Source organism: Scyliorhinus canicula, chromosome 9 (assembly GCF_902713615.1).
Source record: "Scyliorhinus canicula chromosome 9, sScyCan1.1, whole genome shotgun sequence".
Taxonomy (NCBI): Eukaryota; Metazoa; Chordata; class Chondrichthyes; order Carcharhiniformes; family Scyliorhinidae; genus Scyliorhinus; species Scyliorhinus canicula.
In genome coordinates this window covers 92,977,123-93,222,760 of record NC_052154.1, presented here as the reverse complement: position 1 = coordinate 93,222,760, position 245,638 = coordinate 92,977,123, and the positions used below count along the sequence as shown (strand labels likewise).

Here is a 245,638-nt window from a genome sequence, read left to right as displayed (position 1 = left end):
TTTCCTGCCTCCACCACCCTTTCTGGCAGTGCTTTCCATATTCTACCACCCTCTGGGTGAAAAAATGTTTCTCAGGTCCTTAACAAGCACGATACTGGAGGGACACTGTGGGCTGGATTCTCCATCGGCAGGATCCTCAGCTTCGTCGACAATGCACTCATGCCCACGGATTTCCCGAATGGGAAACCCCATTGGCCAGCTGCCAGGATGGAGGATCCCGCTGCCGTCGGGGAACGTCGCACCAGAAAACGGGTGCAGTGGGACGGAGAATTCCGTCCCATTTACTTGGGTGAACCAGGGGTCAGCAATTTTTCTCACCTGAAGAGTTTTTAAAAACTTCTTTAAAAATGATCTTTAAAACAGACTTTATGATGTGTAGAAATCAGACTATTTTTTCATTGATTCTCAAGATAAAAACTTCTCATAGCAAAATCAGAATAATTTGTCATCTCAAACATATTATAAACAATGGTCATAACCATAAAACCTGTTCCACAAACCAACAGCATTATTCTAAAACAATGGTGTAACAACACCACTCAAACAGGTTTATTTAAAGCATGATGCTGTTTTTCATTCAATTATTAATTTGAAGCCATAAAGTTCGGAATAATTAATAGTCTTTAACCTCCACAATAAAAGCACAGCTCTAATTTTTAGTTTTTTTGTTCACACGGTACAGATGGATAAAGTTGGGAGCCATAAATAGATTCTCTGTTGCCCAACGCCGATATCGTAATCGGTGATTGGGCGGAGAATGGGCTCCGACGCCCAAATCGGGGCCAGCGCAGGTTTGATGCCGGTCAGCCATGCTCCGTCCCCTCTGAAATGGTGTGATTGCGTCATGCGCCGTTGGCGCGTCATCGTCAGGTCCTCCCAAGTTGCTCCGCCCTTGATAAGGGTTACCGACGGCGCGGGACACGTGTAGTCTCAACGGTTGTGAACCCGGCGTGGTGGCTGCGGACTGTGTCCAGTGCCGCCACACTCTGCCGGGATCCGTGCCGGGGGCTTCCCCAAGGGCTGGGGGGACTGCTGGTGGGTGGCCAGGGGGTGGATGCCAGGTAGGGTCAATGCATGGCTGGCGCCATGTTGTAAGGCGTGACCGCTGCAGGTCGTCAGCTGTGCGCATGCATGGCCAGGGATCTGGCCATTCTCTGGCAGTTTTCGGCATGGGAGCCGGGGCTTTCACCCAGCGCCACTGCTAGCCCCTCATCGGTCCCGGAATCGGTGAGGGTTCAGCACGGATTTGTCTGTCGTAGAACTCCCGCGAATTCTCCGTTTGAGTCGGCACTTAACCGCTGAAATGGAGACTCCAGCCCGAGATGTTTAGGAGGTGCAGGCAGCTGTGGAGTCAGAGGTTTCAAACCTCGGATCTATACCATCTCCAAAATCTCTGAAACAGGGCAGCACTGGTAGCATTGTGGATAGCACAATCGCTTCCACAGCTCCAGGGTCCCAGGTTCGATTCCGGCTTGGGTCACTGTCTGTGTGGAGTCTGCACATCCTCCCTGTGTGTGCGTGGGTTTCCTCCGGGTGCTCCGGTTTCCTCCCACAGTCCAAAGATGTGCAGGTTAGGTGGACTGGCCATGCTAAATTGCCCTTAGTGTCCAAAATTTCCCTTAGTGTTGGGTGGGGTTGCTGGGTTATGGGGATTGGGTGGAGGTGTTGACCTTGGGTAGGATGCTCTTTACAAGAGCCGGTGCAGACTCGATGGGCCGAATGGCTTCCTTCTGCACTGTAAATTCTATGTAAATCTCCTTATCCTTGAATTTCCAGTTGCACTCCCATTACGTGACAGCAGGATGTTACACATGGGAGTTACTGGAAATGCCAGTTGAAGATCACTATTAAAATCCTTTAAGATGAGTTAGCTAGTCAAGCCATCCCAGCATACTGTGCATAAGTTTACGTTAACATAATAATGGAAAAATGGAAATCTCAATCTTGTCTCTCACAAGCGAGTAATCAAGACAACATTATCATATGAAAGAATGATATAAATCATAAATAGAGATATCACTGGACTAGCAACAGTAACCATGAAGAAATCCGCTACCAGTCCCCACTACAGTACTGGAACCTTTTAATTAGAGGACCATCTGGTGCCTTGATGTCATGCTCCTTGAAATTTCTGATGACAGCTGGCGTTCTTTCTCCCCTGCAATTGTAATCTCTTGTATTTCACATTCCCAGGATAGACGATGACAACTTTTCTCAGAGATTTCAGAGAGGACTTAGATACTCTGAGGAACTCAGGCGTTTGCAACCAGCCAGGAAATAGGATGACCAGACTCCGTCAACCACAATGGTAGAAAATCCTTGGCTATGGAAAAGGGAATATCTTTTGGAAGTGCCGACATGATTGGAACAGAGATGTCAAAATTACCAGAATGGAACAAAGTTCTACTCAAGTATACTCAAAGTAGTTATGCAAGGCACTTCTTATCTGATCCAATATTACACAGGTATTTTTCATTCTCAGAATGTGAGAATCACTGGCAAGACTGGCAGTCAGCCCATGCCGAGTTGCTGTTGAGGTGGTGGTAGCAGTGATGGTAAGCCTTTCTCTTAAATTGCATTGGATGGTGCAGCTAGATAATCCATGACCAGGAGAGTTAGCTAGTTCCAGGGACAATGAGCCAGTGACAATGAAGGAATGTTGTTACAAATTCGAGTGAGGATAGGGTATGGTTAATCTACCATTGTCAGCATGGTTTTATGAAGGGTAAGTCATGCTTGACAAACCTGCTTGAGTTCTTTGAGGATGTACCCAGCAAGGTGGATAATGGTGGAACCTGTGGATGTGATATATCTAGACTTCCAGAAGGCAGTTGACAAGGTGCCGCATAAAAAACTGATCCAGAAGGTGAGATTGCAGGGGATTGGGGGTAGAGTATTAAATTGGATTGAGGATTGGTTGACTGACTGAAATGAAAATGAAATGAAATGAAAATCGCTTATGGTCACGAGTAGGCTTCAATGAAGTTACTGTGAAAAGCCCTAGTCGCCACATTCCGGCGCCTGTCCGGCGAGGCTGGTACGGGAAAGCACGGTTGGGACAAATGGGTCCTTTTCTGGCTGGTGAACTGTAACTAGTGGGGTGCTTCAGGGGTCAGTCCTCCGACTTCAACTGTTTCCAATCTATATAAAATGATCTGCAAGCAGGGACAGGAGTGTAACATAGCAACATTTGGGGATCATATTAAAATAGGTGGGAAAGCAGACACTGGAGAGGAGATAAAGATTTTATTGATGGATATAGATAGGCCAAGAGATTAGGCCAAAATTTGGAAGATGGAGTTTAATGTAGGTAAGTGTGAGGTTATCCAATTTGGACAAAACAAAATTGAAAGGCAAATTATTATCCAAATGGAAAGCAGATTCAAAATGCATTTGGGCAGAGGGATCTGGGTGCCTTTTGTTCATGAATCGCAGAAAGTCTGTATGCAGGTACAACATGCAATTAAAAAGGCAGATGGAATGTTAGCGTTTAGTGCAAAAGGGCTGGAGTATGAGAGTAGGGGAGTGTTGTTGCAATTGTATAGGGTGTGGTGAGACCACATCTGGAGTATTGTGACTAGTTTTGGTCTCCTTCTTTGAGGAAGGATTTGGTGGCATTGGAGGCAGTTCAGAGGAGGTTCACCAGATTGATTCTGGGGATGAAAGGGTTGACGTACGAGGAGAGATTAAAGCATTTGGGCTTACACTTGCTGGAGTTTAGAAGATTGAAAGAGGATCTCATCGAAGTATATAAAATACTAAAAGGGATTGATAAAGTAAATATAACCAAATATTCCTCCTTGTGGAGCAATCTAGAATGAGAGGTCACAGATATAGGTTGAGAGTCGGCAGATTTAGAACGGAGATGAGAAGGAAGCACTTCTCGCACAGGGTGGTGAATTTGTGGAACTCACTTGCCCCATGTACGGTGGAGTCTGAGTCCTTAAATGGTTTCAGGAAGGAGATAGATACATTTCTGATTTTATAAAATGGGTTTAAGGGATATGGGGAACAGGTAGGGAGGGTGGATTAGAACCAGGAAGAGGTCAGCTATGAGCTGATTGAATGGCGGAGCAGGCTCAAAGGGTTGAATTACCTACTATGCTCGTTATTCCTATGTTCCTATAGTTTGGAGAGAAAATGAGAGGAATGAGTATTCCCATGCACCTTCTGTTCATTACCCACAGGGATAGTTCCCAGTATCTGCTCTCAGTTCATTACCATTGGAAATATTTCTCGGTATCAGTTCTCAGTTCATATCCCAGTGGATATTTCGCAGTATTTGTTCTCAGTTCATTAATCCGGGTATATTTCCCAGTATCCGCTCTCAGTTCATTATTCCAGAGGATACATCCGAGTATCTGCTAACAGTTCAATTCCCTGGGAATATTTCCCAGTAACTTCTCTCAGTTTTTAAACCCCAGGGATATTTCCCAGTCTCTGCTCTCAGTTCATTAACCCTGGGGATATTTCCCGGTGTCTGCTCCAAGTTCATTCCCTTGGCATATTTCCCAATATCTACTCTCAGTTCATAATCCCAGGGATATTTCCCAGTATCTCGTCTCAGTTCATTACCCTGGGTATATATCCCAGTATCTGCTCCCAGTACCTTTACCTTGAGATGGTGGTTTAACTCCTTTTGCGCAATCAGTGACAGATTGACTGGAGATTTCTTCAATCAGTATCCTTGTAGGCTGGTCGCTCTCAGCTGTCGCATGTGGAGTCTTGCTGTTATTCCCATTCAAGCATTAATATCTCTGTATTTCTCTCACTCGTTAACAAGCTTCCTGATCGTTGTGTTGCAGGCTCCTCTTCTGAAGCTGCACTTGATTTCTCCTGGCCAGACTCGCCTCCACAAACATACCCCTTTTGCTCTGCTGACCTTTCTTCATCTGTTTCCTCAGTGACCTCCTCTATGAGAACTGCATCCTCCAAGTCAGAGTTACTATCATCACTACCGGCAGTAATCACCTCAATCTTCGGCCGATAGACAGTCTGAAATAAGAGGGGAAATATTTCACATTCCTGTGTTACACTTTTGAAAACATAGAACATACAATGCAGAAGGAGGCCATTCGGCCCATCGAGTCTGCACCAATCCTCTTAAGCCATCAGTTCCACCCTATTCCCGTAACCCAATAACCCCTCCTAACCTTTTTTGGTCCCCAGAACATCAGTGTCTCCCAGAAATACCTGTTGACAGGCTACATAGATATATGAACGGGCGGGGAACAGAGGGAAGTAGATCCTTGGAAAATAGGCGACAGGTTTCGATAAAGGATCTGGATCGGTGCAGGCTGTGAGGGCTGAAGGGCCAGTTCCTGTGCTGTAATTTTCTTTGTTCTTAAATGAGGCAATATGTCTTTAATAGCCATTTTGGCCAATGGCTATAACTCAGCCATTAAACCTCATTCGTCTCATTGCCACTGGTACCAGTTCTGCTGAAAATCGGTCTCTATTTGAACTGGAAGGAAGCTAATGAACCAGTGGTGGGAATGAGGGCAATAGTAAATAATGAAAATTAAGGAACAGAAAAACGTTGTAGCGATAATATAAATTGATGACAAATAGACAAATAAAAAGAATTTAGCAAAAATAGAATGCAACATAAAAGGACTAGGAAAGGAAAACATAACCAGTCAATTACAAGTAAAGGAAAGGCTGAGATAAAGTATGAGATGTGAAATTAAAATCAAGGAAAAGCAGTAATTTTAAATACAAAGATAGTGTGTTGCATGTTCAGCATACAGAAAATAACGGAGGGAATTCATAGCAAACAATATCATAGGACACTATAGATTTAATAACAGTAAATTAAATAGTTGTTTGATAGCACAGAACTGGAGTATTGCTGAAAGAAAATGTTTTTCACCTTGCACTCATGAGGAGGATCGGTTATCCCGATCCGATGACTGATGCTGAAATAGGGTGCATCAAAGCTATCCTGTGGGATAATAGCTGGCTTAATCAGAGCATTGCTCGCTGTATGTCACACAAACTCACGAATGGGACTAAAGCCGTCACTTTTGGTTCTGCAGTTCATTTCAGTCTACCTTGGAATGTTAAGGTATCTCAAACGTTTGAGCAACAGATAAAGTTAGCCATTTCACAATTCTACCATACAGTTGTAGCATAAGTGGTATCGTCCACTTACAGGATGCTGCCGTCAATCCAAAAAGACATTTTGCCTGCCACACAAATGAAAAATGTGGTGTATGAAATTCAGTGACAGTGGATGCCATGTATGTAGGGTGGATCTCCCAATGACTGGTGGATTGTACCAAACAACACACCCCTTCAGCCTTTTGCAGCAGGCAAGTACTGACCTGCTCAACCAGCCTGTGCTTGCAAAACTCAGAACCAAGTGTGCAACTTAGATGTGATTGATGGTATTTCACTCTCCGAGCATATGGCATTGGTTGTCAGCCTGAGATTTCTATCTTTGAGGTCCTGCTTTAAAATTTACACCCTAACACCCTGTGGTGATATGCATCACTATAAACACACAATGGGTTAATTAGATACACCAGGACTGAATAAACACTAGAGGGAGCACCAGAGACATGACACACAGACATTCAACCAATAGGTCAGTAAGATAGGACACGACCAATGGGCAGTCAAGACACACCCAGAGGTGACACTACCACAAGGGGGCTACCCATATAGGAAGGACAGGGCACACCATGCTCTTTCTCTTTCTATAGGCAACACTGAGAGAGACAGGGGCAGATCGGGAAGCATCACACCCCACCCGCATGAATTAGAGCAGGCTGGTTAGTTAGATTGAGTACTATCGCAAGATCAGCAGGAGAATCAAATTCAAGCAGGAGAATTGTTAACTGTTCAATGAATGACTTCCGGTGGCGTATGCGAGCGGGTGGCCCGGCCGCATCAAGCAGAGCTCCCGCCGGTGGCCACGATTCGCGGCGCTTTCGGGGATTTCCCCGATTTTTTGATCACCCCCAGACTACCGTCGGCCTTTGGGGCCGACACGGGTAGCTTGCCGTTTGAAAACCGGCGAGGAACCCATCGCAGGTGTCGGGCGGCAGGGGCTGAGGCTCTGGGCCCAACGCGCTCGAAGGCCAGAGCAGCGGGAGCAGAGCCAAACATAGGCCGAGGCGGCAGGCCCGAGGCCAGGGCACGATGTAGGTGGGATGTCCCACATCGGATGGCTCTGAGCTAGAATGTAATAAGAAGGCTGAAGCCCGGTCCCAGGGGAACTCTGGGGGAATGTAAAAGAGAAGAGAGAGAAGTTTTAAAGAAGTTTGGTGAAAGTTTTTTCTTTCTCCCCTTTTTTTGTGTGAAGGTAGAAAAATTGTTTGTTTTAAAAAAAAACAGATTGATGAAGGACAGAAGGGTGAAAGGGGAAAAAAGAAAGGAAAAACAATAAGCTGCTAAAGGATGCGAAGAGTAGCGTGAAGGAAGGGAGGGAACGTGGGCTCGCTGTTGAATGAGAAGACGAGCAAAAGTGCTGACAAGATGGCGGAGGCCAGACCGCATGGTGGGGCCACACTACTTACAGTGGAGAAGATGACCGAGGTGATGGCGGTGGAGCTAGAAAAGCAGTTTGTGAGGCACATGGAGGCTTTGAGGAAGGAGACGGCGGTCGCATTGAAGTCATTGGTGGAGGAAGCAATCGACCCGGTGAGAGTAGCTGTGGCAAAGACATCGGCCGAGGTGAGAGAGCTGGCCGAGAAGATGAAGGAAGTGGAGGCCGCCGCGTCGCAGCACAGCGACCAGCTCACCTCGATGGGGGACGAGCTGCGTAGAGTGGTGGAGGTCAACAGAGGGCTCCGAGCAAGCTCTGAGGATTTGGAGAACTGTTCAAGGCGGCACAATTAGAGAATTGTGGCTTGCCCGAAGGGACAGAGGACCCAAGGCCAACAGAGTACTTCGCTAAGAAGTTGGCGGAGCTGATGGGGGAGGGTGAGAATCCCTCCAGGTATGAGCTAGACCGACATCATCTGTCATTAAGCCCAAAGTGAACGAGCCGCTAAGAGCAGTGATTACCTGCTTCCATAAGTACTGCATGAAGGAGAAGGTATTAAGCTGGGCAAAGCAGAAGCGCGAGGTACAGTGGGAGGATTTGACGGTGGAGTTGGCAAAAAGACGAGCGGCGTTCGGGCGAGTGAAGGCGGCACTGTACAAGAAGGGGGTGCGATTTTGAGACAGCGGAGGCGGCTGGGGCGTTCGTGAGGGCAGAAAGATTGGGACAGACGTGAGGAGCGGAGCTGGAAGAGAGACTGTGGACTATGTTTGGGCAGCTGGAAAATGTATAAATGCTACAACTTTCTTTTTACTAATGTGTATTTTAATTTACTTCTCTTCACATTGTGACAGAGTTCAAGTTATATGGTTGGATTGATGGTTGTATGGGTTGGATTGTTGTTTTGGTTTTGTCTTTCTCTGGGACTGGGTGGGATGGGACGATACATGTTGGTGGGGGGAGCCACCCACGCTAGCTAACTAAAGCCAGCTAGTGAATGGAGGTGAGGTGAGAGGAGGGCTGCGGACATTGGAGCCTGGTTAGCAGGTTTCAATGGGCCTACGAGGCGAGCGAGGGGGGTGGGGGGGGGGGGGGGGGGGGGGGGGGGGGACTGATGCTGGGAGATGTTTTTTCAAAGGGAAATGTTCTTGGGAGGGGGGGGGGGAAGAGGTTCGATGTTAATAATGGAGAGGGGCGGGTCAGGCTTATGGGGCAGGGCCCGGTGGTATGATGATGGTGGATAAGAAGGGTGGGGGGGTGAGAGACCCCCAGTTAGGTTAGTCACGTGGAACGTGAGGGTTAGGATGTCCGGTCATGAGGTCAAGGGTGCTTGCGCATCTTAAAAGTTTGATAGCCGATGTGGCAATGCTGCAGGAGACTCACTTGAGGGTGAAGGACCAGGTGAGACTTAAAAGGGCTGGGTTAGCCAAGTGTTTCACTCTGGATTTGACGGAAGGGCTCGAGGGGTCGCGGTGTTGGTCAGCAAAAGGGTGCGCTTCCAGGTGGAGAAGGTGGTAGCAGATCGGGGGGTAGATGATTGTGACAGGGGCGCTGGAGCGGAGCTAGTGGCTCTGTTAAGTGTATATGGCCCCAATTGGGACGATGTGGGATTCGTGATGATGATGTTTGGGGCCATCCCCGACTTGGACACACACGAACTGATAGTGGGGGGGGGAGGACCGGAACTTGGTGCAGGAGCCAAGGTTGGACAGATCACGGCCGTGCTCGCTGGTCCCATCAGGGGGGCGAAGGTGTTAGCTGGGCTAATGGTGGAAATGGGAGAGGTAGACCCTTAGAGGTTTCTCCTCCGAAAAATAACCTTATCTCACTCTGCACCGAATTACCTCACTGCACCAAATTACCAAGTTGCAATTCCCACTCTGGATGTGCCTCACTCACTCAGGCTGTGCCTTCTTGACCTGCGCAAGCTGCTTCTCAGCGAGTATCCCGACGTCTTCTCTGGCATGGATACGTTACCCTACAAATACAAAATCCTGCTCAAAGAGGATGCAATACCGGTCATTCATGCGCCAAGGAGGGTATCAGCTCTGTTGCGGGACAAGCTAAAAGCAGAACTCCAACGCCTCCAATCTCAAGGCATTATATCACAAGTCACACATCCGACTGACTGGGTCAGCTCGTTGGTGTGTGTCAAGAAGCCGTCTGGTGAAGTTAGAATCTGTTTAGATCCCAAGGATTTGAACAAGAACATTCGCAGGGAACACTACCCTATCCCCAAGCGAGAGGATTGTGCCATTTCGAAACGGGCGAAATGGCACAAGCTCGCATATTTACCAAACATGATGCCTCACAGGGCTTCTGGCAAATGCAGCTCGATGATTCCAGCCGACTGCTGTGTACCTTCAACACGCCTTTTGGACGGTACTGTTATAATCGGATGCCCTTCGGGATTATATCTGCATCCGAAATATTTCACCGAATAATGGAGCAGATGACAGAAGGCATTGAAGGCGTCCGTGTCTATGTTGATGACATCACAATATGGTCAACGACAGAGGAAGACCATATTGCGAGGGTGAAGCAAGTCTTCCAAAGAATCCACGACTTTGGGCTGAAGCTCAACCAGGCCAAGTGCAGCTTTGCACGTTCCTCTATGACCTTCCTGGGTGACACAATGTCAGAGCACGGGGTGAAGCCGGACGCTGAGAAGATCGCAGCAATTCAGAGCATGCAGCGGCCACATGACAAGAAAGCGGTGCTCAGGTTTCTGGGATTCATCAACTTCCTAGGCAAGTTCATACCGAACCTAGCAGCACGGACGACGGCGTTAAGGAAAGTGATAAGGAAGGACACGGAGTTTGCCTGGACCCAACATCAGCAAGGTGAATGGGATGATCTGAGACACCAATTGATGGCAGCTACAACGCTGGCATTTTTTGACCCGGCAAAACCTACAAAGATCTCCACCGATGCCAGTCAACATGGAATTGGTGCGGTGCTACTGTAACAGAAGGACCAGTCTGACTGGGTCCCAGTGGCCTACGCTTCACGAGCGATGACCGCCACAGAGTGCAGGTACGCACAGATAGAGGAGGAGTGCCTGGGGTTGATCACAGGCGTGACCAAATTCCGCCACTATGTGTACGGTCTCCCCACGTTTCTCGTGGAAACTGATCATAGGCCACTGGTAAACATCATCAACAAAGATCTCAATGATATGACACCGCGCCTACAACGCATGATGATGAAGTTGCGGAGGAACGACTTCACGCTGGTCTACACCCCTGGTAAGGACCTAATAATAGCTGACACCTTATCCGAGCCATTGACGCTGTCAATCCGCCTCCGGCTTCCATTAATGATGTGGAAGCTCATGCACAGTGGTGCAAGGAGACACTCCCAGCAACGGACGAGAGGTGCAGCAAATTCGTCAGGCGTCACGGGAAGATGCCACCCTCCTTCAAGTCATGCACAACTTTCAGCATGGCTGGCCAAGAGGGCGGTGCCCACAGTTCCAAAACGTCCAAACTGAACTGTCCATGGTGGATGGCACCATACTGCGGAATGACAGAATCGTCATCCCACTGGCGCTCCGGGCGGACATGCTCCGCAGGATTCACGAGGGGCACCTTGGTGCCGAAAAGTGCAAAAGGAGAGCACGACAATCCATTTATTGGCTTGGGATAAACGAGGACATAACGAACATGGGGCTCACATGTGACACGTGTCAAAGACATCGACCGGCACAATGCAAGGAGCCACTGCAGCAGCATGAGATGGCCACGTCACCGTGAGACAAAGTTGGCATAGACTTGTTTCACTCCTTGGCCTGAAACTATGTTCTGCTCATCGATTACTACTCCAACTTTCCAGAGGTACTGAAACTCCCGGATCTCACAGCGGCGTCAGTCATCAAGGCCTGCAAAGAAACCTTCTCCAGGCATGGCATCCCACAGACGGTCATGTCCGACAATAGTCCTTGCTTTGCCAGCTGGGAGTGGTTGGAATTCGCAACACAGTACAATTTCAAGCATGTGACGTCGAGTCCACACTTTCCTCAATCGAATGGCAGGGTGGAGAAAGGTGTCCACATTATTAAACAATTAATCAGCAAGGCTGCTGACTCAAAGTCCGACATACACTTGGCCCTCTTGTCATACCTTTCGTCGCCTTTGAGTTCTGGGCTATCACCGGCTCAAATGCTCTTCAATAGAGATGTGCGGACAACGCTACCGGCATTACACTTCGCCAATCCCGATCACTCGCCAGTCCTGGACAAGATGCGTCACCAACGTCAGGTACAAAAGCAGCACTATGACCGGCAGGCAAAAATACTGCATCCGTTAGCAGTCAACCATCAGCCTCCGAAGATGGCCTGCCAGCATGCCTTCACCCGATACTCAAAAATCGTTTTGTCGTCCTCCGTTGATGCGCCGCCTTCCCCGTGGACAACCGATCAAAGCTAGCCTGTAGCTCCCTCCTTCTGACCAAAAGTGCCAGATCTACATCCTGTCCAACTCCAAAATCTCATCTATCAGCCTGTGATGCTCTTCCATCTCCTCTTTATTCACCTTGGCCTTAAACGATATAACCTCCTCCCTCACTAACGTCTTGAGGGCCTATTATACCACTGCCTGTGATACTTCCCCGGTACAGTTAAAGTACATGTACTCCTCAATCACCTTCCCAATCTTCTCACAAAATCTTCAGTGCCCCAGCAGACCCATATCCATTCTCCACCCAGGTCTCTGCGCTACCCTATTCTCCAGGACCATGTCCACCCAATGCGGCGCATGATCCAAAATCGCTATCGCTGAATACTCTGATCCCCCTAACCCCAGCCAACAGCGCCTTCCCTACTACAAAGAAGTCTATCCTCGAATAAACCTCGTGAACCGAGGAGAAAAACTCATTCTCCTGCTCCCTCGGGTGCAAGAACCTCCTCCCATTTCCTTCATAAGCCCAGTCAGCACCTTCGCCTCCCTGACTGGGCAAGCAAGTGCGGCTGTGACCTGTCCAAACTTGGCTCTTGCACCAAATTCCAATCCCCTCCCACTATTAAGTTGTGCGAAACCAAGTCCGGAATGGCCCCAAACATCTTCCTCACAAATCCTGCATCATCCCAGTTCGGGCCATACACACTTGCCAACACCACCAACCTCCCTCCCCAACGCCCCTGTTATTATCACATATCTATCCCCTGGTCCGCCACCACCTTCTCCACCTGGAACCACACTCTCTTACCAACAAAAAACCACTATCCCCCTCACCCTACTGTCGAACCCCGAAAGTAGTACTAGGCTCACCCCAGCCCTTCCTGAGCCTCATCTGACCTTTCACCTTCAGATGAGTATCCTGTAGCATGACAACATCGGCCTTCAAGCTTTATAGGTGCACAAACACCCTCGACCTCGTCACTGGCCCCCTCAAACCCCTCAGATTCCATGTAACTATACTGACCGGGGTCTCTCACTCTCCACCGCCCCTCCTATACGCCATCATCATAACTCTGGGCCCTGCCCTCTGGGCTTGGCCTGCCCAGTCCTATTGTTGCCATCAAACTCCACCCCCCCCCCCAAGAATTCCCCCATCCCCTTCCTTTCGAAAACACCTCACACAGTATCAGTCCCCTCTTCCCACTTTTCACACCTCCTAGACCCATCAAAACCTGTTCGAGCAGGTTCCAATGACAGCAGCCCCTCCCCCCCACCCCCCAGCACATTCCTGTTCACTAGCCAATTTGAGCTTGCTTATGTGGAGGCACCTGCCCAGGCCCCATTCCCCTCCAATACCCTTCCCCCTCACCTGGCCCCAGGAAAACAAAGAAATCCCCTTCAAACAAACAAACCCAATGCAAACACACAAACCCCAGAAAACCGTCATTGCAAAAAATCCCAACTCCTACCTCACCCAAATGGGCAACTTCACCCCATCTAACACATATCATATTAAATGAAAAATTGAACTATATACAATCTTGCACTCCCACTACCCTCAGTCCAAGACCAATCCTCAGTCCCATTCCTCACTTCTGCCCCAGTCCTTCTGCCTTCACAAATGCCTCCGTCGCTTCCACCGTCACAAAATAAGTCTTTGTAGTTGTAAATCACCCACAACTTAGCTGGGTACACTACGTCGAACCGCACACCGCTGTTATACAGTACCGTCTTCACTTGTCCGAAGATCGCCGGCCTCCATAGAAAAGTCCTGGTATATACGTATACCAGCTCAAACCCACTGCACCTCCTGCTTTGTCCAACTCAGGACCTTCTTCACTTGGTACCTATGGAAACTAATAATCACCGCTCTTGGTGGCTCATTCGCCAACATCTTGGCAAAGTACTCCGTCGGGCTCGGGCCCTCCACCTCTTCGGGCAGGCCCACGATCCTTCGATTTTGCCGCCTACCTCTGTTTTCCAGGTCCATCACCTTGGTTCGCAGACATTTGTTGGCCTCCACCACCCTCTGCAGCTCCTCACCCATTGAAATGAGCTAATCGCTGTGTTGTAACAAGGCCTCCTCCACTCCCTTCGGTTTCTCATTCTGCTCCCGCACCTCGGTCGATGTCTTCGACAGCTTCACCGGGGCAATCGCCTCCTCCACCAGCACCTTCATGCTGCCATCACCCAGCGACCTAGCCTCCAACCTCTTTCCGGTTGCCGTGCTGACCCTTTTGATCGACCGTGAACCTTCTTCACGGCGGCTTTCTTTTTGTTTTTTGTCATCTTCCTCCTTCCTTATGTTTTCCTGCACTTTTATAATGCAAGATTGCCCCTGGCACTGGGCACTAAATTCTAAAAAAAATCAAGCCTCGTGCAGGAGCCACCCAACGTGCGACTTCCTCCCTCATGCACCACCGGAAGTACCCCGAGGTTCCAGGGATGGGAAGAGAAGGATATTAAGGAGATGAGGAATCGGTTTGCGGGAGAGCAGTTTGCGAGCTTGGAGGAACTGAGCGAGAGGTTTGGGTTGCCGTGGAGCGTAAGTTTCAGGTAGATGTGGGAGTTTGTGAGGAAGGTCTTCTCGACAGCACCTGCCTCCTTGTTGTCGTAGGTGGTACTGTCAGCGGGGTGGGGGAAGAGAGAGAGAGAGAGAGAGCGTGGGGGGGTCACTTCGACGATTTTTGGAGGAGAATGGGGTGTCCATGGTAGGGGTTGAGGCTAAGTGTATCAAGAATGAGGGGCTTACGTTGTTTGGCATGCAAGTAGTCCTGTGTTGTAGCTTCACCAGGTTGACAGCTCATTTTATGGTATGCCTGTTGCTACTCCTGCACTCTTCATTGATCCAGGGTTGAACCCCTGGATTGGTGGTAATGGTAGAGTGGGGAATATGCCGGGCCATGAGGTTACAGATTGTGCACAGATTGTGCTGCTGCTGATGGCCCACATTTACGCTGAATTTACGCTAAGAGCATTCTGCTAAAATTTAGGTTACTTAATTTGACATTCTATATCTGCAGGCATCTGCAGCGGCACAGGAGCACTGTGCGAGTCTTACGTTCACTGCCATCAATAGCAAATTAGCAATTTTGCCCAATAGTCTTTCATGGATGTCTCGGAGCGGCTGCAGGACCTTGAGATGATTGTTATCACTAAGGAGATGGAATGCATCACCTGAGGAAGGAGCAGTGCTCCGAAAGCTAGTGTTTAAACAAACATGTTGGACTTTAACCAGGTGTTGTAAGACTTCTTACTGTATTTAAATGGCAAAATATTAAAGCATAAAGCATGTGCAGGGAGACCTGGGTGTGCTAGTGCATGAGTCACAAAAAGTTGGTTTACAAGTGCAACAGGTGATTAAGAAGGCGAAGAGAATTTTGTCCTTCATTGCTAGAGGGATGGAATTTAAGACTAGGGAGGTTATGCTGCAATTGTATAAGGTGTTAGTGAGGTCACACCTGGAGTATTGTGTTCAGTTTTGGTCTCCTTACCTGAGAAAGGGCGTACTGGCGCTGGAGGGTGTGCAGAGGAGATTCACTAGGTTAATCCCAGATCTGAAGGGGTTGGATTACGAGGAGAGGTTGAGTAGATTAGGACTATACTCGTTGGAATTTAGAAGGATGAGGGGGGATCTTATAGAAACATATAAAATTATGAAAGGAATAGATAGGATAGATGCGGGCAGGTTGTTTCCACTGGTGGGTGAAAGCAGAACTAGTGGGCATAGCCTCAAAATAAGGGGAAGTAGATTTAGGACTGAGTTTAGGAGGAACTTCTTCACCCAACGGGTTGTGAATCTATGGAATTCCTTGCCCAGTGAGGCAGTTGAGGCTCCTTCATTAAATGTTTTTAAGATAAAGATAGATAATTTTTTGAAGAATAAAGGGATTAAGGGTCATGGTGTTCGGATCGGAAAGTGGAGCTGAGTCCACAAAAGATCAGCCATGATCTCATTAAATGGCAGAGCAGGCTCGAGGGGCCAGATAGCCTACTCCTAGTTCTTATGTTAAACCTTTCATTCTCCAACATTTCTAGGATCTGATTTGTGTCCTCATGTGTGAAGACAGAACCAAAGTATGTATTCAATTACTCCTGCTCCTAGTTCTTATGTTCCTATTTGGCAGGTGGACAGGCAAACGGCCTAACAATATAACAAGCTCGGTCTAAATATAATGATTAAAAAAATTTGAATGGAGACAACTCAGTGGTTTACCTTGCAGCTCGAGGTCTGTTCAGGTTCTGATGAGTCACTCATATCTATATCTTCCAAGTCAGGTAGATCCTGAAAAGAAGAAACTGGAGTCTATTAAAACAGCATACCTATATGTGAATCTAGATACAGACAGATAATCTGCTTAAAATCATACAAGGAATGCAAACATTTTGAAATGGATGTAACATCACCTGACACACACAGATTACAATTAAAAAGTGGGACAGTATACCATTTCATCACCATTCACACAATGCTCTTATTTCCGCAAAGTATTTTGACTCCCTGACAACTATGAATGGCAATTAGAATAATAGACCTGATCTGAACAGGTTTGGATTGGATTTGTTTATTGTCATGTGTACCGAGGTACAGTGAGAAGTATTTTTCTGCGTGCGGCTCAAACAGATCATTTAGTACATGAAAAGAAAATATATAATAGGGCAACACAAGGTACACAATATGTCTAGGCAACACCTACAAAATTATGAGAGGTATGGACAGGGTGGATAGCAAAAAGCTTTTCCCAAGAGTGTCAGTTACAAGGGGTCACGATTTCAAGGTGAGGGGGAGAAAGTTTAAGGGAGATGTGCGTGGAAAGTTTTTTACGCAGAGGGTGGTGGGTGCCTGGAACGCTTTGCCAGCGGAGGTGGTAGAGGCGGGCACGATAGCATCATTTAAGATGCATCTGGACAGGTATATGAACGGGCGGGAATAGAGGGAAGTAGACCTTGGAAAATAGGAGACAGGTTTAGATAAAGGATCTGGATTGGCGCAGGCTGGGAGGGCCGAAGGGCCTGTTCCTGTGCTGTAATTTTCTTTGTTCTTTTGTTCTAGACACTGGCATGGGGTGAAGCATACAGGTGTGTAGTATTAATCAGGCCAGTCCAGAAGAGTGTCATTTAGGAGTTTGGTAACAGTGGGGAAGAAGCCGTTTATGAATCTTTTTGTGCGTGTTCCCAGATCATCATTGAGACAATAAATGAAACGAAAACACAAAATGTTAGGTGAATTGGACATTCAGAATTCTCCCTCTGTGTACCGCAACAGGCGGCGGAATGTGGCAACCCGGGGATTTTCACAGCAACTTCATTGCAGTGTTAATCTGAGCATACTTGTGACAATAATAAAAATTATTTTAAAGATACCAGGCAGCACGGTAGCACATGTGGCTTCACAGCGACAGGGTCCCAGGTTCAATTCTCCGCTGGGTCCCTCTGTGCGGAGTCTGCACGTCCTCCCCGTGTCTGTGTGGGTTTCCTCCGGGTGCTCCGGTTTCCTCCCACAGTCCAAAGACGTGCAGGTTAGGTGGATTGGCCATGATAAATTGCCCTTAGTGTCCAAAAAAGGTTAGGAGGGGTTATAAGGTTCTGCGGAACAGGGTGGAAGTGAGGGCTTAAGTGGGTTGGTGCAGACTCGATCGGCCGAATGGCCTCCTTCTGCACTGTATGTTCTATGTATATGTAAAAAGATTATAATTAGAAATACTCAGCAGGTGGGAAGACATTTGTGTGGAGAGAAATACAGAGAAACAGAATTAATGTCCCTGGTCAATTAAATTTCATAATTCCGATGAAGAGTTACAAACCTGAAATTGCCGAGGCCCAAGAATAAATCTTTGCAGTACTCCAGTAGTTTCAGCCTGCTAGCTCCAAAATGACTCTGTATTCCTGCCCAAATCCATGCTAATACATTATCCTCAATCCCATGAGTCCTTATTACGTTGAACAAATTTCTTGTATAGCACTTGTTATAATACCGGACAACACACCAATTTGTGTTAGGATGCCAGACCAGACCCCAATTTTTGTTAGGATAACAGATGGAAGACTCCCAAACAATTTTCAATTTGTAAAAATGTGAGGAAAGGATACCTCACCCCAGACCCACATAGGTGTAAAGGTGCCCGCAAGCAACAGTCACCAGAAAAGGACAGGCAGAGCACGGCTGAGGAGATAGGGAGAACACCTCTCCCCCTCACCAGCACAGGAGCGTCCCTGAACCCCCAGTGCACAGAGGCATGAGGGGGCACCCGGCCGCGAGGCACAAAAACAATAAACACCATCCAGTCCAAAGACTGCAAGAGCAAGTTCTTTCTCCTCCACCTTCAGCCCAGCTACAGGCCAACAAAATCAACCACGTGCTTCACTCCAAGTCAACAAGCAAAAGGCAGCCACTAACAGACACACAGTACCAGGTGTGGCAGTTACAGGCAGGTCTCTTCTCTCTCTCTCCTACTAGCAATTTGCAGCAGCAGGGTCCTCTTCCCCTCCATCCAACCGGTAGCAGCATTGTTCTCCCTTGTCTCAGTACAGGCTTCAAATTCCAGAAAAGGCAGTGAGCATCCAAAATATAACCGTAGGTCTGGAAACAGGGTTACAGCTAAAGCTCAGAGAAAACGCAACCTCCAGCTAGCAGCAAGTGCATCCTTTGGCAAATACATTGTTAAGCCAATTGCATTGGTAAAGACAGGTAATAGGCGTAGGCTCACCTATAACTGACACAATCAACAGGTCCAGGCGATCAAGGGGGTCATCCGGCCAAATCTTATGCCCTTCTACCGTGGCTATATTCGTGGCCTGGTGTCCCTGGAGAGGGAGCATGCGGTGCTTGCTGGCACCATCAAGCCTTCCATGCCCAGTGGGTACCACGGGGACTGCGGTGTTTTATCGACCCCAAGATCACATTTTGGTTTTCATATTTTAAGTTTCCTTTGTAATTTGTTTTCTTTTGATGCAGAGTCCCTTTAAGGGGCTGTTCTCTTGATTTGTCCCTTAGTTTAATTTAGTTTAATTAGTTCAATGTAAAATAGTATAAATGGATACAACTAGAACAGTTGGGGGAGAGGGAACAGAAAGTTATGAGAACCAAGCTGCTCAAGGTAAATGATAAGTTATTCTTTCTCCATATGCAATTATTGGAGGTAGCAGACTGTGCACACAGTGGCAGTAGTATGTACCACTTACACAATGCACTGCAGCAACTCATCAAGCCTTCTAAATGTACGATTTCTACCACCTAAGAAGAACAAAGCTGATGGACAGGAACACCACCAAACTGACTTGGAACTACATTGTCATTCCTTCACAGTCTCTGGGTCAAATCCCAAAAATTGGTTCCCAACAGCACTGTACATGCACCTACACCACATGGCCTGAAGCAGTCAAGAAGACGGCTCACTACCACCTTATCGAGGGCAAATAGAGATGGGCATATAATGCTGACCCACCTGACAGTGACACTCAAATGCCGTGAAATAAATAATAAAACTTTATAAATAGAGGGCTCGTATACAAAAGCAAAGAAGTTATGCTAAACCTTGTAATTTACTGGTTAGATCTCATTTGAAGCACGGTAGCATAAGTGCGTGGGTTCCCAGCGCCAGGGTCCCAGGTTCGATTCCCCACTGGGTCACTATCTGTGCGGAGTCTGCATGTTCTCCCTGTGTCTGCGTGGGTTTCCTCTGGGTGCTCCGGTTTCCTCCCACAGTCCAAAGACGTGCAGATTAGGTGGATCGGCCATAATAAATTGCCCTTTGTGACCAAAAAGGTTAGGAATGGTTATTGGGTTACGGGGATAGGGTGGAAGTCAGGGCTTAAGTGGGTTGGTGTAGACTCCATGGGCCGAATGGCCTCCCTCTGCACTGTATAGGTTTATAAGATGATGAGGGGGATAGATAGAGTGGACGTTCAGAGACTATTTCCTCGGGTGGATGTAACTGTTACAAGGGGGCATAACTATAAGGTTTGGGGTGGGAGATATAGGAGAGATGTCAGAGGTAGGCTCTTTACTCAGAGAGTGGTTAGGGTATGGAATGGACTGCCTGCTGTGATAGTGGAGTCGGACACTTTAGGAACTTTCAAGCGGTTATTGGATTGGCACATGGAGCACACCAGAATGACAGGGAGTGGGATAGCTTGATCTTGGTTTCGGACAAGGCTCGGCACAACATTGAGGGCCGAAGGGCCTGTTCTGTGCTGCACTGTTCTATGTTCTATGTATGTTCTATGTTCTATGAAGCGCTGTATCCAATTCTAGGCACACATTTTGGAAGAATGTCATAACCTAAGAGGAGGCAGAAGAGATTTACCAGAAATGTATCAGGAATTTGGGGCTTCCAGGAGGGACTGGAGATGTACAGGCTGTTCTACTTAGAGCAGAGATGGTCAACAGAAAAATGAATAGAGGTGTTCAAAATCATGACGAGTTTCGATAAGAGCACAAGGGCAGAAACATTAACAATGGCAGGAAGTTCAGTAATCAGAGGACACAGATTTATGGTAATTGGTAAAAGACCCAGGGGCAAGATAAGGGGATTTTTAAAAAAATGTATTGAGCTATTATGATCTGGAATGCACTGTCTGAAAGGTGATGGGAGAATATTCAACATCAATTTTCAAAAGGGAATTGGACATATATCTGAAAAGGAGAAATTCTTTCTTCTATACTGAATGGTTCTATGATATCTTAAAACATTTCCAAAAAACCTTTAGATTTGGTGAACTTTGCTCACTTCTTCAACTTAACTCACATCAATGTACAAATTCCCTTTCCCTTCAATCGTGTCCAGCTTTTCCAGTTCTGGTACTAGAACCCTCTCCGGGGCCACTGTATCTGACGAGATGTCTGGCAACAGAGATCAAAAAGACACATTTGAGTCAGAACATTTCTAGCAGCAGCAGTATAAAATGACAGCTTGAGGAAGTATAATGATTGTTCTTTTGCCACCTTTAGACTTGACTACCCCAGTGCATCTTGGTGCTCACTGTCCTATACTGGTTTCATGTTAAGCAATGCACTGCTTAAAATTTCCATGCTGTTCTCAAATCCTCCCATGGCTTCACCCTTGGTCATCTCTGTAACCTCTTCCAGCACACAAACCTCTAAAATATTCAAATTCATGTCTCCAGACTGTTGTGAATTTTAATCACTCCACCACTCGTGGCTGTGCCTTCAGCTGACTGGGGTTGAAACTCCAGGCTACCCTCTGACCTTTCGCCCTCTTTACCTCTCTTTCTTCCTTTGACGCCCTTTAAAACCTACCTCATTTGTCCTAACACCTCGTTACATGATTTGGCATTAAATGTTATTTGATGGTGCTCACATGAAGTGCATCAGGATATCTTACTATCTTTAACATAATGAAATATCCCAAGCTACTTCACACGAATGTTCTGAAAAATATTTGACAGTGATTCACATAAGATATAATGTTTGGACAGGTGAACAAAAGCTTCGTCAAAGATAAGATTTAAGGAACATTGCAAAGCAGATAATATTCTTTATTAGTGTCTAAAGTAGGCTTACATTAACACTGCAATGAAGTTACTGTGAAAATCCCCTAGTCACCACACTATGGCGCCCGTTTGCTACTGGGGCGAGAATTCAGAATGTCCAATTCACCTAACAAGCACGTCATTCGGGACTTGTGGGAAGAAACCGGAGCACCGGAGGAAACCCACGCAGACACAAGGAGAACGCGCAGACTCCACACAGACAGTGATCCAAGCCGTAAATCGAACCTGTGGCCCTGGATCTGTGAAGCAACAGTGCTAACCACTGTGCTACCACGCCGACCACTGTATACCATGCCGCCCCAGTACCAAACGGCATAAGTGTCAGTATATGAATCAACCTTTGAATCATCGAACACTCCCTCAAAAATGGGGGAGGAGTGGGTTGACTTATAACACCATAAGGCGTAGGGGCAGAAGTAGGCTATTCACCCCATCAAGCCTGCTCCACCATTCAACGAGACCATGACGGATCTGACATGATGATTGTCATGAATTTGCCGAGCAACAGCAATAAAATGAAGTTAACAAAATATAATCGGATGCAAGGTGTCCAGCACCAGGTAGAAATCTGGCTAGGCAGCAGTAGTCAGTGCTGAAGAGCCCTCAATTAGATGCATCTCTCCCAGTATCGAGTTTAGAAAGCAGTTTAGAACGGAATCAAATGTGAATGGCTTATGAGGAGAAACCGCTTACATAGATGATTGGGAAGATCAATGAGGTATACATGTGTTAATGTCTAGAGTCAAGGAATTTGATAGGGATAAGTAGAAGGCATAATCAAAGAGGAACTAAGGTAGAATTGGCCAGACCCTGGAAGGAAGGGAGATAGTTAACATCTATGAAGCTCAGAAAACAGATAAGCTCGCTTTCCAACTAGCAGCCTAGAGGTCAAGTTTACATCAAATAAGCCTCTAAATCTCTTAGCCAAGGCAGTGGAGAAAACCTTCGTAATGACAGTTTTATGGATCTTCACTGGATCATGGTCAAGTGCATTCACGTGGATACATGTGCCATGTCTCAGACGATGATTATTTCATTTCATTTCAATCAAACTTTGAAGCCTCAACGGTTTGCCTGACCTCTAGAAGCATCAGCGGCATAGAGGCAGCAGCCAACAGTCAAACACTCAAGAACTGGGTTTTAGCACTGGGGATAGTCTTGTGACCAAAGGGTGTTTGCGGATCTGGGGAAGGCACCGGCAATGTTCCCGGCAGGGTTCTGGGATTGGGGGTCGAGGGGCTACTGATGTATCCGGGGGTGAGCCTGCAGAACAAGGTTTGCCAGCACAACTGGGTCGCTGGATGGTACACTAAGAGAAGGCAGGACATGTAAGGCTTGGGGGATTTGAGGGTCCTGGGGTGGTAGCCCTGACCGATTGTCGGTCGCTCTCCTTCAATTACTTACAAATACCAAAATGAATGGTGGTGTTGGCCACACAGAGGATGCCCAGGCAGCCAGGTGACAGAGAAGGCAGCAGTGTCGATGCAGGCTGGAGGTAACACACCATGTGCAACGGGCCGCTGCACATTCTGAAGACGCAGCTGCCATCAGGCCGAGAAGGAACCCACACGTTTAATGGATCGGGGGGTCTACAGCAGGTGTTGCACGTGTGGGCACCGCAACCGGACATAGAAAAATACAGCACAGAACAGGCCCTTCGGCCCACAATGTTGTGCCGAACCTTTGTCCTAGATTAAGAACAAATTAATCTACACCCCATCATTCTACCGTAATCCATGTACCTATCCAATAGCCGCTTGAAGGTCCTTAATGTTTCCGACTCAACTACTTCCACAGGCAGTGCATTCCATGCCCCACTACTCTCTGGGCAAATACCCTACCTCTGACATTCCCCCCGATATCTTCCACCATTCACCTTAAATTTATGTCCCCTTGTAATGGTTTGTTCCACCCGGGGAAAAAGTCTCTGTCTACTCTATCTATTCCCCTGATCATCTTATAAACCTCTATCAAGTCGCCCCTCATCCTTCTCCGTTCTAATGAGAAAAGGTCTAGCACCCTCAACATTTCCTCGTAAGACCTACTCTCCATTCCAGGCAACATCCTGGTAAATCTCCTTTGCACCTTTTCCAAAGCTTCCACATCCTTCCTAAAATGAGGCGACCAGAACTGCACACAGTACTCCAAATGTGGCCTGACCAAGGTTTTGTACAGCTGCATCATCACCTCACGGCTCTTAAATTCAATCCTTCTGCTAATGAACGCTGGCACACCATAGGCCTTCTTCACAGCTCTATCCACTTGAGTGGCAACTTTCAAAGATCTATGAACATAGACCCCAAGATCTCTCTGCTCCTCCACATTGTCAAGAACCCTACTGTTAACCCTGCATTCCACATTCATATTTGTCCTTCCAAAATGGACAACCTCACACTTGTCAGGGTTAAACTCCATCTGCCACTTCTCAGCCCAGCTCTGCATCCTATCTATTTTTCTTTGCAACCGACAACAGCCCTCCTCACTATTCACAACTCCACTAATCTTCGTATCGTCTGCAAATTTACTGACCCACCCTTCAACTCCCTCATCCAAGTCATTAATGAAAATCACAAACAGCAGAGGACCCAGAACTGATCCCTGCAGTACACCACTGGTAACTGGGCTCCAGGCTGAATATTTACCACCCACCACCACTCTCTGACTTCTATCGGTTAGCCAATTCGTTATCCAACTGGCCAGATTCCCCACTATCCCATGCCTCCTTACTTTCTGCATAAGCCTACCATGGGGAACCTTATCAAATGCCTTACTAAAATCCATGTACACCACATTCATTGCTTTACCTTCATGCACGTGCTTGGTCACCTCCTCAAAGAATTCAATAAGACTTGTGAGGCAAGACCTATCCCTCACAAATCCGTGCTGACTATCCCTAATCAAGCAGTGTCTTTCCATATGCTCAGAAATCCTATCCCTTTCCATTCCTTTGCCTACCACCTAAGTAAGACTAACTGGCCTGTAATTCCCAGTGCTATCCCTATTCCCTTTTTTGAACAGGGGCACGACATTCGCCACTCTCCAATCCCCTGGTACCACTCCTGTTGACAGTGAGGACGAAAAGATCATTGCCAACGGCTCTGGAATTTCATCTCTTGCTTCCCATAGAATCCTTGGATATATCCTGTCAGGCCCGGGGTACTTGTCTATCCCCAAGTTTTTTTAAATGCCCAACACATCTTCCTTCCTAACAAGTATCTCCTCGAGCTGTCCTCTCCAACAATATGGCCCCCCTCATTCGTAAATACTGAAGAAAAGTGCTCGTTCAAGACCTCTCCTATCTCTTCAGACTCAATATACAATCTCCTGCTACTGTCCTTGATCGGACCTACCCTCGCTCTAGTCATTCTCATATTTCTCACACACGTGTAAAAGGCCTTGGGGTTTTCCTTGATCCAACCCGCCAAAGATTTTTCATGCCCTCTCTTAGCTCTCCTAATCCCTTTCTTCAGTTTCCTCCTGGCTATCTTGTATCCCTCCAGCGCCCTGTCTGAACCTTGTTTCCTCAGCCTTACATAAGTATCCTTCTTCCTCTTAACAAGACATTCAACCTCTCTTGTCAACCATGGTTCCATCACTCGATCATCTCTTCCCTGCCTGACAGGGACATACATATCAAGGACACGTAGTATCTGCATCTACGTGACACGAAGGGTTCATGATGATCGGATTTGGGGAGGGTGCGAGGTGTCAGCCATGTGTCATCTATGATCGAATGTGGGAGGGTGCGAGGTGCGAGATGGAGGTTGGAAATTTGACAGGCGGCAGGTGGAACCCTTGCAGCTCGGTGGCGATCATTGGTCTTCTTCCGACATTGGACGCTGGTCCTCCTGGTCATGCTTCCCGCACTGACAGCTGCTGCCATGGCCTCCCAGGTGGTATGGATGGCCCTCTGACCCATTCGGGGGAATAGGATGCCCCGTCTCTCATTCACAGTATCGGGAAGCCTGTCCAGGTTGGCATCCTCAACGCGAGGAGCAAGTCTGCATACTGCCATGCTTGTGTGCTAACTCGGAGTGAGTGGTAAGGGAGTGTTTAAAAGCAGCTCCCCTTGTTAGCGGCAATACGCTGAGGCGTGAGTCTGGCGAATCAGATGGCAAGATAGCCAGTGGTGGCGAGACGCTCGTGGGGGCTAATTTTCATCACTAATTGCCATTAAAAAAAAATTAAATAAGCGCCGCGATCTCGCCAATGCAGTCGTTGCGAAACACCCAGCCACTAGCACCCAAAATGACACTTAGAAATGTTTCCGGTAAATCGTGCCCAAAGTGTGTGTTTAGTAATTCATCCACCTTAATTGTCTTCCAGTAGAGTTGTCCTGTCCATGTGTTTTTGTCTTTTCTCTACTTTAATAAATAGTCTTTAATAATTGTTACATGATGACTGGGCTATTTATTCTCACTGGGGTTTCACTTGTCTCCTTACACCAAAACAAAACTATACACCCCCATGGACCAGTGTTCCAAGTTGGGATACCCTCGCAGATACAATCAGCGTAATTCATGACATAATTCTGAACCCCACTTTCCCGCTCTGTCCCCATAACCCTTGATTCTCTTACTGATTAAAAATCTGTCTATCGCAGCCTTGAACATACTTAACAACCCAGCCTACACAGCTCTCTGCAGTAAAGAATTCCACAGATTCACTACCCTCTGGGAAGAAATTCCTTCTCATCTCTTTCTTAAATGGGTGACCCCTGAGAATCAGAGAAAAGTTACAGCACAGAGGAGGTCATTCAGCCCATCTTGTCCATCCCAGCCCAAAGATACCCAGCTGCCCTTTCTAATCCCACCTTCCTGCACCTGATCCATAGCACTGTAGTTCACAGTACTTAAGGTACAGATCCAGATTATGATTATTATCTGAGATTATGCCCTCACATCACAGCTGAATGGCTCCCTCCTGCTCCTATCTTCTATGTTTCTATTAGCCTTCCCTATTACCTACTGAATAGCGTGTTAATCTTTTGTGATTGATGCACAAAGATCCCCAAAAACCCTCTGTACTGCAGCTTTCTGCACTCTTTCTCCATTTAAATAATATTCAGCTTCTTTATCCGTTCTGCTAAAGTGCATAACTTCACATTTTCCAACATTATATCCCATCTGTAAAGTTTTTGCCCACTCAACCTACCTAAAACCCTCTTCAGACTTGTGTCATTCTCATCACTTTCCTTCCCACAAATGTTCTGTCATCCACAAACTTGGCAATAGTGCATTCACTTTATTCGTCCAAGTTATTTATATTGTAAACAATTGTGGCCCCAACACTGATCCCTGTGGCACTTCACGTATTACAGGTTGCCATCCTGAAAATGCCCCTCTTATCCAAAGTTTCTGTCTCCTGGTAATTAGCCAATCCTCTATCCATGATAATATATGACCTACAACACCACGGACTCTTATCTTATTAGGTAACCTTATCGAACACTTTTAGGAAATCCAAGTATATTACATCTACTGGTTTCCCTTTATCTATCCTGTTCATCACCACCTCAAATAATTCTAATACAATTGTCAGGCATGATTTTCCCTTCATGTAGCCTTGCTGACTCTTCTTGTTGTATTATGTATTTCTAAATGCTCTCCTACTACATCCTTTACAATGGACTCTAACATTTTCCCAATAAGAGCCAAATGACAGATGTTAAGCTAACTAGCTTATACTTTACATTCTGTCACGCATCTTTTTTGAAAAATGGTGTTACATTGGCAGTTTTCCAATCCTCTGGAACATTTCCAGAATTTAAGGATTCTTGGAAGATCACAACCAGTGTACGAACAATAGAACATAGAACATAGAACGATACAGCGCAGTACAGGCCCTTCGGCCCTCGATGTTGCACCGACATGGAAAAAAAAACTAAAGGCCATCTAACCTACACTATGCCCTTATCATCCATATGCTTATCCAATAAATTTTTAAATGCCCTCAATGTTGGCGAGTTCACTACTGTTGCAGGTAGGGCATTCCACGGCCTCACCACTCTTTGCGTAAAAAACCCACCTCTGACCTCTGTCCTATATCTATTAGCCCTCAATTTAAGGCTATGTCCCCTTGTGCTAGCCACCTCCATCCGCGGGAGAAGGCTCTCGCTGTCCATCCTATCTAACCCTCTGATCATTTTGTATGCTTTTGTATGCAATCTCTATAGCTACTCCCTTTAATATCCTGGATGCAACCCACCAGGTTCAGGGAACGTTTCAGCCTTTAGCCCTATTAGTTTCACCAGTAAATCTTCTCTTTATTTCCTCCCCCCTCTTTCACTCCTTGATTATTTAGTATATTTGGAATGTAATTAGTGTCTTCCACCGTGAAGACTGGCACAAAGTATTTGCTTAACTCCTCTGCCGTTTCCTCATTTCCCATTATCATTTCCCCAGTCTCATTCTCTAAGGGGCCGATGTTCACTTTGGCCTCTCTCCCTTTTTACATATTTAAAGAAGCTCTTGCTGTCTATTTTTATATTACTTGTTAGTTTACCCTCATTGCTTAACTTCTCCCTCTTAATTATTTAAGACCAGCTAGGTAGAAAACAATGATTCTAATTATTTAGAATATTACTCTCCATTGCCACCCCCCCGAAGGGCCTCCTCGCCGGCCCCAGGCCGAAGTTTGGTATACAAGAGAGCTCAGCAGTTCATAGAATTTACAGTGCAGAAGGAGGCCATTCGGCCCATCAAGTCTGCACGGGCTCCTGGAAAGAGCACTCCACCCTATCCCCACAACCCAGCAACCCCACCCAACACTAAGGGCAAATTTGGACACTTAAGGGCAATTTATCATGGCCAATCCACCTGACCTGCACATCTTTGGACTGTGGGAGGAAACCGGAGCACCCAGAGGAAACCCACGCACACACGGGGAGGACGTGCAGACTCCACACAGACAGTGGCCCAAGTTGGAATCGTACCTGGGATCCTGGAGCTGTGAAGCGATTGTGCTATCCACAATGCTACCGTGCTGCCCCAAGTTAAGGGAAAATACCACCCCTCATTACCAGGGGAAAGCATATCCAGAGGAGGTCACCTGAAATGTAGTTGTCCTTATCTTGTGACCTCCCAGAGGGTTATATCATTAACCTTGGAATCAGTGTCCAGTGGATACTGATCTGGGATTTTGGCATGCTCTATGTCTACGGTCGGTGTGGCCGGGGCCAACGGCAGTGACTGGGGCGTAGTTGTCGGTTCGGGCTGGGGTGGTTTTGATCGGAAACCTCTGGAATCAGATCTGGTGTCTCTTGAATGTGTCCTCAGAGGTGGTCCACATGCCGGTTTGACTTGCGTCCTTGAGCCTGTATTCGATATGCGACTTGCCCTGCCTGGGCCAACACAATACCTGGTGTCCAAGTGGCTCCCTCTCCAAACTTCTGGAAGCACACTGAGCCTCCCACAGCGAAGGTGCGCAAGGGCGAACGTTGTCCAGCGCCAGCCTCAGCTCGACCCTGGCCCAGCAGACATTTCTGTCAATGTCCAGGAGGACTAAACTTAAACATGTTTGAAGGCGAAGGCCCATCAACAATTCGGCCGGAGCAATCCCCGTGGTGACGTGTGGCGTTGTCCTGCAACAAAAAATGCAAGCTACGTTTACCATAACCCCGAGGTCTGCTTCTTCATCACATTTCACGCCAAACAATTCGACGTGGGGTGGTATGGGGCAGTGTGCCCATGTCGTATCCTGTAGGCAGCCATGAAAGCCTCAAACTCTGCACTTGTAAATGCTGTCCCATTATCCGAGACCAGCACTCCGGTATCCCATGCATGCTGAACGATTGCAGCCGTTGGTCTATGGTGGTTTGAGCTCTCGTGCTCTGCTTGGAGTGGGCATCTACGACGGTGAGGAACATCACTCCCTGGAGTGCTCCTGTAAAATCGATGTTGAGATGATACCAAGGAAGGCTTAGAACATAGAACATTACAGCGCAGTACGGCCCTCGATGTTGCGCCGACCCGTGAAACCATCTGAAGCCTAACTCACCTACACTATTCCATTTTCATCCATATGTCTATCCAGTGACCACTTAAATGCCCTTAAATTTGGCGAGTCTACTACTGTTGCAGGCAGGGCGTTCCACACCCCTACTACTCTCTGAGTAAAGAAACTGCCTCTGACATCTGTACTATATCTACCACCCCTCAATTTAAAGCTGTCTCCTCTTGTTGGTCATCACCATCCGAGGAAAAAGACTCTCACTGTCCACCCTATCTAACTCTCTGACTATCTTATATGTCTCTATTAAGTCACCTCTCAGCCTTCTCCTCTCTAACAAAAACAACCTCAAGTCCCTGAGCCTTTCCTCGTAAGACCTTCCCTCCATACCAGGCAACATCCTAGTAAATCTCCTCTGAACCCTTTCCAAAGCTTCCACATCCTTCCTATAATGTGGTGACCAGAACTGCACGCAGTACTCCAGGTGTGGCCGCACCAGAGTTTTGTACAGCTGCAGCATGACCTCGTGTCTCCGAAACTCAATCCCCCTACTGATAAAGGCTAGCACACCATATGCCTTCTTAACAGCCCTATTAACCTGCGTGGCAACTTTCAGGGATTTATGTACCTGGATGCCGAGATCTCTCTGTTCATCTACACTACCAAGAATCTTGGCATTAGCCCAGCACTCTGCATTCCTGTTACTCCTTCCAAAGTGAACCACCTCACACTTTTCCGCATTAAACTCCATCTGCCACCTCTCAGACCAGCTCTGCAGCTTATCTATGTCCCTCTGTATCCTATAACATCCTTCAGCACTATCCACAAATCCACCGACCTTCATGTCATCTGCAAATTTACTAACCCATCCTTCTACACCCTCTTCCAGGTCATTTATAAAAATGACAAACAGCAGTGGCCCCAAAACAGATCCTTGCAGTACACCACTAGTAACTGAACTCCAGGATGAACATTTGCCATCAACCACCACCCTCTGTCTTCTTTCAGCTAGCCAATTTCTGATCCAAACTGCTAAATCACCCTGAATCCCATGCCTCTGTATTTTCTGCAATAGCCTACCGTGGGGAACCTTATCAAACGCCTTACTGAAATCCATATACACATCAATCGCTTTACCCTCATCCACCTGTTTGGTCACCTTCTCAAAAAACTCAATAAGGTTTGTGAGGCATGACCTACCCTTTACAAAACCGTGTTGAGTATCGTTAATCAACTTGTTCTTTTCAAGATGATTATAAACCCTATCTCTTATAACCTTTTCCAACATTTTACCCACAACCGAAGTAAGGCTCACAGGTCTATAATTACCAGGGTTGTCTCTACTCCCCTTCTTGAACAAGGGGACAACATTTGCTATCCTCCAGTCTTCCGGCACCATTCTCGTCGACAAAGACGACATAAAGATCAAGGACAAAGGCTCTGCAATCTCCTCCCTGGCTTCCCAGAGAATCCTAGGATAAATCCCATCTGGCCCAGGGGACTTATCTATTTTTACACTTTCCAAAATTGCTAACACCTCCTCCTTGTGAACCTCAATCCCATCTAGCCTGGTCGACTGTACCTGAGTATTCTCCTCGACAACATTGTCTTTCTCCAGTGTAAACACTGACGAAAAATATCCATTTAACGCTTCCCCTATCTCCTCTGATTCCACACACAACTTTCCACTACTATCCTTGATTGGCCCTAATCTTACTCTAGTCATTCTTTTGTTCCTGATATACCTACAGAAAGCCTTAGGGTTTTCCTTGATCCTATCCACCAACGACTTTTCGTGTCCTCTCCTCGCTCTTCTTAACTCTCCCTTTAGGTCCTTCCTGGCTAACTTGTAACTCTCAAGTGCCCTAACTGAGCCTTCATGTCTCATCCTAACATAAGCCTTCTTCTTCCTCTTGACAAGTGCTTCAACTTCCTGAGTAAACCACGATTCCCTTGCTCGACAACTTCCTCCCTGCCTGACAGGTACATACTTATCAAGGGCACGGAGTAGCTGTTCCTTGAAAAAGCTCCACATTTGGATTGTATCCATCCCCTGCAGTTTCCTTCCCCATCCTAAATCTTGCCGAATAGCATCATAATTGCCTTTCCCCCAGCTATAATTCTTGCCTTGCGGTGTATACATATCCCTGCCCATTGCTAAAGTAAACATAACCGAATTGTGATCACTATCACCAAAGTGCTCACCTACATCTAAATCTAACACCTGGCCGGGTTCATTACCCAGTACCAAATCCAACGTGGCATCGCCCTTGTTGGCCTATCTACATACTGTGTCAGAAAACCCTCCTGCACACATTGCACAAAAACTGACCCATCTATAGTACTAGAACTATAGTATTTCCAGTCAATATTTGGAAAGTTAAAGTCCCCCATAACAACTACCCTGTTACTCTCGCTCCTGTCGAGAATCATCTTTGCAATCCTTTCCTCTACATCTCTGGAACTATTCGGAGGTCTATAGACAACTCCCAACAGGGTGACCTCTCCTCTCCTGTTCCTAACCTCGGCCCATACTACAGTAGATGAGTCCTCAAACGTCCTTTCTGCCGCCGTAATACTTTCCTTGATTAACAGTGCCACCCCCCCCCCCCCCCCCCCCCCCTCTTTTACCATCTTCTCTGTTCTAACAGAAACATCTAAATCCTGGAACCTGCAACAACCATTCCTGTCCCTGCTCTACCCATGTCTCCGAAATCGCCACAACATCGAGATCCCAGGTACCAACCCATGCTGCAAGCTCACCCACCTTATTCCGGATGCTCCTGGCGTTGAAGTAGACACACTTCAAACCAGCATCTTGCTTGCCGGTGTCCTCTTTCGAACTTTTAACCCTATCACTGACCTCACTACTCTCAACATCCTGTACACTGGGACTACAATTTAGGTTCCCATCCCCCTGCTGAATTAGTTTAAACCCCTCCGTAGAGCACTAGCAAATCTCCCCCCCAGGATATTGGTACCCCTCTGGTTCAGGTGAAGACCATCCTGTTTGTAGAGGTCCCACCTTCCCCAGAATGAGCCCCAATTATCCAGGAAACCAAAACCCTCCCTCCTGCACCATCCCTGTAGCCACGTGTTCAACTCCTCTCTCTCCTTATTTCTCACTTTGCTTGGTCATTCCCATGTGTGGAGCGGTGCCACTGGAAGCAACTTCTGTGCTCCTGGCACGGTGTGCAACACTGGGCCACCTTCTCAATATCTGCATCTAATCCTGGTCACCAAATGTAGCAGCGGGCCAGCATTTGGGGAGGATGTGGCATAGTGGTATTGTCACTGGACTAGTAAACTAGAAACCCAGGGTAATGCTCTGGGGTCCCAGGTTCGAATCCCGCCACTGCAGATGGTGAAATTTGAATTCAATAAAAATCTGGAAATAAAAGTCTAATGATGACCATGAATCCATTGCCAATTGTAAAAACCCACCTTGTTCGCCCATGTCCTTTAGGGAAGGAAATCTACTCTCCTTACCTGGTCTGGCCTACATGTAACTCCAGATCCACAGCAGAGTGGTTAACTCTTAACTGCCCCCTCAAGAGCAATTCCATGCTCGGGAACCACTATGCACGTCCCCACAATATGACGCCATCTTTGATGCTCATCTCAGGAATTTTCTTATTGAACGCTTTCAGGTAACCCAGCAAGGCGCAGTGTTGGGCCCTATATTGGGCAGCACGGTAGCCTTGTGGATAGCACAATTGCTTCACAGCTCCAGGGTCCCAGGTTCGATTCCGGCTTGGGTCACTGTCTGTGTTGAGTCTGCACATCCTCCCCTTGTGTGCGTGGGTTTCCTCCGGATGCTCCGGTTTCCTCCCACAGTCCAAAGATGTGCAGGTTAGGTGGATTAGCCATGATAAATTGACCTTAGTGTCCAAAATTGCCCTTAGTGTTGGGTGGGGTTACTGGGTTATGGGGATAAGGTGGAGGTGTTGACCTTGAGTAGGGTGCTCTTTCCAAGAGCCGGTGCAGACTCGATGGGCCGAATGGCCTCCTTCTGCACTGTAAATTCTATGATATTGGATTATATGTCGCACCCGTGACAACTGCGAGTCCATCTGCGGATGCGGGAGGCCGTAACTGGTGAAGAATCCAAGAAATGGAGTGCGGCTATCACTTCATCAGTTCATGTTGGTGTACATGGCCTGGTGGGAAGAGGAAGGCAGCTCAAAGCATCGGCATGAGGTATTGCAGATGCGGAATAGTGTTCCAAAATGTACTGGTAAGTCACTAACAGTGGAGCCCACCGCTGGATCCTGGCTGATGCAATGGGGGGCATCGCTAGATCCTTTTTCAGTCATCCCAACAGGGGCTTGTGGTCGGTGTAGATGACAGGTGGGTTTTTACAAATGTAGGTGCACTGATGGAATTTCTTAATTCCAAATACCATTGCCAAGCCTTCTTTCTCGATCTGCACTTAATTTTTCTCAGGGTTGGCCAATGTCCGTGACGTGAAGGGGCGCTCTGACCAATCATCCATTTGACTGGCGAGAATGGTCCCGATCGCTTAGTGGGGGGAGCATCGCACGTTAACAACAGCGGTTTGGTTGGGTCGAAATGAGTTTACAGGTGGGATGATGACAGTTGTTTCTTCACCGTCACGAAAGCTGTTTCCTGGGCCTGGGACCACTCCCAACGTTGACCTTTCTTTAGCAGACGTGGAGGGTGGCCAAGATTGTGGCGAGGTTCAGAATAAATTTTCCGTAGTAATTCACTCAGCCCACAGACAAGTGGCACTGAGGGCTGACGAATGGCCTGTATTCCTCCATAGGATGTAACCCATGGCGCTCTACCAGATAACCTAGGTAGGTAACTTCAGTTGCGTTGAATATGCATTTTACCCAAGGAGGCGGATCCCTGCTTCCTCAAAACAGTGGAGGACCTTGGCCAAATTTTCCTGATGCTCCCGGTCCGACGTCGTCAAGGTGCACTGCCACTCTTGGGTGTCTTTGCAGGATGTTTTGCATTACATGCTGTAAGAATACACAAGCGAGGAAACCTCGAAGGGAAGCCGGGTGTACTCGTATAGTCCTCGGTGTGTGTTGATGGTCATGAACCTCGGGGCCACAGGTAGCTGCAGGTATGCATGGCTCATATCCAATTTGGAAAACATCCGACCACCACTGAGCTTGATGTATAGGTCTTCTAGGTGAGGGACAGGGTAGCGATCCAGGTGGGAGACGGGACTGACCATCATTTTATAATCTACGCCGAACCGGATGGAGCTGTTGGGTTTCATCATCGGCACGGCCAGTGCCTCCCAGTCAGAGAACTGGGCAGCACATATTATTTTCAACCCCTGAAGTCAGTCTAGCGCTGCATCCACTTTGGAATGTAGTACATACGGGATAGGCCGAGCACGGAAATATTTTGGATGGGCATTTTGGTCAATGCTGAAGCAGGCCATCGCCCCTCTGATGTTGCGTAACGCTCTTGGAACACGGTCCAAGCGGGTACATTCGGCAAACCCTTTGCCATTTCAAACGAAGGCCACAACGTAGCCAGTCACGGCCAAGTAAATTTGGGACACTGCCATTTATTACCACTAACGGGTGGTTCATAGTCTTTCATAGAATTTACAGTGCAGAAGAAAGCCATTCGGCCCATCAGGCCTTCACCGGCCCTTGGAAAGTGCACCCGACTTAAGCACACACCTCCACTCTATCCACGTAACCGAGTAACCCCACCTAACCTTTTTTCGACACTAAGGGCAATTTATCATGGTCAATCCATCTAACCTGCACATCTTTGGACTGTGGGAGGAAACCCACGCAGACATGGGGAGAACGTCTGTTGACCGCACTCCACCATGACCACTGTGCTTGCTATTACCAGTGGTTCACCCGTGCAGATTGAGACGGGCGTTGGTGTCCAAAAGGACCAGCGCCTGGAGGCCAGAACGAATGTGGTTGAAGGTCTGGCGGCTGATACTGCTGCGCTCGTGTCTAACTCCATTTGGTTGGAATGTCCGTTCACTTGTAACGTTGGGTGGATGAGGGCAGCCCGAGACAAGGACGTGCAATGCAGCCTACATCCTCTTTGTCGTCCACGTAGTGGCCATTGTCCCTTTGGTGGCAGTCGAGCCTGGTGGGTAGTGGGACAGAGACCAGCTGACATAATGCGAGTGGCCGGCAGCTGAAAAAGATATTCCCATTCACTGTAGTCAGGGGAGGGGGGTCTGCAGTGTTCTGGGTCTTGTCGACGGCCTGTGTCCCTGGAAGGGGGGGTCCAACTGTCTAGACTGCCTCTCGGGCTGCGTGCAGTTTTGCGGCTGAGGTTCCTCAGAGTTCCTAGAACCCTATATCCGCACCTACACGGGAGATGGATATCTCCACGGTGCGTTGCAATGTCAGGTGAGTTACCTCCAGAAGTTTTCGTTGTGTGCTGGCGTCGTTGATTCCACATACAAATCAGTCTCTCAGTGATTCGTTATGCGTGGTGTCAAATTTGCAACTTTCTGTCTTAATTTTTTATTTCTTTTTAATAATTTATCCAATTAATTTTTTACAATTAAGGGGCAATTTAGCTAGCCTGAACATCTTTGGGTTTGGGGGCCGAAACCCACACAAACACATGGAGAATGTGCAAACTCCATGCGGACGGTGACCCAGAGCCAGGATCGAATCTGACACTTCGGCGCCTTGAGGCAGCAATGCTAACCACTGCGCCACCCTGCTGCCCTTAGCTTTCTGTCTTAATGAGTACTTTGCATCGATATTCACCACGGAGAAGGACATGATGGATGTTGAGGTCAGGGATAGGTGTGTGAACTTTCTTGAGAACGTCAATATATCAAAGGAGGAAGTGTTGAGTATCCCAAATTGCATTAAGGTAGACAAGTCCCCAGGACCGGATGGGATCTATCACAGGTTATTGCAGGAAGCAAGGGGAGAAATAGCTGGGGCCTGACAGATATCTTCACATCCTCACAGGCGAGGCTCCAGAGGACTGATGAATAGCCAATGTTGTTCCCTTGTTAAAGAGGGGAACTGGGACAATCCAGCAAATTATAGGCCAGTGAGCCTGACATCAGTAGTTGGGAATCTTTTGGAAAAGATACTGAAGGACAAGATATATGCACATTTGGAGGAAAATGGACTAGTTAATGACAGGCAGAATAGTTTTGTATGGGGAAGGTCATGTCTCACCAAATGATTGAGTTTTTTTGAAGAGGTGACAAAGAAAATTGATGAAGGAAGGCTGTGGATGCAGTTTATATGGATTTCAGTAAGGCGTTTGACAAAGTCCCACATCGCAGAGTGGAACAAAAACTAAAATCACGTGGGATTCAGGGTGGGCTGGCTAGATACACAACTGGTTTGGTTATAGAAGACAGAGTAGAGGTGGAAGGGTGTTTTTCTGAATGGAGATCTGTAGCTAGTGGTGTTCCGCAGGGATCAGTGCTGGAACCTCTGTTGTTTGAAGTATATATAAATAATCTGGAGGAAAATTTGGGTAGTCTGATTAGTAAATTTGCGGATGACACGAAGATTGGCGGAGTTGCTGATGGTGCTTATGATTGTCAGAGGATACAACAGGATAGATTGGAGACTTAGGCACAAAAAAGGCAGGAGGAGTAAAATCCAGACAAATGAGAGGTGATGCATTTTGGAAGATCAAATCTAGTTATGAATTATACTGTAAATGACAGAACCCTTGGGAACATTAATATATAGAGGGATCTGGTTGAAGAAACTAAGATTGTTTTCACTGGAAAGATGGTTGGAGAAGTAGGCTGCAAGGGTTGGGCACACTGGATATGTGGAGCTTGTTCAAGGAACAGCTATTGCATGTTCTTGATAAGTACGTACCAGTCAGGCAGGGAGGAAGGGGTCGAGCGAGGGAACCGTGGTTTACCAAAGAAGTGGAATCTCTTGTTAAGAGGAAGAAGGAGGCCTATGTGAAGATGAGGCGTGAAGTTTCAGTTGGGGCGCTTGATAGTTACAAGGAAGCGAGGAAGGATCTAAAGAGAGAGCTGAGACGAGCAAGGAGGGGACATGAGAAGTCTTTGGCAGGTAGGATCAAGGAAAACCCAAAAGCTTTCTATAGGTATGTCAGGAATAAAAGAATGACTAGGGTAAGAGTAGGGCCAGTCAAGGACAGTGGTGGGAAGTTGTGTGTGGAGGCTGAGGAGATAAGCGAGATACTAAATGAATACTTTTCGTCAGTATTCACTCAAGAAAAAGATAATATTGTGGAGGAGAATGCTGAGACCCAGGCTATTAGAATAGATGGCATTGAGGTGCGTAGGGAAGAAGTGTTGGCAATTCTGGACAAGGTGAAAATAGATAAGTCCCCGGGGCCGGATGGGATTTATCCTAGGATTCTCTGGGAAGCCAGGGAAGAGATTGCTGAGCCTTTGGCTTTGATTTTTAGGTCATCATTGGCTACAGGAATAGTGCCAGAGGACTGGAGGATAGCAAATGTGGTCCCTTTGTTCAAGAAGGGGAGTAGAGATAACCCCGGTAACTATAGGCCGGTGAGCCTAACGTCTGTGGTGGGTAAAGTTTTGGAGAGGATTATAAAAGATACGATTTATAATCATCTAGATAGGAATAATATGATTAGGGATAGTCAGCATGGTTTTGTGAAGGGTAGGTCATGCCTCACAAACCTTATCGAGTTCTTTGAGAAGGTGACTGAACAGGTAGACGAGGGTAGAGCAGTTGATGTGGTGTATATGGATTTCAGTAAAGCGTTTGATAAGGTTCCCCACGGTCGGCTATTGCAGAAAATACGGAGGCTGGGGATTGAGGGTGATTTAGAGATGTGGATCAGAAATTGGCTAGTTGAAAGAAGACAGAGAGTGGTAGTTGATGGGAAATGTTCAGAATGGAGTTCAGTTACGAGTGGCGTACCACAAGGATCTGTTCTGGGGCCGTTGCTGTTTGTCATTTTTATAAATGACCTAGAGGAGGGCGCAGAAGGATGGGTGAGTAAATTTGCAGACGACACAAAAGTCGGTGGAGTTGTAGACAGTGCGGAAGGATGTTGCAGGTTACAGAGGGACATAGATAAGCTGCAGAGCTGGGCTGAGAGGTGGCAAATGGAGTTTAATGTGGAGAAGTGTGAGGTGATTCACTTTGGAAAGAATAACAGGAATGCGGAATATTTGGCTAATGGTAAAATTCTTGGTAGTGTGGATGAGCAGAGGGATCTCGGTGTCCATGTACATAGATCCCTGAAAGTTGCCACCCAGGTTGATAGGGTTGTGAAGAAGGCCTATGGTGTGTTGGCCTTTATTGGTAGAGGGATTGAGTTCCGGAGCCATGAGGTCATGATGCAGCTGTACCAAACTCTGGTACGGCCGCATTTGGAGTATTGCGTACAGTTCTGGTCGCCTCATTATAGGAAGGACGTGGAAGCTTTGGAACGGGTGCAGAGGAGATTTACCAGGATGTTGCCTGGTATGGAGGGAAAATCTTATGAGGAAAGGCTGATGGACTTGAGGTTGTTTTCGTTAGAGAGAAGAAGGTTAAGAGGTGACTTAATAGAGGCATACAAAATGATCAGAGGGTTAGATAGGGTGGACAGCGAGAGCCTTCTCCCGCGGATGGAGGTGGCTAGCACGAGGGGACATAGCCTTAAATTGAGGGGTAATAGATATAGGACAGAGGTCAGAGGTGGGTTTTTTACGCAAAGAGTGGTGAGGCCGTGGAATGCCCTACCTGCAACAGTAGTGAACTCGCCAACATTGAGGGCATTTAAAAATTTATTGGATAAGCATATGGATGATAAGGGGATAGTGTAGGTTAGATGGCCTTTAGGTTTTTTTTTTTCCATGTCGGTGCAACATCGAGGGCCGAAGGGCCTGTACTGCGCTGTATCGTTCTATGTTCTATGTTCTATGGAGGCTGAGGGGAGACCTGATATAAATCTACAAAATTATAGAGGCACAGACAAGGTGGATAGAACAAAGAAAATTACAGCACAGGAACAGGCCCTTCGGCCCTCCCAGCCTGCGCCGATCCAGATCCTTTATCTAAACCTGTCTCCTATTTTCCAAGGTCTACTTCCCTCTGTTCCCGCCCATTCATATACCTGTCTAGATGCTTCTTAAATGATGCTATCGTGCCCGCCTCTACCACCTCCGCTGGTAAAGCGTTCCAGGCACCCACCACCCTCTGCGTAAAAAACTTTCCACGCACATCTCCCTTAAACTTTCCCCCTCTCACCTTGAAATCATGACCCCTTGTAACTGACACCCCCACTCTTGGGAAAAGCTTTGCCAAGGGTGGAAGTCCCAATTACAAGGGGGCATGGGTTCAAGGTGAGAGGGGAAAAGTTTAAGAGAGATGTAAGGGCTAGGTTTTACATGCAGTGAGTGGTGGATGCCTGGAACGCACTGCCAGAAGATGAGCTGGAAGCACGCACATCAGCAACGTTAAGAGGCTTCTGGATGGGTACATCAATAGAGAGGAAAGATACTTACGGACTGAGTCAGGGCAGAAGATTTTTTTTCCAGTTAGGGCATCATTATCGCCTGCTCCTGTGCTGTAATTTTCATTGTTCTTTGCTCTCGGTTCTCATTCCTTTCTAATTACCATACTTAAGTGTAGCACAGTTGTTTCTGACCCAGGTTTCTCACTCTCAAACTGAACGCTAATTTCTAACATGTCTGCTGACTGTTTCCTTGGGGATATTTTACTCTACCTGCCGCATTACACATTAGCAGATCAAAAATAATCTGCCCCCTGGTTCGATCCATAACATATTCTTATAGGATACAAGGAAATTACTGTGGATGCTGGAACCTGAAACAAAAACAGAAAAAACTGGACAATCCCAACAGGTCTGACAGCATCTGTGAAGAAGGGAGCTAATATTTTGAGTCTGGATAAATCTTTGTCAAAGCTTTGTTCGCATCTTCAATGTCTTATTTACGTGGAGTCTACTTGTACGTAAAGATTTATGCAAGCAGATTAACTAATTTGGAGGAGAATTAATCGAACAAATTCATAACTTCCATAGAATCCCTACAGTGCAGGAGGCCATTCGGCGCATCGAGTATGCACCAACCCTCTAAACGAGCACCCCACAAACCCCACTCCGTCGCTCTATCCCTGTAACCCCACCTAACCTGCACCTCTTTGCACATTAAGGGGCAACTTTAGCATGGCCAATTCACCTAACTATACATCTTTGGAACAAATTATAAAAGATTGCAAGGAATAAGTGGCTGATTGACCGAGATGAGGTACAGCACGAGAAGGAAACTTAGCTTGCAATGTCAACATCCAACGTCATAAAATGTCTACCTTGGTTTTCACCGTAAATCAAACCTTCAAACGTTAAAATAAATTCCAAGAGGTAATTCGTATATATATTATCCTGCAGTACCACTGCTGAAGACTGCTCTGCAATCGGCCAGAAGTGCTAAGCGACGGTGAGACTGACTGCACAAGCTCAGTATTATTCTCGATATTCAAACTGCAAAGTAAAGCAGCATGGCCTAACATCTCTGTACCTTTCTGTTGGTCCTTATCAGCTGTCTCAGCTCTTTCTTTTTCAGCTCCCTGCTGCTGCTCTGCCAAGGTTTCCTCCTGGAGCTTTATTACATCATTTGCAAACATTTCAATCTTTCGCTGGCTGTCTACACTTGAATAACACGGAGTTTCTGCAGGCACATTGGACTCTGAAGGAAGTTCTTCACCTTGAATTAAAAATAAATGAGATTACAGCGTGATAAACAATAAAAATAAGCTTTAAAAACTGTAAATGTTTGAATTAAGAGGGAATGTTGGAGCATTTGTTGGTGTCTTACTGTAATACAATATGGCAGGCAAAGTGCATTTATATAGCACCTTTAATGCCATCAAACATTCCATGGTGCCTTGTAAGAGTCTATTCAGACAGAAATTGGCAGTGAGCCACATAAAGAGATATTGACACAGGTGACCAAAGAAGTAGATTTTATGGAGCGACTTTAAGGGAGAGAGAGATTTAGAGGTTAAGAGGGAATTCCAGAAGAGAGGACGGTGGCAGCTGAAGTCACAGTTGACAACATTGGAGCGTAGGAAATTAGGGAAAGTACAAGAGGCCAGAATTGTCAGGGCACAGATTTCTCAAAGGTTGCAGGCCTGAGGTAGGTTAGAGGTGAGAATTTTAAAAATTGATGTATGGTCAAGTGACCTAGTACAAGCACGAGGGATTCTTGAATCCTATTGCTACACCTTCCCTCACCACTATTAGAACATAGAACATAGAACAGTACAGCACAGAACAGGCCCTTCGGCCCTCGATGTTGTGCCGAGCAATGATCACCCTACTCAAACCCACGTATCCACCCTATACCCGTAACCCATTCCTTAACCTTACTTTTTAGGACACTAAGGGCAATTTAGCATGGCCAATCCACCTAACCCGCACATCTTTGGACTGTGGGAGGAAACCGGAGCACCCGGAGGAAACCCACGCACACACAGGGAGGACGTGCAGACTCCGCACAGACAGTGACCCAGCCGGGAATCGAACCTGGGACCCTGGAGCTGTGAAGCATTTATGCTAACCACCATGCTACCGTGCTGCCCACAAAGGCTCCATACAGGCTCTGGCTCCAGAGTTGATGACCTATAGGGCTACATGGCTCTGGCAGTACAGGGCATTCTATGAGATTTTTCATTGTTTGGGATGTCTCTCGACAGTTACGGTTGACAGAATTTGTTTAGCTGCATCCCCATTTCAGCACCCAGTGGCTGATACCAGTCCTGAGCAGATTGAGACACAGCCAAGTATGCCATGTTTTCCTGGTTCCTGGTGAAACGGATTCCTCTGGATCATTATTTTTTCAAATTCATTTATGGGATGTAGACATCGCTGGTGAGGCCAGCATTTATTGTCCAACAGAGAATTCTTGAGTCTTTGTCTGTGGACGACCTGACCAATCAGGAATGTGCCGGCTGTGAGAGTTATAGTCTAGGTGCATGACAAAATGTAAGAAGTTGCCCTTCGACTTGAACTGGCTCTTTCTTGAAGAGAGGATGGGGAGGGTCACTGGTCTGCTTTTTCTGTTCTACTCTTGATGCAACTTGTCTCCTTATGGACAGTGGAATACCAGGAAACGGATGAAGATTGTCCATTTTGGTGGGTTTCAGGCAGCCAGTAATAGCTGTGCAAACCACATTGAGGACTTCCAGCAGGTAGGTGAATGGGCTGGTCAACAGCAAGGGTGCAAGAACACTACACTGAGGTGAACTATTTTTCTGTCTGCACTATCTGCTTCTCTTGCCATTTAGGTCAACAAAGAAACATCGGTTTGTCACATGTTGCTCGTCAGCTCAGTCAAACTGGTATCTTTGATTATATCAAATAATTTCTGTGCAAGAATCCAATGTGTGGTCCTGTCATATGCAACAGCTAAGCCTGTTATTAGTTCAGTCTTGTAATCATTCACAAATTAATCGGCAAGATTTAGCAGTCAGCTTTTGCAGGACTTCCCTGGTCTGAATCCTGCTTATTCAGGGATGAGATGTTCATCTGAAAAAGAGAGTTAAACGTTTAAACCGGGACCCCCAACACAGGGAAATGGGGCTTGCCGTGGACTCGGTCGGTAGTTTCAAAATCAATAGTTTTAGTGGCTGTTATTTTGTAGTTTTAATTAATATACTATTAACCATTTTGTGCTAAATTGACATTTAATGAAAGCTAAACTTGCATTATTGGAAATCAGCCTTAACTCTGAGACAATTAAAGAATTAGTAATTCATTAATAGATATGATAGAGAGGCTAATAATGTAGTCTGGAACTAATAACCTAGTCTGGAACACAAAAAGTTTCTAACTTTTAGAATTATACAAACATTGTAAAATTAACACATGAAGCCCCGAGTCGCCACATTCCAGCGCCTATTCGAATTCACAGAGGAAGAATTCAGAATGTCCAAATTACCTAGCAGTGCATCTTTCTGCACTTGTGGGAGGAAACCGGAGCACCCGGAGGAAACCGACGCAGACACGGGGAGAACATGCAGATTCCGCACAGACAGTGACCCAAGCCGGGAATCAAACCTGGGACCTGGTGCTGTGACGCAACAGTGCTACACACTGTGCTATCGTGCTGAGACATATTCTTAAAATGTCGTGAGAATTGTAAGATGCTCTCTTCCCAGATCATGACAAAATAAAATAACATGAACTTGTTAGTACTTGTTTAACCTTAACTGAAGGAGTGAATAGGATCCGATTCAAAATATCATAACTTTAAATGACAAACAGCCATGTTAACCAATTATTGGTGGACACTTTGGGCTAACTCAAGGAGTATAGCTTAAGAAGCCATTGTCTTAAAGCTGAGACATGGTGCATAATTAGATAAAAATCAGCTCTGATTTCATTATTGACAAGTTATAGACTAATTGTCCAATTTCCAACAATTGACTAAGGTGAACTTTCAATATCTTTAAGGTCTAAAAAAAGGGGTACTCAAGCCATATTCAGAGAGGGTTGAATAGGGCTTTGGAGCCATCACTTCGCATCCTGGTGGTGAGACGTCTGTTCAATTGTAAAGCTAAGATTTCTCCTCTTACTGTTACTTATTGCTAATTACTGATAATTGACACTTTGCTTTTTATATCTCTGACTTGTTACATTTCCCCTCCCGCCCATTCCCCCCTGCATTCCTCCTGCCCCATTACCCCCCCCCCCCGCATTCCTCCCACCCCATTACCCCCCCCCCCCCCCCCCCCCCCCCCCCCAGTACCAATTATATTTTTCCCAATTAATGGGCAATTTAGCGCAGCTACCTTTTACCTACCCTGCACATCTTTTGGGGTTGTGGGGGTGAGACCCATGCAGCCACGGGGAGAATGTGCAAACCCCCCCACATGAACAGTGACCTGGGGCCAGGATCGAACTTGGATTCTCGGCACCGTGAGGCAGTAGTGCTAACCACTGCACCATCGTGCTGCCCCAACTTGTTGCCTTTTTAATAATTAATAAACTTTCTGAATTCCCCATAGTGTCCATGGAATTCCTACAGAATCCTATAGTGGCAGAAGGATGCCACTTGGCCCAGCAGGTCTGCACTGACCCTCTGAAACAGCACCCCATCTAGGCCCACTCCCCCGTTCCATCCCTGTAACCACACCTAACCTGCACATATTTGGACACTTAAGGGAAAATTTTAGCATGACCAATCCACCCAACCTACCCATCTTTAGACTATAGGAGGAAACCAGAGCAGCTGGAGGAAGCCCACGCAGTCACGGTGACACTTCGCACAGGCAGTCACCCAAGGCCAGAATTGAACCCGGATTGCTGGTGCTGTGAGGCCGCAAATATTAGTGAAAGAAGAGAATCATAGTGCCGTAATTCCTGCTGCACTAAAGAAACACCAGTTAGCACTCCACAGTTTAACTGTTTTGATAAATGGAGTCTGAAGAATGAAAAATATGCAGCTCCTTTAAAGATGCATCAACTCAGTTTCTACCTCTTTCTTCCATTTCTTGGAGTCTACGTTTCTCTTTGGCTTTCCTCTTGATTGCTGACAGAGCATCAAGACTGTCCTGGATCTTCTTTCGTTCACTCGTTTCCCACTGCATTCGCTCTTCATTCTCGGCTTTCCATCCGCCTCGTGCCCAGGCCTCTGCACATGCTCTGTTAGACATAATGGCAGAGTGATTAGGACTACTGAATTACAGATATTAACACCTCTCTCTGAATATGAAAATTGTTACAGATCGGTGAGGCCTTTTGGCCAATCGTGTTTGTACTGGCTCTCCAAACAAACACTATGACTTGATGCCATTCTCCAGCCTTTTCCCCGTACCCCTGTACATTCCTGGATGGAACCCACCGCCACCACACTTCCAGGCAGAGAATTCGAGACCAAACCACTCATTTGTGAAAAAGTTTTTCTCACATCACATTTTCTTTTTTTGCAAATCATATTAAATCTGTGCCCTTTTGTTCTTGATCCTTTTACAAGCGGGATCAGATTCTCCCCATCTACTCTGTCCAGCCCCTCATGATTTTCAACATCTCTGTCAAATTTCCTCTCAGCCTTCTTCTCTCATGGAGAAGTTTCTCATCCCTGGAACTACTCTTGTAAACCTCCTCTGCATGCTCTCCAATATATTCACATTATTCCGATAGTGTGGCACCCAGAACTATACACAATATTCCAGTTGAGGTCTAACTAGTGTCTTTTATAAGCTCAGCATAACCCTCTTCCTCTTGTAGTCTATGGCCCTATTAATAAAGTTCAGAATACAATACACTTTATTAACTGCTCTCTCTATCTGCCTTGCCATCTTCAATGATGTATGCACATATGTACCCAGGTCCCTCTGTTCCTGCATCCCTTTAAGAATTTTACCCCTTATTTTATGTTTGTGTGTGCTGAGGGCAAAGATTGACAAGAGCTAATTAGGTTGAATGGTGCATTTCCCTGCAGTAACTGTTTTGTATCTCTATGTTAAAAGAAATATTCCTCGAAGCAGAAGTATTTCTGCTACAACTTACAGCTCATGAGTTAAAATCCTAACAAGGCAAATATAGAGAGGAAAAAAAGACAATGGGCACAATTTTGCAACCTTGCTGTGCTGGCGCTGGTCTCATTGCGCCGTGTGCATTGTGGCAGAACCCAAAATGGTCTTCATGTTGAATGAAAAACTGCTTGCGAGTCAAGATTAGTATTGGTTTCCACAAATGCAGACCGGGTGTGATGGCCATTCTGGGGTTCTGGGAGGCCAATGGAGACTCTCAGGTAGTCGGGGATAGGACAGAGTAGTGCCGTGTCACTGCCCTGATGCCAGGTTAGCAGTTCCAGGTTTTCACTGCCAAGGGCAAGGGCCTGAGGAGGCCATGTCCATGAAAGTGGTGGGGAAATTATAATGGGTTGGGGGTATGAATGGGGGTCATATAAGTTGGGGGTTGAAAGGAGGGCTTGAGGGGGGGGGGGGGGGCTGAAAGGGGGTGCCCTCAGTGACTCCATAGCAGGGCGTGCTCACGTCGGGGCTGGTGTGGATAGGTGATGGCCAGGTCTGCGGGCGGTGGCATTGTCCATGGGTGGGGGTGTGTAGGGGACCCATAAGCTCACTTAGAAATCAGGGCACCCTTTCAAAATGGCGCCCTGATCTCGGAGGTGGCGGGCTTGCTGGCAAGTTCAGCTCCCCACTTCAGAAAAACTCTCGAAGTGTGGGCAAGACTGGTCCCCAAGGCCCCACAAATTGGTATGATTCAGTGGCCTCATTTTACTCGAGTGAGATGAGGCTAGGGAATAGCGGGAGAGGCCAAAAACAAGAACTGTGCCCAAAACGAGGACCCCATGTCTGGGGGGGGGGGGGGAATCAGGCATGGGATTGGTGGTCAACTCGCATCGCTGAACAAAGAGCCAGAGGCATCATACCTCTTGATGATATTTTATTTCTTGTACAAGTGTACACAACTGCACCACTCTCCCGATGGTGCCGCCCCACTAGGAGGCATGGTTAGTACGTTTGTAGATGACACCATGATTGGTGGCATAGTGGACAGTGAAGAAGGTTATCTAGGATTCTGGGATCTTGATCAATTGGGCCAGTGGATGATGAATGGCAGATGCAGTTTAATTTAGATAAATGTGAGGTGATGCATTTTGGTGGATCGAATCAGGGCAGGACCTACTCAATTAATGGTTGGGAGTTGGGGAGAGTTATAGAACAAAAAGATCTAGCAGTACAGGTTCATAGCTCCTTGAAAGTCGAGTCACAGGTGGGCAGGGTGGTGAAGAAGGCATTTGGCATGTTTGGTTTCATTGGTCAGAACATTGAATACAGGAGTTGGGACGTCTTGCTGAAGTTGTACAAGACATTAGTAAGGCCACACTTGGAATACTGTGTTCAGTTTTGGCCACCCTATTATAGAAAGGACATGTGAACATTTCTCCTCCACTCAGCTTTGCATGGAGGTCCTCGATGCGGGGGACCGGTTTTCGGTTCCAATAGGAATCATGGTTCACTGTCATCTTATAGTCCCTGCAAAGACACACAGAACCATCTTATTTGAGGAGTGACATTTGATTGTGACGAGTCCATCTGCAAAGACCTTGAAGAAACTGGCTCGGACCCCCTCGGGATCTTGCGGGTTCATGCGGCATCGAGTTTCAAATGGTGCAGCCAGTTCCAACTCAGCAAACTTGCTCTCCCACCACAGACTACCCACCAATGGTAGGGTACCGGATTGTGCCCATAAGTCACTGGTACCTGGGCGGTGCCCTCATTGCTAAACGGCTCTCTGGTGTCACGAAGAGTCTATGTGTGGAGGCCTACGCGGAAGCCCTCAAATGTGCGGCAGCTGATCACGGACACAGCTGCTCCAGTATCCAGCTCCATGTCGTTGGGGTGCTCATGTACCAAATAGACACTCGGATTGCGGCAACTTGGGTACCGTCATACTGAGGAGTTGATGGTAGGGGTCTTCCTGCGGTCGTCGACACTGTATGCCCTGTCTCGAGGGGGCAGAACGATCTGGAGGAGCGGCAGACTGGCTGGCCGTTGCGTGGCCCACTGGGCCTTGGGCCTCTATCTGGGTACCCCTACCCCACAGATTTGTCCCTGCGCCATCTCTTGGGTCTCCCAGTCCTCAGGCTGGGATACATCTTGACGGCATCTTCTATGGTGCCGCAGATTCAATACCGCCATCCCTTGAAGCTCATGAACTCCCAGCTTCGTGCTCATGCGGGAGATGGCAATCTCAATTGCCTGCTGCAAAGTCAGCTGGTTTTCAGTCAGCAACTTCCTCGATATGGCGGCGTCCCGGATCCCACAGACAAAACGGTCACAAAGGGGTTTGTCCGGGGTAGGCCTAAACTCACAAGTCTCAGCCAGCTTCCTTAAAAGCTCCAAAATGTTTGATTCATCTTGGGCTTGGGTTGCAGTGTGGAAGCGGAATCAGTGAATGAGGAGTGGTGGTTTTGGATTTAATTGGTTTTCTACCAAGTCTACCAAAGTTGCAAAAGACTGGGAGTCAGGCGGGTCCGGGGGTGTCAAGCTTTTGATAAGTGCATATATTGGCCCGCAAACCACCGTTAGTAGGGTTATGGTCTGATAGTCATGACCAATTATGGCATTGGTCCGAAAAACATATTGGATACGTTCTATATATTGAGCCCAATCATCGTTGCTCACATCAAAAACCTCCAGCTTTCCTATAGGAGACATCTCGGCCAGTTAAGATAAGGCCTCTTGCGGCCTAGACAAAATGGTCCCGGTGTGGAACACGTGGTGCCAGCGGCAACTCCACTTCAGCCTCGTCGCCAGTGTAGAATCCGACAGGTGTGAAATACTCATAGGACGCAGAGTCGGATACAAAGAAAGATATTTATTAACATGCACAACTAAACTCCCATGCCCCTAAGGGTCACCCTCCCCGACCTGGAGTTCAGGTTTTTAAACTGTGGGGCCTTCCCTGTTAAGGGGAAGCTCTGCCTCCAATTACCGGGGGAGTTCATACTCGTTATGAATTAATGGGAATCGGATGGTGCACACTCCCCTACTTCCCAGGGGGTCATAACACCTTATAGTTACCTATTTGACTGAGCTTTTAATCATCTACCTTAATATTTGCTTTTATGGCTTGCTGTTATGTTGGTTTTATAATACTTCTATGAAGTGCATATTTTGTTTTTTTAATAGTTTTTAATTTAAAAGTAAGCTTATTAGAATTTTTTCATAATAACACAATAACAGAAAAAAAATCACAACTAAATCTGAAAGTCGTAATAAATAACACAGAATGAACTTGAATAAACAAACTAAACTAAACCCTCTAACAACTGACGGCGATGGTTGCCATCTTAGATAGATTGTCTCCACCGACCCCATGATGGTGAACCTGACTTTCTCCAAGTGTAGGAATAAAGAACAAAGAAAAGTACAGCACAGGAACAGGCCCTTCGGCCCTCCAAGCCTGTGCGACCATGATGCCCGTCTAAATTAAAATCTTCTACACTTCCTGGGTCCGTATCCCTCGAAGTCACCCGACTAAGTCACCCAACGAAGCAAAGGCATTGAGATCTTCAACCAAGCAATATTTGCCTCCGAGCTCTCAGTGAGGCAAAGGCGACAACGCCAACCCCTATCCCAGACTGAATCACCGGTGAATCAGACACCCCAATATGACCATCAGCGGACACTGGTCTAAATCCACATGAAGTATCTCCAACATGGTGTTAAAGAAGGGAGTCCAGCAGCCTACAAGTTTAGGGCAGGACCAGAAGATATGCGTGTGGCTAGCCGGGCCAAGAGAGCAGCAATCACACGTATCCTCAACATTTGGGAAAAACCCATTCATCCTTTCCCTGGTCAAGTGCGTCCTGTGTAACATCTTGAACTGAATTAGGCTTAACCAAGCACATGAGGGAATGGAGTAGACCCTGTGAAGGGCCTCAATCAAAACCTCACTATGAAGAATGGGGCATAATTCACTTTCCCATTTCCCGCGTCTTTACGCCGGCGTCAACACTTAACCACCGCTTCGGAGAATCCCGGCCATGGTCTTTAAGGGAGTTTAATTATGCAAATAGGGATTGGCATAAAAGTGTAGATGACAGAGAGGGGGAAGAAATTTTCATGTGTATTCAGGAGAATTTTCATTGTCAATATAATTCCAGTCCAATGACTGTGGAGGCATTACTGGTTCATGGGAACCAGGCCGATTATGTGTATTAATTGTCAGGAGGATAACATTTAGGAAACAGTAATCACAGTATCATGAGCCCAAGATGAGCGATTGAAAAAGACAGGAACAATACAGGAAAAAAATTGGACGAGCAAACGTCCTCCGGTGAGTTTGGCGGAGAGTTAAACTGGAGGAACGAAAGTGAGGGCAGGATCGCTAAGTGGGACTGCGTCCATCATGGTGGGTAAGCTGGCTTAGGTGATGGTGGGGAGTTAGAGTGCTGTTTTCCAAGCACTTTGACAAGTATCGCAAGGAGATGATGACCTTGCTCAAGGATAGGATGGATGATAGTTTTAGCCCGATGAAGGAGGATCTGACAAAGACTTTACGGCGGAGCGGGAGCAAGGTGAGGCATTGAACGGGCTGGAGGAGGCATTGTCACAGCACAGTGGCCAACTCACCTCAATGGGTGAGGAGCTGCAGAGGGTGGTGGAGAGTAACAAAGAGCTGAGAGCCAATGTGGAGGAGCTAGAGAACAGGTCACAAAGGCAGAATCTAGGGATTGACGGACTGCCTGAGGGGCGGGAGGGCCGGAGGCCGACAGAGTACTTTGCGGAGATGTTCGCCAAGTTGATGGGGCAGGAGGAGGACCCCTCTCTCTACGAGCTGGACAGGGCTCACTGGTTGCTCCTGCAGAAATTAAAGAGCCACCAAGAGCTGTGATAATCTACTTCCACAGCAATCAGGTGAAGGCAAAGGTGCTGAGATGGGCAAAGCTGAAATAAGAGGTGAGATGGGAAGGAGATGGTATTTGTATATACCAGAATTTCACGGCGGAGCTGGGAAAAAGGCAGGCGGCCTTTCGTTGGGCGAAGGCGGTGTTGTACAAAAGCAATGTGAGGTTTGGGATGGTCTACCCGGTGAAGCTGAGGGTTCCACATAACTCCAAGGACTTCTACTTTGAGATGGTGGAGGAGGAGGAGACGTTCATGAAAGCTGAAGGACTGGGACTGAAATGACTTTGGACTTTGGTTGTGTTACTCTATTTTCTTTTTTCTCTTCTCTTTTTCTTTTTTCGGGGTCTCTTATTCTCTCAAGTTATAAGAACATAAGAACTAGGAGCAGGAGTAGGCCATCTGGCCGCTCGAACCTGCTCCGCCATTCAATGAGATCATGGCTGATCTTTTGTGGACTCAGCTCCACTTTCCGGCCCGAACACCATAACCCTTAATCCCTTTATTCTTCAAAAAACTATCTATCATTACCTTAAAAACATGTAGTGAAGGAGCCTCAACTGCTTCACTGGGCAAGGAATTCCATAGATTCACAACCCTTTGGGTGAAGAGGTTCCTCCTAAACTCAGTCCTAAATCTACTTCCCCTTATTTTGAGGCTATGTCCCCTAGTTCTGCTGTCACCCGCCAGTGGAAACAACCTGTTCGCATCTATCCTATCTATTCCCTTCATAATTTTAAATGTTCCTATAAGATCCCCCCTCATCCTTCTAAATTCCAACGAGTACAGTCCCAGTCTACTCAACCTCTCCTCATAATCCAACCCCTTCAGCTCTGGGATTAACCTAGTGAATCTCCTCTGCACACCCTCCAGTGCCAGTACGTACTTTAGTAAGGAGACCAAAACTGAACACAATACTCCAGGTGTGGCCTCACTAACACCTTATACAATTGCAACATAACCTCCCTAGTCTTAAACTCCATCCCTCTAGCAATGAAGGACAAAATTCCATTTGCCTTCTTAATCACCTGTTGCACCTGTAAACCAACCTTCTGTGACTCATGCACTAGCACACCCAAGTCTCTCTGCACAGCGGCATGCTTTAATATTTTATCGTTTAAATAATAATCCTGTTTTCTGTTATTCCTACCAAAATGGATAACCTCACATTTGTCAACATTGTATTCCATCTGCCAGACCCTAGCCCATTCACTTAACCTATCCAAATCCCTCTGCAGACTTCCAGTATCCTCTGCACTTTTCGCTTCACCACTCATCTTAGTGTCATCTGCAAACTTGGACACATTGCCCTTGGTCCCCAACTCCAAATCATCTATGTAAATTGTGAACAATTGTGGGCCCAACACGGATCCCTGAGGGACACCACTAGCTACTGATTGCCAACCAGAGAAACACCCATTAATCCCCACTCTTTGCTTTCTATTAATTAACCAATCCTCTATCCATGCTACTACTTTACCCTGAATGCCATGCATCTTTATCTTATGCAGCAACCTTTTGTGTGGCACCTTGTCAAAGGCTTTCTGGAAATCCAGATATACCACATCCATCGGCTCCCCGTTATCTACTGCACCGGTAATGTCCTCACAAAATTCCACTAAATTAGTTAGGCACGACCTGCTCTTTATGAACCCATGCTGCGTCTGCCCAATGGGACAATTTCTATCCAGATGCCTCGCTATTTCTTCCTTGATGATAGATTCCAGCATCTTCCCTACTACCGAAGTTAAGCTCACTGGCCTATAATTTCCTGATTTCTGCCTACCTCCTTTTTTAAACAGTGGTGTCATGTTTGCTAATTTCCAATCCACCGGGACCACCCCAGAGTCTAGTGAATTTTGGTAAATTATCACTAGTGCATCTGCAATTTCCCTAGCCATCTCTTTTAGCACTCTGGGATGCATTCCATCAGGGCCAGGAGACTTGTCTACCTTTAGCCCCATTAGCTTGCCCATCACTACCATCTTTTATATTGGAGATGGATTAGGATGTTTTAATGGGGATTGTGATCAATAAGGCACAGTGATTGTGTCTCTGTTAAATGTTTTCAGGAGTTTGTTAAAAAACATATAGAAACTTCAGGGCAAAATGTTGCATTTACCCATTACAGATTTTGAATGGGCAGTATTGTGGCTGTTCCAGGAATTAAATCTGCCTGAAAATTTAAAAAAAAAAAAAAAATTCTATAACACATTTATTAAAGAAAAAAAAAGCGTGGGTTTCCTCCAGGTGCTCCGGTTTCCTCCCACAGTTCAAAGATGTGCGGGTCAGGTGGATTGGCCATGCTAAATTGCCCGTAGTGTCCTAATAAAGTAAGGTTAATGGGGGGGATTGTTGGGTTACGGGTATACGGGTTACGTGGGTTTAAGTAGGGTGATCATTGCTCGGCACAACATCGAGGGCCGAAGGGCCTGTTCTGTGCTGTACTGTTCTATTCTATTCTATTCTATTCTACCTCCTTAGTGATAACAATCCTCTCAAGATCCTCACCTGTCATAGCCTCATTTCTATCAGTCGCTGGCATGTTATTTGTGTCTTCCACTGTGAAGACCGACCCAAAAAACCTGTTCAGTTCCTCAGCCATTTCCTCATTTCCCATTATTAAAACTCCCTTCTCATCCTCTAAAGGACCAATATTTACCTTAGCCACTCTTTTTTGTTTTATATATTTGTAAAAACTTTTACTGTCTGTTTTTATATTCTGACCAAGTTTACTCTCATACTCTATCTTACTCTTCTTTATAGCTTTTTTAGTAGCTTTTTGTTGCCCCCTAAAGATTTCCCAGTCCTCTTTGCCACTTTATATGCTTTTTCCTTCAATTTGATACTCTCCCTTATTTCCTTAGATATCCACGGTCGATTTTCCCTCTTTCTTCCGTCCTTCCTTTTTGTTGGTATAAACCTTTGCTGAGCACTGTGAAAAATCACTTGGAAGGTTCTCCACTGTTCCCCAACTGTTCCACCATAAAGTCTTAGCTCCCAGTCTACCTTAGCTAGTTCTTCTCTCATCCCTTTGTAATCTCCTTTGTTTAAACACAAAACACTAGTATTTGATTTTACTTTCTCACCCTCCATCTGTATTTTAAATTCCACCATATTGTGATCGCTCCTTCCGAGAGGATCCCTAACTATGAGATCATGAATCAATCCTGTCTCATTACACAGGACAAGATCTAGGACCACTTGTTCCCTCGTAGGTTCCATTACATACTGTTCTAGGAAACTATCGCGGATACATTCTATAAATTCCTCCTCAAGGTTGCCTTGACCGACCTGGTTAAACCAATCGACATGTAGATTAAAATCCCCCATGATAACTGCTGTACCATTGCTACATGCATCAGTTATTTCTTTGTTTATTGCCTGCCCCACCATAACATTACTATTTGGTGGCCGATAGACTACTCCTATCAGTGACTTTTTCGCCTTACTATTCCTGATTTCCACCCAAATGGATTCAACCTTATCCTCCATAGCACCGATGTCATCCCTTACTATTGCCCGGATGTCATCCTTAAATAACAGAGCGGAGGTGCCCTTACCATCCACTCTGTCCTTCCGAATAGTTTGATACCCTCAGATATTTAACTCCCAGTCGTGACCATCCTTTAACCATGTTTCAGTAATGGCCACTAAATCATAGTCATTTACGATGATTTGTGCCATCAACTCATTTACTTTATTCCGAATACTACGTGCATTCAGGTAAAGTACACTTATGTTGATTTTTTTACCTCTGTTTTGAATCTTAACATCTCCAGTTTTATTCCTTTTGTTATTACTGGGTCTATTCACTGAGCTCCCCTCAGTCACTGTACCTTGTACTGTCGCCCTTTTTGATTTTTGACTATGTCTTCTCTGCCTTGCACTTTTCCCCTTACTTCCTTTTGCTTCTGTCCCTGTTTTACTACCTTCCAACTTCCAGCATTGGTTCCCATCCCCCTACCACATTAGTTTAAACCCTCCCCAACAGCTCTAGAAAACACCCCCCCTAGGACATCGGTTCCAGTCCTGCCCAGGTGCAGAACGTCTGGTTTGTACTGGTCCCACCTCCCCCAGAACCGGTCCCAATGCCCCAGGAATTTGAATCCCTCCCTCTTGCACCATCTCTCGAGCCACGCATTCATCCTATCTATCCTGACATTCCTACTCTGACTAGCTCGTGGCACTGGTAGCAATCCTGAGATTACTACCTTTGAAGTCCTACTTTTTAGTTTAACTCCTAACTCCCTGAATTCCGCTTGTAGGACCTCATCCCGTTTTTTACCTATATCGTTGGTGTCTATGTCCACCACGACAGCTGGCTGTTCACCCTCCCCCCCCAGAATGTCCTGCAGCCGCTCCGAGACATCCTTGACCCTTGCACCAGGGAGGCAACATACCATCCTGGAGTCTCGATTGCGTCCACAGAACCGCCTGTCTATTCCCCTTACGATCGAGTCCCCTATCACTATAGCCCTGCCATTTTTCTTCCTGCCCTGCTGTGCAGCAGAGCCAGCCACAGTGCCATGAACCTGGCCTCTGCTGCCTTCCCCTGGTGAGCCATCTCCCTCAACAGTATCCAAAGCGGTATATCTGTTTTGCAGGGAGATGACCGCAGGGGACACCTGCACTGCCTTCCTACTCTTGCTCTTTCTTTTGGTCACCCATTTTCTATCTCCCTCATTAATTTTCACCTGCGGTGTGACCAACTCGCTAAACGTGCTATCCACGACCTCCGCAGCATCGCGGATGCTCCAAAGTGAGTCCATCCGCAGCTCCAGAGCCGTCAAGCGGTCTAACAAGAGCTGCAACTGAACACACTTCTTGCACGTGAAAGAGCCAGGGACAGTGACCGTGTCCCTGAGCTCCCACATCGCACACGAGGAGCATGACACGGGTCTGGGATCTCCTGCCATGTCTTAAAACCTTAGGTAAACTTATACAACAACAATTTCAAAATAAAAATAAATAAATTAGACAATAAAAATAATGAAAAGAAAAACTACTTACCAGTCACTTACCAGGGTTAAAAAGCACCTCTGAAAAAGCACCTCCTCACACTCTGCCCCGAATTACCTCACTGCACCAAATTACCAAGTTGCAATCCCCACTCTAGATGAGTCTCACTCAGGATGTGTCTCCTGGAAAAGCGCTAGCTTACTGAGTGCGTTTTCTGTCTGCAGACCTCGGCTAATCGATGACTCAAAAAATACCTAAACTTCAAAGAGAAGAATACAATGTGCCCCTAAACAGGCCTCAGGTGATTGACAGATAACTGCCTCTCAGCAATTAGGGTGGGGGCAGCTTCAACCAATCAGACACTAAGCTACACACTGCACTTTTAACTGAAAAACAGCAGAATTAGATTTTCCACTTACTTTCCCTGATTTACCTCACTGCACCAAATTACCAAGTTGCAATCCCCACTCTGGATGAGTCTCACTCCGGATGTGTCTTCTGGAAAAGCGCTAGCTTACTGAGTGCGCTTTCTGTCTCTCTTTTATACAGACCTCAGCTAATCGATGACTCAAAAAATACCTTAACTTCCAAGAGAAGAATACAATGTGCCCCTAAACAGGCCTCAGGTGATTGACAGATAACTGCCTCTCAGCAATTAGGGTGGGGGCAGCTTCAACCAATCAGACACTAAGCTACACACTGCACTTTTAACTGAAAAACAGCAGAATTAGATTTTCCACTTACCTTCCCTGATTTACCTCACTGCACCAAATTACCAAGTTTCAATCCCCCACTCTGGATGAGTCTCACTCCGGATGTGTCTCCTGGAAAAGCGCTAGCTTCGGGAAGGGATGGTTTGGGGCTGTGTGGTGATTGGTTGGGATTTGTATCTTTTGGGTTTGAGGAATTACTGTGTTGGAAGTTTGGAAGGGAGCCTTTGTGTTGGTTTTCTCTGTGTTGGGGGGGGGGGGGCAGGGGCCACCTTGATAGCAAACATAAATTGGCTAGTGAACAGGATAGAGGTAGGGGAGGGCTTGCAGCCATTGGAACCTATATGGACAGTACGAATGGCGGGGGGGGGGGGAATGGGAAGGATACAGGGTGAGGTGGTTTGGAGACAAAGTGGCTGGGGAGTTTCTGGGAAGGGGAGAGGGGTAGGTGGCTGACGGTGACTGGGGGTAAGGCTGGGTTTCGCCTGTTGGGTGGGTACCGGAGTAGTGGCTATGATGGATAAGAGAAATGGCTATGATGGTGGGGGGAAGGAGGGAGCAATGGCTATGATGGTGGGGCGGGGTTGAGAGATGACCGGTACAGGTGGTGACATGGAACATGCGAGAGCTGGGTGTACTGGTGAAGCGAGCGAGAGTTTTCTCACATTTGTAGAGTTTGAAAGCAGATGTATTGGTCATTGGGAGGAGGCTGTTGGCTGGGGTGAGGACGGCAGTTTATTCTGCAATTGTTATCTCGAACCATGCTCCACATTGGGTGAATGTGGTCCTGGAAAAGGGGCTGGCACAGAGGCCTGCATGGATGTTGGACGTGGGGTTGCTGGCGGACCCAAATTATTGCACTAAAATGGGAATGGTGATTGGGGATCATGTAGGGTTTAATAGGAACAGCGAGGATTTGCCGTCAGTGGTGTGGGAAGTTGAAAGTAGTAGTGAGTGGCGAGTTCATCTCCTTTGAGGTTCAGATGACTAGAGAGGCAAGACAGGAGTGGTAGTGGTTGGTAGAGGAAATTTTGGAGGTGGATGGATGGATGGATGGAGGATCTGACTCCGGATCTTCTGGTGAGGAGGAAGGAATTACAGACGTGGTTTGACCTACATTCCACGGGAAAGGCGGTTCGGCAGTTGAGGCGGGTGAGAGGGGCCATGTACGAATATAAGGAAAAGGCTCCAGCTCCGCAGCATGTGGCGGTGAGAGAGATTGTTCAGGTTCTGGATAGGCCAAGGGAGCTGCTGGTGGCACCAGAGCGGGTGAATAAGGCATTTGAGGAGTTCTATAAGAATTTGTATAAGTCAGACATGAGGGAGTTTTGGGGGTGGTTGGAGTGTCCCGAAGTAGGGGGTGGGGGGTGGGAAAGAGGGCAGGATTGGAGGAGCCTGTGGGGTTAGAAGTGCGGGTGGCGATAGGGAAGATGCAGACGGTTAAGGCACCGAGGCCAGATAGTTTCCCAGTGGAAATTTATAAAAGGTTTCTGGATAGGCTGCTGCCGCATTTGGAGGAGATGTTTGAGGACGTGGTGGCTGAGGGGCCACTGCGGGTGACAATGGGAGATCCATTTCATTGCTGCTTAGAAAGGACAAGGACCCGGTGTGGGTCGTATATCAATATCTCTACCTGAATGTGGATGCCCAGATTTTGGTGAAGGTGCTGGCGCTCAAGTTGGAGCATTGTCTCCCGAAGGTGATTGGGGAGAATCAGATGGGGTTCGTAAAGGGCAGGCAATTGTAGTCAAATAATAATAATATAATAATAATATTCGCTTATTGTCACAAGTAGGCTTCTTCTCAGGCAGAAGGGAGGGAGTTGGAGGTGGTAGTGGCACTGGATGTGGAGAAGGCGTTTGATTGTTGGGAGTGGAGCTATTTGTTTGCAGTGTTGAAGAGGTTTGGGTTTAAGTCTAAGCTTGTGGTGTGGGTGAAATAATGTATAAAGATCCAGTGGCGTGTGCGTGCACTAATGAGATGAACGCAGGGTACTTTCCATTGTATGGTGATAGATTATTGATTTATTCATGGTTTTAGGTGCTAATTGAATGCAGAGCAGATGAATGAAATTATTAGAAAGGTCTTGACTGTGGGAATACAGCCATTGTTTCAGATAATGAATAAACGATTGAACTCGTGTCTTGATTGTGGGAATCTAGACATTTTTCAGTGAATGTTTCATACAATGAATTGACCATTGTATTTCAGCGTATTCAGCAATAATAATGTATCAACTAATTAGTTACAGCAAGGTATACGGCGAGCTGTGAACAAAACCAGGAGGTCTCATCTGAGAATTAGAAACCAATGAGAGTAAATGGAGGATTAGCCCAGAGATAGGAATTCCCTTAAAAGTAGGACCTCGTGGCCGAGATCTTGTTCCTGAATTCTTGCCTTTCTGAATTCATGAATCATCTATCCGTTTGTTTGTGTTTAAACGGTTTTGTTCAAATGGATGTCTGTTACTTAGAGAATTATTTATTAATCAAACATTGGCCATTACTTAATATTGACTGGTGTCTATCAAAGCTAGCTCAGCATCTTCGTGCGCAGTTTCATGAAAAGTACTGAATATGTTTCTCATGCCACAGCTGTATACCTTGCTGTAACTAATTAGTTGATACATTATTATTGCTGAATACGCTGAAATACAATGGTCAATTCATTGTATGAAACATTCACTGAAAAATGTCTAGATTCCCACAATCAAGACACAAGAGTTCAATCGTTTATTCATTATCTGAAACAATGGCTGTATTCCCACAGTCAAGATTTTTTTATGGTTTTATGTTTCCTGTTTTTTTTGCCATGTGCCCTTTTATGTATTGTTTGATATTTTGTTTCTAAGTCTTGATTTGGTTCTTAAGTGTATTCAAGTGAATAATTAGCAATAAAGTTGTATTTTTGGCACCTCCGACCAACCGGACTAAAGACTCTCATCGGAAAGTAAAATAAGTGCCCTAAAAATAGAGAAATGAGGCAGGGGTGCCACATGTTCCTCTTCTGTTTGCGCTGGCTATAGAGGCCTTTGCTATTGTGCAGGGGTGCTCTGATAAATGAAGAGGGATAAGTGAAGGGGGTGGGGTGGAGAATAGGGTGTCCCTGTATGTGGATGATCTGTTGCTTTATATCTCCAAACTAGGCTCTTCAGTGGGGAATTTAGGGCAGCATGGTAGCACAAGTGGATAGCACTGTGGCTTCACAGCGCCAGGGTCCCAGGTTCGATTCCCGGCTTGGATCACTGTCTGTGTGGAGTCCGCACGTTCTCCCCGTGTCTGCATGAGTTTCCTCCAGATGCTCCGGTTTCCTCCCACAGTCCAAAGACCTGCAGGTCAGGTAGATTGGCCGTGCTAAATTGCCCTTAGTGACCAAAAAGGTTAGGAGGGGTTATTGGGTTACGGGGATAGGGTGGAAGTGGGTTGGTGCAGACTCGATGGGCTGAATGGCCTCCTTCTGCACTGTAATTTCTATGTTCCATAATGGAGCTGCTGAGGAGATTTGTTTTTTTTCAGGTTACAAGGTAAATTTGGGAAAAAGTGAGTGTTTTGTGGTGTCTGCTCCAGGGGCGGGAGTTGGGGTGGGGAGTGCAGGTGGCTCGGCTCCGTTATTTGAACTTCACAAGTCTGGTGGGCAGGATCAAGGAGGATTTACTGAGGTGGGATAGCCATCCACTATCGTTGGCAGGCCGGGTGCAGGGGGTTAAGGTGAACATTTTGTCGAGATTTTTATTTTCATTTCAGTTCCTGCCAGTCTTTCTGCCTCAATTATTTTTTATGGGGGTGGAGAGGTTGGTCTCACGTTTGTACGGACAAGTAAGGTGGTAAGGATTAGAAGGATGGATCATCAGAGAGGACGCCTGGCCCTTCCGAACCTATTATTGGGCGGCGAACGTTGAGAAGGTGCAGGTCTGGAGTAGGAGGATGAAGGCTTTGTGCATGAGGATGGAGGATGGAGACAGGCTTTTGAAAGGGGTCAGGGTTGCAGGCGCTGGCAATGGCACCTTCTCCAATTTGCCCCAGGGAAGTATTCGGGGAGTCGGGTGTTGGTGGCCAAGCTGAAAATATGGAGTCAATTTTGGCAGTATTTTAGGTTGGAGGCGGGGTCAAAGCTGATGCCGATCCGAGGGAACCATGGGTTTGAGCTAGTGATGATGGATGCTAAGTTTATGGAATGGAAGGAGCGAGGGGTGATGGAAATGAAGGGTTAAGGCCATGTGGCAAGAGGAGTTGGGGTGGAGCTCGAGGAGGAGCTGTGGTGTGAGGTGTTGCGGAGGCTGAATGCCTCAACTTCGTGCACAAGGCTGGAGTTGAGACAGCTAATGGTGGTGCATAGGGCACATCTGAAGAAGTCGAGGATGAGCCGGTTGGAGGAAGGGGTGGAGGATACTTGTGAGCGGTGTGGGATGGGCCCTGCCAATCATGTACATATGGTTTGGTCCTGCCCGAAGTTGGAGATCTTTTGCAGAATGTTCACCAGCACCATGCCGGCGATCTTGCATGTGGATTTAGACCCCAGTCCCCTGGGGCCATATTGGGACGTTGGAGTTGCAGATGGGACCGGGACAGATATTTTAGCCTTCGCCTTGTTGATCTGTCGCAGGTGGATTCTGTTGGGGTGGAGGGCAATTTTGCTTTGAGGGGGATGAGTGAGGAGTTCCAAAAGAGATGGGGTTTGTTTATAGTACATTTCAAGGAGCTGGTTACTGTCAGCTGCTAAGGGAGAAGGGTGGTAAGGTGGGATGGTTGGTTAGGGTGTCAGGGGCGGGTGGATTTGGGGATTTGTGTTGGTTTTACTTTGTACTATTGTGTGCTTTGTTAAAAAATTTAAATAAAAATACTTTAAAAAAAGAAAAGGACAGGAAGATTCTAGAGTAAAAATACTAAATTGGAGGATGGTGAATCTAATGGGCTGAGAATAGGTGGATCGAAATCAAAGATTGGAAGGAAAACTGTAATGAAACAAGCTGTAGTCAAGGTACATTACCACAAAGGGGAAAGGTAGGACAAACAAATCCAGAGACCCCTGGATGACAAAAGAGATAGACGGAAAGATGATGTACAAAAGGGTGCATGACAGATACCAGGTTGCTAATACAATTAAGAGCCAGGATGCATCTACAAAGTCCAAAGGATAATGAAAAAGGAAATAGGAGGCAAAGCAAAGCCACCAAAAAACGCAATAAAAATGGTCAAGAGGCACATCAATAGTAAATAGTTGGTAAGGGTAGGGGCTAGCGATGAAAGACCAAAAAGGGGATCTATACATGGAGGCAGAGGGCATGGCATATGAATACTTTGCATTTGTCTTTAGCAAGAAAGAAGATGCTGCCAAAGAAATATAAAATAGGAGGTAGGGGAGACATTTGAAGAGCTGAAGATTGATAAAGAGAGGATATTAGGAAGCGGGGCTGTACTTAAAGTCGATAAGCCACCAGGACTTGCGGGGATGTATCTGAGGATGAGGGAAGTAAGGGAGGGATTTGCTGCGGACCTGAGAATTAAAAGTGTCATGCTTCTGCTCAGAAAATGGTGTAAAGCTAAGACCAGCAACTACAGGCGAGTCAGTTTAACCACAGTGGTGCAAAAGCTTTTGGAAATGATAATCTAGAACAGGGGTGGGCAAACTACGGCCCGCCAAAGGTCTTTATGCGGCCCACCAATATCAAGTCATAAAAAAAAATAAAAAATTAAACTAAGGTTAATGGGAGGGAGGGGGGGGGGGGGGGCTGTTGGGTTACTGGTATAAGGTGGATACGTTGACTTGAGTAGGGTGATCATTGCTCGGCACAACATGTGTTTCATGTGAAGTTTCTACTTTAAAATATTAATTAATAAAAATTAATTGCTGTTTTTCTTTAAACTGAGTTACTTTGTTTTTCAAATAAATATGGTTCATGTAAAGTTTCTACTTTAAAATATTAATTAATAAAATTTTCTTTAAAAACCTTTTATTTTGGCTATTTTAAATAATAATTATTTTACTTTATATACTATGCGGCCCTTTAAAATTGTGAATTTCTGAATGTGGCCCTTGCACAGAAAAGTTTGCCCACCCCTGATCTAGAACAATTAGAACAATCTAGTACAAGGGTTTACTAATTACAGGAAGCCAGCTGAATGGCCTATTTCTGTGCTGTACCTATCGTATGCTTAATCTACCCACTATAACTGCACAGCAATGGGGTCCACATTTGGCCTGTTAAATGGATAATTCTTACAACTTTTCTATTAGTTCTAGCAGAGAGCAAAAGTGACTTTAGATAGCCAGTGTGTTGCTCAGACACCTACCTGTCTTTTGGAAAGACTGGCCTATCATCCAGGAACGTTAGCTGATGCAGATGCACAATAAACATCTTCCTGTAGTTAGCGATTTTCTTAATGACGTCATTGCCCATCAGGTTCAACACATGCTGTGAAAGCAGAGTGAAAAACAGGCTTTAGAAAGGACTCAGGCAGCACACCAGGCTGCAGTGTCTCACTGCTTCCAGTGCATCTGAAAGACACACACTCACAATAATCAGAGAATCAGCCCACAAATATTTTAGTGAAGTTATTTTAAAAAAACTATATTCCATAACAAATCTTCCAGTATTTCTGGCACCTTGGGCGGGATTCTCCGTCCAGCAACGGCGGAATTGCGTAATACGATTGGGCGGGGAATTGTGCGCGAGTTATAAACCATGGCTGATGTTGGGCACCCGCTGGAATGCCATGCTCCGGTGCCTCGACAGCAGCATCAATACATTCTACTCTGCACGCACAGTAAATGCCATTGGCATATCATTACCGGGGTTGACCCGACATTCCCGGGGGTCACATGATATTCCACCTCCACCAGGAGGAAGCATCGACGGCAAGGTTCATTTGTTGGGGTTTTTAAAAATCGGGAAACAGGTGAAGTGGAGCTGCCGGGAGGAGCTTTGGTGCTCTTGGCACCATGTGCATTGCTGTGCTAAGTTCTCGATCTCTGCGTCTATTCCGTGCCACCACACGTAGCTTCGGGCCAACATTTTCATTTTAGAGACTCCAAGGTGTCCGCTGTGGAGGTCTTGCAAGATTGCCTGGTGGCCGCGCTCGGGAATGACCACTCGGGAACCCCACAGTACAATGCAATCTACCACGCTGAGTTCGGCAACTCTTGTGGTAAAAGCACGTAGATCTGCTGGGAGGGTGCGATGCTGGACTCCGTACAGCAGTATGTGGTGGACCCTGGCTAATAATGGGTCTGTCTGTGTCCATGCCTTTAATTGGACCGCCCTCACAGATAAATAGTCCATAAAGTGGAGAGCAGTGATCACCTCGTCAGACACTGTTGGCGTTGGCATACTGGTGAGCAGAGGGTGGCATGCGGAATCTTCGTCCCTGAGCAATGTTCCAAGACGTACTCATATGCTGCCGAGAGCAGAGCATAAAGCTGAATGCGGGCGGATGCCACTGCGGGGATGGCTCTGTCCTCATTGTACAACCCTAATAAGGGCTTTTGATCCGTTAAAGCTGTGAGCATGTGTTCACAGACATACTGATGGAATAGCTTTACTCCTAAAACCAGCACCAAACCTTCTTTCTCTATTCAAGTGTAATTTCGCTCATCGGACGCCAAAATGCGTGAAGTGAACGCTATGGGCCGCTCCGTACCGTCGTCCATCCGGTGCACAAGGACTTCCCCGATGCCATAGGGTGAGGCATCGCATGTTAGCAATAAAGGTTTTGACGGTCGAAGTGCGTCAGCAGATCTGACGATGATAGTCATTGCTTTGCATCGTTGAATGCTGTCTGCTATGGCGGGCCCTTCTTTAACAACTGGTGCAGCAGGGCCAATACCGTTACCAAGTCCGGGATGAACTTGCCATCATAATTTATAAAGCTCAAGAAAGAACGGAGTTCTGTTTGATCCTTTGTCACGGGTTTGTCGGATCATCCACACCTTATATTATCCACTGAATGTAACCCGTTTCTGTCCACCCTATAGGATAAGTAGACTCCCTCTTTCGCGTGGAACACGCATTTTCCACGCCGTAGGTGGACCCCAACTGCCTTGAATCACATGTCCCCCAGGTTTTGATGTGTTCCTGGTCGGAGGGACTGGTGATCAATGCGTCATCCAGGTAAACTGCTAACTGTGGGAACTGTTGCACGTTTTGCTATGGGTGTAAAACGCGTTTATTGGGGTGTATTAACTTGCCTCTGTTAAAGGCCGTGTGCTTAACACCACTAGGCTCTGTCTATGTATCTTTCAGCTCAGGAGTCGCCAGTTGCCGTATAGACAACTCACAGATATCTCAAGGTCAGGTTCAAAGTAATAAAACGATACACCGATTAGTAAGTTCCAAACGATCAATATTTATTATACAATTATAATAAATACGCATGCACACACTAAGGGACTAAGCTATGACTAAACTAAGCAAACAGAATACTTAACTACACAGGAACAGGCAAGGTCAGGGAGCGAGGCCTTCGTCCCGGTCTTGGTCTGCAACCTTCAGAAAGCGTGCTGGTCACTGGGGGTCTAGCGGGCTTGGTTCGCGTAGCGGGCGTCGTATTGGCACTTACGGTTCGGCGGCTGGTGCTCAACGGCTGGAGTCAGGATACACGTTCAAGGTCTTGGTCAAAGCCGGAGCACGAAACAACAGACAGGACCATGTGTGGGGGTCTATTTTTATAGGGGTCCCCAATGTCCTTGCCTTTTCCTGGGCGGGCTTTACCTTCAGGTATCGATTGGATCGCTTCCAATCGATATCTTTTGAATTCCTCCAATGTGAGGGTCTTTCTCGATGGTGGGGGCGGTTTCTATAGTGGATACTTCTGGTGCCGCTCTGTCTGGACATCCACTTAAAGTATCTTATTCAAACCCAAATGTTGCCATTGTGTGTGCCTAGATCTGGACTGCCTCATTAGTATGTAAAACGTTCTGCCATTATCACCTTTGGTTGGAGATCTTCCACCTGGCCAGAAACTGGTTTTGCTGCTTGCAAAATGCTAATGAGTGTTTGCAGGCTGTTTGCCTTGGCTAAACTGTTTTTCCCTGCAGTCTTAGCGATTCTCCATTTTGTTTGGTTCAGTGTCCATTTTAGGTGGCTACAGTGGCTACAGAACCCTCAGAGGATATTCTCTATTATACTTTGGAATTTGGCACATGCTGAAGAAACTCCGAATGGCAGTCTGGTGTACTCATACAAACCGCTGTGTGTTGATGGTTGCATATTTTCACGAGGCCGGGTCCAGAACTAATTGAAGATAAACGTGGCTCATGTCGAGCTTGGTGAAAGTACGTCCTCCGCTGAGCTTCGCATATGGATCCTCAATCTTCGATACCAGATAACGATCCAAACGGGACGCTCGATTGTCACCTTATAAATATCCGTAGGGATCGGTGCCACAGCCCCAGCTATTCACAATGATTTAGATGAGGGAACAAATTGTAATATCTCCAAATTTGCAGATGACACCAAGTTGGGTGGGAGGATGAGCTGTGAGGTGGATGCAAAGATCCTTCAGTGTGATTTGGACAAGTTGAGTGAGTGGGCAAATGAATAGAAGGTGCAATATAATTTGTATAAATGCGAGGTTATCCACTTTGGTAGAAAAATAGGAAGGCAAGACTATTATCTGAATGACATAAATTAGATAAGGGGAATGTGCAAGGAGACTTGGGTGTCCTCGTACACCAGTCACTGCAGGCGGTAAAAACGCCCTCATTGCAAGAGTACAGGAGCAGTGATGCCTTGCTGCAATTATCTAGGGCCTTGATGAGGGCACACCTGGAATATTGTGTGTAGTTTTGGTCTCTTTATCTGAGGAAGGATGTTCTTCCTCCAGAGGGAATGCAGCGAAGGATTACCAGACCAATTCCTGGGATGGCAGGCTGATATATGAGGAGAGATTTAGTCTGTTAGAATTGTATTGGCTGGAGTGCAGAAAAATAAAGGTAGATCTCATAGAAACCTATAAAATTCTAACAGGACTAAACAGGGTGAATTTAAGAAGGATGTTCCCGATAGGATGTCCAGAACCTGGATTCACAATCTGAGGAAATGGGGGAGGCCTTTTAGGACAGAGATGAGGAGAAACTGCTTCACCCAGAGAGTGGTGAGCCTGTGGAATTCGCTACCACAAAAAGTAGCTGAAGTCAAAACATTGTGGGCGGGATTCTTCATCCAGTGGCTACAGAATTGTGAGGCACGACCAGGCAGAGAATTTAACGTTAGTTGAAAAGTGACACCAGCGCCGGGTGCCTGACGGAATGTCATGCTCCAGTGCCTCGACAGCAGCGTGAATACGTTCTATGCTATACATACAGTAAACGGTGTTAGCATACCATTAACAGGCCCGTACCGGTATTCTCCAGGGCTCCCATAACGCTCCGCCTCTGCCAGGAGGATTACCAATGGCAAGGTTCTCTTGCGGTTTACAAAATCGGGAAACAGGCACAGTGGCTACTGAGGGAGAGCGGGGGTAAAGGACATGTTCTCAGAGGCACGAGAGTGGGCTGCTGGGCGTGGGGGGGGGTTGGGCTGAGCCGGAGGTGGCAAGGGGTGTTCAGATAATGGGCCATGAGGTTGGGGTGTCCCCTCAGGACTGGGGTGTCCAGGTACAGACTGCCATTGCTGCAGCCTGCAAGGCAGCCATTCTGCTGTGCATCCCATTGACCGCCCACTGTGGGCAGTGGTCGCACAGAGCGACACCGGCAGTATGAGTAGCCCCGCCACAGCCCCTCCCTGTACCCTCCTCCTCATCCTACCATACCCCTCTACCAAACCACCTCAATCACAACTGGGCATAAGTGCCACCCTGCCGGCGGAGCATCATGCAGCCTACCCAAGGGGGCACCCAAAGAAGTGCGCTGGATGTGGACCGTAGAGCATACCGCTGGCAAGGGTAGCGCCAGCCATAAGTATCTCTGCCAGCAGGGATGGATGCCAGGGCCAGAGTCTCCTACAGTGCCGGGCAGAGTGCCGGGGGGACAGCCGGGGATTGGTGTGGGCACGGGAGAGGAGGGAGGGAGAAGGAGTACATGCTCAGGCAGCGGCTGCAGTGCAGGCCAACGTGTATCCTGTTGGACCTGGTTGGGCACAGTGATACGCATTGTGCTAACATGTTTACCTTTCACCCCCTGCAGATGATGGATTTCAGAATCCAAACAGGAATATTTGGCATTTGCCTTGCCACCACAGACCTGGGGATGCACTGAGGCAATACGATGAGTTGCTCGGGGAAGGCCCTGCAGCGGTGGAGCTTTCCCCAGCGGAACAGGAGACAGCTGGTGAGGGTGGAGTGCCACCCGCCCGATAGGCCGAGGAGGAGCTGGGAAGGAGGCACCGCAACAGGCCTCCTGTGTACCAACAGCTCCCATCTTTTGAGGACCTGCCAGACCAGGCATGTCGTTGAAGACTCTGGCTGAGCAGGTGGACCGCACGACATATCTGCCAGATCATAGCGCTCCTAGAACCGCAGGGATATGGGGGGAGGACAGCCACTCCCGGTGGCCGTCAAATTGACAGTCACCCTGAACTTTTTCACCACAGGGTCCTTCCAGGCATCGAGTGGGGACCTGTCTAGAATTTCGCAGATTTGGTGCACAGGCACATCAGCGCCATCACGGAAGCCTGGTATGCTCAGTCGGCATAATATATCCACTTCAATCTGGACCGAGCCCACCAGGATTCCCGGGCAGTGGAGTTCGCTGCCATCGCCGGAAAGCCCCACATCTAGGGGATGATCACCGGGATGCATGTACACCTACGAGCATTACGAGCGCAACGAGCTGTTGGTACACAGGAGGCCTGTTGCGGTGCCTCCTTCCCAGCTCCTCCTCGGCCTATCGGGCGGGTGGCACTCCACCCTCACCAGCTGTCTCCTGTTCCTCTGGGGAAAGCTCCACCGCTGCAGGGCCTTCCCCGAGCAACTCATCGTATTGCCTCAGTGCATCCCCAGGTCTGTGGTGGCAAGGCAAATGCCAAATATTCCTGTTTGGATTCACAAACCGAAAGAACTACCGCTCCATGCAAGTGCAGCTGGTGTGTGACCACAAGATGCACATCATGCACCTCTGCGCCCAATATTCAGGCAGCGTGCATGACGCCTTCATCCTGACATACTCAACGGTATCCGATACATTCGCGGTGCACCCCCGGGCTCTTGGCCAACGGGCTATCTGCTGCAGTCGTGGCTGATGACGCCTATCCGAGGCACAGACCAAGGCATAGATACACTACCACGACTCCCATGCCGCGACCAGGGCCGTGATCGAGCAGTGCAGCCATGTCCTGAAGATCAGTTCAGGTGCTTGAACCACTCTGGACGGTCCCTCCAGTATAGTGTTGGGAGAGTCTCCCACATTGTGGTGGTCTGCTGTGTCCTCTACAGCAAAGCGCAGCAGAGGGTGGCATGCTGTAGGAGGAGGATGAACACCAGTCCTCGTCCAACTAGGAAGATCATAGGAATTGGGAGCAGAAGCAGGCAATTCAGCCCTTCGAGCCTGCTGCGCCATTCAATCAGATCATGGCTGATCTCTTCTTGGTCTCAAATCCACCTCCCTACCTGTTCCCCATATCCCTTTAACCGTTTTCTATCAGATATATACCTATCTCCTTCTTTAAACCATTGAAAGGATGCGGAGTTTGGTCAGGATGGGCAGTGATTGGGGCTCGGGGAGGCACAGGAGGACACACAACGTGTGCACCAGGGCCACCACGCACAGGACGCTCTAATCGCCGACAGGTTCACCGACTGGGGGGCCTGACTGATGGCGGCATGAACATCCCGTCCCAATCCCACAAGCCCCCACAGCTGCCAACCCCCTCTCAAATCCATCCTCCCTCCACCAACCACCCCACTCCATGATTCCTACCTGCCTCAAAACAGGGTGCAGGCCCTGGGATTGCCAGTAACAACAGGTCTGGTCCTTGGGATAGAGGATGATGACGACCCGCTCTGTGATGAGCTCTGGTGTTCCTCATCGTTTGAAAATGCCTGACTCCTGCCCATGGAAGCACTTTCCACCGTCCGCCTGGGTGATTCCTGCATGTGAACAGGCCATTCCATCACACAGTCCCATTGAACCCTTGGGGTGGCAGAGGTGGGGATGGTCTCCGGGGCGGTGTGGGGGGCTGGGAGCGGGCAGGAGGTGGAAAGGAGGAGGAGGGAGGGGTTATCGAGGCAATGTGTGGTGGCTCACCTCCAACAGCTGCTCAACCACCCCCGCACCCCTTCCCCCACTCCGCCAGCTCCCCCTTTGCAGCCAGCCGAGGCTAGCCCATCCCTCACACCCTTCAGAGTAACGAGGCAGGTTGGAACATTTGTGAACAGGTGTTTATTGTGAACAGGTTTCGACAGGCTTACCGAACATCATCCTGTGCGCTGCATCCATGCCAACTTAACTGGTGTCTAACTTTCTGGCCTTACGGTCCCTTACACTTCTTCCAGGTGGTTCCCAGGACGGGACATCAGGGGTGGCTGCAAGTCCCTGGGGTTGGGCCGCCCTCCGCCTTCTTGCGGGTTCCTTCACCCGCTGATGTACCGTTGCACTAGATAGTGACCCCCCCTTCATTGTAATGCCCAACCGAGGGGACTGATTCAGGGATGGTGGACGGCGTTGGAGTCAGTTGTGACGTAAAGTCAGTGCCGTCCTTGGACTGGTGCTCTGGGGTATTGCGGATTGGAGTTCGGGGGGCTCGCGTCTCTGCCTGGCCCCACCTCATTGTTCGACCTGTCGTGAGGTTGTGACCGGGCGTGGGGCTGGGGGGCGGGGTACTCACCTTGTTGCCAGGTGATCCTGCAAGACACAAGGCATGACTCATTGTTGATTCACGGGTTGGAGTGGTGTGGAGGTGGTGGGGTGCTGGGGTTAGGGTGGTGGAGGGGTGGTGTGGAGGTGATAGGGTGCTCAGGGTGTGCTGCCACACGTGCCATTGGGACACCTCAACTTTGTTCCCTGATGCTGACCTCCACCTTGGTGATGGCCCGTTCGCCAGACCCACCGATTAGGTCTAAAGCCCGCCGCTCTGCAACGGTAGGGCACCGCAGGTTTGGCAGGCCCCCTCTAGTCTTCTCTCTCTCCGTGGTGTGGTTATGCGCCGCCTTCTCCTATTTTGGGGGCGGGTGGGGGGAAGAAAATGCACAATGTTAGGCAGTCGGACATGGACAGCACAGTGGGTGGGCAGCTAGTTGCCTGAATGTGCAGGGCATTCGGCCACGGCAGGCAGTATGGGTGTTTGCATGTGGTGCAGGGTGGAGTGCGAGCAGACTGTCGATGGGTTGCGTTAGGTCACCCTCTCTGTGGGTGTACGGGTGTGTGGGACGGGGTTTGGTGCCAGGGGACGGTGGTGGTTATTCACCCTGGCCATCCTGTGGAGGTCATGCAGCTTTTCCGGCACTGTTGGCCAGTCCTGCTGGTGGGGCCCTTGGCACACATGGCCTCTGCCATCTATTCCCCGGCCCAGTGTACGGCAGCGAGTGGCAACCTCCTTCCCATCCTGGAGAACAGGGTGCCCGCCTCTCCTCCATGGCATTCAGCAGGGTCTCGAGCTCCCCAAGTGTAAAATGGAGTGCCATTCTTCGGGGTGCTATCTTGTTCGCTGGAATGAGTTTGCTGGAATTGTACTAGTTCCATGTGGCGCCGGTGCCAGCCCATTAATGGATCCAGAATTGCTCCAGGACAGGTGCCGTTTTCATGGGCGGAGAACACTCAGTCCCGGAATCAACACTTAATCCCTGAAATGGAGAATTTTGCCTTGTACGTCTTCAAGAGGCAGTTGGATATAGTACTTGGGGCAAAGGGGATCTGCCCTTCAGAAGGTGGTGGTGAGATAGGGCTTGCTTTAACTTTTCACCCCAAAATGTAGATGTCAAATTATTCGCAAAGATCCTGGCCACTCGAATAGAGGATTGTGTAGCGGAGATAATTGGGGAGGATCAGACGGGATTTGTAAAAGGGCAGGCACCTGACATCCAACATTAGACAGCTTCTTAATGTAATTATGATGCCAGCGGAGGGGCGCGAGGCTGAGATGGTAGCTGCCATGGACGCCGAGAAGGCTTTTGACAGAATGGAGTGTAAGTATCTATGGGATATTTGAGGCAGGTTTGGGTTTGGGCAGGTTTTGTGGAGTGGGCCCGGCTATTAAACCAGGCCCCGGTGGCAAATGTAAGAACTAACCGAGTTCGGTCAGAATACTTCAGTCTTTGTCGGAAGACTAGGCAAGGATGCCCGCTCTCCCCATTACTGTTTGCCATAGCCATAGAACCCTTAGCAATGGATCTGAGAGCAGTGAATACCTGGAGGGGTATAGCGAAATACAGGGCCTCTCTCTAGAGGCAGGTTTGCTGCTTTATATCATGGACCCGGTGGGGGGGATGACCAGAATCATGAAGATATTAGGAGAATTTGGGCGATTTTCAGGCCATAAGATAAATATGGGAAAGAGCGAGATGTTCGTGATTCAGGCAGGAAAGGAGGCTGAAGGAGCTACCTTTTAAAGTGGTTGGGAGTTTTAGATATCTGGGGATTCAAGTGGCCAAAGATGATGGCAGCTTCTCATGTTAAATTTGGGCAAAACAGTGGATCAAATGAGAAGGGATTTTTGTAGATGGGACATGCTTCCACTGACGCTGGCGGGGAGGGTTCAGATGGTGAAGATGACGGTCCTTCCGAGATTGATTTTCTTTTTTCAGTGTCTCCCGATTTTTGTCCCAAAGACTTTTTTCAGAAGTATGAATGTGGCGATATCCAGGGGGCTGGAGGGCTGGATAGGGGCTTTAAGGTATGGCAGCAGGCAGGGATTGAGACGTTTGGGGATCTGTTCATCCATGAGGGCTTCCTGACCTTGGAGGCATTAGAGGAGGAGTTTGATTTGCTAGGTGGGAAAGGGTTTCGGTATCTTCAAGTGCAGGACTTTGTACGGAGACAGGTCCCAAGCTTTCCTCGCCTCCACCTGAGGGGACTGCAGGATAAAGTGTTGTCAAAAACAGGGGTTGGGGGGGGGGGGGGGGGGGGGGGGGTTCGTACATTTACAGGGAATTGTTAGAGTGGGAAGGGGCCCCTATCAGAGAAATGAAGAGGAAGTGGGAAGAGGAGCTAGGAGGGCAGCTGGAAACTGAACTGTGGGAAAAAGCCTTGAAAAGGGTAAATGCATCCTCGTCGTGTGCTAGACCCAGCTTGATTCAGTTCAAGGTAGTCCACAGGACCCACATAGAACATAGAACAGTACAGCACAGAACAGGCCCTTCGGCCCTCAATGTTGTGCCGAGCCATGATCACCCTACTCAAACCCACGTATCCACCCTATACCCATAACCCAACAACCCCCCCCCTTAACCTTACTTTAATTAGGACACTACGGGCAATTTAGCATGGCCAATCCACCTAACCCGCACATCTTTGGACTGTGGGAGGAAACCGGAGCACCCGGAGGAAACCCACGCACACAGGGGAAGGACGTGCAGACTCCACACAGACAGTGACCCAGCCGGGAATCGAACCTGGGACCCTGGAGCTGTGAAGCATTAATGCTAACCACCATGCTACCCTGCTGCCCCTTATGAGGGTAGCTCGGAAGAGTAGGTTCTTCGAGGAGGTGGAGGACAGATGTGGGCGGTGTGGGGGTAGCCCGACCAACCATGTTCATAGGTTTTGGGCATGTCCGAAACTGAGGGAATTCTGGCAGGGATTTGCAGATGTTATGTCGGAAGTTCTGGAAGGTAGGGTACCTCAGAGTCCAGAATTAACAATATTTGGGGTGTCGGAAGATCCGGGGGCAAAGGGAGGCCCATATCCTGGCCTTCTCCTCACTGGTGGCCCGGAGATGGATCTTGCTGAGATGGAGGGACTCGGAGCCCCTGAAATCAGGAATATGGGTCAGCGATATGGCAGAGTTTCTCAATCTGGAGAAAATCAAGTTCGCTCTGAGAGGATCAGTACAGGGATTCACCTGGAGTTGGCAGTCGTTCATAAATTTCTTTAACAAAAATTGAACGTCAGCAGTAAGGGGGGAAAGGGAAAAAGAGGGGGGGGGGGGGAGGAAAATAGGAGGCATACCAATGTTAAATAAGGACAGGGAATTTAGTATTAATTGGGGATAGGATGGGAGAAGTGGGAGGCGTGGTTTATTGTTTGTTGTTATTTTAGGGGGTATTTTGTGCGTCGACCCGTGCAGTTGATTTAGAAATGTCAATATGTTAAATTGTGAAAATTACAAATGCTTCAACAAAATATTTTCTGAAAAAAAACTTTTCACCCCAAAGGTGCATCTCTCCAACGGTGCAGCACTCCCTGGATTGTCAGTTTCAGTTTTGTGCTTGGACGGCAACTTTGTGACTCAAGAAGCAAGAGTGTTATCCTGGACCACAATCGGGAATGTCTATGCACACACTAGATTATAGAAACATAGAAAATAGAAGTAGGAGGAGGCCATTCGACCCTTCGAGCCTGCTCTGCCATTCATTATGATCATGGGCGATCAAGGTCAATTTCCTGATCCCGCCTTCCCTCCATATCCCTTGATCCCTTTAGCCCCAGAAGCTACGGTAGCATAGTGGTTAGCACAATTGCTTCACAGCTCCAGGGTTCCAGGTTCGATTCCCGGTTTGGGTCACTGTCTGTGCGGAGTCTGCACGTTCTCCCCGTGTGTGCGTGGGTTTCCTCCGGGTGCTCCGGTTTCCTCCCACAGTCCAAAGATGTGCGGGTTAGGTGGATTGGCCATGCTAAATTGCCCTTATTGTCCAAAATTGCTCTTAGTGTTGGGTGGGGTTACTGAGTTATGGGGATTGGGTGAAGGTGTGGGGTTGGGTAGGGTGCTCTTTCCAAGAGCTGGTACAGACTCGATGGGCCGAATGGCCTCCTTCTGCACTGTAAATTCTATGATGATCTCTGTGTATTGTGCAAAGAAGCCAGACCTGACCGAAACTGGTTTTGGGGCTGGTTTAGCTCACTTAGCTAAATCGCTGGCTTTTAAAGCAGACCAAGCAGGCCAGCAGCACGGTTCGATTCCCGTACCAGCCTCCCCGGACAGGCGCCGGAATGTGGCGACTAGGGACTTTTCACAGTAACTTCATTGAAGCCTACTCGTGACAATAAGCGATTTTCATTTTCATTTCATTTCAACTTGCACCCATTAAAAGTCAATCACCATTTCCTTTAGGACAATAGAAACCAGATCAAGGAACAACAACAGTAGCAGACTAACCGGTGCCACATCCCCTTATTTGGAAAGGCCTACGTGCCTGGGACAATGATAGCTAGGGCCTGTCCGGCCTCCGAAGTATCCGCCCCCTAATTGGCCAGGATCAATGATTGAAACCCTGTTGATCCATTGGAGCTGGAGATAGGACCGCCCAAAAGGGCGCGGAAGAGATGAAGGATAAGAATCCCTGCGCACGAGGGATCGGCCTCTTTAGGACCGGCCTGTGTGCGACCAATTGTAGCATATCAACCAGCCAAGTTCAAGGACCCGCAATTGCTACCTGAAGGACGAGCCCAGCTGAGACGAACCTGAAGACTTCCAACCGACCCACGTGGACACAGATAAAGGCCTTATCTCCCGCACAGAGCCGGTCACCCCGAAGTTAAGTGAAGGTCATCTTAGTTATTAGGTCTAGTTTAGTGCGTAGCCGCGTGAATCATTGCACATAAAACAAGTGTGTTTGTTAATAAACTGTCTTTTGAACTAATATACTGGTTGTGTGGTCATTCGATCAATATGAGAAACAGCTTGTGGTTCACATAGAAATAAAGAAGTCAACATCCCTTATCCTCAAACTATGACCCCTAGTTCTGGATCCCCCACCACCAGGAACATTCTTTCTGAATCTACCCTGTCCAATCGTGTTAGAATTTTGTTAGTTTCTATGAAATCCCTCTCACTCTTCTGAACTCCAATGAATATAATCTTAACCTAGTCAATCTCTCCTCGTATGACAGTCCTGCCATCCCAGGAATCAGCCTGGTAAACCTTCACTGCACTCCCTCCATAGTAAGAACGCCCTTCCTCAGATAAGGATACCGAAACTGCACACAATACCCCAGGTGTGGCCTCACCAATGCCCTGCACTGAAGAAATCAATAACGGACTGCATTTTGTGACCAGTTTTAAAAGTTCAATCGATCAAGAACACAACCCCAAAACACCAGAGGTGCTTGTCAGGGCAGCGCCCTCGGCCCAATCATCTTCAGCTGCTTTATCAATTAACTTTCCTCTATTAGAATGTGAGAGAGGGAGATGTTCATCAATTATTGTCTTGTTTAGTTTTATTCAAAACTCATAAGCTAGTGACGCAGTCCATGCCCACATGCAGCAAGCCAAAATTTAGGCTTGGGCTTGTAAGTGGCAAGTAACGTTTATTCCATACAAGTGCAAGGCAATGGCCATCTCCCCATGGCATTTAATGACGTTGCCATTGCTGATTCCCTCACTATTAACATCCTGGGGGTTAATACTGATCAGAAACTGAACTGGACTAGCCATATAAAAATACTGTGGCTACAAGAATAGATCAAAGGCTGGGAATCCTGTGGCGAGTAATGCACGTCCTGACTCCCCAAAGGTTGTTTACCATCTTCAAGTCACAAGTCAGGAGTGTGATGGAATACTTTAAACTTGTCTGGATGAGTGCAACTCCAACAACACTCATGAAGCTTGACACCATTCAGGACAAAGCACCCACTTGATTGGCACCCCATCTGCAAACATTCGTTCCCTCCACCATCCATCCACAATGGCAGCAGTATGTACAGATTTCAGATTTCCAGCATCTGTAATATTTTGCTTGTGCGTTCTGGAAATATATCATGGGTGCGATCTACCTGCCGCTTACCGCGGTAGATGCCAGGAGATCCTTCATCCGTGATCGACCAGCTTGCCACGCCTCATGAGACATCACATGTGAATCACGGCCATTGTGGGCAGATCATGTTTTAACAAATCTGCACATTAGAGCAAGACAGCTAGACTCACTGTACTATCTGCTCCCATGACCTAACCAAGATGTTGGGATCTAACCCCTTCGCCTTGGAGACCTCAGGCAAGCGCTGTTCAGTGTTGGTCTACGCAAACAGGGACCAGATGGAACGGTACTCGTGGGGTCTCCCAGGGGATTGGCAGCCCCCAGATGGGCACTGGTGGCACCATCTGAGCACCTTGGAATTGCCAGCATGGGAGCCTGGCATTGGCACCATGGCTGTGCCACCTGATAATTGCTTCTGATCTCAGGAGCTAAACAGAGTTTTTTTTAAAATTTAGAGTACCCAATTATTTTTTCCAATTAAGGGGCAATTTAGAGTGGCCAATCTACCTACCCTGCACATCTTTGGGTTGTGGGGGTGAAACCCACGCAGACACGGGGAGAATGTGCAAACTCCACACGGACAGTGACCCAGGGCCGGGATTCGAACCCGGGTCCTCAGCGCCGTAGGCAGCAATGCTAACCAGTGCCACCGTGCTGCCCTGAAGCTAAACAGAGTTGATGAACGAGAGACCATTTGGAAATACAAGCTGCAGATTGTTTGTGCTGCCAGCAGAGGCTGCTTTGAACATTCACACTCATGCAGCAGCAAGCTTACTATTGTCAGCACAAACACACCTTTCCTTTGTGTAGCAACAAAGTTGGCACTCCTGCTGCCAGGCAAGGGCAATGGAGACCATCGGACAATAAACTGCAAGTTTGCTGTACTCCAAAGGTAGAAGGTGAAAATAGCTTGCTGTTGTCTAAGGGGAGAGAACAAAGAACAAAGTAAAGTACATCACAGGAATAGGCAGTTTGGCTCTTCATCCTGCACTGACCATCTGCTTGTCTAACCTAAAACCTTTCGGGAACTATTCCCATTCTACTCATGTATTTGTCAAGACGCCCCTTAAATGTCATCGTACCTGCTTCCACCACCTCCTCCAGCAGCGAGTTCCAGGCACCCACTATCCTCTGTGTAAAAAAACTTCCCTCGTACATTTCCTCTAAACCTTGCCCCTTGCACCTTGACCTAGTCCCCATAATAATTGACTCTTCCACACTGGGAAAAAGCTTCTGACTATCCACTCAGTCTAACCCCCTCGTAATTTTGTAGACTTCTATCAGGTCGCCCCTCAACTTCCGTCGTTCCAGTGAGAATAAACCGAGTTTATCCAAGCCCTCCTCATAGCTAATGCCCTCCATACCAGGCAACATCCTGGTAAACCTCTTCTGTACTGGGATGGCACGGTGGCACAGTGGTGCTTCACCTCGCCAGGGATCCGGGTTCGATTCCAACGGCGGGTGACTGTCTGTGTAGTTTGCATGTTTTCCCCGTCTGTGTGTGGGTTTGCTCTGTGTGCTCCGGTTTCCTCCCACAGTCCACAGTGCAGATTAGGTGGGTCGGCTATACTAAATTGCCCTTCAGTGTCCACAGATGTGCAGATTAGATGGGGTTACGAGGATAGGGTGGGGAGGTGGGCCTGGGTAGGGTGGTATTTCAGAGAGTCGATGCAGACCCAATGGGCCGAATGGCCTCCTTCTGCACTGTAAGAATTCTATGATATCCTCTCCAAAGCCTCCACATCCTTCTGGTAGTATGGAGACCAGAATTGAACACTGTATTCCAAGTGTGGCCTAACTAAGGTTCTATACAGCTGCAGTTTGACTTGCCAATTTTACACTCAATGCCCTGGCTGATGAAGACAAGCATGCCGTATGCCTTCTTGACTACTTTCTCCACCTGCATTCCCACTTTCAGTGACCTGTGGACATGTACACCCAGATCCCGCCGTCTATCAATATTCTTAAGGGTTCTGCCATTAACTACATATTTTCCACCTGTATTAGGCCTTCCAAAATGCATTACCTGGCATTTAGAACATCAAACATACATGGACCATACAGTGCCGAAGGAGGCCATTCGGCCCATTGAGTCTGCACCGAGCTATTTAAGCCCTCACTTCCACCCTATCCCAACGTAACCAAATAACCCCTCCTAACCTTTTTGGTCACTAAGGGCAATTTATCATGGCCAATCCACCTAACCTGAAAGTCTTTGGAATGTGGGAGGAAACCGGAGCACCCGGAGGAAACCCAACCAGACGCGGGGAGAACATGCAGACTCCGCACAGACAGTGACCCGAGGCAGGAATTGAACCTGGGACCCTGGCGCTGTGAAGCCACAGTGCTATCTGCTTGTGCTACCATGCTGCTGGATTTGTCTGGATTAAACTCCACCTGCCATATCTCCGCCCAAGTCTCCAACTGATCTATATCCTGCTGTATCCTCTGACAGTCCTCATCACTATCCACAATGCCACCAACCTTTGTGTCATCCGCAAACTTACTCATCTTACAAAACTTACATTTTCCTCCAAATCATTTATATATACTAAAAATAGTACAGTATTACTGCTTTGTGAATTTAATATTCTGAAAGGAAATAAAGGGAGGCAATTTACAAGTTTTTGAAGTTCAAAGAATGTTGAAGGAGATAACTCTGCACACACATAGGCAGAGGTTCCAGGTCTACAGGCACGCACCAGCAGAGGCTCCATATCTACATGTACGCACGGCAGAGGCTCCAGATCTGCATATACACACCAGCAGAGGTTCCAGGTCTGCATGTACACACAGGCAGGGCTCCAGGTCTGCATGTACTCACCGGAGAGGTTCCAGATCTACGTATACGCACAGGCAGAGGCTCCATATTTAAAAATACACACCAGCAGAGGTTCCAGATCTACATGTATACACGGAAAGGCTCCACGTCTGCATGTACACATCAACAAAGTCTCCAAGCCTGCATGTACACACAGGCAGAGGCTCCAGGTCTGCATGTACACACAGGCAGAAGCTCCAGGTGTGCATGTACACACCGGCAGATGCTCCAGACCACATATACACACCGGCAGATGCTCCAGACCACAGGTACACAAGAGCAGAGCACCAGATCTACATGTACACACTGGCAGAGGCTCTAGATCTACATGTGCACACCAGCAGAGGCTTCAGATCTGCATGTACAGGCCGGCAGAGACAATACCTATAAGAAATAAAATGGTAGGCCGTTCAGCCCCTTGGCCTGTTCCACCATTCAATAGGGTCATGGCTGATCCGACATTTCTCATGTCCACTTTCCGGTCCTATCTCCGTAACCCTTGATTCCCTTAGAGATCAAGAATCTATCCATTTCAGCCTTAAAAATACACATGGACTCTACTCTCACACCTCTCTATGGTAAGGAGTTCCAAAAACTTACAACCCTCAGAGAAGAAATTCTTCCTTTGTGTTGCAGCTTTCTGCAGTTTTTCTCCATTTAAATAATACTCTGTTCTTTTATTCTTCCTTCCAAAATGAACAACTACAAGCTTCACTTACCAGATTAGGCATTGCCTTAAAGACAGTGATAATGTCAGGATCATCCAGTCTATTGTGTGAAAGGTCAAGGACACTCAAGCTAGGGCACTGTTTAAGGTGTTCAATGTCCTTTACTGTGCACAGCTGGTTGTGAGCCAGCTGCAGCGTTTTGAGTTCTGGCAGACAGGCTGAGAAAGAAAAAGATAATTACAGGTTTAGATTAAGGGAACCCGTTACATGGTGGGTACCTTTGTAAGGCAAGTGCAAAGACAGTATCTGATGATGCACAGCAGTGTATCAATAGATCAATTCCCCTCTCTAAACCTTTTTAATATAAACGTACAGTAGTTTATACCTAGGCCCAGGGAACAGCCAAATTGTCTACTATTCATCTTCATACATGGAGCCACAACAACTTGCACTTGTGGGTACTTTTAACACAGAAAGAGTTAAAGAGTTATTAATCAGTGAGCAAAGATTTGGCCAAAGAAAGTCCTAAAAGAGGAGCAAGAAGTAAAGAGGTTTAGGGAGGGAATTCCCAACTGTAGAGCTCAAGTGATTGAAGGTATGACCTGAAGGTGAGCGGAGAGGTGGAAATAAAGCAAAGAACATGAAAGGGAGAATAGGGATTGAAGGAAAATACAAAGATAAAGTAAGCTAGGCCATGGATAAACTTAAACACGAGGATGAGGATTTTAAATTGGAGACATCGGAGAACAGGTATGGATGCAGTTCAGCAAGCACAGCGATGATGAGTGAATGGGCTCCAGGCAAGTTAGTAGATGTGCAGCAGAGTTTGGATCAGCTCAAGTTCATGGAGAGTGGAACATAAAAAGCCAGACAGCACTAGATTAGTTCAGTCTGGGAATTCAGGATTTCAGCAGCAAATGAGCTGAAGCAGAAGCAGAGATGGACTCACAGATGTGGAATTAGAAAGTCTTTATGAAAAGTTGATATGGGGTTGGAAGTCATGGTTAAATAAGGTGCCAAAGACTTCCGGTGGCGGCGATGCGTGAGTTAGCTGCACATTCGGGGGCTCTCACTTCGGCGGGATTTGAGGACCTGGTTCCCCGGTTTTGCGGGACTGTGGAGCGCTGAAAGGACGGCCACGAAGGTGCTGAGGAGCGGGCAGAGCTGTATGGAACCGAGGGAGAGCAGAAGAAAGCAGCGAAAACGGGAGAGGAAGGGACAAAGGCAAGGTGCAGGGTAAGCTGACCCGGGAGCAAAGATGGCGGACCTACGGACCTCAGACCTGGCGATCCAGCAAGCACTGGAAAACATGCTGCAGGTGATAAAAAGCATGTTTTGAGTCGTTGAAGCGGGATAACTTGGACCCACTTCAGAAGGCAGTGGATCAGCTGAACCAGAGACTAGATGCCCAGGGTGAAAAAGTTAAGGAGCTGGGAGAGGCGGTGGAGGAGCAGGCGAACGCGCAGACGATTGCTGCGCTAGAAGTCGATGGGTTGAAGGAGAGACAGAGAAGACTGCTGGACAGAGTAGAGGAGCTGGAAAATAGAGCCCATAGACAAAATCTGAGGATCATCGGCCTCCCGGAGGGGGCTGAGGGAGCTGATGCCACAGCGTTTGTGGCAGGCCTGTTGATGCAGCTGATGGGGGCTGAAGCCTTTCTGCGACCGCCGGAGCTGGAGCCCCACAGAGGGTACAGGCGAGACAGATGCATCCGGGGGGTCCCCCCTGTCCGATGATGATTAGGTTCCACAGGTTTGTGGAGAAAGAGCGGGTGCTGCAGTGAGCAAAGAGCGCTGAGCAGCACATTGAATAACACTGTTCTTTGCATTTACCAGGACCTAAGACAGGAGGTGGCCAGGCAGCGAGCAGCCTTTAAACAAGTTAAGGAGGTGTTATTCAAAAAGCATGAGTAGTTTGGTCTGCTCTTCCCGGCCAGTCTTTGGGTTACGCATCAGGGCCAACACCACTACTTCTCCGAGCCCGAAGAAGTTATGGCCTTCGCGAGGGATTGGGGCTGATCTTGAAAAAAGGACCCACGGACGCAAGTTCGGGTCCGAGAGTTACCATTTGAGGGGATGCCTACTGTGCCTGGACTGCTGGTAGACTGTTTACTGCTTTAAAGGTGCCATGTGGTGTATTTTTTGGGGGCAGCTTTTGCCTGTGGGGGTGAGGGGATCACCACCCCCCCCCCCCCCCCCCCCCACCCCGCCCCTCTCATATGGTCTTTTTCCTTTTTTGTTGCTTTTTTTTCTCTTTTCTTTCCTGCTGTGGTGGGTACCTTTTGTTGGGCTCTCTGGGTGGTTGGAGCCTGTGTTGTAACAAGGGGCTGGCCCGTCAGCAATGGGGATTAAAGATGTCGGTTGGGGATTTTCGTTTTATTTATGTCTATGGTTTTTATGCCTGTTTTGGATGGGTGATGTACGGGTACTGGGTTATTGCGGTGTTATTTTATTTATGCTCAGAAAGGGACGGGGGTTAACACTTTTCTGTGTACACAGCTGGAACTGTATTGTACCTGGAGCAGTCTCGCGGTGCTGTTTGATGTTTACATCCTGTTTGATCTTTCCCATCTTAGTGAGACTGTTCCAGTGGGTCGGAGTGGGGGATGGTATGCTGGGAGTGGGGAGATGGGATCGGGGAAACAATGGGGGGGGGGGGGGGGGGAAGGAGAATACAGCCAGTAGATGGCAGGGGTGGGGTTATCGGGGATGTTGCTGGGGAGTTATTCTGCTGTCGTGGGAGGGATTTGAAGGAGGTAATGGAGAGGAGGTTGGGGGTGGAGGCGGCCAAGAAGCGAGCCAAGAATGGCGCGGTGCATGGGCCGGGGGCAGGCCCAAGAAAGGTTATGGCTGACCGACGTTGGAGGGGGGTGGGGTGGGGGGTGGTGTTGTGCCCCCCCAACCAGGCTGATCACCTGGAATGTCAGGGGACTAAATGGGCCAGTTAAAAGGGCACGTGTGCGGGATCTAAAGGCGGACGTAACTATGTTGCAGGAGACACATCTGAAAGTGTCTGACCAGACCAGGTTGAGGAAGGGCTGGATCAGCCAGGTCTTCCACTCGGACTTGGATTTTAAGTCCAGGGGGGTAGCAATTATGATCAATAAGCGGGTTCAATTTGAGGCGGAGGGCGTAGTCGCAGACGGCAGGGGCAGATTCCTTATGGTAAGGGGCAAGCTGGAGGGGAGAAAAGCTAGCTTTAGGACGAACAGGATAATGTCAGATTATTTCAGACTACATCGCAGGGCCAGACAGGGATGCCCACTCTCCCCGTTGCTGTTCGCGCTGGCCATAGAGCCGTTGGTGATTGCTTTGAGAGCTGCGAAGGGGTGGAAGGGAATGACTAGGCCGGGGGGGGCACCTGCTCCTGAACGTGTCGGACCCATTGGCCGGGATGGAAAATATACTGGAAACATTGAGGAAGTTCGGCCGGTTCTCAGGGTACAAATTAAATATGGCCAAGAGTGAGATGTTTGTGGTGCAGGCAAGGGGCCAGGAGAATAGACTGAAGGAGCTGCCATTTAGGCTGGTTGAGGAAAGTTTCCAGTACTTGGGGATACAGGTGGCACGAGACTGGGGCAGGTTGCATAAGTTAAATTTGACTAGAGTGGTGGAACAAATGAAGAGGGAGTTTTGGAAATGGGATGCACTCCCGCTATCACTGGCAGGGAGGGTGCAGACTGTAAAGATGACAATCCTCCCTAGATTCCTGTTCATATTCAAGTGCATCCCGATCTTTACCCACGATCCTTCTTCAAAAGGACTTGCAAAATCATCATGAGCTTTGTCTGGGCGGGAAAATCCCCGCGGGTGAAGAAGGCGATGCTTGAAAGGAGCCGCAGCGAGGGAGGACTTGCATTGCCGAGTCTGATAAACTACTACTGGGCAGCTAACATAGCCATGATCAGGAAGTGGATGGTGGGTACGGGGTCTATCTGGGAGCGAGTGGAGGCAGCTTCGTGCAGGGGCACCAGTTTGGCAGCCCGTTTCCAACCCTGGCTGGTCCGACACCCCGAATATGGCCTCCCGAGGGCCCGGGTCCAGTTTCACGTGTACCACTTTAGAGATTACCCTAAACACCTCCTTCCAGTAATCCTCCAGTTTTGGACAGGCCCAAAACATATGAATGTGGTTTGCGGGGCCTCCAACGCAACGTTCACATCTTCTACCCCCTCAAAGAACCGACTCGCCCTTGTAAGGTGCACTCACCAACCTCACACACAAGGTGGAGGAATTCACCCTCCGGAGCACCTCACACCAGAACCCCTCCTCCATACCCTCTCCCAACTCTTCCTCCCACTTTGCCTTGATCCCTTCCAGTGGCTTGAAAAATAATTTTACAAAAAGAAAATGATGTTTGATAAATTTAGTAGAGATTTTTGAGGTTATCACCAGTAGGGAATATAAAGAGTTGTAGATGTAGTACACTTGGATTTCCAAAAGGCATTTGATAAAAGTGCCAAAGAAAATGTTAATACACAAGATAAGGGTTCATGGAGTTAAGGGAATATAGATGGAATATACTGGTTAATGTACAAGAAAAAGAAAGTAGGGATGATGAGCATTTTCAAATTGTCAATGTTGTGACTGGCAGATTGCCTCAAGGAGCAGTGTTGGAGCCTCAGATATTTAAAATCTATATCAATGACTTAGTCAAATGACCAAGAGTAGTGATCCAAGTCTCTTGATGACAAAATAAGGTGGGAATAGAAGCTGTGGGGAGGAAACAAAGAAACTGTAAAAATATTAGACAGGTTAAGTGAATGAAGTGGCAGATAGAGTATAACATGGCGAAATGTGAGATTATTCACTTTAGTAACAAGATAGAAAAGCAGATTATTTTTCAGAAAGGCCTAAAACTTTTAAATGTTGATGATCAGAGAGACTTGGGTGCAATCATACAAAAAACAAAGTTTAAATGCAGGTACAGCAGCAATGAAATGGCATGTTAACCAGTATTGCAAGAATTTGAGTTCAAGAATAAGAAAATGTTGCGACAATTGTACATGGGTCTGTTCAGAGCACACCTAGAATACTGTGTGCAGATTTCCTCTCCATATTTAAGGGAGGATATATTTGCATTGGATGCAGTACAGAGAAGTTTCAACTGACCGGTCCATGGGATGAGAGGGATGTATAATGATGAGAGGCTGAGCAAAGGGGTTTATATCCTCTGGAGTTTGGAAGAATGAGAGTTGATATTATTGAAATCGCCAAGATTGTGAAGGGGTATGACAAGGTAGACACAGAGGTCGTTTCTCCTGGTTGGGGAATCTAGAACATGGGGGTCACACTCTGGACAAGGTAGACACAGAGGTCGTTTCTCCTGGTTGGGGAATCTAGAACATGGGGTCACACTCTGGACAAGGTAGACACAGAGGTCGTTTCTCCTGGTTGGGGAAACTAGAACATGGGGGTCACACTCTGGATAAGGGGCTGATTATTTAGGAATGAGTTGAGCAGAAATTTATTCACCCAAACGGTTGTGATAGTTTGGAATTGTCTCCTCCTGTGGAGTATGGATGCTCCATTGTTGCAGAGACTAAAATAGACAAATGTTTGGTCTCTCAGGGAGTTGAGAAATATGCGGATCAGGTAGAAAAATGAAGTCGAGGCAGAAGATCAGCCAGCGGAATTGAATGGCGGAGGAGGCATGAAGGGTTGTATGGTCTACTCCTGCTTCTATTTCTTATGTTCTTCTCTAGGTGAGGAAGAGGAGGGGATCAAGTATAGGTCCTGGAGGAACTCCGTAAGTAACGAAGAATGGGTTGGAAGAGAAGCTGTTGCACCTGACTTTCTGGCTGTAATTGGATAGTTCAAGGGTGGATCTAAGCGACGGTAGTCCCACGGAGATTGGCAATGGAAGAGAGGACTGTGATAGACTGTTAAAAGGTTAAAAAGAGAAAATACACCATATAAGATGTAATTTGTGAGGGCCATTCCGGTGCCATTCTTCATGCACTTCATCCTCTCCTCACACCTTCACCCACCTACCTCCCTATTCCCCAGCCACCCACTTGCATCCTTCCCTCTACATCCCCACAATAACCCTCCTGCACACCTCCCATCACCTCGTAATTTTCTAATCCAACCCTGTCCACTCCCAAGCATGGCATCACTGCACTCTTTGCCTGGCCCACTACCCCTCCGCTCCCCTCTCTGCATGCACCTCGCCAATCCAACACATTCTCTCTCCTCTACAACTGAACACATACAATTAGGGATAAATTAGCACTTGTATAAAGGCTAAAACTCTGCCACAATTTGGGTGTACGTGATGGTCATTTACACATTCTAATTCTTGCAGGCACTCAAATGAATTGGCTGTTGACAATGAACAGCGCGGTAAACAGCAGAGTGCTTATATTGTGAGCACTTCTCATGTATGGGAAAGGACAGGAGAGCAACCAGAGCTTTACTCACAGATGTTCTCAATAATTTTGATGTAGTTGTTGCTCAGGTTGATGGAATCCAGTTTCTGCAACGGCTCCAAGTTCTCTATTTTGTGAATGAGGTTTTGATGCAGGAAGAGGCAACGGAGCTCAGTCTGAGCATCCAGGTTCTCAATCGTTAACAGGCCATTACACTCCAGCCAAAGGCACCTCAGACCAGTGTATTCCTCCAGGTTCTCAATGTAGGAGAAACCTACACCAGGCAGAACAGAAAAAAACAAGTGCTCATCAACACAAAATCGATACCATTCGGCAACACATTCTCTCTCCTCTACAAGTGGGCAGCACGGTAGCATTGTGGATAGCACAATTGTTTCACAGCTCCAGGGTCCCAGGTTCGATTCTGGCTTGCGTCACTGTCTGTGCAGAGTCTGCACATCCTCCCCGTGTGTGCGTGGGTTTCCTTCAGGTGCTCCGGTTTCCTCCCACAGTCCAAAAGATGTGCAGGTTAGATGGATTGGCCATGATAAATTGCCCTTCATGTCCAAAATTGCTCTTAGTGTTGGGTGGGGTTGCTGGGTTATGGGGATAGGGTGGAGGTGTTGACCTTGGGTAGGGTGCTCTTTCCAAGAGCCGGTGCAGACTCGATGGGCCGAATGGCCTCCTTCTGCACTGTAAATTCTATGAAACACTGGCTGCAATTAAAAGATTAATCATTTACAGTACTCCTTTGTCACACCCTAAACATGTAGGCAGCTTCTAACTACTTAATACATGTTGTGGTTAAACTAGAGAGAAACCTGACCCATCACAAAACCAAACAAATGTTTTGATTAGTCCAGGCACCTGTGAACAGCTGCCCTTCATTAATCAACTTTCTCCACCTTCAACATTCACAGTGGATAGAAATCATAGAATCATAGAATTTACAGTGAAGAGGCCATTCAGCCCATCCAGCCTGCACCGACCCATGGAAATAGCACCCTATCTAAGCCTATGCCCCCACCCTATCCCCGTATCCCAGTACTCCCACCTAACCTTTCTGGACACCAAGGGGCAATTTAGCACGGCCAATCCACCTAACCTGTACATCTTTGGACTGTGGGAGGAAACCGGAGCACCGAGAAGAAAACCACGCAGACATGGAGAGAACATGCAAACTCCACACAGACAGTCACCCAAGGCCAGAATTGAACCGGAGTCCCGTGCACTATGAGGCAACAGTGCAAACCACTATGCTACCCTAAAATGTTTAAATGTTAAATGACAAAATAATTAAGACGACTCCTAAAATTGGCCATGCTAGAGGAATTTCACCAAGTTGGACAGCCAGTCCGCAGCCTTGGGTTGTGCTGCTGATCTCCAGCCAAGCAGGAGTCTCCGGCAGATGATCAGGGAGGCAGAGACTAGGGCATCTGTCCCTCTCCCCACAGAGAGTTCTGGTTATTCCGACACCTTGATTATTCCGACAGCCACCAGTGAGCTTGGCTCCACTCTCACTCCCATGACTCTCCTTCCGACAAGTTTGGGGCAGGACCAGAACATGTCGGTGTGGTTGGCTGGGCCTTCCTGGTACCATCCACATTTGTCCTCCACCTCCACCCTTCCACTGCTACTCCTGACTTCTATAGCCAAGACAGTTCTGTGTCCATCTAGCCAACCCACCCCGAATCCCATGTGATTTTAGTTTTTGTACTAGTCTGCCAAGATATCTGTTTAGGCCCCAGCTATTTCTCCCCTTGCCTCCCGCAGTAACTGGGATAGATTCCATCTGGCCCAGGGCGACTTGTGTACCTTAATGCAATTTTGGATACTCAACACTTTCTCCTTTGATATACTGACATTCTCAAGGGAGGTCTGCACTCTTTCTAGTTTAATAATAGCCTTTCTATAATAGAGTGACTAGAACTGTACTCCAAACAGTATTCCAAATGTGGCCTTACTAATGTCTTGTACAAGTTCAGCAAGACATCCCAACTCCTGTATTCAATGTTCTGACCAATGAACCCTTGCATACTGAATGTCTTCTTCACCACCCTGTCTACCTGTGACTCCACTTTCAAGGAGATATGAACCTGTACTCCTTGACCTCTTTGTTCTATAACTTTCCCCAACTCTCAACCATTAACTGAGTAGGTCCTGCCCCCATTTGATTGACCAAAATGCATCACCTCACATTTATCTAAATTAAACTCCAGCTGCCATTCTTCGGCCCACTGGCCCAACTGATCAAGATCCCGTTCTTCACTGTGCCACCAATCATGGTTCATCTGTAAATTTACTAACCATGCCCCCCAAATTCTCATCCAAAATCATTAATATAAATAGCAAATAACAGTGGACCCAGCACTGATCCCTGAAGCATACCGTTGGTCACAGGCCTCCAGTTTGAAAAACAACCCTCCACAACCACCCCTTGCCTTCTGCCGTCAAGCCAATTTTGTATCCAATTGGCTACTTCACCCCGTGAGATTTAACCTTTTGCAACAACCGACCATGTGGTACCTTGTCGAAGCCCTTGCTAAAGTCCATGGAGACAACGTCGACTGCACAGCCCCAATCTACCTCCTTGGTTACCCCTTCAAAAAACTCAATCAAATTTGTGAGACATAATTTTCCACTCACAAAGTCATGCTGACTGTCCCCAATCAGTCCTTCCTAAATGCCCGAAGATCCTGTCTTTCTGGATATCCTCTAGCAACTTACCCACCGCAGGCATTCGGCTCACCGGTCTGTCGTTCCCAGGCTTTTCCCTGTCTGTCGTTCCCAGGCCCTTATTAAAAAAGGCACAACATTTGCGACCCTCCAATCTTCAGGCACCTCACCTGTGGCAGTCAATGATTCAAATATTTCTTCTAGGAGACCCGCAATTTCCTCCCTAGCCTCCCACAATGTCCTGGGATACATTTCATCAGGTCCCGGAGATCTATCTACCTTGATGCGTTTTAAGACTTCCAGCACCTCCTTCTCTATTATATGTACACTCCTCAAGACATCACTATTTATTTCCTCAAGTTCCCATATATCTATGCCTTTCTCATCAGTAAATACCAATGAGAAATAATCATTTAGGATCTCACCCATCTCTTGTGGTTCGCACAAAGATGACCTGGTGGATCCTTAAGAGGCCCTACTCTCTCCCTCATTACTCTTTTGCCCGTTTATGTATTTATGGAAACTTTTTAGATTCTCCTTTGCCTTATCTGCCAAAGCAATCTCATGTCCTCTTTTTATCCTCCTGATTTGTCTCTAACTCTACTCCGACAACCTCTATACTCTTCAAGGGATCCACTTGACCCTGTAACCACCTGGGGTGGCCACTTCCCGATTCCAAAATGGAGGCCCGCAAAGAATACAGGGAAAATTGGCCAGGCACAGGAAAACAAGCAGGTGCAAGGTTTCCTGTGCATTAAGACTTGCAGAACCCAGATAGAACCGAAACCAATAGCCATTTACATACTAATGAGCAATCCCCAGAAACAATTAGAATAATTGAAGCAATCGGGACCAAACCAGACTCCCCGGCACCAGCAGGAGCCAGGACAAAGGAAGGCAAATGGACACATCGGAACCACCCAGCGATCAGGGAACAGCTCCGGTATTGGAGAAATCGATTGAAACGATTGGGACTTGGTCCAATTAATTGGGACCAGGTCCGGGGTCTGCCCAAAAGGGCGCAAAACCCCTGGGGACTATAAAGTAGAGTCCCCAAGTTCAGTTTACTCTCTTGGCAGGCTCTCTTGGCAACCCTCAAAGAACTCTTGACTGTGACTCTCAACAAGGAGAGACCTGCCTAGCAGCTGCGCCAACAAAGTAAGTCTCCAGTCAACGCACGCTACGAGACAGGCGCTCCTAGCTACTATTCCAATACCAGCTTGAAACCTGCAGACTCAGAACCGGACACAGTCATTTGTTCCTCTGACCTGGTGGGCCATTTGAAAGCTAAGTATAGGCCTTTAGTTATAGTGATAGTCTAGTAAGTAGAGTTTTATGCATGAGTAGTGATTGACTGCGTGTATAATAAATGAGTTTTGATTTGAAAGTTACAAACTGGTGTATTGAGTTATTGATCAGCACTTGGCTTTGAACCTCGTGGTGGTATCAGAAAGGTACCTGGCGACTCTAGAGCAAAGGTTATTAAAACAGAGAAATTAAGTAAAAGCAACACCTAGCAACAGCCGCAGCTGCCAATGCATGTCAGATGCCTCCTTCTTCATTTTGACCAGAGCCTCAATAGCGCAAGTCATCCAGGGTTCTCTGCCAGCCTTGCCCTTCACTCTAAAAGAAATGTGCTTATCCTGAACCGTGGTTAACACATTTTTGAGAGCCTCCCACTTACCAGCCATCCCTTTGCCTGCCAATAGAGTTCCTCAATCAACTTTCTGTGAAAAAGTGTCTTCGAGATTTATTTAATCAATCATGTTGAGTGACTTTGGTATTTCCGATTTTGTATTAGAAAACATTGGTTTTTTTTGTGATTTTTGCCTTTGCACTTGGAACAGACTTTACCAAATGCTGGACCTTGCCTTTGCAAATGTTGTTACCGCGTCACTTTCATAAAATGGTGATTTTGATTACTTGCTTAAAATGGCCACCGCTGCTGGGATCACATTTTGCCTTAGGGTGCGTCACAATACTAAGGGGCATTGGCTGCTTCTCCGAGCTTTGCACCAAAATTCTTCGGGTTTAGAGTGCTAATCTGCTGTGCAGCTAGCTCGCTGGCATGGCAAATTTTAATGGCATCATTGAGCTGGAGCTCGTTCGCCCTTAGCAATCTCTCCAGGACGTTGTTGTTACTAATCCCTAACACGATTTGATCGCAGATAATCAAAACTGGTAGGGTCACAAAATTACAGGTCAAAACCTCAAGGCTGTTAAAAAGTTATCAAACGAGGGCTTTTTTTATTTTCCAATAACTTTAGAGAGAGAGCCTGAAAGTTTGCAATTTTCCATTTTCATTTCCATTTCCAAAACAAATTTCCATAAATTTACAATAAAAAAAGTTAGATTTATGTCACAGAAATGTTTTGGGACGTTCGGAGTACCAGGTGAAATAAATGAATGAACCTAACTTCAATCATATCCCACTGTAATCACCTGAATGGGAATACTATCAAAAGGATGACTAAATACTAGTTCAAAAGGGAAATACACAGGAATAGTCAGGGATTGACTTTTAGAACAACAAAGAAGAAAAAGAAAATTACAGCACAGGAACAGGCCCTTCGGCCCTCCCAGCCGATCCAGATCCTTTATCTAAACCTGTTGCCTATTTTCCAAGGTCTACTTCTCTCTGTTCCCCACCCGTTCATATATCTGTCCAGATGCATCTTAAATGATGCTATCGTACCTGCCTCTACCACCTCCGCTGGCAAAGCATTCCAGGCACCCACCACCCTCTGCGTAAAACACTTTCCACGCACATCTCCCGTAAACTTTTCCCCTCTCACCTTGAAACCGTGACCCCTTGTAATTGACACCTCCACTCTTGGAAAAAGCTTGTTGCTATCTACCCTGTCCATACCTCTCATAATTTTGTAGACCTCAATCAGGTCTCCCCTCAACCTCCGTCTTTCCAACGAAAATAATCCTAATCTACTCAACCTTTCTTCATAGCTAGCACCCTCCATACCAGGCAACATCCTGGTGAACCTCCTCTGCACCCTCTCCAAAGCATCCACATCCTTCTGGTAAAGTGGTGACCAGAACTGCATGCAGTATTCCAAATGTGGCCTAACCAAAGTCCGATACAACTGTAACATGACCTGCCGACTCTTGTACTCAATACCATGCCCGATGAAGGCTAGCATGCTGTATGCCTTCTTGACCACTCTATCAACCTGCACAGCCACCTTCAGGGTACAATGGACCTGATCTCCCAGATCTCTCTGTACATCAATTTTCCCCAGGACTCTTCCATTGACCATATAGTCTGCTCTTGAGTTAGATCTTCCAAAATGCATCACCTCGCATTTGCCTGGATTGAACTCCATCTGCCATTTCTCTGCCCAACTCTCCAATCTATCTATATTTTGCTGTATTCTCTGACAGTCCGCCTCGCTATCTGCAACTCCACCAATCTTAGTATCATCTGCAAACTTGCTCATCAGACCACTTATACCTTTGTCCTTTTCATTTATGTATATCACAAACAACAGTGGTCCGAGCACAGATCCCTGTGGAACACCACTAGTCACCTTTCTCCATTTTGAGACACTCCCTTCCACCACTACTCTCTGTCTCCTGTTGCCCAGCCAGTTCTTTATCCATCTAGCTAGTACACCCTGAACCCCATACGACTTCACTTTTTCCATCAACCTGCCATGGGAAACTTTATCAAATGCTTTACTGAAGTCCATGTATATGACATCTACAGCCCTTCCCTCATCAATTAACTTTGTCACTTCCTCAAAGAATTCTATTAGGTTTGTAAGACATGACCTTCCCTGCACAAAACCATGCTGCCTATCACTGATAAGTCTATTTTCTTCCAAATGGGAATAGATCCTATCCCTCAGTATCTTCTCCAACAGTTTGCCTACCACTGACGTCAAGTTCACGGGTCTATAATTCCCTGGATTATCCCTGCTATCCTTCTTAAACAACGGGACAACAATTAGCAATTCTCCAGTCCTCCGGGACCTCACCCGTGCTCAAGGATGCTGCAAAGATATCTGTTAAGGCCCCAGCTATTTCGTCCCTCACTTCCCTCAGTAACCTGGGATAGATCCCATCCGGTCCTGGGGACTTGTCCACCTTAATGCCTTTTAGAATACCCAAAACCTCCCCCTTCCTTATGCCGACATGACCTAGAGTATTTAAACATCCATCCCTAGCCTCAACATCCATCATGTCCCTCTCCTTGGTGAATACCGATGCAAGTACTCATTAAGAAGCTCACTCATTTCCTCTGACTCCACGTATAAATTCCCTCTTTTGTCTTTGAGTGGGCCAATCCTTTCTCTAGTTACCCTCTTGCTCCTTATATACGAATAAAAGGCTTTGGTATTTTCCTTAAACTTTATTTCTAGCTGATCCTGATAATAGGTGTTATGTTCTATGACACCAGCTACAAACTGTTACCATGGTTTTGCCAGTCCTTTGTCATACATCCAGGTCTTCTTTTCGGGGTTGGCTACACTCCGGTCTCATTGTTTTCCTATCAGGCCTTATTTCCTATCAGACCTTCTTAACTGAATTGAAGTTCATTTCTAAAGGTATCCAGCTTTGATAAAAACTAGAGTGCAACTGAATCATCACCAAAAGACTATTGTTTTGATGTGCACAATGTTATCTCAGTTATATCTATCTATTATATTCAATCAAATATGGGCAGCACGGTGGCACAGTGGTTAGCACTGTTGCTTCACAGCACCAGGTTTCAATTCCAGGCTTGGGTCACTGTCTGTGCGGAGTCTGCACGTTCTCCCCGTGTCTGCATGGGTTTCCTCCGGGTGCTCCGGTTTCCTCCCACAGTCCAAAGAGGTGCAGGTTAGGTAGATTGGTCACGTAGTATCCAAAGGTTTGGCGGAGTTGCTGGGTTATGGGGATAGGGTGGAAGTGTGGGCTTAGGTGGGTTGCTCTTTCAGGGGCTGTGTAGACTCATTGGGCCGAAGGACCTCCTTCTGTACTGTAGGGATTCTATGATTCTATGAATTGTCATTTTGAATCGAATTGAAAAACAATTTCTGAGCCTGAATCTTCTCTATATTTGGAGCTAACAATAGACCCCATGACATTGAACTGCCAGGTTTAAAATGGGCATACATTTATTTTGGCGAAGAAACATTAGCCATTACCCATTTCTGTTAATGCCAATTTGAAAGTTTCTGGTTCCAGTGTTGTGGTGATATGCATCGCTGTAAATACCCAAGGGGTTAATGTAAATATATGTAGACTAGCTAGACACTAGAGGGAGCACCAGAGACATGACACACAGACATTCAACCAATAGGTCAGTAAGATAGGACACGACCAATGGGCATTCACGACACACACAGAGGTGACATTACCACAGGAGGGCATTACACCAACCCATATATAAAGGACACAGCACACATGATCTTCCTCTTTTCAGTGGAGACGCTTAGTAAGGAGACAGGGTTGATTTGGAACACATCACACCCACCACGTGGATTGTAGCAGACTGGTTCGTCAGTCTGAGTAGCTATAGCAGGATTAACAGGAGAGTCGAATCCAAGTAGGAGAATTGTTAACAGTTTAATAAATGTGTTAAAGCTATCTCCAAGTCTGAACCTTCCTTTGTCAGAGTGCACATCAAGGAAGGAGCTTATGCTACGTCAAGAGCATAACAAAACAAGTGTCATCAGTGATTTCAGACAGAAACAACTGTCCTGACTCAATAGTTTGTCCTGAACATAAGAATAAAAGCCCTTTTTAATAGCGACGGGTACCTGTAAACTAAAAGTCCAAACATCATCTTCAATTACTGAAATCAACATAAAAGAGGAGAATAAACATAAGTGAATAACACCGGGTTAATGTTTAATCACCTTCTATTTAACTGAACTTCTCCTCTGTGTTTGAAGTGGTACAGGTTCATACAAAGCACTGACTGCAGTTTATTAAAGCTAGTTGAATTGCATGAAAGCTTGTTAAATTTCTTTGTGAATGGTAGGGAGGCAGTGGTACTTTTGCTGGACTAATAATCCAGAGTCATGCTCTGGGGACACGGGTTTGAATCCCACCCTGGCAGATGATGAAATTTGAGTTCAATAAAAATCTGCAATAAAAAGTCTAAAGGTGACCATTAAACCATTGTCGGTTGTCATGAAAACCCAGCTGGTTCACTAATGTCCTTTAGGGAAGGAAATCTGTCGTCCTTACCTGGCCTATATGTGACTCGAGATCCTCAGCAATAAATGCTGGTCCAGCCAGTGATGCCCACATTCCATGAACGAATAAAAAATGCATTCTTCATAGAGTGCCATCAGATTATAGTGATTATAGTCAGGAATTCCCTTTCACGTAAATGTGTTGACTATAAGTGGCATCTGCTATAATTCACTCAGTAAAGGAGGTTTATTCACAGAGTGTCTTTCATCAACATCAGTTTATTCAAGATAGTGCAATGCAAAGAATCCCTTTTCCTGCTCCCCTGTAGGTGGAAATCATTTGCATCCATATGAGATTTGGAAGGTCAGTGGAGTAAAATGAGGCTAACGTTGGGCACATTTCTGGGTCTAACTTTGGATTGAGTGCACAAAGGAAACCCCAGGCCGTGAAATTACTAGTTAGGGATGTTTGGATATAATTAAAGTGCCACTAACCTTTAAAGTGCAAATAGAGCGTGTCATTCAGGTAAGGTGTCTGGTAGAGCTTCTGCTGTTTACAGTGCTGCCGCAGGAACTGCTTTGTCATTCTGCCGAGGTAAAGGTAAGAATATTTCAGCTTCTCAGCCAAGCCATAATTCAGTTCAAATGGAAAGAGAACGTAACCAATGTCCCCTCTAAACTTTCCTTGCTCTGACCAGCCTGTTGATTTGAAAACATAGTGGGTGGGATTCTTTGTCGGCGGGATCCTCCGATTCCCCGGCAGTGCACTCACGCCCGCAGATTTCCCGACGGCATGGGGTTGCCCACAATGAGAAACCATGCCGGCCGCTGGGACAGGGGAACCTCCAGAAAATGAGTGCGGCTGGACGGAGAATCCCGCCCACAATCTTTACATTTTTTGCACACTTGCAATAGCTTATGGGAGGAGAGAAAGTACTGAGACAAGCAGTCAACACAACTGGCGAAGACGTCATTAAGGGGGCTTCCGGTGGCGGCCATGGAGTGGTTGCACATTTGGTGGCTCCCCCATGAACTGGAATTGCTTGGTCTTTTTTGACCCGATTTAAGGTGGGTTTGCTGGTGGAGGTGCATGAGCACTGAGAAATAGTCGTGCTCCATCATGGGGTCGGTTTATGGCTGACTGGACGAGGAGTGGTAAGAGGCGCGAGTGCACATTCTCGTTTCCTTCACCCATGTCAGTATCTTCTTGTCGAGAAAGTGGGAGTGGGAACCGGAGCAATAGGTCAGAAACAACAGGGGGAACTAGAGAATAGGGCCAGTAAGATGTAGAGGAATAGCAGGCAGGGAGATGTTGCAAACACCGAGGTACTGGTGGTCTCGCATTTGTTTCAATGCGAGAAGCATAACAAGTAAGGCAGATGAAGTTAGAGCTTGGATTAGATTAGTACTTGGAACTGTGATGTTGTTGCCATTACAGAGACTTGGTTGAGGACATGATTGGCAGCTAAACTTTCCAGGATTTAGATGTTTAAGGCGAGATAGGGGGGTTGTAAAAGGGGTGGGGGAGTTGCACTGCTGGTGAAGGAGAATATTACAGCTTTACTCTGGAAGGGCACTTCAGAGGGCTCATGCAGCGATGCAATATGGATAGAGCTCAAGGATAGGAAGGGCGCAGTTACAATGTTGGGGGTTTACTACAGGCCTCCCAACAGCCTGTGGGGGATAGAGGAACAGATATGTAGACAGAATTTTGAAAAGAGCAAAAGCAACAGGATTGTCGTGCTGGGTGATTTTAACTTGCCCTATATTGACTGGGACTCACGTAGTGCTAGGGGCTTGGATGGGGCAGAGTTTGTAAGGAGCATCCAGGAGGGCTTCTCAAAACAATATGTAGATTGTCCAACTAGGGAAGAGCCGTACTGGATCTGGTTTTGGGAAAGAGCCTGGCCAGGTGGTCGAAGTTTCAGTAAGGGAGCATTTGTGGAACGGTAACCATAATTCAGTATGTTTTAAGGTACTGTTAGATAAAGATAAGTGCAGTCCGCGGACAAAAGTGCTAAATTTGGAGAAGGTTAATTATAACAATATTCGGCAGGAACTGAAAAATCTAAATTGGGGGCGGATGATTGAGGGTAAATCAACTTCTAGCATGTAGGAAGCTTTCAAATGTCAGTTGATAGGAATTGAATACCTGTATGTTCCTGTGAGGAAAAAATATAAGTATGGTAAGCTTCGGGAATCTTGGATAGCAAGGCATATTGCAAGCCTAGTCCAAACGGACCGTGGGTAGCACGATAACATTGTGGTAAGCACAATTGCTTCACAGCTCCAGGGTCCCAGGTTCAATTCCCGGCTTGGGTCACTGTGCGGAGTCTGCACATTCGCCCCGTGTGTGCGTGGGTTTCCTCCGGGTGCTCCGGTTTCCTCCCACAGTCCAAAGATGTGCAGGTTAGGTGGATTGGCCATACTAAATTGCCCTTAGTGTCCAAAATGGCCCTTAGTGTTGGATGGGGTTACTGGGTTATGGGGATAGGGTGGAGGTGTGGGCTTGGGTAGGGTGTTCTTTCTAAGAGCTGGTGCAGACTTGATGGGTCGAATGGCCTCCTTCTGCACTGTAAATTCTATGATTCTAAGAAAAGAAAAAGGAAGCATGGCTAGAAAGCTTGGAATAGACGAAGCCCGTGAAGAATACAAGGAAAGTAGTCAGGAAGGCTAAAAGGAGTCACAAAAAGTCATTGGCAAACCGGATTAAGGAAAATCTCAAGGCTTTTTATACATGTATAACGAGCAAGAAGGTAGTCATGGAAAGGGTTGGCCCATTCAAGGACAGTGGAGGAATTCTATGCGTGAAACCAGAGGAAATGGGTGAAATACTGAATGAGTACTTTGCATTAATATTCACCAAAGAGAAGGACTTGCCAGATGATGAATCAGGGGAAGGGTGTGTTGATACAGTAGTCTGGGTCACATTGAGATCAAAAAGGAGGAAGTGTTGGTAAAAACATTAAGGTAGATAAGGCTCAGGGTGTGATGGGAGCTTCCCCAGAATACTGAGGGAGGCAAGGAAGGAAGTTGCTGGGGTCTTGACAGAAATCTTTGAATCCTCATTGGCTACAGGTGAGGTCCCATAGGACTGGAGAATAGCTAATGTTGCTTCTTTCTTAAAGAAGGGTGACAAAAATAATCCAGGAAATTACAGGTCGGTGAGCCTTACGTCAGTGGCAGGGAAATTATTGGACAGGATTCTTCAAGCCAGGATTTACTCCCATTTGGAAGCAAATGGGCGTATTAGCAAGAGGCAATGGTTTTGTGAAGAGGAGGTGGTGTCTCACAAACTTTATCGAGTTTTTTGAGGAAGTGACGAAGATGATTGATGAAGGTAGGGCAGTGGATTTTGTCGACATGGATTTCAGCAAGGCCTTTGACAAGGTCCCTCATGGAATACTGATACAAATAATGAAGTCACAAGGGATCAGAGTTGAGATGGCAAGATGGATACAGAGCTGGCTCAGTCAGAGAAGACAGAGGGTAGCATTGGAAGGGTGCTTTGCTGAATGGAGGGCTGTAACTCGTGGTGTTCCACAGGGATCAATGCTGAGACCTTTGCAGTTAGGAGTATATATAAATGAAATGAAAATCACTTATTGTCACGAGTAGGCTTCAATGAAGTTACTGTGAAAAGCCCCTAGTCACCACATTCCGGCGCCTGTTCGGGGAGGCTGGTACGGGAATGGTTTGGAGAAAAATGGAATTTGTTTGATGAGTCAGTTTGTAGACGACACAAAGGTAGGTGGAATTGTGGATGAGGACTGTCAGAAGATTCAGCAGGTTATAGATCGTGTGGCAACTTGGGTGGAGAGATGACAGATGGAGTTTAGTCCAGATAAAATTAAGTAATGCATTTTGGAAGGTCTAATACAGGTGGTAAATATACGGTAAATGGCAGAACCCTTCAGAGTATTTACAGCAGAGGGATCTGGTGTACAGGTCACTGAAAGGGGCAACACAGGTGGAGGAGGTAGTCAAAAAGGCATAAGGTATGCTTGCCTTCATCGGCCAAGGCATTGAGTATAAAAATTGGCAAGTCATCCTGCAGCTGTATAGAACCTTAATTAGGCCACACTTCAAATATAGTGTTCAATTCTGGTCACCACAGTACCAGAAGGATGTGGAAGCTTTGCAGAGGGCACAGAAAGTGGATTATCAGGATGTATGGACAGCATTAGCTCTGAGGAGAGGTTGGATGAACTTGGTTTGTTCTCACCGGAACGACGGAAGTTGAGGGGCGACCTGATAGAAGTCGACAAAATTATGAGGGGGTTAGACAGAGTGGATAGTCAGAAGCTTTTTCCCAGTGTGGAAGATTCAATTATTAGGGGGACATAGATGTAAGGTGCGAGGGGCAAGGCTTAGAGGAGATGTGCGATGGAAGTTTGTTTTACACAGAGAGTAGTAGGTGCCTGGAACCTACTGCCTGAGGAGGTGGTGGAACCAGGTGCGATAGTGACATTTATGGGGCGTCTTGACAAATACATGAAAAGGATGGAAATAGAGGGATACAGACCCCAGAAGGTTTTAGTTTAGATCGGCAGCATGGTTGGCGCAGGCTTGGAGGGCCGAAGGGCCTGTTCCTGTACTTTTCTTTGTTCTTTGTCTCCGAAACCCACTTCATAATACAATAGTAAATTTCAAAAAGAGAGTGGGAGGAATACTTGAATCACAAAAACAGAAGGGCTGTTGGGGAAGCATTAATTGCTGAGCTCTTTCACAGAGCCAGCACAGACAAAATAGGCTCAACGGCCTCCATCTGTATGGGGGAGATTTCATGATATAATGACAGACACTGTCACTGATCAACAAAAATTATGTTAAAAAGAGCGAGCAACATTTCATAGAATTTACAGTGCAGAAGGAGGCCATTCGACCCATCGAGTCTGCACCGGCTCCTGAAAAGAGCATCCGACCCAAGGTTAACAGCTCCACCCTATCCCCATAACCCAGTAACCCCACCCAACACTAAGGGCAATTTTGGACACTAGGGGCAATTTATCATGGCCAATCCACCTAACCTGCACATCTTTGGACTGTGGGAGGAAACCGGAGCACCCGGAGGAACCCCACGCACACACGGGGAGGATGTGCAGACTCCGCACAGACACTGACCCAAGCCGGAATCGAACCTGGGACCCTGGAGCTATGAAGCGATTGTGCTATCCACAATGCTACCATGCTGCCTACATGTCTTTGAAAGTTAATGAATAATCAGTCTCCTACCTCAGTAAGGATCCATGGGAAAAATAACGGCTTGTTTCTAACAGGACAAGCTTCTCACCTGGGTCCCGAATCCTTCTTGGCTTTTTCTATAGGTTTTCTGGATTTGAGTTCATGTATCTCCCTGCTCTTAGTTCCTTCTTGATCATTCAGCTGGTCACTTTTCTGCAGTTTACTTTCTCCTTCACTTCTCACAGCTTCAGTGCCTTCACTGCTCACAGCGTCAGTGCCTTCCTTTCTCACAGCTTCAGTGCCTTCACTGCTCACAGCTTCAGTGCCTCCACTTCTCACAACTTCAGTGCCTTCACTGCTCACAGCTTCAGTGCCTCCACTTCTCACAGCTTCAGTGCCTTCACTGCTCACAGCTTCAGTGCCTCCACTGCTCACAGCTTCAGCTCCGTCACTGCTCACAGCTTCAGTGCCTTCCTTTCTCTCAGCTTCAGTGCCTTCCTTTCTCACAGCTTCAGTGCCTTCACTGCTCACAGCTTCAGCTCCGTCACTGCTCACAGCTTCAGTGCCTTCACTGATCACAGCTTCAGTGCCTTCACTGCTCACAGCGTCAGTGCCTCCACTGCTCACAGCTTCAGTGCCTTCACTGATCACAGCTTCAGTGCCTTCACTGCTCACAGCTTCAGTGCCTTCCTTTCTCACAGCTTCAGTGCCTTCACTGCTCACAGCTTCAGCTCCGTCACTGCTCACAGCTTCAGTGCCTCCACTGATCACAGCTTCAGTGCCTTCACTGATCACAGCTTCAGTGCCTTCACTGCTCACAGCTTCAGTGCCTTCCTTTCTCACAGCTTCAGTGCCTCCACTGATCACAGCTTCAGTGCCTTCACTGATCACAGCTTCAGTGCCTTCACTGCTCACAGCGTCAGTGCCTCCACTGCTCACAGCTTCAGTGCCTTCACTGCTCACAGCTTCAGCTCCGTCACTGCTCACAGCTTCAGTGCCTTCACTGCAGGAGTGCAGCTCATTTGCTGAAAATACATAAGCACAAGGTTTAGAGAATCTGGGCTCTGAGCAATTGCTCTCTCCCCACTCAGAGCATGCACTGGTGCCTGAACAAAATGGGATGGGCAATATGTATAACCAATGGTAGACTATTAGCAAGGGGTGTAAGCAATATCAATATCACTGAGAGTGTGTAAGGTGTTTCATAGTATTACTGAGAGGCATGGTGGATCTGCCACCTTCATTCAGATGTGTGCAAGCAAAGGGCAGCACGGCGGCACAGTGGTTAGCACTGCTGCCTCACAACATCAGGGACCCAGGTTCAATTCCGACCTTGCGTGGTTGTCTGGTGTGGAGTTTGCACTTTCTCCCCGTGTCTGCGTGGATTTCCTCCAGGTGCTCCTGTTTCTTCCCACTGTCCAAAGATGTGCAGGTTAGATGGATCGGCCATGCTAAATTTCCCCTTTGTGATCAAAGATGTGTAGGTTAGGTGAGGTTGCGGGGATAGGGCGGGGGAGTGAGCCTGGGTTGGGTGCTGTTTCAGAGGGTCAGTGCAGTCTCGATGGACCAAATGGCTTCCTTTTGCACTGTCGGAATTGAATTCTATTGTATGTTACAGAGGGTTGGAGTTAAGCAGCAAGTTTTACTGAAAATAGATGCCTGGAGTAAATAAGGAAGCATTATAGAGAGCCATGGATTATATCAGGAAGTGTTACTGAGTGGGTGGAAGGAATATCAACAAGTCAGAATCAAACAATATAAAAGAGGCCATTTGGACCATTGAATACATGCTGTAAAGTCAGTCCCATTCTCCCATCCTATTCCCCATGCCCTGCAAATTTATTTGGATAATCAAGTGACTATCCAAAATCCTCCTGAAATCATTGACTCTTCAACAACCCTCAAGGATAGCAGCTTCCAAGCCATTCCCACTTGTTAAATAAAAAAATGTTCTTTCTCACATTACCCATGCATCACTAAGCCAAAAACATAAATCTGTGTCGCTGGTTGTCTGCCTTACATATATTCAATGATTTAACTTCCACTGCTCTCTGGGGAAGAGAATTCCAAAGACTAATGGTCTGCTGAGAGAAGAAATTCCTCATCGCTGTCTGATATGGGTGACTCCATATGTTTAAACTGCGTCTCCTATTTCTCGATTCCCCCACGAGGGGAATCATTCTCTCAGCATCTACTCTGTTGAGTACTCTCAGAATTTATATGTTTCAACAAGGTCACCTTCCAGTCTTCTGAACTCCAATGTGAGTAGGCCCAACCTGCTCAATTTTCCGGATAAGATTAGTCCAGTGAAGCTTCTCTAAAGTGCTTCCAATGCCTCCTTAAAGAAAGTGACAAAAACTGTACACAGTCCTCTTGGTGGGGTCTCCTCAATGCCCTGTGCAGTTGTAGAAAGATTTCCCTACTTTTATACTCCAACTCCCTTGCATTAAAGGCCAACATACCATTTCCCTTCCTAATTACTTCCTAATTACTTGTTGGATCTGCTGCTAATCTTTTGTGAATCATTTACAAGAACAGCCAAATCCCTCTGTACTGCAGCATTCTTTAGTCTCTCTTCATTTAAATAGCATTCTGCTTATCTATACTTTCTGCCAAAATGTAGAACATCCCATTTTCCCATTTAATATTCAATTTTGTCCACCCCTCAACCTTTGTAGACTCTTTCTGTCCTCCTCACAATTTGATTTCCCACCTTTCTTTGTATCACCAACAGATTTGACTGTAATACCCTCATTCCCTTCATCCAAGTCACTAATACACATTGTAAATTAGTTGAGGTCCCAGCATCCTGTGGCACTCCACTCATTATACTTTGCCATCCTGTGATAACCCATTTATCCTGACTCCTTAGTTCCTGTTAGTTAGCCAGTCCTTTATCAATGCTAATCATGCCTCACAAACCTTATCGAGTTCTTTGAGAAGGTGACTGAACAGGTGGACAAGGGTAGAGCAGTTGATGTGGTGTATATGGATTTCAGTAAAGCGTTTGATAAGGTTCCCCACGGTCGGATATTGCAGAAAATACGGAGGCTGGGGATTGAGGGTGATTTAGAGATGTGGATCAGAAATTGGCTAGTTGAAAGAAGACAGAGAGTGGTGGTTGATGGGAAATGTTCAGAATGGAGTTCAATTACGAGTGGCGTACCACAAGGATCTGTTCTGGGGCCGTTGCTGTTTGTCATTTTTATAAATGACCTAGAGGAGGGCGCGGAAGGATGGGTGAGTAAATTTGCAGACGACACTAAAGTCGGTGGAGTTGTAGACAGTGCGGAAGGATGTTGCAGGTTACAGAGGGACATAGATAAGCTGCAGAGCTGGGCTGAGAGGTGGCAAATGGAGTTTAATGTGGAGAAGTTTGAGGTGATTCACTTTGGAAAGAATAACAGGAATGAGGAATATTTGGCTAATGGTAAAATTCTTGGTAGTGTGGATGAGCAGAGGGATCTCGGTGTCCATGTACATAGATCCCTGAAAGTTGACACCCAGGTTGATAGGGTTGTGAAGAAGGCCTATGGTGTGATGGCCTTTATTGGTAGAGGGATTGAGTTCCGGAGCCATGAGGTCATGTTGCAGTTGTACAAAACTCTAGTACGGCCGCATTTGGAGTATTGCGTACAGTTCTGGTCGCCTCATTATAGGAAGGACGTGGAAGCTTTGGAACAGGTACAGAGGAGATTTACCAGGATGTTGCCTGGTATGGAGGGAAAATCTTATGAGGAAAGGCTGATGGACTTGAGGTTGTGTTCGTTAGAGAGAAGAAGGTTAAGAGGTGACCTAATAGAGGCATACAAAATGATCAGAGGGTTAGATAGGGTGGACAGCGAGAGCCTTCTCCCGCGGATGGAAGTGGCTAGCACGAGGGGACATAGCCTTAAATTGAGGGGTAATAGATATAGGACAGAGGTCAGAGGTGGGTTTTTTACGCAAAGTGTGGTGAGGCTGTGGAATGCCCTACCTGCAACAGTAGTGAACTCGCCAACATTGAGGGCATTTAAAAGTTTATTGGATAAGCATATGGATGATAAGGGCATAGTGTAGGTTAGATGGCCTTTAGTTTTTTCCATGTCGGTGCAACATCGAGGGCCGAAGGGCCTGTACTGCGCCGTATCGTTCTATGTTCTAATGTACCCTAACACCAGAAACTGTTATATTGTGCAGCAACATTGTGTGGCACCTTATTATATGCCATTTGGAAATCCAACTACACAACATCTTCTGGTTCATATTAATCCATCCTGCTTGTCACATCCTCAAAAAACCCTAATCAATTGATCAAACATTATTTCCCTTTCATAAACAATGTGGATTCTACTTGATTGTATTATATTTTTCTAAATGTCCTGCTACTACTTCCTTAATAAAAGATCCAGCATTTTCCGGATGACAGATGTTACGGCTTATAGTTTTGGGCTTTCTGACACTCTCCTTTCTTAAATAATGTTATTACATTTGCAGTTTTCCAGTCAGTAGCATTCAGGCATTTTGAAAGATTATAACCATGAACCATTGCATCCATGATCTCTGCAGCCACTTATTTTAATATCCTAGGAGCTTTGCCATCAGTTCCACGGTACTTGTCAGCTTTTAGTGTCTTTCATTCTCAGAGTACTTTTAGTTCCAACCTCCTTTTTATCCCTTGCTTTTCTATTATTTTGGGGTGCTTTTGCATCTTCTGCTGTGAAGACAGATACAAATTACTTGTTGAAAGCCACTGCCATTTCCTTGTTCCCCATTATTCAATCACACCCTCTAAGGGGCCACCGTTCTCGAAAGCTACTCTTTTCCTTTATTTAAACTTCTAGAAGCTTTGACTGTCTGTTTTTATATTTCTTTCTGGTCTTCTCTCATACAACAAAAAATTATGAAGAAATTCCTGTCTTTTGCTGGTTTGTAAAATTTTCCCAATCTTCTGGGAATTTTTCCAGCATTGCACATCTATTCATTCTATTTGATACCATCCTTAACTTTCTTAATTAGCTGGGGATGGTGTATCCTTCTCAGAGTCTTGAATTCTCAATAGAATATATTTTTGTTGAGAGCAATGAAACAAAATCTGCTACTGCTTCTCTACTGCCATATCAGTATTCATACACTTGTAATCGCCTTTATTGAAGTTTAAGACAGCAGTTTCTGAGCCATACGTCTCACCTTCAAATTGAATGTGAAATTCCATCATGTTATGATCACTCTTACCTAGACGATCCTTCACTATGAAGTAATTAACTAATCCTATCTCATAGCACATTACCAAGTTGGTTTCCAGAATATGGAGCTCCAAAAAAACTGTCTTAAATACATTCTATGAACTTATTATCTCTGAGGGTATGTTTGAAAATTTGATTTGCTCAATTATCGCCCCATTAGTCTACACTGGATCAGTAAAATGATCAAAGGGGTCAAGTGTTATCAAGCACCACTTATTCAGCAATAACCTGCTCACTTACACTCAGTTTGGGTTCTGCCAAGGTCACTCAGTTCCTGACCTCATTATAGCCTTGGTTCAAACATGAACAAAAAACGAAATCCCAGAGGTCAGTTGAGAGTGACATCAAGGCAGCATTTGATCGAGTATGGTTTCAAGGAGCCCTAGCAAAACTGGAGTCAATGAGAATCGGGGGAAGCTCCTCCACTGGTTGGAGTCATACCTAACACAAAGGTAGATGGTTGTGGTTGTTGGAGGTCCATAAGACAATAAGATATAGGAGCAGAAGTAGGCCACTCGGCCCATCGAGTCTGCTCCACATTCAATCATGGCTGATATTTTTCTTATCCCCATTCTCATGCCATCCCCCATAACCCCTGACCTCCTTATTAATCAAGGTCAATCATCTCAGTTCCAGTACATCATTGCAGGGGTTCCTCGGGGTACTGTGCTGGGTCCAACCATCTTCAGCTGCTTCATCAATGGCCTTCCTTCCAACATAAGATCAGAAGTGAGGAGATTTGCTGATAGTTGCTCAATATTCAGCATCATGTGTGACTCCTCAGATACTGAGCAATCCATGCACAAAAGCAACAAGTCTTGGCCAATATCCAGGCTTGGGCTGACAAGTGGCAAGTAACATTTGAGCTACACAAGTGCCAGACAATGACAATCTCCAACAAGACAGGATCTAACAATGGCCTTGGCATTCAAAGGAATTACCATCTTTAAATCCCCCACGATCAAGATCCTGGGAGATTATTAGCCTTTGTTAGAAACTGATTGGATTAGCCATATTAATACTGTGGCTACAAGAGCAGTCAAAGATCAAGATTTCTGCAGTGGATAATTCACTTTCTGTCACCCCAAACCATGTCCACTACCTACAAGGCACAAGTTAGGTGTGATGGATTACTCTCAATATGCCTGGATCAGTACAGCTCCAACAGCACTCAAGGAGTTCACGGTATCACGACAAACCGAACACTTGGATTGGGACCCTTCAACAAACATTCAATATTTCCACCACCAACAAACAGCCGTATGTACCATTTACAAGATAGAACATAGAACATAGAACAGTACAGCACAGAACAGGCCCTTCGGCCCTCGATGTTGTGCCGAGCAATGATCACCCTACTCAAACCTCGTATCCACCCTATACCCGTAACCCAACAACCCCCCCTTAACCTTACTTTTTAGGACACTACAGGCAATTTAGCATGGCCAATCCACCTAACCCGCACATCTTTGGACTGGGGGAGGAAACCGGAGCACCCGGAGGAAACCCACGCACACACGGGGAGGACGTGCAGACTCCGCACAGACAGTGACCCAGCCGGGAACTGAACCTGGGACCCTGGAGCCGTGAAGCATTTATGCTAACCACCATGCTACCGTGCTGCCCCAAGATGCAATGCAGGAAGTCACCAAGGCAGCACCTTCCAAACTCATGGCTGCCAGCGTCCAGAAGGACAAAGGCAACTAATACCTCAGAACACCACAACCAGGAAGTTCCCCTCCAAGTCATTCACCATCCTTCCTTGGAAATATATTGCCATTCCTTCACTGTCACTGGATCGAAATCAAGGAACTCCTCCTTAACAGCACTGAGGATGAAACTACACCTCAGGGGCTGCAGCAGTTCAAAAAGACAGCTCACCAGCACCTTCTCAAGGGCAATTAGGGATGGGCAATTAATGCTGGTTGAGTCAGCGATGCCCACATCCCATTAATGAATTTTTAAAAATATGAAAATTAAAATCACCGACGATTTTGGACCACCTTTCTTCCAATTCCCCCATCACTTTTTGATTTATGCTCTTTCCTATAGCAGAGCTACTGTCATTGAGTTTATAGACCAATCGTACGAATAACCTCTTTCCATTGTTATTACTGTAAGAAGTCTTACAACACCAGGTTAAAGTCCAACAGGTTTGTTTCAAACACGAGCTTTGAGCACTGCTCCTTCCTCAGGTGAATGGAGAGGTATGTTCCAGAAACATTTATATAGATAAAGTCAGAGGGCAGCACGGTAGCATTGTGGATAGCACAATCGCTTCACAGCTCCAGGGTCCCAGGTTCGATTCCGGCTTGGGTCACTGTCTGAGCGGAGTCTGCACATCCTCCCCGTATTTTTTTGAAGAATAAAGGGATTAAGGGTTATGGTGTTCGGGCCGGAAAGTGGAGCTGAGTCCACAAAAGATCAGCCATGATCTCATTGAATGGCGGAGCAGGCTCGAGGGGCCAGATGGCCTACTCCTGCTCCTAGTTCTTATGTTCTTATGTGTGTGCGTGGGTTTCCTCCGGGTGCTCCGGTTTCCTCCCACAGTCCAAAGATGTGCAGGTTAGGTGGATTGGCCATGATAAATTGCCCTTAGTGTCCAAAATTGCCCTTAGTGTTGGGTGGGGTTACTGGGTTATGGGGATAGGGTGGAGTTGTTGACCTTGGGTAGGGTGCTCTTTCCAAGAGCCGGTGCAGACTCGATGGACTGAATGGCCTCCTTCTGCACTGTAAATTCTATAATTCTATGCCGGACAATGCTTGGAATGCGTGCATTAGCAGGTAATCAAATCGTTACAGATCCAGAGAGAGGGATAACCCCAGGTGAAAGAGGTGTGAATTGTCTCAAGGCAGGACAGTTGGTAGGATTTTGCAAGTCCAGGCCAGATGGTGGGGAGTGAATGTAATGCGACATGAATCCAAGATCCCGGTTGAGGCCGCACTCATGCGTGCAGAACGATAAGTTTTTGCTCGGCAATTCTGCGTTGTTGCGTGTCCTGAAGGCCGCCTTGGAGAACGCTTACTCGGAGATCAGAGGCTGAATGCCCTTGACTGCTGAAGTGTTCCCCGACTGGAAGGGAACATTCCTGCTTGGTGATTGTCGCACGATGCCCGTTCATTCGTTGTTGCAGTGTCTGCACGGTCTCGCCAATGTACCACGCTTCGGGACATCCTTTCCTGCAGCATATGAGGTAGACTACATTGGTCAAGTCGCACGAGTATGTGCTGCGTACCTGGTGGGTGGTGTTTCCACGTGTAATGGAGAAGTTCCAGCTTTCACCCAAAACACATTGAAGAAGCCATCCCCTATGGACAAGCCCTCCGTATACACAGATTCTGCTCAGTCGGATAGGAGCGTAACAGACACCTACAGATACTGAAAGATGCCCTCGTACGAACGGGATATGGCGCTCGACTCATCGATCGACAGTTCCAATGCGCCACAGCAAAAAACCGCACCGACATCCTCAGAAGACAAACACGGGACACCACTGACAGAGTACCCTTCGTCGTCCAGTACTTTCCTGGGGCGGAGAAACTACGACATCTTCTTCGCAGCCTCAACACATCATCAATGAAGATGAACATCTTGCCAGGGTCATCCCCACACCCCCACTACTGGCCTTCAAACAACCACGCAACCTCAAACAAACCATTGTTTGCAGCAAATTACCAAGCCTTCAGAACAGCGACCACGACACCACACAATCTCTGCAAGACATGCCAGATCATCGACATGGATACCACCATTACACGTGGTAACACCACCCACCAGGTACGCGGCACATACTCGTGCGACTCGACCAATGTAGTCTACCTCATACGCTGCAGGAAAGGATGTCCCGAAGCGTGGTACATTGACGAGACCATGCAGACACTGCAACAACGAATGAACGGGCATCGTGCAACAATCACCAGGCAGGAATGTTCCCTTCCAGTCAGGGAAGACTTCAGCAGTCAAGGGCATTCAGCCTCTGATCTCCGGGTAAGCGTTCTCCAAGGCGGCCTTCAGGACACGCGACAATTGCCGAGCAAAAACTTATAGCTAAGTTCCGCACGCATGAGTGCGGCCTCAACCGGGATCTTGCATTCATGTTGCATTACATTCACCCCCCACCATCTGGCCTGGATTTGCAAAATCCTACCAACTGTCCTGGCTTGAGACAATTCACACCTCTTTAACGTGGGATTATCCCTCTCTCTGGATCTGTAACGATTTGATTACCTGCTAATGCTCGCATTCCAAGCATTGTCCGGCATCTCTGACTTTGTCTATATAAATGTTTCTGGAACATACCTCTCCATTCACCTGAGGAAGGAGCAGTGCTCCAAAAGCTCGTGTTTGAAACAAACCTGTTGGACTTTAACCTGATGTTGTAAGACTTCTTACTGTGCTCACCCCAGTCCAACGCCGGCATCTCCACATCATTGTTATTACTGTTCTCTACCCAAACAGACTGTACATTTTGATCCTCTCAATCAAGATGTGCTAATCTCATCCTTTATTAACAAAACTACCCAATCTCCTTGTGCTTTCTTTCTGTCCTTCCAAAATGTAAAATACCCATGAGTATCAGGTCCAACCAGAAATCACTTTGCAACCGTGTCTTTGTAATGGTTATTGTAGCATACAAATTAACTAATGGCAGCTGCCTCTAGCAGTGCAACCGTAAATCACTGACGAACGCTGAACTTGTTTAATATGCAGCCCACAGAAAGGATTCCAATGAGGGTGCGGGTATATAATAGAGTTTCTGTCAAGAGAATGGTGAGAACATTGCCAATAGACATCTCATTATTTCCCCATTCTTTCTTTAACCTTCGGCTTTGAGTGATATTGTTCGAAGCATGGGGCATTTAATAGACAAAGGTGGATTATTTCCATTATTTGTTGTTCTCGAAATGCTGCATGTTCCAAGTACTGTAAGGCTGGTGATTTTCTGCTCCTCAACTATCAGGCAATCCCAATTCATGATCACTATTGTAGCCAGCTGGGATGGCCACTTACGATGGGAAACATGGCCACTCACAAAGGGAAATATGGCCAATGCAGGATCCAAACAAACTCAGAGCTTAAGTGTATATTTACCACTAGAGAACCAGACACTATCGAAACTCCCAGCTGATTTACATTCTAATGACCCATTTGCCCAGGACTAAAGACTTGTACTCAGGTATCAGATACAGACCCAGACACATCGGCGCCACTCCCTTCACCCAGGAAGCCCAAACAGCCAAGGTCAATGACCGCTCAGGACACACCCAGCCATCTCGGAACCCGTCCCTTTATTGGCTCAAATCAAAGGCAGTAATCGAAGCCTGCCGGGTTACTGGGTCCAAAGCTCAGGACCGTCCAAAAGATCGCGAAACCCCCAAGGATAAAGAGAGACACTGCCATGTGTTCGATCTCTTTTGGCCCTGGCACACCGGCACTCTTCGGCCCGGCCTATACCTGAAGCCAACAACCAGAAGCAAGTTCAAGATCAACGATCGTTACCAGACAGATGAGCCCAGCAGAACCAAAGTTACTTCTCCAGACCCAGCCACTCCAGATCCGAACAAAGGCCTTGTTCCTCTGCCAAAGCTGGGTGCCTGAATGTTAAGTACAGTTTGTTGTAGTGTTAGGTGTAGTTTAGCTTGTAGTGTTTTAATGTTGCATGTGTGAGTTAATCTTGTGTGTAAATAAACCATTATTGAACTTGAACGGACTAACTGGTTGTTGGGTCTTTGATCGATATCCGGTTGAACCTTGTGGTGGTATCATTTGATACCTGGCGACTCTGAAAGCAATATCCTCATCAATAACTGTCAGATTAATATCTGACTAAAGTAGATACCCCAGATTTGGCAACACCAGTGGGAGATGGTTCTGTTTTGTTCAGGAACCCAGAAGAGCCAATGTTCACACTACACACAAAGCCGAAGGTTAAAGAAAGAATGGGGAAATAATGAGATATCTATTGGTAATGTTCTGCCCACATCAGGGTCATTTCATTGAAATGATTGGGTAAGAGATGGTGTCAACCGGCGGAATCTGTACCCTCGAGAAAAGCTGCCGTGTTGCAGCCGCTGCAACTCAATGGTGTGACCATGACTTCTAGAGGTTTCTTACTCACCCTGCCGATCCTCAATCTCCAGCTGTACTATCTCATCTCCCACTGCTGACAAAGTGACTGCTGAAATAACTGAGCTGTGATTTAAAGAGCAACAAAATACATATTAAAACATTGTATTACAAATTGTTCATCCCTGACAGTCTAATATCTGAACTAAGTATAATCAGCGATGCTAATCTCAGTACATCTTTACATGGCTTCCATGGTATCTATGTCACAAAACTAGGTGGGATGCAAGGAGGCCCCAAGGGGACTTCAACGAACTAAGTGAAATGAATTGAAAGTCACCATAGTCCCTGAGGACCATAGGTTGCTCTCCCCTTTGAGAGCTGGTGGTGATTTAACTTGCGGGTCACCATACCTCAGGCAAGGGCAAGGTTGAGAAGGCAGTGCCTTCATGAATAATCTCGGCCAGTACACAATTGAACCCATGCAGTTGGCATCGCTCCGCATCACAAACCAACCACCCAGCCAACTGAACCATCTGACCGCCATTTTGAAAGGCAGACGGTATATAATGTAAATATATGTGAGGCTATCCACCTTGGGAGAAAAGACAGAAAGACAAGCTATTTCTGCAATAGAGGCCGCACTTGGAATATTACACACAATTCTGGTTGCCTCACTACCAGAAGGATGTGGAGGCTTTGGAGAGTGTGCAGAGGAGACACAGCCGGAGTGAGCACAGCCAGAGTGGGAATTGCAACTTGGTAATTTGGTGCAGTGAGGAAATCAGGAAAGGGAGAGAACCAGAGAGCATCTGAAACCCTGGATGAGTTCTCCCAGTGAGCCAAAGAAGACACAGCCAGACGGAGTTTGGGAATTCGAAGCTGGGTGGGGAGGAGGTGCTTTTTAACCCTGGTAAGTGACTGGTAAGTAGTTTTTATTTTTTCTTTTCACTGTCTAATTTATTTATTTTTATTTTGAAATTGTAGTTGTATAAGTTTACCTAAGGTTTAAGACATGGCAGGAGATCCCAGACCCGTGTCATGCTCCTCGTGTGCGATGTGGGAGCTCAGGGACACGTCCACTGTCCCTGGCTTTTTCACGTGCAGGAAGTGTGTTCAGTTGCAGCTCCTGTTAGACCGTTTGACGGCTCTGGAGCTGCGGATGGACTCACCTTGGAGCATCCGCGATGCTGAGGAGGTCAGGGATAGCACGTTTAGCGAGTTGGTCACACCGCAGGTGAAAGTTACTGAGGGAGATAGCAAATGGGTGACCAAAAGACAGAGCAAGAGTAGGAAGGCAGTGCAGTTGTCCCCTGCGGTCATCTCCCTGCAAAACAGATATACCGCTTTCGATACTGTTGGGGGAGATGGCTCACCAGGGGAAGGCAGCAGCAAGGTTCATGGCACCGTGGCTGGCTCTGCTGCGCAACAGGGCAGGAAGAAAAATGGCAGGGTTATAGTGATAGGGGACTCGATCGTAAGGGGAATAGGCAGGCGGTTCTGTGGACGCATTCGAGACTCCAGGATGGTATGTTGCCTCCCTGGTGCAAGGGTCAAAGATGTCTCGGAGCAGCTGCAGGACATTCTGGGGAGGGCTGAATTCAGGGAGTTAGGAATTAAACTAAAAAGTAGGACCTTAAAGGTAGTAATCTCAGGATTGCTACCAGTGCCACGAGCTAGTCAGAGTAGGAATGTTAGGATAGATAGGATGTATGCGTGGCTCGAGAGATGGTGCAAGAGGGAGGGATTCAAATTCCTGGGGCATTAGGACCGGTTAGGGGCAGGTGGGACCAGTACAAACCGGACATCTGCACCTGGGCAAGACTGGAACTGATGTCCTGGGGGGGGGGGGGGGGGGGGGGGGGGGTGTTTGCTAGAGCTGTCGGGGAGGGTTTAAACTAAGGTGGCAGGGGGATGGGAACCGATGCAGGAAGTTGGAAGGTAGTAAAACAGGGACAGAAGCAAAAGGAAGGGGGAAAGTGCAAGGCAGAGAAGACATAGTCAAAAATCAAAAAGGGCGACAGTACAAGGTACAGTGACTGAGGGGAGCTCAGTGACTAGGCCCAGTAATACTAAAAGGAATAAAACTGGAGATGTTAAGATTCAAAACAGAGGTAAAAAAAACAACATAAGTGTACTTTACCTGAATGCTCGTAGTATTCGGAATAAAGTAAACGATGGCACAAATCATCGTGAATGACTATGATTTAGTGGCCATTACTGAAACATGGTTAAAGGATGGTCAAGACTGGGAGTTCAATATCCGAGGGTATCAACTATACGGAAGGACAGAGTGGATGGCAAGGGAGGTCGTGCAGCTCTGTTATTTAAGGATGACACCCGGGCAATATTAAGGGATGACATCGGTGCTATGGAGGATAAGGTTGAATCCATTTGGGTGGAAATCAGGAATAGTAAGGCGAAAAAGTCACTGATAGGAGTAGTCGATACGCCACCAAATAGTAACATTATGGTGGGGCAGGCAATAAACAAAGAAATAACTGATGCATGTAGAAATGGTACAGCAGTTATCATGTTGGATTTTAATCTACATGTCGATTGGTTTAACCAGGTCGGTCAAGGCAGCCTTGAGGAGGAGTTTATAGAGTGTATCCGCGATAGTTTCCTAGAACAGTATGTAATGGAACCTATGGGGGAACAAGCGGTCCTCGATCTTGTCCTGTGTAATGAGACAGGATTGATTCATGATCTCATAGTTAGGGATCCTCTTGGAAGGAGTGATCACAATATGTTGGAATTTAAAATACAGATGGAGGGTGAGAAGGTAAAATCAAACACTAGTGTTTTGTGCTTAAACAAAGGAGATTACAATAGGATGAGAGAAGAGCTAGCTAAGGTAGACTGGGAGCAAAGACATTATGGTGAAACAATTGAACAGTGGAGAACCTTCCAAGCTATTTTTCACAGTGCTCAGCAAAGGTTTATACCAACAAAAAGGAAGGACGGTAGAAAGAGGGAAAATCGACCATGGATATCTAAGGAAATAAGGGAAAGTATCAAATTGAAGGAAAAAGCATACAAAGTGGCAAAGATTGGTGGGAGACGAGAGGACTGGGAAATATTTAGGGGGCAACAGAAAGCTACTAAAAAAGCTATAAAGAGTAAGATAGCGTATGAGAGTAAACTTGCTCAGAATATAAAAACAGAAAGTAAAAGTTTTTACAAATATACAAAACAAAAAAGAGTGGCTAAGGTAAATATTGGTCCTTTAGAGGATGAGAAGGGAGTTTTAATAATGGTATATGAGGAAATGGCTGATGTACTGAACAGGTTTTTTGGGTCGGTCTTCACACTGGAAGACACAAATAACATGCCAGTGACTGATAGAATTGAGGCTATGACAGGTGAGGACCTGGAGAGGATTGTTATCACTAAGGAGGTAGTGAGGGGCAAGCTAATGGGGCTAAAGGTAGACAAGTCACCTGGCCCTGATGGAATGCATCCCAGAGTGCTAAAAGAGATGGCTAGGGAAATTGAAAGATGCACTAGTGATGATTTACCAAAATTCACTAGACTCTGGGGTGGTCCCGGTGGATTGGAAATTAGCAAATGTGACACCACTGTTTAAAAAAGGAGGTACGGAGAGAGCAGGAAATTATAGGCCAGTGAGCTGAACTTCGGTAGTAGGAAAGATGCTGGAATTTATCATCAAGGAAGAAATAACGAGGCATCTGGATAGAAATTGTCCCATTGGGCAGACGCAGCATGCGTTCATAAAGGGCAGGTCGTGCCTAACTAATTTAGTGGAATTTTTTGAGGACATTACCAGTGCACTAGATATCGGGGAGCCAATGGATGTGGTATATCTGGAATTACAGAAAGCCTTTGACAAGGTGCCACACAAAAGGTTGCTGCATAAGATAAAGATTCATGGCATTAGGGGCAGCACGGTAGCATGGTGGTTAGCATAAATGCTTCACAGCTCCAGGGTCCCAGGTTCGATTCCCGGCTGGGTCACTGTCTGTGCGGAGTCTGCACGTCCTCCCCGTGTGTGCGTGGGTTTCCTCCGGGTGATCCGGTTTCCTCCCACAGTCCAAAGATGTGCAGGTTAGGTGGATTGGCCATGCTAAATTGCCCATAGTGTCCTAAAAAAAAAGTAAGGTTAAGGGGGGTTGTTGGGTTACGGGTATAGGGTGGATACGTGGCTTTGAGTAGGGTGATCATTGCTCGGAACAACATCGAGGGCCGAAGGGCCTGTTCTGTGCTGTACTGTTCTATGTTCTATTAAGGGTAAAGTAGTAGCATGGTTAGAGGATTGGTTAATTAATAGGACAAAAAAAATTACAGCACAGGAACAGGCCCTTCGGCCCTCCCCGCCTGCGCCGATCCAGATCCTTTATCTACACCTGTCTCCTATTTTCCAAGGTCTACTTCCCCCTGTTCCCGCCCATTCATATACCTGTCTAGATGCTTCTTAAATGATGGTATCGTGCCCGCCTCTACCACCTCCACTGGTAAAGTGTTCCAGGCACCCACCACCCTCTGCGTAAAAAACTTTCCAAGCACATCTCCCTTAAACTTTCCCCCTCTCACCTTGAAATCGTGACCCCTTGTAACTGACACCCCCAGTCTTGGGAAAAGCTTGTTGCTATCCACCCTGTCCATACCTCTCATAATTTTGTAGACCTCAATCAGGTCCCCCCTTCAACCTCCGTCTTTCCAATGAAAACAATCCTAATCTACTCAACCTTTCTTCATAGCTAGCACCCTCCATTCCAGGCAACATCCTGGTGAACCTCCTCTGCACCCTCTCCAAGGCATCCACATCCTTCTGGTAATGTGGCGACCAGAACTGCACGCAGTATTCCAAATGTGGCCGAACCAAAGTCCTACACAACTGTAACATGACCTGCCAACTCTTGTACTCAATACCCCGTCCGATGAAGGCAAGCATGCTGTATGCCTTCTTGACCACTCTATCAACCTGCGTTGCCACCTTCAGGGTACAATGGACCTGATCTCCCAGATCTCTCTGCACATCAATTTTCCCCAACACCCTTCCATTGACCTTATAGTCCGCTCTTGAATTTGATCTTCCAAAATGCATCACCTCGCATTTGCCTGGATTGAACTCCATCTGCCATTTCTCTGCCCAACTTTCCAATCTATCTATATTTTGTTGTATTCTCTGACAGTCCTCCTCGCTATCTGCAACTCCACCAATCTTAGTATCATCTGCAAACTTGCTAATCAGACCACCTATACCTTCCTCCAGGTCATTTATGTAGATCACAAACAACAGTGGTCCGAGCACGGATCCCTGTGGAACACCACTAGTCACCCTTCTCCATTTTGAGACACTCCCTTCCACCACTACTCTCTGTCTCCTGTTGCCCAGCCAGTTCTTTATCCATCTAGCTAGTACACCCTGAACCCCATACGACTTCACTTTTTCCATCAACCTGCCATGGGAAACCTTATCAAACGCCTTACTAAAGTCTATGTATACGACATCTACAGCCCTTCCCTCATCAATTAACTTTGTCACTTCCTCAAAGAATTCTATTAGGTTTGTAAGACATGACCTTCCCTGCACAAAACCATGCTGCCTATCACTGATAAGTCTATTTTCTTCCAAATGTGCATAGATCCTACCCCTCAGTATCTTCTCCAACAGTTTGCCTACCACTGACGTCAAGCTCACAGGTCTATAATTCCCTGGATTATCCCTGCTACCCTTCTTAAACAAAGGGATAACATTAGCAATTCTCCAGTACTCCGGGACCTCACCCGTGCTCAAGGATGCTGCAAAGATATCTGTTAAGGCCCCAGCTATTTCGACCCTCGCTTCCCTCAGTAACCTGGGAGAGATTCCATCCGGTCCTGGGGACTTGTCCACCTTAATGTCTTTTAGAATACCCAAACTTCCCCCATCCGTATGACAACTTGACCGAGAGTATTTAAACATCCATTCCTAGCCTCAACATCCGTCTTGTCCCTCTCCTTTCTGAATACCGATGCAAAGTACTCATTAAGAATCTCACCCATTTCCTCTGAGTCCACGCATAAATTCCCTCTTTTGTCTTTAAGTGGGCCAATCCTTTCTCTAGTTACCCTCTTGCTCCTTACATACGAATAAAATGCTTTGGGATTTTCCTTAACCCTGTTAGCGAAAGAGATTTCATGACCCCTTTTAGCCCTCTTTATTGCGCGTTTGAGATTCGTCCTACTTTCCCGATATTCCTCCAAAGCTTCATCAGTTTTGAGTTGCCTTGATCCTATGTATGCTTCCTTTTTCATCTTAGCTAGTCTCACAATTTCACCCGTCATCCATGGTTCCCTAATCTTGCCATTTCTATCTTTCATTTTCACAGGAACATGTCTGTCCTGCACTCTAATCAACCTTTCCTTAAAAGACTTCCACATTTCAAATGTGGATTTACCCTTAAACAGCTGCTCCCAATCCACATTCCCTAGCTCCTACCGAATTTTGTTATACTCTGCCTTTCCCCAATTTAGTACTCTTCCTTTCGGACCCCTCTTGTCCTTGTCCATGAGTATTCTAAAACTTACGGAATTGTGATCGCTATTCCCAAAGTAATCACCGACTGAAACATCAACCACCTGGCCGGGATCATTCCCCAATACCAGGTCCAGTATGGCCCCTTCCCGAGTTGGACTATTTACATACTGCTCTAAAAAAAACTTTCCTGGATGCTCCTTACAAACTCTGCTCCATCTACGCCTCCAACACTACACGAATCCCATTGAATGTTGGGGAAGTTAAAATCTCCCATCACAACCACCCTATTGCTCCTACATTTTTCGATAATCTGTCTGCATATTTGTACCCCTACTTCATGCTCACTTTTGGGAGGCCTGTAGTAAAGTCCCAACAATGTTACTGCACCCTTCCTATTTCTCAGCTCAACCCATATTGCCTCAGTGCTCGAATCCTCTATCGTGCCTTCCTTAATCACAGCTGTGATATCATCTCTGACGAGTAATGCAACTCCTCCACCCCTTTTATCTCCCTCTCTATCCCTCCTGAAGCATCTATACCCTGGGATATTCAGTTGCCAATCCTGCCCTTCCCTCAACCAAGTCTCAGTAATACCAATAGCATCATATTCCCAGGTACTGATCCAAGCCCTAAATTCATCTGCCTTACCTGCTACATTTCTCGCATTAAAACAAATGCACCTCAGACCACCTTTGCGTTCATCATCTCTTCCCTGTCTACTCTTCCCCTCAGTCGCATTGAGTTTATTGTCTCGTACCTTACTGGCTTTAGTTGCTGCTTCTTTACTGACCTCTAACTTCCTAATCTGGTTCCCATCCCCCTGCCACATTAGTTTAAAACCTCCCCAACAGTGTTAGCAAAAGCACCCCCTAGGACATTGGTTCCAGTCCTGCCCAGGTGTAGACCATCCGGTTTGTAATGGTCCCACCACCCCCAGAACCGGTTCTAATGTCCCAAAAATCTGAACCCCCTCCCTCCTGCACCATCTCTCGAGCCACGTATTCATTCTGACTATTCTTGAATTTCTACTCTGACTGTCCCGTGGCACTGGTAGCAATCCTGAGATTACTACCTTTGAGGTCCTACTTTTTAAACTTATCTCCTAACTCCCTAAATTATGATTGGAGGACCTCATCCCTTTTTTTACCTATATCGTTGGTGCCTATATGCACCACGACAACTGGCTGTTCACCCTCCCCCTTCAGTATGTCCTGCAGCCGATCGGAGACATCCCTGACCCGAAAAATAGAAAGCAAAGAGTGGGGATTAATGGGTGTTTCTCTGGTTGGCAATCAGTAGCTAGTGGTGTCCCTCAGGGATCCGTGTTGGGCCCACAATTGTTCAAAATTTACAAAGATAATTTGGAGTTGGGGACCAAGGGCAATGTGTCCAAGTTTGCAGATGACACCAAGATGAGTGGTAAAGCGAAAAGTGCAGAGGATACTGGAAGTCTGCAGAGGGATTTGGATAGGTTAAGTGAATGGGCTAGGGTCTGGCAGATGGAATACAATGTTGACAAATGTGAGTTTATCCATATTGGTAGGAATAACAGCAAACGGGATTATTATTTAAACAATAAAATATTAAAGCATGCTGCTGTGCAGAGAGACTTGGGTGTGCTGGTGCATGAGTCACAGAAAGTTGGTTTACAGGTGCAACAGGTGATTAAGAAGGCAAATGGAATTTTGTCCTTCATTGCTAGAGAGATGGGGTTTAAGACTAGGGAGGTTATGCTGCAATTGTATAAGGTGTTAGTGAGGCCACACCTGGAGTATTGTGTTCAGTTTTGGTCTCCTTACTTGAGAAAGGACATACTGGCACTGGAGGGTGTGCAGAGGAGATTCACTAGGTTAATAAAAGAGCTGAAAGGGTTGGATTACGAGTAGAGGTTGAGTAGACTGGGACTGTACTCGTTGGAATTTAGAAGGATGAGGGGGGATCTTATAGAAACATTTAAAATTATGAAGGGAATAGACAGGATAGATGCGGGCATGTTGTTTCCACTGGCGGGTGACAGCAGACCAGGGGACAAAGGCTCAAAATAAGGGGAAGTAGGTTTAGGACTGAGTTTAGGAGGAACTTCTTCATCCAAAGGGTTGTGAATCTATGGAATTCCTTGCCCAGTGAAGCAGTTTAGGCTCCTTCATTAAATGTTTTTAAGGTAAAGATAGATAGTTTGTTGAAGAATAAAGGGATTAAGGGTGTTCGGGCCGGAAAGTGGAGCTGAGTCCACAAAAGATCAGCCATGATCTCTTTGAATGGCGGAGCAGGCTCGAGGGGCCAGATGGCCTACTCCTGCTCCTAGTTCTTATGTTCTTATGTTTACCAGGATGTTGCCTCGTTTGGAGGGTGTGGGCAGCAATGTAGCACAATGGTTAGCACTGTTGCTTCATGTGCGCCAGGGTCACGGGTTCGATTCGCGGCTTGGGCCACTGTCTCTGCAGATCTGCACGTTCTCCCCGTGTTTGCATGCGTTTCATCCGGGTGCTCCGGTTTCCTCCTACAAGTCCCGAAAGATGTGCTGTTAGGTGAACTGGACATTCTGAGTTCTCCCTCTGTGTACCCAAACAGGCGGCTAGGAGATTTTCACAGTAACTTTATTGCAGTGTTAATGTAAGCCGTACTTGTGACAATAATAAAAAGATTATTGTTAGCTGTGCGGAGAGGCTGAATAGACTTGCACTGTTTTCATGAGCACGACAGAGGTTAAGGAGTGACCTGGTTGAGGTCTATAAGATTATGAGGGGCATGGATAGAGTGGATGGGCAGGCACTCTTTCCCAGGGTGCAAGGATCAGTCACCAGGGGCCATTGGTTTAATGTCCGTGAGGCAAGGTTTAGAGGAGTTGTGCGAGGCAGGTTTGTTACACAGATTGTGGTGAGTGCCTAGAACGCGTTGCCAGGGGAGGTTGTGGAAGCAGATACATTAACGGCACTCAAAATGCATCTCAACAAATACATGGATATGATGGATATAGAGGGAAATGGCACAAGGAAGCACTGAGGATTTTTGTGGTATCATGACCAGTACAGGCTTGGAGGGCCGAAGGGCCTGTTCCTGTGCTGTATTATTCTTTGTTCTTTTTTGATCTTTGGAAGATAAAGGCTTGGGAAAAATTGATGTCCAAAAGGTATCCTTGTTCATGAGTCATGTAGATGCAACAATCAATAAGGCAAATAGTATGTTGACCTTAATTGAAAAGGGATTTGAGTATAGAAGTAAAGGTGTAAGGGGCTGGTTTAGCACAGGGCCAAATAGCTGGCTTTTCAAGCAGGCCAAGAAGTGCGGGTTCAATTCCTGTACCAGCCTCCCTGAACAGGCACCGGAATGTGGCGACTAGGGGCTTTTCACAGTAACTTAATTTGAAGCCTACTTGTGACAATGAGCGATTTTCATTTCATTTTTTTTTTTAAAAAAGATGTCAAGCTGCAATACTATAGTACCTTGGTGAGACTGCACCTGGGGTAGTATGTACAGTTTTGGTCTCCTTATCTAAGGATAAATATACTTGTCACAGAGGGAGTGCAACAGACATTCACCAGATTAATCCCTGGGCTGGCAGGATTGTCCTTTGATGAGATTGAGGGCACTTTGATACAGTTTCAAAGACTGAGGGGTGTTCTCTCTGAAACGTAGATAATTCTCACAGGATGTGACAGGGTATTCATAGAATGCATAGAATTTACAGTGCAGAAGGAGGCCATTTGGTCTATCGAGTCTGCACCGGCCCTTGGAAAGAGCACCCCACTTAAGCCCGACACCTCCATCATATCCCCACACATCCACTTTATCCCCGTAACCCCACCTACCCTTTTTTGGACACTAGGGGCAATTTAGCATGGTCAATCCACATCTTTGGACTGTGGGAGGAAACCGGAAAACCATGAGGAAACCCACGCAGACATGGGGAGAACGTGCAGACTCCGCACAGACAGTGACCCAATCCGGGAATCGAACCTGGGACTCTGGAGCTGTGAAGCAACTGTGCTCCCCAGGTTACATGTAGATAGGCTGATTCTCATATCTGTTTTAAGATTAAGATGAGAAGTTTCTTCACTCAGAAGGTTGCGAATCTTTGGAATTCTCCACCCCAGAGGACATAGCAACATAGAAGCAGAAGGTCATTCCGCCTTTCAAGCCTGCTCCGCCATTCATTATGATCATGGCTGATCATCAAGTTCAATAGCCTGATCCTGTCTTCCCCCCTCATATCCCTTGATCCCTTTAACCCCAAGAACTATATCTAATTCCTTCTTGAAATTACATAACGTTTTGGCCACAACTATTTTCTGTAGTAGTGAATTCCACAGATTCAGTACACTCTGGGTGAAGAAATTTCTCCTCACCTCAGTCCTTATCCTCAAACTATGACCGCTAGCTCTGGACTCCCCCATCATCGGGAACATTCTTTCTGAATCTACCCTGTCTAGTCCTGAATTTCGTAAGTTTCTATGAGATCCCCTCTCACTCTTCTAAACTCCAATGAATACAATCCTAACCAACTTAGTATCTCCTCATATGACATCCCAGGAATCAGCCTGCACTCTCTCCATAGCAAGAACATCCTTCCTCAGATAAGGACATCAAAACTGCACACAAAACGTCAGGGGTGGCCTCACCAATGTCCTATACGATTGCAGTAAAACACCTATTCAAATAATAACCTGCCTTCCTATTTTTGCTACCGAAGCGGGTAACCTCACATTTATCCACATTATATTGCATCTACCATGCATGTGCCCATTCACTCAGCCTGTCCAAATCCCACTGAAGCATCCTAGCATCCTCCTCACAGCAGACCCTCCCACCCAACTTTTAATCATCTTCAAATTTGGAGACAATGGGCTGGATTCCCCGCACCCTCGCGCCGAAATCGCAGCCTGCCCATGGGGCGGAGCATCCACGTTGCCGCAAGAAATTTATGTCAGGAATAAAAGAATGACTAGGGTAAGAGTAGGGCCAGTCAAGGACAGTGGTGGGAAGTTGTGTGTGGAGGCTGAGGAGATAAGCGAGATACTAAATGAATACTTTTTGTCAGTATTCACTCAGGAAAAAAATAATATTGTGGAGGAGAATGCTGAGACCCAGGCTATTAGAATAGATGGCATTGAGGTGAGTAGGGAAGAAGTGTTAGCAATTCTGGACAAGGTGAAAATAGATAAGTCCCCGGGGCCGGATGGGATTTATCCTAGGATTCTCTGGGAAGCCAGGGAAGAGATTGCTGAGCCTTTGGCTTTGATTTTTAGGTCATCATTGGCTACAGGAATAGTGCCAGAGGACTGGAGGATAGCAAATGTGGTCCCTTTGTTCAAGAAGGGGAGTAGAGATAACCCCGGTAACTATAGGCCGGTGAGCCTAACATCTGTGGTGGGTAAAGTCTTGGAGAGGATTATAAAAGATACGATTTATAATCATCTAGATAGGAATAATATGATTAGGGATAGTCAGCATGGTTTTGTGAAGGGTAGGTCATGCCTCACAAACCTTATCGAGTTCTTTGAGAAGGTGACTGAACAGGTGGACGAGGGTAAAGCAGTTGATGTGGTGTATATGGATTTCAGTAAAGCGTTTGATAAGGTTCCCCACGGTCGGATATTGCAGAAAATACGGAGGCTGGGGATTGAGGGTGATTTAGAGATGTGGATCAGAAATTGGCTAGTTGAAAGAAGACAGAGTGGTGGTTGATGGGAAATGTTCAGAATGGAGTTCAGTTACGAGTGGCGTACCACAAGGATCTGTTCTGGGGCCGTTGCTGTTTGTCATTTTTATAAATGACCTAGAGGAGGGAGCAGAAGGATGGGTAAGTAAATTTGCAGACGACACTAAAGTCGGTGGAGTTGTAGACAGTGTGGAAGGATGTTGCAGGTTACAGAGGGACATAGATAAGCTGCAGAGCTGGGCTGAGAGGTGGCAAATGGAGTTTAATGTGGAGAAGTGTGAGGTGATTCACTTTGGAAAGAATAACAGGAATGCGGAATATTTGGCTAATGGTAAAATTCTTGGTAGTGTGGATGAGCAGAGGGATCTCGGTGTCCATGTACATAGATCCCTGAAAGTTGCCACCCAGGTTGATAGGGTTGTGAAGAAGGCCTATGGTGTGATGGCCTTTATTGGTAGAGGGATTGAGTTCCGGAGCCATGAGGTCATGTTGCAGTTGTACAAAACCCTAGTACGGCCGCATTTGGAGTATTGCGTACAGTTCTGGTCGCCTCATTATAGGAAGGACATGGAAGCTTTGGAACGGGTGCAGAGGAGATTTACCAGGATGTTGCCTGGTATGGAGGGAAAATCTTATGAGGAAAGGCTGATGGACTTGAGGTTGTTTTCGTTAGAGAGAAGAAGGTTAAGAGGTGACCTAATAGAGGCATACAAAATGATCAGAGGGTTAGATAGGGTGGACAGCGAGAGCCTTCTCCCGCGGATGGAGGTGGCTATCACGAGGGGACATAGCCTTAAATTGAGGGGTAATAGATATAGGACAGAGGTCAGAGGTGGGTTTTTTACGCAAAGAGTGGTGAGGCCGTGGAATGCCCTACCTGCAACAGTAGTGAACTCGCCAACATTTGAGGGCATTTAAAGTTTATTGGATAAGCATATGGATGATAAGGGCATAGTGTAGGTTAGATGGCCTTTAGTTTTTTTTTTCCATGTCGGTGCAACATTGAGTGCCGAAGGGCCTGTACTGCGCTGTATCGTTCTATGTTCTATGTTCTAAATCGAGACCAGCAGCAGTTCATCGATTCTGCGGGCCCGAAAAGCGGCGTACTCAGTGCGCCGCTCCGCCTGGGACCTACCTGGGGCCATTGCCAGAGGCACGCTCAGCCATTCTCCACACCCGACCGGCCAAAGTCCCGACGCCGTGGAACTAATGTGTTCCAACCGGTCACAATATCCGCTTAGCAGCTGCGAACTCAGTCCGCGGCCACCCTGGTCAAAGGCTGGCCAATCGGAGGCCATGGAGGGCGTTATAGACGGCTGGGGATGCTTGTGCGGGAGTGGAGGATCATCCGCGCAGCCGATCATGGGGTTTCTTTTCTGGGTTTGCTCTACGTTCCGAGTTCGCCATGGAGCACGGCGCGGCAGCTGGAGGCCGCCGCCGTTCGCACGCGTGGCCTCTGACCCAGATGTGCGGGGGCCTGTATCTGCAACAAAAGCTGCGAGATGTACCCCGGGTCCCTGCTAGCCCCCTGCAGGGCTAAGAATTTGTGGTCGTTTGATCCAAGTTTTTCTGGCGTAAAACTTTCCCGTTTTGATGCCGGCATAGGGACGTAATGGAGAATATGGAGAATCCAGCCCAGTACATTTAGTTTCCTCGTCCAAATCATGAATATATAATGTGAACAGTTGGTGACCTAGCACAGATCCCTGCGGTACCCCACTAGTCACTGCCTGCTAATCAGAAAAAGACTATTCCAACTTTTTGCTTCCTGTCTGCTGATCCATCTCAAGACACTACCCGTAATCCCATGCGCTTTAACTTTACATATTAATCTGCTATGTGAGAACTTTTCTAAGGCCATGCGAAAGTCTAAATAAGCCACATCCACTGTGTTTCCCTGGTCAAAGTTACTAATTATATCTTCAAAGAATTCTAGTAGATTTGTCATGCATGATTTTCCATTCGTAAACCTATGCTAACTTTGATGACACCACTGCTTTCCAAATGCTGTGCTGTGAAATCCTTGATAATGGACTCCAGCAACTTCCCTACTAACAACGTTAGGCTCACTGGTCTATAGTTTCCTGTATTCTCTCTACCTCCCTTTTGAATTGCGAGTTTACACTCACTACCCTCCAATCTGTAGGAACTGTTGTACACGGAGGCAAGGAATACAAGAGGCCAAGCTGACAGGATGTAACTCACTTTATTTCACATTTGTCACAATAATCACTCCACTCCCCACAGGTTCTCCTTCCCAAACTGCTTCCAGTTCAGGGTTTATATTCTGTGGGGAGCTCCTCCAATTAGGAGGGAGCTCAGCCCCTTAGTCACCTGAGTAGCTCATACCCAGGTGTGTAGGAGGGGAGCGGATGCTAAACAGCTCTGTTCCTGTCGAGGGTCGCAACAGGAACCATTCCAGAGTACAAAGAATTTTGGAAAATGACCACTTTGGATATCTTTTTCAAAGAGCAAGTATAAACAAAATGAGCCAAATCTTCCATCAGTAGAGGATGATTCTATGATATGGGGAACGATACTGTCAATAATTAATTAAAAAATAAAAGCAAATTACTGCGAATGCTGGAATCTGAAACCAAAAAAAAATGCTGGAAAATCTCAGCAGGTCTGGCAGCATCTGTAGGGAGAGAAAAGAGCTAACATTTCGAGTCCCGATGACCCTTTGTCAAAGCTGATTTACATTAATTAAAAAACACGCGCCAAAAGAATCAACAAGGCTTTTGAAGTTAAAGAACAGCGTTATCCCTCCCCACTTCAGGAAACTCTTTAATGTTAAGCATAATAGATACTCAGGTTGAACTCACATGGATCCCAAGTCCTTCTTGGTCTCTTTGTGTTTTGTTGAATCAAGTTCATTTATCTCCACGCTTTTAGCTCCTTCCGGATTAGGCAGCCGCTCACCTCTCTGCAGTTTACTTTCTCTTTCACTTCTCTTGCTTTCTTCACTGAAGGAGGGCTGCTCAATTGCTGTAGGTGCATTAGCACAAGAAATACAGAAAATTAGGCTTTGTGATATCGCTTGCACCCAACTCAAAACGTATGCTGGCATGTGAATGAAATGGGATGGGCAGTGATAGTAATTCTGAAAAGGGCGTGAGAGGTAATAGTGTCAATGAGAGGGGGTAGCGTGTTTTACTTAAAGGGATGTGGGCTGTCATCCAATGATACTGCGAGCCACGTAGATTTTATTAGGAAACTTTACTGACATTAATGAAACAGGTGGGGATACCTCAGTATGTATTACTGAGCAAAAATTGAACTATATCAGCAAGCACAAATCGGAGCGGGTGTATGAGAGCATGAGAGACAGGTGTGGTGTTTATCACGGAGCCCTATCTGTGAGATATGCCCGAGTAGTGTTGGGCATATCAAGGAGCATAACAGTGATAAATATGACATCTATCACAGAGTTAAAATGATGGGTGTGGGATATATTAGAGAATATTATTGTCCAGGGTTATGGAAAATGCTCCAGAGTAATTGTAATAGGTTGTAAGATATATTGGGGTGTGTTCCTTGGAAGGAAGTTAGAGTGGTATTTTGGGTTTTATCAGGTATATCGGTATGGTTTCCTCCATTGGGAATGGGATATACGAGAACGGGATTGTGCATGATTTTGGGTCATGCATTAGGTACAGATGAGGTTATCACAGTATTTGTTGTTCTGCAGCTTGATAGGAATATTGCTGGTTGGTCCAATACTGCAAGATTGGAATGTTTTCTGTAGCCGCAGTCAATCAATTAACAATACATGTTCCCAGCAGTTTTCAGAGAAAATATTTCCCTTTTGCTCAGAAAATCACAAGAACTGAGGCACAAACTTCACACACAATCGAGGTTAAAGAAAGAGTGGATATATAATGGAGTGTCTATTAGGAATGCCTGCCCACATCAGGGTTATTGCACTGAAATTAATGCAGTTAAAGATGGTGTTAACGGAAGGCTCTGTACACAAGCTGCTGTGTAGCAGCTGCTTAAATGCAACGGTCTATCACTTTTTAAGGCCTCTTACTCACCCTGGTAATCCTCAGTTTCTGTCTGCACTTCCCCATCTCCCATTGCCGACAAAATGACTGCGGGAACAACTGAGCTGTGATTTAAGCAATAATAAACAAAATATTAAAACATTTCATTATAAATTCTGTGGTTCCTCTTCATCACTGACAGCCTAATACGCTGGGCAGCGGGGTAGCATAGTGGTTAGCACAGTTGCTTCACAGCTCCAGGGCCCCAGGTTCGATTCCCACCTGGGTCACTGTCTGTGCGGAGTCTGCACGTTCTTCCCAAGTCCGCGTGGGTTGCCTCCGGGTGCTCCGGTTTCCTCCCACAGTCTAAAGATGTGCAGGTTAGGTAGATTGGCCGTGCTAAATTGCCCTTAGTGTCCAAAAAAGGTTAAGTAGGGGTTACTGGGTTATGGGGATAGGGTAGATACGTGGGTGCTCTTTGTAAGGGCCGGTGCAGAGTCGATGGGCAGAATGGCCTCCTTCTGCACTGTAAATTCTATGATTCTATGATTCTAATGTCTCTGAACTAAAAGTTAACCAGTGATGTTAATTTCAAAACACTTTTACAGGTCTTCCCATTCCTGTTCAGCCTTTTTGGTTGATTAACATGACACCAACAGCACTGAGCAAAAACACTTTCATAGCAAGTGTGAATTAATCGATTTCTGTTCCCACCTCCCTTTTCTATTATTGAAACCCTGATCAATTCCTTCAACAACTCAAGGCTTGACTTGTCGAATATCTTTACAGTAGTTGCTCAAACCCAATCATCCATATTCATGAACTCATCCAAAACTCTACATCTAACATCCTTGCTAAGTTCTGCACACGTATCACCTGCCACGATCACTTCATTGCCAGTGTCCCTCGGGCGCTCTCCGTTTCCAGTTCAAAATTCACGTCAAGGCCTCCTCCCAGCCTTGATTAAACTGCTACAAGTATCCACCACACTAATAATAGCGCTTCTCAGCACTCATACCTTAAAAGGAACAGTAACCTCCACATGGGAAATGCAGAAATACGTTAAATGCAAAGAGAATGGAAACTATGACAATAGAAATTAACTGAAAATAAATCTCAAGAAGAATAATCAACAAATCCTTTTTGAAGTTAAAAGATAGTGTTATGGGCCAGGGTTTAGAGAACCCCAAAGTGTATCATGGAGTTCACCTGACCCACAACCTTTAAATAGATTTTGGATATGGGAAACACAAGGGCCCACTTTACAGGTGTGATCCAACAGAGAACTAAGAGTATTTTTAAACAAAAGCAATGTTTATTCTATGAATTCAGTTAACATTTTTAAACACACATCTTAACAACTATCAACACCAATAATCCCCACATATACAATATTCTATAAGTAACCCTCAATCTTTCCTTGCAACATCCATAAGACAAATACCCTCTTCAACACAGACATCAGGTTTAAATTCTCTACTGAGAGCAGTTATCACTGTTAAATTAGCAAGTGACTTGAAGACATTCCTTCCATGCAGAAAGAGACCAGAATTACACCTGGTTTTGCTAATGCAGCTCCCAAACTTCAAAATGAAACCAAACACACCCTGCAGCTGCCAGCCCAAAGCGAAAGTAAAGCAGACACACTCCCCCCACACTCTGACATCACTGCAACTATTTGACAAACACCCATTTCTTAAAGGCACACCCAGTACAGCTATTTGATAAACACCCATTTCTTAAAGATACTCTCACATGACAATAGTCTTGTCCCTCCGCATAACAGGTTATTGTTGGAGCAAAGACAATAGTAACTCGGGTTTAACATAACAATCGCCCCACCTGAATCCTGAATCCTTCTTGGTTTGTTCCTCGTGTTTTGTTGAATTGTGTTCATTTATCTCCACACTTTTAGTTTGGTCCTGATCAGGCAGTTGCTCACTTCTCTGCAGTTTACTTTCCCCTTCACGTCTCATAGGCTCACTTTCTTCACTGAAGGAGGGCTGCTCAGTTGCTGTAGGTGCATTAGCACAAGAAATACAGAAAATTAGGCTTTGTGAAATTGCTCCCTCCCAACACGTATGCTGGCATGTGAATGAAATGGGATGAGCAGTGAGAGTAATGCTGAAAAGGGTGTGAAAGGTAACAGTGCCAAAGCGAGGGGGAAGAGTGTTTCACTCAAAGGGATGTGGGTTATCATCAAGTGATACTGCGAGCCACGTAGATTTTATTTGGAAGCTTTACTGACATTAATGAGACAGGTGGGGATACCTCAGTATTACGGAGACAAAATTGGACTATATCAGCAAGCACAAATCGGAGCGGGTGCATGAGAGAGCATGAGAGAGGGGTGTGGTGTTTATCATGGAGCTTTACCAAGGTAGCCTTGGGCCCTGTCTGTGTTTTCTACCAAGTGTAATGTTGGGCATATCAAAGAGCATTACAGGAATAAATATGACATCTATCACACAGAATTAAAATGATGGGAGTGGGATATATTAGAGAATATTATTGTTCAGGGTGATGGGAAATGTTCCAGAGTTATTGCAATAGGTTGTATGATATATTGGAGTGTGTTCCTCGGAAGTGAGTGTGATAAATTAGTGTGGTAGTTTGGGTTTTATCAGGTATATTGGTATGTTTTCCTGCATAAGGAGTGGGATATAGGAGAATGAGATTTTGCACATTTTTGGGACATTTATTAGTTACAGATGAGGTTTTAGTCTTTGTTTTTCTGTAGCTTGATAGGAATATTGCTGGTTGGTGCAGTACCACAATGTTGGAATGTGTTTTGCAGCTGCAGTCTATCAATTCACAATACATGTTCCGAGCCGTTTTCACAGAAAATGTTTCCCATTTGATCAGAAACTCACAAGAGCCAAAGCTCACATGGCACACACCATCAAGGTTAAAGAAAGAGTGGGTATATAATGGAGTGTCTACTGGGAATGTCTGCCCACATCAGGGTTGCTTCATTGAATTTAATGCAGTGAAAGATGGTGTTAACGGAAGGCACTGTACACAAGCTGCTGTGAGGCAGCCGCTTAAATGCAACGGTTACTGTTTAAGGCCTCTTACTCACCCTGGTGATCCTCAGTTTCTGTGTGCACTTCCCCACCTCCCATTGATGACAAAATGACTGCTGGAATAACTGAGCTGTGATGTAGACAATAATAATCAAAATATTAAAACATTTCATTATAAACTCTCAGTTTCCTCTTCATTATTGACAGCCTATTATCTCTGAACTAAAGTTAACCAGTGATGCTAATCTCAAAATATTTTTACAGGGCTTCCCATTCCTGTTTGGCCTTTTGGTTGATTAATGACACCAACAGCACTGAGCAAAAACACTTTCATAGCCAGCATGAATTAATCTCACCACGTTCCCATCTCCTCTTTCTATTATTGAAACCCTGATCAATTCCTTTATCAACTCAAGCCTTGACTTATTGAATATCCTGTCCATCAAACTCAATTATCCACGTTCCTGAACTCATCCAAAACTCTACATCCAAAATCCTTGCTAAGTTCTGCACACGTACCATCTGCCCCAATCACTTCATTGGCCGTATCTCTCAGGGACTCTCTGTCTCCAGTTCAGAATTCAAGCCATGGCCTCCTCTCATCCTTGATTAAACCCCTGCAAGTATCCACCACACTAATCAAACTATAGCACTCCTCACCACTCATAACTTAAAGAGGAACAGTAACCATGGGCGGCACAGTAGCAAAAGTGGATAGCACTGTGGCTTCACAGCGCCAGGGTCCCAGGTTCGATTCCCGGCTGGGTCACTGTCTGTGCGGAGTCTGCACATTCTCACCGTGTCTGCGTGGGTTTCCTCCAGGTGCTCCGGTTTCCTCCCACAGTCCAAAAATGTGCAAGTTAGGTGGATTGGCCATGCTAAATTGCCCATAGTGTCCAAAAGGGTTAGGAGGGGTTACGGGGATAGGGTAGTAATGAGGGCTTAAGTGGGTCGGTGCAGACTCGATGGGCTAAATGGCCTCATTCTGCACTGTATGTTCTATGTAACCTACACTTGGAAAATGCAGAAATACATTAAATGCAAAAATAATGCAAGTCTATGACAATAGAAAATAATTGAAAAGAGATCTCAAAAAGAATAATAAATAAGGTTCCTAAAGTTAAAGGATATCCTCGTCCCTCCGCATGACAGGATATTGTTGGAGCAAAGCCAATAATAACTTGGGTTTAACACTACAATCGTCCCACCTGAATCCCGAGTCCTTCTTGGTCTGTTCCTCATGTTTTGTTGAATTGTATTCATTTATCTCCACACTTTTAGCTCCTTCCTGATCAGCCAGTTGCTCACTTCTCTGCAGTTTATTTTCTCCTTCACGTCTCACAGGTTCACTTTCTTCACTGAAGGAGGGCTGCTCAGTTGCTGTTGGTGCATTAAGGCAAGAGATACAAAAAAATTAGGCTTTGTGAAACCGCTCCCTGCTACTCAAAACGTATGCTGGCATGTGAATAAAATGGGATGGGCAGTGAGAGTAATGCTGAAAAGGGTGTGAGAGGTAATAGTGCCAACGCAAGGTTCACTGAATGGGCTGCGGGTTATCATCAAGTGATACTGCGAGCCACATAGATTTTATTAGGAAGCTTTACTGACATTAATGAAACAGGTGGGAATACCTCAGTAAGTGTTACTGAGACAAAATTGGTCAATATCAGCAAGCACAAATCGGAGCGGGTGTATGAGAGAGGGGTGTGGTGTTTATCATGGAGCTTTACCAAGATAGTCTTGGGCCCTGTCTGTGTCTTTTACCAAGAGTAGTGTTGGGCATATCAAAGAGCATTACAGTAATAAATATGACATCACACAGAATTAAAATGGGCGTGGGATATATTAGAGAATATTATTGTTCAGGGTGATGGCCCATTGAGTCTGCACCAGCTCTTGGAAAGAGCACCCTACTTAATCCCATGCCTCCACCCTCTCCCTGTAACCCAGTACCCTACCTAACCTTTTGGACACTAAGGGGCAATTTATCCAATCCACCTAACCTGCACATCTTTGGACTTGGGGGGAAACCGGGGCACCCGAAGGAAACTCATGCAGACACGGGGCGAAAGTGTAAACTCCACACAGATAGTCACTCGAGGCCGGAATTGAATCCAGGATTGTGGAGCTGTGAGGCAACAGTGCTAACCACCCCACGGTTGGTCCAATACTGCAAGGTTGGAATGTTTTCCCTTTGGTTCAGAAACTCACAGGAGCTGAGGCTCACGTTGCACACACAATCAAGGTTAAAGAAAGACTGGGTATATCATGGAGTGTCTATTAGGAATGTCTGCCCATATTAGGGTTGTTGCATTGAAATTAATGCAGCGAAAGATGGTGTCAGGAGGCATCTGTACACAAGCTGCTGTATAGCAGGCGCTTAAATGCAACGGTCTGACTATCACTTTTTAAGGCCTCTTACTCACCCTGGTGATCCTCAGTTTCCGTCTGCACTTCCCCATCTCCCATTGCTGACAAAGTGACTGCGGGAATAACTGAGCTGTGATTTAAACAATAATAAACAAAATATAAAAACATTTCATTATAAACTCTGTTTCCTCTTCATTATTGACAGCCTATTATCTCTGAACTAAAGTTAACCAGTGATGCTAATCTCAAAACATTTTTACAGGGCTTCCCATTCCTGTTTGGCCTTTTGGTTGATTAATGACATCAACAGCACTGAGCAAAAACACTTTCATAGCCAGCGTGAATTAATCTCTTTCCGTTCCCATCTCCCCTTTCTATTACTGAAACCCTGATCAATTCCTTCATCAACTCAAGGCTGGAGTTATCGAAATCCTTACACTAGTCCCTCAAATTCAATCATTCACATTCATGACCTCACTACATCTAACATCCTTGCTAAGTTCTGCACACATATCACCTGCCCCGATCACTTCATTGCCAGTGTCCCTCGGGCGCTCTCGGTCTCCAGTTCAAAATTCATGCCAAGACCTCCTCCCAGCCTTGATTAAACTGCTACAAGTATCCACCACACTAATAATACTATAATCGCTCCTCACCACTTATACCTTAAAAGAGGAACAGTAACCTCCACATGGGAAATGCAGAAATACGTAAAATGTAAAAAGAATGCAAGTCGATGACAATAGAAATTAATTGAAAAGAGATCTTAAAAGAATAATAAATAAGGTTTTTGAAGTTAAAGAAAAGCCTCGCTTCTCCCCGCAACAATCACCTCACCTGAATCCTGAGTCCTTCTTGGTTTGTTCCTCATGTTTTGTCGAATTGTGTTCATTTATCTCCACGCTTGTAGTTCCTTCCTGATCAGGCAGCTGGTCACCTCTCTGTAGATTACTTTCTCCCCCATTGCTCACATGTTCTGTTCCTTTCCTGCAGGAAAGCTGCTCAGTTGCTGAAAGTATGAAAGCACAAGAGAAACAGAAAGCTGGGCTTTTGCGATTGTTCTCCCCACGCTCAGATAATATGCTGTTGTCTGCATGAGACGTAATTTATGCAATGTTAGGGGAGAGAACATCAATATTACTGATAGAAGGGTGGGACATATCAGAGAACATCATGGAGAGGAAAGGGGTTTATCCAGGCCTCACGGTAGCATGGTGGTTAGCATCAATGCTTCACAGCTCCAGGGTCCCAGGTTCGATTCCCGGCTGGGTCACTGTCTGTGTGGAGTCTGCACGTCCTCCCCGTGTGTGCGTGGGTTTCCTCCGGGTGCTCCGGTTTCCTCCCACAGTCCAAAGATGTGCGGGTTAGGTGGATTGGCAATGCTAAATTGCCCGTAGTGTAAGGTTAATGGGGGGATTGTTGGGTTACGGGTATACGGGTTACGTGGGTTAAGTAGGGTGATCATTGCTCGGCACAACATCGAGGGCCGAAGGGCCTGTTCTGTGCTGTACTGTTCTATGTTCAGGCAGGTCACAGGTATATCAGGGTTCGATGCCAAGAAAACTATGGGACATACAGAAATATGGTGATATTAAGTTAGTTATTTAGTGATTGCAAATCACTTTTCCAATTAAGGGGCAATTTGGCGTGGCCAATCTACCTACCTTGCACATCTTTGGGTTGTGGGGGCGAAACCCACGCAAACACGGGGAGAATGTGCAAACTCCACATTGACAGTGACCCAGAGCCGGGATTGAACCTGGGAACTTGGTGCCATGAGGCAGCAGGGTAGCATTGTGGATAGCACAATTGCTTCACAGCTCCAGGGTCCCAGGTTCGATTCCGGTTTGGGTCACTGTCTGTGTGGTGTCTGCACATCCTCCCCGTGTGTGCGTGGGTTTCCTCCGGGTGCTCCGGTTTCCTCCCACAGTCCAAAGATGTGCAGGTTAGGCGGATTGGCCATGATAAATTGCCCTTAGTGTCCAAAATTGCCCTTAGTGTTGGGTGGGGTTACTGGGTTATGGGAAAAGGGTGGAGGTGTTGACCTTGGGTCGGGTGCTCTTTCCAAGAGCCGGTGCAGACTCGATGGGCCGAATGGCCTCCTTCTGCACTGTAAATTCTGTGATAAACCCACTGCGTCACCGTGCTGCCGTCGGGGGCATAATTTTAAGGTGAAAGGCAGGAGGTTTAGAGAGGATTTGAGGAAATATGTTTTCACCTCGAAGGTGGTGGGAATCCGAAATCCACTACCTGGGAAGGTAGTTGAGGTAGGAAACCTCACAATCTTTAAAAAGTTTTTTGGTGAGCACTTGAAATGTCATAACATTCAAGGCCATGGGCCAAATGCTAGAAAGTGGGATTAGTGTAGATTAGAATAGGTTTTCTTTGTCAGTTAAGGCTTGATGGGCCTCTTCTGCACTGTATGATTCTATGACAGAGTCCTGTTAAGAGTCACTCTGAGTATGTTGCGCGAGGATCATGTTTCAGTCTCTGGCTATACATGTAGATCTGCAGTTCTTTTATTGGCACTGGCAATGTGGAAGTGGAATACACTGGATATGGTTTTAGAGGGTTTCAATGTGAGACACCATGTCTGCAGTAGTCTGTCAGCTTTGTAATGTCTTTGTTAAGGATCTGGTCCAGTCTGTAGAACGATGAATCTTGGGTGATACAACCAATGTCATTAGCAGAGATGAATTTGTTGTTGACAGGTATCTCTATTGAACAGGGTTGGGGTTAGCACCGAGCCCTGAGGTAGTCTATTGGCAGGTCTTCTGTATGCAGGTCTCCCTTGTTCAAGGGACTCAGAATCATCTGTTGCGAAGAATTGTTTAGTCAACTGTCCTGACCCAGGTTGGTGCTGTGGTATGGCAAATGGTAAGTGCCGAGCTTGCCAAATTCCAAAGGAAAACTTAAAAGAGCTGCCACAACAGTTTGCAATGTATATATTAAGAGTAGGTTTTCTGAAATCAGGAATTAACTTCTCAAACCAGTTGTGATAAATTTATGCTCAAGTAAAATATTTATGAAAATAAAGAAATGTAAAAAATTACACTTATCACAGAATCATAGAATTTACAGTGCAAGAGCAGCTACTTAAGCCCACACCTCCACCTGTAACGCAGTAACCCAACCTAATCTTCCTGGATGCTCAGGGCAATTCAGCATGGGCAATCCACCTAACCTGTGCATCTTTGGACTGTGGGAGGAAACCAGAACACCCAGAGAAAACCCATGCAGACACGGGGAAAACATGCAGATGCTGCACAGTCAGTGACCTAAGCCAGGAATCAAACCCAGGTCCCTGGGACTGTGAAGCAACTGTGCTAACTACTGCGCTACTGTGCCGCCCTTTGGCTACCGTGTTGCCCTAACACTGCTGACTTAAAACACAAAAATGCCTTTACACAATTAAAATACCTTTCCGAACAGACCTTGGCTTAAATAACTGAGCTAAACTCACCTGTTGATAGCAACAGTCCTTATAGATTTTCGAACGTATTATTGTATTTGCCACACTATGCCCTGCTGCTCCGAGTGTCTTCTCGGACAGTAACAGCATACTGATTCTCTAGGCTGGCATTGTTCACACTCTGTCTTCTTTGAGACCTCATCAGCTACTGCACCCACACAGTTTTCAATGCTTTTTAAAAATCCGATTTTCCCCTTTGACCTTTTCCTCTATTGTTTCCTACAATCCCTTAAAAGTTGCCTTTTCCCAGAATTGATCAATTCCTTTTCTTATTTACTGCCCGGGGATCTCACCCATTCTTCTCCCGCAGTGGCCCACATGCACCCAATCTTTCTCATCACACTCTCTGGAATGGTTTACTACACCCTTTGCTGCTTTGGGCAGGTCTTGAATCTTCCTTTCCGCTCCAAATCCTTGTTTCTTCCACTATTCCTTCATACCCCTTCGAGTCACTTCCACATGCTATTTACACTGAAAACACAATGGCTGATCACTGCTGCTACCTCTGAGCCCCTGGGACAAAACTCTATAAAACTGGCCGCCCTGAAATTCGGCTGGTTAAGCAAAGCCTCAACCTCCATGGTTGTTAGTAAAGATGGAGAATGGTTGATGAAAGTCCATTCCTCGAATCGACCACACAATCTGTGAGACACTTGAATAATTGAATTGTGACACTTGGATTCGTACCTCTCAAAAAAAAATGTTTTTTAAAACAAAATGGGGGAGTCACACATGGTGACAATCATAAAGGGAAATTGGAACTAAGAGAGAGAGAGACTAACACACACAGATATTTACCAACGATACTGACATGATATCATGCTAGATTCCCTAGGATTACATGGAAACCAGACACTGCAGGATGAACCCAGCCCCCATGACCGCCATCTGGATAATTGCCACACATTCCGAGCACAAGCTACCCAAGGCTTTCCACAGCCCAGCGGTCTGTAGTACCGTTCCCCAGATGCAGGGGAATGCGAGAGTGGCACCCTATGGGTGCGTAAGAAAAAAGCATCATATTTGGCTGCAATAACCAAAGGACAATTTGCAGAAAGCCCAACGAGACCACATCAGAATGTTACAACACAACCGGAACAGAAGATTGGTGGGAACATACCAACGAAGGATGCCCCGAAATTGGATGTTTAAAGAAAATTGCAGGAAACACAATAAGATTCCAACAAAATTGCTCCAGGACACCCACTAACGGTAGTTTGGCAAAACACATAATTACAGCCTAAGCCAGCCTGAATGCCACCACCCCACGGACCACCTCCAGTCAGGATACCACACAACATCTGTTAGAGATAGAGGCCGAAACCCCCACCTGGTGGGAAGGCATTGCATAATGGAACCCATTCTCATACATAACAGAGACCCTCCTCCTGACTGCAGTAATCTATAGTGTAGTCCTCACTTTCAAACTCCATAAATGGAAGGCAACAGCCTCCCGGCCCCCAGTTTGAGCCCCACTCTTTGGAATCCAATAGAGCTCTATTATGAATGTACAACTTATTAACAAAAAACTGTAACAACCGTTGCTAAATGCACCCTTTGTGTCTCTGTACTGATGAAATGTGATAAGGAAGAAAGAATGTGGTGCTGCTGTTTAAGTTTGTAGATTTTGTGTTGTAGATAAGTTCTTGATGTAACAACAGCAGCATGAGTGTAGCATAGAAAGCTTAGTTCGCAACCAACTGTTTAGCATTAATTTAAATTAAATTAATCTATATGACTTTAATTTAGATATAAAATAATCATTAGTAGTGAACTGATTTAATGAATGTATGTGATAAGGTATTAGGGAAAATTGTACAATGAATTGTAGGACAGAGTAGAGTAGGACCTGAACTAACTGACCAGTGGCCGACTTGATAAGGTAGACTACGGGATCAAGACTCTGATCCACCACGCTTTGCGTTCAGGATCAAAAGAACAGAATGTAGCCATTTAAAATGACCACCTGCAAAGGACTATGGGAATTGTGGTCAATTTGGGACACAGACAGGTACACAGCCTCTGTGCATTGTGCAAAGAAACCAGACCTGGTAAGAAACTCCCAGTTCATTAAAGATCGATCACCATGCTTCCGGTTGCGGCTATGCGGAGCTAAGCCGCAGGTTCGGCAGCTCCCGCCAGGAACAGACTTTTGGGCTCTTTTAAGGGCCCCCAGCGGTACTTGCTCGACGGTTCCCGACGTGGGAAGGTGTCTGCAGTTGATCCCCAGTGGTCTATGGTCTTGACCAGGAGCGGGGCCAGCAGAATAGCGGTGGCAGCGCCTAAGAAAAAGCAGGGGAAGAGAATCAAGATGGCGGCCGGCGGAGGCCTCGAGGAATGGAGGCAGTGGGCGCAGGTGCAGCAGGAGACTCTCCAGCGCTGTTTTCAGGAGCTGAAAGTGGAGCTGCTGGACTCACTGAAAGCGAATACGGACAAGCTGCTGGCGACGCAGACAGCCCAGGGGGTGGAGATCCGGGAGCTCCGACAACAAGCCTCCAAAAGAGAGGATGAGGCCGCGGCCCTCGCGGTAAAGGTGAAGGTGCACGAGGCGCTCCACAAGAAGTGGCAGGAGCGGTTCGAGGAGATGGAGAACCGGTCGAGGCGGAACAATTTGCGGATCCTGGGCCTGACGGAGAGGCTGGAAGGGTCAGATCTGGGGGCCTATGTGGTTGTTTTATTGAACTCGCTGATGGGAGCTGGAGGTAGCCCACAGAATACTGGCCAGGCGGCCCAAACCGAATGAGCCGCCACGGGCGGTGCTGGTGCGGTTCCACCGGTTCAGTTGACCGTGACTGCGTGCTTAGGTGGGCCAAGAAGGAGCGGAGCAGCAAGTGGGAGAACACCGTAGTGCGGATCTAGCAGGACTGGAGTGCGGAGGTGGCCAAGCGGAGGGCCGGGTACAACCGGACAGTGCTCCACAGAGTGTGTGAAGTTTGGCATGTTACAGCCGGCACGTCTGTGGGTCACCTACAAGGGCCTTTGTGCAGGCCGAGAAGTTGGACTCTGACTGAGGGTCGGGGGTTTGTAAAGAACTGTGTTAACTTTTGGTGGGAAGGGTCTCTGTTTTATGCTGTTTCATGCTGTTTTAAGCTGGTTGTGTGTTGTTTCTAGGGTGGGTGGGGTGCTGTCTTTTTTTCCGGGGGCGGGGTTGGGCAGAGGGAAAGCGCGGGCTTTTCTTCTGTTTCCCACGCTGAGGGTGGATGGGGGCGGGGTCGGAGCTGAGAAGCTTTTTTCCCGGGCAAGAGCGGGAGGGGGAGGAGGAGGGTCTGCGGATGGGTCTGGGGGAGGAGGAGTAGCCCCACTAGCCCCACGTTGGGAGGGGTCGGAGGTGTGGCGGGAGCTGCCGGGGTCAGCAGAAGTTAACTGGCTCACGGGAGTGCTATGGTGGGAGTAACACGGTTGGGAGGGGTCCTAACCTTGGAGGGGGTGGGGTGGGGGGGGGGGGGGGGGGGGGGGGGGGGACCGGGTTGCTGCTGAAACGGCCAGGAAGGAGCTGGAGTCTGCAGGGGGGCCGGGGTGGGGGTTTGCCGCCGTGGGGAACGGGCCGCGCGAGGGGCGCTGGCCTGGGGCGGGCAGGGGACGGGTTATGGCTAGTCGGCATGGGAGGGGCGCAGGGAGACCTCTGATCCGGCTGATAACTTGGAATGTGAGGGGGCTGAATGGGCCGGTCAAATGGGCCCGGGTGTTTACGCACCTGAAGGGGCTGAAGGCGGACGTGGCTATGCTCCAGGAGATGCACCTGAAGGTGGCGGACCAGGTTAGACTGAGGAAGGGGTGGGTAGGCCAAGTGTTTCATTCGGGGCTGGATGCAAAAAATCGGGGGGGGGCGGGGTGGCGATTCTGGTGGGAAAAAGGGAGTCATTTGAGGCGTCAAAGGTGGTGGCTGACAGTGGAGGGAGGTATGTGATGGTGAGCGGCAAGTTGCAAGGGGAGTGGGTGGTGCTGGAGAATGTCTATGCCCCAAATTGGGATGATGCGGGTTTTATGCGGTGCATGTTGGGCCGCATTTCGGATCTAGAGACAGGGGGCTTGATACTGGGGGGGGACTTTAACACGGTGCTGGATCCCCCATTGGATCGATCCATGTCCAGGACAGGCAGGAGGCCCGCGGCGGCTAAGGTGTTGAGGGGGTTTATGGACCAGATGGGAGGGGTGGGTCCGTGGAGGTTTGCGAGGCCGAGGGCCAGGGAGTATTCATTTTTTTCCCACGTGCATAAAGCCTATTCCCGGATCGATTTTTTTGTCCTGAGCAGGGGGCTGATTTCGAGGGTGGAGGATGCCGAGTATTCGGCCATAGTCATTTCGGACCACGCCCCGCACTGGGTAGACCTTGGGCTGGGGGAGGAGAGGGACCAGCGCCCGCTCTGGGGCCTGGAGGTGGGACTGCTGGCAGACGAGAAGGTGGGCGGGCGGGTTCGGGGGTGTATCAAGAGGTACTTAGAGGCCAATGATGATGGGGAGGTCCGGCTGGGGACGGTTTGGGAAGCATTGAAGGCGGTGGTTAGATGGGAGTTGATTTCCATCCGAGCCCATAGAGAGAGGGGAGAGCAAAGAGAGAGGGAGAGGTTGGTGGGGGAGATGGTGAGGGTGGACAGGAGATACGCGGAGGCTCCGAAGGAGGGACTGTTGAGGGAGCGACGTAACCTTCAGGCCAGGTTCGACTTGCTGACCACCGGAAAGGCGGAAGCTCAGTGGAGGAAGGCACAGGGAGCGGTGTACGAATATGGGCAGAAGGTGAGTAGGATGCTGACGCATCAGCTTCGTAAGCGTGACGCGGCCAGGGAGATTGGTGGAGTGACGGATAGTGGAGGCAATGTGGTGCGAAGGGGGTGGGCATTAATGGGGTCTTCAGGGACATTTATGGGGAATTGTACCGGTCCGAGCCCCCGGTGGAGGCAGGGGGAATGGGGCGCTTTTTGGACAGGCTGAGATTTCCGAAGGTGGAGGAGGGACAGGTGGAGGGGCTGGTGGCGCCGATTGAGCTGGAGGAACTGGTCAAAGGGATAGGTAGCATGCAGTCGGGGAAGGCGCCGGGGCCGGATGGTTTTCCGGTCGAATTTTATAAAATGTATGCAGACCTGCTGGGCCCCCTGTTGGTTAGGACCTTTAACGAGGCAAGGGAGGGGGGGGGGGCTTTGCCCCCGAATATGTCACGGGCGCTGATTTCCTTGATCCTTAAACGGGACAAGGATCCCTTGCAGTGTGGATCATATAGGCCGATCTCGTTGTTAAATGTGGATGCCAAGCTGTTGGCGAAGATCTTGGTCACAAGGATAGAGGACTGTATGCCGGGGGTCATTCATGAGGACCAGACGGGGTTTGTGAAGGGAAGGCAGCTGAACACCAATATACATAGGCTACTGAATGTTATCATGATGCCGGCGGTAGAAGGGGAGGCGGAGATAGTGGTAGCATTAGACGCGGAGAAGGCCTTTGATAGGGTTGAGTGGGGGTACTTGTGGGAGGTGCTGGAAAGGTTTAGGTTCGGGGAGGGGTTTGTCAGTTGGGTGAGGCTGTTATATGAGGCCCGATGGCGAGCGTAGCCACGAATAGGAGGAGATCGGAGTACTTTCGGTTATACCGGGGGATGAGACAGGGGTGTCCCTTTGTCCCCCTTGCTCTTTGCGTTGGCAATTGAGCCCCTGGCCATGGCGTTGAGGGAGTCGAGGAATTGGAGGGGTCTGGTGTGGGGTGGGGAGGAGTGTCATTATACGCAGATGACTTGTTGCTATATGTGGCGGACCCAGTGGGCCGAATGCCGGAGGTGATGATGATCCTTAGGGAATTTGGGGGCTTTTCTGGGTACAAGCTTAACCTGGGTAAGAGTGAGCTGTTCGTCGTGCACCCGTGGGATCAGGAGGAGGGGATTGGTGGGCTCCCACTGAAAAGGGCAGGGAGTGCAGGTGGCTAGGAGCTGGGGGGCCCTTCGCAAACTTAACCTCACTAGGCTGGTGGAGCAAATGGAGGAGGAGTTTAAAAGATGGGACATGTTGCCGCTGTCGCTGGCGGGCAGGGTGCAGTCCGTCAAGATGACAGTGATCCCGAGGTTTTTGTTCCTGTTCCAGTGCCTCCCCATCCTTATCCCGAAGGCCTTTTTTAGGAGGGTCAATAGGAGTATTACGGGATTTGTATGGGCGCATGGGACTCCGTGGGTGAGAAGGGTGTTTTTGGAGCGGGGCAGGGATAGGGGGGGGGCTGGCGTTGCCCAACCTCTGTGGGCACTATTGGGCTGCCAACACAGCGATGGTGCGTAAGTGGGTAATGGACGGGGCAGGGGCAGCATGGAAGAGGATGGAGATGGCGTCCTGTGTGGACACGAGCCTAGAGGCGCTGGTAACGGCGTCGTTGCCGGTCCCTCCAACGAGGTATACCACGAGCGCAGTGGTGGCGGCTACCCTCAAAATTTGGGGGCAATGGAGACGGCATAGGGGGGAGGTGGGGGGCTCAATGGAGTCCCCGATACGGGGGAACCACCAGTTTCTTCCAGGGAGCATCGATGCTGCGTTTCTTCGTTGGCATAGGGTAGGTATTAGGAGGTTGAGGGACCTGTTTGTGGATGGGAGGTTTGCGAACCTGGGTGAGTTAGAAGGGAAGTTTGGGCTCCCCCCCGGGGAACATGTTTAGGTACATGCAGGTTAGGGCGTTTGCCAGGCGGCAGGTGGAGGCGTTCCCTCTGCTGCCCCCACATGGAGTACAGGACAGGGTACTCTCGGGGGTGTGGGTTGGAGGGGGGAGGATTTTGGACGTGTTCCACGTCATGCAGGAGGTGGATGAGGCTTCGGTGGGGGAGCTGAAGGGTAAATGGGAAGAGGAGCTGGGTGAGGAGATTGAGGAGGGGACATGGGCGGATGCCCTGGAGACAGTGAATTCCTCCTCTTCCTGTGCGAGGCTTAACCTCATACAGTTCAAGGTGCTGCACAGGGCCCACATGACCGGGACGAGGATGAGTAGGTTTTTCGGGGGCGAAGACAGGTGTGCTAGGTGCTCGGGCAGCCCAGCGAACCATGCCCATATGTTCTGGGCATGCCCAGCGCTGGGAGAATTTTGGAAGGGGGTAGCAAGGACGGTGTCGAGGGTGGTAGGATCCAGGGTCAAGCCAGGCTGGGGACTCGCAATTTTCAGGGTTGCAGTGGAGCCGGGAGTGCAGGAGGCGAAAGAGGCCGGTGTTCTGGCCTTTGCGTCCCTAGTAGCCCGGCGGAGGATTTTGCTTCAATGGAAGGATGCGAGGACCCCAAGCGTGGAGGCCTGGATCAATGATATGGCGGGGTTCATCAAATTGGAGAAGGTGAAATTTGCCCTGAGGGGATCAGTACAGGGGTTCTTTGGCGGTGGCAGCCTTTCCTTGACTTCCTGGCAGAACGGTAGGAAAATAGGCCGGCAGCAGCAGCAACCCGGGAGGGGGGGTTTGTTGCGGGGGAAGGGAGAAATGTGTATATGTGTTTATTGAATATGCCGGGTGCTTATCTATTTCTTCTTTTTGTAGTCTCTGGGGGGGGGGGGGGGGGGGGGGGGGGGGTTTGGTTTTGGGGGTTATTGTGTTATTTCTTTTTGTTGTTGTTAATACGGTTTTCTTGCTGTTATTTTATGTTTTTGAAAATCTTAACAAAAATTATTTTGAAAAAAAAAGATCGATCACCATTTTCCTCAAGGGAATTGCATTTGCATTAAGGACCACCAATGATAGCAGACTAACCGGTTCCATCCCCCCTTATTTGGAAAGGCCTACATGCCTGGGACAATGATAGCTAGGACCCGCCCAGCCATCGACGTATCTGCCCCCTAATTGGCTAAGATCGATGAGGCTGATCGAAACCCTATAGATCCACTGGACCTGGAGTAAGGCACGCCCAAAAGGGCGTGAAAGAGACGAAGGATAAAAAGCCCAGCGCACTAGGGATCAGTCTCTTTTGGGACCGGCCTGTGTATGATCAACTTCAGCATAACAACCAAGTTCAAGGACCCGCGACCATCCAACCGACCACGTGGACCTGGATAAAGGCCTTATCTCGCACAGTGCCGGTCACTTGAGATGAAATAAAGGCCATCTTAGTTATTAGGTGTAGTTTAGTAATGCATAGAGATGCAAGTCCTGTGTTATTAATAAACTGTGTTTTTGAGCTAACATAATGGTTGTGGTCTTTTAGTCAATATAAGAAACAGCTTGTGGTTCACCTAACGGGTAAGAAGGCAACATCTTACACTGGGTTGTTGAGAGAGAATTCAGCAGATCTTTGAGAGAGAATGAGAGCTCCTCCGTGAGACGTCAGAAGCAAAAATGAAACTAGGAACCCAGTCTTGTCTCTGAAAAACATCTCAGTGGGATAATATCCAATCACTGCCTGTTGCCAGGCAGAATACAGCCTTTTCAGCTCATTCATTGGCCAGCAGCCAAGTCATTCAAATTGAGTCAGCACTGATGTTAGCCAACCTGCAATCCGCAGCCTAAAACAGCACAGCCTTCTGGCTCCAGCTGTTAGAATTAAAGGCCACTTTCTTTAAAGTCACCGGCCCATTAATCTTCCATGGATCAAAGTTGTAATCGCAAAAACGAAAGAAAGTAGACATAACGGAATAAACAGGAAACAAACAGGAGGGATCCGTACAGATGTCAGAGGTAGCAGTAGAGGAGAATGTGATTTCCCAGCTACAGAAGAATAAGTAAGAATGTAACCATGAGAGGTCACCTGGATGATGGGAGAAGAATGGTGTGATCAATTGTGTCACAGGATGCAGACAGGTTGAGAAGGATGAGAAGGAATGCTTTACCATCGTTGTGCTGTTTGAGAGTTTTGGTGTTCCACAAAACGTTCCCAACATTAACTGGGACAGCCAGAGCACTAGGGGTTTGGATGGAGAGAAATTTGTCGAGTGTATTCAGGTAAAATTCCTCATTCAATATGTGGATGGCCCGACCAGAGAGAGGGCAAAATCTGACCTCCTCTTGGGAAATAAGGAATGGCAGGTGACGGAAGTGAGGGATCACTTTGGGACCAGTGACCATAATCCCATTCGTTTTAAGATTGCAATGGGGAATGATAGTTCTTGCCCAAAAGTTAAAATTTTAAATTGGAGCAAGGCCAATTTTGAGGATATTCGCCGGGAACTTTCAAAAGTTGATTGGGGGGTGCCTATTTGCAGGCAGCTGCTAATTGGGAATCTTTCAAAAAGGTGTTAACTAGGGTACAAGGTGAGCACATTCTTCTTAGAGTGAAGGGGAAGGCTGATAGAAGGATGACCCCTGGATGACCCGGGATATTGAGGCCATGGTCAAAAGGAAGGAGGAGGCATATGACATGCATCCCTTGAAGAGTACAGGGCTTGTTGGAGAATAGTTAAGAGAGAAATCAGGAGGGCAAAACGGGGACATGAGATTGTCTTGGCAGATAAGGCAGATAAGAAAATCCAAAGAGCTTTTACAGATACACAAAGGGTAAAAGGGTGACTGGGGAGAAGGTAGGGCCTATTAAGGATAAACAAGGTCATCTATGTGCAGATCTTCAAGGGATGGGAGAGATCCTAAAATGAATATTTCTCGTCAGTATTTACTGTTGAGAAAGGCACGAATATTAGGGAAATTGGGGAAATAAAAAGTGATGTCTTGAGGAGTGTACATATTACAGAGGAGGTATTCAAGATAGATAAATCCCAGGACCTGATGAAATGTATCCCAGGACATTGTGGGAGGCTAGGGAGGAAATTGCCAGTCCCCTAGCTGAGATACTTGAATTATCGACAGCCGCAGGAGATCCGAAAGATTGGACGGTAGCAAATGTTGTGCCCTTGTTTAAGAAGGACAGTGGGATTAAGCCTGGGAACTACAGCCTTACTTCTGTAGTGGGTAAATTGTTAGAAGGTTTTCTGAGGGACAGGATCTACAGGCATTTAGACAGGCAAGAGTGAATTAGGGAAAGTTAGCATGGCTTTGTTCAGGGGAAAGTCATGTCTCACCAATTTGATTGAGTTTTTTTGAAGAGGTAACCAAGAAGGTAGATGGGGGCAGTGCAGTCGACATTATCTACATGGACTTGAGCAAGGCCTTTGACAAGGTAGGTTGTTGCAAAAGGTTAAATCTCACGGAATCCAGGGTGAGGTAGCTAATTGGATACAAAATTGGCTTGCCGACCAAAGCCAAAGGATGGTTGTGGAGGGTTGTTTTTCAAACTGGAGGTGTGCCTCAGGGATCGGTGCTGGGTCCATTGTTATTTGTTTTATATATATATATATATATATATTATAAATATAAAAATGATTTGGATGAGAATGTAGGACGCATGGTTAGTAAGTTTGCAGATGACACCAAGATTGGTGGCATAGTGGATAGTGAAGAAGGTTATATAAGATTGCAACAGGATCTTGACCAATTGGGCCAGTGGGCCGATGAATGGCAGATGGAGTTTAATTTGGATAAATTTGAGGTAGATTAAATCAGGGCAGGACCTATTCAGTTAATGGCAGGGAGTTGGGGAGAGTTACAAAACAAAGAGATCTAGGGGTACAGGTTCATAGCCCCTTGAAGTTGGAGTCGCAGGTGGACAGGGTGGTGAAAAAGACATTCAACATGCTTGGTTTTATTGGTCAGAATATTGAATGCAAGAGTTGGGACATCTTGTTGAAGATGTTCAAGACATTAGTAAGACCACACATGGAATACGGTGTTCAGTTCTGATAAGTTTATTATAGGAAGGATATTGTTAAACTAGAAAGAGTACAGAAGAGATTTACAAGGATGCCACCAGGTCTTGATGGCCTGAGCTATAAGGAAAGGCTGGATAGACTGGGACTTATTTCCCTGAAGTGTAGGAGGCTCAGGGGTGATCTTATTGAGGTTGATAAAATAATGAGGGGCATAGATAAGGTAGATAGTCAACATCTTTTCCCAAAGATAGGGGAGTCTAGAACTAGAGAGCGGAGAGATACAAAAGAGACCAGAGCAGAAATTTCTTCACACAGAGGGTGGTGAGCATTTGGACCGAGCTGCCAGAGGCAGTCGTACAGGCGGGTACAATTTTATCCTTTAAAAAGCAGTTAGACAGTTACATGGGCAGGGTGGGTACAGAGGGATATGGACCAAATGTGGGCAAGTGATAGAAACTGGGCGGCATGGACAAGCTTGGCAAAAGGACCTGTTTCCATGCTGTAAACATCTATGAAAAAGATGGGTACTGATTAAAGAATGCGATTGGGAACAATATGAGAAATATGTACCCCTGGAAAGGAAATAAGTTGTATTATAAAGTGGTTTTGTGAGGAGGATGGGGTATATCAGAAGATGTTCTTAAGAAGGAAATAGGATATATTGCAGTGTGGCATTGTGAGGGGTATGGAGTATTTGATCAATTATTATGTGTGGGTATATGGATTTATCGGATTGTTTTTGTGCTGGGAATTGAATATATTAGAGTGGTATTGGGGGGGGGGGGGGGTTATGGGGTATATTATTGCTACAGATGGGGTTATTCTAGAAAATGTTGTGCAGCTTCATTGCAATATTTTTCGTTGTCCAGGACCATAAAGTTGCAATTTGTTTCTGTGGCTGCTGCAGCTTTACAGGCATCAGACAAATCCCATTTAACGAAACAGAAAGTATATCCCTTTTGTTCTGAATACCAGAAGAGCCGTGGCCTACACTACACACAGAGCCCAAGGTTAACCAAAGGTTTAAGACATGACAGGAGATCCCAGACATGTGCCATGCTCCTCGTGTGCGATGTGGGAGCTCAGGGACCCGTCCACTGTCCCTGGCTCCTTCACGTGCAAGAAGTGTGTTCAGTTGCAGCTCCTGTTAGACCGCTTGACGGCTCTGGAGCTGCGGATGGACTCACTTTGGAGCATTCGCGATGCTGAGATTATCGTGCATAGCACGTTTAGCGAGTTGGTCACACCACAGGAGAAAGTTACTGAGGGAGATAGAAAATAGGTGACCAAAAGACAGAGCAAGAGTAGGAAGGCAGTGCAGGTGCCCCTGCGGTCATATCCCTGCAAAACATATATACCGCTTTGGATACTGTTGAGGGAGATGGCTCACCAGGGGAAGGCAGAAGCCAGGTTCATGGCACCGTGGCTGGCTCTGCTGCGCAGCAGGGCAGGAAGAAAAATGGCAGGGCTATAGTGATAGGGGACTCGATCGTAAGGGGAATAGACAGGCGGTTCTGCGGACACAATGGAGACTCCAGGATGGTATGTTGCCTCCCTGGTGTAAGGGTCAAGGATGTCTCGGAACGACTGCAGGACATACTAGGTGGGGGGGGGGGGGGGGTGAACAGCCAGATGTTGTGGTGCACATAGGCAGCAACGATACAGGTAAAAAATGGGACGAGGTCCTACAAACTGAATTCGGGGAGTTCGGAGTTAAACTAAAAAGTAGGACCTCAAAGGTAGTAATCTCAGGATTGCTACCTGTACCACGAGCACGAGCTAGTCAGAGTAGGAACGTCAGGATAGATAGGATGAATGCGGGGCCCGAGAAATGGTGCAAGAGGGAGGGAATCAAATTCCTGGGGCATTGGAACCGGTTCTGGGGGAGGTGGGACCAGTACAAACTGGACGGACTGCACCGATGTCCTGGGTGGGTGTTTGCTAGAGCTGTTGGGGAGGGTTTAAACTAATGGGGCAGGGGGATGGGAACAAATGCAGGAGGTTGGAAGGTAGTAAAACAGGGACAGAAACAAAAGGCATTAAGGGGGAAAGTGTAAGCCATAGTCAAAAATCAAAAAGGGCGACAGTACAAGGTACAGTGACTGAGGGGAGCTCAGTAAATAGGCCTAGTAATGCTAAAAGGAATAAAACGGGAAGTAAAAACAGAAATGGTGAGCGACGCAGCACGTTGTTACATGAAGATATGGGTTCAATGACAAGGAAAATTAAGAGAAAGGTTAAGAGGAAATATAACTCAGGAGAGGTTACTGATCGAGTTGTCAAGATTCAAAACAGAGGTATAAAAGCCAACATAAGTGTACTTTACCTGAATGCTCGTAGTATTCGGAATAAGGTAAATGAGTTGATGCCGCAAATCGTCGTGAATGGCTATGATTTAGTGGCCATTAGTGAAACATGCTTAAAGGATGGTCACGACTGGGAGTTAAATATCGGAGGGTATCAAACTATTCAGAAGGACAGAGTGGATGATAAGGGAGGTGGTGTAGCTCTGTTATTTAAGGATCACATCCGGGCAATAGTTAGGGATGACATCGGTGCTATGGAGGATAAGGTTGAATCCATTTGGGTGGAAATCAGGAATAGTAAGGCAAAAAAGTCACTGATAGGAGTAGTCTATAGGCCACCAAATAGTAACATTATGGTGGGGCAAGCAATAAACAAAGAAATAACTGATGCATGTAGACATAGTACAGCAGTTATCATGGGGGATTTTAATTTCCATGTCGATTGGTTTAACCAGGTCAGTCAAGGCAGCCTTGAGGAGGAGTTTATAGAATGTATCCGCGATAGTTTCAGAGAACAGTATGTAATGGAACCTATGAGGGAACAAGTGGTCCTGGATCTGGTCCTGCGTAATGAGACAGGATTGATTAATGATCTCATAGTTAGGGATCCTCTCGGAAGGAACGATCATAATGTGGTGGAATTGAAAATACAAGGAGGGTGAGAAGGTAAAATTAAACACTAGTGTTGTGTGCTTAAACAAAGGAGATTACCACTGGATGAGAGAAGAGCTAGCTAAGGTAGACTGGGAGCAAAGACTTCATGGTGAAACAGTTGAGGAACAGTGGAGAACCTTCCAAGCAATTTTTCACAGCGCTCAGCCAAGGTTTATACCAACAAAAAGGTACCACGGTAGAAAGAGGGAAAATCGACCGTAGTTATCTCAGGAAATAAGGAAGAGTATCAAATTGAAGGAAAAAGCATACAAAGTTGCAAACATAAGAACATAAGAACTAGGAGCAGGAGTAGGCCATCTGGCCCCTCGAGCCTGCTCCGCCATTCAATTAGATCATGGCTGATCTTTTGTGGACTCAGCTCCACTTTCCGGCCCGAACACCATAATAATCCCTTTAAAGATTAGTGGGAGACTGGAGGACTGGGAAATCTTTAGGGGGCAACAGAAAAGCTACTACAAAAGCTATAAAGAAGAGTAAGATAGATTATGAGAGTAAACTTGCTCAGAATATATAAACAGATAGTAAAGGTTTCTACAAATACATAAAACAAAAAAAGTGGCTAAGGTAAATATTGGTCCTTCAGAGGATGAGAAGGGAGATTTAATAATGGGAGATGAGGAAATGGCTGAGGAACTGAACAGGTTTTTTGGATCGGTCTTCACAGTGTAAGACACAAATAACATGCCAGTGACTGATAGAAATGAGGCTATGACAGGTGAGGAAGGTCCAGGTGGGCAAGCTAATGGGGGCTAAAGGTAGACAAGTCTCCTGGCCCTGATGGAATGCATCCCAGAGTGCTAAAAGAGATGGCTCGGGAAATTGCAGATGCACTAGTGATGATTTACCAAAATTCACTAGACTCTGGGGTCCCGGTAGCAAACGTGACACCACTGTTTAAAAAAGGAGGTAGGCAGAGAGCGGGTAATTATGGGCCAGTGAGCTTAACCTCGGTAGTCGGGAAGATGCTGGAATCTATCATCAAGGAAGAAATAGCGAAGCATCTGGATGGAAATTGTCCCATTGGGCAGTATGGGTTCATAAAGGGCAGGTCGTGCCTAACTAATTTAGTGGAATTTTTTGAGGGCATTACCAGAGCGGTAGATAACGGGGAGCCAATGGATGTGGTATATCTGGATTTCCAGAAAGCCTTTGACAAGGTGCCACATGAAAGGTTGCTGCATAAGATAAAGATGCATGGCATTAAGGGTAAAGTAGTAGCATGGATAGAGGATTTGTTAATTAATAGAAAGCAAAGAGTGGGGATTAATGGGTGTTTCGCTGGTTGGCAATCAGTAGCTAGTGGTGTCCCTCAGGAATCAGTGTTGGGCCCACAATTGTTCACAATTTACACAGATGATTTGGAGATGGGGACCAAGGGCAATGTGTCCAAGTTTGCAGACGACACTAAGATAAGTGGTAAAGCAAAAAGTGCAGAGAATACCGGAAGTCTGCAGAGGGATTTGGATAGGGTTAAGTGAATGGGCTAGGGTCTGGCAGATGGAATACAATGTTGACAAATGTGAGTTTATCCATTTTGGTAGGAATAACAGCAAAAGGGATTATTATTTAAATGATAAAATATTAAAACATGTTGCTGTGCGGAGAGACCTGGGCATGCTAGTGCACGAGTCACAAAAAGTCGGTTTCCAGGTGCCACAGGTGATTAAGAAGGCAAATGGAATTTTGTACTTCATTACTAGAGGGATGGAGTTTAAGACTAGGGAGGTTATGTTGCAATTGTATAAGGTGTTAGTGAGGCCACACCTGGAGTATTGTGTTTAGTTTTGGTCTCCTTACTTGAGCAAGGACGTACTGGCACTGGAGGGTTTGCAGAGGAGATTCACTAGGTTAATCCCAGAGCTGAAGGGATTGGATTACGAGGAGAGGTTAAGTAGACTGGGACTGTACTCGTTGGAATTTAGAAGGATGAGGGGGGATCTTATAGAAACATATAAAATTATGAAGGGAATAGATAGGATAGATGCGGGCAGGTTGTTTCCACTGGTGGGTGACAGCAGAACTAGGGGGCATAGCTTCAAAATAAGGGGAAGTAGATTTAGGACCGAGTTTAGGAGGAACTTCTTCACCCAAAGGGTTGTGAATCTATGGAATTCCTTGCCCAGTGAAGCAGTTGAGGCTCCTTCATTAAATGTTTTAAGATAAAGATAGATAGTTTTTTGAAGAATAAAGGGATTAAGGGATTAAGTGTGTTAAGGCCGGAAAGTGGAACTGAGTCCACAAAAGATCAGCCATGATCTCATTGAATGGCGGAGCAGGCTCGAGGGACCAGATGGCCTACTCCTGCTCCTAGTTCTTATGTTCTTAAAGAAAGACTGAGTTAATAGTGGAATGTCTGTGAGGAATGTTCTTCCAAAATCACCTTACTGAAATGAATGGGGTGTGAAATGGTGTCAGTGAATGGATGGAATTTTTACACTTGACACAAGCTGCTGTGTAGCAGCCGCTTAAACACAATGGTGTGACCATCATTTCCAGAGGCCTCTTACTCACCCTGGCGGTCCTCAATCTCTGGGTGTACCATTCCATCTCCCATTGCTGACAAAGTGACTACAGGAATAACTGAGCTGTGATTTAAGGAGCAATAAAAGAAATGTTAAAATATTCCGTCATAAACTCTGGTTCCTCTTCATCACTGTCTGTTTAATAACTAAATCACGATCAGTGATACTAATCTCAAAACACTTTTACAGGGCTTCCCATTCGTGTTTGACCTTCACGGTTAATTAATGACACTAGCAGCACTTCCGTTATCAAAAACACTTTCATCATTTGACTTGGAGGAGGGGGTTGAAGGGTGGGTCAGTAAATTTGCTGATGACACCAAGATTGGTGGAGTAGTGGATGAGGTGGAGCGGTGTTGAAGGCTGCAAAGAGACATTGATAGGATGCATAGCTAGGCCGAAAAATGGCAGATGGAGTTTAACCCTGATAAGTGCGAGGTGATTCATTTTGGTAGAAAAAATTTGAACGCGGATTACAGGGTCAACGGCAGGGTTCTGAGGAATGTGGAGGAACAGAGAGATCTTGGGGTTCATGTCCACAGATCTCTGAAGGTTGCCACTCAAGTGGTTAGAGCTGTGAAGAAGGCCTATAGTGTGTTAGCGTTTATTAACAGGGGGCTTGAGTTTAAGAGCCGCGTGTTTATGCTGCAACTGTACATGACCCTGGTGAGACCACATTTGGAGTATTGTGTGCAGTTCTGGTCACCTCACTATAGGAAGGATGTGGAAGCATTGGAAAGGGTGCAAAGGAGTTTTACCAGGATGCTGCTGGTTTGCAGGATAGGTCTTATGAGGAAAGGTTGAGGGAGCTAGGGCTTTTCTCTTTGGAGCGGAGGAGGATGAGAGGCGACTTAATAGAGGTTTATAAGATGATGAAGGGGGTAGATAGAGTGGACGTTCAGAGACTATTTCCTCGGGTGAATGTAGCTGTTACAAGGGGCATAACTATAAGGTTCAGGTGGGAGATATAGGAGGGATGTCCGAGGTAGGTTCCTTACTCAGAGAGTGGTTGGAGTGTGGAATAGACTGACGGCTGTGATAGTAGAGTCGGACACTTTAGGAACTTTCAAGTGGTTATTGGATAGGCACATGGAGCACCCCAGAATGACAGGGAGTGGGATAGCTTGATCTTGGTTTCGGACAAGGCTCGGCACAACATCAAGGGCCGAAGGGCCTGTTCTGTGCTGTACTGTTCTATGTGCCAGTGTGAATTAATCTCGCTCCGTTCCCATTTCCCCTTTCTGTTATTGAAACTCTGATCAGTCTCTTCATCAACTCTCACATTGGCCTCTCAAGCTCAATCATCCACAAACCTTAACTCATCCATAACTCAAGGTCCAACATCAAGTTCTGCATATGCATCATTTGCGTTGATCTCTTCATTGCCAGTGTCCCTCAGTGACTCTCCACCTCCAATTCAAAACTGAGACCATGGCCTCACCTTACACTGTTATGTTTATCCATCACTCTATTAACACACTTCTTTTCACCCTCGTATGCTATAATGGAAAACATGGAAGTTTTTCGAACTTTGAGGAGAAACTTCATAGTTGCCTGCAAAAAATCTATATCTGGTGCTTTTCTGTCGATTCCAACTGCCTGCCTATGCCTTCTTGAATAAAGAGATGCCTTCTTGAATTAAGCAGATCTAGCTTACATGACTAGTTTAAAAGGTAAGGCAGTAGAGATGCAGAAGCAGACTTATAAGGAAATATTTACTAACTCTCAGAAAATAATTTACACAATGAGAAAGAAAGACTCAGAGGAATGCATCATGGATGGCTCACTAAGGAAATTAAGGAGACTATTAACTTGAAAAAAGATGACAAATTTGCAAAGATTAGTGGCAGGTGAGAAAATTGGTCAAAATTTAAGAACCAGCAAAAATTGGCTAAAAAAAGAGATAGAGTATGAGAGAAAGCTAGTTAATAATACAAAAACAGATAACAAGAGTTTCTACAAGCAATTGGGCAGTACGGTAGCACAGTGGTGAGCACAGTTGCTTCACAGCTCCAGGGTCCCAGGTTTGATTCCCGGCTTGGGTCACTGTCTGTGCGGATCTGCACGTCCTCCCCGTGTCTGCGTGGGTTTCCTTCGGGTGCTCCAGTTTCATCCCACAGTTCAAAGATGTGCAGGTTAGGTAGATTGGTCATGCTAAATTGCCCTTAGTGTCCAACAAAAAGGGTAGGTGGGGTTACTGGGTTACGGGGATAGGGTGGAGGCGTGGGTTATGGAGGGTGCTCTTTCCAAGAGCCGGTGCAGACTTGAAGGGCCGAAAGGCCTCCTTCTGCACTGTAAATTCAATGATTCTATGAAAAGAGTAGGTAAAGCTAGCGTTGGTTCTCTGGAGAGTGTTGGTAATTTGAAAATCACTAGTTTTAGTGTGACTATAATTTTCCGGTTTGAATTTATATGTTCTTAAGCATTTTTTGGTAAAATTGATGAAACCCATTTTATTTTTTTTAAAAACAGCCAGACTAGTTATGTAGACAGCCTTAATTGTGAGACAATTAAAGAATAGGTAATTCATTAAAAGAAATGATTAAAATTGCTCTTTGTTAATAAGAATATTTTGTGCTATTCAGGTTACAGAATGGAGGACTGAATAGGGCCTTGTTTAAGGGACCTCAACTCCAAATGACAAGCAGCAATGTTGACCAATTGCAGGTCAACACTCAAGCCTACCTCAAGAGGCACAGTTTGACAAAAATAATTGTCTTAACGCTGAGGCACCTTCTGTAATTAGCTGAAAATCAATGGCTTAATTCATATTTCATTATTGACAAGTTATCGACCAATTGGCTATTTTCCAACAATTAGCTAAGGTGGACTTTCAATTTGTAAAAAATGGATCTCGAGAAGCCATTTTGGGCAAGGACTGGGACAAGGCAGATAAAGGTAGAGAGAGATGTGTAAAGATGTAAAGAGAACGAAATGCATAGTGAGGGGGAGCCCTTCATTAACAGGAAGGGATTCCACTCCCTGAACATCCAACTTCTGTATGATCACTACATGAAGATCATGCACGTGTGTGCACGCTTCCCAGGGAGTGGGCACGACCGTTACATCCTGGGGCAGCCGCTATCTTCGAGGGACATCCCAGGATGACCAGTTGTCTCTTGGGGATAAGGGGTACCTGCTGAGGTACTGGCTAATGATGCCTGTAGAGAGGCTGGAGACCCAATATAACCAGGCCCATGTGGCTACCTGGACTGTCACTGAGTCATAGAATCATAGATCATAGAATTTACAGTGTTGAACTGACCATTCAGCCCATCGAGTCTGCACCAGCCCTTGGAAAGAACACCCTACCTAAGCTCACACCTCCACCCAATCCCCGTAACCCAGTAACCCCACCAACCCTTTCTAGACACGAAGGGCAATTTAGCATGGCCAATGCACCTGACCTGAACATCTTTGGACTATGGGAGGAAACCCACGCAGACACGGGGAGACCGTGCAACTCCACACAGACAGTGACCCAAGCCGGGAACCAAACCTGGGACCCTGGAACTATGAAGCAACTGTGCTAACCACTGTGCTACCATGTTGCCCACCCACTGTGCTACCATGTTGCCCACCCACTGTGCTACTGTGGTGCATTGAACTGCTTTAAATATCGTTGCGATGCCTCGACTGCTCTGCTGGGGCTTTGCAGTACACCCTGGAGGGTCACTCGCTTTGTGGTGGTCTGCTGTGCCCTCCACAACCTGGCACAGCAGCAGGGCGATGTGCTGCTGGTGGAGGAGGAACATGCAGCGATGTCAGAGGAGGAGGACGACGAGGAGGAACCGGACCAAGAGGGGCTGGAGGACAAGCCTGGGGAGGACACAAGTCCAGCGGAGGATGGAGCACAGGTGGCAGCGGCAAGTGTCCGGCCAGAGAGCTGGACCAGAGAGATCCTCATCCTCACCTGCTTCTCAACGGACGTGGCTTCATCCATCATCTCTTCCCTTCACCCCTTCCGAAATGAAAATGAAAATGAAATGAAATGAAAATCGCTTATTGTCACAAGTAGGCTTCAAATGAAGTTACTGTGAAAACCTCCTAGTCGCCACATTCCCGCGCCTGTTCGGGGAGGCTGGTACAGTAATTGAACTGTGCTGCTGGCCTGCATTGGTCTGCTTTAAAAGCCAACTCTTTAGCCCTGTGTTAAACCAGCCCCTTCCCACACACCGTTGCCCCCCAACCAGGTCCGCCTCACACTTCCCCCCCCCCCCTCTCTCCCTGACCATCCCCTCACCCACCCATCCATTACCCGCCCCATTTCTCTCCCCTCGCCACATTGACCCATTCCACCCTCCCAGGGTCTGTGTTACATCTCTCCAAGGTGATGGGCCTATGTCAGCAGGGTCAGCAGGTCAATATATAGTAGTGATGATAACCTGCTGTGAGATGAGCTCTGGTGCTCCTCAATTTATGCCATAGTCTGACTCCTGTCTGTCAGCTGAGTGCGCGCTCACACCCATCACCTGCGCTTGGTATGCTTTGGATGGGATGGGCTGCATGTAGGAAGAGAGCAACCGGGGGAGGGGGATGCAGGTCAGCTCGCAGTGCTGAATGCCGTGACGGAGGCTTCACATGTCTCAGGTGTAACGTGCTATAACGTTGTACAATTGTGATACCAACTGTACCCAGCCCCCGATGATGCTACCTCCACCCCCACCCCACATCCCCCCCCTCTCCCGAGTGTCCTCTCAGGGATCCTCGAACTGCTTAGCCCTCCGTATTCTGCAGCTAGGTCTAGTTATGTGCAGAGGTGGAGGCAGCCTGCTGCTAATCGTGTCCTGTGGCCTTTGTTTCCTCTGGGGGGGTCTGGAGTTGAAGGTCCCCACCCGACTATCCAGTATCACTGGCTCCGCCGCGCCATCTTGTTCTGCCCACTAACTCCACATTGGCAGTTGCACCGGGGGACCACTAGGACCACTAGTCGTCACCCTGTTGGGAGGCTCCAGGATGGTCTCCAGCATTCCCTCCTCCCGGCCAGTGCCCGTAGTGCCTGGGGATCACCTGGGGATGGAGGGGCAGCTGGATTGAGTTCCAGATGACCCTGCGTCATCTAGCTCTGCCAGCCCCGGCAGATCCCCATTGCCTGCACCATGGTCTCGATGCCCTCAACAATCTTCCTCTGTTACCGGGCCATGCTCTGCAGTGCCTTGCTAACATCTCCACCTACAGTCCTCAGCAACCGGGGCATGCTCAGAAGCGCCTCGGCAATACCCACCTGAGACTGGGACATGCTCCACAGTACTTCGGCCAAGTCCACCTGCGTCACGGACATGTCGGAGTCACTTGGGGACATGTTATCAAGGCACTCAGGCACCACCTTGGACATCACCACATATGGTGCTGACTTCATGCCCCGAGTTCTCCACTGCGGTCACCACTCTAGCAGTGTTGGCCATGGTGTCACACATTCCCATCGTAATTTCTGCTCCCGTAGCCTTTGGGACTCCTCCAATCAGCTATGGATCCACTGGAATGTCGCTGACATCCCCTCTGAATCTCACAGCCACACTCTAGCGACTGCATCAGTTCCGGGATAGCTTGGCCCAGAGGCTTGACATCTGACTGGGTCCTGGGATGCAGCAGGCCTCTGATTGCTGCCTCCTGTGGATGTTCCTGTTGCTACCTAATATGCATTAGCAACTGTATGGTGCACACCAGATTGTGCCCCAGAAGCCTGTCCACTACTTTTGCCCACCGAGATGAGTGTCTCTGCGCTGCTGGAAGTTGGGGAAGACAGCTGTGAGGCATCGATGGTGGCGTCCTCGGAGCTCTCCTCCAAGGAGATGGCAGGGGTGGGGCTCACACCAGATGGGCCGCAACGGCCGGCTGGAGATCCTGCGGGAGAATAGACTTGTGGTCAGTGGGAAGGAAGGATCATCTTGCTGGCATGAACACCTCACGTGTGACAGGTCATCTGTGGGGATCAGTGATACTCATCACTGCAGCACAGGCAAATCTCGACATTGGTGATCAATCTATCCTCAGCCATCCCTGTGACCTCCAGGGCCCGTTCCTCGTCGGGGGTGAGAACTCTGATGTTCGGCACCCCGCTACCCATCTGGGCCTTCTCCCATCTGTTGTGGTGGGTCAACTTCTCCTGTGGGGCCACAGAGGGGCATCGTGCGATGCAAGCGGCATGCATTGCGGGGAAGGGGTCATAGTGGAGGATAGGTGTGGTCACCACTGCTGGGCCTGAGTGGGGTGTGTTGGTGGATGCCAGGGTGTCCTCGGGTGTTGGATTGTGCTGGTGGGGAGGGGTGGGGAGAGGGAAAGAGATGACGAGCGCAGGGTCATCATTGGGGGATGGTGGGTAGAGCCGGTGTCATGGGGACGATGCCGACTCACCCATGCGGCCCAGTGGCCGTCATTTAACTTTTTGTGGTACTGGGTGGCGATCCTACTGGTGACACTCCTCAAGCTGACGATTGCTGCAACTGCCTCCCAGGTGGCACTGGCTGCCCAGTAGCAGACCCCGCCGAGCCCCATGAGGGGGCTGTCTTGAAACCACTGCATCCATCAATCTGACCAGGTCGGCATCTCCAAATGGTGGAGCTGGTCTGCGCGGTAACATGGCTGCGTGCTGTCTGGGGTTTGCTCTGCGGGATCAGCTTAAGAGCTACCTCCCTCGTTAGCAGGGAGTTCTGAAGCATGGTCCAAGTGAATAAGCTGGTGGGACAATCTCTTCCGGCATGAAGCCCGTCGGGCATCATTAAGTGACCTAGTTAACGTTAGATACCAGTGACGGCATCACAGGGTCGACCGTTGGAAAAACCCGGCTGTTCCTGCTCACTACCACACTTTGAAACTTTTCCGCCAACAGTGTATATTCGTCTTTTGTCCTGTGTTGTTTCTTTTCTTGTACTTTAATTGTTTACACAACGATTGGATTGATTCCTCACTGGGTTGTCCTTGGTTCCTCAAATGATTCCAAACAAAAACATACCACTAAGAACCAGTGTTTCAAGTTATCCTTCAGGGTATTGAGACAATCTGCCAGGTAACATCAGCAGGTTTCTTAACAAAGTGAGGAACTTAAAATGATCACCATCACCAGGGAAAAATGCTGGGAAAACTATTCAACCTAACGGCTGACAAGTCTCAAGGACATGATGACTGCATCCTCGAGTCTCAAAAGATGTAGCTGCAGAGAGAGTAAAGACAACGGTTATAAAATTCCAAAATTGCTTAGATTCCGGAAGGTTCCCAATGGATTGGAAAATAGCAATTACAGAAAGTCTGTAAAGGGATAGAGATAGGTTAGGCGAGTGGAGCAAAACATGGGAAAACAGGGGTTGTCCACTTTGACAAGAAGAATAGAAAAGCAGAGTTTTATTTAAATGAATATTGAAGTACAGTGGGAACTCTTATATGTCCTTGTATATGAATCACAAAAGGTTAGCATGCAGATGGATGGCACGGTCATACACTGGTTAGCACTGTTGCCTCACAGTACCAGGGTCCCAGGTTCGATTCCCGGCTTAGGTTTCCTCCCACAAGTTCTGAAAGATGTGCTGTTAGGTGAATTCGACATCTGAATTCTCCCTCAATGTACCCGAACATGTGCCAGAGTATGGCGACTAGGGAATTTTCACAGTAACTTCATTGCAGTGTTAATGTAAGTCTATTTGTGGGCAGCACGGTCGCACAGTGGTTAGCATTGCTGCCTATGGCGCTGAGGACCCGGGTTCGAATCCCGGCCCTGGGTCACTGTTCGTGTGGAGTTTGCACATTCTCCCCGTGTCTGCGTGGGTTTCACCCCCACAACCCAAAGATGTGCAGGGTAGGTAGATTGGCCACTCTAAATTGGCCACTCTAAATCTGCTTGGAGACAGTGGACTGGTCCATATTTAAGAACTCAGCGACTAACTTAAATGAGTATGTCACCACCGTCACAGACTTCATCAGCAAATGTGTGGACGAAGAAAGCAGTACGTACGTTCCCCAACCGGAAACCATGGCTCAACCGCGAGATTGACTCCCTAATGAAGGACAGATCTGAGGCGTTCAAGGCAGACGACCCTGTCCTATACAAGAAATCCAGGTACGACCTCCGCAAAGCCATCCGAGATGCCAAGAGAGAATATCAAACTAAGCTAGAGTCACAGACAGACTCTCGGCGGTTGTGGCAAGGACTAAGCAACATAACGGGCGACAAAGCGAAGCCGAGCAGTATCTCTGGCAGCAGTGTACCCCTCCCGGATGAACTTAATACATTCTATGCTCGGTTTGAGCAGGTAACCAACAATCCGCTATCGAGTGCCCCAGCAACCCATAATTCACCCATACCCACCATCACAGTTTCCGAAGTCAGATCGGCTTTCCTGAAAGTGAACCCACGGAAGGCGATGGGCCCGGACGGGATCCCTGGTCGTGCACTCAGAGCCTGCGCGGACCAGCTGGCAGAGGTTTTCACAGACATCTTTAACCTATCCCTACTCCACTCCGAGGTCCCCACCTGCTTCAAGAAGACCACCGTCATACCGGTACCAAAGAAGAACCAGGCAACATGCCTCAATGACTACCGCCCGGTGGCCCTGACGTCAGTTGTAATGAAGTGCTTCGAGAGGCTGATCATGAAGCGCATCACCTCCATACTCCCAGAACGCCTTGACCCACTTCAATTCGCATACCGTCGCAACCGGTCCACATCAGACGCCATTTCCCTGGCCCTACACTCATCCCTAGAGCATCTCGAAAACAAGGACTCCTACATCAGACTCCTATTTATTGACTACAGCTCCGCCTTCAACACCATAATCCCAGCCAAGCTCATATCAAAGCTCCAAAACCTAGGACTTGGCTCTCCACTCTGCAACTGGATCCTTGACTTTCTGACCAACAGACCACAGTCAGTAAGAATGAACACCAACACCTCCTCCACAATAGTCCTCAATACCGGTGCCCCGCAAGGCTGCGTACTTAGCCCCCTACTCTACTCCCTGTACACACACAACTGCATGGCAAAACTTGGTTCCAACTCCATCTACAAGTTTGCTGACGATACGTCCATAGTGGGCCGGATCTCGAATAACGACGAGTCCGAATACAGGAGGGAGATAGAGAACCTAGTGGAGTGGTGCAGCGACAACAATCTCTCCCTTAATGCCAGCAAAACTAAAGAGCTGGTCATCGACTTCAGGAAGCAAAGTACTGTACACACCCCTGTCAGCATCAACGGAGCCGAGGGTCCCAGGTTCGATTCCCGGCTGGGTCACTGTCTGTGTGGAGTCTGCACGTCCTCCCCCTGTGTGCGTGGGTTTCCTCCGGGTGCTCCGGTTTCCTCCCACAGTCCAAAGATGTGCGGGTTAGGTGGATTGGCCATGCTAAATTGCCCGTAGTGTCCTAATAAAAGTAAGGTTAAGGGGGGGGGGTTGTTGGGTTACGGGTATAGGGTGGATACGTGAGTTTGAGTAGGGTGATCATGGCTCGGCACAACATTGAGGGCCGAAGGGCCTGTTCTGTGCTGTACTGTTCTATGTTCTATGTAGAGATGGTGAGCAGCTTCAAATTCCTAGGGGTGCACATCACCAAAAATCTATCCTGGTCCACTCATGTCGACGCTATCACCAAGAAAGCACAACAGCGCCTTTACTTCCTCAGGAAACTAAGGAAATTCGGCATGTCCACATTAGCCCTTACCAACTTTTACAGATGCACTATAGAGAGCATCCTCTCGGGCTGCATCACAGCCTGGTATGGCAACTGCTCGGCCCAGGACCGCAAGGAACTTCAGAGAGTCGTGAATACCGCCCAGTCCATCACACGAACCTGCCTCCCATCCATTGATTGCATCTACACCTGCCGCTGCCGGGGGAAAGCAGGCAGCATAATCAAGGATCCCTCCCACCCGGCTTACTCACTTTTCCAACTTCTTCCATCGGGCAGGAGATTCAGAAGTCTGAGAACACGGACGAACAGACTCAAAAACAGCTTCTTCCCCACTGTCACCAGACTCCTAAATGACCCTCTTATGGACTGACCTCATTAACACTACACCCATGTCTGCTTCATCCGATGCCAATGCTTATGTAGTACATTGTATATATTGTGTTGCCCTATTATGTATTCTCATGTATTTTCTTGAATTCTGTTTAATTCCCTTCTCTTCCAATGTACTGAATGATCTGTTGAGCTGCTTGCAGAAAAATACTTTTCACTGTACCTCGGTACACGTGACAATAAACAAATACAATCCAATCCAATTGCCCCTTAATTGGAAAAAATAATTGGGTACTCTAAATTTTTTTATTTTTTTTAAATGCAAGTCTATTTGTGACAATAATAAAGATTATTATTATTAGATACAACAAAAAAGGAAGGCAAATGGAATATTGGTCTTTTTTGTAAGGGGGATGGAGTATAAAAATAGACAGGTCTTGTCGGGAAGTGCCAATTTTGACCTCCTTATTTAAGGAGCGACATATTTCTTTTGGAAGCAGTTCAGCTAAGGTCCAGTAGGCTGATTACTGAGGTGAAGGGGTTATTTTAGGAGGAAAAGCGTGTACCCATTTGAGTTAGAAGAATGAGAAGTGATCATATCAAAACATATTGGAAGTCCTGAAGACATGACAGGGCAAGCACTGAGAGGGTTTTTTCCCTTGGGAAGGAATCAAGAATTAGGGGGCACAGTTTAAAAATGATGGGTCTCCAATTTAAGACGTTTATGAGAAGGAATTTCTTCCCTCAAGGGATCATGAATCTTTGCAATTCCATTCCTCTTTGAGCAGTGGATCATCGAAAACGTCGAAGGCTGAGTTACACAGATTTTTGATTTATAGGGAATCAAGGCAGAAGGGCAGCAGAGCAGGGCTACTGATCAGCTGTTCTGGGCAAATTTGCATACGTGCAGTGCGGTCAGCCTAATTTGAAGGTGTACCTGTGAAGGAAAGCATCCAGCAGAGGGCAGCAGAGCAGAGCTACTGATCAGTTGTTCTGGGGACATTTTCATACGTGCAGTGCGGTCAGCCTAATTTGAAGGTGGTTTGTGGAGGGGCTGTTGTCAAGTGACAGTTAAACCTGAAATGCTTCGTCAGTGTTTCCCACCCTACCTCCTCCTCTAACCAAAAAATAAACCACGGTCGTTGGGAAGCGGGAGCAGGGGCTTGTCGTGAAGGCGAGTGAGTGCCTTTAAATTTGTTTACCTTTCAGCGGGAGCAGGGTTTGAGGGAATATCAGGTAAGCTCATCCTTTCTTTTTCTTTTTCTTGTTTTTTTTTTAAATCTAGAGGTGATGTCAGGGAAGGCAGTACAATGCTCCTCCTGCAGAATGTTTGAGGTGAGGGACGCCGTCAGTGTCCCTGCTGATTTCATCTGTGGGAAGTGCACCCAACTCCAGCTCCTCAAAAACCGTGTTAGGGACCTGGAGCTTGAGCTGGATGAACTTCGGATCATTCGGGAGGCAGAGGGGGTCATAGATAGAAGCTTCAGGGAGGTAGTTACACCAAAGAATAAAGATAGATGGATGACGAGAGGGGCTGGGGGTAAGCAGTCAGTACAGGGATCCCCTGTGGTCGTTCCCCTTAGTAACAAGTATACCGTTTTGGATACTTGTGGGGGGGACGACTTACCAGGGGTAAGCCATGGGGTACGGACCTCTGGCACGGAGTCTGTCCCTGTTGCTCAGAAGGGAAGGGGGAAAGGAGTAGAACATTAGTAATTGGGGACTCAATATTCAGGGGCACAGATAGGAGATTTTGTGGGAGCGAGAGAGACTCACGTTTGGTATGTTGCCTCCCAGGTGAAAGGGTACGTGATGTCTCTGATCGTGTTTTCCGGGTCCTTAAGGGGGAGGGGGAGTAGCTCCAAGTCGAAGTCCACATTGGCACTAACGACATCGGTAGGAAAGGGGACAAGGATGTCAGGCAGGCCTTTAGGGAGCTAGGATGGAAGCTCAGAGCGAGAACAAACAGAGTTGTTATCTCTGGGTTGTTGCCCATGCCACATGATAGTGAGATGAGGAATAGGGAGAGAGAGAGCAATTAAACACGTGGCTACAGGGATGGTGCAGGCGGGAGGGATTCAAATTTCTGGATAACTGGGGCTCTTTCTGGGGAAGGTGGGACCTCTATAGACAGGATGGTCTACATCTGAACCTAAGGGGCACCAATATCCTGGGGGGGGGGAGATTTGCTAGTGCTCTTTGGGGGGGTTTAAACTAATTCAGCAGGGGCATGGGAACCTGGATTGTAGTTTTGGGGCACGGGAGATTGAGAGTATTGAGGTCAGGAGCACAGATTTGACTTCGCAGGAGGGTGCCAGTGTTCAGGTAGGTGGTTTGAAGTGTGTCTACTTCAATGCCAGGAGTATATGAAATAAGGTAGGGGAACTGGCAGCATGGGTTGGTACCTGGGACTTCGATGTTGTGGCCATTTCAGAGACATGGATAGAGCAGGGACAGGAATGGTTGTTGCAGGTTCCGGGGTTTAGGTGTTTTAGTAAGCTCAGAGAAGGGGGCAAAAGAGGGGGAGGTGTGGCGCTGCTAGTCAAGGACAGTATTACGGTGGCGGAAAGGATGCTAGATGGGGACTCTTCTTCCGAGGTAGTATGGGCTGAGGTTAGAAACAGGAAAGGAGAGGTCACCCTGTTGGGAGTTTTCTATAGGCCAGCTAATAGTTCTAGGGATGTAGAGGAAAGGATGGCGAAGATAATTCTGGAAAAGAGCGAAAGTAACAGGGTAGTTGTTATGGGAGACTTTAACTTTCCAAATATTGACTGGAAAAGATATAGTCCGAGTACATTAGAGGGTCGTTCTTTGTACAATGCGTGCAGGAGGGTTTCCTGACACAATATGTTGACAGGCCAACAAGAGGCGAGGCCATATTGGATTTGGTTTTGGGTAATGAACCAGGCCAGGTGTTAGATCTGGAGGTAGGTGAGCACTTTGGAGACAGTGACCACAATTCGATACCTTTACGTTAGTGATGGAAAGGGATAAGTATACCCCGCAGGCAAGAGTTATAGCTGGGGAAGGGCAATTATGATGCCATTAGACATGACTTAGGATGTGTAGGTTGGAGAAGTAGGCTGCAAGGGTTGGGCACACTGGATATGTGGAGCTTGTTCAAGGAACAGCTATTGCGTGTTCTTGATAAGTACGTACCAGTCAGGCAGGGAGGAAGGGGTAGAGCGAGGGAACCGTGGTTTACCAAAGAAGTGGAATCTCTTGTTAAGAGGAAGAAGGAGGCCTATGTGAAGATGAGGCGTGAAGTTTCAGTTGGGGCGCTTGATAGTTACAAGGAAGCGAGGAAGGATCTAAAGAGAGAGCTAAGACGAGCAAGGAGGGGACATGAGAAGTCTTTGGCAGGTAGGATCAAGGAAAACCCAAAAGCTTTCTATAGGTATGTCAGGAATAAAAGAATGACTAGGGTAAGAGTAGGGCCAGTCAAGGACAGTGGTGGGAAGTTGTGTAGGAGGCTGAGGAGATAAGCGAGATATTAAATGAATACTTTTCATCAGTATTCACTCAGGAAAAAGATAATGTTGTGGAGGAGAATGCTGAGACCCAGGCTATTAGAATAGATGGCATTGAGGTGCGTAGGGAGAAGTGTTGGCAATTCTGGACAAGGTGAAAATAGATAAGTCCCCGGGGCCTGATGGGATTTATCCTAGGATTCTCTGGGAAGCCAGGGAAGAGATTGCTGAGCCTTTGGCTTTGATTTTTAGGTCATCATTGGCTACAGGAATAGTGCCAGAGGACTGGAGGATAGCAAATGTGGTCCCTTTGTTCAAGAAGGGGAGTAGAGATAACCCCGGTAACTATAGGCCGGTGAGCCTAACGTCTGTGGTGGGTAAAGTCTTGGACAGGATTATAAGAGATACGATTTATAATCATCTAGATAGGAATAATATGATTAGGGATAGTCAGCATGGTTTTGTGAAGGGTAGGTCATGCCTCACAAACCTTATCGAGTTCTTTGAGAAGGTGACTGAACAGGTAGACGAGGGTAGAGCAGTTGATGTGGTGTATATGGATTTCAGTAAAGTGTTTGATAAGGTTCCCCACGGTCGGCTATTGCAGAAAATACGGAGGCTGGGGATTGAGGGTGATTTAGAGATGTGGATCAGAAATTGGCTAGTTGAAAGAAGACAGAGGGTGGTGGTTGATGGCAAATGTTCAGAATGGAGTTCAGTTACGAGTGGCGTAGCACAAGGATCTGTTCTGGGGCCGTTGCTGTTTGTCATTTTTATAAATGACCTGGAGGAGGGCACAGAAGGTTGGGTGAGTAAATTTGCAGACGACACTAAAGTCGGTGGAGTTATAGACAGTGTGGAAGGATGTTGCAGGTTACAGAGGGACATAGATAAGCTGCAGAGCTGGGCTGAGAGGTGGCAAATGGAGTTTAATGTAGAGAAGTGTGAGGTGATTCACTTTGGAAAGAATAACAGGAATGCGGAATATTTGGCTAATGGTAAAATTCTTGGTAGTGTGGATGAGCAGAGGGATCTCGGTGTTCATGTACATAGATCCCTGAAAGTTGCCACCAGGTTGATAGGGTTGTGAAGAAGGCCTACTGGTGTTGGCCTTTATTGGTAGAGGGATTGAGTTCCGGAGCCATGAGGTCATGTTGCAGCTGTACAAAACTCTGGTACGGCCGCATTTGGAGTACTGCGTACAGTTCTGGTCGCCTCATTATAGGAAGGACTGTGGAAGCTTGGAAAGGGTGCAGAGGAGATTTACCAGGATGTTGCCTGGTATGGAGGGAAGATCTTATGAGGAAAGGCTGATGGACTTGAGGCTGTTTTCGTTAGAAAGAAGAAGGTTAAGAGGTGACTTAATAGAGGCATACAAAATGATCAGAGGGTTAGATAGGGTGGACAGTGAGAGCCTTTTTCCTCGGATGATGATGCCTAGCACGAGGGGACATAGCTTTAAATTGAGGGGAGGTAGATATAGGACAGATGTCAGAGGTAGGTTCTTTACTCAGAGAGTAGTAGGGGTGTGGAATGCCCTGCCTGCAACAGTAGTGGACTCGCCAACACTAAACGCATTCAAATGGTCATTGGATAGACATATGGACGATAAGGGAATAGTGTAGAGGGACTTAGAGGGGTTTCACAGGTCGGTGCAATATCGTGGGCCGAAGGGCCTGTACTGCGCTGTATCGTTCTATGTTCTATGGCGATGGATTGGGGGAGGGGGCGGTGCAAGTAAGTGAAGTTATAAAACCACATCAGGCCACCATTGGCAGAGCAACATGAAGGGGAGAATGGTCTGCCCTTACCCTTATTTTTGATGTTCTTATATGATTGCATGAACACTGAAATGCAAAACCTTGCATGGCTGTGGGGAAATAGCAGGGAAATGGACTACTTTGGATATATCTTTCAAAAGAGCCAACAAAGACAAAATAGACCAAATGGCCTCCTTTTGAAGGAGATGATTATTTGATATGGGGAGTTATACTGTCAATAATAAACTAAAAAAATAGAAGTCAAAAAGATCAACAAGAGTTTTGAAGTTAAAAAATAGCCTTACCTATCCCTTACTACAGGATACTACTAGGAACAATAATAAAACTCGGGTTTTGCTGAATAATCTCCTCACCTAGATTTCAATTCCTTCTTGGCTTTTTCCTGAGGTTTTCTGGAACTGAATTCATGGATTTCCATGTTTTTAGTTCCTACTTGATCAGACAGATGGTCACTTTTCTGCAGTTTACTTCCTCCTTCACTTCTCACAGGTTCAGTTCCTTCACTTCTCACAGCTTCCCTTCCGTCACTGCAGGAGAGCAGCTCATTTGCTGAAAATACATAAGCACAAGGTTTAGAGAATCTGGGCCTTGTGCAAATTGCTCTCTCCCCACTCAGAGGCATAAAGGGGGGCATGTTTATTACATTACTCTGAAAAATAGGGATGTGGGTTGTGGAAGATTAGCAAGTGTTACTGAGACAGGGTTGGGCCAAATCAAGTATTACTTAGATCGGGGGCAGGTATATCAGAGAGCATAACGGAGAGGCGTGGTGTTTATCACGAGGGGCCTGTTTGGATCTTTTACTGAGAATAGTGTGGGACATATCAGAGTGCACTGCAGCAATCCATATGACATCTACCAAATTAGGGGATTGGGATAAATTGATAAATGTTATTGTGCATGGTAATGGCAAACGGTACAGAGAGTTGTAGTAATGGGCATATTAAAGTGTGTTTCTGGGAAGAGAGTGGAATATATTATAAAGTATTTTAAAGGAAAGAGGTCAATCAGAGTATGTTCCTATGAAGGGATTAGTACATATTACATCAGTAATATTGCTACCTATTGCAATGATGTAAAGCTGAAGATTTTCTGTAGCTCCGGGTACCTCCACAACTGTTATTATTCTCAATATAATACAACCCGCCCTCTTTGTCCATCTGCCTGTCCCTTTGATAGGACACATATCCTTGTATATTTAGATCCCAGCCCTGATCCCCTTGCAGCCACGTCTCTGTGATGCGTACAACATTGTACCGGCCAATTTCAATGTGCGCTACATGCTCATTTACCTTGTTCCGTATACTGCGCGCATTTAGGTACAACATCTCCAGTCCTACATTGACCACCTCCCTTCTCGTACTCGTCACCTTATTTGCTCTGCCTGAGGGTGATGTTGTTTCTGTTTAAAGGTGTTAGTCTTTTGGAGGTTTGAAGGAACATTTTGAGGGATTATTTAATGTTGTATTATTTTCGGGGTTATCTTTGAAGTAAGGGGTGGTAAATGATCCAATGTTTATTTTAAAAGTTTAAGTTGAATTCATGGAATAAACATTGTTTTGGTGTTTAAAAACCCACGTGTCCATAATTGAAATACCACACCTGGAGACCAAGCCATGTGCTTCAAAAGCAACAGTACATTAAAGGGGTTGGTTGAACTCCATGATACATTTTGGGGTTCTGAAAACGCCGCTCCTATAAAAGTAGTAAGGAGAAGTTAAGTCGATAGCAAGAAGCGATACAGGACCAGAAGACAGAGAATCGCTGTGGGTTGGGTTGAGGAATCGCAAAGGTAAAAAGACGCTGATGGGCCCCCCAGCAGTAGTCAGATGTGCAACAGAAACTAAATCAGGAGATAGAAAAGGCATGTAAAAAAGGCAATATTATAATAATTATGGGGGATTTCAATATGCAGGTGGACTGGGAAAATCAGGTTAGTAGTGGATCCCAAGAAAAGGAATTTGTGGAATGTCAAAGATGTTTTTTTGGAGCAGCTTGTGACAGAGCCTACTGGAAACAGGCAATTCTGGATTTGGTGATGTGTCATGAGGCAGACTGATTAGGGAGCTTAAGGTGAAGGATCCTTAGGGAGCACTGACCACAATATGATAGAATTTACCCTGCAGTTTGAGAGGGAGAAGCTGAAATCAGATGTAATGGTATTACAATTAAATAAGGGTAACTACAAAGACATGATGTAGGATCTGGTCACAGTTGATTGGAAAAGGAGCCGAGCAGGGAAGACAATGGGCCAGCAATGACAGGAGTGTTTGGGGGTTATCCGGGAGGCACAACAGAAATTCATCCCAAGGAGGAGGAAACATGCGAAGGGCAGGACAAGGCATCCATGGCTGACGAGGGAAGTCAAGGACAGCATAAAAGCAAAAGAAAAAGCAGACAAAGTGGCGTGGATTAGTGGGAAGCCAGAGGATTGGGAAGCCATTAAAAGTGAGCAGAGGACAACTAAAAAAGCAATAAGAGGGGAAAAGATGAAAAATGAATGGAAGCTAACTAATAATATAAAGGAAGATAGGATGAGTCTTTTTCAATCTATAAAAGGTAAGAGAGAGGCAAAAATAGACATTGGACCACTGGAAAATGAACCTGGATAAGCAATATTAGGAAGAAATGGCAGAGGAACTGAATTGTTACTTTGCATCAGTCTTCACGGTGGAAGACACCAGTGGGATGCCAGAGCTCCTGGAGAATCAGGGAACATAGGTGAGTGTAGTGGCCATCACTCAGGAGAATGTTCGGGGGAAATTGAAAGGTCTGAAAGTAGACAGATCACCTGGACCGGATGGATTACACCCCAGGTTTCTAAGAGATAGCTGAGGAAATTGTGGAGGTATTGGTGGTGATCTTTCAGGAATCACTGGAGGCAGCGAGGGTCCCAGAACATTGGAACGTGGCTAATGTAACACTGCTGTTTAAGAAGTCAGGGAGGCAGAAGACAGGAAATTATAGGCCAGTTAGCCTGAGTTCGGTCATTGGTAAGATTTTAGAGTCCATTATTAAAGATGAGATTGCAGAGTACTTGGAAGTGCATGATAAAATAAGACCGAGTCAGCACGGCTTTGTCAACAGGAGGTCACGTCTGACAAATCTGTTCAGAGTTCTTTGAGGAAGTAGCAAGGAAGGTAGACAAAGGAGAACCAGTGAATGTGATTTATTTAGATTTCCAAAAGGCCTTTGATAAGGTGCCGCATAGGAGACTGTTAAATAAGTTAAGAGTCCATGATGTTAAGGGTACGATCCTGGCATGGATAGAGGATTGGCTGACTGGTAGAAGGCAGAGAGTAGGGATAATGGGGTCTTTTTCAGGTTGGCAGCCGGTGCCTAACGGTGTGCCTCAGTGGTCGGTGCTGGGACCACAACGTTTCACAATATGCATTAATGATCTGGAAGAAGGAACTAAAGGCACTGTTGCTAAGTTTGAAGATGATACAATGATACGCAGAGGGATAGGTAGTTTTCAGGACAGGGGGGGGGGGGGGGGGAGGTGCTGCAGAAGGACTTGGACAGGCTAGGAGAGCGGGAAAAGAAGTGGTAGATGGAATACAATGTGTAAAAGTGTGAGGTCATGGACTTTGGAAGGAGGAATGGAGGCTAGACTATTTTCTAAATGGGGAAATGCTTAAGAAATCAGAAGCACAAAGGGATTGGGAGTCCTTGTTCAAGATTATCTTAAGGTTAATGTACAGGTTCAGTCGGAAGTTAGGAAGGCAAATACAATGTTAGCATTCATGTCGAGAGGGCTAGAATACAAGAGCAGGGATGTACTTCTGAGGGTGTATAAGGCTCTGGTCAGACCCATTTGGAGTATTGTAAGTAGTTTTAGGCCCACATCCAAGGAAGGATGTGCTGGCCTTGGAAAGAGTCCAGAGGAGGTTCACAAGAATGATCCCTGGAATGAAGAGCTTGTCACATGAGGAACAGTTGAGGACTATGGGTCTATACTTATTGGAGTTTAGAAGGATGAGAGGGGATCTTATTGAAACGTACAGGATACTGCGAGGCCTGGATAGAGTGGATGTGGAGAGGATGTTTCTACTTGCGGGAAAAACTAGAACCAGAGGACACCATCTCAGGCTAAAGGGACGATCCTTTAAAACAGAGATGAGGAACAAAGAACAAAGAAAATTACAGCACAGGAACAGGCCCTTTGGCCCTCCCAGCCTGTGCCGATCCAGATCCTTTATCTAAACCTGTCTCCTATTTTCCAAGGTCTACTTCCCTCTGTTCCCGCCCGTTCATATACCTGTCTAGATGCCTCTTAAATGATGCTAAAGAGGAGGAATTTCTTCAGCCAGAAAGGTGGTGAATCTGCGGAACAGTTTGCCGCAGAACGCTGTGGAGGCCAAATCACTGAGTGACTTTAAGACAGAGATAGATAGGTTCTTGATTAATAAGGGGATCAGGGGTTATGGGGAGAAGGCAGGAGAATGGGGATGAGAAAAATATCAGCCATGATTGAATGGCAGAGCAGACTTGATGGGCTGAATGGCTTAATTCTGCTCCTTGGTCTTATGGTCTTAACGAATGGGGTGAGACATCCATATCATCAACACAAGCTGCCATGTACAAAGAACAAAGAAACGTACAGCACAGGAACAGGCACTTCAGCCTTCCAAGCCTGCGCCGAGCATGCTGCCCTTCTAACCTAAAACTTTTCACACTTCTGGATCCGTATCCCTCCATTCCCATTCTATTCATTTTGGCAAGATGCCCCTTAAATATCACTATCATACCTGCTTTCACCACCCCCTTCGGCAGCGAGTTCCAGGCACCCACTACCCTCGGAGTAAAAAATGTCTCTCGCATATCTGTTTATTCCTGTCTGGCACAAAAGTAAAACTGGAAAGGTGGTCAATCCATGTCTTACAAATGAAATTAAGGAGAGTATACGATCCAAGGAAGTAACATACAAATTGGCCAAGAAAAACAACAGGTCTGAGGATTGGGAGCTGTTTAGAATTCAGTAAAGAAGTACCAAGGGATTGATTCAGAGAAAATAGAATACGAAAGTAAGCTTGCAGGGAACAAAAAAACTGACTGTAAAAGATTTTATATGTGCGTGAAAAGAAAAAATTGGTGAAGACAATTGTCCCTTACAGTCAGAAACAGGAGAATGTGTAATAGGGGATAAAGAAATGGCTGAACAGCTAAATACATACTTTGTTTCTGTCTTCAGAAATGATGACGCAAATAAGATACCAGAAATGTTGGGGAATACAGGGTTTAGTGAGAGGGAGGAACTGAAGGAGATCACCATCAGTGGAGAAATGGTTTTGGCGAAATTGATGGGATTGAAGGCTGATGAATCCCCAGAGTTTGGTAATCTACATCCCAGAGTACAGCAGGAGGTGTCTCTAGAAATAGTGGATGCATTGGTGATCATCTTCCAGGATACTATAGGCTGCAGAACAGTTTCTGCAGATTGAAGGGTGGCTAATGTAACTCCACTATTTAAAAAGGGAGGTGGAGAGAAATCAGGGAATTATAGACCAGTACGTCTGACTTTGGTAGTCGGGAAAATTCTAGAATTCATCATCAAAGGTTTTATAGCAACGTAATTAGAAAACAGTGGCAGGATCGGACAGAGTCAACATGGATTTATGAAGGAGAAATTATGCTAGACATAACATAGAACATAGAACAGTACAGCACAGAACAGGCCCTTCGGCCCTCGATGTTGTGCCGAGCTCAAACCCACGTATCCACCCTATACACGTAACCCAACAACCCCCCTTAACCTTACTTTTTAGGACACTACGGGCAATTTAGCATGGCCAATCCACCTAACCCGCACATCTTTGGACTGTGGGAGGAACCGGAGCACCCGGAGGAAACCCACACACACACAGGGAGGACGTGCAGACTCCGCAGACAGTGACCCAGCCGGGAACCGAACCTGGGACCCTGGAGCTGTGAAGCATTTATGCTAACCACCATGCTGTAGCCATCTAAGATGGACACTGGGCTACAAAATGGAGAACTGCTAGGGCTGCAGGGAAAAACAGTCTTAGTGAGGACAAGCAGTTTGCAGAAGACTAATTTGCATTCTGCACGTACAGAAACCAGTTTTTGGCCAGGTGCAGAGTTTCAGCCAAAGGTGCAAATGGGAACAGATCTACATAGTAATGAGGTGATCCAGATCCAGACCCCGCACAATAGAAACATTTAAGTATCAATACTTTTGAGTAGACGCCCAGACAGAATGGCGCCACAGTAACCAACACAAAGAACCATAGGGACCGCCCCACCCATCAAGGAACGACCCTCAGATTGGGGGGTTTGGAAGATATCGATTGGGAAAGGCCCAATCGATACATGGCAGGTAACAGGACCGCCCCAAGGGGGCATGGACTTCTAGGACCTAAAAGAATAGACCCCGCACATGGTTCGGTCTGCTTTGGCTCCGGCTCTGACTGCTACTTTTGCTCCGGCTCCGCTTTGCTGATACATCGCATCCTGACTCCAGTTTCATCACCAGCCGTTGAGCCATCAGCCATCGAACTGTAAGTGCCAATACAACGATCGCTACGTGATCCAGACCTTGCTAGATCCTGACAACTTTAAGAATCAGAGAGTTGCAGACCAAGAACGGGTCGAGGGCCTTGCTCCCTGACCTTGCCTGTACCTGTCTAGATAAGTATTTTAGTTGTTTAGTATTAGAAGTAAGTTAGTCTCTTTAGCGTATGCATGTGTATTTATTATATTTGTTATAATAAATATCAATCGTTTGGACTTACTAATCGGTGTACAGATTTATTACTTTGAACCTGACCTTGATATACTTGTGACGGTGTCTCAATACGGCACCTGGCGACTCCTGAGCATAATTACATACACAGAGCCATAGTAGCGTTAAGCACACGGCCTTTAAACGGAGGCGTGTTAATCACACTCCAGTAAAACGAGCAACAATGCTACCGCGCTACTGGAATTCTTTGAGAATGTAACTAGTAGATTTGATGAAGGGGAGCCAGTGTATTTGGACTTTCAGAAGGCTTTTGACAAAGTCGCACTTAAAAGATTAGCATGTAAAATTAAAGCGCATGGGATTGGGGGTAGTGTATTCAGATGGACAGAAACCAGGTTGGCAGACAGGAAACAAAAGAGTAGGTGTTAACGAGTCTTTTTCAAATTGGCAGGCAATGATTAGTGGTACCGTGGGATCGGTGCTCGGACCCCAGCTATATATTAATAATTTAGATGAGGGAACAAAATGTCATATCTGCAAATTTGCAGATGATACCAAGTTCAGTGGTAGGGTGAGCGGTGAGGAGGATGCAGAGATCCTTCAGTGTGATTTGGACAAGTTGAGCGAGTGGACAAATGAATGTCAGATGTAGCATAATTTGGATAAATACGAGGTTATCCACTTTGGTAGCAAAAGCAGGAAGGCAGACTATTATCTGAAAGGTAAAAATTAGGAGGGGAATGTACAACAAGACGTAGACAGACATAGAAGTTACAGTGCAGAAGGAGGCCTTTCGGCCCATCGAGTCTGCACCGACCCGTGGCAAGAATACCCCACACCTCCACCCTATCCCCATAACCCAGTAACCCCACCTTCCATTTTTGGACACTAAGGGCAATTTTAGGGTGGCCAATCCACCTAACCTGCACATCTTTGGACTGTGGGAAGTTACCGGAGCACCCGGAGGAAATCCACGCAGACACGGGGAGAACATGCAGACTCCGTAGACAGTGACCCAAGTCGGGAATCAAACCTGGGACCCTGGAGCTGTGAAGCAAATGTGCTAACCACTGTGCTACCGTGCTGCCCCTAGATGTCCTTGTACACCAGTCTTTGAAGGTAAGCAAGCGGATGCAGCAGACGGTAAAGAAGGCAAACGGTATACAGGCCTTCATTACAAGAGGTTTCGAGTACAGGCACAGGGGTGGATTGCTGAAATTATCCAAGGCCTTGGTGAGGCCACACCTGGAATATGTGCAGCCTTGGTCTCCTTATCAGAGGAAGGTTGTCCTAGCTGTAGAGGGTGTGCAGCAAAGGTTTACCAGACTGATTGCTGGGATGGCAGGACTGACACACGAGGAGAGATTAAATCGGTTAGGATCGTATTCGCTGGAGTTCAGAAGAATGAGGGAGGACCTCATAGAAATCTATAAACCTCTGACCGGACTGGATAGCACAGATGCAGGAAGGATGTTCCCGATAGTGGGTGGGTCCAAAACCAGGGGTCACCAGGGGAGACGGAGTAGACAATTTAGGACAGAGATGAAGAGAGTGGTGAGCCTGTGGAATTGGTTACCACAGGAAGTCGTTGAGTCCAAAACATTGTATGGTTTCAAGAGGCAGTTAGATATAGCACTGAGGACGAAGGGGATCAAAGGATACAGGTGAAAACAGGATTAGGCTATTGAGTTGGATGATCAATCATGATCATAATGCATGGTTGAACGGGGGCAGCATGTGGCGCAGTGGTTAGCACTGGGACTGTGGCGCGGCAAACCCGGGTTCAAATCCCGGCCCTGGGTTACTGTCCATACGGAGTTTGCACATTCTCCCCATGTTTGCGTGGGTTTCACCCCCACAACCCAAAGATGTGCAGGTTAGGTGGACTGGCCATACTAAATTGCCCCTTAATTGGAAAATAATAATTGGGTACTCTAAATTTAAACACAAAAATGAATGGTGGAGCAGGCTTCAAGGGCCGAATGGCCTCCACCTGCTCCTAATTTTACAATGTTTCTATCTCCTTTAAACTTTACCCCTCACACCTTAAACCTATGTCTCCTGGTAACTGACTCTTCCACCCTGGGGAGAAAAACTTCTGACTATCTGTTCTGTCCATGTCCTTCATAACTTTGTCGACTTCTATCAGGTCGCCCCTCGACCTCTGTCGTTCCAGTGAGAACAAACCAAGTTTATTCAACCTCTCCTCATAGCTAATGTCCTGCATACCAGGCAAAATCCTGGTAAACCTCTTCTGTACCCTTTCCAAAGCCTCCACATCCTTCTGATAGTGTGCCGACGAGAACCGAACACCACATTTCACTAAACTAAGGCTCTATACAACTGCAGCATAACTTGCCAATTTTTATACTCAATGCCCCGGCCGATGAAGGCAAGCATGCCGTATACCTTAAATATTGGTCCTTTAGAGGATGAGAAGGGAGTTTTAATAATGGGAAATGAGGAAATGGCTGAGGAACTGAACAGGTTTTTTGGGTCGGTCTTCACAGTGGAAGACACAAATAACATGCCAGCGACTGATAGAAATTAGGCTATGACAGGTGAGGACCTTGAGAGGATTGTTATCACTAAGGAGGGAGTGATGGGCAAGCTAATGGGGCTAAAGGTAGACAAGTCTCCTGGCCCTGATAGAATGCATCCCAGAGTGCTAAAAGAGATGGCTAGGGAAATTGCAGATGCTCTAGTGATAATTTACCGAAATTCACTAGACTCTGGGGTGGTCCCGGTGGATTGGAAATTAGCAAACGTGACGCCACTGTTTAAAAAAGGAGGTAGGCAGAAAGCAGGAAATTATAGGCCAGTGAGCTTAACTTCGGTAATAGGGAAGATGCTGGAATCTATCATCAAGGAAGAAATAGCAAGGCATCTGGATAGAAATTGTCCCATTGGGCAGACGCAGCATGGGTTCGTAAAAGGCAGGTCATGCCTAACTAATTTAGTGGAATTTTTTGAGGACATTACCAGTGCAGTAGATAACGGGGAGCCGATGGATGTGGTATATCTGGATTTCCAGAAAGCCTTTGACAAGGTTCCACACAAAAGGTTGCTGCATAAGATAAAGATGCATGGCATTAAGGGTAAAGTAGTAGCATGGATAGAGGATTGGTTAATTAATAGAAAGCAAAGAGTTGGGATAAATGGGTGTTTCTCTGGTTGGCAATCAGTAGCTAGTGGTGTCCCTCAGGGATCCGTGTTGGGCCCACAATTGTTCACAATTTACATAGATGATTTGGAGTTGGGGACCAAGGGCAATGTGTCCAAGTTTGCAGATGACACTAAGATGAGTGGTAAAGCGAAAAGTGCAGAGGATACTGGAAGTCTGCAGAGGGATTTGGATAGGTTAAGTGAATGGGCTCGGGTCTGGCAGATGGAATACAATGTTGACAAATGTGAGGTTATCCATTTTGGTAGGAATAACAGCAAACGGGATTATTATTTAAACGATAAAATATTAAAGCATGCCGCTGTTCAGAGAGACTTGGGTGTGCTAGTGCATGAGTCACAGAAGGTTGGTTTACAAGTGCAACAGGTGATTAAGAAGGCAAATGGAATTTTGTCCTTCATTGCTAGAGGGATGGAGTTTAAGACTAGGGAGGTTATGTTGCAATTGTATAAGGTGTTAGTGCGGCCACACCTGGAGTATTGTGTTCAGTTTTGGTCTCCTTACTTGAGAAAGGACATACTGGCGCTGGAGGGTGTGCAGAGGAGATTCACTAGGTTAATCCCAGAGCTGAAGGGGTTGGATTATGAGGAGAGGTTGAGTAGACTGGGACTGTACTCGTTGGAATTTAGAAGGATGAGGGGGGATCTTATAGAAACATTTAAAATTATGAAGGGAATCGATAGGATAGATGCGGGCAGGATGTTTCCACTGGCGGGTGACAGCAGAACTAGGGGACATAGCCTCAAAATAAGGGGAAGTAGATTTAGGACTGAGTTTAGGAGGAACTTCTTCACCCAAAGGGCCTCACGGTAGCATGGTGGTTAGCATCAATGCTTCACAGCTCCAGGGTCCCAGGTTCGATTCCCGGCTGGGTCACTGTCTGTGTGGAGTCTGCACGTCCTCCCCGTGTGTGCGTGGGTTTCCTCCAGGTGCTCCGGTTTCCTCCCACAGTCCAGAGATGTGCAGGTTAGGTGGATTGGCCATGCTAAATTGCCCGTAGTGTAAGGTTAATGGGGGGATTGTTGGGTTACGGGTATACGGGTTACGTGGGTTTAAGTAGGGTGATCATTGCTCGGCACAACATCGAGGGCCGAAGGGCCTGTTCTGTGCTGTACTGTTCTAAAAAAAAAAGGGTTGTGAATCTATGGAATTCCTTGCCCAGTGAAGCAGTTGAGGCTCCTTCATTACATGTTTTTAAGGTAAAGATAGATAGTTTTTTGAAGAATAAAGGGATTAAGGGTTATGGTGTTCGGGCCGGAAAGTGGAGCTGAGTCCACAAAAGATCAGCCATGATCTAATTGAATGGCGGAGCAGGCTCGAGGGGCCAGATGGCCTACTCCTGCTCCTAGTTCTTATGCCTTCTAACTACCTTCTCCACCTGTGTTGCCACTTTCAGTGACCTGTGGATCTGCAGCAGCCTCTTAAACTCAATTGTCTACCACGACTTCAAAAGGCCTCTTACTCACCTTGGTGATCTTCAATCTGAGTTTGCTGCATCCAATCTCCCATTGCTGACATTACCAACAAAATATCTGCAACCGAAACAGCAAGAAAAAAGGAATTTGTCGCTTTTCAAAGAATCTTTTATTGTTAAGCATTTGCTTTTAAAGGAAATAGTGTCTATCTTTGATGATAGAGAAATTTGAGCTGCTGAGCAGTTTCCATCTTATTCCAATCAGAGTGCACGGGAGGAGCTTTACTGAGGTACCGAAATACAAATATGAACAGTAACTTACCAGTGATGACATGTAGGTGGCAACATCATACAGACAATAACTATGGATACTGACACTATATAGACCAGTCGTGGACAACGTACAGCCCAGGGGCCATATGCAACCCATGTGGGTTTGGGTGTAGTCCACGAGACATTTTATTGACCGTTTCCCATGTGCAGAGTTGTCACATTCCGCTGATTTCCATCCGAGTAGCTTTTTTCCTACCAATGTGACTAAAGTGATATACACATCAAGCAACGGCAGGGTAGGTGTGGTACGTGCTGATTGCACACATTGATAATTAGAGCCAGAGCCATGCACTCCCTCTGCATTCAAAGTTTAAATGTTTACTCTGTTTTTACCATTTGAAGTTGGTGACAATTCAATTAATATGTAAATGGTTAAACATTTTCTCTAACTCATGATGAAATATTCAGCATGTATTAAATGTATTTAATCTTACTCATAAGTCTCATAACCATGAGTCACCAAGCCCGACTGAGAAGGATGGCCACTCATGTGGCCCATTCACGAGCCAAGGTTACCCATCACTGATGTAGACAATCCCCATGGATGTAACCCACAAAACACAATATTAAAACAGGCCATACAGTAGTGAGCATCATCATGTGAGACTGTAAAAAGATCAGATGATACTTCTCTGTCTTTCTCTCTCCCCATCTCTCAGAGTGTCTCTGTCTCTCTCACTCTCTTTGTATATCTGTTTTTTCTCTCTCTGTCTCCCTGTCTTTCTATCTCTTTTTTTCTCTGTCTTGTTCTCTCTCTTTCCCCACCCCTCTCTACCTGTCAGTGTCTCTTCCTCACTCTGTCTCTTTATCATTCACTCACTCTCTCACTCACACTGTGTCCCTTTCTCAGTCTCTCTGTCCCTTTCTCAGTCTCTTGCTCTTTGTCCATTTCTCAGTCACTCTCACTCCTTGTCCCTTTAGTGTCTCTCTCTCTCTCTCTCTCCTTGTCCCTTTCTCAGTTCTCTCTCTCCTTGTCCCTTTCTCCCTCTCTCTCTTTTTGTCTCTTTCTCACTATCTTTTTGTCTCTTTCTCACTCTCTCTTTTTGTCTCTTTCTCACTCTCACTCTTCCTCTTTCTCACTCTCCCCCTCTCGCTCTGTCAGCCTGTCTCTCTCCCTCCCTCTCTTTCTCTCTGTATATATATTTAGATATATATTTATAAATGTGTCTCTATCTCACTCTCTCGCTCTCGGTTTCCTGGACGCCAGCGGATTCCAAGGCAACAAACAAACACCCAGAACACCCCGCGGTCAGCGACCACGAGACTGGGCAGCTGTGAGCATGCGCACTGCCGGGAAATGACGAGGGAGAGGCGGGAAAGGGTGTAAAAGTGGCGGGGCTGACGGAGGGGCGGGGCTGACGGAGAGGGATGGGGCTGTGGGGCAGGGGGAGAGGGATGGGGCTGTGGGGCAGGGGGAGGGGCTGTGGGGCAGGGGGAGGGGCTGTGGGGCAGGGGGAGGGGCTGTGGGGCAGGGGGAGGGGCTTGGGGCAGGGGGAGGGGCTGTGGGGCAGGGGGAGGGGCTGTGGGGCAGGGGGAGGGGCTGTGGGGCAGGGGAGGGGCTACTGGGGCAGGGGGAGGGGCTACTGGGGCAGGGGGAGGGGCTGGGGGAGGGGCTACTGGGGCAGGGGGAGGGGCTACTGGGGCAGGGGGAGGGGCTACTGGGGCAGGGGGAGGGGCTACTGGGGCAGGGGGGGGGGGGAGGGGCTGAGGGGCAGGGGCTATGGGGAGGAGGGGCTGTTGGGGGTTGGAGGAGGGGATGGGGAGGAGGAGGAGGGGCTGTGGCAGGAGGAGGAGGGGCTGCGGGGGGGGGAGGAGGAGGAGGAGGGGCGGGGGGGGGAGGAGGAGGAGGAGGAGGGGGAGGGAGGGGGAGGAGGAGGGGGGGGGGGGGGGGAGGAGGGGGGGGGGGGGGGGAGGAGGAGGAGGGGCTGAGGGGGGAGGAGGAGGAGGGGCTGCGGAGGAGGAGGGGCTGAGGGGGGGAGGAGGAGGGGCTGAGGGGGGGAGGAGGAGGGGCTGAGGGGGGGGGGAGGATGAGGGGCTGAGGAGGGGGGAGGATGAGGGGCTGAGGAGGGGGGAGGAGGAGGGGCTGAGGGGGGGAGGAGGAGGGGCTGAGGAGGGGGGAGGAGGAGGGGCTGTGGGGGGAGGGGCTGTGGGGGGAGGGGCTGTGAGGGGAGGGGCTGTGGGGGGGAGGGGCTGAGGGGAGGAGAGGGGCTGGGGGGAGAGGGGCTAGGGGGGGAGAGGGGCTAGGGGGGAGGGGAGGGGAGGGGAGGGGAGGGGCTGAGGGGGGAGGGGAGGGGAGGGGCTGAAGGGAAGGGGAGGGGAGGGGCTGAAGGGAAGGGGAGGGGAGGGGCTGAGGGGAAGGAACTGAGGGGGGAGGAGGGGGGGAGGTGGGGGTGGTGGGGGGGGAGGGGGGGTGGGGGGGGAGGGGGGGAGGGGGGGGAGGGGGGAGGGGGGGTGGGGAGGGGGGGGAGGGGGGAGGGGGGGGAGGGGGGAGGGGGGAGGGGGGGTGGGGGGAGGGGGGGTGGGGGGGGGAGGGGGGAGGGGGGGTGGGGGGGGTGGGGGGAGGAGGGGGTGGGGGGGGGGGGGAGGGTGGGGGGGGGAGGGGGGAGGGGGGTGGGGGGGGTGGGGGGAGGGGGGGTGGGGGGAGGAGGGGGGGTGGGGGGGGTGGGGGGAGGAGGGGGGGTGGGGGGAGGAGGGGGGGTGGGGGGGGTGGGGGGGAGGGGTGGGGGGGGAGGGGGGTGGTGGGGGGGGTGGGGAGGAGGGGGGGGAGGGTGGGGAGGAGGGGGGAGGGTGGGGAGGAGGGGGTGGGGGGGAGGGGGGGTTGGGGGGGAGGGGGGTGGGGGGGGAGGGGTGGGGGGGGAGGGGGAGGGGTGGGGGGGGAGGAGGGGGGAGGAGGAGGAGGGGAGGCGGGAAGAGGGGGGGGAGGGAGGAGGGGGGGGGAGGGGGGGGGGGGAGGGGGGGGGGGGGGGGGAGGAGGGGGGGGGAGGAGGAGGGGGGGGGGGAAGAGGGGGGAGGAGGTGGAGGGGGGAGGAGGTGGAGGGGGGAGGAGGTGGAGGGGGGAGGAGGTGGGGGGGGGGGAGGGGGGGGGGGGAGGAGGAGGAGGGGGGGGGGGGAAGGGGGAGAGGGGAGGAGGAGGGGGGGGGGGGGGGGGAGGGGTGGGGGGGGAGGGGTGGGTGGGGGGGTGGGGGGGAGGAGGAGGAGGGGAGGTGGGAAGAGGGGGGGGAGGGGGGGGGTTGGGGGGGAGGGGTGGGGGGTGGGGGAGGAGGGGGGGAGGGGTGGGGGGTGGGGGGGGAGGAGGGGGTGGGGGGGGGGCTGAGGGGGGGAGGGGAGGAGGGGGGGGGGGCTGAGGGGGGGAGGGGGAGGAGGGGGGGGGAGGGGGGTTGAGGGGGGGAAGGGGGGGCTGAAAGGGGGAAGGGGGGGCTGAGGAAGGGGGGCTGAGAGGGGGGCTGAGGGGGGAGGGGCTGTGGGGTAGGGGGCTCTGGGGGAGGGGGAGGGTTGTGTGGGGAGGGGCTGGGGAGAAGGGGGAGGGGTTGTGCGGGGAGGGGCTGGGGAGAAGGGGGAGGGGTTGTGAAGGAGGGGTCCTGTGGGGGGGAGGGGCTGTGGAGGGGTGCCCCGGCGAGTCTCCGACCCGGCAGGGGGTCAGAGAATCCCACCCTGCTGTTAAATGAACTGGACATTCTGAATTCTCGATCTGTGTACCTGTGAACATATGCCGGAGTGTGGCAACTGGGAGATTTTCACAGTAACTTCTTTGCAGTGTTAATGTAAGTCTACTTGTGACAATAATAAAGATTATTATCTTTTGTACCTTCATCTGGTCACTACACCCTGACTAACAGGCATTCACCAGACCACAGCTTTAACATACATACATGGAGAAGGGGAGGGGCTGGTGGAGAGGGGGGAGGGGCTGCACAGCACCTCCCACTTCCCACACAACCCCCCCCCCAGCCACTCCACCCTGTGGCACCAGGGTGGTGTTGATTCCACCCCTGCCGGCTGCCATATTCTCCGGTGCCGGGGATTTGGCGGGGGCGGGAATCACGCCGCGCTGGTCGGCCTCCACCCAGTGATTCTCCGGCCTGCGATGGGCATCGTCGCCTCCCGTTTCCGGCGGATTCCGCCGGCGTAAGTTACGACAGGTACTTACCGGCGGGACCTAGCTCCGTGGGTAGCCTCTGGGGTCCCGGGGGGGGGGGGGTGGGGGTGCGGGGGGATCTGGCCTCGGGGGTGCCTCCATGGTGGCCTGTCCGCGATCGGAGCCCACCGATCGCGGGCGGGCCTGTGCCGTGGGGGTACTCTATTCATCCGTTCCAACTCGTGTACCGGTTTGCGATGGCTGGCGCGGAGATGACCCCCCCCCCGCGCATGCGGTGGGATGACGCCAGCAAACGCTGGCGCTCCCGCGCATGCGCCAACTGGCGCGGCCAGCGGAGGCCCTTGGCGCCGGTTGGCGTAGCGTCAAGCCTCTTCCACGCCGGCTGGCCCGGCACAAACCACTCCGATACCGGCCTCGCCCCTGAAGGTGTGGCCCAACGCCGGAGTGGTTCACGCCACTCCGCGCCGGAGTTTCCTGCCCCACCGGTTTCCGAGGAATCCCAACCCATGTCTATCAGGACTTGTAAGAGGAAACCGGAGCACCCGGAGGAAACCCACGGAGACACAGGGAGAACCTGCAGACCCAAGTGAACCACAGTGACCCAAGTGGGAATCAAACCTGGGACCCGTGCAACAGTGCTAACCATTGTGCTACCGTGCCACTTATTGCATTATATTGTGTTATCCAGAGTCAGCAACATGTCACCACCAGTTGCTGCTGCATTGTGCTCCACCGATTGTACTCCCTTCAAAGCAAGAAGTTATCAAGAACCTACTCACTGACACTCAGTTTGTTTTCCGGCAGCGTCATTCACCTGCTGACCTCGTTACAGTCGTTGGCTCAAACATGAACAAAAGAGCTGACCTCCAGTGGTGAGGTAAGAGTGCCTGCCCTTGACATCAGGCAGCATTAGAACAAGTATGGCATCAGGGAGCCCTTGCAAAGCTTAAATCAATGGGAATCGGGAATACTCCATGCTGGCTGGAGTCATATCTGGTACAAAGACAGATGGTTGTGTTGGTTGAAGGTCAATCATCCTAGTCCCGGGATACACTGCCTGAGTGCCTCAGGGTAGTGTCCTAGGCCCAACCATTGTCAGCTGCTTCACAGAGGAGGAGGAGGCGTTTGAAGGCTGAAGGACAGGGACTGTGATAAGTTTGGGATTTGGACTTGGGCGGTGTGGACAGAGATCTTTCTTTGATTATCTCACTGGTTTTTATTCGGTTTTTTTCTTTTTTTTCCTGTTGATGTATTCTGCCGACTCTGAATGTTGGCTGGGGGTTGAAGTTTTCTTTTGATGGAAGTGTGGTGTGGGGATCTGGAGGACCTTTCAGCATGGGGGGGGGTTCAGATTGCTGAGTGTGTTTTTGGGAGCAGGAGAGGGCTGTAGCAGTGGTCACCACGTTAGCCAACGAAGGTTGGCTAGTGAAAGACGGTGTGTGGTGTGGTAGGGCCGCGGTCATTGGAGCCTTGCTGGACAGGATTCGATGTACCAGGGAGCTGTGACTGATGGGGGAGGAGATCGATACAGGGTGAGGTGTTTGCAAGAAGTGGCTGGGGTGTTTCTAGGAATGTTGGTTCGTTGGTGAGTAAAGGATGGGGCAAGTCCTGCCGGATGGGCAGGGCCTGGGGTAATGGTAATGCTGGATAGAAGGGGCGGGACGGATGGGGTGGTGAGAGACCCGGGTCAGAATGGTGACTTGTAACGTGCGAGGATTAGGGGGACCGGTGAAGGGGACAAGGTTTTCTCGTACTTGAAGAATTTGAAAGCTGATGAGGTGATGCTCCAGGAGACCCACCTGAGGGTGAAGCTGGTGGCGGATCAGCGGGGTAGTTACCTGATGGACTGGAGAGGAGCGGCGTTGGTTAGGGTGTATGCCCCCAATTGGGATGATGCGGGGTTTGTGAAGAAAACGCTGGCTGCCATTCTGAATCTGGATATCTGTGAATTGATTTTAGGGGGTGGGGATTGGAACACAGTCCTGGAATAGACAGTGGACAGGTCCTGTTTGGGGGAGGGGGGAAGCAGTAGCGGGGTTTATGAGGGAGATGGGGCGGGTTGACCCATGGCGGTTTTTCCACCCAAGGGATTGGGAATATTCTTTTTTTTGCCGATGTGCAAGGTGTTCTCAAAGAACAAAGAGAACAAAGAAAAGTACAGCACAGAAAAAGGCCCTTCGGCCCTCCAAGCCTGTGCCGATCATGATGCCCTAACCAAATAAAACCTTCTGCGCTTAGTCGGTCCGTATCCCTCTATTTCCTTCGTATTCATGGATCCATCCACATGCCGCTTAAATGTTGCTAATGTGCCTGCTTCCTGCTTCCACCACATCCTCTGGCAGCGCGTTCTAGGCACTCACCGCTCTCCGTGTGAAAAACCTATCCTGTATATCTCCCTTAAACCTCTCACCTTGAACCTGTGCCCCATTGTAATTGACACTTCCACCCTTTGAAAAGAATCTGATTATCCACCCCGCCTATGCCTCTCATAATTTAGTAGACATCTATCCCCTCAGCCTCCATCTTTCCAATGAAAACAATCCTAGTTTATTCAACCTCTCCTCATATCCAACACCCTCGAGACTAGGCAACATCCTGGTGAACCTTGTTTGCACTCTCTCCAAAGCTTCCACATCCTTCTGATAATGTGATGACCAGAACTGCACGCAATACTCCAAATGAGGCCTCACCAAGATTTTATAAAGCTGCAACATGATTCCTCAACTCCTGAACTCAGTGCCCCGACTGATGAAGGCAAGCATGCCATATGCGGTAGCATGGTGGTTAGCATAAAAATGCTTCACAGCTCCAGGGTCCCAGATTCGATTCCCGGCTGGGTCACTGTCTGTGCGGAGTCTGCACGTCCTCCCCGTGTGTGCGTGGGTTTCCTCCGGGTGCTCCGGTTTCCTCCCACAGTCCAAAGATGTGCGGGTTAGGTGGATTGGCCATGCTAAATTGTCCGTAGTGTCCTAAAAAGTAAGGTTATTGGGGGGGGGGGGTTGTTGGGTTATGGGTATAGGGTGGAAACGTGGGTTTGAGTATGGTGATTATTGCTCGGCACAACATCGAGGGCCGAAGGGCCTGTTCTGTGCTGTACTGTTCTATGTCTATGCCTATATGCCTTCTTAATCACCTTGGCCACCTGTGTTGCCACTTTTAGGGAACTGTGGATGTCAATATTCCAAAGGGTTCTGCCATTTAGTACCTAAATTGAATTAGGTATAATTCATACCTAAATTTGATCCTCCAAAATGCTCACATCGAATTTCTGTGCCCAAGTCTCCAATCTATCTATATCCTGTCATAGCCTCTGACAATCCTCGGCACTATCAGCAACTCCGCCAATCTTCGCGTCATCCACAAACTTACTATTCAGACCACCCACATTTTCCACCAGATCATTTATATATACTACAAACAACAGAGGTCCCAGCACTGATCCCTGCGGAACAGCACTAGCTACCGATCTCTGGTCAAGGGGTGTTTTTCTGTGTCCAGTGGGGTCCTGTAGGGATCCGTGTTGGGGCCCCTTCTGTTTGTGATTTATATAAATTACTTAGACATGAAGATAGGAGGGTTGATCAGTAAATTTGCAGATTATATGAAAATTAGTGGGGTGGTAAATGAGGAGGATAACTTTAGATTACGGGAGGACATGGGTGGGCTGGTCAGATGAGCTGATCAGTGGCAAATGGAGCTCAAGTGGTGTACTTGGGCAGGTCAAATCAGTCAAGGTAATACATGATAAATGGCAGAACCCTGGGAAGTACCGAGGATCAGAGGGACCTTGGTGTGCATGTACATCGGTCCCTTAAAGTAGCAGAGCAGGTGGTTATGAAGGCATATGGTAAACTTGCCTTTATTAGCTGAGGCATAGCGTTTAAGAGCAAGGAGGTTCTGTTTGAAATGTTGGATAGGCCACAGCTAGAGTATTGTGTACGGTTGTAGAATCTACATTATAGATGGATGCAGAGGAGGTTTACCAGGATGTTGCCTGGGCTGGAGAGTTTTAGCTATGACTAGAGATTGGATAGTCCGGCTTTTCTTCCTTGGAGCAGAGGACACTGATGGGGGATATGATTGAGATGTATAAAATTATGAGCGATATAGATAAAAGAGACAGGAAGAAACTTTTCCCCGTGGCAGAAGGATCAATGAACAGGGGCATCAATTTAAGGTAAGGGACAGGAGGTTCAGAGGGGATGTGAGGAAATATGTTTTCACCCAGAGGGTGTTGGGAGTTTGGAACTCAATGCCTGAAAGGGTGGTGGAGACAGAGACCCTCATAACATTTAAGAAGTATTTAGATTTGCACTTGCAATGCCAAGATTTACAATTCTGTGCTGTTGACCTTTATGACTCTTTGACTATAAACAGCAAGGGACGCAGCACCAATTGCTGCAGTACACCACTGGACACAGGCTTCTAGTCACGAAAATAACCAGCACAGTGACACAGTGGTTAGCACTGCTGCCTCACAGTGCCAGGGACCCGGGTTCGATTCCGGCCTCAGGTGACTGTACAGTTTGCACGTTTTCCCTATATCTGCGTGGGTTTCCTCCGGGTGCTCCGATTCACTCCCACAGTCCAAAGATGTGCAGATTAGGTGGATTGGCCATGATCAATGCGTGAGATTACGGGGATAAGGTGGGGTGGTGAACCTAGGTAGAGTGCCCTTTTGAAGGGTTAATTCAGGCTCAATGGGCAGAATGGCCTCCTTCTGCACTGTAGGGATTCTATGGAACCTTTAACCAACACCCTCTACCTCCTGCCTTGAAGCCAATTTTAGATCCAATTTGCTACATTGCCCTGCATTCCATGGGCTCTTACCTTAGACATATAGACATAGAACATAGAACAGTACAGCACAGAACAGGCCCTTCGGCCCTCGATGTTGTGCCGAGCCATGATCACCCTACTCAAACCCACGTATCCACCCTATACCCGTAACCCAATAACCCCCCCCCTTAACCTTACTTTTTAGGACACTATGGGCAATTTAGCATGGCCAATCCACCTAACCCGCACATTTTTGGATTGTGGGAGGAAACCGGAGCACCCGGAGGAAACCCACGCACACACGGGGAGGACGTGCAGACTCCGCACAGACAGTGACCCAGCCGGGAATCGAGCCTGGGACCCTGGAGCTGTGAAGCATTTATGCTAAACACCATGCTACCGTGTTGCCCCTTCTTGATCAGTCTCCCATGCAGGACCTTGTCAAAATTAAAGTCCATCAGTTGCCTTATCTACACACCTTGTGAGCTCCTCAAAATATTCATTCACATTTGTTGGACAGATCTCCCCTTGACATAGCCATTTATACATAGATACATTGAAGATAGGAGCAGGAGAAGGCCTTTTCGTCTTTTAAGCCTGCACCGCCATTTATTACGATCATGGCTGGTCATCCAACTCAATAGCCTAATCCTGCTTTCTTCCCATAACCTTTGACCACATTCGCCACAAGTGCTATATCTAGCCGCCTCTTGAATATATTCCATGTTTTAGTTATGTCATGTGGTAATGAATTCCACAGACTCACCACTCTGGGTGAAGAAATGTCCCCTCATCTCTGTCCAAATGGTTTACCCTGAATCTGCAGACTGTGACCCCTGGTTCTGGACACACCCACCATCAGGAACATTTTCCCTGCATCTACCCTGTCTCGTCCTGTTAGAATTTTATAAGTCTTTATGACATCCCCCTCATTCTTCTGAACTCCAGCGAGAACAATCCTAATCTGGAACATAGAACATACAACAGGGGCTATTTAGCACAACGCTAAATTGCTGGCTTTGAAAGCAGACCAAGCAGGCCAGCAGCACGGTTCGATTCCCGTAACAGCCTCCCCGGACAGGTGCCGGAATGTGGCGACTAGGGGCTTTTCACAGTAACTTAATTTGAAGCCTACTCGTGACAATAAGCGATTTTCATTTCATTTCAGTGACAGAAGGAGGCTATTCAGCCCATCGAGTCTGCACCGACCCACTTAAGCCCTCACTTCCAGCCTAGCCCCGTAATCCCTCTTAACCTTTTTGGTCACTAAGAGCAATTTATCATGGTCAATGCACCTAACCTGCATGTCTTTGGACTGTGGAAGGAAACCGGAGCACCTGGAGGAACCCACACACACACGGGGAGAACGTGCAGAGTCCGCACAGACAGTGACCCAGCGGGGAATTGAACCTGGGACCCTGGCACTGTGAAGCCACAGTGCTATCCATTTGTGCTACCGTGCTGCCCAAATCTAGTCAATCTCTCCTCATATGACAGATCCGCCATCCCTGAAATCAGTCTGGTAAACCTTATAGAACAATAGAACATTACAGCGCAGTACAGGCCCTTCGGCCCTCGATGTTGCGCCGACCTGTGAAACCAATCTAAAGCCCATCTACACTATTCCATTATCATCCATATGTTTATCCAATGACCATTTAAATGCCCTGAATGTTGGCGAGTCCACTACTGTTGCAGGCAGGGCATTCCACGCCCTTACTACTCTCTGAGTAAAGAACCTACCTCTGACATCTATCCTATATCTATCTCCCCTCAATTTAAAGCTATGTCCCCTCGTGCTAGCCATCACCATCCAAGGAAAATGGCTCTCACTGTCCCCCCTATCTAATCCTCTGATCATCTTGTATGTCTCTATTAAGCCACCTCTTAACCTTCTTCTTTCTAACAAAAGCAGCCTCAAGTCCCTCAGCCTTTCCTCATAAGATCTTCCCTCCATACCAGGCAGCATCCTAGTAAATCTCTGAACCCTTTCCAATGCTTCCACATTCTTCCTACAATGTGGCGACCAGAACTGCACGCAATACTCCAAATGTGGCCGCACCAGAGTTTTGTACAGCTGCAACATGACCTCATGGCTCCGAAACTCTACCAATAAAAGCTAACATACCGTACGCCTTCTTAACAACCCTATCAACCTGGGTGGCAAGTTTCAGGTATCTCTAACCTTCGCTGCAGTCCCTCAAAGAGCAAGAACATCCTTCCTCAGAAAAGGAGACAGAAACTGCACACAATATTCTAGGTGTTGCCTCACCAAGGCCCTGTATAATTGCAACAACACATCCTGCTCCTGTACTCAAAGCCTCTTGCAATGAAAGCCAACATACCATTAGCCTTCTTTACAGGCCTGCTGCACCTGCATGCTTACCTTCAGCGAATGGTGCACAAGGACACCCAGGTCCCACTGCACACTCCCCAATCCCAATTTACAACCGTTCAGGTAGTAATCTGCCTTCCTGTTTTTGCTTCCAAAGTGAATAACCTCACACTTAACCAAATTATACTGCATCTGCCATTGGTTTGCCCACTCGCCCAACCTGTCCAGATCATGCTGTAGGATCTCTGCATCCTCGTCACAGTTCACCCTCCCACCCCGCTTGGTATCATCAGCAAACTTTGAGATGTTACATTTTGTTCCCTCATCCAAATCATTAATATATATTGTGAATAGTTGGGATCCCAGCACCGATCCCTGTGGCACCCCATTAGTTACTGCCTGCCAATTTGAAACGGACCCATTAATTCCTACTCTTTGTTTCCTCTCTGCCAACCAGTTTTCTATCCACCTCAATACATTGCCCCCAATCCCATGTGCTTTAATCTTGCACAATAATCTCTTATGCGGGCCTTTGTCAAACGCCCTTTGAAAGTCCAAATATACAACATTGACTGGCTCCCCTTGTCAACTGTACTACTTAGATCTTCAAAGAATTAAAACAGATTTGTCGAGCATGATTTCCCCTTCATAAATCCATGAAGGGTTCTGACTGATGACTGATCCTGCTTTCTAAATGTTCCGCTATAAAGTCCTTGATAATGGATTCAAGAATTTTCCCCACTACCGATGTTAGGTTTACTAGTCTATAATTCCCGGTTTTCTCTCTACCACCCTTTTTGAATGTTGGAGTGGCATTAGCTACCCTCCAATCTGCAGGGACTGTTCCAGAGTCCTTAGAATCCAGGAAGATGTCCAACAATGCATCCACTATTTCCAGAGCCACCTCCTTAAGCATCCTGAGATGCAGATTATCAGGTCCTGGGGGTTTATCCACCTTCAATCCCATCAATTTTCCCAGCACCATTTCTCTACTAATATTGAACTCTCTCAGTTCTTCCCCCTCACTAAACCTTTCATTCTCCAAAATTTCTGATATCTGATTTCTGTTCTCTTTTATGAAGACAGATCCAAAGTATGTATTCAATTGCTCAGCCATTTCTTTGTCCCTGATTATACATGCTGACTGTCCTTGATGAACCCTTGCCTCTCCAATTGGAGATTAATTCTGACCCTCAGATTTGCTTTCAGTAATTTCCCTACCACTGATGTACCACTGGGTGGCATGGTAGCACAGTGGTTAGCACTGCTGCTTCACAGTGCCAGAATCCCATGTTTGATTCCCGGCTTGAGGTCATTGTCTGTCCGGAGTCTGCTCCTTCTCCCCATGTCTGCGTGGGTTTCCTCCGGGTGCTCCGGTTTCCTCCCACAAGTCCCAAAAGACATGCTTGTTAGGTGAATTGGACATTCTGAATGCTCCCTCTGTGTACAGGCGTTGGAATTTGGCGACTAGGGGCTTTTCACATTAACTTCATTACAGTGTTAATGTAAGCTTACTTGTGACACTAATAAAGATTATTATTATGTTCTACTCACTGGTCTGTAATTACCTGGTTCTTCCCTACTTCCTTTCTTTAATACTGGTACCAAATTAACTGTCCTCAGTCCTCTGGCATTGCTCCTGTGGGCAGAGAGGATTTGAAACTTAGCGCATAGCCCCTGAAATGTCTTGCCTCACAAAGCAGCCTAGGATACATCTCCTCTGGGCCTGGGGGTTCATCCACTTTTAAGCCCCTTAAACTGGTAATACCTCCTCCCTCGCCATGCTAATCTATTCAATTATATCACAGCCCCTGTCCTGCTTTCTCCATCTACATTGTCCTGGGGGTGGGACAGAACATACCCAAGGACGGTTATGATTCAATGAGTATGACTATGTCAGGCTGTTGCTTAACTAGTCTGTGAGGCAGCTTGCCCAATTTTGGCACACGCCCCCAGACGTTCATAGAATTTACAGTGCAGAAGGAGGCCATTCGGCCCATCTAGTCTGCTCCGGCTCCTGGAAGGAGCACCCTACCCAAGGTCAACACCTCCACCCTATCCCAGTAACCCCACCCATCACTAAGGACAATTGTGGACACTAAGGGCAATTTATCATGGCCAATCCACCTAACCTGCACATCTTTGGACTGTGGGAGGAAACCGGAGCACCCGGAGGAAACCCACGCACACACGGGGAGGATGTGCAGACTCCGCACAGACAGTGACCCAAGCCGGAATCGAACCTGGGACCCTGGAGCTGTGAAGCAATTGTGCTATCCACAGTGCTACCGTGCTGCCGTTGGGAAGGAAGACTTTGCAGTATTGACAGGGCTGAGTTTGCCATTGTTGTTTCCGGTGTCTAGGTCAATTCTGGGTGGCCAGTCAAGTTTTATTGCTCTGAGGCTTTCTTTTATCAGTTTGATTCAACTGAGTGGCTCACTGGACCAGTTCAGAGAGAATTTAAGCGTCAACCACATTCACAGGCCTTTGTCCCATCGAGTCTGCACCTACAGGTGAACATCTGACCTACCGACCTAATCCCATTTAACAGCACTTGGCCCAGAGCCTTGATTGCTGTGGGTCTGGAGACACATGTCGCCAGACCTGGTGAGGACAGCAGATTTCCTCCTCTAAAGGACATTAGTGAACCAGATTGTTTTTTAAGACAGTGGTAATTTCATCGCTCCTGCCTTTTACCCTATCACAGACCTCTTTCGTTTCCCTCCTCCTTGTTAACTCAGTTTCTGTCTCCACTTGTGCCCCCTTAATCACTATTTCCAGCATTTTCTGTTTTGACAACAATGTTATGATTTAGATGTTAAGTCTTCTTTTGTTTTTGGGTGGGACTTGATATTTAATATGATTACATTTAAATGACTTGGATGAGGAAGTGGAAGGGTGGGTTAGTAAGTTTGCCGATGACACAAAGGTTGGTGGAGTTGTAGATAGTGTCGAGGGCTGTTGCAGGTTACAGCAGGACATTGACAGAGCTGGGCTGAGAAGTGGCAAATGGAGTTCAACCTGGATTAATGGGAAGTGATTCATTTTGGAAGGTTGAATTTGAATGCTGAATACAGGGTATTCTTGAAAGCGTGGAGGAACAGAGGGATCTTGGGGCCCACGTACATAGATCCCTGAAAGTTGCCACCCATGTTGATAGGGTTGTTAAGAAGGCGTATGGTTTGTTGGCTTTCATTAACAAGGATGTGGAGATGCCGGCGTTGGACTGGGGTGAGCACAGTAAGAAGTCTTACAACACCAGGTTAAAGTCCAACAGGTTTGTTTCAAACACGAGCTTTCGGAGCACGGCTCCTTCTTCAGGTGAATGGAAAGGCTTGTTCCAGAAATGTTTATATAGACACTAGTTTATATAGTTCATTAACAAGGGGATTGAGTTTAAGAGCCGTGAGGTTTTGCTGCAGCTTTATAAAACCCTAGTTAGACCACACTTGAAATATTGTGTCCAGTTCTGGTCGCCTCATTACTGGAAGGATGTGGATTCTTTGGAGAGGGTTCAGAGGAGATTTACCAGGATGCTGCCTGGACTGGAGGGCATGTCTTTTGAAGAAAGGTTGAGGGAGCTAGGGCTTTTCTCACTAGAGCGAAGAAGGCAGAGAGGTGACTTGATAGAGGTGTACAGGTGATGAGAGGCATGGATAGAGTGGATAGCCAGAGACTTTTCCCCAGGGTGGAAATGGCTGTCACGAGGGGACATAATTTTAAGGTGATTGGAGGAAGGTATAGGGGAGATGTCAGAGGTAGATTCTTTACACAGAGAGTGGTGGGTGTGTGGAATGCACTGCCAGCAGAGGTCGTGGAGTCAGAGTCATTAGGGACGTTTAAGCGACTCTTGGACAGGCACATGGTCAGCAGTAAATTGAAGGGGTGTAGGTTAGGTTGATCTTAGGTTAGGTTAAATGGTCGGCACAACATCGTGGGCCGAAGGGCCTGTACTGTTCTATCTACATCCAGTTTAGAGTTGTTTGCTCCCTTGTATTATCGTTTCCTTGTTGACAGCTGATGCGACCATCAATTCATTCAGAGACACGAGTTGAAGTAAACTGTGGCTTTAATCGGCTTACAGCGGAGCCTGCCTGCGACTATGCTGAACTGAGGGCGGACTCGCAGGACCGCAGCACTTATACTTCCTGTTGGGGGCGGAGCCGAGGGCAGAGCCCTGTACATGCTCCTCATCTCCCCCTGTGGGCAGAGCCGCGTAACGGCTCACAGATGGAGGCCACAGGGACACAGTAATGTACAGTGTGAATTTATTGTGGTTACACATTCACCACATTCATTGTTAAAAAAATCAAGTCCGGCGGGGGTGACGGGTCTACAAGTTCAGTCGGTCCGGCACCCGAATCGTGCGTTGAGACCGACGAAGCACTGGTGTTGCAGCCGTTTCGGATGGCTGTGGAAGGATGTTCTGTGCGAGTCTGAGGGTGGACTCCGAGGGTGATTCTTCCAGAGCTTCGTTCCTGTGGACTGGTGTGACGGGTGGAAGGGGCCGCTGGAAGCAAATAGGTGCAGGGGCGCAGGGCATGGGAGATCAGGTGGGGTGTAGTGTAGGAGGTACACCCTCAGTGCAGGAGCAGGACCCTCTCTACCAGGGGGTCGGTCTTATGTGTCCGAACGTGTTTTCAGAGGAGGATAGGGCCCAGTGTCGTCAACCAGGGCGGAAGCGAGACCCCCGTAGTAGTTCCCCTAGGGAAGGCAAATAGGCGATCATGAGGAGTATGATTCATGGCCGTACAAAGGAGGAACCTAATAGCATGGAGCGCATCGGGGAGGACCTCCTGCCAGTGGGAGGTCGGGAGATTCCTGGACCGTAGGGTCAGTAGGACGGTCTTCCAGAGCGTCGCATTCTCCCTCTCCATCTGCCCGTTCCCCCTGGGGTAATAGCTGGTAGTCCTGCTCGAGGCAATGCCCTTACTGAGCAGGTACTGACGCAGCTCGTCGCTCATGAAGGACGAACCCCTGTCGCTCTGGACATAGTTAGGGAAACCGAACAGGGTGAAGACACTGTGCAGGGTTCTGATGACTGTATGGGAGGTCATATCGGGGCATGGGATGGCAAATGGGAAACGGGAAAATTTGTCTATAACATTGAGGAAATAAACGTTGTGATTAGTTGAAGGGAGGGGCCCTTTGAAATCGATGCTCAGGCGTTCAAAGGGCCGGGATGCCTTTACCAGGTGTGCCTTGTCTGGTCTATAGAAGTGCGGTTTACACTCCGCGCAGATCGAGCAATTCCTGGTGACAGCTTTAACCTCCTCGGTGGAGAAGGGCAGATTGCAGGCCTTGATGTAATGGGCGAGCCGGGTGACTCCCGGATGGCAGAGGTCATTGTGGATAGCCTGTAGTCGGTCGTGTTGCACGCTGGCCCATGTGCCGCGGGACAGGGCATCTGGGGGCTCACTGAGCTACCCAGGACGATATACGATATCATAATTATAGGTTAAGAGTTCAATCCTCCGCCGCAAGATTTTGTCATTCTTGATTTTGCCCCGCTGCGAGTTGTCAAACATAAAGGCAACCGATCTCTGGTCGGTGATGAGGGTAAACCTCCTACCAGCGAGGTAGTGCCTCCAGTGCCCCACGGCTTCCACAATGGCTTGGGCTTCCTTTTCGACTGAGGGGTGTCGAAGTTCCGAAGCGGAGAGGGTTCGGGAAAAGAACGCTACTGGCCTACCTGCCTGGTTCAGAGTGGCAGCGAGAGCGACCTCTGAGGCGTCGCTCTCCACCTGGAATGGGACGGACTCATCTACCGCCCAATGGCGGCTTTGGCAATGTCCGCCTTAATGCAGTTGAAGGCCTGGTGGGCCTCTGCTGACAGTGGGAAGAGGGTGGCCTTGAATAGTGGGCGGGCTTTGTCCGCATACTGGGGACCACTGGGCGTAGTATGAAAAAAATCCGAGGCACCTCTTGAGGGCCTTGGAACAGTGAGGGAGAGAGAGTTGTAAGAGGGAGCGCATACGGTCAGGGTCCGGTCCTAGGACCCCGTTTTCCACGACGTAGCCGAGGATGGCTAGTCTGGTTGTGCGGAAAACGCATTTCTCCTTATTATATGTGAGATTGAGTTTTTCGGCGGTTTGGAGAAATCGGTGGAGGATGGCGTCGTGGTCCTGCTGGTCATGGCCGCAGATGGTGACGTTATCCAAGTACGGAAACGTGGCCAGCAGCCCGTACTGGTCCACCATTCGGTCCATTACTCATTGGAACACTGAAACCCCGTTCGTGATGTCAAAGGGAACCTGGAGGAAATGGAAAAGGCGGCCATCTGCCTCGAACACCGTGTAGTGGCGGTCCTCCGGGCGGATTGAGAGCTGGTGGTATGCAGACTTCAGATCCACTGTGGAGAATATGCGGTACTGGGCGTCAAGGTACGTGAACTGATTAATGGTCTGGCTGTAATCAACCACCATCCGGAACTTTCCCCCGGTTTTGACGACCACCACCTGAGCTCTCCAGGGGCTGTTACTGGCCTCTATGACTCCTTCACGCAAAAGACGCCGGACTTTGGATCTGATAAACACCCTGTCCTGCAGGCTATACCTCCTGCTGCGAGTGGCCATTGGTTTGCAGTTGGTGGTGAGATTAGCGAAAAGTGGAGGGTCGTCGATTTTCAGCTTTGCTAGACTACATATAGTGCTTGGGGGAAGGGGTCCGCCAAAGCTGAGTGTTAGGCTCCTGAGGTTGCACTGGAAATCCGGTCCTAGGAGGAGGGGGGCGCAGAGGTCTGGGAGCACGTACAGTTGGAAGTTGGCGCCCTGTATTGTTAACATCGCAGTAGTGCGCCCCTGTATCTGAACGGAGTGCGACCCCGAGGCGGAGATTGTTTGCTGTGTCGGAAACATCGGGAACAAGCAGCGCCTTACCAGATCTGGCTGAACGAAGCTCTCAGTGATCCTGGAGTCGAACAGGCACGGTGTCTCGTATCCGTTGATCTGGACGGACATCATGGATCTCTTGAGGTGCTTTGGCTGCGACTGATTCAAAGTGACTGCACTGAGCTGCGGGTAGTCGGTGGTGCAGGAGCGGCCCCGTGATGACTGTCCGCAGAGGTTGTAATCATCGAGTGGCGTAGCGGGTGATGGCTAAGATGGCAGCCCCTGTTGATCACACGTGGCGGGCGGCGAGGAAAATGGCGTCCAAGATGGCCGCTCCCATGGATCGCACGTGGCGGGCGGCGAGGAAGATGGCGCCCAAGATCGCGGCCCCCATGAATCGCACATGGCCGGCCGAATGGGGAGGATTGCCAAGCTGGCGGCCCCACGTGAGTCGCACATGTTGTGCGGAGGCGGAGTCGGCAGACATGCTGCCACATTGCGGGGTCAGCGGGCCTGTGAGTCGAAGGAACGAGTGTTCAGGTTAGGGTTCGAGTTAGACTTTTTAGCTTTGGCCAGGCAGACCTTAGCAAAGTGCCCTTTCCGCCCGCAGCTGCTGCAGGTCACGTTGCGGGCCGGGCTGTGCTGCCGGGGGTGTTGGGGTTGGCTGCAAAAGTGGCACGATAGCCCTCCGTGGTGGGCGGGTGGCCACGCGGCGCGGGCCTGAGGCAGTCTCTGGTCGGGGGTCCACGATGGGGTCGCATGATCGGCCGGGAACACATTTAAACTTTGGAAAGCGACCTTTTTTACCGTGTCCTCCAGGTCCTGGGCCCCTTTCTCGAGAAGACGCTGCCGCACATAATTGGATCGGACCCCTGCAATGTGTACGTCTCGAACAGCGAGTTCCATGTGCTGGAAGGCTATCACGGCCTGGAAGTTACATTCTCGTGCTAGAGCTTTAAGGTCGTGCAGATAGTCTTCTAGTGACTCTGCAGGGCGCTGGCGGCGCGTTGTAAAGATGTGCCGCACGTAGACTTCATTCACGGGCCGCACGTACAGGCGATCGAGTATCACGAGGGTCTCAGTATAAGAGTCAGTTACATCAAGTTGAGTTGAAATACGATGGCTCACCCGTGCGTGGAGAAGACTGACTTTCTGTTCTTCGGTAACAGAGGAGGTAGTCGACGCAGCCAGGTAGGCCTTGAAGCACCGAAGCCAATGCAAAAAAATTTCCTTTGCTTCTGCGGCCTGTGAATCAAGTTCCAGTCGGTCAGGTTCCATAGGGCTGATTCCATAGCTAAAAAGTCAGTCTTCTCCACGCACGGGTGAGCCATCGTATTTCAACTCAACTTGATGTAACTGGATTCGACTTCCGGGCGGCGAGCGAGGAGGTCGCAGGGAGAGGGGCTCCCGCAAGCGCCAGGAAGGAACCCCCCCCGACAGGCCGGACGGCGGAGGAGGAGAAGCGGCAGCGGAGGAGAAGCGGAGGAGGAGCGGGCGGCGGAGAGGCGGAAGGCGGCGGCGGAGAGGCGGAAGGCGGCGGCGGAGAGGCGGAAGGCGGCGGCGGAGAGGCGGAAGGCGGAGGCGAGGAGCAGCGGCGACAGGGAGGCCCAGCAGCGGCAGGTCCAACCCCTCTCCCTCCCCCCCCCCCCCCCCCCCCCACGCGGGCCGGGAACGGTGCGGCAGCGGCGGGCCCTCTTCTACCCCCCCCCCCCCCAGACGCGGGCCGGGAACGGTGCGGCAGCGGCGGGCCCTCTTCTCTCTCCCGCACCCCCCCAGACGCGGGCCGGGAGCTGTGCGGCAGCGGCGGGCCCACTTTTCTCCCCCCCCCCCCCCAACCAGCAGCGGGGACCCCCCCCCCAACCAGCAGCGGGGACCCCCCCCCAACCAGCAGCGGGGACCCCCCCCCCAACCAGCAGCGGGGACCCCCCCCCAACCAGCAGCGGGGACCCCCCCCCCACCAGCAGCGGGGACCCCCCCCAACCAGCAGCGGGGACCCCCCCCCCAACCAGCAGCGGGGACCCCCTCCCCCCCCCCCCCAACCAGCAGCGGGGACACCCCCCCCAACCAGCAGCGGGGACACCCCCCCCCCCCCCCCAACCAGCAGCGGGGACACCCCCCCTACCGGCAGCGACCACCGGCCCACTCGCCCCTCCCCCCCCCCCCCCCCCCCACAACTGCAGTGACCACCACGTGGCAAGGACAAAGAGACTCTCTCTCTCTCCTGGGTGAGTAGGGAGAGAAAACAAAAGAAAAAAGAGACTTATATTTCTGTTCTTTTTTTAAAAAAAACCCAAAAGAAAACCCAAGAGAAAAGGGGTAAAATAAAGGGGTAAAGGAAAGAAGGGGGGAAATAAATTTTTATTTAAAAAGAAAATATATATATATATTTTTATATATATATATATATATATAATAATAAATAAAATTAAAATAGGGTGCGGAAAAGGGGGAAAAGAAGAACAAGGAGAGAAGAAACCATGAAGGGGAAGGGGGAGAAAAAAATGCCAGAAGGGAGCCAAGAGAAAGGGGGCACCGGAAGTAGACGGGGCAAAGGGCAAACCAGCTTGGGCGAACGAGTCAACACGCGAAGCAGCGGGAAGGATGTATCGCTGCATCCAAAAGAGCTGGACGGGCGGGCAACCTCTCCCCTGGGGTTAGAGGGGGGCGTGAATTGGAAGGAAGCCTTTGCCGAGATGGTGAGGGAGCAGCTGCAGGCAATCAAGGCAGACGCAGAGGCCGCAGCACAGGCAGCAGTGACCAGGGCCATGTCAGGGGTGCAGCAGGCTCTGACCAGAATGGAGGAGAAAGTGGATGCCCAAGGGAAGATACTGGAAGCCCAGGGGGCAACCATTAAAGAGCTGGAGAAGGCAGCGACTGACGTGAGCGACCGGGTCATGTCCCTGGAGAGGGAAATGGCGAAACTGAGTGCAACACAGGGGAGCCTGAAGGGCAGGGTAGACGACCAGGAGAACAGCTCGAGAAGGCAAAATATTAGGATAGTGGGCCTGCCAGAGGGGATCGAGGGTAGAAATCCCACAACATTCGTGGCTGCGATGCTGGGCTCCTTAGTGGGGCGGGAAACTTTTCCCACCCCACCGGAAATGGACAGAGCTCATCGGTCACTGCGCCCGAAGCCCAAGGAAGGGGAAAAACCGAGAGCAGTTATAACCAAACTGCACCGGTACCGGGATAGGGAGACAATCCTGCGCTGGGCCAAGGAGAATAGAGCCTGCAAATGGAACGGGCTCGCCATCCGAATCTACGAGGATCTTGGAGCGGACATAGCTAAGAGACGGGCGGAGTTCAACAGAGCGAAAGCAGCTCTCTACAAGAACAAAGTACGTTTTGGTATGCTGTACCCAGCAAAACTCTGGGTCACATACCAAAATAAGGAATATTTCTTTACAGCCCCTGCCGAGGCGAATAGATTCGTCGAGGAGCACGGGCTGGAAAAACGCCATGGGAAGTAGGGACGAGGGGCCCATGGCAAGGAGAAACGTCATGCCGACGGGTAGGTGGGGAGGGGCGAGGCAAAGCCAGCCCCCTCCCCCCTGGCAGGAACACCCAGAACGAAAAACAACCCAATGCCCAAGGGCCCGCTCCAGGTGGGAGGCCAGGCCCCGGCACGAGGGAACGGGAGTACTGGAGAGGGGAGAGGAGAAGCGGGACAGCAACCTCCGAGAGGGGAGCCACCGTGCTAGCAGGAAAGCTAGCGACGGGGGAGCGCAACAGAGCAGGGCCGCAGCGCACCCCCAACAGGGGGGAAGGCGCCAGGCAGGGGAGGGGGGGATCACCCATCAAAGGTGGGAGAGCAAATGGGGACAGGAATGGGGGAGAGAGGGGCAATGGAGGGGTATACAGGGGAGGGGGGAAAAGGGATAGAGCGGGGGGGGGGGGGGGGGGCACTCGGGGGGCGAGAGACCAGGGAGGGGAAATGCAGGGACGAAGGGACAAAAGAGGCCAGAAAGGGAATAGGGCCACAAAGTGCCACGGACAAGGGCTCGAAACAGGGAACCGCTGCAAGCACCCACCCAGTACGGTCTGTGGGTGAAGGGGCCCCCCGGAGTGCAGGGGACTACCCGCGTGGCGGACACACAGTGGACGGCTATGGCGGGTGTCCCCGGGACAAGGGGGAACCCCGGAGCGCAGGGACCCGACCGCATGGGGAGAGCAGTGATAGTGGACATCCTGGACAGCCCCCTAACAAAGGGAAACCCCAGAGGGCAGGGGCGCGTCCACCGGACAAATATGGTTAACCCCACAGGAGCAAGGGGGCAGAAGCCCCCCACCAGAATAGTCACCTGGAACGTAAGGGGACTTAACGGCCCAGTGAAGAGATCTAGAGTCCTCACCCACCTTAGAAACATGAGGGCCGACATAGTCTTCCTCCAAGAGACGCACCTGAGGGAGCAGGACCAACTGCGGGTAAGAAAGGGCTGGGTGGGACAAACCTATCATTCCTGTTATGGGGCAAGGGCCAGGGGGGTGGCGATCCTGATTGGCAAGAGGACAATGTTTAGGGCGACAAAGACGGTTACGGACCCAGGGGGACGGTATGTCATGGTCAGCGGGGCCCTGGATGGGGCGCCGGTAGTTCTAGTTAACGTGTACGCGCCCAACTGGGACGACACGAGCTTCATCCAAAAGACCATGGCAGAAATCCCGGACATAGCGACGCACCGACTAATCATGGGGGGGGACTTCAACTGTGTACAGGACCCAAAGACGGACAGATCAAACTCCAGAACGGGGAAAACCTCAAACATGGCAAGGGAACTCAGTCACTATATGGAGCAGATGGGAGCAGTGGACCCCTGGAGATTCGCCCACCCGGGGGAGAAAGAATTCTCTTTCTTCTCCCCAGTACACAATGTGTACACCAGAATTGACTTCTTTGTGGTGGGGAAAACGGTGCTTCCAGGGATAGACAAGGTGGAATATTCCGCAATTGTGATATCAGACCACGCCCCACACTACATGGACGTGCGGCTGGAGACGGGAAGGGCCCAGCGCCCCACATGGAGGTTGGACGGTCCCTTACTAGCTGACAAGGCCTTCAGCGAAAGGATAGCGCGGGCCATAGCGGAATACACGGAGAACAACCAAAACGGGGAGGTCTCATCCTCCACGTTCTGGGAAGCACTTAAGGCCGTACTAAGAGGGGAAATCATTGCCTACAAAGCGCAAAGAGATAGGGAGGAAAGGGTGGCTAGGCAGAAGCTGGTTGACTCCATACTGGAGGTAGACCGTAAATACTCCGAGGCCCCGACCGTAGAGCTCCTGGCGGAGAGAAAAGAATTACAAAGGAACTTTGACCTGCTCTCCACCAGGAAAGCAGTACACCAACTCCGCCAGGCACACGGGGCCCTGTACGAACACGGAGACAAAGCCAGCCGCCTGTTGGCACACCAGCTGAGAAAGCAGGCAGCCAGCAGGGAAATTGCGCAAATCAGAGGTACCAGAGGCACGTGGGAAACAGAACCAGAGAGGATCAACTAAACCTTCAAGGCCTTCTACCAAGAGCTGTACACCTCAGAGCCCCCAACGGGGAAGGCTGGGATGAACCGGTTTCTTGATGGACTGGACATACCAGTCGTGGGAGAGGGCAGAAAACGGGATCTGGAAGCACCACTAGCACTGGGAGAGATCATGGAGAGCATTAGCTCCATGCAGGCGGGGAAGGCGCCGGGACCGGACGGATTCCCGGCGGACTTCTACAAAAAATTTGCGACAGCGCTGGCCCCGCACCTGCGGGAGATGTTCACAGACTCGCTAGCTCGGGGCACACTGCCACCCACGTTAGCACAGGCCTCAATCTCGCTGATACCTAAGAAAGACAAAGACCCAACGGAATGTGGGTCATACAGACCCATATCCCTGCTGAATGCAGACGCCAAAATACTGGCCAAAATCCTAGCCAAAAGGCTAGAAGACTGTGTGCCTGAGGTGGTCACAGAGGACCAGACGGGCTTCGTCAAAGGTAGACAGCTTACCGCGAACATCAGGCGCCTGCTGAACGTGATAATGACCCCCTCCGGGGAGAGAACACAAGAGGTGATCGTCTCCCTGGACGCAGAAAAGGCCTTCGACAGAGTCGAATGGAAATACCTCATAGAGGTACTGGAGCGGTTCGGGCTTGGAACAGGGTTCACCGCTTGGGTAAAGCTCCTATACAACGCTCCCATGGCGAGTGTACGGACCAACAATACCAACTCCCAATACTTCCAGCTGCACAGGGGCACCAGACAAGGATGCCCACTGTCCCCGCTGCTGTTCGCACTAGCAATCGAACCGCTAGCAATCGCGCTCAGGGCAGCAAAAAATTGGAGGGGGATCCGAAGGGGAGGTAGAGAGCACAGAGTCTCACTCTATGCGGATGATCTGCTCCTCTATATCTCGGACCCACAAAGCAGCATGGACGGAATCATAGCGCTCCTGAAAGAGTTTGGAGCCTTCTCGGGCTACAAACTCAACATGAGCAAAAGTGAGATCTTCCCAGTACACCCGCAAGGGGGGGGGGGGGGGGGGCAGCGCTAAAGGGCCTGCCGTTCAAACAAGCCCGAAATAAATTCCGCTACCTGGGGATCCAAATAGCCCATGACTGGAAAGGGGTCCACAAATGGAACCTCACCAGCCTGACGGAGGAAGTTAAAAAGGACCTGCAAAGATGGAACACACTCCCGCTCTCCCTCGCGGGGAGAGTCCAGACGATCAAAATGAACGTACTGCCCAGGTTCCTTTTCCTGTTTAGATCCATTCCGATCTACATCCCCAAGGCCTTTTTCAAAGTGCTGGACAAACATATCATGGCGTTCGTATGGGGGGGTAAAAATGCTAGGATCCCAAAGAAGGTCATACAAAAAACAAAATCCAGGGGGGGGCTAGCCCTCCCGAATCTACAATTCTACCACTGGGCGGCAACAGCCGAGCGAGTAAGGGGATGGATCCAGGAGCCAGAAGCCGAGTGGGTGCGTGCGGAGGAGGCCTCCTGCATGGGAACCTCCCTCCGGGCCCTCGCCACGGCAGCACTCCCATCCCCACCCAAAAAACACTCCACCAGCCCAGTGGTGACAGCCACCCTCCAATCCTGGAACCAACTGTGGCAGCAATTTGGCCTGTACAAAATGTCGGACAAGGCTCCCATCTGCAACAACCATAGGTTCAAACCAGCACTGACCGACGCCACCTTCAAAAGGTGGAGGCAGGACGGGGGGACACTGACAGTCAGGGACCTATACACGGACGACAGGATCGCAACACTGGACGAACTGACAGAGAAATTTCAGCTAGCTGGGGGGAACGAGCTACGGTACCTGCAGCTCAAAAACTTCCTACGAAAGGAGACAAGGACGTACCCACAACCGCCACGACAGACACTATTGGAAGACCTACTGGACGCAAGTATCCTAGAGAAAGGGAACTGTAGTGACATGTATGACCGACTGGTAGATAGGGACGACACCGTACTGGACGCAACAAGAAGGAAATGGGAGGACGACCTGGGGATGGAGATAGGGTGGGGACTCTGGAGCGAAGCACTGCATAGGGTCAACTCCACCTCCACGTGCGCAAGGCTCAGCCTGACGCAACTAAAAGTGGTACATAGAGCCCACTTAACGAGAAACCGTATGAGTAGGTTCTTCCCGGAGGTGGAGGACAAATGTGAGCGGTGCCAGAGAGGCCCGGCCAACCACGCCCACATGTTCTGGTCTTGCCCCAGACTTGTGGAGTACTGGACAGCCTTCTTCGAGGCTATGTCCAAAGTGGTGGGGGTGAGGGTGGAGCCATGCCCGATAGTGGCGGTCTTCGGGGTTTCAGACCAGCCAGATCTATTCCTGGGGAGGAGGGCGGACGCCCTTGCCTTTGCCTCCTGATTGCCCGCCGTAGAATCCTGTTTGGCTGGCAGTCAGCAGCACCACCTAGAGCTGCAGACTGGCTGTCCGACCTCTCGGAATCTCTCCAAATGGAGAAAATCAAATTCGCCATCCGAGGGTCGGACGACGGCTTCCACAGAACGTGGGAGCCATTCATGCAACTGTTCCGGGACCTGTTTGTGGCCAACGTACATGAGGAAGAATAGTCGGGTGGCCAAGAACCAGGGGAAAATGGGCGGGAATCGGGGGAAGGTAGCCGGGGGGGGCGGGGGGGGGGGGGGGCTACGGGCTCGGTATGGGGGTTTGATGGCAAGCCAAGGCCCAAAACCAAACTATAAATAAATGCCTATAAACATGTGCCTCGGCCATATTGGGGAATGTAAAATATGTATGCTGGCTAAAGGGGGCGGCCACAATTATTGTTATGAAGATGCTTACCTGTAAATATTCATGTAAAAAATTTTTGTGTTTTCATTTTTTTTTCTCTCTCTCTAATAACTTGTAATTTGTCATATATAAAATATGAAAACTCAATAAAAAAACATTTATAAAAAAAAACTTGATGTAACTGACTCTTATACTGAGACCCTCGTGATACTCGATCGCCTGTACGTGCGGCCCGTGAATGAAGTCTACGTGCGGCACATCTTTACAACTCGCCGCCAGCGCACTGCAGAGTCACTAGAAGACTATCTGCACGACCTTAAAGCTCTAGCACGAGAATGTAACTTCCAGGCCGTGATAGCCTTCCAGCACATGGAACTCGCTGTTCGAGACGTGCACATTTTAAGTCAATTAAATTGATGCGACCATCAATTCATTGCAGTTGAAGTAAACTGTGGCTTTATTCGGCTTTACAACTGAGCCTGCCTGCGACTATGCTGAACTGAGGGCGGACTCGCAGGACCGCAGCACTTATACTTCCTGAAGGGGCCGGAGTCCTGTACGTGCTCCTCATCTCCCCCTGTGGGCAGAGCCACGTAACAGCTCACAGACGGAGCCCACAGGGACACAGTAATGTACAGTGTTAATTTATAATGGTTACCCATTCACCACAACACCCCAGGAACAATACAATGTCCTTCTGGAACAGAAGCAGTTTACAGAATCCAAGTGCATTCCTGTTCCCGCCCCGCAGCAGCCTGCTCTCCGAAGCATTTGCCCGGACTGCCAGCTTTTGGCGACCCGCAAGAACCGTATATATTTCCTGTTCTTCAGTAAATGCAACAAGAACCGCACACTTTAGCCGTGGGAAATGCTGTCAAAGTCATTTGAAATACTCATTCCAGGTGAATGGGCGGGTCGTCTTTTTCACTTTTTGCAAAGTCACTTCCTGGATTACAACACGGTTTACGATCAGCTGACCCCGGGCTCACATAAAACCGTAGGTGGGGTGATGATTTAGCACAAATAAGTTGTGTAGGGGACGTTGTGTGTGTGTATAGCTGATCAATGGCTGAGAATAGTATATTGTACTGGGGTTCAGGCTCCCCGCCCTGCTGGAGGATCATGATCGCTCTCCAAGAAAAGAAACTGCACTCAATGCCGCAGAAATTACTGAGTTTCGACAAACAGGAACACAAGTTACCGGAGGTTCTGGCCATAAACCCCAGGGGACAGGTAATACAAGTTTTATGTTCTGAACAGGATTCTGTGACTGATCAGAAGTCTGTATATGTTTCTATGCAGTTCCGTGTTCAGTACACTGCCTGACTCTGCGGCTGAGAGAAGAAACTCGCCATTTTACAACTTAAAATCGAGGGTAACAACTTTCCAATCATTCTCTTTCACCCAGTAACTGCTTTAATTTTGTCTCCATGTTTGTGCCCCAGCTTCCAAGCTTCAAGCATGAAGGTAACGTCGTGAATGAATCTTTGGCGGCCTGCATGTATCTGGAGGTAAGTGACAATGTGCTTGAGATCGAAACTGCACCCGGGGGAGTTTCCTCGTTTCACTCTGTATGTGCGTCAGAGTTCCTGATCTGAGACACTTGGAGCTTCTTTGAAGGTTCACACAGTCTGTCGCCCAGACAAGACGGGAAGTCTCAGCTAAAACCGCACAGAAGTTGAGAATCTGAAATAACATCGGAAAATATTGCAAATACTCGTAGGAGCTGAGGAAATCATAGGGCTTCTGCAGGGTATTATTGATCGATAGTTTTCCCCGGAGATGGAGAATTCGTGGGTGGACTATGTAATTTAGAATTTAGAACAGTACAGCACAGAACAGGCCCTTCGGCCCTCAATGTTGTGCCGAGCCATGATCGCCCTACTCAAACCCACGTATCCACCCTATACCTGTAACCCAACAACCCCCCCCCCCCCCCCCAACCTTACTTTTATTAGGACACTACGGGCAATTTAGCATGGCCAATCCACCTAACCCGCACATCTTTGGACTGTGGGAGGAAACCGGAGCACCCGGAGGAAACCCACGCACACAGGGGGAGGACGTGCAGACTCCACACAGACAGTGACCCAGCCGGGAATCGAACCTGGAGCTGTGAAGCATTTATGCTAACCACCATGCTACCCTGCTGCCCTCATGGCGAGGATAGGAAACCTGAATCCAAGTCGATTGAAACGTTCCGGGAGTTCAGTGTGAGCCTAAGTGTACTCCACATATCACACCTAACTAAAAGGACGGTGCGGGTACCCATAGCAACTAATGCATTTTATTTGGAGGAACTGAGTGGTGTTGAAGGAAAAGCTATTACGTCGTAGAACAGGTTTAGCCAGGGAAAGGAGGTTTGGAATGTTTGGAGACTGTCTGGGCCTCTGTTCCAGGAAGAAGCAAAAGCCATCGAGTTGGAGGATTGAGGGGGTTTGGATGCATACGGTTCAGACAGGCCTGGAAACTGTTAATGAGCGAGAGGTCATCGGAAGATTCCTGGACATTGTTGGGTAGAAACTTTCAGGAAGAAAGATTAGATTAGATATCAGTTCAGTGGGGCAGGAACAGGCTAAAATGATTAGATATCAGTTCAGTGGGGCAGGCACAGGCTAAAATGATGGGCCTATCAGGACAGTTCTGTTTGTGGATTTTGGGAAGGGGGTAGAAGGAGATTAGGGTCAATAATGTTCAAGGATATGGACAGAAAATCTCCAGAGGAGATGAATCCCTACAGATGAATCATAGAATCCCTACAGTGCAGAAGGAGGCCATTCGGCCCATCGAGTCTGCACTGACCATCTGAAAGAGAAACTCACCCAATCCCACTCCTCCGCCTTATCCTCTAACCTACACATGTTAGGGGCAGCACGAGGGCACATTGGTTAGCACTGCTAGATCACAGCACCCGGGACCCGGGTTCAATTCCGGCCTTGAGTGACTATCTGTCTGTGTCGAGTTTGTACGTTCATCCCTTGTGTGCATGGGTTTCCTCCCGTAGTCCAAAGATGTGCAGGTTTAGGTGGATTGGCCACACTAAATTGCTCCTTCATTTCCAGGGATGTACAGGTTAGGTTGTGAGGAGAGGGTGTTTTGGCCTCAACTGCTTCCTGTGGTAGTGAATTCCACATGCTGACTACTCTCTGGGTGAAGAAACTTCTCCTCATCCCAGTTTCTAAATAGCCTACCCCGTATCATTAGACTGTGACTCCTGGTTCTGGACACGCCCACCATTGGGAACATCCTTCTTGCATCTACCCTGTCTCATCCTGTTAGAATTTTATAGGTTTCTATGAGATCCGTCTTCATTTTTCTGAACTCCAGCGAATACAATCCTAACCGACTCAATATCTCCTCATGTTCATCCTGCCATCCCAGGAATCAGTCTGATAACCTATTGCTGCACTTCCTCTATAGATAGAACATCCCTAAGGGGGCCAATACTGCACACAATATTCCGAGTGTGGCCCCACCAAGGCCCTAGATAATTGCAACAAGGCATCCCTGCTCCTGTACTTGAATCCTCTCGCTATGAAGGCCAACATACCATTTAACCTGCTCACCACCTGCCGCAACTGCATGCTTGTGTTCAGCGACTGGTGTACAAGGGCAACCAGGTCCCATTGCACATTCCCCTTTCTCAATCCATTCTCATTCCGATAATCTGCCTTCCTATTTTTGCGACCAAAGCTCGCATTTATCCACATGATACTGCATATGCCTTACATTTACCCACTCGCTTAACCTGCTCAAATCACACTAAAGCATCTCTGCATCATCCTCACAGCTCACCGCCCCCCAACCCCAGGTTTATGTCAAAATATGCATATTTTGAGAGTTTCAGATATTTGCCAATCCTGGTGACAATGCGAGTTAGTGAGACATGTGACAGTCTGAACTGTCACCCAATCAGGCTGGAATAAGTGAGGAAGGGCAAAGCCTTGGTGATTGGTTCTGACTGGAACAGACCTCCTCTCCCTCAGATTGGGGGTTGTTCAGTAGACGTGCTGATGGGTACAAGGTGGGTTGTCAGTTTGTTCTCCTCTTGTTCCATCTCTGCACTGCTCACTACCTGCAGAGCCTAGTGCCAGATGACGAGGAAACCCATTCACTAAGTAATCCGACAAGGAAACTCTACCAAACAAGACCAGCAAGCTGTTAGCTGCCCACCATGACCTTGTAATGTATTGTGACCCCTCATATAATCTCACACATGTGCACCCAAGCTTCAGATCCAATGTCTAACTACAAGCATTTTTTAAATCCTACTTTCCAAGGCTCTAACATCTGAAGTAATTGTGGATTGGAATTACTGCAGAGAACTCCATCATTTTCTGGTATTCAGGTGTATCCAAGACTGTCACTGTTCCTCGGTTCTTTCAGATTCCACCTTCAGGGATTACCATCACCATTAGCCTCCTGAGTGTGTCTTTGTGGTAGTATGACTAAAGGTATTACGGTACCTAACAATGCCGAGACACCATTGGTAGATAAGGCTCGCTGCTTATTGGTCCATTGGTATGTAATACTTGTCATCTATTGGTTAAGGCTGTAAGGTAGCTCCGCCCAGTAAAGGCGGGGTATAAGAGCCCGTGTATCCCTCGCAGTTTCCTTTCTGTACCTGAGCTGCTGGGGGAAACATCTAGCCTATTAAAGCCTTCAGTTCGGACTACAACCTCGATTCTGTGGTCATTGATAGTGCATCAGTCTTCAGCCCAAGAAAGGTTGTCACAATCTTTGTCCCCATAGATACCCAATGTACCTGAAGTATTGCCTTCTGCCGTGCTCCAATAATAGTGGTTTGTATCCCTGGAGTGTCAGACAGGGTTTTGTGCTCCATGCAGTGGAGTGGGACTTGAAATGACAACCATCTGATTCCGAGGCAGGGTTGCTATCACTGAGTCATGGCTGACACCTATGGTATGATGTGACTTTAAGAGAAGCAGGCCATTATGAGAATTTGGCAGTGTTTGTTGATGTGTACTTTGTATTAGTTTATATGATGGGTGTGGAATTCCAGGTATCCCGTATGTTACATTCGCTGGTCTCTACAACAGTGGCTGCTGGGGCTTCCAGGGAGTAAAATGAAAGATGGGGAAGGGAGAAAACCAGCAAGGATTCAATAAATAAAAATTAGCTGTAAATATAAAACCCACATTTCTTGAAATTTCTGCAGCGGAGCTAGTGTCTCTGCCAAGATGTCATGTGTGCGAGGTCCTCAACTTTGTAGCATAGTTAGAAGAGTGCAGAAGAAGCCATTTGGCCCATCAGTTTTGCACCGACCCTCTGAAAGTGCACTCTCGTCAGGCCTACTTTCCCGTCCTATCCCCATGACCCCACCTAAGCTGCACATCTTTGGACCCTAAGGGGCCATTTATCATGGCCAATCCACCTAACCTGCACCTCTTTGGACTGTGGGAGGAAACCCACACAGACACTGGGAGAAAATGCAAACTCTACACAATCACCCAAGGCCGGAATTGAACCTGGGTCCCTGGTGCTGTGAGGCAACAGCGCTAACTACTGTGCCAAATTGTATTCTGGAATGTCCAGAATTGAAAATTAATCTCCTAATCATAGAGAATGTTCTAAATAAATACCAAAAGGTGAACCATCGAAGTTATGACATTCCTGAAGATTGTGTAATCCAACACTAAATGAACTGATACCTAGCCCCAGTTAGGTAGAAAAACACTTGCCGAGACTTGCTACTCTTTTTCCAGTACATTAGACCTTAATCCAATATCCCAAACTGATTTTTAAATTCCGTAAAACCGTCTCCATAGACAAATGATTATTAATACATTGGTGTACAGCTTTTGACTAACCCAGCTCAGGTTAAAGGATGAAACATCCTGGCAGTGTTGATATCTGCCAAAGTTACAGCAGCTATCGGTTAAACTAAGCCAATGTGCAGGCATGGGGGAGGTGTGGGATGGTATCGCTCATGTTACAATAAAGTCATATGATTAAGTCAAAAATCATTAGGTATGAAAATGAAGTTTCAAAGAGTTGGAAACATAATATTCCACCGGATTTCCTGATATTATTGATGAGACCATCAATTCACGCGACACGTGGTTAGAAGCGAACAGTGGTTTTAATCGTCTTACAACAGAGCCTGCCTGTGACGAGATGAACTCTAGATGAACTGGCAGGCAGGCTCACAACAGCAACCTTTATACTTCCGGTTAGGGGGAGGAGCCAAGGGTGGAGCCCAGTACAAGCTCCTCATCTCCCCCTATGGGTAGAACTGCACAACTACACATGATCTAGTACAAGGTACAGGCTCAACACATGTTGTACAATACAGTGTGGATTATTAGCGTTTATAATTCACCACAATTATTTCATGGGATGTCTCTTTGCTTTACAGAGTCAGTTCAAATCCCAAGGTAACCCACTGATTCCAGATCCTCCAGCAGAACAAGCTCTGGTTTACCAGAGAATGTTTGAGGTCCTAACTCTACACCAGAAAATGGGTAAGTTTCTGACTGAGAGCCATTGCGTCACTGTTACAATTCATTCAGGGCGTGATTCTCCCAGCTGCTTTCTGAAGATGGGGTTATGGAGGAGGGTGTGTGGTGGAGGGATGGAAGGAAGGAGTGTTTGAGGTGGAGAGATTGGTGTAGAAGGACCAGGTGAGAGGGAGGTGAGGGGTGTGAGGACAGGGGGGGGCATGAAAAGAGGAAGGCTGTGCAGGAGGAAAGGGGGCAGCTGGAAGGTAGAAGAAGTGGAGGCAGAGGAGGCAAATGCAGGTAAGAGGATAAGGAAGAGGTTATTTAGAAAATGATTTGCACAAAGCGGAGTGACTATACACAACACACTTTACTTGAGAAGGAAAGCAACGATAGTTTCTGTGGAGTTAGGATCTAAGTAATTCACCACACGCAGTCCCATCTCCACCAGTTCCGACCCAGTCTGTGTCCGCACATATTCCCCTCATCAAACTACAATACAGTAAGTAATTCTCTGCAACTGACGGGGAAACTGCATTGCTTTTGCTGTGTTTTCTCAGACTTCCCCATTGGGAGTTGATTAAACGCAAACAACCTGTTTCTTATTGTTACTGTCACAGGAATTGTCCTGATGTTAATAAGAACATAAGAACTAGGAGCAGGAGTAGGCCATCTGGCCCCTCGAGCCTGCTACGCCATTCAATTAGATCATGGCTGATCTTTTGTGGACTCAGCTCCACTTTCCGGTCCGAACACCATAACCCTTAATCCCTTTATTCTTCAAAAAACTATCTATCTTTACCTTAAAAACATGTAGTGAAGGAGCCTCAACTGCTTCACTGGGCAAGGAATTCCATAGATTCACAACCCTTTGGGTGAAGAAGTTCCTCCTAAACCCAGTCCTAAATCTACTTCCCCTTATTTTGAGGCTATGTCCCCTAGTTCTGCTGTCACCCGCCAGTGGAAACAACCTGTTCGCATTTATCCTATCTATTCCCTTCATAATTTTAAATGTTTCTATAAGATTCCCCCCTCATCCTTCTAAATTCCAACGAGTACAGTCCCAGTCTACTCAACCTCTCCTCATAATCCAACCCCTTCAGCTCTGGGATTAACCTAGTGAATCTCCTCTGCACACCCTCCAGCGCCAGTACGTCCTTTCTCAAGTAAGGAGACCAAAACTGAACACAATACTCCAGGTGTGGCCGCACTAACACCTTATACAATTGCAACATAACCTCCCTAGTCTTAAACTCCATCCCTCTAGCAATGAAGGACAAAATTCCATTTGCCTTCTTAATCACCTGTTGCACTTTTAAACCAACCTTCTGTGACTCATGCACTAGCACACCCAAGTCTCTCTGAACAGCGGCATGCTTTAATATTTTATCGTTTAAATAATAATCCCGTTTGCTGTTATTCCTACCAAAATGGATAACCTCACATTTGTCAACATTGTATTCCATCTGCCAGACCCTAGCCCATTCACTTAACCTATCCAAATCCCTCTGCAGACTTCCAGTATCCTCTGCACTTTTCGCTTTACCACTCATCTTGGTGTCATCTGCAAACTTGGACACATTGCCCTTGGTCCCCAACTCCAAATCATCTATGTAAATTGTGAACAATTGTGGGCCCAACACGGATCCCTGAAGGACACCACTAGCTACTGATTGCCAACCAGAGAAACTCCCATTTATCCCAACTCTTTGCTTTCTATTAATTAACCAATCCTCTATCCATGCTACTACTTTACCCTTAATGCCATGCATCTTTATCTTTTGCAACAACCTTTTGTGTGGCACCTTGTCAAAGGCTTTCTGGAAATCCAGATATACCACATCCATCGGCTCCCCGTTATCTACTGCACTGGTAATGTCCTCAAAAAATTCCACTAAATTAATTAGTTAGGCATGATCTGCCCTTTACGAACCCATGCTGCGTCTGCCCAATGGGACAATTTCTATCCAGATGCCTCGCTATTTCTTCCTTGATGATAGATTCCAGCATCTTCCCTACTACCGAAGTTAAACTCACTGGCCTATAATTTCATGCTTTCTGCCTACCTCCTTTTTTAAACAGTGGCGTCACGTTTGCTAATTTCCAATCCACCGGGACCACCCCAGAGTCTAGTGAATTTCGGTAAATTATCACTAGTGCATCTGCAATTTCCCTAGCCATCTCTTTTAGCACTCTGGGATGCATTCCATCAGGGCCACGAGACTTGTCCACGTTTAGCCCCATTAGCTTGCCCATCACTCCCTCCTTAGTGATAACAATCCTCTCAAGGTCCTCACCTGTCATAGCCTCATTTCTATCAGTCGCAGCCTCATTTCTATCAGGTGAGTAGCTCCCCTGAATCACTACAGGGCTCCAGCAATTGCTACAACACTAGCATTCGAGTGAGAGGTTTACCAGTGTCATGTGAAGCAGAGTAAGAAGTCTTACAACACCAGGTTAAAGTCCAACAGGTTTGTTTCAAACACGAGCTTTCGGAGCACTGCTCCTTCCTCGGGTGAAGGAGCTGCGCTCCGAAAGCTCATAGAACATAGAACAGTACAGCACAGAACAGGCCCTTCGGCCCTCGATGTTGTGCCGAGCAATGATCACCCTACTCAAACCCACGTATCCACCCTATACCCGTAACTCAACAACCCCACCCCCCTTAACCTTACTTTTTAGGACACTACGGGCAATTTAGCATGGCTAATCTACCTAACCCGCACATCTTTGGACTGGTGGGAGGAAACCGGAGCACCCGGAGGAAACCCACGCACACACTGGGAGGACGTGCAGACTCCACACAGACAGTGACCCAGCCGGAAACTGAACCTGGGACCCTGGAGCTGTGAAGCATTTATGCTAGCTACTGTGCTGCCCCACAAACCTGTTGGACTTTAACCTGGTGTTGTAAGACTTCTTAATGTGCTCACCCCAGTCCAACGCCGACATCTCCACATCATGTGAAGCAGAGACTGTTTTAATATCATTGTTTTTCTACCTGCAGCTGATTTTGCATTCTACAATTGGAGGGTTCCAGAACCTGAGCGACATGAAGCTGCACTGGCAAGAAATAAATCTGCACTGACAACAGAGTTTACTCTCTGGGAAGGATATCTGGGGAAGGTATGCTGCAATGCAATGAGGAGGGGGTGATTCTTCAGTTGTACGGAGCTGTGGTGATACCCCATCTGGAGCACTGCATTCAGTTTGGAGCACCACATCTCGGGAAGGAAACATTGGCTTTGGTGGGCATACAGCAAATGTTCACTAGAATGACCGTTGGGTTTACTGGGTTACGTTATGAAGAACTGTTGCATAATCACTGCTAGTATTCCCTCTACAACACTGAGGGGTGGACTATTTGAGGGTCTTAAAATCATAAAAGAGGCAAGGTAGAAAACTGGTTCCCGAGGCAGGAGAGTCACGAATGAGACCACAAGTTTCTATAATTGGAGCTAGGCTGTTCAGGAAAAAATTAGGCAACACTTTCTTTTGCACAGAGGGAAGCATGTAATTTTCAAGAATGAAATTGATAGAATATGTTGTGGAGGATATTTTAAAAATTCATTCATGAGATGAGGGTGTTGCTGGCTTAGCCAGCATTTATTGACAATTACTAATTGCCCTTGAGAAGGTGGTGGTGAGTTGCCTTCTTGAACCGCTGCAGTCTATGTGGTCTAGATACATCCGCAGTGCTGTTGGGGAGGGAGTTCCAGGATTCTGATCCAGCGACAATAAAGCCGGGAGATGTAGTTTTGAGTCGGGATGGTGTGTGACTTTGAAGGGAACTTTCAGATGGAACTGTTTCCATATGTCTGCTGACCTTCTGTATCTAAGGGAAGAGCTTGTGGGTGTGGAAGAGGAGCTTTGGATTGATGCTGCAATGCATCTTGTATATGGTACATATTACTATCGCTGAGAGTCGGTGGTGGATGAGGTGCCAATCTGGATACTGTACGAGTGACCAGTGTACAATCATTATGCAGATGGAAGTCAGTTCTCACACTGAGAATACTTTGCATCATGTTGTCTGGCACTGCACCGTGCAAAACGCGATACATTCGGATTAAAACTGAGTAACCATGGAGCTGACAATACTGTTTGACTCAGCCAGGTAGGTCCAGACTGAGACTGACAATCCTGTTCCACACAGCCCGGTAGATCCAGACTGAGACTGACAATCCTGTTCCACACAGCCCGGTAGATCCAGACTGAGACTGACAATCCTGTTCCACACAGCCCGGTAAGTCCAGACTGAGACTGACAATCCTGTTCCACACAGCCCGGTAGATCCAGACTGAGACTGACAATCCTGTTCCACACAGCCCGGTAGATCCAGACTGAGACTGACAATCCTGGTAGATCTGGACTGAGACTGACCAATCTTGTTTCAAACCTAAAATTGATGCTGCCATTTTAAATTTACTGTTCTGATTTAAACCAATCTTGGCTTAATGTTTACTGATGGGAATGAACAGAGACATCAGTCAACGGTATCTTCCAGAAGCTTATCTGTTTCTGTACTGAGCAAAATATACTCCTTCTCCAGTTCCCACTTTGCTTTCAACTCCAAAGAAAAAAAGTAGCATTGGCATATTAAGATTTCTGACGCATTCATTCCTTTCGATGAATCCTTGCTGGGATCACGCCATCGCAGTTACAGGGAGGACTGATGGCGCAGCAATGTTTGGTGTCTGACAGAGCGAGTTGATGCCTCAAATAGCTGGCGTGGGAATGCAAAATGGAAGCAAGAGCTCCCAAAAAAGGAACCGCGTTAGACTGAATGCGAATGATGCCCTTGCACACAATTGTATACTGTGATCTCTGCTATTTTGTCAGTAAGCAGCTGTAATCTCTTCTGCCTTCAGATGGGACCACGATCATATATAGCAGGGAAAAACTTCACCATGGCGGATGTCGTACTGTTCCCACAACTGGCCCTCTGTGTCAGATTTGGGTGAGTTACTGACTGCTGCATTATTAAATATAAGCTATCTCGATCAAAACTGCAATCAAAATTTAAATGTTTCAAAGTCTGACTTGGGTTTGTTTGAATGTGTTTTCACCAAGATAAGCTTTTCATCTTCATGAACAGCACACATTTACGCTGAGCTTTCTGTGAGGTTGGATGCATTACTGCTGATACACAGTTGTGCCAGGCACTGCATTAACTGCCCAAATAGGTGTTTATCAATTGCATTGGTTCATGAAGTGATAATCATAAGGAAATAAAAAAGAACAGATTGTTGGGAGATATCCCACTAACTTGAATCACGTCAGCTGAATCAGTGAAGTTCTCCGAGATTGGGATGGGGTGTTGAGCAGTCATTTTTTTTCATTCTTGGGATGTCACTGAAAAGGTCAGCATTTTTTACCTTTTAAAATATTTATTTCAAACACATAACATAACGCATCAAAATATATATGGTACAAATAGTTTGTTTATTTTTCCCCCTTTAATCCCTAGTGACAAATAGTTCCTCAAACATGAACAGAAAAGGCTTCCACCATGCATAGAACCCTTCCTCCGACCACCTAAGGGCGAACTTTATCTTCTCCAACCAAGCTCACAAGGCTAAATCGCTGGCTTTTAAAGCAGACCAAGCAGGCCAGCAGCACGGTTCGATTCCCGTACCAGCCTCCCCGGACAGGCGCCGGAATGTGGCGACTAGGGGCTTTTCACAGTAACTTCATTGAAGCCTACTCGTGACAATAAGCGATTTTCATTTTTCATTCATACAAATCACCCCCTGTCGACCTCCAGTTCAATAATATCCGTTGCAGGTCAATCGGAGAGGAGCAGGCCACAACATGAGCCCCCTGCAACCCTGGTGCCTCCGACACCCAAACGTGCCACCATCAATTCCGGAGTCCTCTTGATCCACAATACCCGGCAGGCTCTCGAACCCTACCCCTCAAAAGCTGCCCAGTTTAGCACATCTCCAGAACATGTGAGCATTGTTTGCCAGTCCTCTCTCACACGTAGAATCTACAGTTGAGAAGGAGGACATTCAGCCCATCGAGTCTGCACCGACCCTTGGAAAGAGCACCCCAAGCCCACACCTCCACCTATTAGCAGAACCAGGAGGCATAGCCTCAAAATAAGGGGAAGTAGATTTAGGACTGAGCTTAGGAGGAACTTCTTCACCCATAGGGTTGTGAATCTATTGAATTCCCTGCCCAGTGAAGCAGTTCAGTCTCCTTCATTAAATGTTTTCAAGATAAAGATAGTTTTAATTTGACGAATAAAGGGTTATGGTGTTCAGGCAGGAAAGTGAAGCTGAGTCCACAAAAGATCTCCTTGAATGGCGGCGCAAGCTCGAAGTGCCAGATGGCCTACTCCTGCTCCTAGTTCTTATTCCTGTAACCCAGTGACCCCATCTAACATTTTGGACATTAAGGGCAATTTAGCATGGCTAATCCACCTAACCTGCACATCTGTGGACTGTAGGAGGAAACCAGAGCACCTGGACAAAACCCACACAGACATGGGGAGAAAGTGCAAACTCCACACAGACAGACAATCACCCGGGGCCAGAATTGAACCTGTCAGTGGAGCTGAGAGCTAACCAACATGTATCTTTATTCCTCAAACAAGAGGAGGTCGAGTTGATCTGACACATCCCATCTCGATCCCCAACTCTTCCTCCCACTTCTGCTTAATATCTTCCATTTGTGCCGTCCCCTTCTCCCCCTACCATCCATAGATACCCACAGTCCTCTTTTTCCCCCCCCACCCCCCACTCATCCCGGACCAGTAACTGCAGTAGTAACGTATACTTCTGTAACTAAGGAAACAAGGGCAGTTCCTTCTGCGCAAAAGTCCTGCACCTGCCAGTTTCTAAACTCACTACCCCTCAGTAACTTGAACCTCTCTTACCCTTCCTCCAACCCTGCAAATCCGTCCGTCCGACCCCGTCCCTCCCATCGCTGTCTCACCTTCTTGCCATTTGCTGCCCAATAATAAGCAACAGGTTTGGGAGCACAAGCCGCACCTCCCCCTTTGCAACAAGGCCCTATTGACCCACTGCATCTTGCCTGCCCAAAGAAACTTGAGTTTATCCATCCTCCAAGAACAATTGGGAAGGAAAATTGGAAGGGATTGAAAAAGAAACAAGAACCTCGGCAACACATTGATCTTTGTCGCTTATACCCTCCAGCAAGGTCCCACCTTTTCAGATCCCCTTTAAACACCATTACCAAACCTACCAGATTTCAGTTCTGCATTGTGGCTCAATCATGCGCCACCTGAAACCCCAGATACCAAAATCTGACATTGGCCACCTTGCAAGGCAAGGCCCCCAAATTCACACTTCTCCCTGGACGGTCACTGGGAATATCTCGGGGATGCGTACAGTAGCCGAGCCAAAACAACAAACTTCAGCCCAAACCTCTCCAGGATCTCCGAACAAGTTCCGGATCTCTAACAAGTTCCGCCACTCCACCCAGTCAAAGGCCTTCTCGTTCACCAATAAGATCACCTCCGGCACTCTTTCCCCGTGAAGGGGTCATAATCACATTCAATTATCTCCTAATATAACTAGACAACTGCTGCCCCTTCATGATCCCCGCCTGGTGATCTGAGACCACATAGAATCACAAAATCACAGAATATTACAGTGCAGAAGAGGTCCTTTGGCCCATCAAGTCTGCACCAACGCATGAAAGCCCTGACCTACCCAGTTGCCAGCACTTGGCCCATAGCCTTGAATGTTATGGTGTTCCAAGTGCTCATCCAGGTACTTTTTAAAGGATGTGAAGCAACCCACCTCTACCACCCTCGCAGGCAGTGCATTCCAGACTGTAACCATTCTCTGGGTAGAAAGGTTTTTCCTCAAATCCCCAAAAGCTCCCACCCCTCCCTTTGAACTTGTGTCCCATCGTAACTCACCCTTCAACTAAGGGAAATGGCTTCTTCCTGTCATGTCCCTCATATTCTTGTACACCTCAATTACGTCACCCCTCGATCTTCTCTGCTCCAGAAAAAACAACCCAAGCCTTTCCAACCTCTTTTTATAACTTGAATGTTCCATCCCAGGCAACATTCTAGTGAATATTCTCTGCACCCCTTCCAATGCAATCACGCCATTCCTATAATGTGGCGACCAGAATTGCACACAGTACTCCGGCTGTGGCGACACCAAAGTTCTACACAGTTCCATCTTAATCTCCCTGCTTTTGTAATCTATGCCCCGATTGATAAAAGCGAGTTTCCCATATGCCCTTTTTCACCATCCTATCAACCTGCTCTTCTGCCTTCAGAGATCTATGGACAAACACACCAAGGTCTCTTTGTTTTTTAGGACTTCCCAGTGTCAGACCTTTTCATACTCTACTTCCTTATCAAATTGCTCCTTCCAAAGTGTACCATACACATTTTCCAGGGTTAAATTGCATCTTCCACTTATCCGCCATCCCGTTTATATCTTCCTGCAACCCAAAACACTCAGCTTCACTGTTAACCACCCAACCTCACTGTTAACCTCCCGGCCAACGTGTCATCCGCAAACACCCCACATAGTCATCTACGTCATTTATATAAATGACCAACAATAGGGGTTCCAGCGCGGATCCCTGTGATACGTCACTGGCTTCCAGACACTAAAGCAGCCATCTATCATCACCCACTGTCTCCTACCGCTAAGCCAATTATGAAGCCATCTTCTCAAAACGCCCTGTATCCCATGTGCATTTGACTTCTTAATAAGTCTCCCATGTGGCACCTTGTCAAAGGCTTTGTTAAAATCCATGTAAACGACATCAACTGCACTACTCTCATCTATACACTTGGTTACGAGCGCAAAAAATTAGTTAGGCATGACCTCCCTCTGACACATCCGGCAAACACCCCTCCAATCGCCCCAGCAAAGTCTCTGAAAGATGTGTTCGTTTCATAGAATTTACAGTGCAGAAGGAGGCCAGTCGGCCCGTCTGCACCGGCTCTTGGAAAGAGCACCCTACCCAAGATACACATCTCCACCCTATCCCCACAACCCAGTAACCCCACCCAACACTAAGGGCAATTTTGGGCACTAAGGGCAATTTATCATGGCCAATCCACCTAACCTGCAGATCTTTGGACTGTGGGAAGAAACCGGAGCACCCGCACACACTGGGAGAATGTGCAGACTCTGCACAGACAGTGACCCAAGCCAGGAATCGAGCCTGGGACCCTGGAGCTGTGAAGCAATTGTGCTAACCACACTGCTGCCCGTGTTGTTTTGGACTTGGACATTCTGAATTACCCCTCCCTGTACCAAACAACCAGCGTAATGTGGCGACGAGGGGCTGCTTTTCAACAATCTGGGACAGAGCATGATTTAAAATTTTCCTACAGGATGTAATTCTTGCTCGGATGATGATCTGCTTCCATTTTCAACACCGGAATTGGCAGTTTACATTGGCATTGCTTCTTCCTTTTTGAAGTGTCTGTCTGAGAAAGGGTATAACAGTCCGCTGTCTCTCTCTTTGTACCACCCACGCAGGAACCACTCAGACAGGCACCGAATTTTACATTCTCAGAATTTACATCCTCAGCCATCTTTGGCTTGTGTGCCCATTTTTAAAAGTTCATGTCTTATTTAAAAGTCTTAATACAGAACAAAAAAAGAAAAATACAGCACAGGAATATGCCCTCCAAGCCTACGCTGACCATGCTGCTTGTCTATCCCTCTATTCCCATCCGAGTCATGTATTTGTGAAGACGCCGTTTAAATGTCACTGCTTCCACCACCTACCCCAGCAGCGAGTTCCAGGCATCCTCCACCCTCTGTGATAAAAAAAAAAAAAACCTCCCTCGCACATCTCCTCTAAACTTTGCCCCTCACACCTCAAACCTATGTCCTTTAGTAATTGACTCTTCCACCCTGGATAAGAACTGACTATCCACTCAGTCCATGCCCCTCATAATTTTGTAGACTTCTATCCGGTCGTCCAGTGAGAACAAACTGAGTCTATCCAACCTCTCCTCCATAGCTAATGCCCTTCATACCAGGCAACTTCCTGGTAAACTTCTACTTCTGTACCCTCTTCAAAGCCTCCCCATCCTTCTGGTAGTGTGACAACCAGAATTGAACACTGTATTCCAAGTGTGGCCTAACTAAGGTTCTGTATGGCTGTACGTAACACGCGGTTTACTCTGATATCATGATGATAGCATCAAGTCTTATTCATTCATAATCCATGTGCTCACTGACCTACGCTAGCTCTTGGATTGTTACAGACTCTATTTTAAAATTCTTATTCTTGTGTACAAATCCCTTTGTGATCACAGCCCTCCTCGTGTCCATAATCGCCTCCAGTCCTACATCTTTCTGAAATCTTTACACTCATCCGGTTCTGGCCTTTTGTGCATTTCCAGGTTTAATTGTCCCACCATTAGTGGCTTTGCTGTCATCCGCCTAGCCCCTAAGCTTGAGAATTCTGTTCTTAAACTTCGCTACTCCCTTTAAGACATTCCTCAAATCCTATCTCTTTATCCAAGCTGTTGGTCACCAGTTCTTTCGCTTCCTTATGTTTCCAGTATCAAATTCTGTTTGAAAATTCTGCTGTGATGGGGTGACAGTGGTTAGCACTGCTGCTTCAAACCAGGGGTCCGGGTTCAATTCCGGCCTTGGGTGACTGTGGAGTTTGTACATATTCCCCATGTTGGCGTGGATTCCTCCGGGTGCTCCGGTTTCCTCCCACAGTCCAAAGATGTGCAGGTTAGTTGGCCATGATAAATTACCCCTCCAGGTGGGTTGCAGGAATAGGGCAGGTGATTTGGCCAAGGAAGAGAGGGATTTCAAAGGGTCCATGCCACTTGGTGGGTTGAATGGTCCCCTTCTGCACGGTAGAAATTCTATGAAGGAACTTGCTGGTGCTTGTTATAGTTGTGGCCCCTGCATTCACTTTTTTTAATTTAAGTACTCAATTTTTTTTCCCCCCAATTTAAGGGACAATTTAGCATGGCCAATGCACCTAACCTGCACATCTTTGGGTTGTGGGGATGAAACCCACGCAGACATGGGGAGAATGTGCAAACTCCACATGGACAGTGACCCAGGGCCGTGTTTCGAACCCGGGTCCTCAGTGCCATAGTCCCAGTGCTCAGCACTGTGCCATCATGCTGCCCTCCTGCATTCACTTCTAATCTTGCCCTTCCTGCCTATCCACTGCACTGTTAGTCGGAGAGATGGCTGAGCAAAATCTGCCAGTGTAGCTGCAATTTTAGTGGTGTTGTTCACTCCCCGGTGAGGAAGGAAATCGGAGACAGGAGGTGAGATTCTCAGTTGCGTTGTGCTCTCGCTTGAGCGTATTGCAGCTGGTGAATGCTGGGAAAAGCTTCCTGCGAGCCTCCGCATCTTGCGGGATTCACCGAAGTCCCACAAGGCGTTGGTGTCGGAACCCTGCCCCAATTGGGCAGAACCGAATGACACTAAACCTACTTATGATCTACCTGCGCGGAATCCACCAACCTCTCTCAATTCTTCGGCCTCCTCAGGGAGGCAGCAGCTAGGCACCGATCAATGCTTGTCCACAGAAATGTGGACGGAACAGCACCTGGGGGTCTACCGGGTCCTCAGAGGCCCTGGGTCATCAGGTAAGTGCAGGGTAGCTCCCAGGCCCTCCCCCTGGAAATTGGGCACCTTGGCCCAGATGGCACACTCAACTCAGTAGGAGCACTGCTTGGATGAAAGGTGGCAGTGCAAAGGTGCCCGAGTGGGGTGGCACTGCCAGGCGTCGGGGGCGAAGGGGCCCATGCCCATGAAATGTGGGTGGAGGAGGGATTTGAAGGGTGGGGTGTGCAGGGCAGGTAAGTAGGGGCCTCTTGGAGGTTGGGTGGGTGTCCTAGAAGGAAGGGGTGAGGGAGCTGGGGTGGGTCTAAAGAGGTGGGACCCTATAGCAGGGTGTCTTCACTTGAGGGGTATGGGGCAGTGCCCATATGTATGGGGGGGGGGATATGGGGGACCCAAAAGCTCACTTAATGATCGGGACATCCTTTCAAAATGGCGGACTGATCGCTGAGTTCAGCACCCCAGTGCTAAAAAACATTCTAATTCTGACCTGGTGAGAAACTTCCCAGGATGCAAGTGTCATTGAATAGCTGTGGGGAACTCTGGGCAGAGCCGGCGGGAAACACCCTGCGAAAAACCCACCACAAATTAACTTAGAAATTCTTTGGGAGAATCTGCCCAGAGTCCAATTACCAATTTATAGTCGGAGGAATGAAGCTCACTGATTAAGTACAAAATGTCAGGCTCGGAGATTAAAGGGGCTGAATGTCTTACTGCTGGAGGCCTGAAAACCTGATTTTAAAACCTACAATGCTAAAGTTATAACAATATTGTTTTATTTTGGATTGTAGATTGTCGCAGAAAAGATATCCCTGCCTGCTAGATTATTACAATCGAGTGAAGGAGCGACCTAGTATCCAGGCTACCTGGCCTCCTCACTGGAGGGAGACTCCTCCTACTATGGACCCTCTGAAAGACGTCTGAACTCCCATCCACAGCCACCTTGTTCTCTGCCTTGATTCACTTCCAATAATACATTCCCTCTGTACTAGTGTAATCGTGAGTCCAGGAAAACATTTTTGATGAAATATATTGTGATTTATAGAGAAATGGAGAGTTTAAATTTGAGCAGGGTGTAGTGTTTAATGTTGGTACTACACACTTTATTAAATACATATGACATGAATGGGGTGTGTTCATTTCAATATGTGGGTATCGGGGTATGAACATTGCACAAAGGGGAATTTATACCAAAAATAAATGTTCCTCCTAAATTGGTGGGTGGAATTCTCTTTCCCCCCCCCCCCCCCCCTAGGTGGGAGAATTGCCGGGGCGCCTAGCGGGGTCCTGCCACGCCGCCCCGGCACCTGCACGTGATTCTCCCTCCCACCCCCCACCCCCCCAAAACCGGCGCGGCGAGATTCACGGCTGGCTGCTGGGAGAATCGCCGTTTGTAACGGGCGAACGGCGATTCTCCGGCCCAAATAGGAAGAGTGGCCTGTCCAACACGACAGGTTCCCGCCGGCACCCTCCACACCTGGTCGCTGCCGGCGGGAACCAATTGGCGGGCCGGCCTCTCAAGGAGGACCTCCTTTCCTCTGCCACCCCGCAAAATCCATCCGACATCTTCTTGCGGGGAGGACGGCAACCGCGTATGCGCGGGTTGGCGCCGGCCAACCTGCGCGTGCACGGGTGACGTCATTTACGCAATGCCAAGGCCCGGCGCTTAAATGATGCGGCGCTGCTCCTAGCCCCCCAAGGTCTGGAGAATAAGGGGCTGGGAGCGGCCTCTGACGCCGGAGTGAAACACTCTGGTTTTCACAACGGCGTCGAGACTTAGTGCGGAATTCTCTGCAACACCCAACACCGTTGTGAAACCCAGAGTGTTTCTCGACGGCGTCGGAAGCCGCTCCTCGCCCCCTATTACCCCCCCCCCCCCCCCCCCCCCCCCCCCCTTGGGGGGGCTAGGAGCGGCGTGCCGTAAATCTCGGCGCGCCAAGAATGACGCAGCCCGTGCGCCTAATGACGTCAGCTGTGCATGCGCGGCTGCCGTCTTCCCCTCCGCTGCCATGCAAGACGTGGCGGCTTGATCTTGCGGGGCGGCGGAGGGGAAAGAGTGCGTCGTTTACAGACGCTGGCCTGACGATCGGTAGGCACCAATCGCTGGCCAGTCCCATCCCGAGCACGGTCGTGGTGCTCACTCCCCTCTCCGCCCCCCCACGTGCCACCAACGATCCTTTGGCGCCATGTTCACGCCGGCAGCGACCAGGTGTAGTTGCCGCCAGCGTGAACAGGTCGGGAACGGCAGGCCGCTCGGCCCCTCCGGGCCGGAGAATTGCGGCTTGCCGCGAAAAACGGCGACCAGCGAACTCTGAGCTGCGTGTCGCAAAACGCGACAGGCCATTTTGGGGGGGTGGGAGAATTGCGGGGGGTGCCAGAGTGGCCCTCCCGCGATTCTCCCACCCGGCCTGGGGAGCGGAGAATCGTGCCCTTAGTCTCCCGATGGGAGAATTGTGCCCGGTATGTTTGTAAGTGAATATTGATGTTTTCACATTCGCTATTGTAGCTGGCCATCCCAGGGAGCCAATGGGCAGAATTCTCCACTTGCCAGCGGCAAAATCGTATTCGCCGATCGGGCGGAGAATCCCTTTTGACGGTGAAATTGGGGGCGGCGCTTGCTTTCAGCTGCTCCACCACCTCCAAAATGGCATTACCAGTGTGTACGCTGCACGCCATTCGGACAGCCTCAGCGCATCGCCTTGAAGGCCCTTCTGCGATGGTCCGCCCCGATGGGTCGACTTCCCGTCGCATGCGACGCATGTGCTCTTGATTTTCGTCAACCGCGCATGCTGGCTGTATCCAGCACCGCCACAGGCGGGCGGGCGGGGGGGGGGGGGGCGGAGCCATGCCGCTGGTGGGGAGTGGTTCAGGGGTTGCACGGCGGCGGCGGGGGGTTGCACAGGGAGGTACTCTGGCAGGACGGGTTTGCGCGCGGCTGGTGCCATGTTGTACGACGCGACTGCTGCAGGTCATCGCCGTGCGCATGCGCGCCCACAGCCCCTTCAATTCTCCGGCAGTTTCTGTCAGGAATGTGGGGGTTTTACGTTGCGTGGCTGCTAGCCCCCACCCTGCGGAGCAACGGTGTGGGGACGGCGATGACTTTTTCATTGTAACACTAGACACTTCCTCTACACATAGTCTCAAAGTCAGCTCCAGCTGATTTTTGGGACTTTACGCAATCCTCCTGCAAATGTTATGGGGAGCCAATGGAGAAACCATTGGAAATTCACCCCCTTGTCTGAAGGTAGCGTTTGATAGACCTGCTGCTCTTCCTACATGAAAGGAGGTGTAGTCCTTCTCTGCTTTCCTGTCTCACAGCGTTTTTTTCCGTCACTTCATTATCGCATATTGAGAGATGGCAATGAGAGACTCAAACCACATCAAGCACAATTACTGTCTGGATAATTCCTAGTTTACACAGCAATGCACATCATTCTTGTAAAATAATAAGCTGTCAATTCAGGCCTAACTCCTAAAATGTCACTGAAATGTGCTGTTCTGGTACCCTAAAACACTTTGGTAGAATTTTCCACTGTAATTTTGCTTTTATAACTTTGAGAATCCCAATGGTCCCATCACTTTGTCAGTGGTGATTAACTGGGTCTGACCAGCTGCTGGCAAAGCCGCAATAACTGTCAGCATAAAGTACTTCACTAACCTGCTGCGGCGGCATGATAGCAAATTGGTTAGCACTGCTGCCCCTCGGGGCCGGGGACCCCGGTTCAATTCTAGCCTGGTATCACTGTGTGGATTTTGCACTTTCTCCCCGTGTCTGCATTGGTTTCCTCCAGGTGCTCTGGTTTCCTCCCACAATTCAAGATGTGCAGATTAGGTGGATTGGCCATACTAAATTTTCGCTTAGTGTCCATGCATATGTGGGTTAAGTGTGGTTACAGGGTTGCAGGGAACCTGGTTAGTATGCTCTTGCAGAGGGTCGGTGCAAACTCAATGGCCCGAATGGGCACCTTCTGCACTGTAGGGATTGATTCTATGGTGAACGTTAGAATCATGTCCAGCAAAATGTGCCTCACTAAACCTGTTGATACACTTTGCAAACATGTCCAGCACAATGCACCTCACCAACGCTGACTCACCAACTTCTCTTTGATCAATTTAAGTGGTCCTCTCACCTCATGACCAAAAATCAATTCATTGGAGTGAATTTAGTTGATTCATTCGGTACATCCCTAATTACAAATAGTAAACATTAAATTCTTTTATCTCAATCCTCTGGATACACCTGACTATACGCCCCTAGCATCCATAACTTCCTTGAATAACTTCAACATAAAATTGGATATCTGATTTAATTTATTTTGGTAGTCCATATCGAGAAAATTAATTAAGAACAAAGAAAATTACAGCACAGGAACAGGCCCTTCGGCCCTCCCAGCCTGCGCAGATCCAGATCCTTTATTTAAACTTGTCGCCTATTTTCCAAGGATCTACTTCCCTCTGATCCCCGCCCGTTCATATATCTGTCTAGGTGCATCTTAAATGATACTATCGTGCCTGCCTCTACCACCTCCGCTGATAAAGCGTTCCAGGCACCCACCACCCTCTGCGTAAAAAAACTTTCCTCGCACATCTCCCTTAAACTTTCCCCCTCTCACCTTGAAATCGTGACCCTTGTAATTGACACCCCCACACTTGGAAAAAGCTTGTTGCTATCCACCCTGTCCATACCTCTCATAATTTTGTAGACCTCAATCAGGTCCCCCCTCAACCTCCGTCTTTCCAACGAAAACAATCCTAATCTACTCAACCTTTCTTCATAGCTAGCACCCTCCATACCAGGCAACATCCTGGTGAACCTCCTCTGCACCCTCTCGAAAGCATCCACATCCTTCTGGTAATGTGGCGACCAGAACTGCACGCAGTATTCCAAATGTGGCCGTACCAAAGTCCTATGCAACTGTAACATGACCTGCCAACTCTTGTACTCAATACCCCGTCCGATGAAGGCAAGCGTGCTGTATGCCTTCTTGACCACTCTATCGACCTGCGTTGCCACCTTCAGGGTACAATGGACCTGAACTCCCAGATCTCTCTGTACATCAATTTTCCCCAGGACTCTTCCATTGACCATATAGTCTGCTCTTGGGTTAGATCTTCCAAAATGCATCACCTCGCATTTGCCTGGATTGAACTCCATCTGCCATTTCTCTGCCCAACTCTCCAATCTATCTATAATTTGCTGTATTCTCTGACAGTCTGTCTCGCTATCTGCAACACCACCAATCTTAGTATCATCTGCAAACTTGCTCATCAGACCACTTATACCTTTGTCCAGATCATTTATGTAGATCACAAACAACAGTGGTCCGAGCATGGATCCCTGTGGAACACCACTAGTCACCCGTCTCCATTTTGAGACACTCCCTTCCACCACTACTCTCTGTCTCCTATTGCCCAGCCAGTTCTTTATCCATCTAGCTGGTACACCCTGAATCCCATGCGACTTCACTTTTTCCATCAACCTGCCATGGGAAACCTTATCAAACGCCTTACTAAAGTCCATGTTTATGACATCTGCAGCCCTTCCCTTATCAATAAACTTTGTCACTTCCTCAAAGAATTCTATTAGGTTTGCAAGACATGACGTTCCCTGCACAAAACCATGCTGCCTATCACTGATAAGTCTATTTTCTTCCAAATGTGCATAGATCCTATCCCTCAGTATCTTCTCCAACAGTTTGCCTAACACTGACGTCAAGTTCACAGGTCTATAATTCCCTGGATTATCCCTGCTACCCTTCTTAAACAAAGGGACAACATTAGCAATTCTCCAGTCCTCCGGGACCTCACCCGTGCTCAAGGATGCTGCAAAGATATCTGTTAACGCCCCAGCTATTTTGTCCCTCGCTTCCCTCAGTGACCTGGGATAGATCCCATCCGGATCTGGGAACCTGTCCACCTTAGTGCCTTTTAGAATACCCAAAACAATGCTTTGAGTAGTAATGTTTCTTAATGGAATGGCCTCCAGAAATCTTATGGACACATCCGTTACAGTAACTTCATACTTGTGACAATAAAAGGTTATTATTATTCTGGTCAACACATACTGATTCACAGTTTTGGTTTTAGGCAGGGGTCCTACGTAATCAATTAGGACCTTCCTAAAAGGTTTCACAAATGCTGGAATGGGTGTTAAAGATGCTGGTTTTGATTATCGCTTGGTGTTTCTCTATAACTGGCATGTGTGACATGTATGGCAAAATTCCACAATATATTTATTCAATTAAAATGTTTTCTCTTTCTTTTTCTTGCGTTTTCCTTACTCCTAAAGGCCCCCCACTGCACCCTCCTGCGCTACCCACAAAACCTCCTTTCTATAACCCACTTGACAAACTTCTGCACATAGCTCATCTGCTTGAATATGTAACGGTCTCCATTTTCTCATTAATACATTATTTCTCATGTAATAACTGATTCTGTTTCTGTATGTGCTTTCTGATACAACTGACTTATCTCTGAATCTTTCTGCTGTAATTTAACCAACTTTCTTACCCCTCAAATTTTCTTCCTCCCGTCTCAATCTGTGGCTTTGTGATCTTGTAAGCACACAATCAGGGAACACCCCAGGATATGCTTCTTGCAACATATCAGTTGTTTAACTTTCCACTGACTTTTTGACCACATTAGACATCACTTCCACCTGTGATCCGGCTATATCATTATCCAGGATAATTTATACCCCTGAAAAAGGTAATTTTTCTGTCACTTCTACCACCATATTTCATCGGATTCTCTAACCTTACCAAACATCATGGCGCACCACTACTCTCACCACTAATTCCATGTATTACCACCTTTTCTGGCAATACTCCTTCCAAACTAAAAATCTCCTTATCTCTCACCGTTAAAGACTGACTTGCTCCTGTCTCCCTTAAGATGTTAATCTCTTTACCTACTCCACCTTGTACTACCATTGCCAATCTCTTCCTTTGTTTTTTCTTCACTTCTATTTGTAATTGATTTCTTGCTAATTCTAATGCATGTTCCACACTCTCAGGACGCGATTCTCCGCTGCCCACGATGGGTCGGAGAATGTCGGGAGGGCCTTCCTGCCATTTTTCCCGACCTCCCGCTATTCTCTCTCCCCCCCCCCCCCCCCCCCCCCCGCCCCCACGGCACGAATCGCTGCTCGCCGTTTTTTACGGCGAACAGCGATTCTCCCCAGGCCGATGGGCCGAGTTCCCAGGCCTTTACAGCTGTTTTCACGAACGCAAACACACCTGCTCTCACCGTTCGTGAAAACGGCCGCAAAGTGCCGTCCCGGACAACCATGGCACCGATTGGCACGGTCACGCCACAGCCGTGCCAAGGGTGGCATGGGCCTGTGATCGGTGGGCACCGATCGCGGGCAGCGGGTCCGATACCCGCGCACTAGTTTTCCTCTGCTGCCCCGCAGGATCAGTCCGCGGGGCGGCTGAGAGGCATGACGGCCTGCGCGTGCGCGGGTTTGAAGCATATGCGTGGTGACGTCATCTGCGCATGCGCGGGTTGGAGCCGTCCAACCCGCGCATGCGCGGCTGACGTCATCGTGCGTGTCAGCCGCCGTGACGCTTAGCGCGCGGGCTTAGCGATGGTCGCTAAGCCCACGATGCCATGCTTCACGGGGCTGTGCTGCTAGCCCCGCCCAGGGGGGGTGAATCGGGTCCCGGGAGGGGGCGCGGAGGCTGCCGTGAAACACGGCCAGTTTCACGGCAGCCTTTACGACTCTCCGCATTTGCGGAGAATCGCGCCTTCAGTCTTTTAAGTTCAATAACCCGAAGTCAAACAAGGAATTATACTTCAGAGCTTTAATGATCTCCCAATTTTATTAAGATTCCAGACCAGACCCCAACAATGGCTCGGATACTAAACCAAACTCAACCAACAGAAACCAGACTCAACTAACAGGAATTGGACTGAACCAACAGGAATTGGACTGAACCAACAGAAACTGGACTGAACCAACAGAAACTGGACTGAACCAATAGGTATTTAACTGAACCAACAGACACCGGACCAAACCAACAGGAAACAGACCAACCAACAGGAACCTGACCGAAACATCAGGAACTGGGCTGAACTCGCAGGAACCAGAGTGAACCAACAGAAACACGGTCCGAACCGACACAGACCGGACTGAACCAATAGGAACTGGACCAAACCAACAGGAATTGGACTGAACCAACAGAAACTGGATCAGATCAAACCAACAGGAAGCCGGACTGAACCAACAGAAACTGGATTGAAGCAACAGCCTTTGATAAGGGGCCTCATGGCAGACTGATACGAAAGGTGAGGTCACTCGGGATCAGAGATGAGGTAGTTAGATGGATACAGAATTGACTTAGTCACAGAAGGCAAAGGGAAACAGTAGAAGGGTGTTTTCCTGAATGGAAAATTGTGACTAGTGATGTTGCACAGGGATCTGTGCTGGGGCTGCTGTTATTTGTAGTGTACATAAATGATTTGGAGGAAAATGTAGCTGGTCCGATTAGTACGTTTGCGGATGACACCAAGGTTGGTGGAATGGCAAATTGTGTTTAGGATTGTCAGAGGATACAGCAGGATATAGATAGGTTGGAGACTTGTGCAGAGAAATGGCAAATGGAGTTGGATTTGGAGAATCTGCAGCATTTTACATTTATGTTGGAGAAACCTCAAGATTCAGTTAGAACTGATAGGGATCAAAGAGAAGCAACACAGCTATCAGGCTGAAATGAAATGTGCCAGACTTAACCAGGAAAGGCCAGAGAGGGTTTGTACAGAATCAAAAGGAACCAGTTAGTAGTGAAAGAATCCATGGAGCAGCCACAGAATATGAGGGTTTATGTTGGGTGTGGATTCAGTGTTCCCAATGCAGTGTTATGAAGAATCGGCAACTTGTAGATCTGTTTAACCAGAAAATGATACTGATTTGGAGAGAAGGATGCATAACGTACTCAAACTGGTGTTACCTTGTGCCTTGGTCCAAATACTTCATCACTCTGGGCCATCGGTAAATACAAATTCTAATGATCAAGAAATAATACTCATCTTTATGTTATTTACAAATTTCACAATTAATGACTGTTGAAGCACATTGATCAGTGATAACAGTTGGCAAAAATGGATATAAACATATCTGTACAGAAATGAAGTAAGAGATGTTTAAGAAAGCACGGAAAATTAGACCAAAAATACCATATGTTAATAAAGATTGACAGCTTTCCATCAAATCATAGAAACCTACAGCAAACTCCGCTGTGGTGTCTTTGGGAGAGCAGCCGTTCTCACATTTTATGTGTAACTTGATCAGTCATTTTCCAATCCCTGTCCAACTCTCTTTTAAGATTTCCAAAATCATCTTCCAAACCTCTTCCAGACCATTTTAAAGACCATTACATCTTTCCTGAAGTGTGGTGTCCATAATACTCCAATTAAGCCCAAACAGAGATTTTAAAAAGTCCGAGTATAAACTCTGTCTGTAGGGGCATAGACAGAGTGGACAGTCAGAGGCTTTTTCCCAGGGCAGAGGGGTCAATTACTTGGGGGCAAAGGTTTAAGGTGGGGGGGGGGCAAGGTTTAGAGGAGATGTACGAGGCAAGTTTCTTTCACAGAGGGTAGTGGGTGCCTGGAACTCACTGCCGGAGGAAGTGGTGGAAGCAGGGACGATAGTAACGTTTAAGGGGTGTCTTGATAAATACATGAATAGGATGGGAATAGAGGGATACGGACCCCGGAAGTGTAGAAGGTTTTAGGTTAGACGGGCATCATGGTTGGCGCAGGCTTGGAGGGCCGAAGGGCCTGTTCCTGTGCTGTACTTTTCTCTGTTTTTTGTTCTTTGTATTGTGGTTAGCACAGCCTGCAGTTAGATCTGGCAGACATTGAGCCTGTAGAACATAGCTCATTGTTGCTCCTAGTCTATCTTAGTCAAGTGGATTCTCTTCTTTGACTCAGCCCAAGTGCATGCAATAACAACAGGTTTTCAAACATTGATGTGTGAGATTATGGTGAAACCAGAAAATACATTAAAAGCACAGGCCACCGGCTCTGGGAGACTGTCACATTCTCCCCGTATTTGCGTGGGTTTCGCCCCCTCGACCCAAAGATATGCAGGGTAAGTGGATTGGCAACGCTAGATTTCTCCTTAATTGGAAAAAAAATGAATTGGGTACTCTAAATTTTTTTTAAAGGCACGGGCCAATGAGGAGTGAACTTCCCAACTAGAGGATGCTAGGTACCTGAGTGGTCTTACAACAGGCTGCCCAGCATCTGAGGAGATACAGAATAGCAGATAAAGCTGCTGACACTAAAGATTATGTTGACGTGTCTCTTTTGCATTATCGCATTAGTCTTTGTTTCATTTCATTTCTTTGTCAGTGAAAATCAAGCTAAACATTTTGTTCACCAATTCTTAGCAATTATCACAGCATTACGTGAGCACCAAAATCATTAGATTCACTTAAAAATGGCACATTATTCCAATTATTTCAGCGATGTGTTTTCAGATGGGATGAGATTCATGGGAGGGAAAGTGAAATGGGATTTGTTCGACTGCAGGAGAGTGACCAGCTCTTGCTGTTATTTTACTAACCGAACAATGAGAACAAAGGGGTAAGTGAGCACATTCTTAAACTCCTCTCTAAATTTATTCTGGGTCACGACATAAATACACGTGTTGCTGCAGGAACTGAGGAGCTGGAGCATTGGCCCAATGTAAGCAATAACAAATGGAAGGCGGGTTTTGAACAGTCGATCAGTGATGTGATTTAATGTGATTCGTTCATGGATGCTGTACACAGCTTCTGTCATCCACAGCACTATGAAGCTTGTCGATATGCTGAAGAGCAGGATGATGGACTTCCTGCGGTTCTCCATCTCTGGATCCTTGTTCTTGTTCTTATCATTGTGACTTCGCAGCCTCTTGCGGGCTCTGTTCGCCAATGTAATATTCCTGACAGTGAGAGCATTAAGGAGCAGGATGAGAAAAAATGGGAGCAGTGGAGTTGTCACTCGATGTAACAAGTCAAATGCTTTCCACAGGGGTGAGCTATAATAGCTGAGTTTCACCATGCAGAACAATGGCATGAAAAGTAAATAAACAGGGTCATATCGGAAATACCAAGGAATGTTCTTCAAACAGCTCAGCACAGTCACTGTACCAATAACACTCACTGCAACTCTCCAGGTACAATATTTAGTTTTCAGCTTCTGACAGCAAATGGCTACAAATCGATCAAAGGTAAAAGCAACTGTGAACCAAACAGAAAGGTCTTTGGCTGCATGAGTAAGACAGTCAACGAGACCGCACAGGGTGATGTTGTTTGAGAATAGCGTTGTAGAATAAAGTGGAATAATGTGGTTCATGATCACATCAGTGAGAATAACAGTTAGATCAGCTGAAGCCATTGCCGTGAGGTAGCAGGTGATACATCGGGACAAACCACACCTTCCTCGCATTAAGATCAGGATCACCAGCAGGTTAACTGTCAGAAGAAATGAGACCAAAAAGATCAAGAGAATTAATCATCAGACTGGTAACAAAATTGGATAAAACTTGCGAATACTTTATAGTTTTCTTCAGAATGACCAGCAGGTTAACTGTGAGAAATAAGAGCAAAACAAATTCTTCTGACTAGTAATGAAAATCGGACAAGAGGAATTTAACGTTTATTTTTAAAAACTACATTCAGCAATTGGATTATGGATACCGAGATCTGAAAGTGTATCGAATCAGGCTTATCAGTGCACACAGACAAGGCTGCCAACAGGCTGAAGCCTTCAACATCAACTTCAGTCAGAAGTGCAGAGTGGATCCTAGCAAAATCTACAGCTATGTACATTGATTTCACACCATATCAAGAAAGGTCTGAGTACATTGGACAGATGTTTGACTTAGAAACATAAGCACAGAAAATAGGAGCAGGAAAAAGCCATTTGGCCCTTCGCGTCTGATCCACCATTCATCCAGCTTAATAGTCTGTTACTGCCTTCTCCTCATATCCTTTTTTTCCATTTGCCCCAGAGCTATATGGTCAACATCTGTTGTGGAATGAGATTGAAGGGCTGAATGGCCTACTTCTGCTCCTAATTCATATGTTCAAGTACTGTTATGACATAGGCATCTCTACATGAGAGTGGAGATGTGGAAAGTTGAAGAGAAAAGATGAGGCCGGAGTGTGACAGGCAGGAACAGAACATACAAACGTAAGAGTGCCTCAGAAAATATGGTCTAAGTAGGGGAAACGGTAAAAAGGCAGAACTAAAGGCTCTTTATCTGAATGCATGCAGTGTTCATAATAAGATTAATTTATTGATAACACAAACAGAAATAATTCAGTCTGATATTATCACCATTACAGAAATATGATTGCAAAGTGACCAAAGCTGGGATTTAAATACTCCAGCCTATCGGACAGTTTAGAAGGGCAGGAGGAACGGAAAACGAGGTGGGGTACTTTGTCAATAAAAGGTCAGATCAGTACAGTGACGAGAAATGATTTTTCTTTGAGGATCTAATTATAGAATATGTTTGGGTGGAAATAAATAGCATTTCTGTTATGAGTAGTTTAAATACCCCCTGACAGTAGCTAATTAGGGTAGAGTTTAGAACAAGAATTTCTTGGGGCTTGTATGAGAATAGTTGTGAGAAATTTCGACCTTCATGTAGATTGGACAAATCAAATTGCCAAAGGTAGCATGGAGGATGAGTTCATACAGTGTACTTGGGATGGCTTCTTAGAGCAGTGCATTCTGCAACCAACCAGCGGTTGGGTTAATTAATAAAAGTAAAATATGTGAATGCTGGAAATAGGAAGGAAAAACAGAAAATGGTGGAAATACTCAGTATCTGTGGAGAGAGAAATAGAGTTAACATTTCAGGTCCGAGTGATTCTTCATTGAATAATTAATCATCATTATTTGGCAGTACAGAACTGGAGTATAACTGAAAAAGAGACATGCTGCCAAATCTTTTTGTCTTGCATCTATCAGGATGCTAACAGTAATAGGGGAACAACAATTTATACTGCACAAGAAGAGAGTGCCACTTGGTTGACAAGTAGACATTGATTGGTGGAGGCATTGCCATGGAGAATGCAGCATGGAACAGTTAACTGCCAGCTTTGTTTAAACTCAAGGCAGGTTGACTCTGATTGGTCAGAGTTTAATTGACCCTTTGCAGACAGAAGGAGCATGTCCAGACATTGCACCTTTTTCACCTAAACAAAAGGTTAGGAAACAGTCATGCTTGACCAATCAGAGCCTGGTTTGAATTTGAACAAAGCTGAGTAGTTTAATATTCCATGCTGCATTTTCATGGCAACATTCCCACCATAATCCACATGCCAACCTATCAGCATTCTCTTCTGAGTGTCAAATGAAAAGTTTGATAACATGTCTCTTTTCAGCAATAACTAATAACCTTATAGTAAAGGATCTTCTATGCAAGAGTGAGCATAACATTATAGATTTTAGGGTGCGAAATGAGAGTCTGAAACTCGTGTCTTAAACTGAAAGAAAGACGCACGGTGGCTGAAGTGGAATGGGAAAATAAACAAAAGGTTAAGATGTCAGAGAAGCAGTGGTAGATCTTTAAGGAGGTAATTCATAATACTCAACAAAGATACATTGAGAAATTCTATGTAAAGGATGGTGCCATCAGTGGCTAACTAAGGAACTTAAGGATGATATCAAATTGAAATAAAAGATGTACAATGCTACAAATATTAGGAGCAGCTTAGAGGTTGTAAACATTTTAGAAACTGGGAAAGAATGACATTGGGGCTAAATTGGAGTATAAGAGAAAACTAGCAAGAAATATAAAAACAGGTTGGACAAGCTTGAGAGCACGTTCAGTGAGTTGGTCACACCGCAGATTAGGATTGGTGACGGAGACAGGGAATGGGGACCAAAAGGCAGAGAAAGAGCAGGAAGGCAGTGCAGGTGTCCCCTGCGGTCATCTCCCTCCAAAACAGGTATACCGTTTTGGATACTGTTGGGGGAGATGACTCACCAGGGGAAGGCAGTAGTAGCCAGGCTCATGGCACCGTGGCTAGCTCTGCTGCACAGAAGGGCGGGAAAAAGACTGGCAGGGCTATAGTCATAGGGGATTCAATTGTAAGGGGAGTAGACAGGCGTTTCTGTGGTCGAAAACGAGACTCCCGAATGGTATGTTGCGTCCCGGGTGCTCGGGTCAGGGATGTCTCCAATCGGCTGCAGGACATACTGAAAGGGGAGGGTGAACAGCCATGTCGTGGTGCATATAGGCACCAACGATATAGGTTAAAAAAGGGATGAGGTCCTACAATCAAAATTTAGGGAGTTAGGAGATAAGTTAAAAAGTAGGACCTCAAAGGTAGTAATCTCAGGATTGCTACCAGTGCCACGGGACAGTCAGAGTAGAAATTCAAGAATAGTCAGAATGAATACGTAGCTTGAGAGATGGTGCAGGAGGGAGGGGTTCAGATTTTTGGGACATTGGAACCGGTTCTGGGGGCGGTGGGACAATTACAAACCGGATTGTCTACACCTGGTCAGGACAGGAACCAATGTCCATGGGGGTGCTTTTGATAACACTGTTGGGGCGGTTTTAAACTAATGTGGCCGGGGGATGGGAACCAGATTAGGAAGTTTGAGGTCAGTAAAGAAGCAGCAACAAAAGCCAGTAAGGTACGAGACAATAAACTCAATGTGACTAAGGGGAAGAGTAGACAGGGAAGAGATGGTGAATGCAAAGGTGGTCTGAGGTGCATTTGTTTTAATGCGAGAAGTGTAGCAGGTAAGGCAGATGAACTTAGGGCTTGGATCAGTACCTGGGAATATGATGCTATTGGTATTACTGAGACTTGGTTGAGGGAAGGGCAGGACTGGCAACTGAATATCCCAGTGTAGAGATGCTTCAAGAGGGATAGAGAGGGTGGTAGAAGGGGTGGAGGAGTTGCATTACTCATCAGAGATGATATCACAGCAGTGATTAAGGAGGGCATGATGGAGGATTCGAGCACTGAGGCAATATGGGTGGAGCTGAGAAATAGGAAGGGTGCAGTAACATTGTTGGTACTTTACTACAGGCCTCCCAAAAGCGAGCATGAAGTAGAGGTACAAATATGCAGACAGATTATAGAAAAATGTAGGAGCAATAGGGTGGTTGTGATGGGAGATTTTAACTTCCCCAACATTGAATGGGATTCGTGTAGTGTTGGAGGCGTAGATGGAGTAGAGTTTGTAAGGAGCATCCAGGAGAGTTTTTTTAGAGCAGTATGTAAATAGTCCAACTCGGGAAGGGGCCATACTGGACCTGGTATTGGGGAATGATCCCGGCCAGGTGGTTGATGTTTCAGTCGGTGATTACTTTGGGAATAGCGATCACAATTCCGTAAGTTTTAGAATACTCATGGACAAGGACAAGAGGGGTCCGAAAGGAAGAGTACTAAATTGGGGAAAGGCAGAGTATAACAAAATTCGGCAGGAGCTAGGGAATGTGGATTGGGAGCAGCTGTTTAAGGGTAAATCCACATTTGAAATGTGGAAGTCTTTTAAGGAAAGGTTGATTAGAGTGCAGGACAGACACGTTCCTGTGAAAATGAAAGATAGAAATGGCAAGGTTAGGGAACCATGGATGACGGGTAAAATTGTGAGACTAGCTAAGATGAAAAAGGAAGCATACATAGGATCGAGGCAATTCAAAACTGATGAAGCTTTGGAGGAATATCGGGAAAGTAGGACGAATCTCAAACGCGCAATAAAGAGGGCTAAAAGGGGTCATGAAATATCTTTGGCTAACAGGGTTAAGGAAAATCCCAAAGCCTTTTATTCGTATGTAAGGAGCAAGAGGGTAACTAGAGAAAGGATTGGCCCACTCAAAGACAAGAGAGGGAATTTATGCGTGGACTCAGAGGAAATAGGTGAGATTCTTAATGAGTACTTTGCATCAGTATTCACAAAGGAGAGGGACAAGACGGATGTTGAGGCTAGGGATGGATGTTTAAATACTCTCGGTCAAGTTGTCATATGGAAGGGGAAGTTTTGGGTATTCTAAAAGACATTAAGGTGGACAAGTCCCCAGGACCGGATGGGATCTATCTCAGGTCACTGAGGGAAGCGAGGGTCGAAATAGCTGGGGCCTTAACAGATATCTTTGCAGCATCCTTGAGCACGGGTGAGGTCCCGGAGTACTGGAGAATTGCTAATGTTGTCCCTTTGTTTAAGAAGGGTAGCAGGGATAATTCAGGGAATTATAGACCTGTGAGCTTGACGTCAGTGGTAGGCAAACTGTTGGAGAAGATACTGAGGGATAGGATCTATTCACATCTGGAAGAAAATAGACTTATCAGTGATAGGCAGCATGGTTTTGTGCAGGGAAGGTCATGTCTTACAAACCTAATAGAATTCTTTGAGGAAGTGACAAAGTTAATTGATGAGGGAAGGGCTGTAGATGTCGTATACATGGACTTTAGTAAGGCGTTTGATAAGGTTTCCCATGGCAGGTTGATGGAAAAAGTGAAGTCGTATGGGGTTCAGGGTGTACCAGCTAGATGGATAAAGAACTGGCTGGGCAACAGGAGACAGAGAGTAGTGGTGGAAGGGAGTGTCTCAAAATGGAGAAGGGTGACTAGTGGTGTTCCACAGGGATCCGTGCTCGGACCACTGTTGTTTGTGATCTACATAAATGACCTGGAGGAAGGTATAGGTGGTCTGATGAGCAAGTTTGCAGATGATACTAAGATTGGTGGAGTTGCAGATAGCGAGGAGGACTGTCAGAGAATACAGCAAATTATAGATAGACCGGAGAGTTGGGCAGAGAAATGGCAGATGGAGTTCAATCCAGGCAAATGCGAGGTGATGCATTTTGGAAGATCAAATTCAGAGCGGACTATATGATCCATGGAAGGGTCTTGGGGAAAATTGATGTGCAGAGAGATCTGGGAGTTCAGGTCCATTGTACCCTGAAGGTGGCAACGCAGGTTGATAGAGGGTCAAGAAGGCATACAGCATGCTTGCCTTCATCGGACGGGGTATTGAGTACAAGAGTTGGCAGGTCATGTTACAGTTGTATAGGACTTTGGTTCGGCCACATTTGGAATACTGCGTGGAGTTCTGGTCGCCACATTACCAGAAGGATGTGGATGGCTTGGAGAGGGTGCAGAGGAGGTTCACCAGGATGTTGCCTGGTATGGAGGGTGCTAGCTATGAAGAAAGGTTGAGTCGATTAGGATTGTTTTCGTTGGAAAGGCGGAGGTTGAGGGGGGACCTAATTGAGGCCTACAAAATTATGAGAGGTATGGACAGGGTGGATAGCAACAAGCTTTTCCCAAGAGTGGGTGTGTCAGTTACAAGGGGTCACGATTTCAAGGTGAGAGGGGGAAAGTTTAAGGGAGATGTGCGTGGAAAGTTTTTTACGCAGAGGGTGGTGGGTGCCTGGAACTCTTTACCAGCGGAGATGGTAGAGGCGGACACGATAGCATCATTTAAGAAGCATCTAGACAGGTATATGAATGGGCGGGAACAGAGGGAAGTAGACCTTGGAAAATAGGAGCCAGGTTTAGATAAAGGATCTGGATCGGCGCAGGCTGGGAGGGCCGAAGGGCCTGTTCCTGTGCTGTAATTTTCTTTGTTCTTTGTTCTTTGAATAAGAAATGGCACAGGATTTGAACAAGTATTTTGTATCTGTCTTCAAAGTAGAAGACACAGAAGGCATCCCAATAATAGTTGAAAATCAAGGGGCAAATGGGAGTGAAGAAATTTCGACCAGCATTATCACTAGAGAAAAAAGGTGGGATTTTCCATCCAGCAACGTCAGATTCGCGAATTGTGATCAGGCGGAGAATCGCTTGTCAGCCGAAAAGCGAGGCTGGTGCCGTGCACCAACACTCTGGTACCTCGATAGTGGTGTAAATGCATTTCACGTCATGCGCTGATGTGAGCGTGTAAATTGTACTGTAATGGCTGTTATTCAACATGGTAGTGCAATGATCAGCACTGCTGCTTCACGGCGCCAAGGTCCCAGGTTCGATCCTGGCTCTCGGTCACTGTCCGTGTGGAGTTTGTACATTCTCCCTGTGTTTGCGTGGGTTTCGCCCCACAACCCAGGGATGTGCAGGCTAGATGGATTGGCCACATGAAATTGCTCCTTAATTGGAAAAAAAAGAATTGGGTACTCTAAATTTATGTCGGGGCTGGTTTAGCTCAGTGGGCTAGTCAGCTGGTATGTAATGCAGAACAAGGCCAGCAGCGCGGATTCAATTCCCGTACCGGCTTACCCGAAAACAGGCGCCGGAATGTGACGACTAGGGGCTTTTTGCAGTAACTTCATACTTATGACAATAATAGATTATTATTATTGTCAGCATATCATTAATGGGCCCGGTAGTCCCACGAAGCTCAGTCTCTGCCCAGGTGAACATGATTACGACACGGTTCACTTGCGGTATTTAAAATAGGGAAACAGGTGCCATGGCTGATGAGGGTGAGAGAGAAGGTGAGCCAAGTTTCCAAAGGCAACACCATGGGCTGCTATTGTACCATTGGCTGGGGAGGCATCTCTCAGGACCGGGGGGTGGTGGTAGATGGGGTGGGAGTGAGTAGCTAGGGGGTGACCAGGAGACAGGCCGAGAGTCGGGGTATCCCTCTTGGACCAGGTTGTCCGGGCACGGACCGCCATTGCCATAGCCTTCAAGGCAGTCATCTGGCTGGGAGCCCCACTTATTACCCACTGTCTCCCATAGATACTCAGTGCATCAGGGGCCATCTGGGTGCCCCCCTCCCCCCGGCCATCCTCTAGAAGCCTACAGACCCAGGCTGACCGTCAATGGGATGGGTGTGGTCCAGAGCAGCCCGTGACCCACCAGGTGTTGGCACACCCAGTGCACCCATCTGGGTCGTTGCCCCACTGCAAGGACTAAGGGGAGCCGCGGACCACCTATGTACCATTGCCGTCAGCACTCTTCCCAGCACACTTCTCCTTGCAGGGCAGACCACCCTGTAGGACCATCGGCTTTCACCAAGCGCTGCTTGCCTACTGTCCCCATCCATCCTGTCCCCAGACAAGTAGGCCAAACCATGCACAGCACAAAGGACCACTATACATCGCAGCTACGGTCTCATCCCCCCTGGCCGAGCCTCACCCGAAGGCCCTGCCCGCACCCATGCCACCAAGCATAGCACCAAGTGGTGATGCATTGCATTCACCCCCCTCCCACGACCTGGTGCCACCTTGCTGGAGGAACCATACGGCCCACCCAAAGAGGGCCTCACGGGAGTGCGCAGGATATGGGCTGCAGAGCATACCATTGGCATGGAAGTGTCAGCTACCAGTATCCCTGTTGGCAAGGATGGATGGCAGGGTTAAATGCCCCCCCCCCCCCACAGTGCCAGGCACAGGCAGGGCCAGTGTTACAACGCGGAGGGCAAAGTGTCAGGGGGAACAGCCAGGGGTGGGGATGGGAATGGGAGGGGGGGAAAATGTGAGGGTGGGGATTGCAGTGCAAGCCAGAGTCACCGGGCAGCCTGTTGGACTTGGTTGAGCATGGGAGTACTCACCATGATAACATGTCTGCCATTCACCCCTGCAGACAATGGATTTCCATATCGAACCAGGTTTAGTTGGCACCTGCCTAGCCACTGGGGAACCTTATCAAACGCTTTACTGAAATCCATATACACCATATTAACTGCTTTACCCTCATCCACCTGTTTGGTCACCTTCTCGAAAAACTCAATGAGGTTTGCGAGGCACGACCTACCCTTCACAAAACCGTGTTGACTATCTCTAATCAAATTCTTCCTTTCCAGATGATTATACATCCTATCTCTTATAAACCTTTCCAAGACTTTTCCCACAACAGAAGTAAGGCTCACTGGTCTATAGTTACCGGGGTTATCTCTACTCCCCTTCTTGAACAAGGGGACAACATTTGCTATCCTCCAGTCTTCTGGCACTATTCCTGTAGACAAAGATGACATAAAGATCAAAGCCAAAGGCTCAGCAATCTCCTCCCTAGCTTCCCAGAGAATCCTAGGATAAATCCCATCCGGCCCAGGGGACTTATCTAGTTTCACACTTTCCAGAATCGCTAACACCTCCTCCTTATGAACCTCAAGCCCTTCTAGTCTAGTAGCCTGTATCTCAGAATTCTCCTCGACAACTTTGTCTTTTCCTGTGTGAATACAGACAAAAAATACTCATTTAGCACCTCTCCTATCTCCTCGGACTCCACGCACAACTTCCCACTTCAGTCCTTGACTGGCCCTACTCTTACCTTAGTCATTCTTTTGAGGACATATAAGCTTACCAGCGCCACCAGCCTCCCCTCCAACACAGCCATAACGATTACGTACCTGACCCCCTGATCTGCCACCACCTTCTCCATTTGAAAATCTCACCCGCTTGTCCACCAAGATTGCCACCCCTAAGTACTACAATCAAACCCCGAATAAAAGAATAAAAGACCTGGTTCACCCACCCCTTCCTAAGTCTCATCTGAGTCCCATCCTTCACCCTCAGATGGGACTCCTGCTGCATCTCCACTTTGGCTTTTAAACTCTTCAAATGCGCAAAAACTCTTGCTATCTTCACCGGTCCCCCTAATCCTTCACGTTCCACGTCACCATTCTGACCGGGGGTTCCTTACACCCACCCCGCTCCTCCTATCCTCCATCACCATTACCCTCGGCCCTGCCCATCCAGCAGGACCCACCCCTTCCTTTTGTTACCGTCAACCCTACTCCCTCCCAGAATCCCCCCCCCCATCCACTTCCTCTTGAAAACACCTTACCCAGTATTGATCCCGTTTCCCCACCATTCACCCCTCACAGGTCTATCAAAACCCGCTTGACCAGGTTCCGATGATCGCGGCCCCTCCCCCGCCACACTCCCGTTCACTAGTCAACCTTCATTTGCTAAAGCAGTGACCCCTGCCCCATTCCAACCTCAGTAACCCGCCCCACGTGACCAACACCCACCTCCCTCGAACCAAGAAACAAAAACACCCAAAAGGAAAAAAGACAAAACACATGTAAATACCACCCCCCACCCATTAAGAAACAGAAACAAAACCCCAATCCAAATAGGAAACGCTCAATAAGAAAAACAATCTCTGTCCCCATCAACCAAGTCCAAATCCCAACTCTCAACTCAGTCCCAGTCCTTCAGCCGTAACGAATGCCTCTGCCGCCGCCACAGTCTCAAAATAAAAGTCCTTTCAGTTGTGAGTCACTCTCAGCTTCATTGGGTAGAACACTCTGAATCTCACTCCACTGTTGTACAGTGCCGCCTTCACCCGTCCAAAGGTCACCTCCCTTCTTTCCAACTCCGCCGTCACAACTTTGTACATTCGTGTACCAACGCCTTCCCACTTCACATCTTGTCTCTGCTTCGCCCAGCTCAAAACCTTCTCCTTCACATGATAGCTGTGGAAGCAGACGATGATCGCCCTTGGTGTCTCATTTGCTTTAGGCTTCAGCCTGAGCGACTGATGTAACAGGGGCAGCAGGGTAGCATGGTGGTTAGCATAAATGCTTCACAGCTCCAGGGTCCCAGGTTCGATTCCCGGCTGGGTCACTGTCTGTGTGGAGTCTGCACGTCCTCCCCCTGTGTGCGTGGGTTTCCTCCGGGTGCTCCGGTTTCCTCACACAGTCCAAAGATGTGCGGGTTAGGTGGATTGGCCATGCTAAATTGCCCGTAGTGTCCTAATAAAAGTAAGGTTAAGGGGGGGGGTTGTTGGGTTACGGGTATAGGGTGGATACGTGGGTTTGTGTAGGGTGATCATGGCTCGGCACAACATTGAGGGCCGAAGGGCCTGTTCTGTGCTGTACTGTTCTATGTTCTATTTCAAACTTCGGAAACATATTTGTAATGTATTCGATCGGCCTCAGGACCTCCACCCCCTTGGGCAGAAACACAATTCTCCAATTTTGCCTCCTCGACCTGTTCTCCAGGTCTTCCACCTTGGCTCTGAGCCATTTGTTGACCTCCCCCACCCTCTGCAGCTCCTCGCCCATTGTGGTGAACTGGTCACTGTGTTGTGATAATGATTCCTCCACGCCCTTCAACTTCTCTCTCTATGCTCTCGC

General features: G+C 47.8%; 2 protein-coding genes across 20 annotated transcripts; one reads left to right on the top strand and one right to left on the bottom strand.

Moving 5' to 3' along the window:
• Positions 1–3,732: 3,732 nt before the first annotated feature.
• dnaaf1 (dynein axonemal assembly factor 1) lies at positions 3,733–180,600 on the bottom strand. 19 transcript variants are annotated; one of them, XM_038807173.1, is made up of 23 exons: positions 180,450–180,600; positions 178,991–179,056; positions 167,988–168,183; positions 152,425–152,498; positions 133,663–133,834; positions 132,882–132,955; positions 131,664–131,835; positions 130,512–130,585; positions 129,272–129,443; positions 127,481–127,554; positions 126,269–126,431; positions 111,353–111,426; positions 100,527–101,033; positions 100,118–100,430; positions 95,320–95,411; positions 86,061–86,282; positions 79,690–79,856; positions 62,659–62,780; positions 44,792–44,958; positions 40,832–41,017; positions 20,634–20,728; positions 16,103–16,171; positions 3,738–4,995 (listed from the first exon to the last, which is right to left on the bottom strand). In XM_038807173.1, the coding sequence occupies exons 2-23, from the start codon at positions 179,040–179,042 to the stop codon at positions 4,732–4,734; spliced, it is 3,501 nt and encodes a 1,166-aa protein (XP_038663101.1). In that variant the 5' UTR covers positions 179,043–179,056; positions 180,450–180,600; the 3' UTR covers positions 3,738–4,731. The 19 variants fall into 19 exon arrangements, with proteins under 19 accessions (XP_038663108.1, XP_038663113.1, XP_038663111.1 ...); XM_038807177.1 differs by having other exon boundaries at positions 3,739–4,995; positions 100,118–100,526; positions 100,647–101,033; XM_038807178.1 differs by having other exon boundaries at positions 3,739–4,995; positions 100,118–100,526; positions 100,671–101,033.
• Positions 180,601–206,514: 25,914 nt separating this feature from the next.
• Positions 206,515–224,717, top strand: LOC119971534 (glutathione S-transferase A-like). The gene is made up of 6 exons (XM_038807170.1): positions 206,515–206,805; positions 207,018–207,083; positions 211,952–212,057; positions 215,041–215,159; positions 216,905–216,993; positions 224,383–224,717. Exons 1-6 carry the CDS (start codon positions 206,638–206,640, stop codon positions 224,513–224,515), a joined length of 681 nt encoding a protein of 226 aa, XP_038663098.1. The 5' UTR covers positions 206,515–206,637; the 3' UTR covers positions 224,516–224,717.
• The last annotated feature ends 20,921 nt before the right edge of the window (positions 224,718–245,638 follow it).

Bases quoted from the DNA above. Each gene is read 5' to 3' on its own strand.
- LOC119971534 (XM_038807170.1), top strand. From the start codon at position 206,638: ATGGCTGAGAATAGTATATTGTACTGGGGTTCAGGCTCCCCGCCCTGC. The intron at 207,084-211,951 runs GTAAGTGACAAT...TTTGCTTTACAG, and splicing joins CGGCCTGCATGTATCTGGAG to AGTCAGTTCAAATCCCAAGG. The intron at 216,994-224,382 runs GTGAGTTACTGA...TTTGGATTGTAG, and splicing joins GCCCTCTGTGTCAGATTTGG to ATTGTCGCAGAAAAGATATC.
- dnaaf1 (XM_038807171.1), bottom strand. From the start codon at position 179,042: ATGTCAGCAATGGGAGATTGGATGCAGCAAACTCAGATTGAAGATCAC. The intron at 152,499-167,987 runs GTGAGGAGATTA...CTTAAATCACAG, and splicing joins AAGAAGGAATTGAAATCTAG to CTCAGTTATTCCTGTAGTCA. The intron at 16,172-20,633 runs GTGAGTTAAGTT...TCTTCTTTTCAG, and splicing joins AAGGGAATTTGTACATTGAT to GATCTACCTGACTTGGAAGA.